Source organism: Pelodiscus sinensis, chromosome 1 (assembly GCF_049634645.1).
Source record: "Pelodiscus sinensis isolate JC-2024 chromosome 1, ASM4963464v1, whole genome shotgun sequence".
Taxonomy (NCBI): domain Eukaryota; kingdom Metazoa; phylum Chordata; order Testudines; family Trionychidae; genus Pelodiscus; species Pelodiscus sinensis.
In genome coordinates this window covers 96,784,214-97,014,479 of record NC_134711.1, presented here as the reverse complement: position 1 = coordinate 97,014,479, position 230,266 = coordinate 96,784,214, and the positions used below count along the sequence as shown (strand labels likewise).

The window sequence follows — 230,266 nt, the reverse complement described above, 5'->3', positions numbered from 1 at the left end:
TTGTTTGAACAGAAAAGGAGGAGCCCTGTGCTAACTCAAATCCCGAGGAGGATGGAAATTCAATGGACTGTGCTGTTCAGGTCAAACTAGATCATAACAGTTCCTTCTGCCTTTAAAATCTATCAATGTACAGGTTTCCCTCACACCACATTTCAAGTAAAATAAGTTAGTTAAGTCAGAGGGGTACTTCCTGCACATCCTGTTTCTGGGGCTGTGCACAGTGGCCTGGACGTGAACTGGTTATGTTTGAGAAGGTGTGGAAAGAAGTAAAAAATTGTTTTGCATGCCTGCCCCAAAATACTTGGCCAACTTAGTGCAATCTCATTTGAAGCAAAATGGACCGAGATATGTATTTCTGGCATAGAAATAATAACAACATTTAGAAAAATTGAGTCAGATTCTCTCTTGCTTCAAGCTACACTGAGTGCAGGAGAAGGCAGGCTACTAGGGAGTACAGGCAGTCCCCGAGTTACGCGGATCCGACTTATGTCGGATCCGCAGTTACAAACGGGGCCCGTCTTCCTGATCTCCAGCAGACCAGGGAGAGGAAGCAAAGCGGCGGAGCACGCGGGCAGCGGACAGCCCAGATGTGTCTGGGCTGTCCGCTGCCCGCGTGCTCCTTGGCTTTGCTCTGCTTTGCTCCCCGTCTCCCTGGTCTGCAGACCAGGGGGACGGGGAGCAAAGCGGCGGAACACGCGGGCAGCGGACAGCCCAGGGAGACGGGGAGCAAAGCAGAGCAAAGCTGCGGAGCACGGCTTTGCTCCGGACGCCTGTGGTACAGCAGCTGGGGCGCTGCCGGTTGGTCCCGTAGCGCCGCTCTGGGCGCTACTGGACCAACCCGGCAGCACCCCAGCTGCTCTGCCCCAGGCATCCTGATTCAGCCACTGCTGGTCAGTTTCAGCAGCGGCTGAATCAGTATGCCTAGGGCAGAGCAGCTTGGGTGCTGCTGGGTTGGTCCAGTAGCCCCGAGGAGCGGCAGCGCTACTGGACCAACCCAGCAGCACCCCAGCTGCTCTGCCCCAGGCGTCCCCAAGTCAGCCGCTGCTGAAACTGACCAGTGGCTGACTACAGGAAGCCCCTGCCCCGGGCTTCCTGGAATCAGCCGCTGATCAGTTTCAGCAGCAGCTGACTTGGGGATGCCTGGGGTTCTTAAGTTGAATCTGTATGTAAGTCAGAACTGGCGTCCAGATTCAGCCGCTGTTGAAACTGATCAGTTTCAGCAGCGGCTGAATCTGGACGCCAGTTCCGACTTACATACAGATTCAACTTAAGAACAAACCTACAGTCCCTATCTTGTACGTAACCCGGGGACTGCCTGTAGTTACAGCAGTCTGATTGCTCTTCCCTGTGCAGCTCCAGTCCTAGCTCTGCTAAAAGATACAACAGACTAGGGCTTGTCAGCTAGCTGAAAATTGCTGGAGGGATTCTCCTTAGGGCCAGGAAGGCAGGATGGCATAGGAATCAGCTATGCCAGTGTTGGACTGACTGGGTAACCTTTTAAGTAACCAGATACCGAGCAGTATCCAGAGCCTTTGCACGTCCTGGGCAGCACAGAGAGGCCAATTCCAGGGGAGAGAATCTGACCATTGCATTTTGGTCATAGAGGGTTATTAATCTTCACAAGAAAATGTTCTCTTTGGCCTACCCATAAGTACAAGCATAACCATAATCACGCTTATATGACTTAATGTGTCATGCATGATTGTTATTTATTCTGAATGGAGAGCTATAAAATGTAATAATAATACTTCAAACTAAAACTCCAAATTAGAAATGTCTTTTCTTAATGGCATAATTATATGCAGTATAACAAGCATAAATACTATTCTCTGCTTTAAATTTCCACCATATTAAATGAAAAGCCAGAGGGGCACTGAACAAATTAGATATGTAATTAAATGTAAGATCTGGCATAATGAATCTATCCACATGTAATAACAATGACAGTGGAGAATATGCTTTTCTATTATGGAATAAATATATAGAATGAGAGACATGAAGGCACCAATAAAAGATGAAAAATACAATAATAGGGCAGCATTTCCTTGCTCTTGTGAAGGTATTGTCAGCTTTCCAGTCAATTTTACATTTAGGCCATTGTAAAAATGGAAAGTAACAAAGTAACAGTAAATCACTCTTCTGTAGCAGTGACTGGTATATGGATACTGCCAGGTCCAGGTCACAGACAGCCTGTGGGTATGTGGTCAGCTTCTCAGTATCTGGGCCATAGAATCAAAGATCAGTCTGAGGGCAGCCTAGCTCAAAACTACAGAGTCAGAGTCCATAACCAAACTGAAAGTATGAAGTGAGAATCTGGGTCAGGGTTTTGCACCAGGGTCAGCAATGATCCTACACAAAAAGTATTAAACCAAGGTCAGAGTCAGGAGACAGGCTGCAATGTGGAGTATGGGATTCAGGTGAGTTACAAGAAGTAGGATCTGTGGCAAGCCCCAGAAATAGCTACCTAATGGAATGTGCCAGACAATTAGGAAATCACACAGGGCAGAGGGCTGTCACTGATCCCATCAGGGCAGGACTTCCAGCAAAACTTAGTAAGAGGCACCCCTACCTTGGTTACTGGTGACAAAGAGGGAGCAGTGTGTATTCTAGACATTGCTTCCAGGTCTGTGTGTTCTTACAGTACTGAGAAAGGAAAGAAAGAAAATGGCTGTAGAAATTATCTAAAATTAATACCCATTTTAGGCACGTTAGACATTCCTAATCATTCAAGTAATTATGATTAAGTTAAAATTTATATATATTGTTTCAGTATATCTTCTGAGCAAGGTCTGCATGATTTTCACCCTATGTGCCTTCAGAAACCAAGTGGGAGTTTGGTATGTTGGGGCTTACTAGGTAGAAAGCGGCGTCAGTGTTGTTTCTTTCTTACGGTGGACAGGTCTTTTCAAAGAGTAAGGTTTTGTGGTATTTCCTAGAGATGGTCTGTCTCTGGATTCAGCTGATCTCTGGAAGTTTCTTCCATAGTCAGATCTGCTGGATCAAGAATGCTTTATGCCTGCCCAAGTTTCACACATCTCATCCTGAGGCGCCTAGCTGTCACAAGGGTTCATGAATTGAAATCAGTCTTTGATGCCTCTGGGAAGTGGCCCATCACTTCCTTTGAACATTACACTAGCATTGGAAGCCAACTGGGACAAAGCGAAAGGACTTAGACATGGGCCTGATATACTCAGGGCAGCCTAAGCATAAAGCATAGAGAAGGCAGGCAGCCATGTTCTGCATCAATACTGTAGGTCTGAAGTCTTCTATTTGACCCAGGTGCTTACAAGAAGACACAGTTCAGACAAGATCCAAACTGACAGAGCAACATAAGGAAATGCATATTAATAAAAATGAAAGTATTGGAATTTTTAAAATATGGAGATCTTGCACAATGAGCATATTACACCTGTTCTACCATTCAGCATGTTAACTTATCCTTCCAGAATGGCCAAAGGACACTACTGATACAAAGACCTATCAGTGATAGTTATGGATGCTCAGTACCTCTGAAAATCATTCCACTTATTTTAGTGCCTGGCTGTAGACACTCAAGTTTGAAAATGTTGGCCTAATCACTTTCTATCTACTTTTAAAATCCTCGCATAAAAACAGAGCACGTGGGTAGAATTATACATCAGATTCATAGACTGTTATGTTTAATTCTGCTTGTATTTCAGTGGGGGGAAATAAACCTCAGAACTCAAAGCAGTTTCCTACACATACTTCTTTTCAACACCAACTGTTTTCCAATTGTATGTACCTTGCAGACCTGTTAAGTAAGTAGGTGCAATTCGTTCATAATCACTTGTCTGGCCACAGTTACAGTTAATGTTTCTGAAGCAGTAGGTATTATTATTAAGGGAACTCATGGTTACAATACAATATTAGACAAGCATGTGTTTATACTAAAACTGATGGGCTGGTCTTCTATGGCTCAATCCTGCAAGATGCTGAGCACCATGGTCCTGATCTGGAAAAACAGTTCACCATGGGTGCGTGTAGACTGGCAAGATTTTGCGCAAAAGCAGCTGTTTTTGCGCAAAAATTTGCCAGCTGTCTACACTGACCACTTGAATTTGCGCAAGAGCACTTACTTTGTAATGTACAAAATCAGTGCTTCTTGCACAAATACTTTCACGCTCCTGCTTGGGAAAAAGCCCTCTTGCTCAAGAATACTTGCTCAAGAGGGCCAGTGTAGACAGGAAATAACTGTTTTGCGCAAAAAAGCCCCGATGTCTAAAATGGCAATTGGGGCTTTCTTGTGCAAAATCGCGTCTAGACTGGCCACGGATGCTTTTGCGCCAATCTAGACGCACTTTTGCGGAAATACTTTTAACGGAAAAACTTTTCCGTTAAAAGTATTCCTGCAAAATCATGCCAGTCAAGACGCAGCCCATCTAATTAAAAGTGAATAAGAACTATTCATATGCTCAAAGTTATGCACATGCTTATGAGTCATAAAGTTTAACACCAGAATGGACCACTACTTTATCCAATCTGACTTTCTGCATGTAACAGGCTGCTAAACCTTAGTCGCTTACTTCTACATTTAGACAAATAAACTGGATTAAACTAAAATGTTACAACATTGTTTTTGCTGGGTCAGGCTAGACCAAGCAGGACCGAGCCCCTAAAGAGTTGCATATATGCAAACATGTGAAGATTCTTAATAGGGAAGCTTAGCAATACACCATCCTCCATTTAAACACATTCTAATAGGAGGACTTTTGATAGGATGAAATCAAAACAGGAATAGTAAGTAACAGAGAATATCTCTTAGAAACAGAAATTGCTGTCATCTGTCTCCTGCTGCAGAGTACTGTGTGTAATCTGCAGCCTATCCTGCCACTTATGTTCTTTATATAAATCTACTATATATTTGAGAGCGTTTGTGTTTCTGTCTGCTAGTTTGTTCAATAATGCCTCGTAAATGGTAAGAGCTAGGACCATCACATTTTGTATGCAGCTTCCTCTTCTCATAGCTTAAAGCAAGGTAGGGGTTTTGGTTATGCCAGGACAATGGGATGTGCCTGAAATGTGACTGCTTCTCATAAAACAGAAAAGGAAGGGTCTGTTAGCAGAGACAATTCTACTGTATAATGACCACAGGGGGACAGCAAAGGGCCAGAGATGGGGACCAGGACACTATAACCTCATTAGGGGGCAGGGATGAAGATAGGGGCAATTAACTACTATATATTTGAGAGAGTTTGTCTGTTTGTGAGTCCGTCTGTGTGTCTGTCTGTCCCCCAGCCAGGGAATATGCACTCCTCCCCCAGCTGTGCCTGCTGGAGCTGCAGCAGGCATGGAGATGCGCTTCTCACTGGTCCCAAGCTGCTGCGGTGACAAAGGACTGGGGCTTTCCTCTGTCCCCACGGGCAGCCTGCATAGTGAATCCCTCATCCCCACCCCTGCTCAGGCCAATGATTTACATGAAAAGAAACAAAACTTATTTCAGTTAAGTACCCAAGCAATGCCAGGTAAATCCTTTAGTTTCTCATAAAAATGATGAGACACAAGGAGATTCAGGCTGAAGGATGTAATGTAAATATCTGTGTGTGTGTGTGTGTAGTCTTTGATACCATGGATTTAGACCCCAGCTCTCTAGAGCCTGAGACAGAACCTATTCCCACACCACCATCTGCTGTCTGTGTATTGTTATAGCCTAGGAGCTCTGTAGAGCTGAGATGCCACAGGATTGACCACCCAAAGGAACCAAAGCACTAGCACCCCGTGACCTTCTGATTGACGCAGGCTCACTATTTAACCATGGTGGGTGTCCTTGAAAGCTGACTGGTAGCCATGCAAATATCTGGTTTGCTGTGATGCCACAACTCATCTTGGTGTCTGATTGCCACTTTGCAACCTCCGCCTGACATTGGCTCTTAGCTGCTGAGCCCAGCTATCATTCTGAACCCTGCTTGTTGACTGTAGCTTTCTGCCTGTCTGTGATTTGTGGACACCAGCCCTGCTGTGACTGCTAGACAAGACTGCCTAACCCTGGCCCCTTGCACTGTGCTCCTTTCAGTTATTATGTCTCAAGTGGAACATGTTGGATTTGTACTATTTACCTTATTTCACCCATAAAGTAATATTTCAGTGAAATGGTAAATGCCTGGTGAAAGACATTTATGGGCAGGGTAAGATCACTGATGCCAAGGAAGAGTGAATATGGGAAGAGGATGCCAGAAGCAAGCAAGTCTCTTGGCTATTTAGGCTGTGGATTCCATAGGGGTGTACCATGTACGGGTGCTCATAGGAGACAGAGCCTAGTTGAAAGGCCTAGTTTCGGCCTACCCCATCAGGTTGAAATGAGGGGTTTAAATACAAATGCATTACCATTGATTCTGAGAAGTAATTGTTTTTTACGATTTTTGTTATTGTGGTCACAGATTCTGCATGTGAGAGGCCAGTCCTCAGATGGATTTGGAAGCCCCTATGCTTCAATATGTACTTATTTATAGTCTTTGTCAGCATAGTATCTGAGCACTTTTCAGTCATTCAAGAATTTAGCTTCACAATAGCCCTGTGATGTAGAGATTATTAACCCTATTTTATAGATGGGAAAACTAAGGCATACAGTGGTTAAGGCCTGCCCCAACTTTCAAATGTGTACTCTAATTGAGGTGCATCTGTTTTTAGGTGCCATATGAAGACACACTGAACCTGATTTTCGGGAGTGATGAGTATACCCAATTCCAGCTGAAGTCAATGGGAGTGCCACTTTCTCCCACTCCTCTCAGTTTAACTGTGCTTTCAGTGCCCATGAATCTCTAGGATGACACAAGGGATTATTACTTTATTTAAATATTATTTTATGGTGGAAATAAGATCTACAGTGCAAAGCATGAAACAATCCAAAGGAGCATTAATCCACAATGTAAAAAGTCATACATATCAGCAGGTTGTAACAGAAAACCAACATTGCATCTTTCATCACCATTAGCCGTGAGTTAAGGTTGCTAGACTGCAACGTTCCATCAATATACAATGTACAAAGCAAGGAAATAAGCAGTTAGGTCATTCAACACCCCATTCACACTCCACTCATCACTTCCCTTTCCCATCCTCAATTACCTCCCTTCCATCACACCCAGCCCCTACCCTTATCCTGAACAACAGGCTGCCTTACGTTCAACCATCAATATATTACACCAATACAATCCGTTTGTCATTTCTTACACTCTGCCTAGTGCATGACAGATTTCAAGCCTTTACATTCTTCCTAGATTTGAGTACCTCATTTAGAATAATCATTAATAATGTAATCACCTGTGTGCAAGATTTTTCCCACACAATACAAAGAAATGTATCTTGCAGCCAGCATTTAAAATCTGATGCTCTACCTTGCCTACTAACAATAAAATGCTGAGACTAATGGAAACCTTACCAACCCTGTAATCTATAACAAGTAAAACCAAGTACAGTTCAAGGGTGCCTGTTGGTTGTTCCAGATAAGGGTGATGATATATAGCCTGTGGGTTGTGAAAGGGAGGTAGTTGAATTCAGAAGGGGAAATGGAGTGCAGCTGAGGTGTCCAATGGCGTAATTGCTTATTTCCTTGCTCTTTCTGCTTTGTTAAAGTGAGATGTGTAGATTAAGACTCTTAGCATAAAGTTAGCAAAGTCTTTCGTATGGGACTATAATGAGGAAGAGTGGATTTTTGTCATTTTGACCCATGCATCCTGGTGACTCATAAATGAGATGAAGCAGATAATCCCACTAGGAATCTGAGATTTCCTGATCAGCCTGATCTAATCATAATGTCACATCCATTAGGTGTAACCCAGACAAGTCTAATGACCAGATTCATTTATGTTGCACCTATTCTTTGCACTGATTCCTGTGGTGAAGAAAATAAAGTGTAAACTTTACTCACACTTCATTTTGGAAAGATTGATTTGCATGTGGATTTTGGCTGGTTGTCCCATTCTTGCACTGCAATTATATCTATAATCAATGGCTCCCGCAATGATATCTATAACCGATTTTCTTTTAAAATGCAGCTGTAGGTCTAGAAAAAGGAGCTACTTTGGTATAGAAAGGCATATTTGTAGCCTATTACATCTTTTTAAATATATGGATATGGATATGGATATGGATATGGATATGGATATGAGCACAAAATCTAGCCCTAAAATTCTCTTCATAAATAATAGATTTTAGACACAAAGCAGGGCTGGCCTACCTGGTGGGTGACATGGTCAACTGCTGAGTTTGCCATTGTTGGGAGTGGTGCACTACGGTCAAGAGACCACAGAAAGGCCATGCCCACCCAGGAGGCAGAGAGAATGGATAAATGGGTCTGCAACATGGGAACCTGTTACCTGCTGCTTAGGGAGCAGCACTTAAAGGACAGCAAGGAAAGTTCACTCAGGGTGCCATTTTCCCTAAGGCTGGCCCTGATAACTAGCCTAACTTGGATTTCCTAGTGGATCTAGTGGCTTACTCTAGGGGTGGGGCCTGGGGGCTGGATGTGATCCTCGGCTTGTCTGGATCTGGATCTCAAAGCTAGGGGTCTCCCCTCCAGCATCAGGGAGCTGGTACTGGTGTTCCAGCCTTGCACAAACCCCAACAGTCCCCTCCACAGGGCTGGAGTGCCAGCACACTGCTGTGGCAGAGAAGGGAAGAAGACCCGAGCCTCACAGACCACAGTCAGGCAAGCCAGGTCTGGATCCAACCCATGGGCAGGGGGAGGAAGTGGCTCCTGCACCCCTCTTGCCCAAACTCCCACTCCTAGCCTGCACCCTATCATCCTCACAGATACCACATCCCTCAACCCACTCCTGCGCCCTCCCTCCTGCCCAGACCCTACACCCCAAGCCTGCTTCCCGGCAGTCCCTCTCCCACACACTGAATCCCAGAGCTTAGAGAAATCTGGGACATCTTTCTGCTTCTGCCCCATCAGTGAGGTGTGGTGGAGTTTTTATTTTATTTATTTTTTTGTTTCTCACTTTTGTATGGCCCCCAACTGATTTTTCCCTGGGCCAGCAGCTCCCAACCCAAAACATGCTCCCAACCCCTGCTCTAGTCAATCAACCACCCAGCATGTTTTGGACTGTTTGAGACAAACAGCATGTTTTGCTTGAATACTGAAAAAGTAGCCATGTAAAACATAGGTTGTAATGACCACTGTGAGGAGAAAATCCAACATTCTCTAGAATTATGTGGTAATATAAACAACCCCTCCTCCACCGCCCCAACACTTTGATATGAGCCACCTGGACACTGGACTCTTATGAGTAAGGGACATTACACACCTGCTTACTCCTTTTATGGAGTGTGCAGGTGGGGAAGAAGTGGAGCCTTGGCCAATTCTCTCTCTTCCTCTTCACACACACATAGCAGGGTGGTCGACTGCAAATTAATTCCCCCCAACAAGCAGGGAGGGACCTGTGGCCTCCTGAATCGCAATCTCTTCCCTGAAATGCTTGTGCATTAATCTAGCCAAGTGCCACTTTTTATTAGAGGCTATGTAAGGCAACAGTGCAGCTCCATAAAATCTTCTATCAACCTCTTCCCAGCCCAAATTCTTTCTAAAGATACGAGGGACCTTAGCTACTTGGAATTTAACACAATGTGTATCATGGCTTCTTCACATAGCTGTAATTTTGTCTGCCTGATTACATCTCTGAAAATTAGTGTGTCAAGGTCAAAACAAAGCTAAATTAGAAAATACATTCATGATCCATCAGAGCTGAAGCTGCCTGCTTTATTTAGCTTAATTCCATTTACTTTCCATCTGCCTGTAGCCATTTCCGGCTTTAAAAACTGTGGCTGCCTACAACTTGTAAATAAAATAAAGTCATAAAATCTGTTAATAGCAACATAATCATTTTATGGGAAGTGATCACAGAGAGGCAAATAGGATATTATGGCTTTGCGGTATGTACCAATGAGACAGAGTGAAAGAAACAGTGAAATCCCGAAGAGAGAGTGCACACATTTCTTAAAAATCTCAGGCCGTGAGCTGGAAAACAAATTAAATGGTAAATTAATCTGTTTATGTATTGATGCACACAAACCAAATGCAATCTTCCATTCAAATCATTCTCAAATGTCATCCTTTATGCATTTTGCTTAGCTGAGTTAACTCTTTAATCAATGCCAATTTGACTAAATGACAAAAAGGATCAAAGAGTCATTATGCATAACAATTGCATATCATTGACTGGGTAAATGCAGTGAGATTGGTCTCTGCTTTTTTCTGTGTGCCGCTAATGTGGTACAATGGGAGTGGACACTGGATGAATCCCCATTGTCAACTGGCTCAGAAACCCCCATCTCTGAAGTGGTCAAGCCAAGAGAGTATCAGGAATGGGATGATATATGCCAGGGACAATGTGAAGTGATCAGAGCATGCTGTGTTTCAGCTATGTTTAACTGATGGACATTTTAAAGAGTATCTGTTGCCAGCTGGTCCATATAAGAACAGCCCCTCGGTGTCTCTTACCTGTACTGGCAGCAAATCAAGGAATTATGCCTGTGTAAATCCAGTAAAGCAGAGAATCTGGGCCAGAATCTAAATAAACCGTGTTAAAATTTGGCTTGTCTCATTGTTACAGAACTGGAATAGTTTATCCTGCCTCACGAGAATTACACAAAAATAAAGTTCTCCGGTATGCTTAGTAGACACTAATTGTGTTACCGTAATTAGATAGATTTACAGTTTAGACACTAATGAGTCCAGAGTTCTGTTTTTGAAAAAAAAGTATTCATTGCTAATAAGAAGAGTGATATGATCTATAAGCTGTTTTTCTTTCTGACTGGTTTCAGGGCAGAATAAGGCAAATTCCTTCTCATTTTAATCCTGCATATCCTGACTTCAGGGGGAGTTCTGTGAAGAGGAAGTCTGCAGGACTGGTCTCTTTGTCAGCTTAAAGTGACTGTAGGCCTACACACACACAACACCAGTTAGCCTTTTCAGAATAGGCTAAACTGTGTCACAAGGCACCTGCAAATTACTAACTGCACTCCGACACACACACACACACACACACACACCATGCTGCCTCAGGTCCACTGGCTGGTTTGCTCATTCCCTCCAACCAACCTGTTCCAGGAAGAAGATGAAGGATATGCAGCACCCCTTTCCACCTTCACACCTAGATCCAAGGCTTAAGTGCTCTGCTGAATCAGGACCTGAACTGCCTCTGTGCCAAGGCTTGGATGTAAGGGTTGTGCTTTGGAAACTCCCTCCCTGCACCCCACTCCCTCCCCAGCATGTTAAGTGCCCACCATCCCATCCCAAATAAAATGTGTCTGGGATTTTGCATAGTTAGGTGCCTAGCTCCCACTTCTAATGTGAATACCTGAGTATGTAAGCTGAGAATTAATTGTCCACTAGCAAGGAAAAGGGGCTGACTTCAATGTTTGTGGAAAGCAAACACAAAAGGAGGTATGAAAGAAATACATTTTTAAATGCAAATAAATGCTTGTGGCTGGGACACTTTTTGCTCCAGTATTCTCCCCACATCTATTGCAAATGCATAAATGGAATAGCAAGTCACTTACTTTCCCTTTATCTCATTTTCATCATTCATAAAATGATACAACGATACTGCCCTCTGTTGTAAAGTACTTGGAGATCTATGGATGAAAAACACCAGATAAGAGTTAGGTATTATTTGTTATATGGGATACTATTTAGCAGAGGTTATAAATTAAGCAAATGTGCAAGGGAAAAAATCAGATGGATTTTAAGTCTTTAACCCTCCCACGGAGAAGGCTGTATAAGGCGTAGGAATGAGAATGGTATAAATTTGTTCACTGCCACAGTGTTACCCAGTTTGGTTTGGTTTCTGCATATTCTTCACACTTGGAAACAGAAATGTTCCTTGCTGTAGCACCACCAAGTGGATGAGTATCTGTGTATAAAGTATATAATTCAAAATACAAACATACAGGACCTTTTTACGGCAACACTTTTTAATCCTTTTCAGCATTTTAAAGAATCCACCTTGATTCTTATGTCACTGACACTGGTGTAAATGAGGAGTAGCTCTGCTGAAGCCAATTGAGTTATAATGGTATAAGTGAGAGAAGACTCAAGCCTGTTGAGCTCAAAGAAAAAGCTATTAGAGTCAAGAAAGGAGATAATAATACCCAAATTATTACTATGGTCGCCTCCAAAGAACCCTACTCATGGAGCAGAATCCCCTTATGGTAGGCAATAAAACTGCCTTGAATATTCTGAGTCACTGGAAGAAGCTGTGCTTTCAGACAGCCTTGAAAAATCAAAGTCACTGTTCTGGTCATCATTGAGGGGCATTCTGAGTCACTTCACTTGGTACAGTAACAGAACCTGGAAAGATTCATGATCAACATTTCTAGCACAATTTAGAGCAGCCTTTGTTCCCCTTGCTCTTGTGCTAAGAGCACCTTAGTCAAACCAAAATGGCTGCTCCCTAGAAAGTATAAAATTCATTACAATGAATCAGATCATGGAATTTCACCAGGAGAAAAACAGCGTAAGTGGGCTCAGAATCCAGGCAAAAGTCCTGAAACTTTTAACAACTTTTAAATCTTCAGCAATCCATTCAAGTGTATTCTCTAAGGGTATGTCTACACTACAGTGCTATTTCGAATTAACTTAATTCGAAATGGTTAATTTGTATTAAGTTAATTTGAAATAACGCAACTATACACAAAAACTATTTCAAAATAGCATTTTGCTATTTTGAAATAGCACGTCCACACTGAGTGGACCCTGAACCGAAGTTAAGGCTGGCCGGAACCAGTACCAGCAGGGCATCAGGGGGGGGTCCATTGAGGGGCTGTCAGGATCCAGGAGGCCCTAAAGGACAGCATCCACCCCGAGAAGCCCTCAGAGCCTCCCCGGTCCTCCCCACCGGGGGCTCGTGCCCCATTCCTCCCTCAGGTCCTTCCACTTATCCCTCCCTAGCCACCCTTCCTGATGTCAAATAAAAGACACATATGTTCAAAAACTGAAATTGGGTTTATTGAACAAAACTGGGGGGGGGGGGGTGAACCACTGGGGAGACTGGGGAAAGGAGGTGGGAGAGGGGAAGAGAGAGGGTGGAAGAGGGGAGGGGGAAACCTGGGAGGAGAGAGCTGGAAGGGGGAAGCAAGGGAAAGAAGTGGGAGGGGAAGCTCAGGGTCTCACCAGACCAACCTGACTTTCATGCTAAGCTGCTCCTGGATTTGCATGTGGCCTTTGGTGGCCAGGCTGGCACCTGTCTAGTGCCGAGATCATGGATGTTGGGGGCATCCCCCCCAAACCTGAATAAGGTCCATGATCTCTACCCTGCACCAGGAAGGCTCCTGCCTTCTCCGGCCCCTGGCAGGCTCCTGGGACCTGGCAGACTGCTCCTGGGGAGCGGTGGAGGGCTGGCTGCCAGTGGCTTGCTGGCTCATGTTTTGGGGCCACTGGGTCAGGGCCCCAAAACCCAGTGGCCCCATTAATGGCTCCGGGGTTGGGGAAGAGGAGAGTAAGCTTTCCTGGTTGTGCCCAGAGTGGCCACCAGGGTTCCCTGGGAAGGGCTGGAGGCCCCCTATTTCGAATTAAGTATCTACACAGCACTTAATTCGAAATAGCTATTTCGAATTTGGTGTTATTCCTCATAGAATGAGGTTTACCAAATTCGAAATAACGGCTCCACTATTTCAAATTTATTTCAAAATAGCTGTTTGCCTGTATAGACGCTATTAAAGTTAATCCGAAATAACAGCAGTTATTTCTAATTAACTTTGTAGTGTAGACGTACCCTAACACACCGGTGAAGTCTTTTGTTTTTGCCAGTGGGTGCTCCTCTCTGCCCTCTCTGCCCCATGTGAGTGGTGGATGGAGCCACAGGGGGAAGAGGCTGAGCGGTGCGAGGCCTTAGGACAGAAGGCAGCGGGGTCTTGGGGAGAAGAGGCTGAGCGGGGTTGTGGCTTTGGTGAGGGAGAGGCCGAGTGGGATGGAATCGCTGCGTGGAACAGTGGGTGGGATTTTGGGGGCAGAGGCCAAGGAGGGTCAGGACTTTGGAGTAAAGCCTGGGCAAGGTGGGACTACAGTCCAGGTGCCAGAGCCCACTAAAGATTAATCTGGCCCCATGGGTACCGAGTACCCTCTATTCTTTTTGTGAGTGCTTTAGCCCTGGTTTACCCAGAGAGTTAGTGCCTCTGATGTGACATGTCACTCAGCTATCGCATGTCACCTGAAACTTCTGTTTTAACTGATTGTTAAGTATCATTAGGGCTCAGTTGATGGCAATTTGGCAATAGGTTTACATTGGACACCAGAACTGGCATTCATTGTGGCCTATGTTGACATTATATAGTGAGTTACCCTTAACCACTGCATTGGTAAACATTCTCCGCTTCCAGCAACGTGTAAAATCAAAGGACTTTCTGCCCATCACTGGTGGTTGACCAGATTGAAGAATCCCTGGAAAGTATAAAGGACAGCTCCCTGTGTCCTGACCACCATTCCTCTGCTCAGTAAAGCGAGAGCTGATTGGCTGCTTTGTTTGCCCACATACAGGAGAGCATCTGAAATGAAGTGTAAGAAGCCTGAAGTGACGTGCCGTTTAGAAATGCAGCAGGAGACCTCGGAGCCACTAGGACAACAACATGCATGTGAATGGACGTTTTCAGCACAAAAGGCAAGGCTCAAAGGGGCCTTTGGAAGCAAAGGTGCAGCTTTGGGGATTAGCGTTTCTAACACAGCAGCTGCAGATGCTGTGGTTGCTGGACTGTGACGTGCTGCAATGTGTTCTTGCAATGCGGCGTCCCATGACGACACGTTACCACTACACATACAAAGTGACAGCATCTGAGCTGGGATTGCTTTACCAAAAAATAAGTGGCGGGTGCTACTTTTTATTAAAAAAAAAATATGCCAGCAGCCTGTAACCCCTCAGAGCAAACATTCAACAACCAAACATGATGGGCTGATTTTCCAACGGGCTCAGTCCCACAGCTCCAGCTGCCAACAATGTCACCTAGGGTCACCTTTCCAGCTGAGAAGCACTGAATGGAGACTCCCTTCAATAGACCATTAAAGCCACTTGTTAATTGTCCAAAGGTAGAGGCTGGGGGGCGGGGGGGGGGTGTGCTGCCACAAGGCACTGACCTTATTGTCAGGCACTGGCTAGGCAATCTAATGTTCACTACCAAACCAGATTGCAGTTAAAAGCACAGGCCATGTCAATATAAGTAGGTGGAAAATACTAGTCCAGACAAAAAGGCAGTGCTGTGGATTGTCAGAGCAAATTTTAAAAAACCATAACACTCTATGGGCCTGAGCACAGAGTGACGTGACGATAATGCTATCTCTATGTACAATACAGCCGGTAGATGTAAACACACATTCAGTCTTTATCACTCTCCCCGCTCCTCGATATTAACATGCAACATGTTCCTCTGAAAGCCATTTTTCTCTCTTGAGGGAGCTGGGTTCATGTGTGGCTTTTTATGTGCTCTTTAAAAGACAATCACAGGGGGACAGGCTACCTGAATGGCCTGCTGGAGGGCGTGGTGTAAAAAGTTAAAAGAAGAGCTGCTTTTCTCAGACGACTGTCCGCTCGCCAATTGACGTCATTTCCCCTGGATAGCCATAGTGTCAGCATGCTAATAGGTTGAAAGATGAGTCCCTGAGGAGCCTAAATTAAAGACGCCCCATACAAAAGGGCAGCGCCTGACCTTCTGCAGCTGTGCCTGGGCTAATACTGACTCATTGTGTTGCTGCGTGTCATATTCTGAAACCAGGGCAGAGGAACGATAGAGAGGGAGAAACTGGTTGCTCCTTAGCTCATTCATAGACACCTGGTGATCCGCCTCCTCCCCATGCTTCAGTGCCTCCCAGGCCTATTGTGTATAAATCCACGCCTTTAAGAGCTTTTAGCTGGTTTGGTTAAACAAAGAACAAAACGAACCCCACAGCTGCCCAGAAAAGACTTTCTCTGTCGGGGAGGCGGGTTATTATCATGGAATTCCAATGAGGGAGCTAAGTAATGAATGCTGGCTGCAGTTTGTTGCTCCCTATTACAGGTTTAGAAGGCTGATATTGCAAAGCATATGTATTTTTGCTATTTGTAACTGCCTAATTTGGGCCAGATCTTCAGCTATTGTGAGTGAGTGTAAACCCAATGGCCCAGCACAGCTACAGAAGTCTTATTAGAGATGTCTAGCACACAGCATATGCTTTCAGCTATCTAGCCACTCTTTCCTCTCACTCACATTGTTTACAGCTTGAAGAGAATGCTAGGGTCACTCAGAAGTTGGGCCAGATGCAGTCTGACTATAGCTTCTTTGGCTTTCAGTAGCATTACATCAGGGATGAATTTGAGCCAGTAAGAGACAAATTCTGTGCTTAGCCACACCATTGTAAATCTGGGATATCTTCAGTAGTTTCAAAAGAGTGATTCTGCATTTACACTGGAGTAAAGGAGAGCAGAATCTGGCATTATGTCTCAAGGAGCCGAATGATTTACATAGGGGAAAAAAGAGAACAGTGGCAAGCAGCACATACAAGCTGTGCGGCCCTGGACTTTGAAGTAAAAAATACATAAAACTAATATTAAATCCCCTCTGTGACTATTAAATGTGTTTTATTCCCAAACCCTCTGTAGAGGCAATCAACTCCTGCCTTATAAAATATATGCAGCAGGTGTTAGGTTTGGGTTCTGTGCTTGATGGTGTTTCCTAGTGCCAGGTTATAAAACAACATTTGGGACACAGACTTAGGTACATTAACAAGAATCTTGTGGTCAGTGAGACTATGAGCATCAACCTGGATTCAAGGGGCAATCTTCTGCTCGACACCCGCAAAAATCAGGAGGTATGCCACTGACCTAAGCCACGTGACTCCAGACATAAACTGGCATGGCTGATGCAGAATTTGCATAGGGGTTTGCATTCATCATGTTACCTCTGTCTAAATTGTATCAGGTTCATGTTCTCAAATAGTCTATGGATGTTTCTCCCTTCTACTCTCTGCTTCTAGATCAGTTTCCCCAAGGCAATGACTAAGGAGTGGGGAGGAAGAGGGAGAGCTTTCTTTCTTGCTTGCGTTTCCTGAAAAGTTCATTCCCCCACTTCTGCCACATCTATCACTGTGAAGCTATTCAGGGCAGCCAAGAGCATGTGGCCTCCCTACAAGACTGGTGCCAACCCAGCTGCACAAATCACATGTAACAGAGGGCTTGACAATGTGCTTACAGCAATATATGGAGACATATGCTAGGACTTTCAAAGGAGAGCCTAAGGGAGTTAGGTACCTCTTCACCCACAGAAAGAAATTTGGCCAACTCTCTCCTCTTAGGCGCCTTTGAAAATTCCCAGCTGAATTCTGTCACTTACATGATCTAGGATGCACTGCTGATCCCACACCACTGAATTACTGCTGTGTTGAAAAGATGAATTAGAGGCTATAAGAGGATCTCCATGCACACACTGACTTCTCTGTAACTCACCAGTGCCTGTACAGCCAATATGTTCCCTACAGATCTCTCACCCACCTACCAGATCTGCTCAGCTTTCGAGAACTGACAAGATCTTGGGTCAAAGTGGTACCTTGGCAGCCCTGCGAGACTTACTCTCTCACAAAGACAAAAATAAACATTTAAACAGAGCATCAGCTAACTATCAAAGTAAGCTGAGCCCAATACTCACAACACTTCTAATACCAGTAATAAGATGATACATGCTCAGGAGAAGAGTAGCAAGTTTCAGGCACTCAATTATTGATGATGAGTGCCAAGTAAGGTCAGCAGTATTTCACTGACAGCATGGAAAGCACAGTATGCCTCAAGATACCATGAAACGTGGCTTAGTTAATAAAATAACTAAAATAGACCTACCGCTTGGAGCCTGATGAGTTTTGCAAAAGAATTGTTGTAACACCAGACATTTCTCTTTGACCAGCTACAGAGAATTAAAAAAAATACTGTCCCTGGAATATTTTCATTATTAGAAGGGTGTATGTAATTACTAAGACCAACATTTATAATTACGAGAACTGCAACCATTTTCTAAATGTCACTGTTATTATTGGAAGCAGGTTAATCAGCAATCTAAAGTGCTCAACCACACCTTGGACCATTCCCAGGGGGAGAATTTTCCTTAAGTGTAGAAGACTTGCTAGACATTTAATTTAGTGGAAACAATTTGGAGGAAGGGGAGGTCTCCCTTAGTAAAAACATAAGAGGGCATACTGGTGAGGAATGCTTACTACTTTAGAGATACCAAACACATAAATGACAGCATGGAACAAGGCAGGCTGTAATAAGGAAATGTTTTTAAGCTAATTACAAACATGTGTAAAGAGGTAGGAAAGTGTAAAAAAAATAAAAGGAAAAAAATGCAAGATTTAATGGGAAAATGACCAAAAGTGGGCTGTTATGCCCAAAGCCATAGGTTGAGGCCTGAATTATTTATTGCTCAGTAGAGGTCATTCTTAATCTCCAGGAACAAAATTCTTCCTCTGCAGACTAAAAATGCCAGTCACTATATAGTATTTATTGTCCCCTTTTCAACGATAGTTTTGTCTTGGGCATACGTCTGTTACCCTCCACTGAGGCTACTTTGTTCTCATTCAAAAGGCTCACGTTCCGTCTATTCTATTCAGCAACTTACATCAAGCCTATCCCCGTGGTAGCAGCCAAGCACTTAAGCAGGTGCTTAGCTTTCAACTTAAATTTGCCATGGCTAAAACAGGTGCTTAAGTGCTTTACAGAATCGGGACCATAGTTCAGGTCTAGGGTGGAAAGAGGATGGCCAGAGCTTCGGCTTCACCCACTTTTTGTGCTGTGTAATGAGGCCTGCCAACAGGGAGGACAAAAGGGGCACTGATTCAAAAGGACCTGGGGCTCGCCACTGCCACCACCACTTCTGTGGCAGCAGCAGCATCCGGAGCCCCTTAACCTTTAATCACTGCCAGAGCCCCGGGCATTTTGCTCCGGGCAACACTAAGCGCTGTGGGTTAGGGGGGCCAAGGCACAGTCCAAGCAGCACTGAGGGATGACTACTCCAGCCCCACCCCTTCTGCCTGAGGCCCTGCCCAATCCTGGCACACGGAGCTGCCACTCCCCACCTTGCCCAAGGGCCTAGCAAGTCTGTCGGCTCCCCTGTTTGTAACTCACTTTTCCTCTCCACTTTTCCTATCAGCCTGTTCCCATGGAGCTGCTCTAAACTCCCTGGAAACCAATGAAAGAGGGCTCATTGGCTTTAAAGAACTTTGGATTATACCTCATAAAAGACAGACAGGAAGTGGGTGTTGGAAAGAATCCCATAAAAACAACATTTTAAAAAAATGTAACTAGTATGATGTCTGCCAGCTGTCATCTTCATCAGTGTATTTCTTTGCTCGTACTATCCATTTACCCTGAGCCTTCATCTGCCTTGACTATTTAGAGTGTAAGCTACTCAGGGCAGGGGCTGTCTGTAGCTAAGTGTATATGGTTATGTATATATGTATTCAGGCCTCTGGGTACTGCTTTGCTACAACAATACTACTAATAAATATGAAATGTATAGAATATATACAATTCTCTTTAAGATCCTGCTATGCAAACTGGAACCCCATTAGATCTTCTTGGAATGCTGTAATGTTGACTAAAAATTAATGTAAAACATTAATATAGCAGTTGAGTAAAGTACAGAGATAGTATCTCAGAATCTGAACACCATTATTATCATCTCTATTAATTAACTATAAAGATTCAGCTCCTAGACTCCTTAAAAACCATTAATTATCCTTTCACGAGACTTATGTTCACAGAAGGCTAATGAGCTGGTTTTATAAATGTTTCCTCTTTGTAGGGTTAAACTGTTCTATTTCTAGCCTGGCTTGTTTTTAAACATGAAACATAGTAGAAAGAATATAATTTATTTTCTGTGGGGTACAGAAAAGTGATAAGAATGTAAATAGCCTTGACAAATAGTTTATAGATATGTTGATAAAAGGAAAAGCTGAACAATATTTGAATGTGAAAACCTTAGAAGGACTGTATAAGGCAAAAGCCAAGATAATCATCACTAGATGCCTAAAATTAGGCTCATGAGTCCATATTTAAGTATATAAAACATGCCCTAATGGCAGCTGGTGGGTTAGCTGCATAACACTTTTGAAATACAGCGGGTGGCCAAATATGTATTAAGGGGCCTGACTTTAGGCATCTAATTTTGGAAGCTTTGACCTGATGCTTTTGGCATCATGCTCTAGAGCCTTTGCTTAGTATTGGTGAGCATTTACTAGTGTTAAATAAACTATAGAAGGATTCCCTTAATGTTCCTTGAGTGTAATGAGAGAAAAGATGGTCCAGGACTAGGGGAGCTGGAAGACCCAATTCAGTTCCCTACTTCACCAGATGTGTGAATGTGCGCCCTGCTACAGAAAAGATGTGGACAAATTGGAGAGAGTCCAGTGGAGGGCAACAGAAATTATTAGGGGGCTGCAAAGGTGAAAGGAAGCTGTGGCACTCCAGTGCAATGCACTGGTAAGAGAGTGGTTGGCTGGGCCCAGGGCTCTGGGTGCTGCCAGCCAGAGTTAAGGTTTCTGTGCTGGGCGTGGGTGGCTTACTGCTTCCCTTCCTCCCCGCTTTCCTCCTTTTCTACCCTCCTCCCCACAGAAGCCCAAACCACCACCACAGGTGGCCCCTCGGCCCCAGACAGCTGGGGAGGGAACAAGGCCCCAGCCCTGTTTGGCCCAAGCCAGCACCCACAGTCCATGGGCAGTTCAGCCATAGCTCTCTCAGGTTCCAGCTCCAGGTGCTCAGGTGGCTGGTCAGTGCATTTGCCACCCTCACCAGCCTCAAGGATTGGGCAGCTGGGGAGCATGATTGTCTACCCCCAGGGACCCAGCCAGCCAGGTCAGCCCTAGGGACTGGGTGGCTGGGCAGTGTTGTGCCCACACATTCCCAGGCCTGATATCCAAAAACCCAGGGGCTGTCTACACACTGGCCACTTATTCCGGAAAATCAGCCACTTTTCCAGAATAACTTATCAACTGTCTACACTGGCCCCTTGAATTTCCGGAAAAGCACTGACGATCTACTGTAAAATCATCAGTGCTTTTCCGGAAAAACTATGCTGCTCCCGTTCGGGCAAAAGTCCTTTTCCGGAAAACCGTTACGGAAAAGAGCCAGTGTAGACAGCACAGTAGTGTTTTCCGCAAAAAAGCCCCGATCGCGAAAATGACGATCGGGGCTTTTTTGCGGAAAAGCGCGTCTAGATTGGCCGCGGACGCTTTTCCGGAAAAAGTGCTTTTCTGGAAAAGCATCCTGCCAATCTAGACGCGCTTCTTCCGGAAATACTTATAACGGAAAACTGTTCCGTTTTAAGCATTTCCGGAAAAGGGTGCCAGTATAGACGTAGCCAGGATGTTTTGAAATATTCTTGGTAGCTGGTCTCCAGCCAGTTCATCTATCTGGTGGGCAGCTGGGAAGCCCAGCCTTCCAAGGTCTGTGGCCCCAGAATTCATCTCACCTCCATGCAGATTGCTCCAGATTCAGGGACCCCAGGACTTTCTGTGTCTTTGGCTCCCAGGCAGCCCAGCAGGCTGCCTCTGAACCAGAGCTCTCCTTAGCAGAGAATTTCCAAATTCCTGGTTTGCATTCAGAATAAAACCATGTTCTAAGAAAGAAAAATCCTCCATGGAAAGGAATGGCCTTTTCCCACACTGCTCTAAATAATCTGCCGCCTTGTGTCTGCCTTATCTATTTTGATTGTAAAGCCTTTCACAGGTACTGTCCCCAAACAGTACAGAGCCTAGCACAATGGGCCCTAATCTTAGTTGTTACCTCTGGGCACTACAGTAATCCAGATAATAAATGTGTAGACTATTAGCTGTCCCTTAAACCACACACATCAACGTGGATATTTTACCAAAAAGGAAAATGGACTATTTGCACCAAAACCTGACAAAAACTTCTTTCTGAACTCCCATGTCTCAAAACAAAGCTTCAGAGAGCCAGACGAGTTCCCAGGAAATTCTGATTATCTGTCTGTTTTTTATGCTTCCCATCTTTATTCACAACTGTAGGATTTCACCTCTACCCTGACCCAACCAGTAGTGACAAGAAAGTCTTCTCCACAGGATTCAACTCTGTGTCTGGATAATGTCTAGGAGAAAATACTTCTGAGCACTGTAAGGTTTGGCCCATTTCAGTTAGCTTCCTTCTGTGGGTGGAAGATAAGAAAGGAAGAAGATAGTTCATGTTATGTTTTGAAATCATTTTTCTGAAGAGATGCACGATAAAATGGAAAGTTGTTTCTCTGGATTTGTAACGTTCCGAGCAAAGCTAGAATCTTTTGTGAATAAATGTTCCATAAACAAAACCATGGAGACCACTAGCTCAGCAAGGATTTCTGGATTAAATATCTATATGTGCGTACTTGCCAAATGAATGCTTGCCCCATAGTCTCCAATCAATAAAAGGAGGTGAAAGGTCAGGGCTTTCTTTGTCTTAGCATAATGGATTACACATACTATATTTCCTTTTACATTAATGATACTACTATTTATGTATTGTTATGGTAGGCATCAGCGGGTGGTACTGTACTAGACTTCCAAGTTCTTACTTAGTTTGCGAGTAAGTTTTGACTGCTGGAAAGATATGCCATGTTGGAGTTATGCATTTATCCCTTCCAGTGCCTGGTGCAATGTTATGGAACTATTTCTGTCTATAGGGTTCTGGGTTTATATGAACTACTCTTGGATTTTGTAGAGGCAGGTTCTAGAGAGGGTGTGCAAAAAGTAGGAGCATTTTTCTTTCTGCCTTGGGCTGTGATTAGAGTCAACTCTTGAGGTAGAATTGCTACTTGGAAACTGCGCATAAGTACTGGGCTGAGATTCCTGGAAGAAGGGATTGCTTGGCATGCTGTTTGGCATATCATGACAGCATTGATGTCTGGGTGCAAATAAAGGTGTTTATGATGAAAGGATACTGAGGCTCTGTCTCACTTATTTCTCCTCCACTGGGAGGCTGACCAGCAGGGCCCTGAGCCACTGCTACTGGTCAGCACAGAGTGACGCTGGTGTCAGAATGAGGCAGTGGTGCTGGACAAGGGGGCAAAAGCCTTATAGTTTCACTTAGAGGGCCACCCAGGAATCTGGGTCACATTATGCTAGGCATTGCACACATACACACAATTAAAAAGGACAGCATCTTCCCCAAAGAGCTGACAACCTAAGCACATGATGGGAGACAGCAAAGAGCACAGGGACCAGGCATTAAGGGAATGACTGAATCTGGAATAATAAGTAGCAGTTGTTTTTATATGTAGCTTAGCAACGGATCTGGGATTAATCTGGGCTTGTTTCCATTAACTAGGTAGTTTCTAAGGCCCTGACTCCTGTGAAGTTAATGGAACTTAGTACAAGCATAAGGCTCCACCTGCATTGCAAGAACAGGGCCAAGACAGAATGAGGCCCTTTTCCAGAGAGAGGGGGGAAAGCTGTGGTAAGAAATAAGGGCAGTTTTTTCAAAGGGATTCTGTCACAAGAAAGGTTACAAAGGGCAATAAGCCAGGCAAAAGGCGCCTACACAGCTATAGGCTAGTATCTAGGCAAGCTTCCTTGGCACTGTAGATAGGGTTACCAGGAAGACTCCCCAAAAATACCGGACACACTTGATCTTGGGCAGAGAGGGGGAGGGACCGGCCAGGGGGGGTGGGGTTGGCGGGCTTGGCGGGGGAGGGGGGTCGGGGGCCACGTGGCTGGCTGGGAGGAAGTGGGGGCAGGAAGCAGAGCTGGGGAGGGATCGGGGGCCGGGGGGGGGCTGGTTGGGAGGAGGGGGGATGGGAAGCAGAGCTGGCGGGGGGAGGGTGGTGCAGCCACTGGCCACAGCCAGAGTCCAACAGGCCGCACCCCCGGCAGGCACTCCCTCTAGCTGCTAATAGAAGCCGGGCGAGGGCAGGGGAGGGGCTGGGAGCCACTCCTCCCGCCCAGCTTCTGCACGCAACCAGAGGCTCCCAGCTGGGAGGCGGGGCTGCAAGGGTACGTCTAAACTACATGACTCCGTCGACAGAGCTATGTAGATTTGTTTGTTCGGCAAAGGGAAATGAAGCCGCGATTTAAATAATCGCGGCTTCATTTAAATTTAAATGGCTGCCCCGCTCTGCTGATCAGCTGTTTGTCGGCAGATCAGGGCAGTCTGGATGCTCCCCTGCCGACATGAAGGCCCTTTATTGACCTCCCCGGTAAACCTGATCCTACGAGGCATAACGGGGAGGTCGATAAAGGGCTTTCAGATCGGCGCGGGAGCGTCCAGACTAGCTCGCTGAGCCAACAAACAGCTGATCAGCTGTTTGTCGGCTCAGGGCGGCAGCCATTTAAATTTAAATGAAGCTGCGATTATTTAAATTGCAGCTTCATTTCCCTCTGCCGATCAGCCTAATGTACATGGCTCCATCAATGGAGCTATGTTGTTTAGACACACCCCAATTGGTGCTGGGAGCCTCTGGTTGTATGCAGAAGCCGGGCGGGGGGAGTGGCTGGGAGTCCCAGCCAGTGCCCCCGCCCTGCTCGGCTTTTGCACATGACCACAGGGCTCCCAGCGCCAATTGCAGCCACCTCCCAGTCGCTCCCTCGCCCCTGCCAGGCTTCCGTCCGGCGCCCAGCCAAAAATTCAGAAAATACTGGACATTGCACATGTCTGGTATTTTCCTACCAGACAGAGGGCGCAAATACCGGACTGTCCAGTAAAAAAAAGGACACCTGGCAACCCTGACTGTAGATGCAGAAGCAACTCTGTATTCCAGAGGGAATGGAACCTCTCTGCAGACAGGAAATGCTCGTTTAGGTAACTTCTAGGTCTGTATTAATACTTATTCAATAAAATGTGAAAGGAAAGGATGGAGATGATTAGTTTGTGTGCCAAGGGTTGGCTGTAGGCCTCTGTTAAAGGTATAGGCAAATGGAGATTCACACTTTTGGGGCCCCTGTCTTTCAACATCAGCTCAACTTTCCATTAAAGCCTTCCCCACTTCCGGGTGCCATATACCACTTTACTTTGAAAAATGAATATTGGGAATCAATGCTCCCCCAGTGACAAGTGTCACTCCTCTTTCCCTGGTAATAAACCCTGCCTCTCTGGATTATGGAAGTCTGCCTGAGCCTCCCTCACCCCCACCCACAGCTTAATTTGCACAGAGATAACTCCATGAATACAAACTTTTGATGTTGCTTCAAAATGACCTTGTCCATTTCCTGCAAACAGGTGTGCATTTTCACATGGCTGGGGGCTGGTCACAGAGCACTGAGAACCCTGACAAATTTCCAAGGTAGAAGCGGCACTTGATACCTATTTTATACCATGACTAAACCAGAAACCAGAAGTGACTTTCTCAAAGTCCCTCAGCCTGCAGAGATGGAAGTAGAACCCAGGTCTCCTGACTCCTGGAGCAATTCCTTGCAATCACCACACAGGCTGTAGCTTTCTTACTTTTATTTTTTAAATACAAAACATTTACATAACAACAGTTAATAACCAATGTCATCTAAGCAGGGAGCAGAGTTTTCTAAGGGCTCAGAACATTTGGGTGCAGAACCTTTTTGAAAATGTAGTCCCCATTCAAATGCATTCAAGGGAATGGATTTTTTTTTAAATCTGGCCCAATTCATAGCTGCTAAGCTCTTGAAATATCTGGTCCTAATAGTGTAGAAGGAGTGTCAAAAATTTTGCAGGTGCTGTTGGAACTAATGTTTATTCCCCTTGACAAGAACTTTAAAGAGCTATGGATGGATGACAAATGGTATATAAGTGTTAAGTTAATACAAGGGACGTAAAAAATGAATAAAAATATTAACTGTGTAAGCAATTAAAACTCTCTCAGTTACACGGATAACTGCTCCCAGGGCTGCTGGGTCCTGACCCCACAGAACTGCCAGCTGCTGGGGCTCCGAGTCCTGAGGGACTGCTGGCAGAATGTAACCATTAATAGTAATCAATAAGCACCAACTTATCGGTTAATAAATTAACCGGTTAAACTCTTAGCCCTCTTTTACACTAGAGCGTTATTTCAAAATAACCCTCCTTAGGTCGAATTTATAAGTGGAGCGTCCATACTACCAAGACCGTTATTTCAAAATAATGGGCCACTTATTTTGAAATCTGTACTCCTGCTTTTCTCAGGGAATAACACTAATTTTGAAAGTTATTTTGAAATAGCATTAGTGTGGATGCTCTGGTGCTGCTATTTCGAAATAACTACTCCCCAGAGTAATTCAGACTTATTACTCCCCAGTGCTTCTTGGGGCTCTAAGTCAAGGTAGTGCATCCACATAAACAGAGCCTGTCACGGACTAATTTCAAGACTTCCTCACAGTGTGGACACACTATTTTGATTGTTATTTCAGGAGTTATTAAATCAGTTTTAGTTATTTCAAAATAGTTTCCTACTGTAGACCAGTGTTTCTCAATATTTTTTTATAAAGCACCTCTTTTAAAAAAAATAATTATAAGTACCCAATTTTTAAAAAAATTCCCCTAGTACCTATAGTTTTCAGACACACACAATTTTTTCTACCATTGCAACACATTTGATTAAACAACTTAATCGTAGCTGGGCAGGCAATGAAATTTTTGGGTATAAAAAGTACAAAAATAATAAAACGCTGTAAAACTTAAAACAAAAATTCAGTTTTCTCCAAATTTCAGTTGTGTTGAAGTAACCCCCATGTCCCCCAGACTTCTCTCAAGTACCCCTGGTTGAGAAACACTGGTGTAGACATGCCCTTACAAACCTAGTTAATACTTCACAAAAGCACAGTGTTTAAAAACACATTTTAAAAGTGTTGCTATTTCAAACAAGTGCCACGAGATGGCAGATTTCAACTGTTTGATCAGCAAATTCCCTCCAGCAGGTCAAGGTTGTGCCACAATGCATAGGGAAATACTCTGACAGAGTCATGTATATTCTCAGCTCAGCTCCGTCAACCTAGAGTTCTTTTTAATGTTGGAAACCAGCTGGAAGTTTACTCTTAAAAGAGATGTCAGATGAGTGACAGCAAGAGGAGGAGAACTAGAGCCAGTGTGGTCAGGAGGAGCAACTGGAGGAGGGAGATACAGAAAACCAGAGAGGAAGACAAGGAGAAGCAAGGGTAATGGGGAGGAAGGCACAAAGGAGGCAAGTGGGTAATGAAGCAGGTTGAAAGAGCAGCTGCTGAAGAGATGGCCAAGAAGGGGAGAAGTAGGAGACAAAGGCAGATAAGCGGGGGAGTAGCTACAAAGTAAGCTGGTTGGGCTGGGCTCAGAGCCTGGCAGGTGCATACCCAGTGAGTCTGACCCCTTGAGCTAGTACTGTGTGTTGACTGGAGGGAAGGATTGTTGCATGCTAGCTGGCCACAGGTCACGAGGAGAGAACAGTGAAGGAAGGAGCTGGAGACCTGGCCAGCTGCATTGGGCCAAAAGGGGCAGTGTGAGGAGGGGGTGTGTGCCATAACTCCACTCACAGGGACATCTCCCCTGCAGTGATGCCTTTACACAAGCATCCCCCCTGTGCACTGTGGTGAGAAAACCACCCTGCCTTGCCTTGCTTTAATTACTGTAACCCTGATGAATATTGGGTTTGAGTATGATACAGTAACACCATTGCAATATTCATGTCCTATTGTCTGACAGCACCTTTACAGTTGAAGATCCCAGTGTTCTCTGGAAACATGAATTAAAAACACACAACACCCCTGCAAAGTAGACAGCTATTTCTACCTCCACTTTACAGTTGGGTAAACTGAGGCATGGTGGTTTGGTAAGTTGTCAAGGCAAGTCAGTGCAGGCAGCAAGAGGAGAATTTAGGATTCCAAGTCCTCTGCTCTGACTACAAACTTTAAGAGGGAAAGAAACTGCCACTTTGTGTTGTCCATGAGCAAATGATGAGGAGGCACAGGAAACTCAGTAGAATCAAAGAGGAGCTTAAGAACAAGGGAAGGGAGCTGTAGACTTGTTTAGTGCCTGAAGATTCAAGATTCTTCCAGAGTCAAGTCAGCACTGGGGAAAGTGACGATGGACAGTGGAGTCCAGCTAACAGCTCTGTCTATAGTACAGCGAGAGGAGGGGTTGGGATTTATGGAATGTTTAATACCTTCTGCAACCAGAGACTCTTTGGTTTCCCTTAGCAAATGGGATTCTAACCTGCTAGGTTAAAAAATGATACAACTTGCTAGGCAGGCTTTCATCTCATTAGGAAGGGAAGAGTGGCAGAAATAGCAGCCACCCAAATTCTCACAGGAGTTTTGCTTACTGGAAGAGGCCCGCTTTTTGAGCCAGAGATCATCATGCTTTGCCTATGACTACTTTTCCTAATTCAATTCTGGTAAGTCTCTTTTGTCAGTCTCTGATAGTTTAGTATCATGCCTCGCCCCAAAGAGTTTGTTTGCTGAGATCTAGGCAGAGGTTTGTGGTGTGACTCTGAAGTGATGGGGTGAGTCAGTGCAGACTGAGTTGTCAACAGCTGCGAGTTCCCCTTTACGGTCTGTAACTGCATAGAAATTGCTGTTGTTGGGGCTGAGAAAACTACTGATATTTCACTGCAAGCTATTTTTAACCCAACCACTGCAGTGTAGGGGAGGCAGGGGGAGAGGGACACACCCTTTGGCTTGTAGATTTCTAAATCTTAAGCTTCATACAACTCTGCATGTGAATCTCCAAACCAAGTCACATTCAGGGTTAAAACCAAAGTGAGGCTATGAAAGTTCTAACTTATGATCAGTTGCCCATAGCCAGGTATGACCAGGATGTAAGGATGTCCCAGTTCCTCTCCCTAGGATCATGCCAAGTGTACAGGAGTTCTCTCACACAAGCCATTCATGTGAATTCTCACAGTATTGATCCACCAACTTTATGGCCATGATGAGCTGCACAAACATCCAGTATGGGAGCCAGGCTCTGAAACCTGTAGGGACACAGGGACACCCTGTAAATCCTATTGTCTTATTGGTAGAAACGTTTTCTGCATCTGCTGGTTCATAAAATGATCGTTAATACTTTGCCCACATACTATTATTGGCATCAGTCTGGGACAGAACACAGCAATAGGGTTGCCAGATACTTTCACAAAAAATTGGATGAGCAAAAAAAAAAAAAAAAAAGAAAGCCAACTGCAGGAAAAAAACCAGTCACTGCACCTTTAAATCTCCATGCTCCCTATTCCCCCTGCCCATACCAGACACGGCAGGGGAAGAATGTCCCAAGCGGCCTTCCGTCCAAGAAAAAACAGGTATTTTCTGGGGGGTTTTACCAGACAGAGGCCACAAATACAGGACACCTGGGAAGCCTACACAGCAAGTCTGAAGGCAGTGGGATTTTCATCCTCTTGACAGTAACAATTCTGCTAGTGAGATCTTCTACCAACCCGCAAGGATGCGTTTACACGGCACATATCTTATTTCAATGCTATTTCAAAATAGATTATTTCTTCATTGGGTGCACAACACCAAATTTCAAATTAAAGCGCTATTCTGAAACACCCCTTACTCCTCGTAGAATGAGGTTTACAGGGACGTTGGAATAGCGAGCCCGAAGTAATGGGCTTGCTGTGAAGATGCAGGATAGCTATTTCAGGATACTCCGGTATCCCAAAATAGTGCTGCAGTATAAACATAGCCCAAAAGATTTGCTGTAAATAAGAGCAAGACCTATATCCATACAGATATTTAGACTTAGGTAATTTTGTGGAGATGGGCTGAATCAAGACTGTCAATAATGACTTCTGGAAAGCTGTTCTCAACACCAAATCCTTTCTTCTTTTGCTTTTCCCATGGGTGGGCTTAAATTGCAATATTCTGACCTGGATTTTGAACCCTTGAAAATAGCAGGTGTTCAAATCTGAACAGGTTTTGGTTTTGTTCTGCTCATTCTGAGACAAGGCTTAGCTAGGAAATTCTAGTTTGGGCTTGACTCCCTCAAATTCAGAGACAGCTTGTGCTGTAAATTTGTTTCAGGCCCATCTTATGCTTAATTTCTGTGTGTGTGGGAAAATCCAGATAAAATCAGCACTTCGCAAGCTTTTCAAAGCAGTTTCCTTCATGTAAATGAAACCACTAGCACCCTCTTGGAACTAGTGTTAAAGGACTACCCTAAATGAGTAGTCACTCAGGTCAAATTGTGCCATGGGCAGCAGAACCAGTGGAGCAGTAGGGGCTAGTACCACTACAATGGAAAATTGCAGGGGTGACTACATTTCTACCCACGTGCACTGTACCACTACACATTCTAGGAACCAGAGTTCCCTGGAAACCACACACATGTTGGAGGATAGAGGCTCAGAGGTAAGAGTAGAATTGATGGGGTGAAGTGGCCACTGCAGGCTCCGGGCTCAGGCTAGGGAGGGGGTAGATACTTGATTGGTCCAGGCCCACGAGCAGCTATCCCTGTTGACAGAGATACCAGCTGCCAGGCTCCACTTTCTCACTCTGGAGTTGGCTCCTCATCGTTGAGCAGAGTAACCACCCCCACCCTCTCCTATCATGCCTCCACCCCGCCCATTCGAAGTGAGCCATTGCTGCCTCCCTAGATTGCGTAGTTCTACATGACACTGGGTATGTCTACACTGCAACTAAAACCATGCCAGGTGGCTTTGGCTCCTGGGGTTCTGCTAAGGGGCTGTGTAATATCAGTCTAGACATTCAGGGTTGGGCGAGAGCCTGAAGGTAGGAGATCCTGCAAGGTAGGAGAGTCCTAGGCTATGTCTACACTGGCGGGATCTTGCGCCAGAGCTATGCAAATGAGGCTAAGCGTGGAATATCACCGAGCCTCATTTGCATATCTAATGAGCTGCCATTTTTGCAGAAGAGGCTCTTGCGCAAGAAAGAGCTGTCGACACTGCCCCTTCTTGCACAAGAAAAAACATCTTGTGCAATGCTGTTATGCTGATTATTTTCAGGCATAACAGCATTGTGCAAGAGGGTTTTTCTTGTGCAAGAAGGGGCAGTGTAAACAGCTCCTTTTTGCACAAGAGCCTCTTCCGCAAAAATGGCGGCTCATTAGATATGCAAATGAAGCTCAGCGATATTCCACACTTACCCTCATTGGCATAGCTCTGGCGCAAGATCGCACCAGTGTAGACATAGCCTTAGAGTCTCTTGGGCTCAGGGAACAAGTCTCTTGGGCTCAGGGAATTCAGCTGAGTCACCTGGCACAGGGCAGCTAGGATATCTAAATGCAGTGCAGACACACCCACTCTGACAAATGGGGCAATTTCCTGGATAAACCTGATTGAAGCTTTTAAGTTGTGTAGTTTTGGGGTCCGTTGTATTTAAAATGATGGGGACTAAATTAGCTGTTACCACTTGAGAGAGATCTTGGTGTCCCTGTGGATAGTTCTGTGAAAACATCCACCCCATGTGCAGCAACACTCAAAAAAGCAAACAGAATGTTAGGAATACTTTAAAAAGGGATAGAGAATTAAACAAAGAATATCTAACTGCCTCTGTATAAATCCATGCTACGCCCACATCTTGAATACCTCATGCAGTGGTCACCTCATCTCAAAAAAGATATCTTGGAATTGGAAAAAGTTCAGAAAAAGGCAACAAAAATGTTTAGGGGTTTGAAATAGGGATGTTAAGCATTAGTTGACTATCTGATAAGCAAATGCTTATCACATAGTCAGATGACCTCCTTCCCCCCACCCCCCGCTGCCTCTATTAGATGGAGGCAGCAAAGTGGGAATAGAGGGGGTACTTCAAAGTGGCAGGCTGAGCCCAGGATCAGCTGTGCGGCACTCCCCCTTTGAAATGCCAACGCAGCGTTCAAAGGGGCAGTGTCGCACAGCTGATCCTCAGCTGATCCTGAGATCCAGCGCGGCATTTCCTCAGAACCCGGGATCAGCTGGGGAGTCCTCAGCTGACCCCTGGTTCTGGGGAAATGCCATGTGGAACTGCAGTCAGCTGGGGAGTCCCCAGCTGATTCTGGGTTCTGCTGAAATGCCACATGAAGCCCAGGGTCAGTGGAGGACTCTTGTACATTTCAGAGCGGCACCCCATGTGCAGCCTGGAGTCAGAGGGACTTCCTGCTGGCCCCGGGCTGCATGCAGAGTTCCACATTCCTCCTTTGAAATGTACAAGAGCCCCAGCAGAAATGCCCATCGACTATTTGACTAGTAAATTAACCGTTACTTAACATCCTTAGTTTGAAATGGCTGCCATATGAAGAGAGGTTAATAATATTGGGATTTTTCAGTTTAGAAAACAGAAGACTGAGGGGGAGGATATAACAGAGGTCTATAAAATCATGACTGGTGTGGAGAAAGTAGAAAAGAAAAATGATTTATTTGCTCCCATAATACAAGGAGTAGGAGTCTCTAAACGAAATAGGTAGTGGGTTTAAAACAAATAAAAGGAAGTATTTCTTCATACAATGCACAGTCAACGTGTGGAACTCCTTGCCAGAGAATGCTGTATAGCCCATGATTTTAACAGAGTTCCAAAAAGAGCTAGATCAATTCATGGAGGATAGTTCTGTCAATGGCTGTTAGGAATGATGCCTGTAGCTTCCTTTTGTCAGAAGCTGGGAATGGGCGACAGGGGATAGATCACTTGATGATGACCTGTTCTGTTCATTCCCCCCAGGGCACCTGGTATTGGTCACTGTCGGAAGACAGGATACTGGGCTAGGTGCTCTTTAGTCTGACCTAGCATGACTGTTCTTATGTTTAGGTGTTATTGTGGAAGTGCAAGTAACTCCTCTAGGAGATGGGGCTAACGTCAACTTGGGGAAATGCTAGGTACTTCAAATGACTTTTTGAAACATGAACTTGTAACATTAAGTGGATTTCTCAGGAAAATGCCAGGAGGAGGGTGTATGCTAATATAACCCCTCTAGCTAGGCAAAAATCTCACCCCCTTGAAGTTTTGCCCTGGAGATGAGAACCCATTGTTTGGCTGATTCCCTATTCCCTGTCTCTTCAAAGATCCCAAACTGGATAAAGGACTCTCAGATTCATGGGCGTTCTTGCTCTAGTCTAAGCAAAAGGTGTTATGAATTTGAAACCACAGGAATAGGGCTGCTCACCTGTCAGAACTCACATCTGGGTCCAGGTGATCTCTTATAAACTTATTAGCGTGTAGGTTCTTTAGTGTTTTTAACACGTTTTCTCTGTGATGTTTTTACATTAAAAATAAAATCTGCTTGCTTAGAAAAAACTGGTAACAAAATTGTGGCAATTACACTGCACATCATCTGAAAGGAGAAACGAAGCTGGCCTGCTTAGACTCTTTGATGAGAAAAACACAGTGGTAGCAGAGCAGTGGTTAGCCTAGAAATAAGCCTATTCAGAAGGGAAAGAGAAGCAGGCTCTTCCCAAAAGAGGTGATAGCTGAGAAACTTAGAGTGGCTTTCCTGTCTGGACCCTAGAGGGGGAATACAGGTACAGTTGCACTGAGCTGACAAATATTTGTTTTACACACTTTGAGCAATTAAATAATTGGGGTTTTAAAACAGCATTGTTGGTGTCTGGATTAGAATTTATTGAAATAAATGAGACAGTTCGCAACTCAGAGCAATTGTTCCAGGCTCTTTGCAAACTCAGATGAACATTGTTGAATCGCTTACGCTCAGGTCACATTGTCAAGTTTTTCTTCACAACCATCATAGCTGCTATTTGGGGTTTTTTTTGGTTTAGAAATTAAAGCTGAGACTCTGATAAACAAATGGTAGGCTTTTCCATCTCTCACCCAGGTACCTCTTGAACCCCCGAGGAAATATTCTGGGAAAAAATGCTAAATTAAGTACCTTTCACAATAAGCAATATGAAAAAAATCAAAATACAAATACCAAGTGTTTATTATGTATTAAAAATACTGTAAATAAGCTATACAGTTCACTTCACAGTAACCTAAACAACTGTTAGAAACTTGAAAAGGAAAGTCAATAAAGAACAATTCAGATCAAAAGGTTAAAAAAAAAAAAAAAAAACTCTCAGTGCAGTACATCTGCCTCCCTTATTAAGACTTAGTTGACCTGTTAGCAACTTTTCACTATATACAGAAGGAACAGCATTAGAGGTGGCTGGATATTTTATTCTTTAATATCTGAGGGGGCTCCCCCTTTTCTGTTCCCAGAAATTACCACTTGTGGAAGGTGCTAATTCTAGGAATCATTTTCTAATGTAGCCAAAGAGTTGACTAAGATAAGGCATGCATTATACTCTCTATGGGCTAGCATCTATCCCCATTTAAAGAGCGGCCTGCACCTAGGCATAAGTACCTTTGGAAAACAGCAATCAGAAATCCTTCTCAAGGGTACAAACCCCTAGAAAGTTCAAGAGATTCTTAAGAGTGCTTGGAATTCTTTAATATTTGACACATTCTGGTTCTCAGCCAACCTAAGGCTTGTTCCCACTGCACTGAAGTTAATGACACTCCCAGTGACTCCAATGGTACAGAATAAAATAATACTAATTAAAGTCACTGTCACCTCAGGGATAATCTTAAAAAGGTGATTTTTTTAGAAACAATTCTGTTGGTATCACTCTGAATCTTCTCTTTCTCCTCCTGTGGTATTATTAGCATGCTTAGGCCTGGTCTACACCTAAAACGTACACTGGCTTTACTAAGTCAGTTGGAGTGTGAGAAGCACACACATGCCAGTGACACAGCATAGACTATCCTCCCTCCCCAGTTTGCATGCTGATAGAGGGGCTCTTGGAGGCACAACTAACATCACTGAGGGAGGTGGAGTTACTACAGTGGCAGAACAACTCTTATGTCAGGGTATGTCAAGACTAGCAAGCTGTGTAGCATGGGCTGCATTGCTTTAGTTCCCCTCCTCAGTCTTCCTCACTCAAAGCCCCAATCACCTCCACAGCAACTAACTGGGATATCACAACAAAGAAACTAGGATGTCAAGGAAAAACTTTTGACAATGTACATCATCCCAAAATAACACGGCAAAATGTTACCGAGCCCTCTGGCAATGAATTATATGTATCCATTCAGATTCCTCAGCTATGCTGATCTGGACATGAGGCTTTGGAGGTGCTGGGGAAAAGGAAAATGGGGACAAGTGCCTGTACTCCTTAGCAGTGTCATGAATCACCCCCTCAGTATCTCTCATCTCAAGTTTTTTAAGAGAGCCTGAGCCTACTTGCCCTGTTCTTCTCCCGGCTCCATGAATTTTCCCGTGTGTGGTTATGTACACATGGCAGTCAGAACTCGCTTCTTTCCCTCCACTGTGTAATAAGCCGAAGGAACAGATGAGTTGCCTCAGGCTTAGTCTACACATAAAAAAATTACCAGCCTGAATATTTTGGTTAAGGGTGAGTTTGTTTGGTTTTATTCAAAAACAATCATAACACTAAAAGCCCTAGCGTGGATGCAGTTACATCACTATAAAGGTAACTTATGCCAATATAGTTACTCCCCTTCCACTATGGGAATAGCTAACCCAGTATAAAGTAGGGATGTGAACAGGTAACGGGTAAGCATCACCCTCGCACAAGCCAGCAGCCTCTTCACACCCCACCTGCTGCTTCCAGCCTTCTGTGAGGCTCTCTACCTCCACCACTCCCCTTTTAACTGGTTAACTAATTAAATGGGATTTTACATCCCTAGTATAAAGCACCTTTATATATCTATGGGTATGTTTACACTACAGCTGCTATAGTGCCACAGCTATGCCCTGTAGCTCTGCCACTGTTGTATTATAGTGTAAAGGGGTTTTTCAGCTAGTGGAGAGATGGATTAACTACAAGAGGTAGTGGCTAGGTCACTAGAAGAATTCTTACTTTGACCTAGCTGCATCTATACAGGGAGCTAGGTCAACCTAATTATGTCTCACACAGCACAACATTTTTCACAGCCCTGAGTGATGAAGGTAGGTCGATCTAATTTTAAGCCTATGTTTACAGCAGGGAGATTCGTGCTGCTTTAAGTCACAGCAGAACACCTTGTAATGTAGATCAGGCATTAGTAATTTACCCTCTCACCCATCTACCCAGACACACAAAACCTTAATTTTATTTTTTAAACAGAAGAGATATCCAGGAATTAAGCAGAACTGTCTCTAATTATGTGTCCTTGTTTTCTTTGGCTTTGTCAAAACACTGGGCATACAAAAACTATTTTTAAAAATGTAATAACTGCACAATTACCACTGTTCACTAAACTTTTTCATGTATCTTTTCTACTTTCATGAACAATCTATCCAGCTCATTCCTTAGGTCATCCACTGAACTCTTTACAGACTCCATGTTATTCTCATTAGTTTCTATTTTCACTGAATAAGCAACTAAACTATCCACTGCAGTTCTTATCATTTTCAAGTCAGATTCAACTTGATTGACAATAGATCTTAATTCATCTACAGAACCTTCTACAGAAGACAGCTTTTCAAGATTGTCTTGTGGTTGGTCCATCTGAGGCTTTTCTTGATCCAGCAAAGCACTTACTTGTTTTTGTATGTTATGAAGTGCATTGGCAGAGTCTGGTAGGTCACTCACACTTTTTCTCAGTTCATCAACATCATTGTATAATGAAAGCTGAGCTTCACTAAGACTTCTCACGGTGTTTGTTATTGAATGTACATCAACATCTGAAGTACTATGTAGAGATGCAATGGTTTCCTCTAGAGTAGCTAGCTTTCTTTCATACTCTTCATGCTTAGAAAGAAGTGATTCCATCTTTTCAGACTGTTTAGCATCAGCAGAACTTAGAGACTGAAAACTGTCTTCTACACCTCTGAATCTGGATTCAAAGCCATCAGTGGTTTTTTCAAGGGTTTCTAACACATTTTTGTAGAGTACGTTTTCTTCTTGTTTGTTAAGATCAGCTTTAATTTGCTGTAGATCTTCATCAAGTCTTTTAATCTCATCAGGGAGCTGTGTAATGGATTCTTCAGCTTTAAGAACTTTCTCTTGAAAAGCTTTTAATGAAAGGTATTCTGTGTCAGCAGTCTCTTTGAACTTCTCAAGTTCCTGTTTGAGGTTGACTAATTCTTTGACTTCGGTATAAACATCAGATTCCATGGACTCTATTGTACTTTTCAGAGACTCAATGGTCTTTTCTTTGGTTTTCAAGGATGTCTGCATCTCATCAATAGTATCTTTCAGCACCTTGAATTCATGTTTATATACATCTGTTTCTCCCAGTGAAGCGACCTTTGCTTTCATATCATTGATTTCATTTTGACTCCTTTTCTGGACTTCAGTGAATATGGCAATGTTATCATTGATAGATCTGGTCAACTCTGTTAATCTTTCTTCTACAGTGTTTTCAAGTGACATGAAGTCTCGTTCTCTTGCATCTTTTACCACATGGATGCCATCCGACAGGTCTTTCAGTATTTCATTTTGTAGTTTTTGAAGAACTTCACTGATTCGGTTTATTTCACTCTCCCCTTGCTTAACAGTCTTCTCTGTAACTTCTTGTTTATGCTGAGTACTTTTCATCATGGATTCAAAACCCCCAAATGTGGTTTGAAGAGAATTCACCTAAAACCAGAAATCCACATATTTGCAAATGTTCATCTTGTTAGTTGCTGAGGATGTCACTATCTAATTTACTTCTAACCCCCACTAGTGTAGTATCTGAGCACCTCAGAATCTTTATTGTTCCCTCCCTCACAGCATTACTATTATCAAATGGGATACTGAGGCACAAAAAACCAAAAGCTTGGGATACGCTGAAAAGTTTTACCAGCATAGATGTGTTAGAGAAAGGTGTTAAAAAAAACCCCAACAATCCTGACCAACACAGTTCGGGCTGACAAAACCTCAGGTGTAAATGCAGGTAAGCTGACAGAAGAATATTTTCAAGTGGCTCACGTTGTTTGGTGGTGTTCCTACATTGGCAGAACAACAACATCTGTTGGTAAAGGCTGGATCTACACTAGGCCCTGGTCTACAGTAGGGAGTTATTTTGAAATAACTCCCCTTATTTCAAAATACTAAGCAGAGCAACCAAACTTCCAAGCTGGTTATTTCAAAATAGCAGTGGGGTGAATGCTCCACTGCTCCTATTTTGAAATAACTACTCCCCAGTGCTTCCTGGGGTTCTAAGTGAAGACAGTGCAACTACATTAAGGGAGCCTGATTCGGACTGAAAGCTTCCCTGTAGTGTGGACACGCTATTTTGAAATAGTTATTTTGGGAGTTATTGTTTTGAAATATATTATTTTGAAATAATTTCCTAGTGTAGACATGCCCCTTAGGGGACAATGCCAGCATACCAATGCCCGGCAGGGGATATGAACAGGCCTCTATGCCCTGGGGCTGTGCTCAAGAGCCAGGGTCTGAGGCGGGCTCTGTCCAATAATGCTCATGGGCAAGGCTGATGACAGACTTCGCCAGGCCCGCCCCAGAAGGGGCAGGGTCTCAGATGTAAGAAGTGGGGATGGGGCTAGCCTTCCCCACCCGGTCCTCAGCGCTGTCCAGACTGTGACGCATGGGGCTCCAGCAGGGATATAAAGGCCAGAACCCCAGGCCCTTTTAAATTGCAGGGCCTGAAAGCAGCTGCCTCTTTGTTCCCCACCACTCTCCAGTCGGCAGGCCTGCTTATGGGAGTGCAGCCTTCTGTTCCCCGGCTGACACAGCCCATCCGTGCAAACAGAACCTATGCAGGGAAAGTGGACAGACTAGTACTGAAAACAAGTTGGGGTCAGGAAGAGATCTCCCCCCTCCACAGGTTCTGTCAGGAAGAGGTGCAGATGGGACTGTGATGAAGGGTCAGGAAGAGAGCTTCTCTGGAAAATTCCCAGATTCTATAAAAGCCAAAATTGAGGTGAAAAGCCAGTGAAAACCAAATTGTGGCTTTTTCGAAACCCAGGAATTCTTCCAAGAATATAAAGGGCTTTGCATATGTGGCATGAACTGAACTGATGAGCTCACTCTAGCTCCCTGTCCAAATCACAAAAATTACCTCCACCGTTGCAACTGACTGACACATTTGCTAGCAGTCTCAGCTCAGAGGCCAAGGCATCACTGGGCATGAATAATGAACTACCTTTCTCCCCTACAACCAGGATCTAGGTACATGAATGGGGAAGCTTGCCTGGCCGGTCCCCTTCTGTGGATAAAAAGAATTTCAGTCTTCAAGTCCATGAAGGTGGCATGTTCTACAAGCACTAAATTCACACTAGGGATCTAGGCAACTAGTTGAGTAGTCAACAACCCAATAAGCCTATGCTCTTACCCATGGCTCTTACCACATTGCAGAAAAGCAGCAGGGAACTGTAGCGCTTCAGCCTTTGAAATGTAGCAAGAGCCCTGTAGGGCTCTTGTATATTTCAAAAGCACAGCAGTCGGAACTAGTGAGAACAGGAACTGCTCCAGTCCCCATTTGCACTGTTCCCCCCAACATCATCTCCATGGGGGGGTGGGGGGGGGGGCAGGGAAAGCAGAGGCACAGTGGGGAAACTGGCTTTTAAGCCAGCTCTCCCCAGCACCAGCTCCTGCTTCCTCGCTTTGCTGCCTCTCTCTGATAGAGGCAGCAAGGGGGGAGGAAGCAACTAGTCAAGTCATTACTTGACTATCTGATAAGCTTATGCTTGTCGACTAGTCAACTATTTGCTTACATCCCTAGTGGGGATCCTACACACACAAGTCTTACATGTTTTGACTGTGTGGCAGTGCTGAGTAATACATGCTACAGGAGTCCTGGAGACACTCACTGTCTTGACTTATTCCCTGCTACACATGTGGAGGGTGCATTAATCAGTACTGCCACATGGTCTGTCAGGTTATTGATTAGATAAACTGCTTCAGAACTGGTTTCACTTTGTAAATAACATTATTAAATGGATGCACTTTAAACATTTTCTTTTTAATTATAAAAGGCCAAGTCCTGAAGTCTTCATTCAGCTTCCAAGCCTGCAGTCACTTCCCACAAGAGTTAGCTAATTAATTAAATTACTAATGAGCATCTAAGTTATTCAGATGCATGTTTGGGTGCTCAGGCTGAACCTTGGTTTCAATAAGAGGCTGAGATAAGAAAAGACTGCAGAATTTGGCCAAAAATCTTTTAATTTTGCTCCAAATGCAAATATTAAACAATCTACTATTAACTGGTGTAAAATACCACCAAATTTTACAGCTAATTTGCAAAGGAAACATGGTTTTACTACCCTTTTGTTCTTCATGAGGTGCAGAAAAGGGATAAATAGTTTCTCTCCATCCTCCAATTATTTTCCAAAGTCTATTCCTGGTGGATTTTAAGAAATAGATTGAGTAATGTCATATCTCTTTCTTGTTTTGCTGAAGCACCAAAGGACTAGCAAGGGGTTTCTCTTAGCCTTCTAATAAAGGGGTAAGAGTATTTGAATCTTTAAGAAAGACAGTTTTTCTCCCAAATATTTGTCAGGTGTCTGAAGTAAACAGGTGTTAATAAAAGGCAAAGATTTAAATAGTCTGTTCAAAGGTCCCATTCATTTTCAACTGCTCAAATTTCTACCTAATCTCATTACAGCCGCTCCCCGAATTGCGAATGGTCGAGTTATGACCATTCGCACTTACGACCAAAGCTCCCATGGAGCTGTCATAAAGGCGGTCCCCGAGTTATGAACGCAACCCACGCTTACAAACAGCGCGGTCGCGTGTAACTCAATGGGGTCCAAGTTACGAACAGATTGAGTTACAGCTAAGTGTTTGGTCCGTAACTCGTTCGTAACTCGAAGAGAGGCTGTATGTTATAATCTCACTGGTTCTTCAGTTGTTCAGGAAAAAGAAAGTAGATAAGACTTGATATTTCTAACAAAAAAAATGAGCAGGGGGAAAAAAAATGACTTTTGATTCTTACACCCACTCCCCTAATCCTTAGCCCTCTCTCCTCAACAAGTGGTCCCAGGGTTCCTTTATATATCATATAGAACCAAAAAAGGGAACCATTTAAAAAAAGTTGAGAAGCAAGACTGAAGATAGTTGGCTGTTTTTCAAAGAGATGTTATTAAGGGCATAAGAGCAAATGTGTAGAAAAGATAGGAAGTATGGCAAGAGACCATGATAGCTTAATCAGGAGATCCTGAATAATCTAGAGGTGATGAAGATGACCCTAAAGATCCTGATGAGGTAGTGTAGGGGAGCCTGGATGGTCCTGCCATGACAAATAATAATGTCTTATACAATATATAATCAATTGGTAGATATGATTAGAATGACCAAGTCGAGTATAAATATAGGTATAGAAGTGGTGCCTGTTCCTACCGGCAAATGCATCATGGACGCCTCTGCGCATGGGGAAAGAGGCCACGACCTTCCATCCGACAACTGTAAGTTGCTAATGGTGGAACCGTGTGTGATTTATAAAAATAAGTAAATGTAGGTTTCTATCCTTAAATATCTTGTGTATTCTCCTAGGTGTAGGTGTTGTTATATTTCCTGTGCTACCTATCTCATTTATTGGAATGGATTTATGTAACTCTGCATTGCTTTCCTTTACTATTCTGTGTATAATAAAGTTAGAGATATAGTTTATTCTTGGTGTCCACTGGCTCCTTTCGTATCTACTATCCTGAACACACGACAATGGACCATATGCCACGGGATGTAGGTTGAAGCTTTTCCCTTGCAGGGCCATGTGGTTGAGGATCAGGAGCTCAAATGCAGGGGCATAATCATGAGTGGGCCTGAGTGAGCCACATAGGGCTGGGGGTAGGTGGGCTGACTGTGCTCTTATTGAGGTGCAGGGCCTGGCCTCCCTTTGCCTCCACTCTCCATCAGAAATGCCTGCTGGGCAGGGAGAGAAGAGCAAGCCCCCTGACCATGCTCCCCAACGGGAGCATCAAGTAGGCAGGGGGAGCAGAACAAGCCCCCAGTGCTGCTCTCCAGCTGCAGCATCAGAGCTGGGCAAGCCCTGCAGCCCAACCCCACACCCTGGCTGGGGCACCAGGTGGTTGTAGCAGGGCAAGCCCCAACCCTGATCTCCACCTAGAGCACTGGGCAGAGCAGAGCAAGCCCCTGTACCTCAACCTCACTCTCCAGTGGGAGCAATCAGCTGGTGAAGCAAAGCAACTCCCTGACCCCCCTCGCTGGCAGAAGTGCCTGGTTAATGGAGCAGGACGAGCACCGAGCTCCAAGCAGGGGAGGGTGGGCATAATGGATATGGAGGGCACAGGGGCACATTTTTATGCCCTCCCCCCATTTTTACAGGGGCCCCTGGCCAGAGCAACAATCCCGCCCCTAACCCCAAAGGCAGGCCGGGGGAGAGACAGACTCTTCACTCCTACTCATCCTGTATTGATTATCCACCCAATTTTGGGGCCCACCCACTTATGCCACTGCTCTGGTGTATCAAAGAATCAAGCCCAGTGTAATCAAGCTAGACCAATTTCTAATTTAATTAATGTTAGTATGTGCTCAGCCCCTTTAGGCTAAACCAGCATTTCCCAAAGTGTGGTCTGTGGCCCAGTACTGGTCCTTAGAAAAATTATCATGCATGATCCTATTAATTTGTGTGATGGGGTTGCAGCACCCCGCACTGCTGAGCAGCCCTCTTGGGAAGAGCCCGCCGCTATGGTGTTTCTGCTGGGCATGCTCCCAGGCGGTGGGGCTAGATCTGGCGGGCGCTAGTGTAACCACCACCAGGCGGATTGGAACCAGGGACCTCTGAAGCAGAGTATAGGAGCCTTTACCCTCTGAGCTAAAAGCCAGCTGCCTCCCAGCCCATGCTGTAGAAGTCTCTTGGTCTTAACTGTTACTGTAGTCTAGGTGCCGCTGTATGGTAACCACACTAGGTGTGTGGGTTACACTCGGACCCAGGGAGAAGGCCAGGCACTGTGTGCACTGACGCAAAACGCCCAGTGCCAGACACAGCCGGAGGAGCCGGTGCCAGCTGATAAAGCGGCCAGGATTAGGGTTGGGGGGGCAGAACAACCTGCTGGGCGTACCGACACAAAACACCTGGCCCAGGGATTGAGGCCAGGAGAGGAGGGGTGGAACAATCCGCCAGACAGGTAGGGCCAGCGACACAATTTATTTGCATATTTATCATTTACTTAATGAATATGCAAATAAATGTTACCAGTCCTCCAAAAGCTTGTGAATGGGTTTACTGGTCCCCAGTATAAAAAAGATTGGGAACCACTGGGCTAAGCCATGGCTATCTGGCTCCTTCAGGAGCCCTCTGCAGGAAACGTATAAAACCCTAGCTTCAAAGTAAGAGTTCACATGTGTTACAAAACAAGAGTGTGGAATGGTTTTCCTTTGAGGGGAAGCTAAAAAAACCAACACACCTAATGCTGTTCATCTTAGAAGAGAGATGACTGGGGGGGCATGATAAATGTCTATAATATTACAAATGCTTTGGAAAAAGTGAATCAAGAAGTGTGTGTCTAACTGTGACAACAAGTATTGGATTTTTCAACCACAGCCCTTGGAAGGTTTAATATCAAATATAAGGCAAAGAACAACCAGTACTTCTACTAACAACCAGTTTTCTCCTTTAACCAGTCATATTAACATGTCAAATCATCTTAATGCCTCTGTAAATTATGCTGTACTAAAATAATCTTTGCCCTTCTGTCAACTGTGCTACACTACAAAGACGAACTACAACTTTCCATATCATTTCCTTTCCCTTCTTACACAGATGAGCTTATACAACTTTCTTCAGGCTCTGTATGGAAAAAGACCAAAGGAGGTGGAGTTTCCTCAAAGCAGCCCCAACTGGCAGTGCTATATAAGTGCACCACAGGATCCGATAGTGATATAAGCCTGTGAATTGATGACAAGTCTTTTTACTCATGTGCACCAACAGAAAAAGACAGGATATATGCATTTGTGTTATACTAACATGCTATTTGATTTAATCAATCTGCCTGTCATCTTTACATTATAAATGCATGCTTAATGTTAGCCATTCCTAGTATACATGCAGATGGAGTCTTATTTCCTTTTGAAAATAGAACACAGATAAGAATGTAACATCTGCCATACTGGATTAGACCATGGTTCATTTTGCCCAGTATCCTGTCTCCAACATTGGTCTATACCACAGATTCAGAGGGAGCTTACAGAATAGGGTAATTTTGAAATGATCCACTCATCTTCTGCTCTGCACTTTTGGTAGTAAAAGATTTAGTCTTCTTAAGCATGGTTGCGTCTCTGACCCATCTTGGCTAACAGCCACTGATGGATTTATCCGCTATGAGTGTACCTAGTTCTTTTTTCAAAACCCGGTCATTCTTTCTACCATCATATCATCCTATGACAATGAGTTCCACAGGTTAGCTATGTGAAAAAAAAAATACTTCCTCTTGTTTATATTAAACCTACTGCCTATTAATTTCATCAGGTGACATGTGTGTGTTTGTGTTTTCTGGGAAAGGGTTAACTACACTTCTCTATTCACTTTTTCCACTGTATTCATAATTATTTAGAACTTAATCATCCCCCCACCTTCATCACCTCTCTTCTAAACTGAACAGCCCATATCTTCTCTCCTTGTAAGGAGACTATTCCAAAACCTTCAGAATCTTTGTTGCCCTTCTCTGAACCTTTTCCAGCTCTACTATATTCTTTCTGAGATAAGGGGACCAGAACTGGACACAGGATTCAAGGTGTAGGTACACTTTGGATAACTAATTATTTAGTACATCATTTGTTCGCCTATCTCCCAGGAGTGCTTTCATGAGAGAGGGGCAGTAACTGTGGTGCTATCTTGACTCTCTCTTTTCTTCTCACACAGAGAACACACTCACAGCAGCCAGCTCATTGATCTGAACTGTGTGGCTAAGAGTTTCATGGATCAGGATTCCCCGTAGTTTAAATCCCTTGAATCCTAGCTATTAAAGGATGAATAGGCTTGTGACTATGGCACTGAACTGGGACTCAAGATCTGAGCTCCTTCTTGGCTCTGCCATAGGCTGTCTGCGAGACCTTGGCCAAATCACTTAATTTGGCTGACCTAAAGCTTCTTGTCTATGAAATGGAGAAAACAGTACTTCTCTTCTTCACAGGGGTATTGCAAATCTGATTCACTAACATCTACGTATTGCTCAGGAATTAAAGTGATAAGTGCCATAAAAATACAACTAATATAACTACCTACATTTTTATACTGTGGCCATGCATTATACTCCTGTATCATACATGCCCAGCTTTTGATCCCAATATCTCCTTGCCCCCAAACAGTTTTGAACAAATATTAGGCAAATTAAAATGTTGTGCCTGTCAAGCTCATCAGTGCCCTGTGTACTTGAAATCTGGTCAAGATGAAAAAAGGAGTTAGTTCTTGGATCCACCCACCTTTGCAATGCACTTCTACAATCACATATTTATTGTAGGTGTCTTTCTTTCTCCTGCTGCTGTAAGAAAGACCCAAGCAAACAAGAAACTCACCAACTAAACTTCCTATCCTGCACATACATGGAACCCCCTTATCCTCATGGATCAGCTTGCGGTTTGAAGCTTTACTGATCACACAAGGGAAACAGGGAAACTGCATGGCACAGGGTGCTCTAAAATGAACAAAGTATGCAAACTGGAAAAAAAACATTTTTTTCTCTGATCTATTTCCGTTATAAATAATCTCAGGTGCTACTCTATATAAAAACTTTCAGACAGAAGTGCGATTTTTATTTTAAGGTAACAGTATGTCTAACATTAAAAAAAGTAAAATATTGTAAGATAGGCTGAAAGATGTGGGAAATGAATTGCCCTGCCAAGCATAAAACCTTAGCCCAGAAGCTTGATTCAACTTTACTAAAAATAGCATCCTTCAGTTTCAAGGACCTCTCTGATCAATTGGGCCACACCCATTGCTAACTACTTCATCACATTTCTGGAGACATGAGTTGCAACAAAAGTTGCTGGTCTCATCCTCTTGGCTGGAAATAATATCCAAATTTGGCAGACACTGTAATAAGCAGGAAAGGGGCAGACAGCCAGCCGTTCTGGTGCTCTATTGCTCTTTATAACAGGTGGGATTTTTGCTTTTCAGAGCACCCAGCGGATTCAAATGCCATTGAAAGTTGCAAGAAAATAAGGGTGATATTCTACAAAGTCAAAAACAGTGACCAGAAGAAAGCGATACACTGTGCTGTGATTTATCATGTCATAATACCCATGACTACTTCAGAGTAACACAGGGTTGTGATATGACAATCAGCTACATACATCACACTAACCTGAGTGCAGTGTAGACTGCACTATGTTGGCCTGAGAGCTTCTCCCACTAAACTAGCTAGTGCTCATCCCTGGGGTGGATTTTTTAGGCTTCATCTACACTACAGCAGGGAAAAGGTTCTAGTGAAGACCCACCAAATTCACTGCATATCACTCTCCAGTCTCCCTTTTTATTCAACCCCAGATGAGAAGAGTAACGTAAGTCAATGGAAGACTTTCTCCCATGGACACCCGCAGCATACACCCTGCAGTAACTCAAACTATGGTACTTCAACTCCTGCTATGTTATTCAGTAGTTGAGACATCTAATCAGTCAGGGGCAGTGTGTGGGGGAGTCACATTAAGGGGAAAGGGCACAATGCCAGCAGCCGGCCCAGCCAGGGGTAACTGCCCTGAGTCCTGTGCTTTGGAAGGCCCCATGGAGCACAGCACAGTCAGGTGGATTAGTGAGGAGGCTTAGCACCAGCAATATGGGTCAGACCCACCCCCACAGGCATGAGGCAGTGAAAAGTGGAGTGACCTAATCCGAGCCCACTCTATTCCCCTGGCTCTGAGCTGCATCATTTGGGGTGGGGGTGGAGGAAAAGGTGGAACTGTTCCCCAAACTGACAGGTGGCTGGAAACACAGTGTGGGGGTGGAGTGGTGCAGGCTGGGCCCAGATTGTTCTGCTTTCCCCTGCCAGTAAGTGTATGGGAAGTCCCACACTCCTGCGGCTAGTGCCAGGTCCCTGCTAGTCCCCCAGGCCACGCTGCTCAGGGTAGGGGGCTTGAGAGAAGAGGTAGAGGGAGGCAGGGAGAGACAAGAGTGGGGGGAGAGAGAAGGATGGAGAGGAGTGGGGGCAGGGCCTCCCCTAGGCTAGGGAGAGCAAGGAGACCAGTCTCCTGGCCAGAGCGTGCCCCTTCCCCCCGCAGCAGTCGCCCCTGAGCTCAGCCAGGAAAGCTCTTCCCCTTCCGCACTGGGGGTCTTCGCCAGAGGTGCCAGCTGTGCGCGGGCAGCGCCTCGAGTGCAGATTAGCTCTTATCGGTTCGCCCCCAGGCTGAGCCCGTCTGCAGTGCCACGCGCGCCCTCTGCCCGCACACCAATGGAGTCGCCACAGTTTGGGGAGTCCGGGCAAAAACTTGGCGAGCGCCGCTCCCCTGGCTGGGAGACCAAAAGGCGCTGCACGCGGCGGCCGAGGAGAAACCACGCCGAGGGCCTTACCTTCTGCACCACTCCCTGCAGGGTGTGAGCCAGCTCCTCTCGCTGCCGCGCGGAGCCCTCCTGGCGCAGGCTGAGCTGGCTGACCTCGCCCAGGAGGTGCTGCACGCCCCAGCCCGAGAACACGGCGGCTGCGAACAGAGCAAGCAAGAAGAGAAAGTTAAAAGCCCTGCCCAGGCTGCAGGCGGACGGGCGGCCTCCCACCGCCGCTTTGCTGCCCTTGGCGGGAGCCGCCGCCGCTTGCGGCTGCTGCTGCTGCTGCTGCTTCTTTGCCACGTCATCGGAGTGGGCTCCCTTCTCCGAGCCCTTGCTGCCGCGCTGTCTGGCGGTGGACATGCCGGCGGGGTGCACGGGCGCGGCTGCTGCTGTCCAGCGAAGGAGGCCCGGCAGCGGCGGCGCTTGACGCTGATGAAGAAGCGGAGCGTTAGCGCTGCAGCGAGGAGCCGCTCTTCCTTCTCATTCAATCCGGGCAGAGGCTTAGGGGGCAGGAGGGTGGGGTGACTCCAGCCACGGGAGCGAGGGCTTCCCCGCCCTGCTGCACACCCAGCGCCGCCTCCCCGGCCCGGGAGCTGCCACGCACGCGGAGAGCAGCCCAATTCCCCAGCGGCACCTAAAGTTACAGGGGGAGCCACGCGACGTCGTGGGGGGAGGATCTAGCATCCCCTGCCTCTTGCAGCTTAGACATGTTCTGTTTGGAGTCTACTAGCCAACTCGTAGGCAGGAGACAGCCACGCCTACAGTTAAGGCAACCCGACGCTTTCTATTGTGTACGCTACTGGTTCAGGACACCTATGTGCTTACAGGGTGCTTGGGTATGACAAATACACACTGGGGCTATGTCTACACGACGAGTTTTCTCGCAAAAAATATGCTAATGAGGGACGCATTTGCATAAATTGTGGCCTCATTTGCATATGTTCTACCCATCTGTTTTTGCAAAAACAAGCAGTGTGAGGTTAACTCTACACTGCAGGCTTCTTGCACAAGAAGCCTTTTGCAGAAGAGTTTTTGCGCAAAAACGTCTTGCGCAAGAGCACGTCCACACCTCAAGTGCATTGCAAAAGTAATGTGCTTTTGTGCAAGAGAGTGTCCACACTGCATGGACGCTCTTGTGCAAGAAAGCTCTGATGGCCATTCTGTGAATGGCCATCAGAGCACCTGTGCTTTTTCCCATAGGGCTTTCTTGCGCAAGAAACCCCTGTGGAGTGTCCCCATTTGCCTTTTTGCGCAAGAACTCTTGTGCAAAAAGGAGTTATGCCTCGTAAAAGGAGGTTTATCTATGCAGGAAAAAGCCCACTGTTCTGCCGTTTTACTGTCGATTTACTCGTGCAAGAGCACATTTGAGGTGTGGACGCTCTGTGGGTTTTTGCGCAAAAACCTTGCAGATTACACGTAGCCTAGACGTTTTCTTTTTGCGCAAAACCCCCTTTTTCCGTGAGATCCTTATTTCCCATATGGATCTTGCGGGAAAAGGGGGTTTTGCACAAAAAGAAAAAATACACACTGAGTGTTTTTGCGCAAAAATCCTAGCGCAAAAATGGATCAGCAGAAAATATGCAAATGAGAGAGTTCCTCATTAGCATATTTTTTGCTGAGAAAACTCGTAGTGTAGACTTAGCCATGGAGTGCAGGGTCCCGAATTGTCCTGGAGTCTCTGGGAATTTAGATTAATATTTTATTAAATATGTGTATCCTGCGATGAAGTCTCTAGGAATAGATCCAGCCTCTGCTTCTGTGGTTTCAGCTTCCAGTTTTAGGAGTAAAAGTTAGTTTTGATTCAGTGTTTAAAATGTTGTCAGAATCTGCTTGGAGTTCATGATTTCTCAAGCAAATGACTGCTGCTCTGAACATTGCCAACAGGCTGCAGAGGGACCTGGATTCACCACTTTTCAGCTGTGACAGCAGGCCCAAGAATAATGGTGAATGAAATGAGGGAATCTGCAGGATTTTACAGAAATTTCTGTGATCAATTTGGTTCCATTGTTCAGGATGTGTGGAGCCTAGCTTCTGCCTGGAATATAATTAACCATCTGCTTCACTAATTCACATAAAGATAGCCACCAATGCAGCGGCGGATTTGGGGCAGGGCGAGCGGGGCGGCTGCCCCGGACCCCGCGCTTGCAGAAGCCCTGCGCATGCGCCGTGGCGCCACGGCGCATGTGCCGTGTCAAAGGAGAGGGGCCCCCGCAAAATTGTGCTGCCCAGAGCCCTGCGGCACTCTCATCCGCCCCTGCACCAATGTACAGTGAACTTTACCAAACATTATCAAGACTGTCTTTAACTTTACTACAAAATTATAAATAATTTGGCCTGATTCATCATTGTCCCTGTATCTTAGGCTGTCATTGACTCCTGTGCAGAGTGATTGTAAAATGCTTCCATTCTTATTTAGTAGCTTTTTAGATTTATTTTGCATCCTGTTCTGGAGTAAATAATTAAACCATGTGCAAGGCTCCAATGAATCAGGTATTAACAGTAAATTGATTTCTAGGCAACAAATGGCACACAGGGTGTTTTCAAGGTTGTTGGAAAATAGAAAAAAAGATAATTAAAAGAAATGTTACTTCCTCGCGTGTTAATTCTACGGCTGTGTGAATCTACCTGATAAATTATGCACATAGAAAAATTAATCCAGTCTTTGGTATAGATATTAACTGGTTAACCGGGAAGCATGAAGCAGGTTAACTCTGGCAGTGGTCAGCTGCATTGGGCCAGAGCAGCACCAGCATTGGCCAGGCTAGTGAGCCGGATCACAGAATCCCAGCCACGGAGGGACCCCATGGTCACGGCCATGGTGGACCAAGCAGCAGGACCTAAGTTAAAATGGTTAACCAGTTAATTGCTATCATTTAACCAGTTAATTGTTTTAACATTCCTAATCTATGTTTTGTGTTAATCTGATTCAGAAGCATAATTGATCCACTGGTGTAGGAACAATATTTGCCCCTAAACTGCATCAGATTAAAAAAAGTCAGCTGATTTTGTGTAAAGCATTCAAAGAACCCATAAAAAAAGCCCTGAAATCTCCAGTCCTGAAAATATTTAAGTATGTGTGTAATAGTACTCATGAGTGAAGACACATGTTATTTAAGCATTTGTAGGATGATGGCTTTAGTTACAATGGGAAGCTTTCTATAGATACACTTTAAACAGTCTAAAGTTACTGTGGCTCTAAAGCAGATTTGATTTGTTCCTTTATATCTTACTAGTATGTAGTTTTTCTTGTTTTGTGTTTTAACTACATTTCATTATGGAGACGCTCACCATGATCAGAGGTTCATTTCATGGATATGCATGCAAAAATATAATCCTGAGGAGACAATGGTTATGTATCATTTTTTATCTGTTCACTTTGAATGTTTTAGAACAGGGGTGGGGAACCTCAGGCCCGGGGGCAGAATGCGGCTCTCGGCTTGCCTGGATCTGGCCCCCGAGGCTCCGGGTCCCTCCTCAGCATTGGAGAGCCCATGCTGGTGCTACAGCCCCCCTGCTGTTCCCCTGGGGGCTGTAGCACACAAAATCCACTAGACTGGACCCCAGGAGGCTCTGGTGTGCAAGAGGAACGTGGGGAGTGTCTTTCTCCTTCTCAGTCAGGGGCCATTGTGGGGGGGAGGGGCGGTTCTGCTTCTCACTTATGTGTGGCCCCTGACTGATTTTTCTGTTGGTCAGTTTCCCCAACCCAAAAAAGGTTTCCCACCTTTGTTTTAGAAAAACCACATTGGATCATGCTCTTCTGGCAGAATCTTATCTTTTCCTTTGCCTGTGTATTAATTCGTCTCCACTTTCTTATAAGGATGTGATTTTTATTTAATCTTTCTTGTCTTGTATGATGCTGGCAGAGCAGTTCAGATCAGTATCATAGGCCAATTCGCTAGTGTATTAGAATAGATCAAAATGAGGGTAAAGGAAAGAGTGTATTCAGGTGTTTAAACGTCATGAAAACTAGTGGAATGTTTCTTGTATTGTTTTTGCTTGTCTGTTCCAATGAAAGTGTAATAGCAAATATTTACATTTTGCATTACCCTAAAAACTAAGTAAATCTTGGGAAATGATAATGAAGGACATACAAACTTTTAGAGAAAATGCTAATTTCAAAGCAAGTGGTCATTATGAACCATGGTCAGAAATCAAAACACTAAGTGCATTAATTAGTCTCATGAAAGAAAAAGCTTACTGGAAGAGGTGTAGAGATACTACGAGCTCATATTCTGTCAGAAGAAGATATATAAATGGATTTAAAGAAAGATCCTTCATCTCTGAACTGTTTGGATTCTTACAGTGAAATATATTATATGCAAAGAGGAGTTCCCCAAAGACAAGCTGGGTATATTGAAACACTTTTGGGAAACCGGGCAATTTATTACATCACTGCTACCATTTGGAATTACAAACTGTGACTCTCCTATTAATATATTTTACCTGCTCAATAACTCTCAAATCTAGACTTCATTTATTATAGAATTGGCTGCCAGTGTAGTCTTTGGTGTAAGACCTAGTGTACCAACTTATCTGGAGTAAATCACTGGTCTCTTGGGACCAGGAACTACCTGATGTGGTGTGTGGTTTGTTTGTTTGTTTGTTTTTCATTTAAAGAACATTTTATGACAAAGTTCAATTTGCCTGGGTGGCAGTATAGACAGGAGAGTCTGAAGGAACTGTCTGTGACTCTACGGTAGAACTGGTATAATGATCTAAGAGTTCACATTTGTTATTGACTTGGTGAAATCGAATTACAGTATAGAATATACACTGTTTTGGAGTGTCTGCTCTACTTTCTGACAGTTTGCCTTGAGGGAAACCCTCACAGCTGTGAGCCACTCTAGAGAGTATGACAGCTTGTTTTAGAAGTTTTGATTAATATAGTCATTCTGAAGAAATTGTGTATCCGACCTTAAGTGTTAGAGGAAATATATAATCACATTTCCTCAATTTAATAGTAATAACATTAATTTTATTGCCATAGGTCAGTCCTCTGCATCCAGATCATCATTGTAACAGAAGATCCAAGAATAATGGTGGGAGGGGAAATGAAGGAATCTGGACTATTTTATAAATGAAATAGGTGGGCAAGTGGAATGTTAACTTCCCATCTTTGTCTTCAGGTTGTGGCATGCTAACTTCCCTGAAATCATTCTCTGTGATCTCTCATTATTGAGGCTCTTCCTATTGTCTGATGCAGACTTATTGACTATTTCTTTTGGAGCTTGGCGTAGGGGGTGTCATTTTGATGGTTTCACCTTACCTCATGACATGCTGTGTCAAATTCCACTCTCATTTTGTACTCATCTAAATTATAATAAAGAAACACAATGGCACATGTGGCCAAGAGACAAAGTGCAGTGGCACAAAGATGCTGCAACTTCATCTGTTTGCTGTGAAACAGAGGTGACAGTAAGCGGGTGTACCCTAGTGCACAGCTCCGGCAAGAGCTGGTTGAGCTGCAGCAAAAGCCAGCAGGGAGCTATTTAAAGAGCTGGCAAGGACCTGGGTTGCAACAGGACAGTACCTGTAAGGAATTTTAAGTTACTTTCACCGCTGCTCTGAGGAAAACCAAATAAGCTGGGCTGTTGAAATGCATGCACAGCAAGGGTACTTAGGAAGTTCACTGATGCACTGCTTTCCCTCACATGCAAAGATCCTATGCCAGTGGTATCCAATCTTTTAGGGCTGCCAAGCGCCCGGGGGCGGGGCTGCGCATGCGCCGGGTGCCCAGGGCCCGGGGTACAAGAATGGCTCGGGCCGGCCCTGGTCACTAGGCAGGCGCACATTGGGGACCACTGTCTATGCAAAGATCTCACATGCAAAGATCCTATGGAACCCTTGTGGGAGTTAAAGCAGCACACCACAGCAGGAAGAGTCACCCAATGAAAGGAAGAGGCAGAAACAGTGTCAGCTCCCACCAATCTGAATTCCTCTTGGGATGCAAGAAATGTAATGCTGTGCAGAAAATGTATACTTTACACCCACTTTATTGAATTTGTCCCGCTGCTGAGCCAAGAAACTCAGGATGTCTTAACACACATCTGTTCAAGTTAAGGACAATGTATCTGGCTCTGTCTGATCCTACCAGTCTTTAAGTATTTATCCACAGCTGACAGTCATTGGGTCAGAGAGAGTGATAATGCAGTGGCTGAGGCATTCATATAGGAGAGCAAGGGTCTAGTCCCCCTACTGCAATCACTCTTTCTTATTTATCCACCGTAGCACAGCTTTAACAGGAGAGACTGAGGGAGCCTCCTTCCCCTGAAAAGATCACAGTAGAGTCTAAAACTGAGATTTAGGTCTCTATGGCTGTGTCTAGACTGGCAAGATTTTCCGCAAAAAAAAAACCTTCCCAGCTGTCTACACTGGCCGCTTGAATTTCCGCAAGAACACTGACTTCGTACTGTCTGAAATCAGTGCTGCTTGCGGAAATACTATGCTGCTCCCATTCGGGCAAAAGTCCTTTTGCGCAAAGCTTTTGCGCAAAAGGGCCAGTGTAGACAGCTCTGCTTTGGTTTGCGCAAAAAAGCCCCGATCGCGAAAATGGCTATCGGGGCTTTTTTTTGCAGAAAAGTGTGTCTAGATTGGCACAGATGCTTTTCCGTAAAAGCACTTTTTGCGGAAAAGTGTCCGTGCTAATCTAGACGCTCTTTTCCGCAAATGCTTTTAACGGAAAAATTTTCAGTTAAAAGCATTTGCGGAAAATCATGCCAGTCTAGACGTAGCCTATGTGTTCAAGTGCTTTTGATACCAGCAGCCTCTGTTCTCCCTTCCAGCTGAACAATTTAGTTTGAATAAAGACTAGTCAGCTGTTAAACTCTGAAGTTTAAACCAGAATTCAATACATGCAATGTTGGAGTTATGCCTGGCTCTAAATCTTTTTTTCCTGCAAGAGTCCATGCTCCAGATTTAAACTACATAGTCTTTAGGGAAAGTACTGTCTTTCATTATATAGCAACACAGTGTCCAGCATAATGCGGCTCTCAGTGCTGTCTGGTGCGTGTTTGTGGATACATCTCTGTAACATTTCCATATAACCGTGTATCATTCTCATATAACTTTGTATTACGAGATTTTATATATACATATCGGCTGTGTCTAGACTGCATCCGTTTTCCATAAAAGGGATGCAAATTAGACACATCGCAATTGCAAATGAAGCGGGGATTTAATCCCCCCTTGCTTCATTTGCATAAACATGGCTGCCACTTTTTTCCGGCTTCGAGCTTTGCCAGAAAAAAGTGCCAGTCTAGACGCGGATCTTTCGGAAAATAAAGCCTTTTCCGAAAGATCCCTTATTCCTCTTAAAATTTAAATCCCCGCTTCATTTGCAATTGCGATGTGTCTAATTTCCATCCCTTTTACAGAAAAGGGATGCAGTCTAGACACAGCCATCTTGTTCTTTTAGATATAGCTTTGTTAAGCTTTCTTATAGAATCCTTGTATTAAGAGAAACCTTGTATCCAGTCTTTTCCATAGAAACTTTGTATCAAGCTCTTTATGCTATAGGTTTTAGGAATAGTTAAGGTAAAGAAAATTGTCTTTTGCTAGGAGTAGAATACATCTCTCTCCCCTTTCCTTAATTGCCCGGTTGAAATGAATGAGATGTGAATGGAGAATGAAAGGTGAGCACATCCAGCAGCAGTTGCAGGGGTGGGGAGGGACTGGGAGCCAGATCCAAGACAATACCTGTAAAGTGAGCTCATTAAGAAGACTGGACATACAGAGGGCCTTGGGAGTCCAGCAGCAAGTTCTTGCCCTTGGAAGAACTCTTTCAAGCAGCCTTAAGGGAGGTGATGACTAATTAGCTGCATGAGAAGGATAAATATGAGGCATCTTGCAGAAGGACCCCGGGTTTTTCATCTTGTCAACATGGGAGCATAGATCCGGATCTGCAGAAGCCCAGCTCTATCCCTCCCCCATCTAACTCACCTGGCCCAGTGTAGTTAGGGGGAGCAACTATTGGTAACAGCAAGATGGAGTATGCTTGTGTGTGTGTGTGTGTGTGTGTGTGTGCGCGCGTGCACGCATGAGTGTAATGTATCATATGCATATGATAATGTTGATTGATCTATGTATGTTCAGTAAATGTGGTGTGTTGCCTTATCCCCCAAAAAAGATCCTGTGTGCTTCTTTTAAGCACAACATGTTGAGCTATCACAATACAAATAATAAATTTCAGCTGAGCCTGTCAAGTCTCTATAGGAACTGGATGTTTTTATTTTCTTGTAAGAGATATTATCTATTGTTTGTTTTTAATACTCTACAAAAATGAGAAACTAATAATTGTAAAGTATCAGAGGGGTAGCCGTGTTTGTCTGGATCTGCAAAAGCGGCGAGGAGTGCTGTGGCACCTTATAGACTAACAGATGTATTGAAGCATAAACTTCCGTAGGCAAAGACCCACATGAGCATCTGACAAAGTGGATCTTTGCCCACAAAAACTTATGCTCCAATACATGTGTTAGTCTATAAGGTGCCACAGGACTCTTTGTTGCTAATAATTGTAAATAACGCTAATTTAAAAGAAATAAATGATAATCCTGGAAGACAAAAATGGAGAGTCCTCAAATGGCTAAACATTACAAAGGGACTTCTCTCTGGATCTTTTCACTAAAAGACAGCATCCCTGAGGTGGTTGTATCCCAATGAGATGCAAAACTAGGAGTAAATAAACAAGCATGCATTATTCTTCCTTGTGGAAGTCATCAGATTAGGCTATTTAATGTAATCCCATCTAATATCTCTGAGTGATGGACCCCCCATAGGCAAGATTGACATGTGGGATGCAGCTCTTGGAAAAATAAACACTTATTCAACCAGGGGGCTAGCAATCACAGCATGAATGATCTCCTTCCACACTGTGGCTATGTCTACACTGCAGACTTCTTGCATACGAACGGCCATTTTTGCACAAAAACTTGTGGAGCGTCCACACTACAAGCCCGTTCTTGCACAAGAAAATTTACAATAGATCATCAGAAGAGAGGGCTTTTTGCACAAGAGTTATTCCTCTCCCCATGAGGAATAAGCCTTTTTGTGCAAGAGCTCTTGCACAAAAAGGCTAGTGTGGACGGGAAAGAGGTTTCTTGTGCAGGAAACCCCTATGTCTAAAATGGGCATCAGAGCTTTATTGCGCAAGAGCATGTCCACACTGCCATGGATGCTCTTGCACAAAAACACATGGCAGTGTGGACATGCTCTTGTGCAAGAACTTTTTTGTGCAAGAACTCTTGCACAAAAAAGTTCTTGTACAAGAAGCCTGCAATGTAGACATAGCCTTTCAGTACTTATTCATCAGTTTTCTTTAGCAGAACTTGTGTTAATGTGAAGGTACTGCAGGCATCAAGCATTGCTATTTTATTATTTGCACTGTGGTAGTGCCTGGGAGCCCCAATATGCACTAGATCCTGGTGTTCTAGGAGCTGTACAAACAGAACAAAAAGACAATCCTGTCTCCAAAAGCATTTACAATTTAATAGAAGGTAATACAACCTTCATCACATGTACTGCTTGTCAGGTGTGCTAATGCTAATGGAATTATTTCACAATGAGGAAAGAAGAGCTATGTATAACAAGGACATGCCAGTTATGATTTATTCCCATGAGCTACTTAGTACAGAAAGATGACGGCTAGTTTTTTTTGCTTCCCATAAGTGGAGATCACATTGCACATGGCTCAGGAATTTTTAGCAAGAAGCAAGGTGACCACTGTTACTAATAACTAATTGAACCTTGCAGTCCTTGTGCTTCATTGCTGAAGTCCAAACAACTGTAAGAATAGCTACACTAATGAGTCTTCATTTCCTTATCACATTCCATTGGCGGAGCTCAATGGACTGAGCAACCCCTACAACACTATAGCAGCTAGCAAGGTGCGTGAGTAAACAGAGGCTGTGAGTGACTGAGCTAAGGCCCAAAACAAGAAAATGGCAGATGTGCAAACAAAATCTTGATGTTCTCGTTAGCCAGTTTGTTACCCAATGTAAAGTAAATAAAAGGACAGGTTAAAAAATCCTGCCTCTTTAAATACAAATTTCCTTCCTAACGACAGCGTGGCGTGTTGGAAACAAACTTCTTTTACAACCACTTTCCTTTGCATTGTATAAAGTGGAGCTGTGTATATTTAATGGAGCTTCACTCTTGGCGGTAAGGCTGTCCAGGTCCCTGGTGGGTCCCGTGTCAGAGGAAGAGTGGGGAGTAACTGCACCTACAATAGTACCCAAACACAGCGTGCAAATGTAAGGCTGTTTCTATTCTCCTTAGTGCAAAGATTTTGCAAACTGGGGAAGTGGATATTGGGGAGAATGGCTGAGGGATTCCCTGGAGGGAAAATTGGGGTAGTGGCATTAGAAAATATGTTGTAGTATGGGGAGAAAATGGGAGTACTTAAAACCATTAATCAAAATGGTAAAATCTGTATATGATAGAAACCACTTCATGCCATGGGGTCCTGTACCCCTGAATGGGGGAGAATGTTGGGGTCAAAGGCAATGGATGGAGGGTGAGGCAGAATGGGACGGTTTGTGTGAGCATGGAGGAGTCAACAGGGCAGTGGATTATTGTGCAGAGGATGAGGGAGGGTATCTGGGGTGGGGAGTAGTGTATGGAGGTGGAGGTACTGGAACAATGTGCATAGTGTGGATGCTGAGCCACTGAACAAAAGTGTAAACCCTGAATATGATGGAAACCACTTTAAGATTTGGAGCCAGAGGTTTGATGGGGGAGGGTATCCGGGTTAGGATGGGAATAGGAGCATGCGGGATTCTGAGGGTATCAGGGTGGGGGAGCACATAAATGGGGAAGTCAGCGCTGGTGGAGGCGGGGAGGGCATGGGGGTGTGGGAGAGGATGGATGGGAGTAGGATGGGGGAAGGTGAGGGTATGGAGCGGGGCGCAGATGAATGGGAGGACGATGGGGGATTCAGTAACGGGCTGAGGATGGGGGAGAGTATCAGGTGGAGGGAGGGGCAGTGAAGGGGGATGGATGAGGAGCACATGGAGGGTGGGGGGGGCAGGTTCCGGGCCGGGGGCGGGGGGGGGTACCCGAGCCGGAAGATGGATGGGGATGCCGGGGGGGGTACCGAGGAGGGCAGCAGGGTGATTCCCCTCCCCCACTTTGGCCGTAGCGCCCCCTCAGCCGGAGCCGCGGGGGGGGGGGGGGGGGCGAGCCGGGGAGCGCGCACTGACCCAGCCCTTCCGTAAACACCGTCCAGCCCTTCCCCCTCCTGCCCGGACGGTTCCATTCTGCCCACAGGGGGACATCTACCCCCATGGAACAGAAATAATCCCAGAACCGCGGGCTGGCAGAGCGGAGGGGGAGGGGGTCCTGCCTCTCTCCGCTTATTCGGACTCTCCAGGCTGAGCCCCGGGTGACTGAGCAGAGCGACCCACAAAGGGTTAACCTGCCACAATCTCTCCCCCCCTCCCCCCGCCTCTCGGGGCGGGATGGAAGCGCCCAAGGAGTTACTCCTCGCCTCGGAGAAGTGTCTAGTGGGGGAGGGGGGTTTAAAGCCCCGGCAGCGCCGACAGCTGAGCGGCAGCGCGAGACAGCTCGGGCCCCACGGTGAGCGCCCCCCCCCACACACACACACACCCCCCGGGGCTGCCCCTGCGGGGGCCGCGGGAGCGGCCGGGCCTCTGCGGGGGGGACCTGGTTTTGCTCCCCCCGGTGCGGGCGGGGGGCTGGGTTTGGGGTCTGGGCAGAGGCTGCTCCAGGAAGGCGGCCGAGTCCCTTGTGGGGGCGGCGGCGGGGGGGGGGGGGGGTCGCTGATGCCAGCGCCCGTGTTTGTAAACAAGCCCCCGCTCGCCCCTTGGCGGGGCGCTCCTCGCCCCTCCCCCCGGTGTGGGGGCGCTGGCAGTGGCCGGGGCGCGGTGGCGGGGGGGGGGGGGGGGGTTGCGGGGTTTCTCGCCCCCGCGCCCGGGGCTCCTTTGGCAGCGCTGCTTGTTGTGCTGGGCGCCTGCCAAAGCCCCGGCCCGAGGAGCTGCCACAAGCGCGGCGGGGGGAGGTGCCTGGGCAGGGAGGGGTGGAGCCGTGGGGCGGGGGGAGGAGGCGTTACGGGAGGCCGGAGCTGTGGGGCATCTGGCAGGGGGGCCGGGAAGAGCCGCGGGCCCATGGCTTGTGCGTGGGGCCGAGCTGCTCCTGCCCGGTGCCCGCGGGACTCTGTGCCCAGAGGCTGGCAGCCTGCCCGCTGCAGAAAGGTCAGCGACGTGCCTGCGGGACACAGCACCGCGGCCCGCCCTGCCCTCTCAGGACGGCTTCGAAGCGGGACAGCCCCGTTGGCCTCCTGCCTGCTAAAGATGCTTTCAGAAACTGGCAGCTGTTAAGCAGTGGAAAGCATTTTGTTACCCCTGCAGAGGTCAGTGCTCCCTAGGCAGAGAAGCGGCCTCCATCCCTTCAGAGGGCAAGGAGCACACACTTGGAAATGAGGTACCCTAGCAGAATGGTTTTCAACTTGTGACCTTGGCGGAGGGCGGGGTTGGATGGGGTTGTCTGCACACCATATCTAAGGTTTCTAAAGGCATCTCCATTTGAAAATGTTTAGGGGGTCAGCAAATGAAGGGGGGGGGGATGAAAATCAGTGCCTTAGCCAAGCTCTGTTGAAACTGACATAGTCCTCATAGTTGTGTTGACAATTCTGTGAACACTAAGCGCATGTCTTGCTTTGAAAAACAAAACTTGGCAGTAGATTCTGGATAGAAAAGCAAGATGGGGCTATAGACAGTTTCCTTTACTCTTGCAAAGAACAACAGGGTTCAGTAACCGGTATAGACTTTGGAGACATAAATGTACTTGTACATCAACCATCATCATACTTCAGACTATAGCTAATTGGTCCTTTTATGTAAATTCACCTTCTAACAATAAAGACACCATAGGCTTGAAGAAATCTAACAGTATAAATCTGTGAAAGTCAACATTGGATTCCTTCCTGAGAAAATGGCCACATCTTTATCTTATGGATGGTTTTCTATGTTAGATTTTAAACTTAAATTATCACAGTCATATCTGAGCACCTTCTAATAGTATGGTAAGCAATGTGGCTACACATCTATCATTTGTTGATTGTTCTCTCATTTGTTCCCCAGAGGTAGAAATGTGTGGATTGTCTTGTAAATATATAGTTTTGTTGTTTGTGTGTGTGTGTGTGTATTTGTATTTGAGAAGGCAAGGTCAAAGAAATGTCTTTCATTTGGAGGAGAGAGTGCTGCTTTTAGTGCTTATATATAAATAAATCCTGATGGAGTTAGTTCCATGGTCTCAGACCTCCCCCCCCCCCCCCCCCCCCCCCCCCCCCCCCCCCCCCCAGAGAGGGTAGTCTTGTACACAGACAAGCTTTATTTTTATTGCTTCAAGTTTCACTGTGCCAAAGGAATTAAGCTGTTCCAGAGCTTTTAACAGTCTTTTGGATATTCCTTGTCCTCGTAAGAAACATGTAAAAATCTCAGGAGAATATTTGCATGCTTTGTAGATTTATAAATAGTTTTTGACTCAGTCTAGCATCCGGGAAGGAACTTTAAATTGCTGCACTGTAAAACTGGTAGAAAGCCACATAGCCTAATTATAATATCCATGTGTAATCCATGTAGCACAGGCTAAAAATAAGCATGCTACTAAAGGCCCTCATGGGGGGGAAAATAAGGGGAGTAAAACAGGGTGTTAACTCAGGTCAAACCTTTTAACATGTTAGTGACTGTACCAATAAGATTGGTAAATCATAAAATTTAGGGCAGGTCTACACTTGAAGCACTATATTGGTGCCACTGCAGCATGTCTGCTGAAGAGCCACTATGCCAAAGGGAGAATGCTCTCTTGTTGGCATAATTATTCTGCCTCTATGAGAGGTGGAAGCTAGGTTGGCGGGGAAGCTAGGTTGGCAGGAAAGCATCTTCTGCCAACATAGCCCAGATATGTGCTAGGTACATGTTCACATCCCTGAGTATACAGTTGACCGATGAGCCTGGGCTGATCAGTTAATCCTCTTGGTTACATGTAGCCCTCCGCCCCTTCCCCTCTCCTCCTCCCCCACTCTCCAATGCTGCTGCCTCTGTATTAAAAGCCGGCTCCCATTCCTCTCCTCTCTGCAGCATTTTAGCAGTTACATGTTTACACAAATATATACATTTTAACATCTCTAGTATGTGGATAGCACTTAGGTCACTGTCACTTGCATTGCTCACGGGGTGTCCTTTTCACACTTTTGAGTGATGCAAGTTAGTTTGATATAAGCAATGATGTAGACCTGTCCTAAGTTTTTTTTTCTCCCAGTGGGAATCCTATCTATGCAATTGTACCATCATCTAGACCAGATGGCAGCTCATTAAGTGAAAATGGAAAATGATTTTCATTTCAAAAGCCTGAAAACAAACTCAACTGCTGTTTAAAAAAAAAAAAAAAGAAAAGAAAACTGAGTATGTCCTGAATGATATACGTACTTGGCCCTCAAAATACATTGCAAGGAGCTTAGACTGCCTATAAAAGCAATGCCAAAAAAACCCCACCCTCTTCCAATTTGCACAATCAACTACTAGATTAATTCAACCCTGCAGTGTAACTATTTCTGAAACATAATACTATAATTCAATACATTTTATTAAGTAGAAGTGCAGTCTAGAGCCCAATTTTAGCAGTTAACTATACTTCTGGGGACAGGCTCTGTAAAACATCAGCAAACAACTACTACATGTATGCTTCCCCCATACGCCTAACAATGACTGCAGAGTAGAGCTACTGCTTTCCTCTTTCTAGTGTCATGTCAGCTAACAGCAAATTTGCTTTGCACCTCAAGCTTGTGGAGGGTATCTAAAAACACAAAATCCAGCTGAAAGTAAGATTCATGCCTGCATATTGTGACTCAGCATGCACAACAGCAATCATCCTAACAAGTAACATGATCTGTACCATCCCCTATAAAAATACTCAAGACATGGATCAACACACAAAAGTGTCTGGAAAGAACAAATAAACAGTCTAGATTATTGAAGATCACTGGACAGAACTCTCTTGTGGGCAAACTACCTTGCTACGCTGAATGTACAAAGCTAAGATGGATACTTGCCAGTTACATGTTCGGTGGCCACAGATTGGAAGATGGGAAGTGTATAAAACATGCTCTAACTCAAAAAAAGAACCTTTATAAAGATGGCTTTCTCTTTTCCAATCTCCAAAATATGAGGGAGCACAAGAGTTTTGCTGGATTAATCAGGGATAATAAACATTTTATATACAAAATTGGTGAGTTAAAACTGAGTGCACAACTTGGGGGGGAAAAAAGGAGACAGCATTGCAGAGGAATGATCATGCTGCATAACAACCTACCTCTGCATCGAGAGTGCCCCCTAATGTTAATGGATACAAGGTGTATATGTATTAGATACATGTAAAAAATGTGTAGCCCTCCCCTGAGCAGTCTTCTATAATTACCTCTGACAAATACCTAAGGTGTCTTTGTTACTGTGCAAAGGCGTATCTGTTGGATAAACTATTTTAAAAAGTACTGAATTTTGTATTTCCAGTTTCTGCTTATTATGCTGGGGGGGGGGGGGGGTACACTTACTGTCTGGTGCACCTGTTGTTGTGAAAATGTACCAGTAATGTCCGGTACCACAGAATTAAGATCTGTGAAGAATACATTTTCCCTACCATTTCCTCAGCTCCCTAAGAATTTCACTAAGAAATAAATCTGTGTATCAGAGGTCATGGTACTCTTTTTCCTGTGTCCTCTTATGTTGGGCTGTTGGAGTTCATAATTAAAAACTTGTGAACAATTACATCAGCAAAATGAAGTGTTCTCTTTTTTTTTCAGCAGAAGCATGTGTATTCATGCAAAAAATAGGTGTTTAGTCTTTAGTCACTTCAAGGTACATAGATGTGTGCATATCAGTAGAGCCCAAGAAGGGAATGGGCATAGAGAGTAGATTAATTTCTCATCCTATGAATGTGGACCTTCCAGCTTGCTGCTAAAGCATGTAGTGTCATTGCAAGCTTCCCCAACATCTGTTCAGTCTTTTATTTTTGGGATAGGCTTCAGGTCTGCTAGGCGCTTATTCACGACGGTTAAATGCACTCACCATTGAGAGGTAATGCTTATAATGAATAACTTATATGTTGTGAGGAACTGGTGGTTTTTTTTTTTTTTTTTTTTTTTTTTTATATGCATGGAATATACGCTGTGTGTCAGCACTTGTCAAACCCCTCCTCTTGGCCACACATCAGATGGAGCTGCTAGATCCTGTGTGTTTTAAACCTCCAGTCTGAAAAGAATCTATCTATTGCTCCTAGTTTGGGGTACAGATCTATCTGACACCCCTTCTGAGAGCTCAGAGTATGTGATCAACTGCTGAGTCCATGGAACTGAACCAGTACTGGCCCATCAGACGTCCCTTCCCTACTCCCGCCCAATAGCTCAAATACCTACTTTTCCATAACTGCACATGAAGGAGTGAGCCTACTGGGTTACCTCGTCAAGAGGGACATAGACTGTGTCCACACAAAGATTAAAAAACCCATGGCTGGCCTGGGTCAGCTGACTTGGGCTCATGGTGCTCAGGCTCTGGGGCTGAAAAAAGGGCTATGTAGACATTTAGGCTTAGGCTGGGGCCCAAGCTCTGGACCCTTTGAGGGCGGAAGACCACAAACTTAGACTATAGCCCGAGTCTGAATATCTGCACGGGATCATCTTTTAAAAAAAAAAAAAAAAAAAAAAAAAAGACTTGTGAGCCCAAGTTGATTCATCTGGTAAGCTGCAGCCATGCTGTGAGTCTTATGTTCCCATAGGTATGTCCACACAGGGATAAAAGAATGGTTCATCTAGCTTAGTGTCCTGTCTTCTGACAGTGGCTGGTACCTAATGCATCACAGGAAATAAACAGAACAAGGAAATTACCAAGTGATCTTTCCCTGTTAGCCAGTCCCAGCTTTGGCAAGTGATAAGGTGTAACGGATGCAGGATTCTAACATACCTATGCAAAAATAATAAACCCTTCATACATTCACATGCTTTAGTTTCTTCACCGCTCTGGAATGCCCACTGGGCTGTGGTAAATCATTTAGGGCCTCGTTTCTCAAAATGTGGATCCCGACCCCCCCCCCCCCCGGGGGGGTCATGAGCAAGTTGGAGGGGGGTCGCAAGCAACTTGGGGGGGGGGGAGGGTTGTGGTATCACAAAGTTTGAGAACCCCTGCTTTAGGGCCATCTAGTACCTTTCTGTAGCAGTATATTGTGTGTGTTCTGAAATGTGGAGCTTTTCTCCAGCTTGCCTACTCTGACCTTAGGTGTTTTATCTTCTTACCCTGTCCTGCTCAAACTTCCTGTCCACCTTTTTGTTTTAGTAACTGACCACGGCTCTACCCAACTGCAGACCAACTTGGCCAAACTGGTTTCCCAGCCTTGGGATATTCCATGGCATAATTATTGTGAGGTCATAGTTTTAATGGCTGTGCTATGTACTCCTGGTTGTTCTCAGTCAAGTGTATACCCTGCTTGAGTTTGTTTGCGATGGTGGATATATAGAGATATTTGTGATAAAGCTATTTCCACGGCCACAATTTTATAATATCAACCAGAATTCATTTGTTATATAGAGGCTTCATCTTTATCATCAGTCTGAGCCCTACTTTCCAACAATAAATCCTGTGTATGTGTTTGTATTCTTTTGTTCTCTACAGATGCTGTGAATTTTAGAAAAGTGGTGATTGTGGGTAAAATAACTTATAACAGTGGTCCCCAACGCAGCGCCCGTAGGTGCCATGGTACCTGCTGGGGCATTTATGTGCGCCTGCCGAATGATCTGGGCCAGCCTTGTCCCGGTTGCGCGGTACGTGCGCGGTGCTGGCCCCGGAGCGCGCGGCGCATGCGCAACCCCGCCCCTGGACGTGCAGCATGTAAGCGGCTCCTCCCCTGGGCGCCCCAAAAGGTTGGGTACCACTGTCTTATAGTATCATGTTCTGATATTCGATACTTTGGAAGCTACTTGTGGGTATGGCTCTCTACGTGTGCTGTAGACCCTGAAATATGATGATGTATTCCTGCTCCCAACAGCGACATCAGATTTTAAAATGTGCCATGCAGATTCTTTAAATAGAACCATATTTGGAGTGCTATGCTCTCTTTTGAGGGATGGGGCTGAATGACATTGATTAAGGAATCTGGAGCCCTTCATTTCTGTGATAGGAATGAATCAAAACAAATAACCTAGTTAGTGACTTTTAGTAGGTTTTAGATTTCAAGTCCAGAAGAGCCCACTCTGATCATCTTGTCTAGACTCCTGCATAACACAGAACAGTAATTCATGTATCATACCCACAAATAAAATGTCCACAAGAAACTTCTAAGGTCTTGAATTCCTCGTCTCCCATCCAAAGAAATACTCCTACCTTGGCTCCACAATGCTGTGCTGACATCTGTTCTTTCTGATTTGTGAATGAGCTGGTGCCCAAAAAGCAATTTAAGCAGTGGATAGTTGCCCACACTAAACTCCTACAAGCTAATTCTGCTGTTGGGTATTCTCAATGTGAGACAGTGGGTTGAATAGGCATAGAAGACAAGTTGCCCTTTAGCCTTTAGACATGGCCTTTTGAGGTGAAGAGTTAAAATAGCAAGGACACTTGCACTGCCAAAAACTGTTCAGGTATAAATTGAGTCCATTACTTTTCTTAATCACTAAACTAACTTAACAGTTTGCAAAGAACTAGTCTAGTTGGTGTTGCTGATTCAGTAGATCTCCTTTTCTTCTGAGACAAAATGGTGTGAGGTAGCCTCTCATATTAGAAGTCTCTAACAGTGGGCATGAAGTATTCCATTGCACTTTATGCAAGAATAGCTGTGGCAGTGTTGGTGTCCTGCCCAGCTTCCATTTAGAGTAATTGCACAGGCTATCTACTTACAACTGGATATGGAATTAAACCAAAGTATTTACTTCCTATCCTAAGTCTGTTTAAAGTTTGAAACACGCTGATATGTAGCAGCTCGCAGATCCCTTCATTTGAAAAATGCTGCTATATGCCATACATGTAATAACTTTTTTTTGTTCTTGTTTTGCTTATTTCCCCCACCCTTCCCCATCTCATCCCAGGGAAAGACTCTTCCAGCTGAACACAATTATTAGTCTCATTCTGTGGCTTGCTTCTTTTAGGTGAGTCCTTCCACATTGCAAGATCTGTGGATAAATTTGAATGTCTTCCATCCTAGAGTCATAGAATACTAGAACTGGAAGGGACCTCAAGAAGTCATCAAGTCCTGTCCCTTGCCCTCACAGTGGGACCAAGCACCATCTAGATCATCCCTGACAGATGCTTATATAACCTGCTCTTAAATATCTCAAGTCTAGGCAATTTATTCCAGTGTTAAACCACCCTGACAGGAAGTTTTTCCTAATATCCAACCTAAACCTCCCTTGCAGCTATTTAAGCCCATTATTTTGTGTCCTATCATTAGAGGTCAAGGAGAACTTTTTTTTTTCCTCCTCCCTCCTTCCTTCTTGTAACACCCTTTTCAGTACTTCAAAACAACTAACCTGTCCCCTCTCAGTCTTCTTTTTGCTAAACTAAATAAACCCAATTCTTTCAATCTTTCCTCATAGGACATGTTTCTAGATCTTTAATCATTTTTGTAGCTCTTCTCTAGACTTTCTCCACATTTTTCTTGAAATGTGGTGCCCAGCACTGAGCACAATACTCCAACTGAGGCCTAATCAGCACAGAGTAGAGCAGAAGAATGACTTCCCGTGTCTTGCTCACAACACTCCTGGTAACACATCCCAGAATCACGTTTGCTTTTTTTTTTTCCCCCCTCAACAACGTCACACTGACTCATATTTAACTTGTGGTCCACTATGGCCCCCAGATCCTTTTTTGCAGTACTCCATCCTAGATAGTCGCTCCCCATTTTGTATGTATGAAATTGATTGTTCCTTAAGTGGAGTACTTTGCATTTGTCCTTATTAGACCTCATCATATTTACCTCAGACCATTTCTCCAGTTTGTCCAGATAATTTTGAATTATGACCCTATCCTCCAAAGCACTTGCAACCCCTCCCAGCTTGGTATCGACAAACTTAATACATGTACTCTCTATGCCAATATCTAAATCACTGATGAAGATGATGAACAAAATCAGTTCCAAAACTGACCCCCTGTAGAACTCTACTTCTTATGCCCTTCCAGCATGACTGTGAACCATTACTAACAGCTCTCTGGGAACAATTATTCAGCCAGTTATGCACCCACCTTATAAGTAGCCTTGTAGGATGTGTTAGTTCCCTCTCTCCCTAAAAAGATAGTTGCTGCCCCTGCTTCTGGAACTGTGGTCTCTTTGGGTGCATCTACACAGCAAGCTTATTTTGCGGCAGGCTTCCCTAATGTAGATATAGTATCTCGATTTAGAGCCCCAGGAGGCACTGGAGAGGAATAACTTAGAATGGCCCTGGTGAGGAGCTATTTCAACATAGCAGCAGTGGAGCATCCACACCTCTCCCCTCTCGCCTCCCCCCCCCCCCCCCCCCCTCCAAGAGCTTTTTCAGAAGAGGCATTATTCCTTGTGGAATGAGCTTTACCAACATTGGAAAAAAACCTCCATTATTTTGATTTTTCTTTTGAAATAATGCAGTTGCTGTGTGGACGCTAGTATTGTTTTTTCTAGAGTAACAGCCATTATTCCAGAAGAATGGCGCAGTGTAGACATACCCTTTGCGGGTAGGGCGGCCAACAGACTACGCCTGGTCTTGAGCAAGCTGGGGCAAAGGTGGCTCCTGTCCCCCAGAATAGGTAGGGCCTTCGGTGGAAGGGGCAGGGCTGAGGGCTAATATTCCCCAACCCACCCTTAAGCACCACCTGGGGGTGGTGATTCAACCCCTTCGGGGCTCTAACAGTGATTCCAAGGGCCTGGGGCTCTGAACGCTGCCGCTATTGGCTCCAGGGCAGCTGCCTCCTTTGGCACCTTCCCCCTTTCCTCTTCTCCCTTCCCAGCATTGTCTTTGTGGGAGAAAGGGATTGTGTGGTATCCTTTTCTAACCAAGTACAGAAACTAAGATGCCTTCAGAGTTCTATTCTGCATCTATATTCATCAGTAGGGATAGTGCTTTAAGGAGTACCTTTAAAGAGCTTGGGAGCTCTGCTTCCGATGCACCTGACAGCACGATACCCTTTGTGTAAAGAGTAGATTAAGGCATGGTGCTGCTGACATTCATTTTTAAGAAGACATCTAAGTGCTATTGCACCAAACCCAAAACAGCATTTTCTTGCCAAATTGAAAGTTTAATTTTTAGGACTTTCTCAATCCTAAACATCTTCCTTACGCACTTAACTTCACAAATCCACTAAACTTCATAACGCATTTATAAAGTAGGCAACATGTAACAGTCAATTCTCATAACATTCAAATATTGCTGCTTTTGTAAATAAGTCTTTCAAAAATAAAAAGTGCTAATAAATGTTGATCATGTACAATTATTTCTTTCCAGGTTCTGTTACTGTACCAAGTGAAGTGATTCAGAATGCCCCTCAATGATGACCAGAACAGTGATTTTGATTCTTCAAGGCTGTCTGAAAGCACAGCTTCTTCCAGTGACTCTGAATATTCAAGGCAGAGTTTTACTAGTGACTCTTCAAGCAAACCCAGCTCCCCAGCTTGTAAGCAGATTTAACTTGTACAATATATTGGCTATATTTCTGTATTTTCCTGGGTGTCCCATGCATTGAGTGGGACTTGGGTTTTGTAACTGGTGCTTAGAGAGTGTTAGTAGGAAAGCACAGCTTGTTTGGATTGGCACAGACCCAAGAGGTATGGCTTGCCATCATGAAACACAAGCAGATTCTCAGAATACATGCAGGAGTTGTTACTATTCTATTCTTAAAAGATAACCAAAATTTGCCTGCCAGAGCATTCTTGTCTTGGATTATTCTGGCTTTGGCTTATAGGTCACAAAATAGTACCATTCTGTCCAACCAGCAAATGTTGCACAATGTGTAAAGGATGTGATTGCCTTCATTTGATCTTTACATTTAAGAATTACGCAATCAAATAGCGTTGTTACGTTTTTTCACTGAGCAGTAATATGTCAAAACACAAAATAGAAATGTGAAGAAGCAAGTTATTTTGAATGATTCATGAGATTAAATACTACCTTACAAGTAATAGTATTTGATGTAGAGAACTTCACTGACCTTAACAAATGTTTTTAGTATGTATGAGTTTGTCAAACAGTAAACTTGTTAATGGAACTGAAAGTTTGTATTTAGAACAGGGAATATACCATGTCTCTCTTCTCAAGCACGCTTTCCAAATATGAAAAGTAAACAAGTTTATTTTAGAAACTTTGTATACTTTGTGAGCAATTAAGCCTTCTTTCAAAGAAGAGTGTGTACATAATTTGGTATTCTGTATTATGTCATTTACTACATAAGCTCTTTAATAAGAGACATGATTAGTGGGTCAAAGACATTGTGGCATATGCTTTGGAACAAAAGCTGCATATCTCAAAGTAATGAGTTCAGACTGTGCTTACAGTGATTTATGGAGAGAAATGCATCAGTTTACTCAGTAATGCGTATAGTCTGCCCATATTTATTCTTATTTATTTTGACTGCTATGTAAAACCTGCCAGCCCAAAACTCTGTGCAATCTGTTATATATTGGGTCCCACATTTTAAAGTCAAAGGGATATGTTAGCCAAAATAGCAAATTAAACTGCTGCACTTCAAACTATGCAATGAGAGTCTTATACCTTCCAAGGATGAGCTGTTAGGACAGTGGTCCCCAACCATTTGAGGTTGCTGGGTGCCAGAGGGCGTGGCTGTTCGCCCGCGGGGCGCCAGGGGGCGGCCCCCCTACCCGAAGGGCCGCGGGGCGCCCGGGGGCGGCGCTCATCGTGCGCCATGTGCCCGGGGCCAGGCCAGCCCCGAGCACTTGGCAGGCGCATACAAATGCCCCCGCGGGCACCGTGTTGGGGACCACGGTGTTAGGACATTCGCTTACCAGGTCATTTTAAGGAGATTCAGAGAACTCCCAGTCTAGTTAGCTTCTCATAAATCAGTGTCCAGTTAATAGGAAATAAATGTCATGCCCAATTACTATTTGCATGACTGCTTTTAGCAGTCTAATCCCTCTTTTAAAATTTGAACTTCCCAACAACTGACTTGTGACCCACATTTCCTTTCTTTCATTACAGCAACAAGCCCTCCAAAAACTGTTACATTTGATGAACTGATGGCTGCTGCAAGAAACTTGTCAAATTTGACTCTAGCTCATGAAATTGCTGTAAATGAAAACTTTCACATGGAACATGTAGACCTCCCACGGAACAGGTAAGTTAGAGAGTCTTTATAATTTTTTCAGAAATTGATATGGGGGTATGTGTGTGTGCACAAAGGAAGTAGGACTGAAGGTGCACAACCTGTCAAGATGTTTCAGACTTTACCAGGAACTGTCAAGACTGGAACATTGTGGCACAAGTGCTTCAATTTAGTAGGACTAACATACAGTACCTTCTTCTCCTAGGGCATGTGATGCTCTGATTTATTTATAAAGGAGGGGATATGTAAGCAATGTGGTATGCACTCCACTTTTGGACTCTACCTTTTAATGTTTCTTTCCAATCCTAAGACTTCTGGGAAGGACATAGTGGGGGATAAAGTTGTACTACTGCAGTGTATGTGACATATATGCCTTTTAGCTATACAGTTTACTCAGAAGTTCAAATGCTGTGTATGCTCATTTAAGTAATGAACACCGTACTCATGCTGCTCCACGTGCAAAAAGATTTATGCTGCTCCATGTGCTAAAAGTCTTCTGGGAAGTTGGAGAAATAGAATAATAACTTGCATACCTAGTTTAGACTATAGTGAGAATGTTCAGAGATGTAAAAAATGGCTCAGTATCACAGCCAGATTACAATAATACAATGGGATTGTTATTGAAAACAAGTTAGGGTTCTTGTTTTATACACATAACAAAAATACTTCTCCCAAAACATGTTGTTCAATAGTACCAGGCTAGTGGAATTGGCTTAATACAGAGGTGGGATAAATGTCTTTTATAGCCAAATACTGAATTTCTAGCATCATGTTCTGCAATATCAGGATTTTCCTAGAAACATTTCATTTTAATTTGTAATTCTACTTAGTTTCCGGATGGTGTTTACTTGTGGTGCAAGTATGATATAGTTGCAGATATAGATCTTCCAGTTAGCAAATATGATGATGGCTCTCCACCCAGTCACTGGACTGATTTAAAAGATTGTGTATATGGATATTTTTTTTTCCCCTCCAACTTTGTTCTCTTCTTTAAATCCTTTTGTGCACATTGACTTTTTTTTCTTGCAGTTTGGAGGGTAGAGTGAAACAAATTGTACATAAGGCATTCTGGGATCTTTTGGAGTCAGAACTGAATGAAGATCCTCCAGAATATGATCATGCTATCAAGCTCTTTGAAGAAATTAAGGAGGCAAGTTGGTCTTTTACCCCCTTCATGCCACAAAAGTCTTGTGTTGACATCTTAGACCCCAGTCCTGCAAATGACTTCATGTGGAGCTGTGATGCAGTACTAAAGTATGCTTATAATATAAAGCTACACATAAGTTTACCAAATAGGATCAAGATCTTCCCTTATTACTGGAAATCCAGATAGTAAAACATTAATCTTTTAGAAAAGACGTAAGGGTATGCCACCCATTTTAAGGTTACATTGGTCTTGGCCAGCAATCTAGTAAAGCTGTCTTCACCAGCTTCATGGATCTGTATGTTGTACCCTTTTTCCCATCCTGCTAAGTAAAACAGCCTTCTCAACTTGTTGATTTGCAGTCAGGTTCTACCATTTATCTTTATGTTCTTCAAAAAGCTTCTTTCATATCATCACACACATATAGTTGTGACTATTTTCTTCCACTATTTGATCTGAGGAAGTGGGTCTGGCCCACGAAAGCTCATCACCTAATAAACCATCTTGTTAGTCTTTAAAGTGCTACATAGTCCTGTATTTTGTTTCACTTATGAGGAACTTACTGGTCTTATATTATTGCACTTATTAATATGTCTTGTGCGGTTTTTTTGCTTTTGTTTTTGAACTTTAGACTCTTCTGTCATTTTTGACTCCTGGAGCAAACAGGATTCGAAACCAAATCTGTGAAGTACTGGATGCAGATCTTTTAAGACAGCAGGTCGAGCATAATGCTGTTGATGTTCTTGGGCTTGCTAACTATGTAATCAACACTATGGGAAAATTATGTGCTCCAATAAGAGATGATGATATAAAACAATTAAAAGCAACTGGCAATATTGTAGAGTTGTTGAGGTTGGTGTTTGGCTACTTTTAAAATTGTTTGTTTGTTTAGAAAATACACTTGAACCTCTGTGAACCTCTGTACTCTATGTATCCCTAATTCCGGAACAACTGTGGTAGGAAGGAGGAAGCAGCTCTGCATGCTGCCACTCCTCCTCTTCCCAACTGGGAGCTTGGCAGCACAGCAACACACTTCCTCTGCAGCTTTTCCACTCCTAACGCGGCAGGGGGCGGTGTCTGGGAGTGGCATGAGGTGCAGAGCCATGTGTGCTCTCAAGAGCAGGTGCCAGGTAAGCACCTCCTGTCCAGACCCTGCCATGCCCTCTCTGGCCCTGCAACAGTTAATCCAGCATTAAATTGGAATAGTAGGCTAAGCTAAGAAACTGCTTAAATACTTTCATTTGAAAGAGCCATAGGTCTAGGTCAACAGTAAAGTTGCGTAACCTGATTCTTAATCTAAGAGTTCTAATTGTTTTGAGGTTTTTGGACAAGATTTTTTTTTTAAAGGCATATGTTAAAATGTTGTCAGACCCTGAAAATTGTCACTGTTTTTAAAAACAAAACAAAGCCTCACACAGTTTCATGTGTGTTATGTGTTTCTATATCAAACTTGTTTATTCTTACAAGTTAAAAGATGCGTGAGTATTCTTGTTTAGAACTGACAGAGTGCAGGGAGGAGAATGTACACTCCATTTGGAATATGAAATTGAAACTCAATTCTTCCTGGTTGCACTATTCCCTCTAGTAAAGACTTCCCTATTTAAAGTTTGACTGACAAATCTGGATTAGTCTCAGATGTATTAGCTCTGTAATATGAAAAATAGCTTATTGCTTGATTGTTTTTGCTATTGCTTAGGCATGCTTACAGGGAGTAAAGTAGTTGAGTAGGAGGGAATGAGGTGTTTGAGTTGCTAGACTTTTACATTTCAGTTTGTTTGGGCTGTGATAGGTTTTTGAAGAAACACTTCTGTTGTTGGCCTGTGGCACTCCTTTCTTGATCATGCAACATCTTTGTCCTACTTTTTGTAATTTGCACAAAATATCTCAATACATTACTTCCCTCTCCAAGATGCTTGGGGATATAAACTACCATGAAAGTAATTGCAATGCCAACAGACTTTCTAGGCAAAGTGAAAGGGGGAGTTGTCTGACTTGTTTTTGAAGCACTTTGCAGATAAGACTATTCACGTTGGCTACGTCTAGACTGGCCCCTAATTCTGGAAAAGTCATGCAAAGCAGGTAAGTCAGAATAGGGAAATCCGCGGGGGATTTAAATATCCCCTGCGGGATTTAAATAAACATGTCCGCCGCTTTTTTCCGGCTTGGGGAAAAGCTGGGAAAAAAGCGTCTAGACTGGCGCGATCCTCCGGAATAAAGCCCTTTTCCGGAGGATCTCTTATTCCTACTTGAAAGTACTTTATTCCGGAGGATCGCGCCAGTCTAGACGCTTTTTTCCGGCTTTTCCCCAAGCCAGGAAAAAAGCGGCGGACATGTTTATTTAAATCCCCCGCGGATTTCCCTATTCTGACTTACCTGCTTTGCATGACTTAGGCATATAGTCTGACTTGGACTCTAACTGTCCTGTAAGTGGAGTACGTAATATATTGAGCACATCACCTAGTTGGTTTTCTTTGGCTCAGTTTCAGCTTTTGCAGACTGAGGATGTGGACAGGGTGCTTGGAGAGGTGTGACCAACCACGTGCTCGCTTGACTTCTGACCTTTATGGCTTATTAAATCAAGCGGAGAAGGGATGACTGGTTGGGCCCAGGGTATTATTAATGCTTCTTTTAGATTCAAGACGGTTCCCACCACCTTGAAAAAGGCAGTGATAAAACGATTCCTTAAGAAGCCTTCCTTGGACCCACACGATTGGAATAATTATCGCCCAGTTGCTAATATTCCCTTCCGAGGCAAGGTACTCAAGCGGGAAGTGGCATTACAAATCTAAGATTTCTTGGAGGAAATGGATTATCTAGATCCATTTCAGTCTGGCTTTAGGCCTTGTTTTGGAACACCAAACTGCTTTGGTTACCCACGGGGGGAGTGCAGCCCTGTTGATTCTCTTGGTTCTCTCAGCGGCTTCTGATATTATTGACCATCATTTACTTCTGGAGCACCTGGAGGAGTTGGGTATTGGAGGCACTGTTTCGTGATGGTCCCAATCTTACCTATCAGGAAGTTTTCAGAAGGTGGAGGTAGGGGGCATGCTGCTCTACCCTCATATATATTTTTTTTTTTTCAGGAAGAACAGCTCTTGCGCAAGAGGGGGTTGTTGCGCAAATAGGAGCTATCTATGCAGTTCCTTTTTGTGCAAAAGCCTCTTGGGCAAAAGTGGATGTTAATTAATTATACAAATGAAGCATGCCCATATTCCACACCATGCTTTATTTGCATAAGCTTTTCCGCAAGGCTACAGTGTAGCCATAGCCATGGAGCTAAGGTTAACATCTACTTTGAGCATGGCCTTCTCAGCCTTTGCCCCCAAACTATGGAATTCTCTTCCCAGGGACATTCACCTGGTGCCAACGCTGGCACTGTTTTGGCACCAGGTTAAAGCCACCCTTTTTATGAACGCTTTTACTGGTGCTTGAGTTTGTGAGTGTGTGCGCACACCCTCCTCCAGAGGTGTCTTAGCAGGCTTTATGCCCTCCCACTTTTGGAGTTTTGTGTATTATTCTAATTTATAGTGTGTTTAAAAAAATTTGTAAGCCACTTTGAATATTTTAAATAGAGAGGAAGGGTAAAAATATTTTAAATTAATAAGGGGCTGGGGCTTGGGTGGACAGGGCAAGGCTGAGACTAGCCTTCCCTATGCAATCCCCATGCATGCTGCACCTAACCTAGGCAGCCCTCAGCACTGCCTGGTGTGTGCCACATAGGGCTCCAGCAGCAATTTTAAAGGGTGCAGGGATCCAGCCGCCGCCGCTGCTGCTGTAATGGCAGGAAGCTCTGGGCCCTTTTGAACCACTGGACCCCAGAGCAATTGCCCCCTCTTCCCAGCCTCTGTGTAGGCAGGCCTGTGTGCCAATACTTTCTCTTCAGTTACTTGGAGCTTGTTCTCTAAGGTGAAAGGACTACAAAACAAATCAAAGATATGTACATGAACTTGTGCTCTTGAAGAACAGCCTGTTGTACGTCTTGAAACTTCAAAATGTTGCACTGTAACTTTGTCTTTGCTTTCAGACAAATATTCCACGTTCTGGATCTCATGAAAATGGATATGGTTAATTATACAATTCAAAATCTTAGACCACAGCTTCAGCGTAACTTAGTCGACTACGAAAGAACAAAATTCCAAGAAATTCTTGAAGAAACACCAAGTATGTATTATGATGTTTTCAGTTAATAAGATAAAGTAGAAACCATTAAAGCCAACCTTTCACTCTGTTGTTATAGACATCTGTTGAGCAGGACAACTGGGGGAAAATATGACCATCATACTTTTGTATGATAACTAACAGTTGTGAAATGCTGACTTTTTATTGGTTGTTGCTGTTGTAAATGCATAAGACAACACCAAAATGATAGTTTGTGAGGAACTGGTTCCTGCAATCAAAGCATTTGATATCTGATTAAAACAGTTTTGCATATGTTGGGCTCAATTTTATCTTGCAGTATATGGAACCATTATCTTGTGCTGGCCTTTCCAGAATACATGCCGTTGCATGGTGTGTAATTGGTAGTAGGCAGAATCAAATCCAAAATGAAACGTAGTACATCAAACACTACTCCCGAAAATAAATGTTTAAATATTGTGAAGGTACAAATGACTCTTGTGCAGAGTAAAGATAATGCAGTTAAACCACTGTTGAGACATTTCGGATGAGGAAGGAAAACTGATTACATTGATGGTTGATTCTCTAGTCTTGCTGAAGATTCAGATAACTGTTTTAAATCTTGCTTATGCCTCCAGTGCAGCTAGTCTGTGAGGTTTTATAACCTGCTCAGAAGCACCAGCTGGTCACCACTGACTTAACAGTCCATTGCAGTGTATTTATAGATCAGAAATGGAGCTGTCGTATTCACTTAAGTTACTTGTCAGTATACTTGTACAACTTTGTGTCCATGTATAATAAACCCATGTGGAACTTTTGTTATCATTTAGGTGCTCTGGATCTAACAACAGAGTGGATAAAGGAGTCAATAAAAGATGAGTTGTTGTCTGTTTCTTGTGAAACCACTTCATCCCCTGGTGCTATTGGTAGTTCTAAACCAAATCTCAGTCCTACTCTGGTGCTAAACAATGGCTACTTGAAACTGTTGCAATGGGATTATCAGAAAAAAGCAATTCCAGAGGTAAGAAGCGAATTCTTATGATTCTTCTTAAATTATCCCAAGTGCTTCAAAACTTACTCTCCATTCTAACTGCATGAAAGTGCTGGTTCTGCCATTGTACTGATAGTGACACCAGAAGTCATGGAACTCTCCTGTAGGACTTCTCTTGCCAAATAATTCCACAAATGTCCTGGTTTTATTGTGATCGGGCGGTCCCACCAGCACTGAATTTGCCAGACCAGGGGAGGTCAAGGCTCCCTGCCAGTTGTTGGCCCTGCTCCTTACCACAGGCCCACTGCCCCCAGTCTGCTGTGGCTGTACTCCCTGCCCGGGACTAGACTATACTCCCCAGCACACTGACCGTGGCTAGAGCTACACTCTTGCTGGCCTGGGCTGGGTTCCTGGGTGCCAGCCCTGTTGTCTCAGGCCCAGGCGGGGCTATGCTCCACTATGCTGGCCTTAGCCAGGGCTATCAGCCCTTGCTGGTCCTGTTGCCTCTGGCCCAGGTGCACTCCCAGCCATGCTGGACACATCCAGGGCTGTGCTGCTAACCCCTGCTGGTTGGGGCTATGATCCTGGCTGCTGATCTCACGGCCTCTGGCAGGCTGTGCTCCCCATTATGCCAGCCCCACAGATGCCAGGGGTGCACTCCCAGATGGGGCTGTGCTCCCCACCCTGCCGGTCCCACTACTGCCAGGGCTGTACTCCCCGCCACCAGCCCAGCCCCTGAACTTTGCTAACCTAGTCCTGGCTGGAAATGTCCATGGTCCTGCTGGATCAGAGTCCTGATTTTTTTTTTTAAGAGGTTCAAACTGTAGAAGAGCACATTCCTGGTAAGGAAAAAGGAATAAGGGATCTTTCGGAAAAGGCTTTATTTTCCAAAAGATCCCTGTCTAGACTGGCGCTTTTTTCCAGCAAAGCGCCGAGCCGGAGAAAAGCAGCAGCCATGTTTATGCAAATGAAGCTAGGGGGATTTAAATCCCCGCTTCATTTGCAATTGTGATGTGTCTAATTTGCATCCCTTTTGTGGAAAAGGGATGCAGTCTAAACACAGCCTAACTGCGATAAGAGCAGACTAATATTAATGGCTAAAGAATCTTCTCCAAGGTTGACTTAATAGGACAGCAGCTCACATTATGAATGATCTCCTTGCCATGGACAAAGGCAGTGCATCTGTTCTGATATAACTGGACTTTTCTGTAGCATTTAAGGCATTTGCCCAAGGAATCCTGCTGTTCTGCCAGGAATAGATAGTATTAGCAGGGACCTGCTAGTAAGAATTGGTCATTCCCCTGAGGCCATATATAGAATCCAGACTGGCACCTGGTCTGCCATCTGGAGATTCCGCAGGGGCGGGGGAATCAATCCTGTTCAACTATATGAACCTGCAAATGATGCCTAGCTCAATGAAGTGTATCATTAGGGATGGTTTTATCTACCTGCTAGCTATCTAACTACTTGGCTGAGAAGATCAATGAATGAAGACCAGTTGGCAGCAATTAAACCTAGAAAGTGATGCTGGTGGGCACTTTCTAACTCAATAATGTCACTTTGGAGGACATTTGCTGTTAGATGGTGAAGCATTTGCAGCATCTATATTCACCTGAATAGTTCATAGTTTCTGAATATCCTTATTCCCAGAGCAGTAAAAAATGCCCTTTTCCATCTGAAAGACAGTGGATGAGGCTATGCCTTTTATTGGACCAAGTTCTGTGCATGTGAGACAAGCTTTCAAGCTGCATAAAACACTTCCATCTAATGTTGGCAAGAAGACTGCTCTTCTTTCTGCCACATTTGTACTTAGCTCTCAAGTTCCATGCATATGTGGGCTATAGACTTGATTTGTCTTCATTCTCTTCTTATGAATGAAAACTGTAGCCTAGGTTTTGAAAACAGGAGTTAGTTTGGAACACTGCATTCAGTTGTTCATCATTGCAGGCTACAAAGAGTACATGAACCCAGTGTTCTGCTCTGTGACTGACTGGCTCCCTGTTCCATACTGGGTCACAGTCAAGATTTTAGTGCCCATCTTCTACCCATGTATCTCATTGGTCTAAGTTCCTTGAATGACCAGCTCAGCCTGTTTAATCACCCTCTCTCATGACAGCTACATTCTGCTGCAGTGATGGTACCATTATCTTCAGTGGTGAAATATCTCTGTAACAGGTAACAGTTCAGAGATATGCGTCCTGTTAACTTGGAATTCTCTGCAAGAGATTAGAACTTTCAGAGAAAATGGCCAACCCACTACTTTGATTCATAGTGCATTATTATGGGATTCTTATCTTTAAAAAAGAGTTTGGCTGGATTCCTCCTGCTTTCCTATCTTGACTGCAGAAAAAAGCAATATGCAACTCTGGCTCTCTTTACTTGCTATAAAATGGCAAGAGTGAGGGTAGGACTCATCCGTAAACTTTTCTATTTCTTGATTATTTAAAAAAAATCTTCATTAAAAATTATGTATTTTTAAAACAACCGTCTAATACGATATACGTAAAAGGATTGGCTGTAATTACTGTGAATTTTGTGACTTATGAATGTAGCTGAAAATTTAAGTAATGTTGCATGAAAATAGCTTCTGCTCTATCCCCCTCAAATTAATGCCCAAACAAGTATCTTAAGTCTCAGTTGGTATCACTAACATAATCAATGCTATTCTAATTCTAGACATTAGTAACGGATGAAGTTCGTCTTCAGAAGTTGAAGGAGAAGCTGAATGCACTCCAGATTATAGCCTGTGTATCTCTTATAACTAGCAATATGGTGGGCGCATCTATTGTGAGCTTACCTGACTTTGCTGACAAATTAAAAAGGATTTCAGCTGTTCTCCTGGAGGGAATGAACAAAGAGTAAGTTCTTTTTTTCTAACTTTTTTTCTCTCCTTAAAGGAAAAAGGCCAAGTGGCTCTTAATAAACTTTACTGGTTTTTTTTGTTTGTTTTTTTTTAAGGAAATGGTTAAAATGTTGTATAGCCTGTGCACCTTGTTACTGCTGTGATTATACCTGATAGTAATAATCTGTTACGTATCACATGTATACTAGTGCAAACAGTTGCCTAAAAACTGTATACAGGCAGTCCCCGGGTTACGTACAGGATATGGACTGTAGGTTTGTTCTTAAGTTGAATCTGTATGTAAGTCGGAACTGGCGTCCAGATTCAGCCACTGCTGAAACTGACCAGCGGCTGACTACAGGAATCCCAAGGCAGAGTTGCTCTGCCCTGGGCTTCCTGGAATCAGCCGCTGATCAGTTTCAGCTGCGGCTGAATCTGGACGCCAGTTCCGACTTACATACAGATTCAACTTAAGAACCCCAGGCGTCCCCAAGTCAGCTGCTGCTGAAACTGATCAGCGGCTGATTCCAGGAAGCCCGGGGCAGAGCAACTCTGCCTTGGGCTTCCTGTAGTCAGCGCTGGTCGGTTTCAGCCGTGGCTGACTTGGGGACACCTGGGGCAGAGCAGCTGGGGTGCTGCTGGGTTACTCCAGTAGCGCTGCTCCTCGGCGTTGCTGGACCAACCCGGCACCATCCCAGCTGCTCTACCCCAGGTGTCCTGATTCAGCAGCTGGGGTGCTGCCGGGTTGGTCCAGTAGCGCCCAGAGCGGCGCTGCGGGACCAACTGGCAGTGCCCCAGCTGCTCTACCACAGGCGTCTGGAGAAAAGCCTGGTCTGCTGGGGGGAAGGGGGGTGTACTAGCTGTGCCGCCCCTCCCCCCTCCCTCCCCAGCAGACCAGGGAGACCCAGGCGGCAGACGGAGACGCACCGCGGTCCCGCCGCCTGGGTCCTCCACGGCTTTGCTCCACGTCTCCCTGGTCTGCTGGTCTGCTGGAGACCAGCAGACCAGGGAGATGCGGAGCAAAGCCGCGGAGCACGTGGGCAGCAGGACAGCCCAGACGCGCCGTGGCTGTCCCGCTGCCGGCGTCCTCAGAGGCTTTGCTCCCTGTCTCCCACGTGGAGCAAACCCCGTTCGTAACTGCAGATCCGACATAAGTCGGATCCACGTAACTCGGGGACTGCCTGTATAGTTTAATCTTTTTTTTACAATGTGTTCTGAAAATCTGACCCCAAATTCGGTGCATAATGCTGAAAGTCCTTCATTTATGCACCATTCAGGTCAGCATAGACAGTAGCAGCGTGACCTTCATCATTTTGCTCTACTTGAGCCTTTCACATTGTTCATTCAATCCCTGATTCCTCTTCTGCGACTGCTGCTAGTGTTACAAATTGTGGTGATAGTGATTTGTCTGTGTTGTGGACACTGCTCTGTATGAACTGGCATTAAGAATAGAAACTTGGTTCACACATGACACCAAACAGCTGTTCGGGTGTAACAAGACTGTCAGTTATTACTTGGGCAATTTGAACTGTGGAATAAGGTTCCTAAAAGTATATTTAAATATTTTCCTGGATTGGGAACACAGTATTTAAGTGCATGTTTAACTTTGAGCGCACACATTAGTCTTAGTGAAGTGAATAGAATTCAATCATATGAGCAGTCCTTACTCTTCTCCTCCCTCACATCCCTGCCAATGGAATCTGCTCTTGTGAGATGCACATCTTCAGGATATCCAAAAAATCTGACCGTTTGCAAAAAACCACTTGGCTCTCTTACATTATTGGAAATGATTAATTTAAAAAGAAAATGGGACAGGATGTTGAAAGAGCTATCCGATGGAATAAGAACTGTTGCAATTAAATGCAAAAACTTTTTTTTTTTTTCTTTTCAGAGCATTTGATTTGAAGGAAGCTCTGAACGCAATAGGTGTTCAGATTTGCAGTGAAGTGAACAGGTCCCTGTCTGAGAGAGGATTTCCCACTCTCAATATGGAAATTCAAAACAGCCTAATAGGTCAGATCTGTAGCATTGTAGAAGAAGATAATCCTATCAGCTTCCTGATTGGTTAGTATAATTTATGTGGTTCTCTAGTTGTATGCATAATTTTTAAAAAATAAATGAAGGCTAATTGCCCGTCCATACTGTAAACTTTAGTGTATTAAGTTAAACACTGTGTTTTTGTGAAAATGTTAATGAAAATAACTTCCTTACAGTAAATATTGGGTCATAAAAAGTGTACAAACCTGTGCTGCTTCTATGGTTTATATTAAAACAGTCTTCTGAAAGATTAGATGGGGCAGGGAGGACAGCAAAGCTAGAAAGAGTCCAGAAGTATGAGTGAAATTCTCTGATTCTGGAGTGTTCTCTGTGAACCTAGAAATGCCAGGATTTCAGAGGAGAATATTAGTTAATTTGTGGGTTGTGTGCAACAGTGAAGTATCTACCTCCTGGTTTAACTCAGTCGTCATTATAGTTGCACATCTTTCACAACATAAATCCTAATCCTAACATGAAGGCTGCCTCTCTACGATGGGCAAAATTTGACTTGTTCTGAATTGAAAATAAAGGGAGAAAGATAGGGAAAGGTAGCATTGAAGCTGTGTGTCTGCTTGTTTTGATTCTTTCATGTACTAGTGTGTGAAATATTTCTAAGGCAACTGTGGCTTAATGCTTTTTGGATTTACATGTATATGGTCTATTCTGTCCTAAATTGAGTTATCTTCTCTGTTTCAGATAAACGAATCCAGCTATATATGAAAAGCCTACTTACTCCTCCAGGCATTCAGAAATGTATGCCTACAATTCCAGGAGGCCTTGCTGTGATTCAGGCAGAGATAGAATCTATTGGATCTCAGTATGCAAGCATTGTGAATTTTAATAAGCAAGTGTATGGACCATTTTATGCAAATATTCTTCGAAAACTGCTTTTTAGTGAAGCACCAATAGGGAAAACAGAAACTGAAGCTTCTACTAATTGAGGGAAAAGTGTGCTCTGGTTGTGCATCCACCTCTTTTTCCCTTCACGGTATTTATTATATATTGTGAACTCTGTTCCCTCAATGTGTATAATTTACTTCAGTGATTGTTACTGAGACCGGGATAAACAGGTGTATCCAAAGGAGAATAAATCCTATACAGCCGGTCCCCGACTTATGAACGAGTTACGGACCAAACTCTTGGTTGTAACTTGAAGTGTTCGTAAGTCGGACCCCATTCATTTACATGCGACCGCGCTGTTCGTAAGTGCGGATTGCATTTGTAACTCGGGGGACCGCCTTTATGAACACTTAATGGGAGGCTTGGTCGTAAATACGAACAGTCGTAAATCGACCATTCATAACTTGGGGACTGGCGGTAATATATACAGGTAAAGCTTCCAAAATTCATTGGAAGGCAACACATTTTTATATATAGATATATATAAATTTCATGGACTAAATCTGTTTAATGGATTTTAATACTCATTATACCTGATCACAATAAGTGTGGTGTTCTTCTTCTTCCTAAGAAAGCATTTTTGACTTAGTGTAGATTTGGAAAGGTACCTCCTGGTTTTGCCACTATTACAGTTAAATCAATGGAACTAATAAAAAATGTACTAAATACATTAAATTTAGGCTATGTCTACACTGCAAGGTTTTTGTGTGGCGCGTCCACACCTCAAAAGCGCTTTTGCGCAAGTAAATCAGCAGTAAAACAGCAGAACCAGAGGGCTTTTGCTGATGTAGGTAAACCTCCTTCTACAAGGTATAACTCCCTTTTGCGCTACAGCTATTGCGCAAAAAGGCAAATGTGAACGCTCCAGAGGAGTTTCTTGCGCAAGAAACCCCTATGGGAAAAAGCACAGGTGTTCTGATGGCCATTCTGTGAATGGCCATCAGAGCTTTCTTGCGCAATAGTGTCCATGCGATGCACTTTGAGGTGTGAATGTGCTCTTGTGCAAGAAGTTTTTGTGCAAAAACTCTTGTACAAAAGGCTTCTTGTGCAAGAAGTCTGCAGTGTAGATGTAGCCATCCTGGTGCAATGACATAAAATGACAATTTTAGTTCAAATATATGTAGAGTGCTTTATTGGTGACTCACTACATAACAATATGAATCAATCCTTGAAAGACTTAGCGAGGAAAATATAGTGTAATTGAACTTGTTACAAAGCAAAGGATCAAATTAGGTCAAATCCTAGTGTGTTTTTGAAGATCAGAATTTGGCATACATTTCCCTAGTACATGCCAACATTACTGTATTGGTGTTAAGTTTACCAATGATAGTGTGAATATGGGCTTGCAAAATAGAAACATTTCAGAATTAATGTGATCCAATACTTAAAGATGACAGTTTAAACATTTGTATTCCTTGGAAAACTAACTTGGATGCTGACTTCCATTTCCTTAGACAAACAAAAAAAAAGTTACCTATTAGAGGTCATATTGTCCTTTAATTAAAATTTGGAGACCTAATCTGCTTTTTTTTTTTTTTTTTTTTAATATACAGTGGTTGCACCTTTGATCTTTAGAGGTGCTTAGGCACCTCTGAATTGGGACTTTTTAAACCTCTGATTTTGAAAGCATTTATGCACAAGAGTAGCCTTATTGACGTCAATGGAACAATTTGAGTTTAAAGTTAAACATATATTTAAATGTCTTGCTGGAGCAGGACCTAAATTTCAAAAGCGAGTAATGGTTTTATTCACTGACACTGGATGCTTCAGTTTTCTTGGGTCTCAAGTTCAGCATTAAAAATCACTGATTTCTAAAAATTTAAGCCAAAAGCTATTAATTCCATATGAATTAGGCCAATACTGCAGCTTGAAAGTTGACCTGAGACCTTAGACTCATAGGCTGTGTCTACACTGCATCCCTTTTCCGGAAAAGGGATGCAGATGAGACAAATCGGAATTGCAAATGAAGCGGGGATTTACATCTCCCCCGCTCCATTTGCATGAACATGGCTGCTGTTTTTTTCCTGCTCGGGGCTTTGCTGGAAAAAAGCGTCAGTCTAGATGGGATCTTTTGGAAAATAAAGCCTTTTCCGAAAGGTCCCTTATTCCTGATTTTTAAGAGGAATAAGGGACCTTTTGGAAAAGACTTTATTTTCCGAAAGTTCCCCGTCTAGACTGGCGCTTTTTTCCGGCAAAGCCCCGAGCCGGAAAAAAGCGGCAGCCATGTTCATGCAAATGGAGTGGGGGAGATGTAAATCCCCGCTTCATTTGCAATTCCGACTTGTCTCATCTGCATCCCTTTTCCGGAAAAGGGGTGTAGTGTAGACACAGCCATACTGTCATGAATGGGCTTTGGAGCAGGCCCTATAAAGTCACTGAGGTCTTGCAGAGACTGTTGAATTGGACCTTTGATATAGGAATAAGCTTCTAGAAGTCTACACAATGTACACACATTATTTTGCATCTCTCACATTATTGGAGATGAGTGCTGAAATATTCAATGTAAAATGTTTCTATCTTGATCAGAATTAATCAAATATATAATGATAGTATTTGAGACTATTATAGTGAATTAGTCCTATTTTTAAATGTCAAAAATATAAACTTTGTCTGGTACAAGTTTCCAAGTATCTTCCTAATGTTTTATATACAGTATATTTTTAATTAAAAATAAACTTTGCCCATATAGGATTAATGTGCCATACATAATATATAAAGATACAGTACAACTGGTGTATTTCTCATGAAGATCTAAAACATCTGGGTATTAGTAGCACTATGGGTTTTAGTCCAATCTCCTTTTTTACAGAAATAGGCTTGTTTGTTTGAACAGGGAAATATGCTTTTTAGACAATGTCTCAGACTAGTACTGATCTCCCAGGAAAAACAAAGCAGGATTTTTAATTTTGTTTTTTGTTTGTTTCCATGTGGGACTAAGCAATAGCAGACCCATGTATTAAGTGAACATTCTTTTGGACACCTGTCAAAAACTACTACTGAAATTCTCTCTATGTTCACATGGGAGTGAAGGGAGACTAAAAGGTCTCAAATTGCAACACTTCTCAATGACTCCTCACGCCATTTCATCTTTATACCTTGTTAAAAATATCGCATCAAATAGATGAGTACAGATTTTTCAATTTGAGAAACTCAAAATTGAAAGGAGTTCTTACTTGCACGCTTGTTACATTGTGAAGTAGTACATTGTTATCTTCATGAATATGGGGCTTACATACATAATTCATATGTATCAAGAGACGAATATATCCCAAAAGCTGAAAAGGAGAGTTCTCTTAGTAATTCCCTAACCTTGGGAAATCTAAATTTGTGCGCTGGGCCTAAAGAAAAGATTTTATTTTTAACATGTACAAAAATTGTATCGTAACACTTTTTTATCATAGTGATTTATCTTTCTAAACTTCCTAGAAAAATTTTCTACACAAAAAAAATTTACTTTGAGACCTGTTGGAACATATTTTAGTTTAGAAACCTCTAATCTCTCTGGGAAATTGTCACTGTAACTTCCTACTAGAAAATGAGGATACAATAATTTGCTTGCATTTGACTTTTTAAAAGGGCATTTTATAGCATGGTATATGTTGGTGATGACTTAAACATTACAATTAGGATACATTTTAATAATGATTTGGATGTAGATGTTTCTTCTAACTTTTGTCTGTTACATTTGAACTATGAGCATGCAACTTCCAATCTGAATTTTGTTTCTTGAAAACAGGCAAATTATGTAGCAGCAGCTTTAGTAGATGAAGTACAAATGAATTTTTGTGATGTGCATTTTTTTGTAGGCATTAAAAGTTTATGATAAACCTTTGGTGAGAAGTCATTCATGCAAGCTGCTTCTCAGTTTAAATGTAATGCATTCAGCTATTTGATACATTATTGCAAAATGAATCTTGACACAAACCACAAGTTAAATTAACTGGTAAATAGAAAAGGATGAATGATGTATTAACATAAATGTAAAAATAAACACTGAATACAGGTATATTAAGCTATATAATTGTTAAAATAAGTGTGTGTTGTGTATAAACACACACACAGAGGCCTAGTTTAGTACAACCCCCCCCCCCCCCATCTTAAATTTTTTTGTAAAGGTTATATTTAGTTTAAAATAGTTTTTTTCCCCCCAGGGATTACCAACCAGTCCAAACCAGCTTTTCTTGAGGAAAAATAACTAAAAAAATGTAAATACAAAACAAGACTGTAACTGATTATTTAAATCAAGGTTTCCTGTTTCTGAGTTAAGAGCCCATCAACTGCATGGATTGATTTATTTCCCTTTTAAATGTTTTCATTCATATTGTAGGTTAGATGTCTCTGACCTAATGCTTCTAGAAATGTTTACTATAAAGCAGCATCCATCACTTGTAAAACCAGTTCACAACATGTCAGTTTTTAAAGAAATAACTCTGGTCCAAACTAACTGTTAGTTTAACACTATTGACTTACACAGCCTTCAGAATTCTAATAGTAATAAAACAGTTTACTGCAAACTCCACAGCCTGCTTGGCCTTGCATCTTTAACTATCCCACTTGGTTGTCATCTATCTGAGGAAAACAACAGCATGCACTAATGATTCTATTTGTTTTATCCAAAGATGTTAAAAACTGGGATGTGTTTTTAGGGGGTATGGGTGGAACTCATTACCAACAAAATATCACTGAGGACAAGTACTTAAGATTAAAAATGGATGATAAGAACATTCGTAGTTGTATAAAGTAGGATAAAAGTGTTAGGATATCTAATCTCCTCCTTTACAGAATAAGCTAACTACTAAGTTTAAGAAGAAACTCTTCCCCTGGGGCAAGTTATTATGTAATTTTCAACCGTGGTATTCCTTGCACTTTATTCTGAACATCTGGTATTGGCCATTTATGAGCACCAGACATGATATCAGAATAATGGAACAGAGGATGTGGCAATTCCTGTATTCCTTACTCGTTTGCATAGTAGAGATCCTTGGGTGCATCAGAGGTGCAAACTATTATTGAAATATGACTATCGTCTTCTTAGAAAGCATACAGTGATTTGTTTAAGTCTCCAGTGTGACCTTGCTTCTGAATGATGCCTAAACATTATTACATACATCTTTTAACACAAGATCAACATAGGGACTTTTATTGTGCATGTTGATGCTTCTAGTAAACAGTTGTTTTATTCAACTGGAAAATCCACCTCCACTGAAAGACAGGAATGTGATTTGTGTGTATTCTTCTGAGCTTCTCTTGAGAATCCCAAAAATCCACATATAAGGCTCAATACATTGAGTCGATAGGTGGCCTTGCAATTCCAAACCTAAAAAGTTCTTGAGGAAAACTGCAATGCTTGTTGTGGAGAGTTTTGTGATTAAAGTACATCAGTGTAGGATTCAGGAGATGAGAGCAAATCACTTTTCTTGTTCCTCATTTACAAAACGGAGATTACAGTAATTTGTTACCTCACCACAGTATTGTGAACATAAAATTGGAAATAACTGAAGTGCTGAGAGCACCACAGCATTAAAACTGGAAAAAATATCACGACTGTTGCATACTGACATTGTCGCTTTGCAGAATATAAACTTACCCTTAGAAGATAATGGGACTGCATCGGCACTTTCAAACCTTTGTTCTCTGCAGAAGGTCAAAGTTGGAGTTTGTTGGTTTGCCTAGTATTTGAGAGACTATTTTAGTTCTTAACCCTCTGAAATCCTAGCCGACTGCTAAGGGGGGGGGGGGGGAAAAGTGCAGACTACAACTCTGGCTCATTTGTTCTTCCCGACTTTACAGAGACGGTAACAGCGGCTTTCCCATGCAATACAGTGTCCAGCAAACAGTAACCAAGGGACTCGTCTACTGGAATAATATTGCCACACAATTATGCAGGGGCTACGTGCTGGCTTTGTACCAGGTGCGTTCCGACGGAGCCTGCGATGCTCTGCCCGGCACGATACCGCGCCCCCTGGTGGCTGAACAGCAGAAGTTTAACTTTCCGTGGCACATGCCGCACTCAACCCCCACCCAGGCCTGGCTGGGAGTGTGGGTGGGATTGGGGAGCTGATTTTAGAGGAGAGCCTGCTGCACCCCTCCCCCCACCCCAGGACGCTTCAGTGGGACATTTTCACTCAGGCAGCTTCCGGGCCCCTGAGCCGGGAGAAGCTGCTCGCACAGTGCGGGCGCGTTCCCCCCTCCCCCGGGCCGTTAAAAGAGACGGAACGATTCCGCAGCGCCTCTTGTTGTAGAGGGGGCAGGTTTCGTCGTCGCACAGCGTGTCCCTCGCGGGGAGCGTCCGCCAGCTGCCGTGTCCCTCCCGGCTCGCCTCTCTGCCGCGCTCGCCATGGACGCGTTAGCGGTAGAGCTGGGGACTCTGACCCCGGAGCAGGCGGCGGCTCCCGTGAACACGGTGGAGGTGAGCGAGGGGGTGAAGGCGCCGCCAGCCCGCAGAGGAGGGGCGGGCCCCGAGCAGCGGAGCCCCCGCGAGCTGTGCCCCCTGCTGCGCATGCGCGTCGCCCCATGGTGCGGCTGCAGGGGGCTTTCGGGGCTCTGGAGACCGAGTCCCCGAGTCAGCTGTGGCGCATGCGCGGGGCTCCGCCGGCTTTTCCACGCTGCCCAGTTCTCTCCCAAGGGAGGGAGCTCGCTCTTCTAGGCTGGCTGCTTTGCCAGGTGGCCCCCGGGGCTTGGGGACAACAGGCACCTGTATAAAGCCCCACATGTCGGGACTCGTCCCTATAAAATCAGGACATCTGGTCACCCAACTTCTCCTGCTAACCATCATCATAGAAACAAGCTGATATCTAACATCTTGTGCTAATTGAGGCCACCTCTTCTTCAAGCTGCAACTTTGCTGTGTGTGAAATTACCCCCGCTGAGATATCAGGCACCACCATAGCACGTGAGCAACATAAAAGTTGCTAGCCATAGCAGTGTTCCTCCCGGACTTTGTGGCATTTCTGGTACTTCTCCTCCTTCTTCAGGGTAAAAGTGCTGTCTGGGTTTGCATTTTTAGATTTTAATCCTCTGTTCCTTTTTTTGCTAGTGGCTTAGTGGACAGAAGGGAGGTGTCAGAAATGTAGCCTTTAAATCAAGGTGCACAATGCAAAGAGCTCAGCACTGTATTCCATTGCAAGGTTAACTTGTTATATGCTCCCTTTGAGCCTCATCTTGCAAGTAGGATAGTGATAGAAATGTAGCCGTGTTAGTCTGGGGGTAGTTGAAGCAAAATGCAGGACAATGTAGCACTTTAAAGACTAACAAGATGGTTTATTAGATGATGAGCTTTCGTGGGCCAGACCCACTTCCTATTTGATCTGAGGAAGTGGGTCTGGCCCACGAAAGCTCATCATCTAATAAACCATCTTGTTAGTCTTTAAAGTGCTACATTGTCCTGCATTTTGCTTGCAAGTAGGGTGAGCATCTTTTCAAAATGCAAAAAGAAGACGCATGCAAGAACCCTCCCTTTTGCGGGTCCTCCACTTCCACCAGAAACCCTCCTCCAGCCAGATTGGAAACTTGGAGCCAACTGTGCTAAGAGCTACCCAGGGATCTTTGGTCACTATGGGGAGCCCTAGACCTTCCATCTGCCCTGAATGGGCAGCCAGAGTCCATAAGAGTGGTGCCAAACCTGTGTCCCTGCCCCATGGGGTGTGCTGCCCAGGAACTGGTGGATACAAGGTCTGAGTCTCCAGGGCTCCACACAGGGACCTGGGCTCTGTGAGCAGCTCTTATTACTATCTAGCACCAGCTTCTGGCGGGGGATGGGGAGGAGGAGCAGGGGGCAAAACCTTGTGGAGAAAGAGAGCTTCAGCCCACCTGACTAAATAGGCTGACGCTATCCATAAGCCTCTGGTAGGTGCAGAATGGCACCATGGGAATCATTTAGCCTGGAACCAGGACTTGAAACGTACGTTGGTGGGACTGTGCCATCCAGTTAGGGAAGGTGGTTATCCTGCCTGGGGATGTTGGATGCTCAGTACTTCATGGAATTAAGCCTATATGTAGTAGGCACAAAAGGGTTGAGGCTGCCACTTGCACACTAGTTCCATCATGATTTTATTTGCTCTTGTAGCTGCCCTGAAACTAATTTTGTGCCAGTTTTACTTGTGACGTGCATGAGTTTATCATATAGGGTAAACCATGCAAAGTTATAACTCTTTATTGAATTCACCTTCCTCCACATTCATGTTTGTTCAAACTACTACAGTAAACTTCCAATAATCCGGCACCTTTAGGACCCAGGGGGTGCCGGATTATCAGATATGCCGGAGTATAGGAAGGGGGCCTATGAGGGTCTGGGTGGAGTTGGGGGGCTGTGCCCCTCGGCGCTGCGGGACCAACCCGGTAGCACCCCAGCTGCTCTGCCCCCGGCTTCCCCGAGTCAGCCACTGGTTAGTTTAAGCAGCGGCTGAATCGGGGAAGCTGGGGGCAGAGCAGCTCCAATGGTCCGGCTGCCCGGAGCACTTCCGAGTTCCAGATGATGCCGGACCATCAGGAGTGCCGGACCACTGGAGTTTTACTGTACATACCAAAATAGTTTGTCATAAATCCTGCTGTATCCCTTTTAAACATGGGAGAGGGGAGAGGGGAGGGAAACAGAACTTGATTTGAATTCAATTTTTCCTCCCTAGATTTGAAATGTAAACATTAAGTTGCTTCCCTTATTTTTTATGATTTTTGCTTTTCTCTTGTGGAATTGTGAATAACAAAGTTGTACTAAAAATCTTAAACAACGAATGACGGAATAAAAATTAACTAAATTTCATGTCTTTGAAAGCTAGTGAAACAATATATCTGGGACTCCACACTCCAGTATACATATCCATGACAATTCTTTTTTATTTATTTGAAGTTAATTTTAGAATTGAATTATTTAATGTTAAGAATCTTTGCTGCCTTTGAATCTTGAAATACTTGTAAAGTTAGACATACTGTCAACCCACAAGTCACATTTGTCTGAATATTTAGAACCTATTTTTTAATTGTAGTAACATCTGAGATTCCTGTACAGCTGAAACACGTTAAAAGAAAAAAGTCTTTTATGTTTTCACATTTGTACATTTGACAGCAATTTGTGTTTGGCTGTGTATATTAGTATTTGTAGGATTAGGACCATAATTCTCTCTCTCGCTGAAAAGACCCTGATAAACATCAATAGGAAAATAAAACATTTTTAAGGAGTGTCTCTTTTTTTCTTTTAAAAAATTAATCAGGACATAGTATTTAAATGGTGTTTTCTTATAAGCTTGTATTTTATTAAATTAGTCAGTTTAAAAACATGTAAACTGTGTTCCTTCAAGTATCTTGATTATAGTTTGTATTGCACAGGTGATTACTGTATTATTTAAATTGTCATTTGCTTGTTCATGTTACTAATTTTGATTGACTTGTTATAGTCCTTTTTATATACATTGACTTGACTTTAAATAGTCTTAATGATATAAGTTGGCATACCAATTTTGTAATGTATAAAAAATGGACACTCCTGTAGGAGTGTGGAACCACCCCTGAGGGCATCCCCCTGCCTCCTCCTCCTGAGGCCCCCACCCGCCATTGCTCCTCTCTATTGCTCACTGCTACCCTTCCTCCCCAATGGGCTGGGAGGGACTTTCCTGCAGATTCAGGGCTGAGAGCTATACTTGTCAGATGCAGGTCAGAGGTAGCCCCAGCTGAGTCTGGGCTAGTGTGGGTGATGATTCGGCACCTTTCCACCTCCTCTGCCTGTAGTAATTGGATTTTGAGTGTCTGATCAGTAGATCTGACCAGACACCATCAGATCCCCAGACTTTCAGGCAAAAACTGGACACCCATCAATCCTGCATGGAAGAATAACGATTAGGCTTTTTAGATTGTTGTAAGGTACACTCCTATTTCATTTTTTGTGTTTGTTTTAGGAAAAATGGAGGCTTCTTCCAGCTTTTCTAAAGGTCAGTGTTGCTTTATGTGTTTCCTTTGTACATGAATATTTATGCTCTTAAACTGAAAACCATTTAACTAGTGAAAGACGGATGTGCAGTAGGCAGTGGTTTGACAAGATTAAGACACAGTTCCTTTATCTTTAAAACCCAATGCATTCATTTTAAAATCATATGTCAGCATATGTCTAATTTATAAATAATGATAGATCCTCATGTTTCCTTGACTTTTTGTTTGCCCTCTGCGCCCAGGATATTTTTAAGGACAGGTCAGAAGCAATATTCCCTCTAATCTTTTCCATCCATATGTGAATTTTTTTTTCCAGTGGTGTGCAGAATACATTTTATACGTATTGAGGCATGTGCCTATGTGCACCACCAGTCGAAACAAAAAAATCTAGCTGTGTGCGCTCTGCTAATCAGCTGCGAGGCATTTGAATATCTCTTGTCTGGCCACACAAGTGCACAACTTACAAGAAACACCAGTCACAGGCTTCTGTGAATTTTTGTTTATTGTTGGCGACCTGTCCCAAACTTTCAGGAAAAATACCTGTGCTAGAATTTTAACCTTACTTATCACATTTCTCTCCCAAATTTAGTGTCTTCAGAGGAAGTTAGAGAGAAGCGGTGGATGTGGTATACTTAGACTTTAGTAAGGCGTTTGATACGGTCTCACATGATATTCTTATCAATAAACTAGGTAGATACAACTTAGATGGGGCTACTATAAGGTGGGTGCATAACTGGCTGGATAACCATACTCACTTGCCAGCTGTCTACACTGTCCGCTTGAATTTGCGCAAGAACACTGACGATCTAATTTAAGATTGTCAGTGTTCTTGCACAAATATTATGATGCTCCCGCTCAGGGATAAGCCCTCTTGCGCAAATGTATTTGTGCAAAAGGGCCGGTGTAGACAGGGGAGAACTGTTTTGCGCAAAAAAGCCCCGATGGTGAAAGTGGCGATCGGGGCTTTCTTGCGCAAAACCGTGTCTAGATTGGCACGGATGCTTTTCCGCAAAAAATGCTTTTGCGCAAAAGCATCTGTGCCAATCTACACACTCTTTTCCGCAAATGCTTTTAACAGAAAAACTTTTCCGTTAAAAGCATTTGTGGAAAATCATGCCAGTCTAGACGCAGCCAGAGAGTAGTTATTAATGGCTCACAATCCCGCTGGAAAGGCATAACAAGTGGGGTTCCTCAGGGATCTGTTTTGGGACTGGCTCTGTTCAATATCTTCATCAACGATTTAGATATTGGTATAGAAAGTACGCTTATTAAGTTTGCAGATGATACCAAGCTGGGAGGGGTTGCTACTAATCTGGAGAATAGGGTCATAATTCAAAATGACCTGGACATCCTATTTACCTCAGACCATTTCTCCAATTTGAAGTTTAATAAAGACAAATACGAAGTGCTCCACTTAGGAAGGAACAATCAGTTTCATACATACAGAATGGGAAGTGACTGTCTGGGAAGGAGTATGGCAGAAAAGGGATCTAGGGGTTATAGTGGACCAGAAGTTGAATATGAGTCAGCAGTGTGATGCTGTTGCAAAGAAAGCAAACATGATTCTGGGATGAATTAACAGGTGTGTTGTGAGCAAGACACGAGAAGTCATTCTTCTGCTCTATTCTGCACTGGTTAGGCCTCAGTTGGAATATTGTGTTCAGTTCTGGGCACCGCATTTCAAGAAAGATGTGGAGAAATTGGAGAGGGTCCAGAGAAGAGCAACGAGAATGATTAAAGATCTAGAGAACATGACCTATGAGGGAAGGCTGAAGGAATTGGGTTTGTTTAGTTTAGAAAAGAGAAGATTGAGGGGGGACATGATAGCAGTTTTCAGATCTCTGAAAGGGTGTCATAAGGAGGAGGGAGAAAACTTGTTCATCTTGGCCACTGGGGATAGAACAAGAAGCAATGGGCTTAGGGTTTAGGTTGGACATTAGGGAAAAGTTCCTAACTGTCAGGGTGGTCAAACACTGGAATAAATTGCCCAGGGAGGTTGTGGAATCTCCATCTCTTGAGATATTTAAGAGTAGGTTAGATAAATGTCTATCAGGGATGGTCTAGACCAGTGTTTCCCAATTGGTGCTCCGCGGAACCTTGGGGTTCCGCGGAGCACAACGAGGGGTTCTGCAAGGAGCCGGTGCTCCCCCGCCCCCTCTGAAAAAGAGAGAGAGAGCCAGCTAGCCAGCATGGAGCTGGTCCCGACCCTGCGCACGCGCGTCCTCCCAGCCCGGCCCCAGAGCGTCTCTCCCCTGGACCTGTCCCTGCTGTGCCCGACCTTCCCTGAAGGTGAGCGCCGGCCCCGGGAGCGCTGCAGATTGGCCACCCACGCTCTGGGGGGGAGGGGGCGCCGGCCCCGGGCACACGGCACTTGGGGGGGACCCGCCCCCGGGCGCGCAAGTGTCCCCGCCCTTTGGCGCCCGGCGAGCGAACGGCAACACCCCCTGGCGCCCGGCAACCTCCAGTGGTTGGGGACCACTGCACCAAAGGGACAGGGGTGGAAGAGAGACAATTGCCAGGGGGCCAAGCACAGACAATGAGGAAAAGGGCAGGAGGGGAGAGGAGGTGTCAGTGGGAGGGGGACAGGGTGATGCTGGGAGGGGAAAGGGTAAGGGCACTGGGGGCTAGAGGGGGAGCGGGAGGTGCTGGGAGAAGGCTTGAAAGAAGGGGTGGGCATGAGGAAGGCTGGGATGGAGCAAGTCATGTGAGAGGGCAGAGGGGCATGAGGGGAATGGGGGCAGAGGGTGGTGAGGGGTGGGCATCAGGGAAAAATGGAGCAAAGGGGGCAGGGGAAGTGAGGGAAGGGGGAGGCACCAGGAGGGTGCAGGGGTAAGAGAAGGTGCAGGTGCCAGGGGATTCTGGAGGGACCACCATCAGAGGAGAGATGCAGGGCAGGTTTGTAGTGGGAGGTGTTAGAAGAGGGGATGAGGAGGGATAGCTCAAATGATCAGAGTGGGGCTACTGGAGAAGTGGGCACAGGGAGGAGAGAAGGGCTGGTGGAGGGGGTCAGGTTGCAGGAGGGCTGAGGACAGTGAGAAGAGCAGGAGTCAGGACAGCAGAGGAGGGTGAGGAGTTGGGGACAGCAGGCACCAGGGGAGCTGACATGGCAGCAGAGGGAAAAGGTAGAGGTTTAAAAATATTTATTAATAACTTGGGTGGCACATCCAAACAAGCCACATGAACTCAATACTGGTGCACAACACAAAATTCATTTTGCTCATGTGAGGAATCTCTTAGGCTATGTCTACACTGGTTGTTTCTTGTGCAAGAACACATCCACTCTTCCATGTGCGAGCTGTGCTTTTGCATAAGAGCATCTATGGCAGTGTGGACACTCTCTTGTCCAAGAAAGTGCCAATGGCCATTTTAGCCATAGGGCTTTCTTGCTCAAGAAATTCTTGTTGCCTATCTACACTGGCCTCTTGCGCAAGAATAGTTGCTCAAAAGGGCTTATTCCTGAGTGGGAGCATCGTAGTTCTTGCGCAAGAAGCCCTGATTTCATACATGAGAACGTTAGTGTACTTGCGCAAGAACACACGGCCAGTGTAGACAGGCAGCAAATTTTTGCGCAAGAGCGGCCGCTTTGGTGCAAGATCGTGCCAGTGTAGACACAGCCAAGGGGAGGGAGGAAGGCAGGGGCAGGGAATCAGCACTGGCTCAGCATGTCTACATGGTTTGGGGGAAGGTGCAGGGAAATTGAGCTCAGCTGGGTTGCAGAGTGGGGAGGTCTGGGGGGCTGGGCTTGTGTGTGTGTGTGTGTGTGTGTGTGTGTGTGTGTGTGTGTGTGTGTGTGTGTGTGTGTGTGTGTGTGTGTGTGTGTGTGTGTGTGTGTGTGTGTGTGTGTGTGTGTGTGTGTGTGTGTGTGTGTGTGTGTGGCTCAGAGCTCAGTTTGACTGCAGGAGGAGGGAGGTGCCGAGAACCGGGGCTAGACTCAAGGGCTATGTCTAGACTGCAGGCTTCTTTCGAAAGAGCCTCTTTCGAAAGATCGCGTCTAGACTGCAGGCGGATCTTTCGAAAGAGCAATCCGCTTTTTCGAAAGAGAGCACCCAGCGAGTCTGGATGCTCTCTTTTGAAGAAGCCCTATTTACATTGTAGAACGCCTTCTTTCGAAAGAGGAACTTTTGAAAGAAGGCGTTCTTCCTCGTGAAACGAGGTTTACCGCCATAGAAAGAAAAGCTGCGTTCTTTCGAAATTATTTCGAAAGAACGCGGCTTGAGTCTGGATGCAGGGAAAGTTTTTTCGGGAAAAGACTACTTTTCCCGAAAAAACCCCTGAGTCTGGACACGGCCAAGGGGAGGGAGAAACAGGGAATCGGCTCTTGGCTCAGCAGTTTTGTGGGGCTCGGAGGAGGTGCAGGGAAACGGGGATCAGCTGTGCTGTGGGGGAGGCATGCAGGGAACCAGTGCAGGGCTCAGCTGGGCTGAGGTGGATGGGGAGGGCATACAGAACAGATGGGCAGCTCAGCTGGGCTGTGAGGGGCTGCAGGGAACTGGTGCTGCACTCCCTTGGACTGTGAGGGATGGTTTTGGGGGAAGTGCAGGGAACCAGCAGGGGTGGGCAGCTTAGTTTGGTTGCAGGGGATAGAGGTGCAAAGAAGCCTAGTGGGGAAGGGAGGGGACCAGGAGCCCTGAAATGACCTCCCCGGTCCAAAAATTCCTCATCTGGGACCAGTCAGGTCTAGAGGGTGCCAGATCAGGGAGGTCCAACTCCTACCCAAGTCCCCTCCTCGCACCCTCCCTCGTAGCCAGACACCCTACATCCAGCCTGCTTCTCCACCCTACCTATCTGGTCTGTACCCTACCCAGACCTTGTCCCCTTCCGCCCCCCAGCTCCCTCCCAGATCCTGCACCCCATCCCTATCCCGCTCCTTGGCAGCCCTGCCATCCACCCTAGCACCGCCCTGGCCCCAGCACCTTGCCTCACACCACAGGACTCAGCACCGCCCTGGCCCTGGCCCTGGCCCTGGCCCTGGCCCTGGCCCTGGCCCTGGCCCTGGCCCTGGCCCTGGCCCTGGCCCTGGCCCTGGCCGCGGCCCCAGCACCCTGCCATCCACGCTAGCACCCAGCAGCACCCTGTTCCTTGTCCCAGCACCCTGCCAGTCACCCTAGTGCCCAGCAGGACCATATCCCTGACCCCAGCACCCTGCCACCTGCCTGTCCCAGCACCTTGCCCCAGCACCCTGCCACCTGAGCCAGCATCCTTCCACCCAGCAGCACCCTCTCCCCAGCACCCACTAGCATTCTGTCCCCTACCCCCACCAGCACATTTGGGACCACATTAGTGAGGCTTGGGGTTTTTTGGAGGAGCTTTTTTTTGTTTTTTTGCATCTCACTTGTGTGGCCCCAACTGACTTTTCTGTGGGTCAGTGACCTTTGACTCAAAACAGGTTCCTCACCCCTCTCACATATAAAGACAATGCTAAAACCTTTTGAGTTTGACATAATATTTTATTTAAAAATGAAGCCAGGTCAACAAGCTCCCATTTCACTGCAATATCATAACACTCCTGCACCACCTGACCCCAAATCTGAGCCTATCATACACTGGAACCCCCGTCCTGAGCCTCTTACATCCCCACACTCCTGCATCCCCACATCCTCAGTCTTCCGCCACAACATTCCTCCACCATCCACACATCACAAATCTGTGTCCTGAGCCCATGATACTCACAACCTTATTGCCCTGAGTCCCTCACATATCCAGCCCAAACTCCTGCACCCTCATATCCACAAGCCCTGGCTTGCTCAGCACCCCAACCTTCCACCTGAACCCAACACTCCCCAGCCTAGAGCCCCCTCCCTGAGTCAACAGCCCTTTCTCCTGCATCCAAATTCCCTCCCAGAGCTTGTACTTCTCACCCCTTCCCGCACCCAAATCCCTCATTCCCACCCCACACCTCACTCTCACTAGGTTGAGACAAGTATAAGGGCGGGGAATAGCAAGTGATGGAGAGGAGGGGAACAGAGCGGATGAGGCCTCACAGAAAGGAGATGGGGGGGGGGGGTCTTGGGTCATGAATTGGTGGGTCCCTCTCTCCTCCCCTCCCCCCCCTTTTTTTTGCTTGACAAACCTATGGGTTCCTTGAAATTTTGAAAAGCTGAAAAGGGTTCCTCAGCCAAATAAAATTGGGAAACACTGGTCTAGACAGTATTTGGTCCTGCCATGAGGGCAGGGGACTGGACTCGATGACCTCTCAAGGTCCCTTCCAGTCCTAGTATTCTATGATAAGTTGTCTGAGTCTTTTTTCTTTTCTTTTCTTTTCTTTTCTTTTCTTTTCTTTTCTTTTCTTTTCTTTTCTTTTCTTTTCTTTTCTTTTCTTTTCTTTTCTTTTCTTTTCTTTTCTTTTCTTTTCTTTTCTTTTTTCAGCTTCTCACATCTTGCTGGACCTCTTCTTTCTCTCCCACCTTATAGCTGTAACCTGAGTTTGCTCTTTCACCTTTTCCTGTAATACCATACAGTTCTTCTTCTTCCAGCTTCAATAAATGATTAATACCCAGGCATCTGACAAAATGGCAAACTGACAAAAATGTTAATTCACAATGGCTTTCCCAATTATGCCTGCACACTTATGAGGTTCAGTGTTATGCATAGTTTGTGTTACAAAATTAGTACATTTCAGTTGAGGCTCTGTTGAAATTGATGGAATTATGGTGGCATAAATCTGGAGACTTCTGGTACAGACTCAGTTTAGTCACCCTGTTGGTTTTCAGAACCTCTTGAGCTAAAAAAACCTTAAAGTTGATCCAGAAACAATTATAAGTATCTGAAGTGGGTTTTACCCGCAAAAGGTCATTATTTTATATATTATTTCTGTTAGTCTCTAAGGGTATGTCTACACTATGAGACAAAGTTGAATTAAGATTTGCAACTTCAGCTACGTTATTTGTGTAGCTGAAGTTGAAGTATCTTAACTTGGCTTTTGGTGCTGTCTACACTGTAGGAAGTCGAAGGAAGAACACTCTTCCTTTGACTTCCATTACTCTTTGTGAAAGCAGGGTTATCGGCATTGACTGGAGTGCCCCTCTCACTTCTAATTAGCTGTGTTAACTAGACCCACTAATTTGAACCCTGGAGGATCAGCAGCAGCACCTTTGATCTTTCTCTGTAGTGTAGATGTACCCTCAGGTGCCACAGGACTTACTCATTGTTTTAAAATACCTACATGTTAATTTTGGCATTGCTTTTGTGATTGATTTTACTGAGGCTAATTCTTCTGTATATGTATTTTTTGGTTTTAGGTGAAAGGGCTTGTGAAGCAACACATAGACTCATTCAACTATTTCATCAATGTAGAGGTATGTTTCCTTGGTGGAAAGGGAATAGGCCTACATTTACAAAAGTCGTATGACTCAATTCTTTTTTTTTCCCCCTTTTTTTCAGATAAAGAAAATTATGAAAGCCAATGAAAAGGTCACAAGTGATGCTGACCCAATGTGGTATTTGAAGTAAGCATAAAGTTGATTTCTGTATTGGTAGTAGTACATGTATTACTTTGCATAATCATTTGTAACTGATTATAAAAATGTACGTGAAGTTGCATTGTGATATACGAGTGTGGTTTACCTTGTCCTACTCCAAATAAGAGATCACTGTAGAGCTTTGAGTGACTACATTAAATCGTGCAGTAAAAATACTTTCTAGTAATGGTTTTTCAGTAGTTTGGTGAATTTTCATAATTGAAGGGGCCAGTTTAACTCTTCATTTGCAAAGGCAACTTTGCTTTTACCATTGTATATGAATTCCAAGACTTATTTCAGATGGAGCATAGTTCAAGTGCTATGGGATACCCTAGGAGGACAGTTGCAATCTATTTATCTTTAGAATGGGAAGTTATCAAAATGAATTATGTTGAAAAAAGGACACTGTTTCCTTCAGTTCCACGACACAAATATCTTAGTGACTGATAATGGAAATGTTTATATTACAGATACCTCAATATCTATGTGGGTATTCCAGATGTTGAAGAAAGCTTTAACGTAACAAGGCCTGTGTCTCCTCATGAGGTAATAGTGAATCCAACTGTGAATTTTATTTCATGTTTACTGTTGGGATGTGTGGGTAGATATTGTGTGTAGCTTTTCCTATACAGTATTTCTTTGCTGTTGGGAAAGAGTCTTATAGTGGTCCGGTACATTCCTAGTTTGGGAAAAGAGGGCAATATTAGTTAATGTTCTAACTGTAAGAAAAATCACTCCAGTGGTTGTAAAATGACTAAATATGTGAATAACTAATTGGTAATTTTTTAAAATCTCCTCTTCTGATTCTAAGCAGCAGGCCCTCCTGATTAAACCAAAGTAAATAAAGACTGTGATAAGATTATTCATATTTCATAGAAAAACATCCTTTAAAGAACACTAAAATGGCAAAATCAACCACTCATAAGTTAGAAAGTGCCAGAATTAAAGTTGTTTGTATAATATTAATTCTGTCCCTCATGCACTATGACATACCTGAATCAAAACACCAGATCTGAATACTGGTGGGCATGGGGAGTTTTGAAATCCAGATCTCAATTTTTGCTGATTAGTACTACCTGCATTTAAGGACGGTACCATTGCATTAAAAGTTAAACTGCTTCATGTGGCCATAGTGTTTCCATCTGAAGAAGCATTTACTCTGGCTGCTGTGGAAAACTTACAACTTTTTTTTAATGAGACTTTGACAGACAAAATCCAAGGAATTCAAGACACTGAAGAGACTCCATTTAGCTCTTTTTTGCTTTCATCCTTTGTGATTATAGGTGGGAAGCCATGCAAAAGTGTGATCTTCTCAGTAGATCTTGAGACTCTCCACTCTGAAGTAAGGGTGAAATATGTCTGTTTTGTCTTTCTTTAAGTGTCGCTTGAGAGATATGACCTACTCTGCTCCAATTACAGTGGACATTGAATACACTAGAGGTAGCCAGAGGATTATTCGCAATGCCTTACCCATTGGCAGGTAAGATACTCTTATCTTGTTATTTATATCAGTTTTTGTGTGTGCCATAAATCCCATTGGTGTGAAACTTAATCACCATATTAAAAAAAAACAAGGAAAATGAGTTTTCCCGCCTTCAAAATTAAAATTCAAAACAAGCTTGAAAGTGGAACTTGAGGAGTAGAAACTGAGGATAGGCTTCTGGTTGGTTGGTTTCCAAATAGCTCTTATTTTTCCAGAGCTTCTGGAAGTTTTTAATTTGAATTTCTTCCTCAAAATTTGATTTATGTCTAGTTAGAGTGGGAAATTCTCTAAAACAGAATACTAGCACCTCAAGCAGGGCAATTTCAAAGCAAAAACTTAGGCACACTAGTCTTGCACCTTATTCACCTGCATTGGAGACTTTTGGGGATTCTGTTACTGAAAATGAATGGTAAAAACAATGAATGAAAGTATCACTGGATTCCAATCTTGATTAAAATTCTACCATTTTCAAGTCTAGATTGGATATTGTAAAATGACTATTTTGAGTACTGTAGATGTGTCTGTGTAGAAGCAAGAAAACCAATTGAGCAGACCAGTGTTGTAGTTGCTAGTATGTCTAAGAATATTGAGTTGCTCAAGAAAGTGGATGAAATGCTTAAGGAAAAAAGTTTTGAAAATTCTACAGCACCAGAGGACCCAAGACTGCATAGTTTTCACTGGGACAGGATTCCAAAATTCCTTGAACTAGATAAAACAACTTTTCTAGAGAACCGGGTATAACTGGCTAAAACTGAAGGTGGCCTACAGAGATTATTTCCTATATTACTTGAAAAATAACACAGACTGGATATTGGCTGCTAGCAGCAGCAGGAAGAATTTAAGCTCCAAACATTCTCTAGTGCCTGAACGATTCCCAAAGCAAAATAATTTCTTTCAAATTTGTCAAGCAAACATAGGTATAGAGGCAAACTTAAGTGTAGATAACAAATCATTCTGATTTCTGTGCCTTTTAATTGATTGAAAGATCATTTAAAAGAATTTCTGGGTACAGATAGACCCTCCATGCAGTGAATTTGATGATGTAATACAAAAAATCAAGTAAAAGTGCATTTGTGTGTTAACGTGTATGTAGTGATCACTTCTCAACATACTTTTACACTGTTCATCAGACACAGTGATATATTGTGACTACAGGAAGGAAATACAGCTGGATAAGCACTTAAATTGTCATAATTTCCTTAATATTTTTTCTCGATTTTTCTACATTTTTAAACAGTGGAAAGAAGAGATTTCCCAAGTGATCTCTTCCCTGGTTTTTCTTGGAATTATTTGAGTGGTGGCAGCGGATTCTCCAAAATCTGGGTATTAGGATTGTGGGGCGAAGTTTTTGTACCGGAGCCTGTAGAACAGTGTTTCCCAATTTTATTTGGCTGTGGAACCCCCACCACATTTCGCTGCGTTCCATCGAGCAAAAAAAAAAAGAAAAACCCCGCTGCCACGTTTCGTCGGGTAAAAAAACCCAACCGCAGCTCTTGTCTTTTTAAGAGGGGGTAGGGGAGTGGCAACTCTTCACAGAACCCTTGCTTTTGCTTCGTGGAACCCGAGGGTTCTGCAGAGTACCAATTGGGAAACACTACTGTAGAGGCAAGGTTTTGGAGTGCTCTTGCCAGTCCCCACTTCTGCATTCATCGTGCCAGAGTGGGAAACAGCCTTGTCGCCTCCCCATTAAAAATTATTGCCCACCCCTGAGGTAGATCCTTGGTTGTATTTAAACTCAAGTGATTTGTGCTTAAAAAGATTGGAGACGACTGGTGTATACCTTTGCATCATTTACACAACTAGTTATCACAGAAGTACTATGAATGATTTTACTATAAGAACCCCAGAATAGCTTATTAACCAACAGCAAAAACTCAAACCTACATTGGCAAAAAGGAAACAGTTCAATGAAACGTTCCTGGGATCACTGACTCTCTTTGCGTAGGTTATGCATTATAGCACTTGGGGTTTTTTACTCATTTTGTCAGAAATATTTGAAGATGTTACACAAAATGGGTTGGAGTTAAAGGAAAGAAACTTTAACTCTATTTTCTTTTGTTACTTCTGAGCTCTATTGTTTGGGGACCCTTGCTTCTTAAAAGTTCAGAATATTTTCTCCAGTTTTGTCATCACTATGGGTGTGTCTAAACTACTGAGTTGTTTTCGAAAAGTGGCCTTTTTTCAAAAAAAAAAATTCACCTGCGTCTAGACGGCAATCGTGTTTCCGAAATTAAATCGGAAGAACGCAGGGGTTTTGTTGACATTGGTAAACCTCATTTTACAAGGAAGAACGCCTTTTTTGAAAGAGCTCTTTCGAAAAAAGGCATGTGTGGATGCGGGAGAGGCAGCTCTTTCGAAAAAAGAGATCTCCAGGAAAAACCCTGGTGGACAATCCGTCTATACTAATCACAGCTCTATAGTTCCTGTCTCCAGCCAGGGCATAAAGCTACAGGCACCCGGGGAAGCCGTTGTGGCAGGAAGCCGGCTTCAGGGCAGCAGACTGATTGCGCAGTGCTCCCTGCCACACCAGCTAGCAGACATGGCACAACCACAAGACTTGCGATGTCTCCTTGGCCCTTCCAGGGAACTGGCCCAAGGGTCCGAGGACCCACCCAAAGGATACAAACGCCGGGCATCTTCCTGGTCAAGGGCTGAGATCCAGGCCCTCCAGGAGCTCTGGACTGAGGAGAAGTCCCTCCAGGCCCTTCAGTCGCGGTGCTGAAACGCCAACACCAATGGACAAATGGCCAAAGCTCTGGCCCACAGAGGCCATCACCCTCGCACCCTTGATCAAGTCCGGGCAAAGGTCAAGGAGCTGCAGCAGGGCTATGCTTGGGCCTGTGAAGCCAGCTCCCGCTCCGGAGAAGCACCACAATCCTGCCCATATTACCAAGAGCTCTGCCAGATCCTGGGGTGTGGGGAAGCACAGTCTCCACATGGAGTCGAGGTTGGAGACGCCCGGGGTCACCCGGCCGGAGCTCCAGGAGGAGAAAGATGACAACCAGCAGCTGCAGGAGGAGGAGGACACAGGCGGAGTCCCCCAGGCCCAGGACACCTCCCAGGCATCAGCTGATGGCGGGGAGGGAATATCAGGTGAGTGCTGTGAGGTTGGCGCACACACAGGGCCGGGGAGGCGGGTTCATGGGATGGGACACCATCGTCACTCAGCATGCTTGGCCTGGACAGCGTGCAGCTGGCTGTGCACGTGCAAGCACGTGCCATGGCGGCGTGCGACATGTGGTCTCAGGAGCCAGTCCCAGAGCACACACAGACTGCTACTCAGTGCCTAGGGGGAGGCCCCACACACATCTGACCCCTGGGAGGACTGTCCTCCCCGCGTCATGCACTGTTGGAAGCAGGCTGGGCACAAGGGCATATGCCTGACCGCACACAGACTGATGAGTGTTGCACGTAGCTATGTGTACACGTGTGAGGCACCACCCGTTCCCACATACAGTGCTGCCAGGTATGGGGGCGGAGGGAGGGCAGGGCAGGGATGGCCAGGCTGCTCCAGGCTCCTCTCCCACACCTGGGAACCCACTCTGGCCGGACACTTCCCTGGCCTGCTTGTCCATGGAGGTGGGGAGGGCATGCAGGATGGTCCCTGGGCACCTCAGGGCCCCTGTGAGGCTGGGGCTGCTGGGCAGGCCACACATGGCCTGACTCTCGGGATATCAGCGTCCCCTCTACCAACGACAGTTGCTCACTGCTCACAGAGGAGGGCAAGCCCTCAGAGCCAGTGTGTGCGGGGATGACGGACCGCCTCTCCCTCTTGTCCTCCACAGCCAGACCAGCCGTCGATGAGGGGTGAGCCACAGCCAGCCGGCCGCAGGCATTGGCGGGCACACTAGGACCTAATGCGCCAGCACATCATGATCATGCAAGATCTTCAACAAGGCGTCGCCCAGAAGTACCGCGAGGAGGCCGAGTGGTGTGATTGCATGTGGAGCGAGCTGGTGCGGCAGGGAGACAATATTTGTGTCACGATTTGGGAGGTCATGGCCTACCCGGGTCCTGTCCCTGTTGCCGCTCCCCCTTCCATCCCTGAGGCAGCTGCAGCCTCCGCTCCTGCCCAGCCCCCTGTTCTCCCAGGCTCCACCCAACCCTGAGCCCGTCGAGGTCCCTGGGCCCAACACGGAAGTTGCAGGTGCTCCAGGCAACACTTCCAGTCCTGAGCTCCCCTCCTAGTTCCCAGCCTCCCTCCACATTCTGAGCCCCCCTCCAACCCAGTTAATAACAGTTTTTATAAATTAAAACAAAGTTTATTTTCAAATCCAAAATGGTGTCTTTATTGATTGTCCAGGGAATGGGGGAAGGGATAGGGTTGTGTTGGGAATGGTATTGGGGGGCAAGGCACAAGCCCCCATTGGGGAGGCCCTGGGGAGAGTTACTGGGCTCCTTCAGAGAACCACTCCCTCAGGGCTTCCCGGATGCGCATCCCCAACTGATGGGCCTGGCAGATGGCAGCTGTCCAGGGCTGTTCAAACAGCCTCCCCTCGCCACCAGCCTCTGTCCCCCACCGTGGGAGGAAGGCCTCCCCTTTGCTCTCTACCAGGTTGTGGAGCATGCAACACACAGAGACCACCTCGGGGATGTTATGCTCCCCCATGTCGAGGCGGGTCAGCAGGCACCTGAACTGGCCCCCGAGACGCCCGAAGTCGCATTCTACTGGTAGCTGAGCCCAGTTCAGGTGCGCATTAAACTGTTCCTTGCTCGGGTCCAGGTGGCCAGTGTATGGCTTCATGAGCCACAGCATCAATGCGTAGGCTGCGTCGCCCACGATGCAAGATGGCATCTGCAGGTCCCCAAGTGCAAAGTCCCGCTATGGGAAGAATGTTGCAGCCTGCAGTACAGACAAGAGTAACGAAACATGCGGGCATCATGTGCGCGGCCCGACCACCTGGCACGAATGTCTGTAAATTGTCCCCGGTGGTCGACCAGGGCCTGCAGCACCATCAAGAAATAGCCCTTTCTATTAATAAACTGGGTGGCTCGAAGGGGGCGGGGGTGCGCGGATCAGGATGGGTGTCCCATCGACCGCTTCTCCGCAGTTGGGGAATCCAAGGGCAGCAGATCGGGCCATGATGGGGTCCACGTCTCTGAGGCAGATGATCCTGTGCAGCAGCACAGAGTTGATGGCCCTCACCACCTGCAGAAGAAGACATAGAAACACACAAAACAGAGAATGAGAGGGGGTGCCTGAGCCCTTGGGAGAGGTGCCTGTCCCCCTCGTCTCTCCTCCCCCCCAAAGACCCCAGGAGGCTGCCCCCCCAGCAGCAGGGCTGGGTGAGGCCAGGACGCCTGCCTTCCCCCCCCCCCCTCCGGGGGGCTGGGCTTTGTCTCCTTCCCCCAAAATCCCTCTGCCCGTTCCCAACGGTCCCCCTTTTCCAGCCCCCACCCTCCGTAGGGACTGTCCCCCAGGAGTGCCTTACCTCCAAGATAGCCCCGACAGTGGACCTCCCCACGCCCAACTGGGTCCCACTGAACAGTAGCTGTCGGGGGTGGCAAGCTTCCACCTGGCAATAGCCACCCTCTTCTGCAGGGGAATGGCGGCCGCAAGTGGGTATCCTGTCGTAGGAGAGCAAGGGGAAGCCAGGCACAAAGCTCCAAGAAGGTGGCCTTCCAGGTGCGGAAGTTGCTGAGCCACTGCTGATCATCCCACTGCTCCAGGATGAGGCAGTCCCACCAGTCAGAACTGGTGTCCAGCCTCCAAAATCGCCTCTCCAACATGAGGTTTGGGGGCCAGGCCAGTACTCCCGAATCCAGGGCGAGGGTCTCAAGGCCAAGCTCTGAGTTGAGCTGGACTAGGACCGTCCAGATGGTCCAATGAAAGTGCTGCAGAAGCTGCAACATGGCATTGTGGGGCCATCGCATGCCATGGGGCAACTCTGGCTCCATAGCCAAAAGGAAAAAAATGCCATGGCATCCAGGAAAGCTGGGCAACCAAAGTGCACGCTGCAGAAGTCTTGCTGTCCCTCAGAGGCAGGCAAGTAAACAGCTGCAGCCGAGAAATGGCTGTCTAGAGGGGGTCCCTTTAAGCATGTGTCTCAGCTAGTTTTAGGCAGCAGCACCTGGAAGTAAATGCTGCCCTAATGACCTGCCAGAAGTGGTTCCGGGTTGCCTTTTTTGCGACAGAGCTTCCTAGTAGTCTGGACGCTTCGTTTAGAAAAAGCAGATTGCTTTTCGATCTATTTTTGAGGTCTAGATGCTCTCTTTCGAAAGAAGCTTGCAGTCTAGATGTACTCTAATTGTTGTAAGACCCATGACTTCTCATTTTATTGTTTTTCTTAAATCTACGGTACAAGGATAAATAACTGTGTGTTTTTTTTTGTTTTTTTTTTTTTTTAACAGAATGCCGATAATGCTGCGCAGCTCTAATTGTGTTCTTACTGGGAAAACTCCAGCAGAGTTTGCCAAACTTAACGAGTGCCCTTTAGATCCAGGTACTGTCTCTGTCCAATTATTTTTCCTTCTGTGGCTTTAGTGAGTTTTTCCCCTCTCTAAAAGATTTATAGAAAAATTATTTTGCTCCCAATGTACAGTGTCATCTGCTTGTATATACTAATTATTTTTCTAAGAAGATCCATTAGGCTTTGTCTAATTATCATCATAATGGGTAGCTACAGAAAAAACACTAGTGGTTAGAGAAGCACAAAGGCTTTCGTGTATTTTAAAGAGGATGAGAAACAGTTATGGCAATATGGAAAATAGTATGCTCAGATGAGTCCCCTGGCCTCCAATCCCAACATTTGAAAAGGTTAAGATCATAATGCTGATTTGTGAGGAGAGGCCCAACATTCAGTTTATTAATCCTGGGAATGCTAACAGGATAAAAGGACATAATTTAAAAATGTACAGGATGTTCGAAGCAGAGCAAGCACTTCTGCTTGTCTTATTCTGTGGAGCAAGACCAAAGAGGAAAGTAGTGAAACTGAAAGTGGTTTGTTTGTTGATTTGTTTGTTTAATTTTCCACCTTACAAAAGGGAAGGGTTACCTATCAGTATCTATTGTTCTTCTAATGTATTTCTCTCTCAGATTTGTTCTGTCTTGGTGTGGGCGCACACAAATCTCATGAATGGGATATACAGAAGCAACTTTCAAAGGAGAGGAAATACTTTTTTTTTTTTTTTTTTAAACATTGTGTAGTTAACCTCTGGCATTCACAGCAAATGGAGGATACTGTGCCACATACAATAAAACTCCAGTGGTCCGGCATCCAATGGTCCAGCACTCCTGATCGTCCAGCACCATCTGGAACCCGGAAGTGCTGGACAATTGGAGCTGCTATGCCCCCGGCTTCCCCGATTTAGCCGCTGCTGAAACTGACCAGTGGCTGACTCCCGGAACCCCGAGGCAGAGCAGCTGGGATGCTTTGCTCCGGGCTTCCTGGAGTCAGCCGCTGGTCAGTATCAGCAGCGGCTGAATCGGGGAAGCCTGGGGCAGAGCAGCTGGGGTGCTAATGGGTTGGTCCCGCAGCGCCGAGGGGCGCATCTCCCCACTCCACCCAGACCCCTTATAGCCCCCCCTTCCAATAGTCTGGCATATTTGATAATCCGGCACCCCCTGGGTCCTAAAGGTGCTGGATTATTGGAAGTTTACTGTAGTTCAATAGTTTCTTAAACTGTATGCATGAATAATATTTGTAGTCTGAGTATGTAAGCTAGAAATAAATCTAGTGTTTAAAGACCTAAATGGATGGCTTCTTATAAGGGAGATTTTCATCCACCAATAAAATGTTGCACTATTGGTCAGGTTTACTTTTGCTTAAAGTAGCAGCCTAGTGATCTGATCCAGTACAGTATCTCCTGTGTTTCTCTTATACAGGTAGGGATTTTAAATTAAAGTTACTGATGTCAAGAAACTGGCTTTTCCATGGTTTTAAAGAAAAGTTAATGGTTCATAGGGAAACTACCAAAAGAAAGATATATGTATATAACTTAGAGGTGTTAAAATACAAATAAATACCTAAAGTATTCATATGTCTGCTTGTTAGAAAAGCTGTCAAGATCTTAATTATCCATACTACTTCTATTTTTTATTAAAGACCGGTTTTTAAATATTTATTTGTTTTGGTTTTAGTTTCTCATCACTGTTTACACTTCTCTGTCCTTCTCCCCTCCTCCTTTCATGTCCTTTATCAAACTGCTTGCACAAAGTCCTTTCCCTTTTTCATTTTATTAGTACAAAATGACTTTAAAACACCTTTCCATAAAATGCTTTGCAAAAGCAGAATATTATTTAGTCAGAATCCTGATTAGAATATAATAACATGATGTATAGATTTTTCATTGCTTCAGTTACTAGTGAAATTGAAATGAGTCAAAAGAGTTTCACATAAAATTCATGTTTCGCTGGAGAAAGTAAATATGAAACACCAAGCTTCTTAATTTGAGGCTGTATGCTGTAATTTGCTGAGCACCTCATAATCAATCCTTTTTAATCTAGCAAACTATTTATTTTTGGTTTATCTTACAATGCCAACAGTTCAAAAACACCCTTTTGATGAATACCTTCTGTCTGCCCTAGGGTTCTCTTTATAACCCATCATTGTTGACTATAAGTACTTCCCAGCGTTTAAGATCCAAAGTATATCCTCATAATAAGATTCTTACAGGATCTAATAGTCTCCTCTCTTACCCTATGCCTAGTTATAGGAGGTTCCCCTTGGACTAGTAATGTATATAATAATTTTGTGGGGATGTTGTTTATTCCCTCTTTCCCAATTTTCTTTATGCATTTCTTGCAGTTTAATTTTATTTTTGTGCTTATTCATTATAGCTGTTTTGATGCTATATTGTAAGAGGTAAATAATAGCCAAGGACAATGAAGTTCAAACCCATTTTTCTTCTCTGTTTGGAAGGTGGCTACTTCATCGTCAAAGGTGTAGAAAAAGTCATTCTCATTCAGGAGCAGTTATCCAAAAACAGGATCATTGTGGAAGCTGATCGGAAAGGGACAGTTGGAGCTTCTGTTACCAGGTATAGCAAATATTCTGCAGTCATTTAAGTGTATTGTTTTATGTCGTTGCTTGGGTGTTAACTTTCACTTACTCCATTTTAGTTCAAAAATATCGAAAGTGCATTTAGCATCACTCTCTTGCTAAAGTAGTTCCAATAACTTCAAGCTCTTTCCCGAAGTCCACTTGCCCAAAGTTAATGGAAGTCTTACTCAAAGACTTCAAATTTGTCCCAAAGTCAGTGAAGAAAGTTCCAGTTTTTGTTACAGAACAATTTTTTTTCCTGTAGAAAGCAGGAAACATCTACAACCTGTAGAAAATAGTATTTGACCAAATCTTGTTCTAGTTATCTACAGGAAATTCCAAAGAAGATTTCTGTCTTTGGTTTCTAATAAACACTGGAAACCTGCCACACATGATATTGATGCATAAGCATGTTAACCTGTCACTCCTATGTGGCTGTTTAGGAGGCTTATTCAGACTCTAGGGCTATGTCTACACTGCCCCTGTTTTGTGCAAAAATTTCCCAAGTGATCTCTTCCCCGTTTTTTCTTGGAATAACTTGGGTGGTAGCAGCAGATTCCCCAAAATCTGGGTATTAGGATTGTGGGGGGATAATTGAGACTCCATTTTTGCACAAGAGGCTTTTGTGCAAAACCCCCCCTTGCACAAAAACGGAGACTCGTTAATTATGCAAATGAGGCGTGGCGATATTCCATGCTTTGCCTCATTTGCATACTTTTTGCGCAAAACGGGGTTAGTGTAGACCTAGTCTAGAAGTATAACTTCTTCAATGCTCATGACAGTTGTCAGTCTGAATCATCATAGAGACTGAATCATATATTGAGACATGTATCAAATACAGCATGTATAGTGACCTCTTCGGGCCTTCCATCAATGTGCTTCCGTCTGACCTCTTACCACCCCTAAGACTAGGAGGGTACTTAGATTTCCGTGCCTGTTCAGGCCTCTCTGCTGATGCTGCCAACTTCCAGTTGAGGTAGTAATGTTTGGTGTTGTGGCTCCCTGCCATTTCACTACTGGTCATTTTACTTTGACCACTTAATGGCTGTGAGAGTATAGCAGTATTTAGTCACACAAATCTGAGGCAGTTTTGATCCAGCTAACTAATGATGAAACAGCCTGTTCTTTACAAGAACCTGGATCTAGGGATACTCAATGGGTACATCTCCACAGTGGAAGGGAAAATGGATGCCATGCAAATGAAAAGACTTATTTATGCAAGCTCCATTCAAAGAAAAAGTTCATCTGTTGCGGGCTAGTGGAGGGGCAGCTTAGCTAAAGACGGTCAGCTTAGTATGGTCTCAAAATCCATAGCTAGGTTTTTGGGGTTTTTTTAGGTTTTTATTTGTACTGTACAAATTGTTGAAGGCTGCAGATATATTCTCATGGGTTGATCCTTCTTGCTCTTAGTCAAACAGCTTTATTTTCTATTTCATCTTTTTATGTTAATTTTACCTCTGCATCCCCGCCCTCCCCCTCCAAAAAAATCCCAGTCTATCATAAAGCACCTATGTGTTATGAACCATCTCATTTGCTTAAGTTTTAGGAGCATCTCCTAATAATTTCTTCCTACAACAGTATTATTATACAGGCAGTCCCCGGGTTACGTACAAGATAGGGACTGTAGGTTTGTTCTTAAGTTGAATTTGTACGTAAGTCGGAACTGGTACATATTATAGGGGAAACTCTAGCCAAACATTTCTCCAGAGCTCAGTTTTATTCTCCCACACCTCACTTGCCTCAGTCCTTTATTCTCAAGCGGAGGTGTCTGCTGAGAAAAGCTGCTCCACGTCTCCCTGGTCTGCTGGGGGGGGGGAAAGGCGCTAGCTTCGCGTCTCCCTGGTCTGCTGGGGGGAAGCAGCTAGTGCGGGGTTGCCTCACCCCGTTTGTAAGTAGGGATCCGATGTAAGTCGGATCCATGTAACCCGGGGACTGCCTGTATAAGCAAGCTTTGTGAGACCAAAAAGTCTATAACAGGTTGTGTTGAAAGAGCTGATTGGATCCATCCGTCTGTTTATGTATTACCTACATATGTTTTGCAATGCTCAATTAATCCTGACTCTGCTAAATTTACATACTAATGTTCCTCATCAAGAGTAACCTTCCGTTAGTTTTGGTCTATGCATCTGTTTAAAATAAACAAAAGGCATTGGAATGTATTGATCTGAATGAGTGAAATCTTCTTTATAAAGCACTTTAAAATGATGAGGCAAAGGAATTACCAATGCAAGATGTGTATCAAACATAAGTCTCTCTTTTTTTTTTTTTTTTTTAAACCAACCCTTTAGTTCCACTCATGAGAAGAAGAGCAGAACAAATATGATTGTGAAACAAGGAAGATTTTACCTGAAGCATAACACACTGTCAGAAGATATTCCCATTGCTATTATATTTAAGGTAATGTAACTGTTAGTTTAAAAAACTTTAGTTCAAAATTACAGATCTGAAGAGGAATTCATGATTTAGTATGTTCTGTAAAGGAATTCTGGACACTAACAGTTTTGACAAACTGGGTTTACAACATATTATTCAAAAGTGTAGAGTAAAATATGGAAATACACATGAAAATGTTCAAACCTTTAATTCTTCCTGTGAAGGCCAAAAGCCACCTTATGCTAACATCAAAAGAAATATAGCAATGTACAATATACAAAAAAATAGATTGCTCAAAATATTTTGAAAGAATTTTAAGGCATTTTTATTAGCTGATTGAGAAAATTGGGGAACAAATAGAGTGTTTGATTCCGTAATGGTGAAAGTAAGCATGTATGTTTCATTGTAGAAATTGTAGAAATATGAGGTTGGAAGGGGCCTTGAGAGGGCATCTGGTCTATGCCCCTGCTCTGCGGGAGGACCAAGTATATCTTCACCACTGGTGAGCAATAAACTGGAGACAGTTCACCACGGTCAGCCCTTGGTAGGTCACCACGCACTCTATTTACCTGCACATCTGCGGGTACAGCTGCTCACAGTTCCTGTTGGCTAGGGAAAGGCGATCTGCAGCCCATTGAGAGCTACGGGAAGTGGCACGGACTGGCACACTGCTTCCTGCAGCTTCCATTGGCCAAAAACCGTGATCTGCAGCCGGCAGGAGCTGTGAACAGCCATACCTGCAGATAAAGCATGCGGCCCACCAGGAGCTAACCCTGGTGAATCATCGTGTCCAGGCTGCTTATTGTCCACCGCTGACCTAGAGTATCTTTTGAGAAATATTTTGTCTAACGTGTTCTTAAAAATATCTCTCGAGGGGAATTCCACAACCTGCCTTGGAAATGAATTCCAGTACTCAACTATCCTCATAGTTAGTTTTTTTTCCTGATATCTAACCTTTCTAACACTTGTTTGCTTCAGATTAAATTGATTGCTTCAAATCCTACCTTCAGTGGACATGGAGAACAATTGATCACTATCCTCTTTAATAGCAGCCTTTAACATACAGGCAGTCCCCGGGTTACATGGATTCGACTTACATCGGATCCCTATTTACAAACGGGGTAAGGCAACCCCACACTAGCTGTTTCCCCCCAGCAGACCAGGGAGACACGAAGCTAGTGCTCCCCCTCCCAGCAGACCAGGGAGACGCAGAGCGGCTTTTCTCAGCAGACACCTCAGCTTGAGAATAAAGGACTGAGGGAAGTGAGGTGTGGGAGAATAAAACTGAGCTCTGGAGAAATGTTTGGCTAGAGTTTCCCCTACAATATGTACCAGTTCCGACTTACATACAAATTCAACTTAAGAACAAACCTACAGTCCCTATCTTGTACGTAACCCGGGGACTGCCTGTATTTGAAGACTTACCAGGTCCCTCCCATGCAGTCTTCTTTTCCCAAGACTAAATCTGCTAGTCTTCTTCCCCCTCCCCGCCCCGTCTTTCATCATAAGTCAGGCTTTTTAAATCTCTGTTATTGCTGCTTTCCTCTGGACTCTCTTCAGTTGGTCAAAATCTTTCCTAAATTATGGTGCTCAAAACTGGACACAGTACTCCAGCTGAGGCCTCTTGTGAATTTATGTCCTGCTTCCAAGTTAAAACCCTCACAGCAACTTTACCTCTGCTTTAAAGCTTGTCAAAATGTCCCGTCTTTGGGCAAAAAAAGTACTAAGTCAAGTAGCAAGTGGAAAAAATCCTTCTTTACACTTCAGATGGTCCTAGGCTTTCCAACTTCTTTCAGTCTGGGCCTTTTAGAACCTTTACTCTAATAATGCATTCAGGGCCTGACTTTTCAGAAGTCAGGGGAGCCGAGGGTGCTCAACACCTTTTAGACCAGGTCCTAGTGCCTGAAGGGTGCAAAGTGCTGGGTATCTTCCACTCCCAGAGCTGTCTTCTCAGGAGGACTAATGTACTCTGGCAGACTGAGGCCCTTAATCATGTTTAAGATTAACATTTTTAAAGATAGCTTCCTTTTTCTGGCATCTTCCATATGTTTTGCTTTCTCAGTAAATCTGTTCTGTCTTAATGTTTTACTTGCTTAGAGTTTCATTTTTTCCCCTCAGAGACGTCCAAAGCTCACCAACATCTTAATGTATATCATGACAGCAATCAGTCCCTTTAATAATTTTGAAGAGCCCACCCTGATCAGGAAATTTTAAATCCTATGTTCATGCCCACGGTATTCTCACTATAGTCAGTGAAAATGTAAATGGTACAGTTATGACAAAATCACTTACACAAATAAAAAAGAAGTTGCCAGAAGAGGGCAGCACCTGCTCATACCATCAGAGCACCATAATGTCCTCTTGAGGTGGCTTTCTGACAGTTGACAACCTTCGAATTTTGGTAATATGGGGGAGTGCATTTTGGTTGGGTTTTGTTTCTGCAAATAGCATATAGCTGAATAATATTTAAATAAACTGTTGAGAAACTAGTCCAAAGTATCTCTTCTCTTTGATTTATGAAGATCTTTTTAAATAGCTTGAGGCTATTGTGTGTTTTAGCAGGTAGTGTTAAAGGATATTAAGAAATTATTTGAGTATATACTGTAATAATATCAGAAGCAATGGACGCACTATTCCTTTGATTCTAGAAAATCAGATAAATATTACTGTGCCTATGCAGGTTTTGAGCTGATTGCTCATATAGTAAGAAGTTAGGTTCTGCCGTCTTTTACAAAGTTGAGTGGTCATAGTTCCTTGTCACCCGGTGGTATGTCCAAATATCTATATACACAGAGATTTTCAGCTACACTGTTAGTCATTGAAAATCTTCTTTTCAAGTGTGGTAATGACACCTCATTCATATCCTGGCAATAATCCTCATAGTGTTTCACTGTTTTCCATAGCCACCTACTCTTCTTGTAAATATCATGTGAACATTTTTATGTCAATGTGTTGCAGTAGGACAGGTAATCACAGCTGTTCTCTGCAGTGCAGCTAACAATGTATTTTATAAACTGATTTAGAGATTTCCATTAATCTGCCTAAATAAATAAACCATAGAATACTAGGACTGGAAAGGACCTCGAGAGGTCATCGAGTCCAGTCCCCTGTTCTCATAGCAGGACCCAGTACTGTCTCTAGACCATCCCTGATAAACATTTATTTAACTTGCTCTTAAATATCTCCAGAGATAGAGATCCCACAACTTACCTAGGCAGTTTATTCCAGTGTTTAACCACCCTTACAATTAGGAACTTTTTCCTAATGTCCAACCTAAACCTCCCTTGCTGCAGTTTAAGCCCATTGCTTCTTGTTCTATTCTCAGAGGCCAGGAAGAACAATTTTTTCCCTCCTCCTTGTGACACCATTTTAGATACCTGAAAACTGCTATCATGTCCCCTCTCAATTTTCTCTTTTCCAAATTAAACAAGCCCACTTCTTTCAGTCTTCCTTCATAGGTCATGTTCTCTAGACCTTTAATCATTCTTGTTGCTCTTCTCTGGACCCTCTCCAATTTCTCCACGTCTTTCTTGAAATGTGGTGCCCAGAACTGGACACAATACTCCAATTGAGGCCTAATCAGCGCAGAGTAGAGCGGAAGAATGACTTCTTGTGTCTTGCTCACAACACTCCTGTTGATGCATCCTAGAAATCATGTTTGCTTTTTTTTTTTTTTTTTTTTTTTTTTTTTTGCAACAGCGTCACACTGTTGACTCATATTTACCTTGTGGTCCACTATAACTCCTAGATCCCTTTCTGCCGTACTCCTTCCTAGACAGTCGCTTCCCATTCTGTATGTGTGAAACTGATTGTTCCTTCCTAAGTGGAGCACTTGGCATTTGTCCTTATTAAACTTCATCCTGTTTACCTCAGACCATTTCTCCAGTTTGTCCAGATCATTTTGAATTATGACCCTCTCCTTCAAAGCTGTTGCAACCTCTCCTAGCTTGGTACCATCTGCAAACTTAATAAATGTACTTTCTATGCCAATAGCTAAATCGTTGATGAAGATATTGAACAGAACGGGTACCAAAACAGGTGCCTGCGGAACCCCACTTGTTATACCTTTCCAGCAGGATTGTGAACCATTAATAACTACTCTCTGAGAACGGTTATCCAGCCAGTTATGCACCCACCTTCTAATAGCCCCATCTAAGTTGTATTTGCCTAGTTTATTAACAAAGAATATCATGCGAGACCGTATCAAGAGCCTTACTAAAGTCTAGGTATACCAGGTCCTCCGCTTCTCCCTTATCTGCAAGACTCATTATCCTATCAAAGAAAGTTATCAGATTGGTTCGACATGATTTGTTCTTTACAAATCCATGCTCGCTGTTCCCTGTCACCTTATTATCTTCCAAGTGTTTGCAGATGAATTCCTTAATTACTTGCTCCTTTATCTTTCCTGGCACAGAAGTTAAACTGACTGGTCTGTAGTTTCCTGGGTTGTTCTAATTTCCCTTTTTATAGATGAGCACTATATTTGCCCTTTTCCAGTCTTCTGGAATCTCTCCTGTCTTCCATGATTTTCTAAAGATGATAGCTAAAGGCTCAGATACCTCCTCTATCAGCTCCTTGAGTATTCTAGGATGCGTTTCATCAGGCCCTGGTGACTTGCAGACATCTAACTTTTCTAAGTGATTTTTAACTTGTTCTTTTTTTATTTTATCTTCTAAATCTACCCCCTTCCCACTAGCATTCACTATGTTAGGCATTCTTTCATCAGACTTCTTGGTAAAGACCGAAACAAAGAAGTCATTAAACATCTCCACCATTTCCAAGTTTCCTGTTACTGTTTCTCCCTCCTCACTAAGCAATGGGCCTACTCTGTCCTTGGTCTTCCTCTTGCTTCTAATATATTTATAGAATGTCTTCTTGTTTCCCTTTATGCCTGTAGCTAGTTTGAGCTCGTTTTGTGCCTTTCTAATCTTGCCCCTGCATTCCTGTATTGTTTGCCTATATTCATTCTTTGTAATTTGTCCTACTTTCCATTTTTTTATGACTCCTCTTTTATTTTTAGATCATGCAAGATCTTCTGGTTAAGCCAAGACTGACTTTTCCCATATTTTATATCTTTCCTATGCAGCAGAATAGCTTGCTTTTGGGCCCTTAATAAGGTCCCTTTGAAAAACTGCCAACCCTCTACAGTTGTTTTTCCCCTTAGTCTTGCCTCCCACGGGACCTTACCTATCAGCTCTCTGAGCATACCAAAATCTGCCTTCCTGAAATCCATTGTTTCTAATTTGCTGTTCTCCCTTCTACCATATCTTAGAATCAGGAACTCTATGATTTCATGATCACTTTCACCCAAGCTGCCTTCCACTTTGGAATTCTCAACCAGTTCCCCCCTATTTGTTAAAATCAAATCTAGACCAGCTTCCCCCCCGATAGCATTTTCAACCTTCTGAAATAAAAAGTTGTCTTCAGTGCAGTCCAAGAACTTATTGGATAGTCTGTGCCCCGCTGTGTTAGTTTCCCAACATATATCTGAGTAGTTGAAGTCCCTCATCACCACCAAATTCTGCTATAATTGTGTATAATTAATAATTTGTAATATTAAAACTTCATTCCCCTAGTCTGTGATAGAGCTTTCCATACCTTTGCAGTATCCTTTCTATGAAATATTAAATTATGGTCCTCATCACACATCTGGTGATGATACAAATGGAATTTAAGGATCCCATGGGACTCTTCATTAATAATCTTGGTTAGGGTGTCAGCTCTTTTCCCTTCTCTTGCTGAAAACTATTTATTATGTCCCACAGTGGGTGAGAGCTGTTAAGTGCATAATAACTGTGCTGTTTTCTTACAAGTATGTTGTTTGTAACTTTGCAAAATTGTATGAGAAGGAATGAACAGCACTGTATATACCATATTCTGGTTTATACAGGCAGTCCCCGGGTTACATACAAGATAGGGACTGTAGGTTTGTTCTTAAGTTGAATTTGTATGTAAGTCGGAACTGGTACATATTGTAGGGGAAACTCTAGCCAAACATTTCTCCAGAGCTCAGTTTTATTCTCCCACAAATCACTTCCCTCAGTCCTTTATTCTCAAGCTGAGGTGTCTGCTGAGAAAAGCCGCTCCACGTCTCCCTGGTCTGTTCGGGTGGGGGGGGGGGCGCTAGCTTCGCGTCTCCCTGGTCTGCTGGAGGGAAGCAGCTAGTGCGGGGTTGCCTCACCCGGTTTGTAAGTAGGGGTCCGATGTAAGTCGGATCCATGTAACCCGGGGACTGCCTGTATATGTTTTCAATATATGGACAGGAGGTAAGAACATAAAATGCTTAGTTTTTGTGTTTCAGAGCAAACTATTTATTTTTCTTTGCAATCCCAACTGCTCCTGGCTAGCCAGAATTTCTGTTGATTTAGTCACTTGAGCTAATCCATTAAATTTGTCTACCAAAATATATAAAACTTTTACTTCTTTTGGAGGAGACTAATATCAATAGTTTTCAGCCTGCAATGATTTCCTCATTTTCAAAGTGCCAGTTTATCAATGGTTATCATCTTAAAAAAACTCGAGAGAGACTAGAGCAGTGGTGAGCAACCTGTGGCCCACGCACCCTTCTTCAGTCCCCCTCCTCCATGCACTTCTCATGCACTGGGGCACTGGAGTCCTGCTCTGCCTACTCCTCCCCCTTCCTTTCTAGCACCTTTGGAGCACCATGAATCCGCTGATTCAAACTCCATCCCCACACCTTCCCATCTTCCCCAGAGCTTGCGCACGGCAAATCAGCTGTTTGCAGCTGTTCAAGCTATGGGAGGGAAGGGGGAGGAGCAGGGATGGAGTGCAAATCAGTGGATTTATGTTGCTTCAAAAGTGGAAAGGAGGGGTAAGAGTAGGCAGTGCAGGGCTCCAGTGCCCCAGTGTATGAGAGGCATGTGGGGGAGGAGGGAGCAGACAGAGTGCACAGGCCACAGATGGAAGCCTAGTGGGCCAAGGGCTACAAGTTACCCACCACTGGTCATGGGCTCACGGAGATGGAGGGCCATCCCTGCAGGTCATTCTCTAGTCATGGTTCCTCATTGCTGAACTATAGCAAAATAAATAGAATATCGAAACATGTTTCAGTTAACCTTTTTGTTTCCATAGTTAAATAATCCAGCGTTGTGAAAATATGACCAGCAGTCTTGCAATTACTTAGAAGATCCTTTTCAGCAAGGAACTGAGTGTGTCATGAAAGTTGTGTTGTATGTGTGAATGTATTTATTTTTTATTGTTGTGGATACGGTGTAATGTGCATTTATTTACATTTTAGTGGTTAAAATGTGGAATTTGTAGTCGGGAGTCCTGGATTTTATGCTCTTCCCCTGGCGCACTGTACACTTTGGGCAAGTCATTGAACTACTTTGCCTCAGTTTCCCCATCTGGAAGACCACTGTACTAATGCTGCACAGCAGTTTGTATAAGTATTAAAACTTCAGATCTTTTATTTAACATAAGAGATATGGAACTAACATGACATGTTCCTGCTGAGGCTAGAACTCAGCAGAACAGAGGCTGGTACCTTCCAGATTTTTATGCAAAAATATGTGGGCGGGGTTTTGTTCGTTTTTCTTTTTTCTGCTGTATTGCCTGAATATCATATTGATCCATTTGGGCAGTTTTCTAGTCAGTGTAATGTGGAGATTTTAGCAGCAGGCTGTACTGAGCATGTTAATTTTTCTAGGTTGATAATTTAACGATAGCTTAGTTAAATCCTTGCTCCAAGAGATGGAGAAAATAGATCACTTAAAATAAACAAATGAAGAACTTTTTTTAAAACGTGGGAGGGAGGGGGCGGAATAGGTACTTTAGACTAACTTTTTTTCTTGGAAATGGCTGTGGCATTTTTATTGAAACTTTCATAAAGATAATACACATTTTCTCTGGCATGGAAAAATTTAGTCCAAACAGTAAATATTTGTTAGTTACTTTTAGATCTTTTAGGTGGAGCTGGCAGCGAGTGATGCTGATAGTTAAGGTTGCCCAGCACTTTCCATTATAAAGCACTCTTCAGTTATAAGTAGGATTTATATAAGTGTGTTTAATAACTAAAATCAGCCTTAAAAGACATGTCCTTAGTTCAGATTTCAACCCCAAAACTATGTTTTAGCTTCTTAAATTTCACTTGTGCTGGTCATTGTTCCCTCTAATTTTTTCCGTCCATGTGTGCAATAAGTTTTGTTATGTGCACCGAGGCATATACGGATTTGTACCACCAGTAGAAACACTGCTGTCAGATGGGGGACGGGAACGGGGGCGGCTCCGGGTGCTCTGTTACTCTACTGGTCTGCATTTGAATCTGTCCTAGGTGGCCATCCAAGTGCACATCTTACAGGGAACACTGGTGCTGCTTACACATCAGGGGCAAGTAGGATTTTATATTTTTATTACGGCTGTCAATTGACCTGCGTTAATGCCTGCGATTAACGCAGGACGAGATTAACGCGTTAATTTTTTTAACTCATTAATTGCAGGCATTAATGCTGTGCTGCCTCTTTGAATTGCTGCTCAGGCACTTCAAAGAGGCTTTGCAACAGCAGAGCTGGGGATCAGTCCCCAGCTGATCCCCAACTCTGCATTGTAAAGCCCTTTTGAAGTGCTGAAGTGAAGCCGGGGATCAGCTGGAGTCCCCAACTGATCCCCGACTCCTAATGTGCTGCCCCTTTAAAGTGCCAAAATGGCACTTCAAAGGGGCAGTGCAAGCTTCCAGATTGCAGGCCTGGGTTCTCGTGGGGGATTTTAATCACCCAGACATCTGTTGGGAGACCAATACAGCAGTACACAGGCAATCCAGGAAGTTTTTGGAGAATGTTGTGGATAACTTCTTGGTACAAGTGCTGAAGGATCTGACCAGGGGCCGTGCACAGCTTGACCTTCTGCTCACAAAGAGGGAGGAACTAATAGGGGAAGTAGATGTGGGGGACAACCTGGGAAGTAGTGATCATGAGATGGTAGATTTCAGGATCCTGACCAAAGGAGGAAAAGAGAGTAGTAAAATACATACTTTGGCCTTCAGAAAATCAGACTTTGACTCCCTCAGAAACCTGATGGGTAGAATCCCCTGGGATGCTAACATGAAGAGGAAAGGAGTTCAGGAGAGCTGGCAGTATTTTGAAGAAGCCTTATTGAAGGCACAGAAAGAAATCATCCTGATGCGTAGCAAGAGACGCAAACATGGTCGGAGACTGGATTGACTTACCGGGAAAATCCTTGGGGAAATCCTTGGTGAACTTAAGCACAAAAAGGGAGCTTACAAAAAGTGGAAACCAGGGAGAGCTATAAAAGTATAGCTCGAGAATGCGGGGGGGTTATCAGGAAGGAGAAAGTGCAACTGGAATTGCGACTGGGAAAGGATGTAAAGGATAACAAGAAAGGTTTCTACAGGCATGTTAGCAAGAAGAAGGTGATCAGAGAGGGTGTGGGGCCCTTACTGGATGAAGGAGGTAACCTAGTGACAGATGATGTGGAGAAAGCTGAAGTACTCAATGCTTTCTTTGCCTCTGTCTTCATGGACAAGATGGGCTTCCGGACTAATGTGCTGAGTGACACAAGATGGGATGAAGATGGACAGCCCTTGGTGGGTAAAGAACAGGTTAGGAACTATTTAGAAAAGCTAAACGTACACAAATCCATGGGTCCAGACTTAATGCATCCAAAGGTACTGAGGGAGTTGGCAAATGTCATTGAGGAGCCTTTGGCCATTATCTTTGAAAAGTCGTGGAGATTGGGAGAGATCCCAGATGATTGGAAAAGGGCAAATGTAGTGCCCATCTTCAAAAAAGGGAAGAAGGACAATCCAGGGAACTATAGGCCAGTCAGTCTTACCTCAGTCCCTGGAAAAATCATGGAAGGGATCCTTAAGGAATCCATTTTGAGGCACTTGGAAGAGGGGAAAGTGATCAAGAATAGTCAGCATGGATTCACAAAGGGCAAGTTGTTCCTGACCAATCTGATTAGTTTCTATGATGAGGTAACTGGCTCTGTAGACATGGGAAAGTCAGTGGATGTGATATACCTTGACTTTGGCAAGGCTTTTGATACGATCTCCCACAATATTCTTGCCAGCAAGTTAAGGGAATATGGATTGGATAAATGGACGGTAAGATGGATAGAAAACTGGCTAGAAGGTCAGGCCCAGCGGGTAGTGATCAAGGCTCAATATCAGGATGGTGTCAGTTTCTAGCAGACTGCCCCTAAGTTCAGTTCTAGGACCGGCTTTGTTCAATATCTTTATTAATGACCTGGATTAAGGGATGGATTGCACCCTCAGCAAGTTTGCAGATGACACTAAGCTAAGGGCTGAGGTAGATAGGGTCCAGAGTGACTTAGACAAATTGGAGGATTGGACCACAAGAAATCTGATGAGGTTCAACAAGGACAAGTGCAGAGACCTTTACTTGGGATGGAAGAATGCCAAGCATTGTTACAGGCTGGGGACCAACCAGCTAAGTAGTAGTTCTGCAGAAAAGGACCTGGGGATTACAGTGGATGATAAGCTGGATATGAGTCAACAGTGTGCTCTTGTAGCGAAGAAGGCTAATAGCATATTAGGTTGCATTAGGAGGAGCGTTGCCAGCAGATCCAGAGATGTCATTATTCCCCTTTATTTGGCTTTGGTGAGGCCACATATGGAGTATTGTCTCCAGTTCTGGGCCCCCCACTACAAAAAGGATGTGGACGCATTGGAGAGGGTCCAGCGGAGGGCAACGAAAATGATTAGGGGGCTGAAGCATATGACTTATGAGGAGAGGCTGAGGGAGTTGGGTCTGTTTAGTCTGCAAAAGCGAAGAGTGAGGGGGGATTTGATAGCAGCCTTCAACTTCCTAAAGGGAGGTTCCAAAGAGGCTGGAGAAAGGCTATTCTCAGTAGTGACAGATGGCAGAACAAGGAACAGTGGTCTCAAGTTGCGGTGGGAGAGGTCCAGGTTGGATATTAAGAAAAACTATTTCACTAGGAGAGTGGTGAAGCACTGGAATGGGTTACCTAGGGAAGTAGTGGGGTACTCATCCCTAGAGATTTTTAAGTCTCGGCTTGACAAAGCTCTGGCTGGGTTGATTTAGTTGGGATTGGTCCTGCCTAGGGTAAGGGGCTGGACTTGACCTTCTGAGGTCTCTTCCAGCTCTATGGTCCTATGATTCTATGAAGGGGCTTTGCAACAGCAGAGCCAGGGATCAGCTGGGGACTCCAGCTGATCCCTGGCTCTGCTTTTGCTGCCCTTTGGAAACGCCACCGCGAAGCTTCCAAGGGGCAGCGCAGCATGGAGCCTAGGGTCAGCTGGGGACTCCAGCTGATCCTGGGCTCCATGCAGTGCTGCCCCATTGAAACGCCGTCATGTCGTTTCAAATGGGAGTTCCACGTGATTATTTGCGTGATTAAATTTTTTAATCACACAATTAATTGCAATTAAAAGTTTTAATCACTTGACAGCCCTAATTTTTATATATATGTATAATATATATAATTATAATATAATATTTTCTCTCCTTACTCTGTGGGCTGATGTAGATCTAAGTAAGTGACTTGAGAGCTGATTTAATGGAAGATTATTCACTTTATCAAAACTATAGTGTAAGGAATGTAAACTAACTTTAAAGTCAGATTTTACTCAGATTATTTAGTAAAACATCTTTACTCTGAAACCTCTCTAATTGCTGCATGTATTGAAGCTTACGAATAGCACACTCTGGGATCTATAAAGGATTGAACAGTGGTTCCAGTTGTCATTTAGGAAGTGGTTTAACTTTGCAATAACTGGAGGCTTGTAATATGAAATCGTAAAGAAACAGATTAACATCTCCCTCACTGTGGGTCTGTTGGATTTATGGATTCCCGCCTCTCAGCACTCATCTCTGAATTGTGAAAGCCACAAACGTATTCTACCTGTGATGGGGTCAACCTTTAACTTTCTCTGACATCTCTTAATTCAGTCACCTGCTAGTCTCCATTCTCTGATTTAACCTAAAAGATTACAGAACTGCATTCTAGGGAACTGCCATGGCAACTACTAGACATCGTCATTAAGATATGGGCTGAGGCAGTAAGAGCTGGGCTGAGGCCAGACTCCAGAAGGAGCTGTGTAGTCTTACACACATTTCTGTAGGCAGCAGCAGCTTCCACAGTCCCTGGCCACGGGTTGGGTCAGCAGACTGCATTCTGCAGCAGGAGCTCTGAACATTCTTCTCACTCTGTGTTCGCTTTCATCCATCTTTCTACTAAACTCCAAGGCTGTGTCTACACTGGCATGAATTTCCAGAAATGCTTAAAACGGAATACTATTCCGTTTTCAGTTTTTCCGGAAAAGGAGAGTCTACATTGGCAGGCTGCTTTTCCGGAAAAGCCCTTTTTCCGGAAAAGCGTCTGTGGCCAATGTAGACGCGCTTTTCCGGAAAAGAGCCCCGATTGCCATTTTCGTGATCGGGGCTTTTTTCCGGAAAAGACTACTGGGCTGTCTACACTGGCCCTTTTCCAGAACAGTGTTCCGGAATAAGGACTTATGCCCGAGCGGGAGCAGAATAGTTTTTCCGGAATAGCGGCTGATTTTGTACAGTAGAGCATCGTTGCTTTTCCGGAAATTCAAGGGCCAGTGTAGACAGCTCGCAGCTTATTCCGGAAAAGCGGCTGATTTTCCGGAATAAGTAGCCCAGTGTAGACACAGCCCAAGTCTTATTGGTCCCACCTTGCTCTCCCTGCCTGGCACTCTCCTCAACAACCTACTTCCCTCCTCCTTACTTCTCCGTCCCTATTAAAATGATCCCTTCCTTACATTTCTTTCCCCCACCTCTGTCCCATAATATAACCCTCTGTGGCACTTCACCAAAAACAAAAAACTAACAAGACATATGCAAATCTATTCCCTGAACACTTTGCTTTTATATTTCTTCCCTCTATCCTTTCTGTTTAGCTCATGGACACCCTTCCAATATGTCTGTACAATACCCAGCATGTTCTGAGTGTTGTTATAATAGGAATAATAGTAATGAGATGTCTTGGGGCTTCTGGATCCCAGCTGTGTTATAAGCTAAATACCCTGACTCTGCGTGCATTGTGCATGGGCAGATGCAGTATTAGGACCTAAATCACAAAAAAAGAAAGCATGAAGGTAGACGTGAATAATCAAGCTACTAAACACACCATATAAAAATACAAACAAATGTTTTATTTTCATGTCTTATTAGTACTGCATAGATATTGGCTTTTATGCACAGCTAAATCCATTATACTCTGCAAAATAGCGTATATATAGTATGAAGTAACAAGTCATGACATTTTGATACTGATTTAATGACACTCTCCCAGAAGTGGTCAACTTCAATTTTGTTAGCCCAGTTACCAGAAAATTCATAGTTTGCTTTTTTTCATTGAGACATTCTGGCCACCTTGCTTTACAAGTGTTCCAACAATTTTAATCACATTTTAAATCTCTCTCAATTAAGCAGCCAGCAATTTAAATTGCAAAATGCATAAATATTCATCAAGAACCTATTCTCCCGTCTTTATGAAGAAGTCTTTATCGATGATGTACAAAAGTATGATTAGTTGTTAAAAATAAAGAATAGGTAAAATAAAGATTTAGATTCCAAATTGAGATCTTAATCTATAGAGGACAGAATAGGTTTACTTGTAGATTGTTAAATAGTATGTTGGTGTGACTGCAGAATTGTGACGTGTACTCTACACCAAACCTACAATATACATTGGAACTGGAGTATTCTTAGACTGTTTTACAGATGTGATGCTTTGAGACCTCATCAAGACACATGGGGCATTTGGTTTTGTTTTCTTACTTTAAGGATTTCCACCACTTGTACCTTTTTAAAACCGTGTCAAACCCCGACAAAGGGGCAGACAAATTTATTGCAGAAGGCAAGGCATTAGTAGGATGTTAAAAACAAAACACTCTTTAAAAAGAATTTAAAAGAAGCTATTCATGTATTTTTAGGAAAATGTGACTCTTTGGTACATTGTCAATTTATATTGAGAATCGGCATAGAGGGTATACATAGCCCATTATTTACAGTGGTCTTTTGTTGTGCACAGCTTAGGGAAGAAGATGAATGCAAAATGTAACTTTGCTCCCAACTTCTGAGAAGCATATTACTCTGCCAAAAGAGGTTGAGTGAGATTATTCCCTTTTTCTTGATATGGCAAAATTCCAGACAAATGTGTGAAGAGAAAGCTTTAGCACCATCTGGAATCCACAAAGGCCTGCACTGCTGGCTGCCACCTTGAAACACTTATTTATAGAGAGATTTTGCTAAACCTGTTAAGTGCTTTCTTAGTTTATTAAGCTTTTTCTAGAGTATAAAGTATAACAAGGTGTCTGAGGATCAGTGAAATAGTAGATAAGATGGCTTTCAAGTGGGATTCTGCAATGAAGTCATCTTCTAAATGCTGATAGCTGCAAAGATGGTACATGGAAAAGTTACTCCAATAGAATATGCAGTAATATTAAAGGCATGTTTACAGTAAGAAATTATTTCAAAACAACTTTTCGAAATAATAACTCGCAAAATAATAATTTTGAAATAGCATGTCCACACTACAGGGTGGCCTCAAGATTAGTCCAAGGCAGGCTCCCTTAATGTGGGTATGCTACCTCAACTTAAAGCCCCAGGAAGCACTGGGGAATAATTACTCTGAATGACTCTGGGAAGTAGTTATTTCAAAATAGCAGCAGTAGAGCATCCACACTACTGCTATTTCAAAACACCTGTTTTGAAACTAGCATTATTCCTCGTGAAAAGGAGGAGTTATTTTGAAATAACAGGCTGGTTGTGTGGATGCTCCACTTGTTATTTTAAAATAAAGAATTATTTCAAAATAACTCCCTAGTGTAGACGAGGGTTCAGTGTGCAGAACTGTTTGGAAAGGGGGGGTAATGTGTGAGCTCTTAGGTAATTTCACCTTCCCTTATTTATTGTAGCTTTTGAATAGACTTTCTCTGATAGTTTGTAAGGCTACTATTAGCCAGTTTTTATTTTTACTAAGAAATGTATACTTTTCTAAGAAATGTATAAGGAACAGCTTACACACAATCAAAAGGAACTCTGGAGCATTTGTTTTTCTGTTGCTTATCAAGATTACATTTCAGGTTCTTCCATAGCTTGAGTATGGGCTGCCAATGCCAGATGGCACAGTTTCTGAGAGAAGTAGCTTTTGCTTAGAAGTAATACTGACAAACAATACCAAATTAGCATAAGCAAATGTCAGTGAGTTAACATAAAGCCAGCACTATTTTTGTCTTTTCTTCATTTCCTAGGCCATGGGTGTTGAGAGTGACCAAGAGATTGTGCAGATGATTGGTACAGAAGAGCACGTGATGGCTGCATTTGCTCCCAGTTTGGAAGAATGCCAAAAAGCTCAGATTTTTACACAGATGCAGGTGTGTTTTTTCACATGGCCATGGGGTGTGAAATCTAAAGATGATGGATATTTGTTTTGCTGTTGGTACGTGGGTTGTTGATGCAACAATTTTTGTTTAGTTTTGGTTTGGGGCTATACATGTCACAAGAAAAATTTCTGGTATAATTGTCTAAGGAGAAAAAATGAAGCCAAGACTCATCTATTTATACTTAGACATGATGTAGCCCATGTTTAGTATATGTGGTGGGCAGTGAAGTCTATAATCTGAGGCTGTGTCTAAACTACATCCCTTTTCTAGAAAAAGGGATGTAAATTAGATACTTTGAAATTGCAAATGAAGCTGGGATTTAAATTACCTGTGCTTCATTTGCATAATGGCGGCCGCGGTTTTTTTTCGAAACAGGGCTTTTCAAAAGAAAAATGGCTGTTTAGATGGGGATCAATCTAAAATAAACCCTTTTTTGAAAGATCCTGTACTCCTAATTTAAATTTAAATCCCCGCTTCATTTGCAATTTCCAAGTATCTAATTTACATCCCTTTTTCTAGATTGCAAAAGTGATGCTCTTTTGAGCAAGAGAGCGTCCACACTGCATGAACACTCTTGCACAAGAAAGCTCTGATTGCCATTAACAGAATGGCCCTCAGAGCACCTGTGTTTTTTCTGATACCCCTTTTGATCGTCCACACGCACCTTTTTGCGCAAGAACTCTTGCACGAAAAAAGAGTTATTCCTCCTAGAAAGAGGTATACCTGTACTGCAAAAAGCCCTCTGTTCTGCCTTTCTACTGTAAATTTTCTTGTGCAAAAACGTGCTTAAGGTGTGGATGCTCCATGGGGTTTTGTGCAAAAACCCTGTAGTGTAACGTAGCCAGACAGTAACCTTCCACATGAGTGTGTGAGTACTTTTATTGTGCATGAACTCTACTGAAATTCTAATCTTTTGCATAAAGCCAGTAACAATAGCCACTAGCTAAGGCCAGGCCATAATTCTCTTCAGTCTGAACATCTTAATTAGCTGCATATGGGCCATACTGTTGTATCTGTTTGCTTGTTTTATCATGTGCTTATTAATCTTTTAAACCAGGGGTCTCAAACTCCTGGCCCGCAGGCCATCCCTGGCTGAAACAATTACGCAATCCACCCCAGGAGTCCCGGCGGGCGGAGGGCAAGGGCTGTCTATTACGATTCCACAAGCCCCTCTCCTTTCCACCGTCACTCCATCCTCTTCCCGCAGTACTCCATCCCTGCAGGAGGTAGCGTCAGGGATCTCTGGGGTGTCTGGCATGGCATGGCAGCAGCAGTTAGGCTTCCCTGCACTCTCCAATTACTGTGGGGCATTAACCTGGGTGAAACTAACAGACTAGACAGAAGGAGTTGGAGATGAAAAGTGAATTGGAAGGAATAAATATCTTTGTCATATGGAGTCAGGTTCCTCACATCCTCATGATGGTTAATTCTCCCTATATTGTGGCACTTATAGCCTTTCCTTATTTATCCACAGGCGTTACCTGTGTATAATTCCAAAATGTACGGTATGTTTTTTGTCCATTATGTATATTAAGTTGATCAGCTATTAAGCTTTCTATGATGCTCCTGAATGAAAGGTGGTATTTAAAAACGTGGTGTTTTTCATGTCAGTGACTTGACTTTGTAGCTATGCCATTGACTAAACTAAACTGCAATGATTGTGAAAAATGTCTGTACGTGTCTTGATGACGTTCTCCGTGCTAAACACACATGTGCTGCTTGCTTCACAGGCATTAAAGTATATAGGAAATAAGGTACGGAGGCAGAGGATGTGGGGAGGCCCAAAGAAAACTAAGATGGAGGAAGCACGAGAGCTGCTAGCATCAACCATCCTGACCCATGTTCCTGTACGTAGTGTCTCACTTAACTTGAATAAATGTTATTTTGGGGGCGAAGCAAATTTTCCACTAAAATGAATCCAATTAGAGACTGAGACAAATTTCAGTCACTGCCTTAGAGGTAAGTAACATGTTGCACTTCCCCATTCAGAATAGGGCTTGCTGAAATTGTTTAGGACTTGGTTGAGTTCTGAATGAATCTGAGTAGTAGACCAGTAAAATAACAATCAAGTGCCCAGGAGACTTAAATGGCTCTCGGATCCCTCTTCAGTAGAGGTCTTCTGTTTACCACATACTCACCTAATGGCATCCCCTCTGAAACCTGCGATCACTGTCCAGGAGAGACTGCTATGCATGACTCTAACCTGAACTGCAACAGATCCTGCTTGTATAACAGATTTAATCTCCATCTATTTAAACCATGATTTTTTTTCAAAGTTTATATTTATTTTTACTGTTTGCAAACCAGTGCACAGGTGGAACAATAAAAAGTGAAGAAAGGAAATTGTGTCTGGGATTGGGACGGATTCCCACCAAGGATGCAATTTTCAAGTTTTCTAAAAATATGCATAATTATGTTAGAGAAGCACCCCAAGGCCCCAGCTAGGATTAGGACTCTGTGTTAGCAGCTGGGCAAACAGAGACTGAGACAATCCTTGTCTCAAAGAGTGTGCAATCTAAGATGAGGAGCAACATATGAAGAGTAGGAGGAGCGAGACTATGAAATGTCAATTTTTATACCAATGTTATACTTTTAAGTTTAGCTTTCTGTATTTGCATAAATATCTACGTTTCTCGAGTGCTCATTACATATTGGCTGATGCCTTCTAGATGTCATGGCAGAAGTGGGTCTTGAGAAGGGATTTGAAGGAGGAATATATGTATTTGTGATCATGCCCTTTTTACTGTCTCTAGAGATCCACTTCCAATGGTATAGACCAGACAGAGTTGGTATTTGACTTTCCCATTTCATATAAGAAGTAATGAAGATACTGCAAAAACAAAAGTAGGAAAATACAAGCTGAAAAATAAACCCAAATAAATCTTAAGAGGTCTCTGGACAGAACTGCAAGGAAAATCTAATGTAGAACTAATTAGTGTGTTTTATCTTTGGATTCCCTAGCATTGGGTTTTCCATCATGAGATCCTGCTACCTAGATTCCAATTCAAGTGCCACTTTAATGACTGTAATAAAATTACCGAGATATACAGAAGGAAAGAACTCTGCATTTTGAGACCTTAGTCACTATGGGTATGTCTACACTGCCACCCTAGTTCGAACTAGGGTGGCTAATGTAGGCATTTGAAGTTGCAAATTAAGCCCAGGATTTAAATATCCCGGGCTTCATTTGCATCTTGCCGGGTGCCACCATTTTAAAATCTCCCTTAGTGTGGACTCCGTGTCCGCAGCTACACACGGCACGGATTAGGTAGTTCGAATTAGGCTTTCTAATTCGAACTACCGTTACTCCTCGTTCCACAGGCATGGAGTCCTCATTAAGGGGTATTTAAAAATGGTGGTGCCCGGCAAGATGCAAATGAAACCCAGGATATTTAAATCCCGGGCTTCATTTGCAACTTCAAATGCCTACATTAGCCACCCTAGTTCGAACTAGGGTGGCAGTGTAGACATACCCTATGTTTCCACATTGCAGGTTTCTTAACAGAAAAGTGGATGTGAAGACTCCTTGTAGCAGCCAGCTTTTTAGGGGAAGACTTTCCACCACTATAATTACCACTAACTGCCATTGTGAGTGAAGCCAGAAATGAGGAGGACACTGTATAAAGACCTTAGGAGTAGTCTTCCTAGCAAGTAGTAAAGTACAAGAAGAGAGGTTTGAGCAACCTGTGTGTGCTGTATGTAGCTCCTCTGTGTGTGAGGGGGGAGGGAGGAGTGTGCTCTATCTGGCATTAGTTGAGTACAAAAATTCACTTTTAAGATGGACACATTCACAGTTTTTTGAAAGGGAAGAAAGATCGCTAGTGAAATATGTGTTTGAAGAAATCATAGAACCTTTTCTGTTAAGCAAAAGATAAAACTATTCAGTTTTCTTTTTCCTCTCACTTGAGAAAAGGTTGAGTAACTGTAGGGAAGGAGAGAAACCGTCCTCCAGCAAATATGTTTTGATTTTTGCAGGGATTTTTCCAAGCATGCCCTGTGTCAGAGCCTAAACTTTTATTAAAATAGTGGGATGAAGAGAACTGTTGTGGAGCAGCAGCTGTGCAATTAGAATTTGTCTATTTGAATGAGACTATTCAAATTTAACAATTCGTTACTCAAACTTTATAACTTTTAAATGAAGTAGAATTTGTGAGAGAGGCCTCCGTTGTAGAGGAAAAACAAATGACCATGAAATGTGGAAGCATTTCCTATATTAGAACAGCCCTAGCCCCTGCATGGGCTGGCTTGGGAAAGGGAGGCGGAGTGGAACAGGCTCCTGCATAGCTCTGTTTTCCCATGGCTTCTGCTGTTGCTGTGAATTTGCGGGGGCGGTGGGATGGGGAGGGGAGAGGTGACCCCTGTTTGTTGGCCCCAGCCCACCCAGAGATCTGCAGGCTAACCTCAGCATGGGGGACCATCCTTTCCGTAGGACAGTTAGAGTGGCTGCTGTTGGGGCCCCCCAAAATGGGATCGGGGGCCTGTGCTAAACTGTCCTATGGATGGAATGGCTCTTCATTACCTTACTGGGCTACAAAGATGTGCTGGCAGTGGCACAGAGTTAGCAACCAGAAGCTGCTTTAGCCCCACCGTGCTACCAGTGGTGGTGCTGGGGAACCCCGGGGAGGTTTTAAATCACCCAGAGGCAGCAGAAGGGGGCCAGGGAATACATAACGGGGGAGTGTATGGACTGGCAGACAAGGCTGGGAGATGCGTGTGGGGAGGAAACACATGGAGACGAGACCTTCTTTACCCTGGAACCCTGACAGAGAGGAGTGCCCGCTGACCCGCTAAGAGAACTTGAGGACTGGCACTGGCCCGAAGGTAAATTCAATTTGAGACCCCCCATTTAAATCGAGCTGAATCTAAAGCAAAATGTGAAGCCTTTAAAGCTATTCCTTGACACAACTGAAATTAGAAATAGGTCTGAAACAGGAAAAAGATTCCTAATTCAGGTTTGAATTTATTGGTGGGATGTGGGACAGAAACTTTCCTTATAGGGCAAGCTCACCACAGGTGGATATGCGAGAGAGGGAGACAGAGTGTATGGTAGGCAACATATCTTAATTTCCAGTGTAGTTGAAATAAGTAAATAACCCTCAATAGAAAGAAAACCTTTGTGTTAATGTATTGACAATAGTTGCTTATATTTACAAAATGCCATATTATTGAATTACTCAATTTCCTACAAACTTTTTTCAGATATCAATTCAAAGGATTCTCGTAATAACATATTTAACATACAGACTTATTCCAATCTGTTTTAAGTTCTCTTTCAACGTTCCTAATATATTTAAGGTTTCTCTTAATGACTTTCATCATGTAAAACAAGCCCCAATTTATAGTCCTCACCCATGCTCAGCTCCCCTTTGATTTAAATGAGCATCTTTGAGTAGAACTGTAAGATTGGCCCCATGCTATCAACATTTTTTCTCTAACGTATTTGATTACAGGTAAAAGAGTTTAATTTCCGTGCCAAGTGCATCTACACAGCAGTGATGGTCCGCAGGGTAATTCTGGCCCAAGGAGAAAACAAAGTAGATGACAGAGACTACTACGGAAACAAACGGTTGGAATTGGCTGGGCAGGTGGGTCCCCATTTTGGGGCTGTGTAATTTTTGTTTTGTTTTGTTTTTTGTTCTTTGTTTTTATTTAAAAAAAAAATTTAGGTGTGGGGGAACCAGTGAAGTTTGATTTCCTGCCCTTTGGCTTTTCTAAAGTAGTAATATGTGTAACTATGCTTTCCCTTAATTGGCTTTTACAACAATATGAAACGCTTCATGTAAGATTCTCACTCTTATTCTGCCCTTTTACACCCAGGAATAGGCCCAGAGCAGTGTAAGGGGGCCCTAACAGTCCCAGGTCTGCCTGTAGGAGAATTTCCTTGGAATATATAGTGCAAAAGAATGACTGTCTTCAGAGATCCCCCTTGCAAGCCCTGGTGTCGAGGTTGGGCCTGGAAGCAGGAGAGGGGCTGTGCTGCAGCACTGCAGAGATTCGAGGCAATATTGCAGTCGATACACATGCCCCAGCAGGCTAATGTAACTTAAGCCCCTTAGGTTAACTGAGTTATGCCGGGAGTTTCTCCAGCCCACGGAGCAGCTCACATTGGAAAGATCCAAAGATGGCTTAAAGCGACCTTAGCTTCCCTCCTCCGGCCTGTGAGTTTTGTGCCACATGTCCTCACATTCTCCTAATAACAGGGGTTTATCATCTATATGTCTGTCAGTTAATGGCACTGACCACTTACCTAGACCCTAGTATAACTTACATTATTTTACATTTTATTTAGTTATGATAAGGAAGTACTTTAGATTGAGGTTGGATTTCAACACTTGATTCAGTACAAACTAAAACCTACATTCAGTTATATAACTGCACTTGAGCATTACATGTGTTTTTATGGACAGTCTAAGGGGTAGCCATGTTAGTCTATATCTGCAAAAACAATGAGGATGCTGTGGCACCTTAGAGACAAATTGCTTTGTTCAGACATAAGCTTTCCTGGGTAAAACCCACTTCGTCAGATGAATTGGAGTTTATAGAAGCATGGGTACGTAGAAAGACAACAAAAGAAAAAGGATACTTGTGTAAATGAGGCTAACATTTTTATGTTGCATCACCACCTCTGTATCTTATAGACCATTCATGGAAAATTTAGACTAATGTACGAAATGGGGAAAACTGGAAAAACTGTGCATTACATAAAATCAAAAAAGTAATTTACTTACAGCTTTGTGGTTGTAGGCACATAGCAGTGCCCTATACTCCTTATGCCTATCCAGAACATGACACTTGCACATGAAAAATTCCAAATTACCATTATCCCCACCCACCCTCACCTCTTACAAGGCCTTTAGAGTAAAAACACAAACAACAAATGTGAGGTGACCAGGAAATGCAGAGTTAAGATGACAGTTTCCACACAGCTTCTCTTGTTCTATTTGAGCTCAAATAACTTAACACAAGATTTCAACTAGTTTGAAGAAAGGGAGTTTTTTAATACAGATGAACAAAAAAAACCCTTCCTCCCGAAAACAATTTTCTAATTTTACACAAGCATGGAACAACTTCAGCCAATTTTCTACTTGGCTGACTGTTTTAATGGTGTAATGAGGGCACTACTGCAGTCTCAATTTTCACTGTAGTTCTGTAGTATTGTAACCAGTAAAACAATCATTACGTTGTCACTACAGCCATCCTACCTAAATAGATTGAAGGATGATTGTTTGCCTTGGTGTAAGCGAATCACAGAAAACACGAACACAACCTTTCTGCAATCTGAAACAAAAGCATTCTGGTTGCAAATGTTAAAACTTCCAGAGTCTGTTGAAAGTGGTGTTGTAGCCATGTTGGTCCCAGGATGTTAGAGAGACAACGTGGGTGAGGTAGTATCTTTTATTGGATGGACAGACATTGGTCCAATTAAAAGGCAGTAATTTTTTCCCACCTTGTCTCTCTCAAAGTTGGTTAAATTAAGTGGGAAGAATTTTTTTTTAATTGTGGAAGATCATCATAACAAAGGCAATGCATAGTAATTTATTTGATCATGAATAGCTGTGCAGTGTTTGCATATATTTCTACCATGTGATTTAGTCACTCTAGTTCCCTTGAGATTTCCTAAATGATTCTTGGAAGTTGAGTGTTTGACTCCCCTTTCTGCCCTCTCCCTTCCCTCCCCAACACACACTATTAGCGTAAGCTTGATTTACTTTTACTTGGGGAATAAAACAATATTATAAAGCGCAGAATGAGATTTCACTTTTCTTTTAAGTGAGTTTTAAAATGTCATGATTAGTTGAAGTTTGTGTAACTAAATGGGCTGAGATTTTTAAAATGCTAGTTGTGTTTCTGGAATAAAAATCCTGTTGCTCAAAGATTTGAATGAAAAAAGAGCATTCCCGGGTGCAGAGGAAAACATAGCGGTCTAAACAATGTAAAGACATAAAAGGCATTGTGTTTATAAAAATGTGTGAAAACAATAGCTGCTAATTTCACACCCCATGGGACAAGGGAGTATGAAATGTGCTTTAGCTTTAGATAACAGAGTTGTATCCACTAGCCAAGCTGGTTTACAGTGCTTTCTCTTAGTCTTTCTGCCACTAGAGGCTTGGTAGGCCAGGTGCCAGCAGAGGTGTTAGCAAAACCTACTGATTTCAGGCTTAATCTTTTCACCTACCTTTTCTCTTTCCTTAATGTGTTCATTATTTGCTGAGCATTACTCTGTTCTTTGTCCTCCATTTTTTTTTATTTTTTTTTTTTGTTTCTAATGCAGCTAGCTTTGTATGGGTGAGATATGGAACAGCACCAAAATCCGGCACCCTGGAAAGCAAGGGATTTCTACCCTGTGACAAAAGAATACCGCCTTGACTTCAGAGATTGCCTAATCCCAGCTGTTCTGATAATATAATTAAGGCTGCCTAATGTCTTTAATTTTGCAACCAGTTTGTGTGAAAAGGAGAATTTGGCACTCTAAAGGCTTAAACACTAAATAGCAATCTCAAGGCACCTAATTAGAATTCTCTGACATTAAGCTAATTGGCGAAACTGTATTTCAGGAGCTTAACTTCTTTATTAATTTTTTTCTTAGGATTTTCAATCAATTGATGAGCTGTCAGTATTTTTTTCTTAAATATAATTTGCTCTTTAGTGCTCCTGTCTTAAGCTGGCTGAAAGGCCTTGGGCTGGCTCTGAAATGTATTGAATATTATCACTGGCATTCCATCCCTTTTCTTTTAATCACTTACTCTTGACCTAAATAATGTGGTTATTGTGAGACTGTTTTGCAGATATTCACTGCTCTTACAGAGAGGCTGTGAAAGAATAAAAAGTATCAAAGGGTGCAAGGTTTTTAGGCAGGTAAATTTAAAGTTGGTATACTCAGAATGTAACTAGTTTATTAGCTCAAAGAAAAAGAGATTTTGATCTGTGTCCATATTCACTTTAGAACCTGACCCTGGAAAATTTTAGAGGATTGTTTATTTTTCAATTAGCAGATTCAAATACAAAAATGTTTTTTTCCTAGTCTAATGAAAACATCATTTTTACTAGACATTCATTTTAAGGTATGATCAAAAGTCAATATGCAACCCTGGAAATACTTCTCTTGAATTCAGTTGACATGGGCTGAAACCCCTTGATCATCAGAATTGTCAGGGGAACAAATGGCAAAACTGTTCCTTCCCACTCACACTTCACTCTCAGTAAAGGGGTTTAACTTTGAACACTCTGATTAAAAGTTTTCCTCCCTAAAACCATGTCTACACTACCGAGAAAATCGAAGCAGCCACAGTCGATCTCTCAGGGTTTGAATTAGAGGGTCTAGTGAAGACACGCTAATTCGAACGGAGAGGGCATGCCAGTCTATTCTGGTAGTCCTGCTTCTATGAGGCGCAAGGGAAGTTGAAGTGAAAGTGTGCTCCCTTTGACTTCCCGCAATGTGGACGGTGCCAGAATTCAAGTTAAGATACTTTGACTTAAGCTATGCTATTAACGTAGCTGGAGTTTCATATCTGAATTCAAACATATCTCCTAGTGTAGACCAGGCCCAAAAGTATGATACGTTTGACTTTCTTTTTAAAATTCAGTAGAATGGTTTTGAGCCAAAAAAGGAAGGGTTGTTAGAGGCACTATCTATGGCTGAATAGTTAAGATATGAGATTTTCACCAAAGCCTGGCCTATACTGGACTTTAGATCCATGTACCTACGGCACACAGGGGTTTGGAAAAACTCTCACTCCTGAGAGCTGTAACTATGCCAACCTAAACCCCTGGTGTAGGCTGGCTAGATCAGTGATAGGCAACTTGCGGTGGGGCTTGACCCGTGGCTCGAGTACCTTCTGTCTGCCCCTCTCCCACATGAGCATCTTGTGCACTGGGGTGTTATCCACACAACATTCTCTGTTATTCACACTCTGGGGGTACCTTCCCTTACCCGCTCCTAAGACTCAGATGTAACTTTATGCTCTGTGGGTTTGTGGGATGTTTTACCAGTGAAAGAGCCTTATGCAGTGATATTCTACTTAATCGCTGTTTATTAACAATCATCAAAACCAGAATGGGCATGCTAAGCATAGAATGCTCACCACTCCCAGTAAGACAGACGAACATGAATTTGTGCTCCATCCTCACTCCTCCTTCCTCCTAGTGTGTGAATGCCATGATTCAGATGTTCACGGCTGTTCACATTCTGGGAGAAAGCGGGGACGGAGCGCGAATCAGCAGATGCATGATGCTCCGAAGGTGCGGAGAGGAAGGAGCAGGAAGTGCGGGGCTCCAGTGCCCCAGTGCATGAGACAAGGGGTCTGTGGACTTCAGGTGGAAATTCATTGGGCCATGGAACCACCACTGGTCATGCAGCCAACTGAGACAAAGGATGATCACTTATGCAGCCTACTTGCTATTCTTGGTTTCCCATTGCTGGGCTAGATTAATGGAAGAATATCTCCATTCACCTAGCTACCATAGCTCAGGGACGTGGAATTAATACAGAGACAGACACTGGCAGTGACAGAAGAAGTTCATCTATGATGTGCTATGGGTTACAAGAGTCATTGCTGAGCTACTGTAGCTCCCATATTGTGTGGACAAATCCTTAAAGCCAGAGAGTCGAACATTTTGATATGTATAAAAATATAGTGTATCTTTCCCCAAATTATAGCACTTGCTCTTTGGATATAGAATGAATTTTGTTGGAAATTACAAGTAAATCTGTTAATCAGTTAAAATGGGCCCATTAAGAAAGTTTGCACCCAGCGTGAAAAAGTTTCTGTTTGTCACAGATTTCATAACAGAATAATACAGAAGTTTCAAACAGCCTCTGCTGTGATACTGTGAGAGAATGTGGAGGAGAAAGGGAGGAAAAATTCAATGACTTTTTGAAAATAAATTGTTCTGGAACCACAAATGCTAAATGGTTCTCACCATGGTTATTGCAAGACTTTCATGTCTCTGTTGGCTTTTTAAAAACTACTATCTGGTATCTGTGCGGGATATAAGAATTTTGGTTGTTACGTTAGCATCCACAAAAATATCAATGATTTTGTTTGCAGTCAACACTAGTTCATCCGAGTTGCTTTTGCTCAGATGGAAGCCCCTTTCATTTGAGGAAATTTGTATTACTTTTATGCATTAAGATGACCTGAGTGGTGTCTGCTTCTCTGGATGAAGGACAAGATCTGGAGTGAACAAAAACAGTCTTCTCTGATTCGAGCTTAAGGTAGAAATGTTTGCTGAGATACTGGAGGTATCTGGCCTTTTAGTATTCCTCTCTTGAGTTCATCAGAAAACATTTTTGTTTCACTAAAAAACTGAATATTTTCCCAGCCAAAAACCAAAAGACACATATAAAAAAATGTTATCAAAGGCCCAATTCTCCATCAAAACCATTTTGACAGATAACTTTCAGCTGCCCTATCAATATACCTTCATGCCTGGGGAAGACATCGGAGAAGAACTGGCTCTTCTGTGGGAATGTTCAGTGCTTACCATCCTCTCTAAGTAGATAGTACTCCGTTGCTTGAACAAGCTGCAAGTGGTGATAGCCCTTGTCAGAGTGCTGCTAAGAGGGCCTGATAGGTTCACATGGTAACAAGGCATGTTGCTGAGAGAGTGTCATGTCCTCAATAAGAGCAGTGCCTACACAAATTGTCTTACTGGGAAAAGTTAACATCCCTTTCTGTGGAAAAGGCATAGCTAAAAATTCTTATCCAGATGACATCTGACCAGTAATTCCCTCCATAAGCAAGTGCACAGAAAAGAGATACAAACCTCAGCAAGGCTTCTGTTTTTCATAGGACTGAAGTGATTTGCACGGTCTCTGAAGGCAGTATCATAAGCATTCCTCCGCTGTGGAGAACATGCTTGCCAAGTCTCCAGGGCAAGACATGGAGATGTTTCTTTAGCCTGTGGTGTTCAGAATTTATCTCCCTAAGTGTATGTCTGCGCCACAATTAAAAAACTCATGACACTGAGTCTCAAAGCCCAGGTCTGGTAGCTTGGGCTCACCAAGTCCTGGCTAGAGGGCTGTAAAATTACTGTGTAGGTGCTCAGGCTAGAGTCTGGGTTCCAAGGCTCCTCTGCAGGTACAATCTCAGAGCATGGCGACTCTAGCCTGAGCCGGCTCACCTGCACTGCAGTTGTATAATCCAGTCCAGCTGCCTGAGTCTCACAAGTTTGAGTCGGCTGACCCAAGCCAGCTGCAGCTATGCCGCAGGTCATTTATTACAGTGCAGACAATGTCCTCCAAGGCATTTTATACTGAGTGAACAAGATGGGAGGGAGGCCTCTTCCCTGAAACACAAAATCAAATTGAGAAATGTGATGTTCAAAAAGATTTAAGTAAATGCTTCGCGTGTATATTGAAACATGGCTGTCACTCTTTCTCTTTTTATTACTAGGAGATGATTCACATGGTGATGTAGAAACCTTAACTTTTACTACTTCAGGTTATTTAAATTCTCAACCTTAGTGCTGAGTTCAATCAAAGTGATTTTGCGTTTTGCTTAATTAAGTGCCATTGGCTTGCATAATGCTTTGTCGATGCATGAAAATATTTCCTTTGCCCCAAAGAGTTTAATCTAGAGTGCCCAGTCTGCTGTCTTCAAAGCCCAGTGAGAAGCTTGTCCTGTGTTTCAATGGGGGAAAGGCCTAAGGTTTAGGCATTAAGAGCTCACAGGACCCTAAAGCTTGTAACAACCTTGTCTGCAGCTGCTTGAATTGTGTTTTGGGAGAACCCAACTGCTGCAGGAAAATCACGTTTTAATTTGTAAACATAAAAAAAAAATCTTCAGATTGATTCCAAATAGAGATTTATTAAATGAAACCGATGTCCTGTTACTCCTGAAGCACAGCTGTGGCCAAGTCACTCGGGCCACTGTCTTGAAAGCTACTAGTCTTTAGACTCCTTGTTGAACTGATGAAGTACCAGTAAGTTAGACTACAGCAGCGTTGTGAAATTAAAATGACTTTCTGAAGTTTTCATGCTTTTTGGAGAGTGGGAGAGGGGTTTAATCTGAAATGTCAGGGATGCAAAGTATTAAATGGTTAAATGGTTACCCAATAAGTATTAGTCTTACTTTTGATATATTGCAGTTAATGTTTAAAACAGGTGTGTAAAATAATTTTGTGACCTTGTAATGCCTAATGTGCATATTAAAAACGCCACAGCAATACCTGGAGGGGGGAGTGGTAGAGCTAGCAGCGCTCTTGCAACTTCGGGCACCACTGGATCTTATGATACCTCTGGGCGCAGCCCCCACCCAGCTCTGCTGCTCTTGCAGGTGACTGCAGCAGTGGGTCTGCACGGGAACACTGGATCTGCTGGACTACTTGTGTGTGTCCTGGCTCCGCTGCTCTTCCGGCAGCAATCCACCAAACTAGCTGCACTAGGCAGCACTGAGAGAATGAGTGATGGGATCAGAGCAAGATGCACAATGCCCAGCCATGCACACAAACAATCCCTCCCAGCCACAGTACTCCCCCCTCTGAGGAGAGACAGTAGGGTGTCCCCCACCCTAGCCAGGGGTAGATTGTGAAGTTGTTAATGATTAAGCGGCTAAGTTATATAATTTTCAGTAGTTTAAAAGGGTACTTTAAAAAAAGTGTACATCCCTACTGACAGTGGTGATTTCAGAGATTATAATTTCCAGTAGCTTTTGACTGTGCATAGGTCATAGGCTTTGGACAGCCTATCTGGAGCATGTTGGTGGAAAGCAACAGATGAGGCTGGTTGGCCTTTCTTGTAAGGAGAGAAGTGAGTGGCTTGGCTTGCAAGAGGAGGTGGCAATGGCATTATGTGCGGTTTGGATGTGACCGCTATAATTCAGTTTAATTTCTGTATGTGCAGAATGAAATTAAGCAGTAGACTCCAGAATGTCTTAGCTGTGCTTGCTAAATACCCAGTTTATTCAACACTACAAAGCTTTGTATGCTGGGAACTGCTGTCTTTGGCATTCAGTAGCTAGTGCGTTTTTACTCTCTCTGACATTTTGGGTTGCTATAAAACAGAGTCCCAGAATAGGATTACCAAGTTTTAGAATTTATACTGCTTGTTAGAAAAACTAATTGTGGTGGGCATTGACAATGTATCTTTTACTGCAACTTTAGATGTTTCAGGAAACCACTGATGCTTAATGGGAGATGTTGGGAAAACTGAGAAAACAAGCAAATAGCCGGGGGGGGAGGGGGGAGACTTCAGATCACGGAGGACACATATGTGGAGAGCATATATGAAGAAGAGGAGGGTTTGAGAACTAATAAATAGGAAGGTAAAAGGTTAATCGGTTAACCAAGCATCACCCTAAACAGGTAATGCTAACCAGTTCCAGTTAACCGATGGGGGCTGGAGCAGCTCCCTGCCTGCTGCTGGCAGGGGACTTGCCGGGGGGCTGCAGTGGCTGCCACGAAGCAGCTTCTGTTGCAGCAGACCCTGTCTTGCTGCAGACAGAGGCTGCTCTGGCATGCCACGGATCAGCTCCTGGTTCTCCTCATAAACCAGCTCCTGCCTGCCACCCTGCATTGCTGTTTCTGATAGAGAGGCAGCAGTGTGAGGTGGCAGGGGTCCAACTGGGAGTTGGACTGGACTCGCTGGCAGCCCTGCTTCTGGGGACTATCAAATAGTCATGTAACTGTTAAGATTTGTTGAGGTTTTATGACTATTCAGTTATACACTGTCTATCATCCCTAGTTGACACTGTCAGAAATGAGGAAAAGGAGTTTGTCGGGGGAAGCCGGCAGTTCCTGGCAGCTGGCCAGGAGTCATTGAAAGAAAGGAGCCTGCCCCCCTACAGAAGATGTGGAAACTGTCTGCTGCCTCTCCCTGCCTCAATCTGACCTTGCAAGGCCCAAAATCCATACTGTTAGGGTTCTTTCTGAAAGTGATCCACACAATGGCAGTCACTCCCTGAGCATCTTGTTTCCCTGTTCTCAAGGCATCCTTACCAGGGGGCAGTGAAGGAGCAAGGGATTGCTCTTTGTGGAAGCAGAGTCTCTAGCACAGTGGTTTCCAACCTTTTCTAGATGGGGACCCATTTTGACAATTCAGGAAGACTTGGTGATCATGGGCAATTCAAAAAATGTGTGAATGGCTCCTGAAGAGCCTCCTGGGGAGACACCTGGTGACCCTTTGGAAATGTAATGTTCCCTCCTTCTCTGAGGATGCCTGCTTATGCAGTGGAGTCTGGGGCTGGGTGTTAATGCAGTCAAATGTCTGCATAGTAATTGTTTTAAACCTTGAAAAGTGGTTGTTAGGAGATCAGGGGAATCATAACCTAGTAATGGCTGATGAAATGAGATGCAATGTAACTGGGTTAAAAAAGGCTTTGGATCAATAAGTGGCTAGTGCAGCCTCTCAAGTTTGAAAAAAGTATGGTGAAAGAGAGAGCCAGACAAATTCAGAAATGAGAGTAAGTGTGGAAGGCCATTTGTGCATTTGAAATTACTTATAATCTGGTCTTCCATTTTAGTGTAATAAAGAAAAACTAAGCCTTCTCACGAAAACATAAAAACTGTTTATTCAGCTCTTAAACTTTTTTTAGGAAGCTGATATTAGTAAACATTGATGAGCTAAAATGTCATTTTGAGTGTGTCAAAAGAAGAAAAGTAGCTCATTATTCACTCTAAATCCAATTGTTTTGTGTTCGCAGCTTCTTTCCCTTCTCTTTGAAGATTTGTTCAAAAAATTTAACTCTGAAATGAAAAAGATTGCTGATCAGGTAATTCCAAAGCAGAGAGCAGCCCAGTTTGATGTAGTGAAGCATATGCGTCAAGATCAGATCACCAATGGCATGGTAAATGCCATCTCTACTGTAAGTGCTATGTTTTATTGCTGCTTTGTAGGGTTTCTCATCAGCCTGAATGGGGGGTGGCTGGGATGAGTGCATGAGTTATTTTTGTCTTGGTGCTTCCAGAATTGTTGGTCATGAAAACAAAGCTATTAATATTCTTTTATAGATTCCAGTGATAAAACTCTCTCATGAATAAAAGCTCAAAAAACTCAGAGGGAGATAATGGTCAACATAATACATTGATAGCAATGTCTATTACTTTGAAGTCCTACTGAAACTACGAGTGAGAATTAAAAATTGTAAATTGTCAACGTTTTTCCTATTTGAGTGATTGATGGTGAGCACTTGTCACCTAGATTTATCTGATGTCAAACTACAATATTTGTGATAGAGCTGGTTTGAAAAATGCGGGGAAAAAAGTCATGGAAAAATATTTGCCACCCTCCCCCCGCCTCAGTTTCAAAAACTGAAATGTTCAATCTGTTCTAGTTTGTAAATTAAGTAAAACATAGGATCTGCTATAGCTCTGGACCTTTTAAAAGGGCCATGTGTCATTTTGTTCACAGGTGATAGCCATTTAGAGGAATAATACTGTCTACTGGCTGTACCAAGGGACTAGAACTTTTCATTCTGTTTCTGTCCTGTGTTGAATTATCATGTATCACTGGGCAAGCTGCAAGATTCTTTTTGTAATACTATTAATCCAAGAACTAGAGAATTAATTTTCAACATATGCACAGGGGTTACTTTGGAGCCCATTCATCTCTTTCCTGTTGGTTACAAGCACCTGCGGTCAGAGGCAAACCTTGTTCAGAACTTCTGAGTTGTACAGCTGAGCAACTTCGAGATGTTTAATAGAACTGGCTGAAAGCTGGTAACATGGTTGAGTCTATAAACTTCTTTAGAGTGTTTTGATCTTTAGTTACTTTTTGTTTTCCATCTTAACAAAATCCTATACAGGCAGTCCCCGAGTTACGCGGATCCGACTTATGTCGGATCTGCAGTTACGAATGGGGATTTTTCTCGCCCCGGAGGACTGGAGCGGCGGGACGCCTGGTCCTGCCGCCCGCCTCCTCCGGGGCGAGAAAAGCTGCTCCCCGTCTCCCTGGTCTGCTGGGGGAGCCAGCAGACCAGGGAGACGGGGAGCAAAGAGGCGGAGGACCCGGGGCCGGACCCGCGGCGCTTTCAGCTGATCTGGAAGCGGCCGCGGGTCCGGCCCCGGGTCCTCCGCCACTTTGCTCCGCGTCTCCCTGGTCTGCTGGGGGGAGGGGGGACGCAGCTAGTGCCCCCCCCCCCCCCAGCAGACCAGGGAGACGTGGAGCAAAGCCCGGGGCCTGTGGTAGAGCAGGTGGGGCGCTGCCGGTTGGTCCCGCAGCACCGCTCCTTGGCGCTACTGGACCACCCCGGCAGCACCCCAGCTGCTCTGCCCCAGGAGTCCTGATTCAGCCGCTGCTGATCAGTTTCAGCAGTGGCTGAATCAGGACGCCTGGGGCAGAGCAGCTGGGGTGCTGCTGGGTTGGTCCAGTAGCACCGAGGAGCGGCCACGCTACTGGACCAACCCAGCAGCACCCGAGCTGCTCTGCCCCAGGTGTCCCCAAGTTAGCCGCTGCTGAAACTGACCAGCGGCTGACTACAGGAAGCCCGAGGCAGAGTTGCTCTGCCCCGGGCTTCCTGGAATCAGCTGCTGATCAGTTTCAGCAGCAGCTGACTTGGGGACGCCTGGGGTTCTTAAGTTGAATCTGTATGTAAGTCAGAACTGGTGTCCAGATTCAGCCATTTTGTTGAAAGTGATCAGTTTCAGCAGCAGCTGAATCTGGATGCCAGTTCCGACTTACATACAGATTCAACTTAAGAACAAACCTACAGTCCCTATCTTGTACGTAACCCGGGGACTGCCTGTAGTGCTTTTCAGGGTGTAAGGTGTCCTTTTCATTTTTGCCAAAGCACAATGATGCAACTCTGGATCTGAACCTCAGTTTACCCAACTGTACAATGAAAAGGCTATTAGGGCCCTGTGATTAGCACATGATAGTAAAGGATTTTGAAATCTATGAATTAATTGGTTCTGATTTTTAAAATAGATTAACTCAAAGTAGTTAGCAATTAACAGTTAAAAATAACTTACAATACACATTTCACAACCTTTGGAATTATTGTTTTTTCTGCTTAGCATCAGGTTGAGGTTTTTAAAAACAAATTGGCACTATATAGCACATTCAAATACATCTTAGTCTGTAACTAGCAAATCCCAATTATAAAGCTCGTCTTGTGTTTAATTTTAAATCTTATAATGCAAATAACTAAAAGAAGACTGGCACTTCTGTCTTCTAAATCCCAGTGGCTTCTTCTAGCAGATGCCAGTTTTTCCATTTGGTCTGACAGAGATAAATCTGCCATCTATTCAGTATATACTATAAATTCTTCTTCCTTCCACTGTCTTAAGACTTTTTTTCCCACTGACATACAGGCAATTAAAAGCCATCTGCTCTTAACCATTGAAAATAATTTCCCAGTAATAATGTTTGATATTCTTCAGGAAACTGAAGTTCTTTTTCCAAGTCTGTTATATAGCAGAACAAATCTCAGCAGAAACTTTTTTTTTAAAACTAGTCCCAGAGAACATGGAATAGCTCAGCAGATTCATAATTACATCAACTTCATGTAGAAGGAACCATGGCACTCCTGCTTTAGCCCTCTCTGTGGTGTTCAATGATACCACAGATCTTATATTGTTTTCCAAAAGCCAAAGGGGGGGAGAGGTGGGACATACCTATGATAAGTGGGCATCCAGCTAACTAAAATCGTGACAGACTACAGATGTTGCTGGACCTGAGAGTGCTGGATTAGAAAGGTTCAACCTGTACTATGCAATTTAGCCCCTAACCTGTGGACTACCTTTAGATTGCAGATGCTGTGCATTTTATAAACAATGCAGAGATATTCAGTTGTTTTGTCAGAAATACTCTGAAACAGTGATACTGAGACAGAGGTTCAAGAGCCTCTCTAATGCAGGGTTGGGGAACCTAAGGCCTAGCCGGTTGCAGTCCCCAGCTTGCCTGGATCTGGTCCCTGAGGCTGAGACACCCCTCCCCCTCCTAACATTGGAGAATCTGCACTGGCACTCTAGCCTTCCCACTGCCCCACCTTGGGGTTAGAGCACACAAAATCTACTACACTGGGCCTTCCTAGGCTTTGATGTGCAACAGGAATGTAAGGAGTCTCTTTCTCCTCAGTCGGGGGCCACGCCAGTCAAGGTTTTTTTGTTTTTTCCCTGTGCGGTCCCCGACTGATAATTCTGTAGGTCTGTGGCCCACAGCCCAAAAAAGGCTACTCACCCCTGCTTTAATGTATCTCTTGTGGCTCTTTGCAACACATGTTAAAACATTGAGGCTTTGTCTACACTGCAAGTTTTTGTGGCAGAAAATATGCTGACGAGCAACTAATTAGCGTGAGTCCCAATATCATTAGCATATTTTCTGCCATTTCATTTTGCGTAAAACTCTTTTTCTGCAAGATCCTAATGCCTGGAGAGGATCTTATTGTGCAAAATGGAAGCGGCTACACTGCTTCTTTTTGCGCAAAAACTCTTTGTGCAAAAAGAAACAGCAGAAAATATGCTAATGATATTGCAACTCATGCTAATCAGTCCCTCATTATCATATCTTCTACCGCAAAAACTCCTAGTGTAGACAAAGCCTGAGGGTATGTCTACACAGCAATATTATTTCAAAATACTTAGCTTTATTTTGAAATAACTTAGTCCATGTCTACACAGCAGGCCATTATTTAAAAATAATGTCAAAATACTGTCAAGGTGGAGGACTCCAAAAACCCTCATTGTACCAGGAATATGGAAAGTCGGAAGAGTGCTCTATTTCAAAATTAGTGTTGTGTAGACTCTCCCAATTTCAAAATAAACTATGCAATTGGTGTGGCTCAATTTGCATAGCTTATTTTTAGTTAAGCCCTGCTGTGTAGATGCACCGCGAGTGAATAAGTTATTAACGAGGCAGGATGTTTTATTCTGCTGTTCACCTATTATAGCTGATAAAGTAATAATACTTTGTCATTGTGCTGTGAGAATAATACATACACATACAAAGAGTAAATAAAATATTGGTTCAGACTCCGCTGGCTCTAATATTGATAGCTAATATGACTTCTGACCCCCTAAAGTCTGAGTATCACTGCTCTAAAGAAAGATCAGTGGTCAGGATAAGGAGTGAATGATGGTAGCAATTTCAAAGAATACATGTTTCCTTTGCTAAACAGGGAAATTGGTCACTGAAAAGATTCAAAATGGATCGCCAAGGTGTGACACAGGTATTGTCCCGCTTGTCTTATATATCTGCTCTGGGAATGATGACGAGAATCTCTTCTCAATTTGAAAAGACAAGAAAAGTTAGTGGCCCCCGATCTCTTCAGCCATCTCAGTGGGGTATGCTTTGCCCATCAGACACTCCTGAAGGAGAGGTAAGGAACCTGCATTTTCTTTCCTTCATTTTTTTCTCCCTCCCCCAGCAACCCGGGAGGCAGGCAATCCAGACAAGCCTTTATCCAAGGATTAGATTAGTTTACAGTATTATAGGGGAAGAGAGATTGCCCTTCATTACTCCCCAGGACTGACTCCATAACTCACATTAAACTCCCAGTAGCCCACAAGTTATCTTATCCCTCCTGTGAGATCAGCGCTTAATGTATTGTTGTTTTATCTACTTGGTCCTATTCTAGGATTTTTTGCTGACTTTGGTTGATGCTCAAAAGTTATTTTTCTTGCTTACTGCTCTACTTCTTCTGCACCCACAAAGTTCTTTCCATTCTTTCCTTCTCCCCCATACTTGTGCTCTCTCTGTTCCCCAAGGTCTCTCTCTGTTCCCCAAGGTCTCTCTCTGTTCCCCAAGGTCTCTCTCCCTTTTTCCCCTCAGTGGTGTGTTTGCTTCTGAGGGGAGGGGCAAAGAGCCGAGTTTCCCCTTTCCCAGTGCTTTTCATGCTGAGCGGTGCCCGTTTTCCAGCTCTTGCTGCTACAGCTAGACAGAGCTGGGGGAGAAGTACAGGGTGCAAGGGAACACTGAGTGCCCAGCTTGCCAAGTCTCATCTTCCTGCTTATCTAACATCCTAAGAATGCCAGGCTGTCACTGGGAGAGCGGTAACCTTTCCCCCTTTAAAATGACCAAATTGAAGCTGCAAGTAAGCACCGATTCCCCCCTCTGCCATGGCCTTTCTGTGAGACCTGGAGCAAGTCATTGAATCTTTCCATGTGTTGGTTCCCAGCCTGTAAAATGAGAGTAATATTTCTTTTGTTTTACCTATTTAGATGTTAAGCTGTGTTGTGGGTACAGCATATTGTACATCTTGGCTGCTGCCTCTAAGCATCACTGTCATAATTAAAAAATAAATTAAAAAAGGTGGAAGGGGGCATGTTCAGAGACACTATTGTCTGTCCCAGTCCTTCATGTGAAAAGCTAAGGGACACGGGGATGTGCTATTTGAGTCCCAATCCAGCCCTCCCTAATTGCACTTCTCATTCCTTGTTACAGCAGACTTTTTTTGGTAAAGATGAGCTGGATGAGACTCTGTATGGAGCTCTTCATCTCTATTTGCAACAGAATGACTTCAGGCACTGCCACCTCTGTGGAAGCTCGTTACCAGCCTGGGATGAAGGGTCCAAAGAGTCTTAAACACTTATCTCTTTATGCTGTAAATCAGGGCTACTTAACTTTGAAAGCCTCGGGGGCTACAATGATACTCTCAGCACATGCTGAGGGCTACAGCTTAAATGTGGTTGCATATACATGCAAATATATGCAAATAGCTTCTTTCGCGCTAACGGGCATGAATACAAAAATTAAGACAAGACTACAGAACAAGCAGGCCCCATTTAAGTCAGTTCTGCTGATATTAATAAAATTCAATATTTACCTGACTTACACCCATATGACAGCACTTTTAATGAGCAATAACAATCCAGAAATTTAACTACTAAAACGCATATCATCAGAAGACTATTATATTGACTACTTTTTTGTTTTGGCTCTCACGTCTTGTGGGCCATGTGTTGAGTCCCACATAAACTCAAATTGCATCGTGGGCCGCCAACAAACAGGCCACAGGCTGCATGCGACCCACGGGCCACGTGTGGAGTAGCCCTGCTGTAAATGAATGTCTCACTATTGTGAGTGTGACTCAGCCTTCAACTTTCAGAGAAGAAGTTACTATAAATATAAGTTTGTGTATATTACAGAAATGGCTGTAGTAATGAGGAATAATTTCTTCAAATTCTTAATGCAACAAAATCATAAAACTATCTCACCAAACAATTGATATTGGGTGTGAATTGTTCTGATACAGTGGCTGGTGGGACCACTGGACTTTTCTGTACCAATAGATAAGCAGGATGAACCATTTGCAATAAATAGCTGAAGGGATTTGCTGAAGTATCCAAGTGTTATATCATTAAAATGTTTCTTTTCTTAAAGCTTATTTTATGGAATATGGGCTGTCATCTTATACCTTCATATGGAGAAAACAGCTTTTGCTATGGCTCATTTGAAAGTTGCAATTTTAGCACCACACTTTTTCTCATTCACTACAGTGAATAATATAAACATACATTTGGCATCCGAACAAGTTATTGTCACATCAGTTAATTCTAACATTACCAGTGAAATCCTAACCTTAAATCATAAAAGCAGCCTTACATATAGGTAACAGAACAGACAAGTTTTCAGTTTGAAGAATACCATACTAAAGGCACCTGTTACATATTTTTAAATGAGGCGTTATTCTATTTCAGAGTAACTTTTACGTAGCGAGATAAATAAGGCTTATTTTATACCTTATAAGTTTAGTGCCCTTTTAAAAATAAAATTTGATCTCAATAGGAATTAAAAGAGTACACGTATCCTGTATTCCACATAATTTAATATCGGTGTACTGTAACAGTTTGAAAAATAGTTGCTGCTTTGCAATCAAACTTTTTAAATTTAAAATCTTCAATTTTGAATTCTAGAACATAGGATTTCAATGTGATGATTAAAAAATACTTCTGAGATTTTTTTTTTATAAGCCACTTTTTCTTTGAGGGAATTATTTTGTATTCAAATTCATTGATATCACTTATGCTGCAATATGCATTGTAGATACTTACAGAAATATTATAAACAGTTCAGGTTGTAACATCAATATGTGTACTTTAGAATAACTTGTTCATATTTCTTTTTTAGGCTTGTGGTTTGGTTAAAAACCTAGCTCTGATGACTCACATTACTACTGATATGGAAGATGGGCCAATTATTAAATTAGCCAGTAACCTTGGAGTAGAAGATGTAAACTTACTCTGTGGAGAAGAACTTTCATATCCAAATGTGTTCCTTGTCTTTCTGAATGGTATGTGACTTCCTATCTGTCTTGCTTCATCTTGACATAGATAAAGGGTGCCAGACTTGAAAAACTGTCCAGGATCTTTTGATCATAATAAAGTGCAGATGCAGTTTTTCATGTAGCAATTCCAGATGCACATGTTTTTACATCTACTTGACTGATCCTACAGATAATTGACAGCTCAAATTATGGCATTTATTTATCTACCATTTTTATGCCCGAAATTATGACCATAGCTAAGTGTGGCTGCAACATTTCTGGCAAAAATTGGAAGCTGTGTTAAGCCTTAAATGTTGTCTCTTAAATGGTACAAAATAGTAATATGTGCACATATGCACTTTAAATTCCACAAAGATAGCAATATTGTCTGGAATGTAATGCTATGCAGGGTTTGACCTCCTAATTTTCATGTTGTTATTAAGTTAGCATTACTGTCCTCTTGGAAAATATTTGTGTCTTTGTGAGGGTGACATCCCCTCCTAGAATCATAGAAACAAAAGGCTGGAAGGGACCTCAAGAGGACATCTAGTCTTCCACTCTCACCATTCCCCACATCATTACAGACCATTACAAAAATTCATCTAGGAGAACCAGACCAGCTTCTTTATTTTGTTGGTTACTGGCTAGATATTTGGAGGTTTTTTTTAAAATGTGTATATCATGCACATACTCATTATTGACATGAAGTCTGTCTAAATCCTCATTTAATATCATAAGTCTCACCATTTATGATACTAGCAGATTAGAAGTCATGGAAAAAATTGCTCTTTGTCATCAGTAACCACTTTTCAGATGTCAGTATTTGATCTCTTTTCAGTAACAATGAGGCTTCATTGACATTTTGGATTTAGGATGGGAGGGTGGCTATCCATTACTGGCCCCCAATCCTCACCTCTTCCTTGCCATAGCTCTGCCCTCTTCCCCTCCTACCCACATGACACTTCATCCCCCCCCAGCACATCCACGTTGCTATCCTTAACATGCTAACTCAAGCAAGACTAAATCTAGTCTGCCTATGCCTAGTCTGGGAGACTCATTCCCAGCTACAGTGTAGACTCATCTTACGGGTATTTCCTGTCCCGTTTAACAAGGGAAGGAGCTCTGAACAGAAGAGAATGTTGGTGCATGCAAAACATAGATCCTAAAATGATCATTTTCTTGAACAGGTAACATACTTGGTGTCATTCGAGACCATCAGAAACTAGTCTACACGTTTCGGCTAATGCGGCGAGCGGGTTATATCAATGAATTTGTTTCAATCTCCACAAATCTTGCTGACAGATGTGTCTACATTTCTTCTGATGGAGGAAGATTGTGCAGGTAAACTTCTATAATGATTGGAGGACCAGCCAAACTGATAAGGGATTCTTTCATTGCTTGCCCTCTAACCTTGCGGGGGAGGTCCTCTGTGCTTTTAGCTCTGTCTCTGACCCCTGAACCAGTAGCATACCCATAGCATAAGGCCTTGCCGTGGCTCTTACCAGCCTAGTTACTCCCTGAGGGATAATGCCAGTAGTCCTTCCAGTCCCCAAACTCCCCAAATTTGTCCTCCCTGAGTTCTTAATTACCAGATACTTGAACTGTTCTTCTCAGATTGTCACTCTGAAAGGTGTGAAACCAGCCCCCCCCCCAGACACCTGCTTACTTTGGCGTACATACTCTGTACATTGGAGACTTGCTTGTGTGAAAGTTAACAAAACATTTAACAGAAAAAAAACACAGATTCGAAAATCAAGTAAGAAGGGAGAGCAAACATATATAAGTAACACAGAAAATAAACATAAAGATGCAATGTCAGGCTTTACACTTCTATAGAAAACAAAAGTCTCTTTTTAATATAAGTTGCCCCTTACTATCACCGTTTCTCAGCACACCCCTAACCTATAAAATTTATTGATTACCCCCCTTCCTTTTCTAGATTAAAAACCTCAGTCCCAAGCCTGTTTTAAGAAGACACCACCTCCCCCTCTGGCCCCTTATGACTAATTGTTATTAAGAGTGGGGAAAACTTCCTCTTGGCTTGATAGCCAAGATGTCTCCATGTCTTCTCATTAATTCTGATGGTCTCTCGCTATCTCTATTTGAGGACAATGGATGGCTATTTGAAGTTAGTTTTATGTAAACACCTACTTGGAGAGAGTGCTTCCCTACTTCACTGCTTACTCCAACTGCAGCAGGACAGTGTTAGTACAGATTATAGCAAAAAATGTTTATATATGTAAATAAAGATTCATGGCCACATTCCATATGCATATCTCATGACTATCAAGCTTAGAACATTACAAGCTTTCACAAGCCCTTACTCATCATCTTTTATACTGCAATAATACAATATGGAATTATTTAGTTCAGCTGCTCATTTAGGGGGCGTTAAACCTGTTTATCTCAGCTTCGGGTGTTAAGACCCCGATTATTGCAGAGCCCTTGTGAATTTACTAGAGTTTTGTTCACTGGTTGTCTCACAAGCTTTACTCCCCCCTACCCCCCCCCCACACACCCTCTTCTGGGTAGGCCATTGGGCTACCTTTTTCTCTGACCTCTCAATATTTTTAATCTCCATATCATATTCCTGTAAAACTGTGCTCCAGCAAAGCAATGTGGAATTTGTTTCTTTTTTTCTATTGAGCCATACTAATGGTGAGTGATCTGTGAACACTTGCTGAACAGGTAGTCTGGATGGTTTTACAGTCCATGGAATCAAATAGTACTCCTTTCTACTACTGAGTTCATGGGTTTGTTTGTCTTTTTTTCTCAGAAATGCAATTGGTGGTTGTTTGTTCTTTTCCCTTGCTTACTTTGATACAGCTCCAAGACACACAATTTAAACCTTTTCTTTAAAATTTGAAGAGGCCAAAATTGATTTCTCTGGTAAAATTTGTCTAATTTCAAAACCCTTTTGAGAGGTGTTTGACCAAACCACATTTTCTGGTTTTGTTTTCTGGCGTATATTTATGATAAAGGCAACAATGTCACTGTGAAACCTCTCATAAATTTGCAAGAATAGCCAGACCTATAGAAGATTGAACTTATTTTTTCGTTTAGGAATTCAACAATTCACAGTAGCTTCCACTTTCAGTGCATCTGGGTAGATTTGGCCTCCACCCACCCAGTAACCCAAGTAAGGGATCCTTGCTCCCCCCCATATCATACTTTGACGCATTGACTATGGAGATTGTGTCCCGGCAGCTTTTTAGTACCCTCTCCACACATTTTGTGAAATGTTGCTCTATCCTCTGTATAGCTAAGAGCAACGCCCTGGAACCTATGTAATAGGAATGTGGTTCCCACATTACCCTTTGGATTAATTAATACCTCAATTTCTACAAGTCCAAAATCAATAATGTAGTGAGACTTTTTCTGTGACTGGGTTTCCAAGGGAATTTCCTAGTATCCTTTGCTTAAATCTAAGGTAGATAAATAGGTAGCTCTGTTAAGTATATCTAAAATATCATCTACACAGGTATGAGGTAAGCACTGTGGATTTTAACAGCATTAAGTTTTCTACGAACTACACAACCTTACTGTATAGTCTTTCTTTAGACAAGCCCAGAGTCCCACACTTAAAATGTTACAGCAACACAGCTGACAGAAGGGGTTCTCCTGTCGGCATTAAGTAATCCATGTCCCCAGGCAGTGGTAGCTAGGTTGATGAAAGAATTATTCCATTGACCTAGTGCTGTCAACACTGGTGATTAGATCAGCATAGCTACATTTCTTGGGGGGTGTCAGATCATGAAGGTTAGCCAGCAGCCTGGGAACTAAGGGGTTAACCTTACCTAAGTCAGGTAGATTCAGCCAATAGGAATGTAGGTAGGAATTTCAAACTAGGACAAAGGGATGTTTGGTTTTTCCCTTTGTCCTGGGCAGTTTCTCTCCAGCTACTGAGGGAGTCAGACAGAATGTCTCCCTCCAAGAATAGACTCTTTACTCTTCTGTAAGTAGGGTAAAGTTTAGATAAATCTGTTAGGTTTTATTGTTTTATGGTTTGGGAAATGGGATCTGATGTCTGTGCATTTAAAATGGGTTTTGCTCTCCTTTGTAACTGTGCTCCTGGCCCATGGTGGGTTTCCCCTCCATGGCTGTGTCTACACTGGCACCCTTTTCCGTAAAAGGGATGCTAATGAGACACTTCGGAATTGCAAATGCCGCGGGGGATTTAAATATCCCCCGTGGCATTTGCATGAACATGGCTGCCGCTTTTTTCCGGCTTGGGGTTTTGCCGGAGAAAAGCGCCAGTCTAGACGGGATCTTGCGGAAAATAAACCCTTTTCCGGAAGATCCCTTATTCCTAAAGGTTAAATATCCCCCGCGGCATTTGCAATTCCGAAGTGTCTCATTAGCATCCCTTTTACGGAAAAGGGTGCCAGTGTAGACACAGCCCATGAGTATATTACTTTGTGACTTTTCCATCTAGTTGTTATGCTTGCAACAGGAATATTGTGGTGATGATAAAAGTTCTTTCTTTTTTCTTTTTATTAACCTGGTATTGGTTAATTTTTGTGTCCTGGTTTGTACTTAGGGGTGAGATTTCCCAAGTAGTCTCTCCCTGGTTTCTTTAGCATTACTTGGGTGGTGGCTGCAGATTTTATCCCCAAAATCTAGGGCTTTAAGATTTTGCGGGGAAGTTTTATACCAAAGCCTGGTAGATAAGGTTTTGGAGTACTTTTGCTGGCCTCCACTTCTGCATTTATCATGCCAGAGTGGGGAAGGAGCCATGACAGGGAGTGGGGTGGATTTTTCACAATCCTGAGCAACATTTATACTGATGGAAGTCTGTAATGTAGATCAAATCTAAGTTCTAAGTGCAGACCAGCCCTAAAGCTGCTATGTTTCCTATGTCTAGCATGTTTTGGATCTTCCCTTGGATCTGTTTTCTCATTATCCCTGGTGTCCTCTAAGTACTAGTGTTATTGGGATGCCTCACTAGTGTCAATGTGGTGCTCTGAGGTAAGACCGGGTTTGTTGGAAAAGCCTTTTTTGACTTTGTAATGCAACTGTGACATCTTTCTTTTCTACTAGGGTTAAGCCTTTGCTTAATTGAATGTTCTATAAAGGAGTCTTCCCCTTACTCTGAGACATTGTCTAACACAGATGATACTTTGTGGTCCTCATCTACACAGTTTATCATGTTTTGCTATAGCCTCTATAACCTCAATGGAACCCCCTTCTAGGAGTTCTGGATTTTATCTTTTTTTAACGGAAGTTAATACCAGAACTAAATTACCTATATCAATGGTTTTATCACATGCCTTTTAGAAATGCCATCCTTTTTTTGTACAAATGAGCTTTTCTCAAGATTATGTTGTATCAGCTCCATCATGGATTTTAGCTGTATCCTGAATGTAAGTACAAATTCAGTCACAAGTTCCCCTTCTGAGTCTGCTGCCTTCCTGCAAATCTCTGACTGCATCCCAGGGACTTCTGACCTTTATTCCATATAGAAGAAGGGCACACATTGTTGATGCATAGGGTATTTCCCAGTAAGCAAATAATGGATAAGGCTGTAACACATCCCAATTCCTTGCTTTCTTGTCTATGTACATTATTAGCATACGTTTAAATATCCCATTGAATCTTTCAACTAATAGGTGTGTTTCTGGGTGACATGGAGCAAACTCGTTCCTTACACACACATTTTCCACAATTCAGCAAATACATGGGGCATAAAATTTGACCTATGGTCTGATAGTATTTCTTTTGGAAAACCCACTCTACTATGAGTGGAAAGAAGTGCCTATTTCTGCTTCTGTATTAGCTAGGCCACCACCCTGAGGTTTTCCCATTTTTGGATGGCTTAGGGAATGGATCAATAATTCCCATGGCAACTCTCTGGAATGCTCATGCAATTATGGGAAGTGATTGCAGTGAAACATTGCAGAGACCTGTGCTCTTTTTCTGCCTTGGCGTAAACCTCAGGACCTACAGTATCCACTTATTTATAGGTTTATGGTGGGCCAATGCTAACTTTTCTGAAGCCTTTTGGATGCCCCTCCTCCCCTTTTGCTCTTAGATGTTCAGCAAACACAGTAATGGGCTGCACACAGTAACACTGCCCTGTGCTTTTTGGGCACTATTTGTGAGGTTCCCTGCTGAGTCTTCCCTGTATATCATACACACTTCTGTAAAAATTCTCTCCTCTACTACATGAGTAATAGTAGTGATACTGTTTTCTGCAGGAGTGTTGCTATGAATTGCTTCCCTGATGCTCTTTAGGGAATGGTCTGTGTCCTGATCTTTAACAAAGGCTGCTTGCGTCTGGCTAATTTGGAGAGCTGTCTCAGTTCGAGGAGATGATACCCCTCCCTTCCTAGGATTTTTGGGATTTATTCTTTCTGTTCTCCCCCTTGGGAATGCCTGGACCTTGATTGTCACAATTTCTCAAAAATCCCTCTAAAGAACTTAATTGTCTGTTACCTATTGTGCGTCCTTCAGGTTGAGGTTTCCAAAGTTGCGTGTGGAGTTTAGGCACTCAACCCCCATTCAGTTTCAGAGGGCTCTTGGCACCTTTGTGAGTCTCAACCTTAATGCATAATAAATGTGCAACTGAGTCAATTAAGTTTAAAAAGCAAGTGCTGCTTGAATAGATGACTCTTAACTCTAAACAGATGTGAAAACAAAGTAAAAAAATGTCCCTCCTACCACCCCAGGAACTAAACCGGTACGGACTCCGTATGAGTGTATTTAAAATATTGTCTGTCGCTTTTTCTTTTTTCTAAGAAACACTAGCTTACAGTCCTGTAGCAAGATGTGCACAAGTATCCAGAAGGCATCCTGTTGACTTCAGCATCATTCTGCAGGATCAGGGATTTACTTTAATTATAATGAGTTCTTTTGAAATAAGTCAGTCTCTTTTGGGCTGAGTAAAGGTGTGAAGGGGATGTACCTGTTTCCTGTCATTAGAAGAATGTCTCTCACAATTTTGACTTATTTCTGTAGTTTCTAAGGAAGGGCGTGACATTTGACAAACATATAAGAAAAATGTTTCTGCCCCACGAAGCTTACAGTTTACATTTGAAAAAGTGTGTGAGAATAATACTTAACAGTATGCTAGGGAAGGAAAAGAGATAGGTTGCCAAAACAAGCTGAGACAGAAGGACACAGATAAAAATGTCCTACAAAAATGTAACAAGGTTTTGAGACTGTAAATAGCTTTGTATTTCAACTAAAATGACTACTATTATTCATGTGACTGCAGTCTCTAGGCATCAATGCTATATCAGAGCTCCCTTCTGCTAGGCACTTCCATACATACTGTTCCCAACCCCAAAGAGTTTACGGTTTAAAAGGCACAACAGAGAGATGAACAAACAAGAAGGAAGGACAGAGAGGGGATGAGGTAATAATACAAGCATAGTTTAGCGTAGGCCAGCGGTGTGCACAGTTCATAAGTCAGTCAGCAGCAGTACTTACACCATAAGTGGCAATCACCTTGTCTAGTAGTGTTTAACTTTTTTTAAAAATCAAAATAGTGTTTGATGCAATTCAAGGCTTGTCAAAGGCTCAAAAATCGTTCTGTCATCAACGTATTTATGAGCCAACAAGAAGTCCTACCTGGCAGCGCTGGTTGAGCAGTATTCACAGACAGGAATGAAAGGCAGAGAAATTAATTCTCCAACTCAGACACTGCTAGTACAAACCAAACTTCAGATTTGGTGGTCCAGCAAAACATTTGATCTGTGTTCCAACTAAAAAAAGGCACTGTTGAGTGAAATAATGTGTATTTCCAAGAAAACTTACCCAAGTCACTTTCCTGTGAGGGGCTTTTTGGGTTTTTTTTTGCCTTTGCAATTGTTCAGATCCTCCTCTTAGCCATTTAAAAGTGCTCATTAGTCCTCAAACAGTTATTTGGACTTCAGAGCAGACTACACAAGTATCTTGTACTTATTTGCTGCACTCTGTAAGAGCAAGTTGTCCAAATAGCAACAGCCCTTGACGTTTTGATCTCGCATGCCATTCTTTGTGTCAGCGTTTCCATGTAGTGGAGAAGTTTCCAGAGATTCATGTGCTGCTAAAAGTTATAGATTAATCTCCTGCAACACGTAGTGAATGCTTTTTATATTTTATATAATTTTAGGTAATGGCTAGTAGCAAAATGTGTCCTATTCAGATTTAAATATCTATTTGTTGAGTGCTGACTCTGTGCTCAGTGCTGAACAATATACTGGTATGTAAACAGAACCCATCTCAATGAGTTTAAAGGTGTTTTTAACCTGGTATTATTGAGAAAATTCAGATATTTCAAAGCAACCTACTTAATTTGTAGGTTACACTTATCCATTTAAAATAAAGTTTAGAACTAAATTTTTAATGTCATATGTATCTTTTTAAAGGAGGGGTTCTCAAAGTCCGTGGCTGCCTTGCAGGTGGGCAGCAGCTCAAGGCTCAGCCTCAAACAAGCTTGGAGCACCAGCTCTGGCTTCCCACTGTGTTGGGGAGGAGACCTGAGCTTCGATGAAGGAGCCGGCTTGCTAGGGAAGCAAGCGGTTCTGTGCACTGCTGTACGCCCTTCCCCTGGCTAGAGGCAAAAGGCAGCATGCGGGCGTGCTGCCTGGAGGCTTTCCCTGCTGCTCCTGTTGGCTGGAATTGTAGTCAATGGGAGCAGCAGGAGACAGTGCCTGGGACACAGTGCCTGGGAGTGGGACCTGGAAGTAGTGAGGGTGCAAATCTGGGTAATCATCCCCTACCCCTCATGCCTTGATCATGCACTCCTCCCTTGCTCCTGCACCCTCCTGCCTGGCCAGACTCCCTACCCCCAGCCTGTGGTTGCACCTTCCCTCCCTTCCAGACCTCCTACCCTCACCCTCTCCTGCACCCAAGTTCACAGCCAGACTGTCACTCCCAGCCTACTCCAATTTCATACTTTCAACCCAGATCCGCACCCCCACTCCTATCCCACTCCCTGGCAGACTCCTCCTGCACACTGAACCCCTCCTTTTTGGCCTTCCCCCCAGAACCTGGGGGGGCTCACAAAATGTACTAACCCTGGAACCCCAAAAGAGTTAATTGGTCCCATGGGAAGCCCTGAACTTTGGTCCTTCTTGCCCCCTCTCAGTGTGTCCCTGTGGGGCTGGAGTGCCAGGGGAGTGAGATGTCTTAGTTGGGAGCTACATCAGGGAGGGATGGGGTTTCTTTGGGGGAGGGTGGGGGTTGCCTCTCACTTTTTTGTGTGGCCCTTGACTGATTTTTTTTTCCTGTGGATCAGTAGCCCCCAACCCAAAAATGGTTCCCCACCCATAGCACAAAAAAAGACAACATTGAAACCTTTTGTTTTGGATATAAATTAATATTTTACTTAGTTTACCAAACTTCATTTTAAATAAACATAAAAAGTTAAAGTGCTTAATCTGTTTAATTATTTTGATTTTGATTAATAATAATTCTTTTCTTACTAGTTATATATATATCCTCTTATGTTTTATCTCCAGTAGCCTAATATGAATAATTTAGTATTTAAGAGCTTCAGAGGCATAGCCCAGTTAGTTTTTAAGGTGCTGCTAGACTATTAGTTGTTTTTTAAGTTTTTCCAGTTACAGACTAACAAAACATGTAGATGGCATATTGAGCTTTCATAGGCACAATCCACTTGGGTTGTGCTCACAAAAGCTCATGATACCATCTACATGTTTTATTAGTCTTTAAGGTGCTACTAGACTATTTGTTGTTTAAGGTTTTTAGTATTTAAGGTATTTACAGATAAGTGAAGGCATTTTCTCATCATGGGTGGTTGGCTGGTGGTCTACAGAGAGGTTTGCGTTGAGCAAGGTGGACTACAGGCCAAAACATTTGAAAACTACTGTTTCAAAGTAACATTTGTTTATACTTTGGTGGGAAGTTGTTTGATACATATATTTCTTGAACAGGTAATATAAAACTCAGATTTAAAATAATCCAAGTTGATGCCTTGGCTAATGATCTACTAGACTTAGCTAATGTATTTATGCAGCAATAAACTACATAAATCTAGATGTATAAACCAGCATTGGTGCATTGTATTGGTGTTACCTTATTTCAATTTATATTTATGTTAACACTATATATCCACTACATTATTCTTTGTTTTGAATGTAGACCCTACATAATTGTAAAGAAGCAAAAACCTGCAGTTACGAACAAGCATATGGAAGAACTTGCTCAGGGATACAGGTAAATTACTTGACAGGACTGTCTCTGTCCCCCACTCTTCTCCATCAGTAAATGTCATAGCAATAGCCACTGATCGAATTTAGAATTCTGTTGCAGTGTTAGAATGCTGGTTAGATGTCAATAGGAGAAGTCACCATGCCCAGTCCCCAGTGCCTCAGAAGAAGAGGAGGTCTACCAGGGGTAGGTCGCCCCCACGGCGCATGTCCTCCGTGTGCCCTCAGCTGGGGTACACGGCACCATCAGGTGCCGAGCCTGGACCTTTTCAGTCGGGCAACTGACCAACTCCGCACTGGGACGCCAGCCTGATGGGGGACTTCCCAGAGTCCTCAACTTCAGAAGCTTTTGGGGATGCCAGGGATCTGATTGAACTGTCCCCCTCTCCTACCCCGGCACAGACCTTGGGAAAGGATCGAAACCCTGGGCTGACATTGGCGGAGCTTCAGAGTTTTGGCCCGTGTGCAGGAGGTGTTGCTGGGAACCAGAAAACCTTCCACTTGGGCAACTTATCTGGCTAAGTGGAAGTGGTTTATTGTCTGGTCTACCCAGAGGGTGATGCCCCCTATGGACTCCCTGGTCCTGGATTACCTTCTGGATCTTAGGCTTCAGGGATTATCCTCCTCCTCCTCGATTTAAAGTTCACCTAGCAGCTATCGCCACTTTTCACTCAGGTGCCAAGGGTAAGACCCTCTTTTCAGACCCTATGGTAAATAGGTTTTTTAAAGGGCCTGGACAGGCTTTATTCGCATGTTTGGCAGCCCGTTCCCCAATGGGATCTTAACTTGGTTCTGTCCAAACTCGTGGGACCTTCATTTGAACCCTTGGCGACATGTTCGTTACTACACCTGTCCTACAAGGTATCCCTATTGGTGGCCATCACGTTAGCCAGGTGCGTGTCTGAGCTGAGGGCTCTCACTTCAGACCCCCCTTATGCAGTTTTCTTTAAGGACAAAGTCAGGTTACACCCCCTTCATCTCTAAGGTCTTCCTGCCTAAGGTGGTGTCGAACTTCCATGTGTGTCAGGACATTTTCTTGCCAGTCTTTTATGCCAAGCCCCACGCATCAGGTAAAGAACAGGCATTACACACTTTGGATGCTAGCAGGGCTTTAGGCTTTTATTTAGAGAAAACAAAGCCCTTCTACAAGTCACCTCAGCTCTTTGTTACCATTGCGGAGCAGCTGAAGGGTCATCCGGTCTCTGTGCAAAGGATTTCCTCCTGGATCATGGCATGTATTAGGGAACGCTATGGGCTGGCAGAGATCCCAGCTCCTCCCTTCACGGCTCACTCTATGAGATCACAGGCCTCCTCTGCAGCTTTTGTGGCTCAGGTCCTGATCCTAGAGTTCTGCAGGGCCGCCACGTGGTCCTCTGTCCACACCTTCACTAACCATTATACACTGATGTAACAGGCGAGGGAGGCTGCTGCCCTGGGTAGGGCTGTCCTCCACTCAGGGGAAGTTTAGAACTCCAACCCCGCCTCCTGGGGTTTCTGCTTTGGAGTCACGTACATGGAATAGACATGAGCAATCGCTCAAAGAAGAAAGAATGGTTACTTATATCGTAACTGTTCTTTGAGATGTGTTGCTTGTGTCCATTCCAAATCCCGCCCGCCTCCCCTTCCTCAGATTAGTCCGTTAAGAGGGAACCGAGGGGGTGGAGGGCCAGCAGGGGCATATATTGGCCGGTATACCGACGCCACTCTAGGGGACTCCCCTCCTGGCCCCACGGGTACTGCTAAGGGAAAAATTTCTGACGATGCGTGCACGCTGCATGCACACACCTACATGGAATGGACATGAGCAACACATCTCGAAGAACAACGGTTAGGAGATAAGTAATATGTGAGTGAGAAGGTGTATAATATTTAGAAATGACTTGGAATGTTTATATATGTAGTCAATATTGCAAAATCATCATGGAAACTTGTTAGTGCATCCACAAAATAAACTCGCCTTTATGATATGATGACATTCTTAAGGCTATTAAAAAAAAAAAAAAAAAAAAAAAAACTTGACGCAAACAGGTAAGATTTGTTTTTTCTGCTTCAAATAGAGAGAATTTCCTAAGATGCCTGAAACTCAGTACAGATAAGAAGTTTGCTTTCCTTACAAAAGTCAGTTTCTTGTAATAACTTTAGTAAATAACTTTAGTTTTGCATATGAATAATATGTTTCAACACTCTGAACACATATTAACCATTTATAGTTAATACCTTTTTTGGCAATTACAGGAATTTTGAAGATTTTTTGCATGAAGGCCTAGTTGAGTATTTGGACGTGAATGAGGAAAATGACTGCAACATCGCACTGTATGAACATACAATTACTAAGTAAGTGTATATTCAGACTAAAAACTGGTAAAGTAGACTGCATTATATTATAGCCTTTTTCCTTTCCGTTCTCTGAAATGTAAACTAATTAACTATTTTGTAATGTTGCTGTTTCCAGTGCTAGCCCTTGTTTGTGTTTATAGCAGCATAAGAGTAGAAGATCATGCAAGTTTAAGAAGCAATCTGTGATTACACCAATCCTAAATCATCTGTGAAATAGTCACAAGTGAATGTAGGGGTTTTTTTGGTGGGGAGTTGAAATTATAAACTCTAACCAACAAAAATATAGAATATGTGATAGTGCAGTTTTTATCAGTGTGAGTTTTTCATGATCATTTACAATTGGCCAGACCGTGAAAGAGTTATGCAAGCCACGGTAACCTGTTATGCTAGTCTATTGTAGGAATGTCTTTAGAGATCTTGTAAGAGTGTTTTAGTTTTTTGGCGGGCAGTTTTAAGCCATCCATGTTGAAAGCCAAGTACCTTGTTTCCACACTTCAGAGAGTGACCAAAGAACACTAAAATTTAAAACAAAGCTTCTTTCCAGACTACAAATTCACACTTTCTCAGGATTGAGCTGAGAATGTTTTATTGATTCAAAGGCCATGTGTACTGTATACCAACTTACTGCTCCAAAACATCTCTTTGTCATATACGCTGCATGATTTTTACAGTTCTTCATTGTATGTCTACGTTGCATTGGGTAATACCTGGGTTAGTGGGATTCTAGTCAGCTGACACATGTTAGGGAACCATGGGCTTGAACAACATCTATGTTGTATTGTAACCCAAGATTAAGAGTTTTCAGATTCATGGTCGAACGTTGGGCTCTGGCATCCACACAGCACCACACAGATATGAGTCAAAGTAACGATATTCCAGAGTCCCTATTGCTCACTGTGACTGGGAGGTCTGGAATGGATCATACTGACAATGCCATGCTCAGAACAGATGGCAAAAAACAGGGCAAGCAATACCCAGAAACTGGTGGTTTATTCTTTAATTATATTTTCCAAGCCAGTAACCAAAGAGGTTCTGTAGCACCATGCTAGTTAACTGGAAGCCAAAAACACTCCTCTCTTGGTATTCCAGTCCTATCCAATCAGGTCTAATATAGTAAAAGGTTATTGAAAACCCAGTTCACTGTATGTGAGGTTCTATAAATCCCAAAGGTCAGTCAGACACTTACCACCAGATCAGTAGATACCTCATATCTTATCAAATCTCACACGGTCAGCCATTCCTTAGTAAAGTAAAAATTTACTAAAAGAAAAGAATTGTTATAAATGGTTAATAGATTATATACCCAAAAATGATCACAAAGTCCGTATCAGGTTTGTAGCAGTGATGAAATAGGCTGCTTCTTTGCAGAAGTCTCTCTGGTATCTTCCAAAAGATTGGGAAATCCTCAGTCCATAGTTCAAAATATTCCTTTTTAGTTGTAAGACCACAGTCCAGAAAATTGGAGCAGGAAAAAGTGAAATGGAGATGTCTCAGATGTCTAGTATATCCTCTGCCAGGTGCATGGAAGTTTACTGTTCCAAGCTAAGCCCAGTGCCCCTCTGTATGGACCGTTGGTGATAAAGATGGAATCCTAGATCACATGTCCTTAAAAGTTTTGATAAATCACAAGGGTAGACATTAATTCCTTGCTATCTAAGACAACTGTAGGAAAACTCATTTGAAGAGCTGTCTCCCTTAATGGCCTGTCACCAACTGAATGGTCCATCCACAATAGAACGGTTCATCAACACTGGGCAAGCTAAACGGAATTTAAAACTACCTTGGGGGTGTCAACCAAGAACAAACCACAAGTCTAAGATGCAAATTAAATAGCAACTATTCATGACGTCAGGTACAAAGATTATACATGCATATAAACAAAATTGTCATATTTTAGCAGATTATCAACTGAAAAATTGTTCCTGACATGACCTACTTTGTATAAAATTTGTTTATCCTACACACACTCCAAAAATGTGGCTGTTCTAGCTCTGGGAATGTGATGCACTGTGGGAAAACTGCACTGCTTGTCTTTTAGGTTACCAAGAAGCAGCTTGCTTTGCAAAAAGCTCGAGTGGTTCACTCTTCATTGCAAACCCAAGAGGCTCTCTGATAGTGAGCTTATAAATCAGTGATCAGAACAGAATGAGTTTATGCTGACCTGGGCATCTGCTGTTTGCTGGAGATGGTGCTTCCGTTTTCAGTGGAGTGGATTGCATCTTGTTGGGTTAGAGAGAATTAAGAAAGTTGTCCCACGAAGTTGTGGGATTTTTTTCCCCGAAGATTGACTCAAAGGCCATGTCTACTGTATATAAAGTTACTGCTTCATATACGCATGTGTCATATACGCTACATGAAAGATTACTACATTATCCATAAACACCTCTAAACTTGATGTAAGTATCTGTAACACCCTGGCCATATGATAGTTGTTTCTAAATATAAATGATGAAGTAAATCCGTCCATGCAGTTTACAATTATCCCTTCATCTCTTCACATGACTAATAATCTCCTTTATATTGGCTGCAACCGATATAATTAATGCGTGATGAATAATCAAAATACCTGACCAAGACCTCTGAGGTATTCCATTGCCAGATCTCCTGTATGATGTCACAGTCACCTCTTTTTAGCTATAGTGGTCTGTGCTAATTACATTTTGCATTCCAATTGGGGATTTGTTTCTTATGAGCTTTAGGTATCAGTGAAGGCAGGGCTTGGCAAGAGCCTGTCAGCAGGCTGCATCTGGCCCGCCTAGCTCTTTTATCAAGCCTGTGTGCCAGGGACATGGGAGCCCTTCAACTGCCTCTATTTAAAGGGCTCATGCCTTCCCTGTGGCTGCCAGGCAACACCTTAGAAGACAGGAACTGCTCACCAGCCAGGTGTGAGAGGCATGCACAGAATGCAAGTATTTCCCCCTCATTCCCTTAGAGTCTGGGAAACAGGATGAAAAACAAGCCACATCCCGGAGCGCACAGCTGTTGTCCTCCGCTGCACCTTCCTGAAATGGCATCCTTGCTAGATGACCTACTGAGGTCCCATTGAGTTTTTTACTCCTGTGATTCTGTGGCTGAGGGTTTTTTACTCCTGTGATTCTGTGGCTGAGGGTAACAACTTTAATGACTTATCTGGGTTTTAATTTCCCCAGCAAAGCATACAGTGCATAGGTCACCCTGTATGTGGGGAAAAATCAATGAAAGTTAATAAAAAAAAAATCTTAAATAAAACTATAGCATAAAATCTTTATAGATAGAAATTCGATGCTTGATTAATAAGAGTAGAGTAGAAGGAATATACTTCTGACCACCAGACCAGGATGGTGATTGTAAAATGTTGCGAGAGGAGAGAGACAAAAACAGAAAACCCTATAACAATGAGGGATTTTAACCCTATAACAATAGGGGATTTTAACCATTAATGACTGCTTCTTGGAGCAGCTAGTCCTGGCACTCACTAGGGGAGAGGCAATTCTTAGAATTATAGAATACTAGAATTGGAAGGGAACTCAAGAGGTCATCAAGTCCAGTCCCCTGCCCTTATGGCAGGACCAACCACCATCTAGATTCTTGATCATCTTTGATAGATGTCTATCCAACCTGCTTTTAAATATCTCCAATTATAGGGATTTCACAACCTCTCTAAGCAATTTATTTCAGTGTTTAACCATCCTGACAGTTAGGAAGTTTTTCTAATATCCAACCTAAACCTCCCCTGCTGCAAGTTAAGCCCATTGCTTCTTGTCCTATCAACAATTTTTCTCTTTCCTCCTTCTAACACTCTTTTTGATACTTTATTTAGTCCTAAGTGGCACACAAGATCTGGTTCAAAAGGTGAATACAGCTGAACTGCTCACTAATAGCAACCATAAAGTAATTAAATGTGTCATCCTTGTAGGGAGGAAAATACCAAAGAAACCCTCCATAGTAGCATTTAACTTTTAAAAAGCAACTACACAAAAGAAGAAACCTAGTTAATTGGAAATTAAAAGGAATAGTCAGAAGAATAAAATACGTGCAAGTTGCATGGAAACTATTTAGAAACACAATAATAGAGATTCAAACTAAATGTATACACCATATAATTAAAAAAAAAAAAAAAGCAACAATGTGAGGACCAAAGAAATGCCACCATGGCTGAACAGCAGAATGAAAAAAGTGCTTACTGGCAAAAAGGGGTCCTTTCAAAAACTGAAAAGGAGCATAAATTCTGGGAAATCAAGTGTAAAAGTACAGTTAGGGAAGTCAATGAAGAATTTGAAGAACAATTAGCAAAAGAAATGAAAACTAAGAGCAAAGAAAAAACCAGAAAAAAATTAAATACAACAGAAGCAGGAAGCCTGCCAAACAATTAATGGGGCCCACTGGTTGATCAAGTTGCTAAAGGAGCACTCAAGGAAGACAAGGCTGTTGCCAAGAAGATAAATAAGTTCTTTGAATAAGTCCTCACTGCAGATGATCTGAGGTAGATTCCCATATATAAAAAGGTAATATTCACACAGGAGTTCCAAAATAACTCAAATATGGAATTGTAGCACTACTAATCCTGCTAGAATCATTGGGTTAGAACAGGCCTGGGTAAGATCCGGCCTGCCAAGCCACTGGATCCAGCTCTCAGACGCTGCTGCGGCTCACAAACGTGGTGTGGGGTGGTTTTTCTTTAAAAACTGTGAATCTAGAGGAGCGGGGAGAAGCTTTAATTGCTGCTCCTGCCTCTAGCACAATCCCATTGGCCAGTTTCTGAGGCAGATTGTGAAGTGTTAGGAAGGGTTTTGCAAAACTGGATGACTGGGCAAACCAAGAACACAGTGAAATTAACAGGCAGCAGGTGTAAAACAAACATAAGAAACTATTTAGTGTCACAATGCATTGTCATCCTTAGGAACCAGTTACCAAAGGATGTTATAAAGGAAGAGCTAGGTAAATTCAGAGATGATACGTTCATCAATTGCTATTATCCAGTATGGTCAGGGATGCAGCCCTGTGCTTTGTACCTCCCTAAACCTCTGACTGCCAAAGCTGGGACTGGACAATAGAAGTTGTATCACTCAATTATTGCCTTCTGTTAATTCCCTCTGAAGTATCTTGCACTGGTGACTGTCAAAAGACAATATTCTGGACTAGATGGACAATTGGTCTGACCCAATATGGCCATTCTTATGTTCTTATAACATAAAAATTTATTGTCTGGTTAGTTTTCTGAAGTCTGCTACAATGTACTAAAACTGCCTTTTTGGTTTTTTCCTACCAGTGATTGAATATGAGTTTTTATCTTTTATCATAGACTTTTAGCTTGTTAGAATATGTGATCAGAAGTGAGAAAAATATATTTCTCTGGAATTAAAAATTCTCTTTCGAGACATTCTTATGTGATCTCCCTTTTTATTTTGTAGCTTATATTAAGTACTGCTGTTTTATATAAAATTAAGATCTATTATGATCACTATTTACTCTTCCTTTTTTTTCCTTCTATTTGTCCATTTAATTTTTTACTCTTCCAGTTCTTTCTCTGCCTCTGCACATGGACTCAATGAAAGGCCAAATTAAAATGTTGATTAAAAAATTATTTGAATTTGTCATTCAGGCTTTTAGATTTTACTCACTTCATTTTTTTTAATAGTAACAAAACAAGTTAAAATGATTTATCGGACTTTGTGAAAAGGAATTTAATAAAATTATGCCATTAGGCTGTTTACAGATGCTTTCTAATCAGACTTTTTTTCTTTCTATTATTTTTTTTAAAGAGACACCACACACTTGGAGATTGAACCTTTCACACTTCTTGGCGTCTGTGCTGGGCTTATTCCATATCCTCACCATAACCAGTCCCCAAGAAACACATACCAGTGTGCTATGGGGAAGCAGGCAATGGGTAAGATTGGAATGTTGTAATTTTAGAAACCACATAACCTAAAATACTAAAAATATTCTTGTCTCCTAGATCATTTAAAAATATTTAGGAGGTGATGAGAACATTTTTTTTTTTTTTTTTTTGAGCAATGGCTTAGCTGCCAGGAGAAATTTATGTTATTCCAATTTTCATTTATTTTTGTTTGTTTAGAAAATAGCTCAGTAAAATGGAGGCTGCTATTCTGTGGTCTTCATACTTCAAAAGAAAATTTGAAGAAACTGTAACACTATTGTTCCTATTTTTGTAACAGTTATTGCTTTCAGGTTTTCAGCATAGCTGGAAGATTGGCAGTGGTTTTCTTTTTCTTTTTTTTGTACTGCAGTGTGCTGTGGGTTTCCAAACAAAAAAGAGGGGGGGAAGTGTTTGTACAAAGCGAGTGAAAGCATGAAGAAGTGATTTTCTCTGAATAGTTAGAGTACTGTCATTTTTAATATATAATCATTAACATTCAATTCCATGGCACTAAGAATGTCTGCATTTTCTGGTAAGGGAGGGTACTTCCTCAGTAAACTCTCACTTCACAACATTTTATATTTTGGCTTTATTTTTGGAAGAGAAAGCACTGCTAGGCAGTTACGGTGTCATCTCAGTGAACTAAGAAATGAAGATAGTTTTCTAAGTATGGATTTTTAATTAATTAATAGTAGCTGGTATAGAATCCTTTAGCTGCCATCTTATGGGGTTGCCATGTTAGGTAGTTAACATCAGATCTAGTTGTGCCATTTGATAAGCAGCTAAACCAGCATTAAAACCTTCCTGTTAACTTGCACACCTAACTAATATATTGTTTTAAGCCACATCAAGTCCAGTGAAAACCTGATTGGCAGCACATTAGTTCCGTCTGCCCTGTTGAGACTTCAGCTGTACATGTCAGTTTTACGTCTTGCGTTTGTGACAAGTTGAGATTACAGTGACAGAACTCCAGGTAGCATGAAAAAAAAAGATCGCCTGTGTTAGGTTTAGAAAATCATTTGCTTTGTGATGTGACTCCTAAATTTAAACAGTACTCCTTTTGTAAATATCTTCTAGCAGAATTAATGGAATAATATAGTTGCCTTGTACTTAATGGTCAACTTTAATTTGTCAAAATACTGACAAATGTAAAATAGTAAGAGAGGCATTACCACCTTAAAGAAAAAGTAGCCCCATTTTTTTCTTTTATAGATTCTCCTCCCCCCCCAAGAGTCTCTATTTTATGACTATTAGTCTCAGAACGTTTGGTTAGTTACCACACACAGTTAAGCAGGATCAGTGTGTACAGAAAGCCAATTCAGTATCTGTGGAGTTCTTTTGTAGTTTTCTGTGTGAAGGTTTTTTTTCTCGTTTTGTTTTGAGTGTCATTTGCAATTCATTGTCTGTGTTTTCTGAGGTTGGTGTATTCAGCTGCTTTGACCCTAGGTCTTGCACATTTAGCTCCTTGGATACAATCCTCTGACGTTACTGCTGACGATAGGAACACAAAAGCCATTGAATATCTTTAGCAATAAAAAAAAGCCTTTGTTTCTATTTGTTATTACAAAACACCTGACTCAAAAGAATAAGCATCGAGATAAAATTACATTTAAAAAGTTGGCACATGGCTGCATGTTACTTGGTACACTGTAATATCTGAAAGCACCCTGAGTCTTTATGAAAAATTGTGTACACTTGTCGGGGGTTTTTTGTTGTGTTTGTGTGTGTTTGTGTTTGTTTTGGTGGAGTTGCTATCTAGTGGTAGAAAAAATTGTTACATATAGATTAGCTGGATAAAATGAAACCTATAGGATATTCCTGTCATTTATTTAATTTGTCTGCATTTATTTTTGTATTTACACAAATGCTGATAGGTACTTCAGAGTTTTGTTGCTTGTTTTGTGTTTTTAAAAGTTATTTCTCTACCCCACTGGCTTTGCATAGCTATATGGAAGGGCCCATATCCCCTCATGCCTTGTGGTGTCAAGAACTAGGTGTATTGAGAGAGCATGCTACCTTCCTAGAGGGAAGGATTTGGATTGCTCAACACTGCCCTGTCTGGTGATTTGAGGAAGCTGTATTAACAGGATTCAAAGAAGTCAATCAAAAACCAAGTTATGTCATAGGTGAGAAGAAATGTGAAGCAGGGATAAATTGACAGGAACCATCATTTTAGGCATGAAATGAATGCAATATAATTGGTTATGTGTAGATTATTAAAATCTCAGTCAGCGTTTAGACAGGGTAATCCTTATTAAATGTACTGTACTGAAAAATATATTTAATGGACAGAATGAGCATTCTTGTAAACATGCTGGTGCAATCAATAGTAGGCGATATGGATTTAAATCAGGTGGTGAAACTTTGTTTCAGTACAGAGAACGTATAGTGAGATGCATGTAGCATAATGCAGGGATAAGGATGTTAGCTGTTCTTAGGTTGCAAATTTAGATGTGGTTGCAAAGTCTTCTGACTGTGCATATTTCAGCACAGAAATAATTTAACAGTGTTATTCAGGATTATAACTCAGTACTCTGCATTATTGAAGTGCCATATGTTGCTAGGATAATGCTATAAAGGATCAAAGACTCTATGAAAACAGAGATGAGAGTTATTTATTTTACAGTAGTACCTAGGAGTCCCAGTCATGGACCAGGAGCCTGTTGTACTAGGTGCTATTCAAGTGCAGAACTTAGTTGGGAAATACAGAACTTACATGTCTTTTTTCTACTACTAATTCAACTGATAGTGTGTGTTTTTGTGTTTATATGGATATGGCGAGCAAAAATGTTCATATGAATGACTCTGCTATTACCCATGTTGCAGATATACAATGTTGTATCCGTGCAAATGTCAGAATATAGGTAGTTGTAAAGGAGACAGTTTTACAGCCCTGGTTATTGCCTTCTGCCCTATGAATGCTGTAATAAAAAACTGCAGATAGATTCCTTCAAATTCTGCAGCTAATTCTTCTAGTACTAAGAACCGTTACCATCGATATATTGTCAGTTGCTCCTGGAGAACTGCGGAGGTCCCTGATGACTGGTATATTACAGGGAAAATTCAGTACCAATTCTCACAAATAGGCTGAGGAAGGAGATTGCAGCTCTGGGAATAGAGCATTCTTTTTAGGTAAGATCTGTGATGTATTTCTCAATGTATTGAGAAGTGCCTCAGAATTTGTGTACAGTTTATTGGCAGGGGAAAAGAGAGGAAAGAATACAAACAAATGTAAACAAAAGCAAAACCAGTGGGGGTCATTACTGGTTTGTGCAACCTATTCTTGGGTTCTGCCACCAGCCACCAAGGGACAGCATTTATGCTGCACACTGTGCAGTCTCTTTCGCCAACTCTTTGCTCTACCAATGAAGGCACAGAAGTGCCTAAAGTGAACCAGGCTTTTGTATTCTATCCCAGTTTACCCATAATCTCTAAAAGAGTGTTTGTCCTGTTTGGTGTCTCTCTCCACCCCCCAAGGGCTCTTTCAAATACTAATTACCCTGACCAGGAAACACCTGTCATGTAAAATTCCCAATGAGATCAGTTATCTCCCCACCTCCACCACCCCACCCTGCCACCTGAGGATTCAGTGCAGCCCCTGCATAACATGCTCCATGCCCCTGCAGAAAGAAAAGAGTGGGAAGTCAAGTAAATGGAAATACAGAAGTACCAGCAATCCCTTTGTTTGTACTCACAAATGCTCCCTTTTGGTTCATATTTAAACATCAGTTTATTTTTTGTACATTTGTTGAAGTTCGTTGTACTTTGCCTGTTTTTTGAGGCTCTGTTCCTTTATAAAGAAATGTGAGTGGCTCCCTAACACCACAAACCTTAGGGAAGGGGAAAAAAGCTCCTATTTATGTGCATTTCAGGTTCAATTTAACTACGCAGAGAAGGCTAGAGATTTGGCAGTCCAGAGGAGAGAAGGCATTCTGTGATTGTCTGCACTGTGAGCTAGAGGTGTGAGTCCCAGCTCATGTACATTTAATTGTGCTAGCTCAGTGAGAGAGAGCACAAGAATAAATAGTAGTGTAGTCACTGTAGCATAGACCACAGCAGCGAGTACATAGTCACAGGTCTCGGGTGGTTTGTGTGCAGTGCAGCTAAGCTATGCTGTCACTTCTGTGGAACTGCAGCTGCAATACTATATACACTCACACTATCTCCAAGAGAACTACCTTTTGCATAGGATTCCCCAACGAAGAGTGATTACTGATATATTGCACACTAACATTTTACTTTATGCTTGAGTGTGTCTTCCTCTAATCAATAACATTGCTATTTAGGCACCTTACCCTAATTGTTTATTTCCCCCTTGTTTCTTTGTTTTTATCGTACTGTTGCATCCATGTCTAGTCAAGCATTAATATGTATTGGTGCACAAACATTCTTCAACTTCATTGGTCATCCATACCTGTTCAAATGAGATGTAAGCAAAAAAGAAATCAAGTTAGAATTACCTTATGGTGTGATGTAATACCAACTTTAAAGATAAGGAATATCCATTCTGAAAGAAAACCTTAATATTCATGCCCAGTAAACTTCCATTAGAATTTCTGAAGTTTTGTAAATGTGTCACTCACAGGTTTAGAAAACAAGAAATTGTCTCTGTAATTTACTAAGGTTGAGAGGCAGGTGTTCAGAGTGTGTTTGAAAACTATAAATCTTGGCCTCTTTCTTCTTTTTCTTGGTTGGTCACTGGAACATAGGAGATATAACCTATAAAGTAACAGGAGAGCATAAAACCCTTAGGAAATAGAGGTGAGAAACGATCTGTAAGTGTTTCACAGCCATTATAAAATTATATTTCTCATTTAGCAGCAGCTTCCTCTGAAGAATCAGGAATTGCTTTTAGAATCATCTGAAAACTTAGTTCATTTGAGTAGTAAGCTCCACAGAATTGGCGCACTGTAGTAGTGGGGTGAAAAAGGATCATTTGGACAGAGGCAGAAATTGGCACAAAGTTACATGTTAATTTCCCCCAATGAAAGAATCTCTGTGCTCTGCAGTGGGAGAAATTTTAATTTTTCAAAGCCTAGGGAAGTAGGATGGAATTGTCCCAGTTGTCTGAAAAGTTGTCTGAGTGGGTAGGAAGTGTAGGGGATGGGCCATTCTATTGTGATAACTGACAGACCTGATTCTGTACACAAGATGCAAGCAAGGCTGAAATAGCACATTTTTTTTTCCCTCCTCTCCTATTGCAAACTAAGGATTAGGCCTCTGCCAGCCTCCCCCAACAAATGGTGAATCTCTCCTCTCCCCTCCCCAAGAAGAGAGTAAATTGGTCACCAGAAAGATGCAAATGAAGCCATTTATCACCTGTGCCAAAGCTCCACCTGTACTCTGGGACTCTCTTCAGAATTGACACCTCAGAGCTGCACAGCCACTTTGCAGACCGCAGGGAAGTGCAAGAAATCCGGAGAGTTTGTGGGACCCAACAGAGATGGCTGCCATATCCTCCTGTAGTATTTCTCTGTCCCTCCCTCCGCCTTGGGAAGGGGACTATATTAGAAGTGTTTTGTGACAGCCAATATAGCATCAAGGGAGGGCAAACCTTGAGAGTTGGCTGTAACATTTGCCATTTGAGTTACTTGTTTTATGGGTGTTTTTTAGTATTTTGTCAAATACAGATACTTGGACAGTGAAAGCATGTATTTGTCCTAACCCTAATAACAGAGTTGTGCATTGTTTGGCAGCACAAAATCTGGGCATAACTGCTAAAAGTTTTTAAAAATGCTTTGTATTTAGTTTTTTAAGATCACAGTGTATAAATACCAAGAGAAGACCTAGCACAGGGCCTTGCACAGCAAACAGTAGAAACATATGAGTGCTTTCGCTATTGTTCCGCTATACAACAGTTTATGTTCCCCTGCTGAGTATTAATTATTTTTTCTTCACAGATTTCAGAAGACACTTTGGCAGTCTGGTGGGAAATGGCCAGAATCTTAGTATCAAGCTGGGAGGTCTATACAAAGTGTCGAATTCTGAACCGTAAATTTAAAAGTAATTTCATGTAAAAAGACAAATAGGTTGAGGGTGAATGTCTACTGTAGTCCTACCAGCAGTGACTCCTCTGATGATTTCAGAAAGTAAATCTGTCTTGGCTGCTGTTAACTGCATGCTTTATTCATGCTTTCTGACATTCTAACACAGACCGCTGAACTAATTATTATCCAGAAAAGGAAGTAAATATGATATGGCGGACACAGAGAATGATCCAAAGCCCCTTCAAAGTCAATGGGTGTTTTTCCATTTATTTTGATGGGCTTTGGAGGGATCAAGCCCACAGCTTCTCTCAAAAACCTACAGTTATTAAGAATTAACCAAAAATGATGAAAATGAATTTGGCTTTTGTTGACTTATTCTGGATTAGACACTTACTCTGAACTAGAGCATTTAGATGACACAGGCACTTACCTTAGGATTTGGTTTTGGGTGGTTTTATTAATTGCTTTACTTTTTTTTATTGATCTGGATTTCTTTGTGAGCCATTTTAAATCTTTTTTTAAAATCTGAAGTTATTCCAGCTCAGTCTCTAATCTGAAATGTAAGGGTTTGCTTCCCCCCCCCTCCCCCCCCCAGTTTCTTCTGAAGACCTTGCATTAGCAGATAAATTACCTACACTTGTCGAATGTCGCCTTGGTTCTTTTACATGTTGGTAATTTACATTTAAAATATTTCAAGTAATAAAAAAAAGTTTTCGCTGTATTGCTTTTCTTTTAAATATAGGTACCATTGGATACAATCAGCGGAACAGAATTGATACCCTTATGTATCTGTTAGCATATCCACAAAGGCCAATGGTTAAAACAAAAACCATTGAACTGATAGAGTTTGAAAAACTGCCAGCTGGACAGAATGCCACAGTTGCTGTGATGAGCTACAGTGGTTATGATATTGAAGATGCTCTTGTCTTAAACAAGGCCTCCTTGGACAGAGGTAAGAAACACATGGGCCTATTCTTTGTCACTTGTGCAAAGCAAACAAAATAACTTTTTGTTTTTATAGCACTGCATGCTTATTTAATTAATTTTGCCTAAATTATGAAGATGAATACTTTTCTAAACTAGGAAAACAACTTTGTAAAAAATTTTTTGTAAACGTAGGAAGGGTGTATGTGCATGTGTACATATTATATGTACTTGAATATGGTGTGTTTGTGGTGACATTATACAAGGTGTTTGTTAACTGGTGCGTATATATGATATGAAAACGAATGATTGACTTTTGTCCTTGAATAACAAAGGATAAACTATCCTCTTTCAAAAAATAATTGTCTTGCATAAAGTTGTTTTAGATAATCTGAGAGTGTGAGGTTTGCTCTTTAGATGATGACTTAGGCCTTTGTTTGAGCTTGATGGAGAGAAAAAAACTTACTATCATTTTCAATACTGGGGAAAATAGATAAAATTTGACTTTTGAATGTTTTCAGAAGAAGGGAGAGAGCGTGTGTAGTTTTGTGTCACTATAAATGTGATGTTTAGAGCAAAGTAATTATATGCCAGGAAACAAAATAGAGGAAAAACAAACATCTACTTCCTCTTTAAAATTTATATAGTTCAGTCTGTTTTAAGTGGGAAAACATAGTTACCGTTCAATAGTGTGTAAGCAATATTTGTACCATTGCCTGATTGTAAACATCAGTCATATTGCAAATATTCTTCAGCACTGTTTAGAATCAAGAATAATTATCACTTTATGATTGTTAGTTTTAGTATTGGGTAGCCAAAACCAGACTCTTCCATTAGTTCATTTTGTCTCCCTTTTACCCCTTCCTTAACACGCCTCTTGCTTGTTGCTAGGCAGCAATAATAGTATTCCTAGACATGTATCTTTGGCATTAATGTCTGCCGCACTTAATTTATGCCTTTCTTTCTGAAACAACAACAGGCATGATTTAAAACTGAATGTTTTCCTTTCTGGTAAACTGGTAACATTTACAGGGAAATCTAAAGACCATGTGATGCTTGTCAGGAGTTACTTCACATAATCTAATGATATAGACGTACTGTAAATGGCTACAGCTATCCTTCAAATAAAACATACGTTTACTAGGAGGCATTATTCTTACCTCACTGTATTTCTGAATGTGGGAAGGACAGGCAAGATCTATAAGCCATCTATTGCTCCTGGGAAGAGAGTTTTTTAAAGAGCACAGTTTTTTATCTTAAACATTTTTTGTGGTGATATGTATAATACAAATTTCTTTTTGAGTAAAACAAAACAAAAAAACAAAAACAAAAAAAGAGGAAACATAGGAAGTGCACGAAACAATGCTAAATAGACACTTTCCTGATAAGCAAACATCTATCATCAAAAGTTTTCAGTAAAATCTTTAGCTATCAGGGTGCCACTAAAAGGAAAAGATGTCAAACTTCTCCTTTCTAATCCTGTTCAAATGCATCTTTTCTTCCATGTAGACTTTCAGTGATGATCCGCTACAGATGAAAGAATTGATGTAGGCCAAGTAGGAAATCGGCACAGCTTTAAAATTGAGCCATCATGGTCAAATGCCTTTGATATATCTGAAAATATAGCATGTGATCTGATTTTAAATTGTCAGCTTCTTGAGGCCAAAGACTTTTGTTCAATATTGCACACACTGAAAGTGCTCAAAAATCATACAAAATATTTGGGAGTATTGGCTATTATGCATTTGTTTCCTATATCTTTAGATAAATTAACTATTTTAAATTTTCTTTTGATAACTGCTTGATTATAAAATAACTTCTGTACACTATTAATTTGAATGAGGTTCTGTTTTAGGATTTGGAAGGTGTCTTGTCTATAAGAATGCTAAGTGTACACTGAAGCGCTACACAAATCAGACATTCGACAAAGTGATGGGTCCAATGTTGGATGCAGCTACACGTAAACCAATTTGGCGTCATGAAATTTTAGATGCAGATGGTATTTGCTCTCCAGGTATATAAAACTTTACCAGTAATGATATTTGGATTGTCTTTGGCAAGAGAAATGAGCATTCATGTATCTTCTAAGTTGCTTTGACATGCTTGCACCTTTTATTGTTCTATATTTCTTAGAGTACTATATATTTTTAGTGGACATTAAAAAGCAGAAACAGTTATTGTTCAGTAAATAATCTGGTAGTTGTGACTATTTTTTTAATATGCATGACAAATGAAATTCTAAATTTAAATAAAAATGACTGTATTTTGATACCACAGCAAATTATGAAACTATATTATTAAAAAAATTATGTCTTACTACCTGTTTTCTTCCCCTTAACTTTCCTAGTCGTCACAGCTATAATATTATTGAACTTTTTACAGTTTAAGTCTCTTCTGTCATCAGATTTTCATCTTTTAAAATCATCTCTTATAATTCTTGCATATATCCTGTTTACAGCTACCAACATTTGCAAACAATTGATAAGGATACTTGAGGGAAGAAAAGAGACACCTTTTAGTCTTTTCTGTTATTGTTTGTCTCTGAAGCCATTGTGTTACAAATATAACAAACCTCATTTCCCATACATCTTGCTTTATTCATCCTATCCCAATGTGCCTGTCATTTTGAATATTATAAAATATATTTCTCAATACATGTAAGACATCAAAATATTTGCATGATACTTGTTGATTTTTTTGTTTTCTTTTTTATCAATATTTTTTCTGTCATTAGGTGAAAAGGTAGAAAACAAGCAAGTGCTCGTGAACAAATCCATGCCAACTGTGACTCAGACTCCTCTGGAAGGAAGTAATGTGCCTCAACAGCCACAGTATAAAGATGTGCCAGTAACGTACGTCACACTGTAATATCATACTTTAAACTCTACAGGTGGGAAAAGGAAGGACAGGTATCAGATGCTCAGCACTGGAAAAGTAAAAGGCATACATTTTCCTTAGAAGTTAAATTCAGTGCTGTGGGCCAGATTTTTAGGTGCCTAAAGATGCAGATAGGAACGTAGCAGTGTTTTCAAAGGCTCCTACGCACCTTTCCCCTGTTGTTTTTGGCCCCCTGAAGACTGGAGTTGGAGTGGCAGGTAGAAACTCCCTGCAGACAACAGGCGGGTGGGTCAGCAGGGTCTCTCCCAGAAGACACTGATGTAAGAGAAGAAACTGGGCCTTCGAAGTTTAGTGTTTGGGCAGGGGGCACAGAGACACAAGTTGGAGATACTGAGGTAGCAAAGGAACATGAGGATGCTGGGGTGGGAGGATAGAAGTACATGCAGGAAAAGGGCACACATGGGTAGCCACAGAGTGAGCAGGAAGCAGTTGCTCCAAAGCCAGTGTTGAGAGCAAAGGGCTGAGTGCTTCACAAATGTACAACCATCTGTTGACCCAAGTTGTTGTTGTTGTTGGGAACGGAGCTCTGCCTGCTACACAGACTGATAGAAGGAGCTACCTATTGGCCTGTCTCGCAGTTCTGATTAGTTCTCCTTCCCAAGGAGGCAAATGAATTGGAAAGGACAGGCAATTGCCCCAGCCTTCAGGTAGACAGTGACATTTGCCATAGCTGAGGTTATACAATAAGAGAAGAGCCTCATACCCAAAATGGCTGAGCAGTCCTGTTGACCTTTTAGGTTAGCTTGTATATTTCAGATGGTATTTGGGCTCCCTCTTGACTGAAAGCTTTCCCCAGTAGACCAGTTTGTGCATGCTGCATTCGCTCACGATCTTTGCCAGTAATAAGCTTGTCATTCTTTGGTGGGCTCATAAGAATTCCCATTGGGTTAGTGATGGAGCAGAAAAGGAAAATTAGCTTAGTAGCACTTAGGCCTGATTAGGAGTCAATGGGAGGCTTCCTGATGACTTCAATGCCAGGTGGATTAAGCCCTTAATAAAGAAAAGAGGCAGAGAAATCATCAAGCAGGAAACCTTAGCAAGGAAAGATGTGGATCCAGGGCCTATAAGCTATGTATTATGGTTTCACCAAATTAGCTTCAGACTTGATTACTGGAGCCTCCCATTGTCCTGCACCCCTCCCAATCCATCCCCAAAGCTTTCACCAAAGTCATTGTCCTTTTCTCTCTGTGCTACCATGTCTAACTACTTTTCTCAAATCTCTCTGCCTTCTCCTTCCACAGGGATTTTGTTGCATTGAAGTTCTCCGTAGCTCACGTCCTGACTAAATATTTGATTCATCATCATCTTCACTCCCTGCCCTCCCTCTCTCTCTCTTCCTCCTTCCCCCCCCCCCTCATTTTAGTAATGGCAGCATTAGTACCCATGTACTGATATTCATTGTCACAAGCACCTGTTATTTGATACTATGTATAGTGCTGGGAAAATGGACATTTTTTGTTTGTTAAAAAAAAAAAAGCAATTTGAAGTAGTTGGCATTTCAGTTAGGGATATTGGTGACTGGTTAAAAGACAGGAAACAAAGGGTAGGAATAAATGGTAAGTTTTCAGAGTGGAAAAAACTAAACCAAGGAACAGTCCTGGGACCCATCCTATTCAACTTATTTATAGATGATCTAGAGAAAGGGGTAAACAGTGAGGTAGCAAAATTTGCAGATGATACCAAACTGCTCATGATAGTTAAGACCAAAGCAGACTGTGAAGAGCTTCAAAAAGATCTCATCAAATTAAGTGACTGGGCAACAAAAATGACAAATGAAATTTAATGTTGTTAAATGTAAAATAATGCTCATTGGAAAAAGTAATCCCAACTATACATACAATATGATGGGGACTAATTTAGCTATAACTACTCAAGAGTGCAATCTTGGAGTCATTGTGGATAGTTCTCTGAAAACATCCACCTAGTGTGCAGCGGCAGTCAAAGAAGCAAATAGAATGTTAGGAAACATTAAAAACAGGGATAGAGAATAAGACGGAGAACATTTTATTGCCTCTATATAAAATCATGGTACTCCCACGTCTTGAATACTGCATACAGATGTGTTCACCTCATTTCAAAAAAGATCTATTGGTATTTGAAAAGGTTCAGAAAAGGGCAACAGAAATGATTAGGGGTTTGGAACAGGTCTTATATGAAGAGAGATTAAAAATACTTGGACTTTTCAGCTTAGAAAAGAGGACACAAACGGGGGATATATATGATAGAGATCTATAAAATCATGACTGGTATGGAAGAAATGAATAAGGAAAAGTTATTTACTTAAGAACTAGGGGTCATCAAATGAAATTAATGGGCAGCAGGTTTAAAACAAACAAAAGGAAGTTTTCTTTACTCAGTGCACAGTCAACCTGTGGAACTCCTTGCCAGAGGATGTGGTGAAGACTAGGACTTTAGCAGGGATCCAAAAAGAACTAGCTAAGTTCACGGAGGTTAGGACCATCATTGGCTAATTAGGTAGGAATAGTGTCCCTAGCTTGTTTGTCTGGAAATGGGTGACAGGAGAGGGATAATATGAGGATTACCTGTTATGTTCACTCCCTCTGGGCATCTGATATTGGCCACTGTCGGCAGACAGGATACTGGGTTAGATGGACCTTTGGGTCTGACCGTTCTTATGTTCTTACTTAAACTGAGAGCAGAGAATAAAAATTATTCCCTGAATTCTGTGTTGCAATTATAACCCTGTAATTTGGGTTTGGCAGTTGTTGATTGTAATGGAAAATCCAGCAATATATAATATATAAAGAGATTTTTTTTTTTTAATCAGGAAGAGGTTGTCAGACTATGCCAGCTGTTTTGTGTTTCACTGTAATCCCAACCTTCATGCTCTTTTGCTATTCCTTTTTAATCCCTTGTTCTCCAGAAATACATCTCTTGAACTCTATATAACAATTTTGCTTCATTGTCCTTCCAGATATAGACCACTCGTGAAATTTACATTGAATCAGAAACCTGCTGATCTATAACTTTCTCTTCATAACTTGTACTTGGTTCTGTGTGTGTATAAATGTAAGTGGTGTTTTTTTGTCTCTCTCTTAGATACAAAGGTGCAACTGATTCATATATTGAGAAAGTAATGATATCTTCAAATGCAGAGGATGCTTTTTTGATCAAAATGTTGTTGAGACAAACTAGACGTCCAGAAATTGGAGATAAATTTAGCAGTCGTCATGGACAAAAAGGTAAGTCTTTTTACTTCACAGGTGTGCAAAATCAACACCCTGGAACAAAACAATTATACTGACCTAGTCCTAGGTATAGACAGCACTGTCTCCCATCCACATAGCTACCACCTCTCATGAAGTGGACTAACTATGGGAGCAGATCTCCCACTGGTGTTGTAACATCTTCACTGTAGCACTGCAACAGTTCATCAGCTGCAGCACTTTAAATGTAGACCTGCCCTTAGTCAAAAAAGTGTTTGCTTTTAGCCTTCTGAATGTTTCCTGTTCTCATTAAGTCAGTTGGCAAGGCCTGTTGTACAAGTGTTACTACTTAAAAAACATCACAGTCTGTTGAATTTGCCTAATGTAGTAACTATGTGAGAGGAAATCAGGAAGGAGGGAAATGCAAGTAAACTTACCAATGTTATGAGGCTGAATAACGTTGGAGTCACTGTTGGTGACCAAGAAAAAGAGAGTGGGGAGAGTTCTCTTGTAAGGAAGTTTTGGATTTAGTCATGTTTAATACATTTGTCATGGGGCACAGGAAGTCTAAATTTCAGTTCTGAATGGACAAACAGGGTCAGAGATGGAGAGGTATGTCTGAGAATCATCAGCATGCAGGTAGTTGATCCGATGAAGTCACCCTATGCCAGGATGTAGAAAGCAAAGTGGACCAAGAATGGTGTTCTGAGGTACACCAATAGAGACCAGAAAGGGGGAAGAGGAGTATCTCCAAAGGGCATACTAAGGACTTAATTCTGCACTGGACTGAGCACCTCTGGAGAGCATTTGGTATCCTTAAATCCTTTAAAAAATCATTATTGGTGAAGATAGTTAACACCTTCCAGGGAGCTGCCCACATGCAAGAGTGGATGTTAAAGGAGTCATCAGTGATAGGATTAGAACCAAGGGCTTGATCCTGTGGTATTGGAAGCAATGGCAAAAGTTCCCTGGATAGCACTGAATCAGTCCTCAAGAGAGTATATTTTCAGACAAGAGGAAATGATCAATTGTAAACTGCTTTTAAAAATTTTCAGCCTCTTTGACACTACAATGAGAGAATCTGTGCTTGGAATGATTTTTTGTATCAAAATATAATCTATTCTGCTGCAAATACAGAATTGTATTGATATTCAAATAGCCATGGGTATGACTGTAGTTAGAGTTGCACGTGCTACTTTATTGTTAGTGCTGTACTAGTCCTGACATACTGTAGCTTCATTTCATTTTTTTGTCTTATTTTGGCTTGAGAACATTCCTACTCAGTTTCATGCCGGAGGAGGGTGGGGAATGTTTGTCTTTTAAGTTTGAAGCAAATTTGCCAAACCAGTTCCTTCAAATTTTTAAAGATATTTGACTTTAAAACCACTGGTCACTTCTCATCCACACCCCCTTTCCCTTATGTAAATATAGCTGCTATCATTTCAAGAACAGCTGGCTAGCGCTAAGTCTATACATGAGTGAGGTGGTGATAGTAAACTTCTTTCCTCAGAGGAGCCAGGCTGTACATGGGCTTGGGGCCCCTTTTTGTACTCCTCACTCATGGTGGCAAAAACATGCACATTTCTACCTGTGGCCAAACAGAACACTATTCCCCACCCTACCAGACATGGGTCACAATCACCCACACACTTATAACCTCCAGGTTTGTCTACAGGAACTGTAGCCTGCCATATTGCATTGCCCAAGTCTTTTCACTCTCAGCACTAGATCCCTATTGAATATAGTCCAATACAAGCTCTCTCTTCCTATTCAAAGCCCTTTGTGGGATTAGACACAGCTATCTGGAGATCACCCCTTCCTCCTTACCTGTGACCTTCCTCTACAGAGGCGTTCGGTTGGAACCCTTACACTGAGACTTAATCATGTGAAATGGAGATTTCATAGAAGCTGGATGTGGGCTTTGGAACTTCCTCCCACAAGAGAGGAATGACCCTAGGCCTCACTGAGAGCAGGAATAAAGGCAGAACTCCAATCCTTTTGAGTTGTCTGTCCCCTCACAATATCTACACCATATCCTCCAGTACCTAACCACCCACTTGCACAGATGCACAATTAATCCATCTTTTTCTTTGACAACCTGGAAAGGAAGCAAGAGAATGATTTTAAAAGAGACTTAGCAGTAGGTGGGAAATTCTAAACTCTATGGTGAGGGGCTGGGTCATATCAGTACATAAATAAAGAAACCAATGCAAATTCTGTAAAGACGAACTTTCCTCTGCTTTAATCCTGGTTCTGTGATTTACCATTGAAATTGTTTATCCCTCATCAGTAAATTATTAGTGATAGAAATGTAGCCGTGTTAGTCTGGGGTAGTTGAAGCAAAATGCAGGACAATGTAGCACTTTAAAGACTAACAAGATGGTTTATTAGATGATGAGCTTTCGTGGGCCAGACCCACTTCCTCAGATCAAATAGTGGAAGAAAGTAGTCACAACCATATATACCAAAGGATACAATTAAAAAAATGAACAAATATGAAAAGGACAAATCACATTGCAGAACAGAAGGGGGATGCGGGGGGGTGGGAAGGGGGAGGAAGGAAGGTAAGTGTCTGTGAATTGCTGATATTAAAGGTAGGGAGAGTGGGATGTTTGTGAGTTAATGGTATTACAGGTGATAATTGGGGAAACTGTCTTGGTAATGGGTGAGAAAGTTCAAAGTCTTGTTAAGTCCTTGTTGGCAAGTGTCGAATTTTAACATAAATGACAGTTCAGAGGATTCCCTTTCAAGTGCAGATGTAAAAGGTCTTTGTAGCAGAATGCAGGTGGCTAAGTCATTTAGAGAGTGTCCTTTCTGGTTAAAGTGGCAAGAAACTGTTTTCTCTTTGTGATCTTGTCTGATATCTGTTTTGTGGGCATTAATCCTTTGGCGAAGTGTCTGAGATGTTTGTCCAATGTACATAGCAGACGGACACTTTCGGCACATGATAGCATAGATTATATTTCTGGATGCGCAGGAATATGTGTTCTTGATCTTATAACTCACTTGGTTAGGTCCCATTACCTATTATGCAAAATGGGAGATGTAACATGTCATTATAAAAGTTGTAAACCCCAGAATGTGTGTCTTCTATTTTTGTGCATGTATCATTCTTGTATATGAAGTTAGAAATATGGAATGTAACTGTTTTTAAATCTAAATGTGCAAATGAGGGACATTAGTGATACTTAGGAACTTAATGGCTTGGTGATGAAGTCAACTACCTGTGAATAGTTTTGTTTTTTTCTGTAAGCCCAAACTGTGGTTGGTCCTACAAAGACATGTGGCCAGGCCACTTGAGGCTGGAACCCATTTTGGGTCTGGTACTTTTCTACTCAAGGTGAGAAGAATTTGGACTGAACACAAAGAATTCCTGCCTTGGGTAAAAAGGGACATAAAAGGGGAAAACCAAACAATAGGGAGAGTGGCAAGATGGCAGGAGACTCCCGACTTGCCACTGAAGATGTCTGCTGGAAACATCTAAAATTGAAGAGGGGCAAGGATCGGGTCCAAGCTAGGAAGATGCTTGGCTTGTGAAAGAAATGATTAGAACTGTTCAGAGTAAGTATTTGCATGTACCAAGTTTCTTAGTGCATTAGCGTTAGGTGGCCTGTTTTGTTTAGTTTGACTTAGTAAATTACTTTGATCTGTCTGTTTCCACTTGCAATCACTTAAATGCTACTTTTCCAGCAGGACAAGTTGGGGAGGGGGACTTGGAGTGGGTCTGCATTGGGTAACAAACCCAACGGTACCCCGCAGTTTTCCCTCTGAGATTTTCCATCCGGGGCAGAGTGAGTTTTGTCTTGTGCACCCATATTGAGGTCATGTGCACTTATTCGGATGTGTGCCACGATGGCACCCACCCGTTACACACACAGATGTATGTGTTATGGAAGAAAGAATACTAAAACAAGGGGAAATTAACCAGATGCATGACTTTAAATGTTTATTTAATATGAAATCAAATAAAAAAAAATTAATACTTCAAAAATTTCAGTAGCCATTTTAAGCCTATAATTCATAATTTTAAGGGCCTAGCTACTAAAGAAACAGTACACCATCTAAAATGCAGGTAACATTGCTAAACTGTTTAACCAAATACAAGTAAAAATTAACAAATTAATTGCAGCAAACTATAAGAAGGCAAGAATAAAAGTGTTAAATTTAATAATAATGTCTTTCAGGTAATTGTGTGCTGCATAGCTGGTACAAAACTTGTGCATAAAATGCAAGAAATACAAGTAGTGAAAAGAAGTTAAAACAGTACACTTGACTGAACTACAGCAATTTTAAAAAATGTTAGGTCATTATGTTATTTAAACAGTTTTCTGTAGTGTTTACAATAACTAAACTGGGACAGCTGCAACTGTGGGTAATGCTTACCGGTTCTGATTAACAGTTAACCAGTGGGGACTGGAGCAGCTCCCTGCCTCCATGGCCAGAGGGCTCCTCCAGCCCCATGGGGGACCTGCTGTGGACAGGGGCTGCTCCAGTCGTCCAGAGCAGCCCCTGTCCATGGCAGGCCCGGGCACCCGACAGGCAGGGGTTGGAGCAGCCCCTGCCTGGGAGGTGGCGCTTTAGTCTAGCTTTAGCAGGCAGGGACCCTGTTCCTGTGGGGCTGGAGCTCCCTCCCCCCCTCCTCCCTGGCTCCCTTTAATCAGTTAACTGATTAAACATAATGTTTAATCGGTTAACCAATTAAACGGGATTTCACATCCCTAAGCAGTACACCGCAGTTTGATGATGCACACAGGGATGATCCTTGAATCCTCCTGAGAGATCTCAATAGAATTTTGGAGGTACTATCCAGCCCTCTCCCAAAAACTTCTGGAGATGGCAACGTTATCTCTTCCTCCAGGGTAGGACACTTTCCCTAGGAGTCGGCGATAACTTCGGCAGGCACGACTGCAGTGAATGGGCTAGTAGTGTATGATCCAGGGAGGCTTCGGAACACCAGCAGCAGCTGTGCTCTCTGTGCCTATGGAGTGAGGTGTCAACAAAAGTCACCACTGCCGGGAGAAAAACAATGCCAGCTTTCAGGGCCATTGCCCTATTGCTTCATGCAACTGAGCAATCCCGTCCTTGTTTCCCTCCTCCTAGCGGGCCGTATGGCAGGTGCTGTGAATGCCCCATGCATAAGTACTCTGAAGGGGTATCACTAGGCAAATCTTTCTTTTTAAACTTTCAGAGAGCAAGTGAATTCAGAATCTTAACTTCCATTTTCCATGGTAACGAGAAAGTAGATCCCTCAGAGTTACGAACCCCGCAGGAATGGAAGTTGTTCATAACTCTGAAATATTTGTAACTCTGACTAAAATGTAAAGTTTGCAACTGAACACTGACCTAGTACAGCTTGAAAACTTGACCCTGCAGAAGAAAAATGCTGCTTTTAACCATCTTTAGTGAAACAAGCAGAGAAAGTTTCCTTACCTTGTGAATTTTTAATAAACTTTCTCCATGTTTTTTTTTAGTAGTTCACATTTAACACAGTGCCATACTGTACTTGCTTTTTTGTCTCTGCTGATGCCTGATTTGTGTACTTCTGGTTTCAAATAATGTGTGTTGCTGACCAGTCAGTCTGTAACTCTGGTATTTTTAACTCTGAGGTTCTACTGGACTTAGTGATACCCTCTGTGTGTGTTGTGTATATCTGCAGCCTGTGCCACCTTGAGGGGCTCCCTCTCTGCACCCGTGGAATGCCTGTGTGCTGGCAGGCAAGATGACAGAGCCCTACTCCTACTGGCTGCTCCCTTGTGGTATGGCTAGCTCTCCTTTGTGGGCTTGCTGCCTCCAGTGGCCTCTCTCAGTATTGAGTCCCTCCAAACAGCCCCTCCCTTTGCATGTTATGGAAAACAGTCCCTTTCCTGGGGCTTCCAGTTGTCTGGCACAACCAAATCCTGACCTTGCTTTAATTTAGGAGAAGAGGAAGTGGTGTAATAAATTTGGTGGTCCTAGCTTGTACCATTTAGGAGGAGTTCTTGAACAAATGGACTTGCAGATAGATACACAGACACAAACCTGAAATATATAGACACATAATATTGTTGATATTTGGTGTGATATATTCCCTAGTTAGTACAAAAATATGATCTGCACATTGTAGTAACTTCATTAGGTGTTCCCGGGCATCTTATGTAAAAGATTGGAAAACCATTTATGGTATAGCAATATCATAACACTTTGGCATGACTGATTAATGTACATCTTCTGAAATGAAACATTACTTGAATCTGATTTAAACTGAACTGATTTCACTGCTTCCAGAGATCAGAAATACCAGTTCTCTCTGCATCGGTAGAATACCTTTACCATTTCTACCTTTCCATGCTGCAGTCTCCAGAAACCCTATATTTTCTGATTTCAGGGAGAAGTTGCTTTGCGAGGAAGCTAAATGCTCCTTGCATTAGTTATACATTAGTTTATTGCATCTTTTTAAGGTTCTAAGTGCAGACCTCTTATTGGCTCTCATGCTATTAGTGTATCACATATGCCATTAGTGACTTTGCTCTCATTATTGAAAATCACTAGGGAATGCTCAGAGTACAGGAGTCTGTGTGTTCTCAAGTACTGTACTATGCAATTTTCTAAAGTGTTTAATACTTGTAATACATTTATCTTGCCTCTTTAAAATAATTAAAAACCCTTTGGAAACCTCATAGTAGTGGAGAAGCTGTCCTACGTTTTATAGGCAGCATCCAGAATTGATGATTGGTAGGTGTGGCATCACTCAAAATTGAAATCCGCGATGCACAAAATGTCTGCACTTCTTCAGGACCTTCTATCAAGGTCATTTAAATCCTATTGGAAGCTTTCAACACACGTTCAAATTGTTAGAAAAAAATTCCTGTTAGTCTTTATACATATCAGATTTTCTACAGAATGTGCTCATATTATACATCTCCTAGATCTCTAATCAGTGTTTTGTCGTGGTGTAGTCTTTAATATAATTTTGACCGAATCAAGAGAACTGGTTGGTTACATGTAGTTACTGTTATTCACTGAACTTTACGTGATCTTGGAAGGGATGGGGGCTGAGCTGGAAGGGGTGGGGATGGGGCAGCCAGCCCTCAGCGCAACCAGACCACAGCACGTCCTCCCCAACCCTCAGTGCTGCCCTAAATGTGTGGCACTCCAGTAGTGATTTAAAGGGCCTGAGGCTCTAGTCATTGCCAGAGTAGTGGTGATGGCTCAGAGGCCCATGCCCTTTTGTATTGCCAGGTACCGGGGCAGCGGCCATCTTTGCCCTCTCCCCATCCTCGTCAGTGAATCTGTACCTGTAAGAAAATCTAGTAAATCTTTACAGTAATGGTTTTAGATAAGAGAACTCTAATTAGGGTTAGATTATAACAATTAACTGCAGTTCTCTCTGCTTCCTTTTTGAGTATACCCAGTTACCTACTTCACAAATAAATGTACCCTCAACTTGCTACAAGACAACTAGCAGACTTTGCCAATATCCTCCAAAAAAGCATTTTATCTTCCAATTCACGTGCAGCAAGTGAATTAACTTTGTTTTGTTTTTCATTAACAATTTTTCTTGTTCAAGTGAGGCAGACAGTGTTTAAATCTCTGCGTTGTCTGAAACGTAGGTGAACATAAGTCAAGGCAACTCATGCGTAATGCTGGTTTTTAAAGATCTAAATAAGAAGAATGAGATCAGGAGAGCCACATTTTCATGTGCCCTCACTTATTTTCCAAAGTCTTTTGGAAAGAGAGCCATAGTTTAAATGGAAGAAAATAAAAGCTTAGGAAAAATTGGAGTAAAGTCTCTCAAATCATCTTCTGAAAGATATGCTCTGCAAGAACAGCCTTCTGTTAAGCTAGCCTGTCTGTGTTTCTCTCATAATTTAGGTTTATGCTGCCAGCTATTGCCCTGCTGCCCTCTTTGTGTCCTTCTCCCACACTCATTTCAGTGCCCACTTGGCTTGGGACAACACAAACTGCTGAGTCTGCCATGGCCTGTCCTTCAAGTCCTTCCTTTAAGCATGCTTCTTCCAAACTGCCTGTAAATCCAAGCCCTCTCTTGAAGACATGTCAAGAAAATTAAAAGCAAAGAGGAAAGAGAAATGGGAACAAAATGGGAAACTAATGTAGCTTTCTAAAGCTCATCAGTCAATCACTAGCTGTATCCCACTTTCATCTGTGTCTTGCAATGAGTTCTGTAGGACAGTGACCTTGTCTTGCTTGTCTACCGAGTACTTGGCACACTTCTCGTGCTAGTAAATAAATACCTAATGGTCAGAGAGAGTTTACTGTCCAATTCATAGGAGACTTTTGGTTCAACTGAATGATGATTTTTTTTTGTATTTCCAAGAAGGGAAAATACCTTGCTCTTTTTATTGTAACCTCTTAAAGCAAAATCATCTCTAGATGCAAAGAAGGCTGAGAGTACTCAGCTAAACAAGCTTCAACTGAGTTCCACACACAACTAAATTATTATATTTCCAGATTTCCCCTTGCTTCTCTACAAGTCACAGTGAAGAAAAAAGTTCGACTCCTTTGATGTGAAAAAGCAATATATCACTTCTCTGAAAGAACATTTCTCAGTCTCTCATGTGAAAAAAGGATTAACACCTCCAACAAAGGTCCTGTAGATCACAGAACTAAGCAGCAATACTGAACAGTATTCCTGAGGAGTGGAAAAACTGTATTTAAGCAAGAGATTGTTTGAACTGGCAAACAGAAGCTTTTTAATAGCTGAAGATCTAAGATACAGGATTAAACCTTTCTGAAGTATCTACACTTAAAATACTCTAAAGACAAGGAAGCAAGTTTAAATTCATGAAAGGCCATCTTTGTTTTCCTAAATGAACAATGTTCTTTAGTGTCAAAATAAATATATTCACTGCATTGTGAACTGCATAAACTTTATTGAAACACCACATATTGGTTGATATAGTCTTGTTTAGGGTTTACTTTTTTCAATTCTGACTTGATTAGAGAAGCTGCCATGGACACTGTCCATATATACGCTGATAATTATGAAAATGTTTTGACATGGACATAGTACAGATAGATGCTGCTTATCTGTTCTGTTAAAGAATACTTGTTCTGTATGTATGAGGGGCATGTGAAGTGAAATATAATAGCTTTAAGTGACAAATTATAGCATTTTCTCCATATGTAACTCTTAATTTGATACTTCCTTGTTTCGTAACATTAGGCATTGTATCTAGTGAAACATTTCTTTTGGTCTGATATATATTTAAATGATTATATTGGAGTTAAGCAGATTTATATTTTAAAAACAGACTTGATATCTACAGAAGTTTAATAGATGGCAACTCCAGAGATTTGAGATGGATATCACTTGCTTGGGATTAAGAATGAGAAGATTTTTTTTGCCATATTTTTATATGCATTTTATTATGTCTGTATATAGTGTAAGATAATGAAATCCATAGAACTTCCATTAGCACTTCTGATTGTTTAACCAAACCTCTGCTTTACTTGCTGTCTTAAGAACTAAATTAGAGCATTTTTTATCTCAAATAGCTAACAGGTAACCTTCTGACCTTTTCAGTAAATCCCCAACTGAACCTTTGAAATTAGGCTAGTTTTGTGTTTTATGGCACAAAATAAAAATCTCTTATTCCGTTATAGTGTATCCTGAACACACATTTTATTAAGCTCTTGACTCATTCAGCCATGTGTATTTTGTAAAGTTCCTATGGTTATTGTTTTACAATAGCTGCTTCCAGAAGCATTGTAAGGGTTTCAATTAATCAGCTCTTTGTGTGCTTCAGACTATGCAAATTTATCGCATCAAGCCATTCAGCAGCTCATGGGAAAGCCGTGTACAAACTGTATTGTCTTCTAGCGCCGCCTCTCATTTAGAGTGATGTTTTTAATAAGCGAGCTAATCAAGTTTACTTATGCATTATTTATCTGTTAATTTTAATTCTGTTCTTCTTTCTGTCCTATGTCAAATGGGATGTAGCAAGTGATATGATAGATCTGTAAATGATTCAGCTGTTGAATGAAGCTAATATGATTTAGCACTGTTTCTTTCTCTGGAGTTGTGTATATAGTTTTGCAATAAACATGATGGATAATTAGAGAAATTTGAAGCAAACTTACCTGGTACCATATATTGATTTACAGACTTGACTATAAATATGTTCTCCCCAAAATACTTTAACTATAAAACAGCAATTATATTTGAAAAATAGCCTTCTTATTGGAAAGTTAGCTTATTCCTTTAATTGCAATATGTATTCTGTCATTGGACACATCTTGTACAGTACTACAAATCCAGTGTGCACCTTTTAAGGGATTGAAATTATTTTTGAGCCATGAAATAGTAAAGGAACTCAACAAGTTCATTCAATAGTGGGCTTCTTTTCACCTCTTCAGCAGAAATTTTTACTAATGTTGCTGCCTCTTCTTTTCACTCTCCAGTGTACCTCTTGTTGACAGTAATTAGGCATTTACATACTGGGTTGTTCTTTCATTTTCAGAATTTTTGAATTTGTGACTTACTTATGGGAAGTATCCAAATGGTGGCTTGTGAATGAGATTTACCCCAGCTACTGGATATTCTTGATTGTTAAGCAGTGTGTTTTGACTGTTAAGCGGTGTGTTGTAAAGTGATGAATTCACACCTGCTAGCAAGCAAGAACAGCAGCATATAATGGATACAAGCTCTAGAGTTTTGAGTGTCTGCAGGTGGAAAAGGAAAATCTCTCAAGAACAAAAGTGAAGAGACCCTGATCCTAAAAAGTGGTCCATGTGGTCTGGACTAATTGGGTTTTGCCCACGAAAGCTCATGATAGTATATATTACTTGTTAATTTCTAAGGTGCTACAGGGCTACTCCTTGTTTCTTTAAAGTTACAGACTAACACAGTTACCCCTCTGAGAATGGAATTCCATACAGATTGACTTTTATGTCTACATGGATCACCTTGCAGGATGGAACCAATATGTAGTCATGAAATTGTCACCTATCTGAATGCAATACAGCACCAGTTGAAGAACACAGTTCCTAGTTATCTACTGTTTGAAAGAAAAGTTGCCTGAAAAGTTTTTATTTATTTGGCTGCTGTTTTGCAAAGCCCTGGAGTACTCATTTAATTGGATTTTTTACAATGCGGTATATTCATTTTGTAAAATCTACTTCGAAATATTTGGAATAAGACAGTTTCAGTAATATCTTTTCTTAAAAAATCATTTTTCTAGAATGGTAACTAATTTAATTATATTTGTGTCATCTCAACAATAAACTCCTTAAAAAAAATCTTTTTAAATTCTAGGATAAACTTTTGTAAATTGAGAGAAAAAGCAGAGACCTGGAAATCATCTGGCAATCTGCCTGCTTAAAAATATGAGCCTAACCTAAGCCCACATGTTTTTAAATAATTGTTTTTACTCTATCTAGAAGAACATTTGCAGAATTATCTCTTGTGCTCTTTATAGATGGTCGGCTCTGTTCCCACTATGAGAACTGAAAAATGTGTCAATCAGGGCAGAATAGGGCCTGCAATAGAATGTCATTTTTACGTAGATCAGTCTCAGACTTCATCTCTCATAAGAGATGGGGCACTTAAAAGGGCTGGGGGTGACATTACATGAGACTTTGAGGTATACATGAAAATATGGATGTGATGGGGGGAGGTTTTGAGGGAATGAGCAGAACTATTAGCTCCCTGAGTATGATGAATAGCAAATTCAGACAAAACTATTTTATTTCCTTCTTTAATACCACAGAGGAAGTTTGATAGTGTGTTCTTGTTCTGGAGATGGGGATAGTGAAAAATGGGTAGGTAAAATTGTGAATTTCAGTTCATACTTAGACAGGGAAAGCTCTTTAAATCCCAAGGCTGTTTTAACTTCTAAATTTTGGAGGTAATGCTCTCATACCCAGTTTCAATATGAGGTTACTGTTGATATGGGTGATTTCATTTTATTTTTCAGTGCAGAAAAGCTGCATTGGCTGGAGCTAGTTTGTCCATTTGGTGGATGGATGGATGGTAGTTGTCTTTTTTCCTTAGAGATTTCAACCCTGCAATGTAGGTTTGCTTTTCACCTGTAGAACGATGTGCTGTAAACAGAGAGTCAAGCATGAGTTGAGGCCTGGATCAGTGTATGAATCTGTAAAATAGTGCATTTAGTGGCAACATAGTTTGTGTATGATCAATTTTGTTTTCTGTGCTTTTGCAAGATCCTGAAAAAAATCTTTTTAAAATTAAGTACATAATAAACATTATTAAATTAATGCAATACACAGGCCATCAAGATTTTTAAAAAAAGAAAAGAAAAGTTTCTGGGGATTATTTTCCAGAGATGAAAAAAATCTTGCATGAGATGGGAAAATTAACCTTAGAATGGTGAGGTAGGAAAAGATCTTTTGTTGTGTTCTGCAAATATAGATGTACACTATATATAATGCTGTAACCAAAAAAAAATAAATCTGGTTTAGAATTAAGATTTATAACTTTTTTTGTAATAGGAGCTTTAAAAATGGCCTACTCCGTTTTAGATCCTCAGATTCTGTCTAAATATTTTGTTTTAACTTCTAAGCTCATTATGCTCTCTTTGTGTTAACTTGTATTAAAATCTGTCAGCTATGACTGGTCTCATAAGCACAGTCAGCGGACCAGAATAAGTTAATTATTTACTTGTGTCACTAGTGCTCTTCATCTAATGAAATGCACAGCTGTGTTAGATCTGCAGTTGGATGTGTAGATTCCATTGTTATACAAGTCAGCAGAGGGTAGAAGCCGCTATGATGGAGAGCCCTCAGTTCTTTCTGCTGTTCTGCCTTTCTGTGTCGATTTCATGGATCTTTTATCATTTACTTTCACACAAAACAAACAACACAGTGGCTGTCTGCTATGGGAACCGTCTTGGCATATAAAAGGGTTTTCAAGGCCTAAAGTGATTTTAAGTTAGCTAAAATTGAATTTTTGGCTTACAGGTGCCCTTAGTCTACATGCAACCTAATGCTTTTCATAGAAGTGAAAGGAATGGGGCAAAACCCACAATTTTTATTTATTTATTCATTTATTTATTTATTTATTTTGAGGAGGGGAGGAATGTGCAGGAGATTTAATAAAAAAAAACAAACCCTCTTATGATCTAATCTGCTTTCGCCAAACGGTCACATCTTTCTGAGGAAAGGGTTATTAAAGATTTGTTGCAAAAAGACAGCGGACATTAGTCTCTACTCCAGTACAATCTAAACATAAAAATACAAAAGCTCTAATCGTCTTCCCCTTTCCTTCCTCCCCCACACTTACCATTCTCATTCTATTAACTACTGTCCCATGCACCTAACCCTGTCTTGTTTGGACACTGGATGAGGAGCTCCCTCCTGAGCAGACGCCAATATCCCTCTGTGACTTGGCTGGTTGGGGGATGCCTTTTTAGGGATGTAACCAGCACCCCCACTCTTTGCTCACTCCCCTCCAGCCTAGGACTTTTCTAACCAAAGTCTGCTCTGGCAATTGCACCAGGCTTTTCTCAAATAGAATGCAGATTCTTTCCACTCCGAGGGCTTCTGGAAAGATTGACTGACACAGTAGGCTTTTTTCAAAGGAGTAGGGGTTTTAGAGCCTGCATTTTAGTACCATCAGTCTTCATACCCTGTACAATGTTGGTCTTTTAATCTGTAGAATTAGCTATCGAAACAGAATTCAGGGTTAGAGAGGAGAGGTTTGTGAAGTATTTTAAACCATTTTGAATGGGTTTCACACTTCTGACTAGCTTTTGGAATTTGGAATCCACTAACCTCACCTGTAATAGTCAAGCTATCAGGACTGACTTTTTTTTTAAAATATATGGGGTACATATCTGTCTAACAACCTGTAAAGTGTCTGTCTCCATTCTGTTTTCCTTGATTTCAGAAAGCTCCAGGCACACAGCCTTGTGCTCATTAAATAAGTACCAACCAAAAACACATTATTTTGTGTCCGTTTTCTCAGGCTTGACTTCAGTCAAAAGTTTTACTCATGCATGTTAGCCAAGAATTTAAAAAATGACTACTGATCTTTGGTGCCTAGTGAGATATCTTAAAGGGGTCTGAATTTCAGAAAGTGAATAGCATCTTTTCCGAAAATTATCATCCTTTTAAGGTTTCACAAATGAGGTGCCAAAAATCTGTAATCACTTTTGAAAAACATAACCAGGTTCTTCATCTCCAGTGTCTGCTTGGAATGAATGAGCAAATTATTGCCACTGAAGTTTTTGTGTATGGGTATGTTAATTTTGCTGGTGCTGCTGCAAGGGCACTGCTTTGGATGGTGTGGACAGTCACTGTTCTGATGGAATTTATTTTTCTAAAAGAGAAAGATGGGAGGGACTGAACACTAAGAAAGTTTGGTAGTATCAGTCCTAATGTTGACTTGCTTTTTGTGAACTGAAATATTTTCTCTTCCCTAGGGGTGTGTGGGCTGATAGTGCCTCAGGAGGACATGCCGTTTTGTGATACAGGAATCTGTCCAGACATCATAATGAATCCTCATGGCTTCCCATCGCGTATGACGGTTAGTGATTACATTATGATTAAAGGGACATGGTCCCAAAAATAGAAAGTGAAATGGATTAGCTACAGTAAACAAGATGTAAACATTGGACAACAAGTTGCAGCATTGCATTGATGTGTTCTTTCAGCCTTCATCATGTCACATAGTTTCTGCTCTAGTATTCTTCTTTGAGCTGCTTTGTACATGTCATAAGATACCTGAATATGCTATATGAAATAAATTGAGATAAAGTTTCTTGACATCATGCATGTAAGTGCTGCCCCTAAAACTTGTAAGAGAGTAAAACATACAAGCAATGCAATCAGTCGACAGGATACTATCCCTCCCTTCACACCGTTTTAACACATGCTGTCCAAGCGATTCATAAACTTCCTTCATTCCAAGGGAAGTTTACCTGTATATTCTTCTAGTCTACATCAGGGGGGAGAGGCGGGCGGGGGAGAGAGAACGTGAATAGCACTCAAATTTTTAGGATGAAAATCTGACCTTTTTCATTCACTTGTGTCAGAACGTCAAAGTTATAGGAGTGTGAATTGTGAAAAAGGTTAACATTAAGCCATGGTCTACACTAGGACCTTATTTCGAAATAATCTCTATCCTCCCTTTCCTCCGCAAGGTTGAATTTATAAGTGGAGCGTCCACACTACCAAGCCTGTTATGTCGAAATAATGGGCCACAGAATTCAAACTCTCAACTCCTGCTTCTCATCAGCTGTAACGCTAATTCCAAAATATTTATTTTAAAATAAAAGTAGTGTGGACACTCCAGTGTCACTATTTTGAAATAATTACTCCCCAGAGTGCTAGTGCATTCATATTAAGGGAGCCTGCCTTCGACTAATTTTGAGGCTTCCACATAATGTGGACAAGCTAGTTTGAATGTATTAAGTTGGGAGTTATTAATTAGAATTTAGTAATGTCGAAATAGTTTCCTAGTGTAGACATGGCCTAATAGTTCTGACTCTCTCATTAATGGGTTGGTGAGTTTGGATTTACTCAAATAATTTACATACCAGGAACTGTTTGCACAGTACAATTTAGCTGGGTGCCAAAGTAACTGCAGGAGTGAAGCCTAATCAAATGTTTGTTTAACTCTGTAAAATAAGTGATTTTTAATTTCATTATTTAGCAAAAATGAATGAAAATTAAACAAGCACAGATCTATTGCATGCAGGGGAAAAAAGAGGCCTGCTGGGCAACTTTTGAAATAGAAACCAAGGAAAACTTCAGATTCCAAATTGTTTTTTGACAAGAAATTGCTAAATCACCAGGAAATAATAGATCCTCCATTAGAAGTCAGCTTCCTATAAAATACCTTATTTTAGCTCTTTTGTTCTATTCTTTCCCTCTTCCTATTCAGTTGACTCTCTCTTCAGTGCTACGATGCATCTCTTCTAGTTCATGCGTCGCTTCTTCTCTTGTTAAACTTCTAAACTTTTTTCATTTACTTTCAGTTTTTTCTCTAATATGGCTCCTTTTCAGCTAGATGGTGACATTACAATCTGCCCTGCATAAGGAGCAACTGAGGGAGAGATTGTGATTTGGGAGCTCTCTGGAATCACAATCTCATGTCCGGTCTCCCTACTGTTCCAGGCAGGATGCAACCTTTGAGTGTATGCCAGGCACCACATAGTCTCCCCAACAAGCCAGCATATTTACGCCACTAAGCATGCTGGGGGCAGAGCCAAGACTCCATCTAGCTGGGTGGGGGAAGTATAAGCTCTTCAGAGCCTACTTTCCCATATGTGTTACTGTGCGTAATGAAAGTAGCTGATACATAAACATAAGGGGGCACTTTGAACCCTCTTATGCCCTTGTACTGCCATGCTAGTCAGGCTATCATCTGGCTCTTTATTTATTCAGCCTTTCTCCCTGGATAGTTTTTACCTTCTATATTTTCTTTCCCCCTCACCACTGTCTTTCTCCCCTCCACTCCTGTGGCTGTTCTCCAGTGCTCTAACTCCCTTGGCCCTCGAGTTGTGGGGACTCCGTTGTAGGTCTTGTTCACCTTCCAAATGTGAATGATGTAGAGGAGCAGCCAGGTGACAGTGAATTTGCAAGTCTTGCCTTCCATATGCCAGTGAATTGACAGTCCTGTATGAAGATGCTAAATTCTAAAACTTGAGGCAGTGTTTCAGAGGTGTAATGTCTTTCCAAGAAGCATTCTTCCTTAATAACTTCTCATGTTTTTCCATTGCACAGGTGGGGAAGTTAATTGAGCTCCTGGCAGGGAAAGCTGGTGTCCTAGATGGCAGATTTCACTACGGAACAGCTTTTGGGGGTAGTAAAGTTAAGGATGTGTGTGAAGATCTCATTCGTCATGGATATAACTACTTAGGGAAGGACTATGTAACATCTGGCATCACTGGGTAAGAATCTGCTGCAAAAATTTAGGCATTTAGGAGTAAGAAAGGAATAGTCAGTTGGGACACAATTGAAAACTTTTGTCTCAGAGTTAAAGAACATCATCTCTTATTGAGAAGTGTCCCCCCTGCTTGTGAGATTAAAGGAAATGGCTTGAGAATAGTATATATTTTTCACTGTTCTTAAATTTTACTTTTTGAACTTAAAATGCTTGATTACATGTGAGAGACCTTAGCCTGAATTACTGTTAGTATACATGACGAAAAGAATTAAGCCTCAGCTCTCCAAATTAATGTAACGTAAGAATAGCTATACTGGGTCAGTCCAAAAGTCCATCTAGCCCAGGACAGTCCTGTCTTCCCAGTGGCCAGTGTGAACTATCCCAGAGGGAATGAACAGAACAGGTAATTATCAAGTGATTCCCTCCTCTATCACTTATTCCCACCTATCTTGGCTAATAGCCATTGATGGACTTATCCTCCATGAAATTGTCTAGTTTGGGGGTTTTTTGGGGTTTTTTTTTTGTTTTGTTTTTTTACCCTGCTATAGTCTTGGCCATTACAACATCCTCTGGCAAGGAGTTCTACAGGTTAACTGTGTATTGTGTTGTTTTTTTTAAAAAAAAAGTTTTCCCTATATGGGGCTTAAGTAATTTTCTTCAGGAAAAAAAATGGCAGCAATTTGTATGTGTTTTTAGAGTAAGATTTGCAGTGTCACATTTACTACAATAGTAAAAACTAAAATATGGAATAGGAGCAAGTGTCTGTTTCTCGAGCTTTCTGTGTGTGTGCTTTTTGCTGATTGTACAGTGATTCAGTCTTACATTGGTGTCTGATCTGTAACTTCCTGCTGTGTTGATTAGACTGTCATCAGACACATGGAGTTCAAAGAACATTAAATAGTTTAGGAACAGGAAAAAACCATGTGTCCCAACATGCTTGTCTTTTTAAAAAGATCTCTTAATCTCATGTTCCTGCTTTTTTTTGCTGTTCCTCCTGTCTCCTCCACTGCCCTCCACTTCTCTGGAAACAAATCATATTTATTGAATGAAAAGGATCATCAACACATGGAATAAGTTAGTTGGCAAGGCAATTAGAATATAAATGAGGTCAAGAGACACCTAGATATAAGTGCCCTATTTACTCCTTGATTTCTAAATTAGGTATACATTCTGCATGTATTAATTTATCTTGATAACGTAAGCCGTATGAATGAGACAAATTAAGTGATGTGAATAATATCGTAAATCACAGTTCCACATCTCTCAAACAGTGACTATTAGCTTCCAACCGAGCGCACAGATGAAATTCACCCAGACAGCCTCACTGAAGTCAGATGGCACACCAGTCTGCCCCCATGCTAGCAGTTGCAAGTTCAGAGCCTTATTCTTCACATGAATGTACTGTAATGTGCTGTACTGTTAGGAGGAAGTACTACTAAGCTATTCTCCAGAAGTTTATTCTTGACTCTGTTGCAAAGTGTCCTAAAGTCCAAATGCATTTTTTTAAATAATATAAGGCTCTTGGTTATTTCAAATGGCTTTCTCACTGTTCCTTACTAGTAAATTGTTTCATATCTTACGATGCAAATGAGCTAAGAATATTGAGCTTGTTTTCATTCCTTTAGAGAACCCTTGGAAGCCTATATCTATTTTGGTCCTGTATATTATCAGAAACTAAAGCATATGGTGTTGGATAAGATGCATGCCAGAGCTCGAGGACCTAGAGCTGTGCTTACCAGGTATTGTTGAAGAATATATGCTGAGTACTTGATATATAATCAGAGAAGTGTTACGCTCACTCACCAGATATGGCGCTTTGTCTCTTGGCATTCAACATATTTTATGTTTCTTGTTTAATATTGTGAAAAAACAGAACTCTTGTGAAACTGCAAAAGGAGGAAACTAGTTTGCAAATCCAAATTATGTTGTACAGTTCAGGTTAAGGCTTCTCACACTATTGTTGTCTGGGGAAATATAAACATTGGGACTCAATGGGTGATGTTTAAACATAACTGATATCTAGGCCTGTGGGGTTGTTTAAGAGTATTTCTCTCTTTTTTTGTTGTTTTTTTGTTGTTTTTTTTGTTTCTGTCATCTCTGGCATTTTAAGAGCTTTTTCCCTTTCTGTTTTTGATTTAACTGTAGTCTTTTTGCAATGCAGAGTGTGAATGGAAGAAAAAATTGGGATTTTTACATAGTTTAAAGTTGGGATATAAACCTTTGCTTTTTTTAAATTGAAATGAATAGAACTGGCTACAATTCAGTGTAATTTCCCTTTTCGGCCATACCTCAGTCCCTGGGGTATGGCCAAGAGGGATCTACATCCCAAGGTTGTATTTACTAATCTCTGACCTTTCTGCTGTTCTTCTGTGTGGTGCTTGTTGGCAATTTCAGCAAACCGTGTGATTCATCAGAGTCAAAATTTACAAAGAAGCCTATGGTAATTCTCCATTTTCAGCTGTTTCATTAAAGATCTGATAACGCTTCCTCTGCTCTTGTGGTTTGGCTATTATTGCACTAAATATGAATTCTGTTTTCTGCACTCATGTTTGCTTTCATTTAGCTTTCCCCTGGAATAAACATGGGCAAACTTATACTACTGCACTCCATCAGGAGCAATCTTGGTGTCTAGTCTTTAGTTTCAGGTCTAGGAGTCAAAGGATGTGTTTGGAAAAAGTGTGCATGTAATGTAGTATGCTTCTAGAGATTTACTGCTTCCATCTACGTATTCAAGGACTCGGAAATCTTCTGCTTCCATTGAATGTATCTGGCTTCTTGCCCTGCGACCAAACAACTCATCCCCTTCAGCTATTAACTATATGTCTACTCATTCAGCCTTCAAGTTGATGATTCCGTCTCAGGCTACCGAATCTTATATCACTGAATCATTTATGTTTGGAAGTGACCTCTAATGGATCTCTCTCTAGTCCATCTCTCTGCATCATAGTAGGATTGCTTGCATGGTCCCAAAATCCTGTCAGTTACTTGGTTGTTCAGTCTAGTCTTGAATATCACTAGTGAAGATAATTCCAAAATATTTTCTGGAACCATATTCAACTAACTAATCTTACCTTGACAACAGTTGGCAGCAATTTTCCTGTGCTCTTAGAATACGATTTGCAATGTCATGTTTACTACAATATTTCTGTAAAATAAGGAATTGGAGGCAGGTATCAGTTCTTGGGCTATTTCTGAGTGTACCTCGAATCTTAGCACCATTACCTTTTGATCCATTATTGTTAACGAATGACAGCAATTGATCACTGTTCCCTTTTTATAATCTTCCACACCTGAATAAAAGTCCGTGTATGATTTCAGCTGGCTTTCCTCTTGAATAAACATGTTCCATAATCTTAATCTTTCCTTTCATCTTGCTTCTCCAAGCCTATTAGCATTGGGTGTAGAACTACTACATCTATTTCTGTAATTCCCTTGGCATAGCTAAAAAAGTCTGACTTATCAATGCCAGCTTCCAAGAGGTTTCTTGATTTAATGATTCTGTGAGTGAAGAAGTGGATTTATCTCTGGTTTACCTGATGCAGATGTATACACTGTTTCTTGTTCTTCACTGCAAACACTTCTTGTGCATTCATTTTTCCAGTGCGATCTGTTTTGGATAAGGCATGCAAGTTGTCTTGTGTTTTATGCAAGAAAGTCAAAGGTACCGCTGCTTGAACTGGGGAGGGAAATGAATAGAAGTCTTATGACAGTATTCCAACTTGTTCCTTTTTTAAATTTCCAACCTGCAGCAGTAGAAGAGAGAGCATAGCACTACCACCGATCCCCATCTCTTTCCAATTTGAGCAACAGGCAAGAGTGGTACTGTCACTGGTAATAGTACCGGTGCATCACTAGTGATCTGTCTGCCTCATTCTTTTTCTTGGACAGTGCAAAGCTCACAGACCACCCATATTCATAATGAAAGCTTGTACACCAATAGCTAGGAAAACCACAGCTTTATTAATGGGATCATTTTCTTATCTGAGTTCTATGATCTGGTTTCACGTTGCTTCCCCAAATGTTTATATTACCTGCTAGAGCTACTACATTGTGAGCTTAATCTCAGAGTAATATTGGTGTTTAAAAAACAATGAGTAGTCCTGTTGGCACCTTAGAGACTAACAAAAATATATAGAATCATGAGCTTTTGTGGGTAAAACCCACTTCATCAGATGAATTAGAGTGGAAATAACAGAAACCAAGGTGTGTATAACAGCAAAAGAAGTACCTGTTAATTATAGGATCCATGTTAATGAGGCTAATTAAGTGGGCTGGATGTGTCCCATTCATAGCTTTTGATGTGGAAATGCAAATGTTAAAGGCAGGAGAAATAGGCTTTCTAATGCGCCAGTCAGTTAATGTCTTTATTCAAGCCCAGGGTAACAGTGTCAAACTTGTATATAAATTCCAGTTCTGCAGTCTCTCTCTGTTTTAAGACAGTGGTATCATCATGGGTGTCTGGTAGCCTAGGTGGGGAAAGACTTTGCCTTCCCAAATCACCAGGCATGACCCTGCCCCCACGCTGCCCTCAGAGCACCTGCTGTAGGCATTCTGGGGGCAGAGTGTTGTGGTCCCCAGCATCCACTCTCCCTGTGCTCTGGGGCAGAGAGGCTGCAACCACGCACCCTCCACTTTCCCTGGTGCTCCAGGCTGGGGAGGCTCTGACCACGAGGGCTCCTCCCTCCCCAGTGCTTGGGGCTGGGGAGGCTGGGGCGGGAACGTTCCCCTCTTGCCCTTCCCATGGTGGTGATAGGCGCACTTGGTGTGCTGCCTCACCTCCTCCCCTCCCTGTGGTGGGGCCTCAGCAGAGGGGGCAGGGCTGGAGGTGGGGCTGGAGGTCTGCCTTCCCCAGCCCTAGCTGCACCGACCATCCAGAGGTATCATGAAATGATTTTTCTTAGCCTTTTCTACTTTTTTTGTACAAGCTGTTTCACCTGTTTCACTAAATGGCATTGTACTCTGTACACTGAGCTCTTTACTTGCCTTTGAGGAAGCTAGTGGATTGTTCTATTTAAGCTGCCTCATAACTAATCTTAGAAACTGTCTTTCTCCACTAATTCATATCGTCTTATTACCACCACCTCTGCTAAGAGAATGAGATCCAGACTTTCACACTCATTTCTTCATCTGTTGCATTTTACAAGGACAGAGTGGACTTAACCGTCTCTTCAAATGTGGCTCCGTGCTTTGAACAGTAACCCTATAAAAATGACATTCTCATTGTGAGGTTCACTGGATATCGTCTCAATCATTTCCAGATCAAATGTGCTTAGTTTTGCTATATAAAACTATATCTTTATAGCTGTGGAAAACTCCACCTGAGATCTGAGATTCAAAGCTATGTTCTTTCCTTTTCAGACATCACTGGTCCTAAAGATTCTGTGCAGCCTCCATTGTCTTAAGCATCAGGTTTTGCTTTTTTTTTTTTTTTTTTTTTTTTTTTAACTGTTGCTATGCATTGAGGAAGCAGATGGGTTCATTTCAGGGATGTTAAATTGCAGTTATCTATTTGTGTAGTTGATACAAATTGTATCGATTAGTCGATGAGGACGGCTGTGCAGAGCTGCAGCAGGGGTAGCTCCGGGAGCTGCCTGGAGCTAGCACTGAGCAGTCCTGGTTCCTGCCAGCTCCGGGAGCCCCACGCATGCTGCGGCTCTTACTACATTTAAAACGTAGATGCGCAATGTCCCGGACCAGTACAACACAGGTCTGCTCAGTCCCGGCTCGCACTGAGTCCAGCAGCCTGTCTGCTGCAAATAGAAGCTGCTCCAGCAAACAGCCCCTGTTCGCAGCAGATAGGGCTAGCCATGGGCAGGGGCTGGCCTGGCACCAGCCCCTGTTTGTGGTGGCCTGTGGCTGCTGCTGGAGCAGCACCTGAGTGTGGCCAGCCCGGGCCTCCACCACCCAGCTCCCTGTTGGGAGCCCTGTGGACAGGAGCCGCTGTCAGAGCAGCCTCCTCCCCCTCCCCCGGTGCCTCTGATACAGGCAGCTGGAGCCCTGGACCCGTTAAATTGCTGCTGGAGCTCCTGCATCTTCCACCTCAGGCCCCGTCTCTTCTGGGTCCATGGAGCCACACAGACAGAGACAGACACACACTTGACCAAGGGCCCGGCAAGTCTGTCCGTTCCCTTGCTTAGCTGCTTTACTTTAAAGACTAGCTTTTTTTAAGGACTGGAAAGGAAAGAGTGTATGTTTTTTTCCAGAATCTCATCCTTCCATTAACTTGGAGTTTGGGGGACTCAGACATAGGTTTTCAAATGTAGTTAGGCACCTGAAAGATGCAGCTAAGTTTCTAGGGTGCTTAGATGCCTAGGTGCATCTTTGTTCAAATACCTTTCAAAATTTGATCCTCATAGCCTTGCTGGATAAGCACCATACACCACAGTCATTAAAGCAACATCTGAGCAATGAAGATGCCAGCATCCAGATGGGTGAGAACTAGGATGTTAAAATGTAAACAAATTCTTCCTAGTGTCACAAGAAGGAAGAAAATGAAACCAGTTACATGAATGGAAGGACAATTTGAATTGCAAACAGATTAGCTTTACGTTCCCTAAGAGATGAGAGGAAAAAGGGAAAGACTTCTTCAGCAAGTAAATACAATTTAAACCTTACCAAGATCAATGTAATCTAGTAACTAAGATAACTTTTTGTAGTTAAACAGGATAATTAGATATTCAGGCAATGTATTTCTGGAATGATTTTTCACTCTAAAATTACATCTTTAGTGCAGAAATAAAATAATTTGAATTAATAGACACAAAATATGTATACAGTACTACAAAAGTTGCAGACCTGATTTGCCAGTACACAGTGGTTGCTTTGTGTCACTCCAGTGATGCAAAGAATCCAGATATCCAGCTCCATGAGCTAGGTAAAACCCTGTGCTTTAGGACCACCATATGTGGCATATTCTGGTGGTTACTTTCTGGTTAGCAAATTGCTCAGGACAGACAATATTAAAACTGCATGCAAGAGAATTATCTTCAGGGAGTGGAAAACCAGGAGGCTAATATCTATTCTTCAGTGAAGATAAAAGATACAGAAATAAGTATTTAAGATAAAATATAGCCTTTCTTCTTAATTACTTAAATGATACTGTAATGATTTAGGCACTGAATGTAGATTGTGCGGTTTAACACATTATGATATTTTTAAATGTTTCTATTACATTTTGTTAAAGTTGGGTTTTTTTTTTTTATCATCCAGCTGCTGTTGTATCCCAGGTATTGTTGCAGTGTGCTAGTACATCAGAATCACAAGTAATACTGACTCTACAGCAAATCTGTTTAAGTATGTTTTGCTTTTCTGCAAACTGGGTAAATGTTGAGAAACATCTTTTTAAATTATTTCCAGTTTAATAATACATTAACACACACAAAAGAGAGGCAGCAGGAGGCCAGGCTTTGTTAACAAGGGTCCTGTATCTTGGAATTTGCTGTCTTGGGTCCTAAATATTGATGTTTGTTCAGGACATATTGCAAATTTCATGTGTTTTACCTAGCTCTGAGAGATCAAGAGAACACTGGAGGAGGATCGTAGTGTTTCTAGCTGTTGTGTTATGAGTTATATAAAAGACTTGGCAAAAAGGGATTCCTGGAGTATCTGTTTGTATAATTCAACTTTTAAAATATTTCAAGTGATGCATAAAACACAGGTGTCCCCATTTAATATGTGTTTTAAAGTGACAGTAAATTTTTAAAACTGTAAAAGTTAATTTACTTTTTAAAAAAGTCATATTAAAACTAACATCTCGTTTTTCCAGTATGTTTTTTTCATTTCTAAATGTATCAAATGATTCATTAAAACTTTATCAGAGGTGTGAATATTTTTTTCTAAATCCAATTAACTATAATATACCCAGTTGAAAACATAGTAATTTGAGGGTTCACTCTCTGTTTTTTGACTCCTGTTTTATTTGGGTGGATAATAAAACTTCAGTGCTTGAATGCTCTTTAACTATGATGTTGATTAATCTTTCATCCGTCTATTATGTTGTAGCTGTATTCTTGACTAATGAAAATTCAAGATTTTTTGCATTTATTCAACAAAATATGTGAAATAAAAAATTATGGTTCTGCAATCCTTACGCATGTGACTATTACATATTACTCACCCATAAGTAAGGACTAGTTGCATGAATAAAAGTTGGCAGGATTTCCCCTATAGTTATAAACCTTTAACTTAAGCCTATTAGTGCAATTCTTTAAAGAATGTGTTCCTGAAATTTGAGGACATATGTTCCAGAAACATTTTTTGTATTTTTAAAATTCCTTATTTCAAAGGCAGCCCACTGAAGGTCGATCACGTGACGGTGGTTTACGTCTTGGAGAAATGGAACGAGATTGTTTAATAGGTTATGGAGCCAGCATGCTTTTGCTAGAGAGACTGATGATTTCAAGCGATGCCTTTGAAGTGGATGTCTGTGGACAGTGCGGCTTGCTGGGATATTCTGGCTGGTAAATTGACTAATTTTTAATGTTTTCCTGTTTAGAGGGTTTACATCCTAATCTTATTTTGCATGTTCACTTTAAAGAAAGCCATTGAATCTTTAAGTTATGAAGCCAACTGATTAACACTTTAAATATAGCTCCGGAATAATACTTAACATTTGTGTAGTGCTTTTCATCTTCAAAGTGCTTGGCAAACATTAGTTAACATTTCCATACATTTTAATTAGTTGACATCAGTGACCAGGTAAGTGGGGAGGGAATGCACTCTGAATGGCTCCAGGGATTGGTAAGAGACTATAGAACTCCTCATTATTCAGGCACTGGTTCCTTCTGACTCAGATGGAGCAGCTATCACTGGAACTGGGAAATTAGTTAATAGTCTCTGTGCCAAATTCTGTCCTAATTGAAGTTGAGTTTCAGAGGGTTTAAGGTAAAACAAAGTCTGGTCTTTGTGGACTGACCGCCAAAGTAGAAATAAATATCCATGTGCCAAATCAACTCCCATTGACATTGGAATGAGTCTACAAGCAAACAGCCATCAAATACAGGACTATGTAGCACTTTAAAGACTAACAAGATGGTTTATTAGGTGATGAGCTTTCGTGGGCCGGACCCACTTCCTCATTGGGTTCCTAATAAACCATCTTGTTAGTCTTTAAAGTGCTACATAGTCCTGTATTTTGTTTCAGCTACACCAGATTAACACGGCTACATTTCTATCACTATTCAGCCATCAAATAGGAAGTTTAGGGCCTAATGATCTGAGACAAGACTTGAACCTGCCTCTAGAGGTTGAAAATATGGATAGCCCATTACAGACTCCTTAGTCCTTGAATTTCCTCAGTGGATTGCTTTCTAAACTGTATAAAGTATTACGCAGAATGGATGAATGAAGAATGAGAAATGGGAAAGTAGAAATGATAACTGAAGAAGAGTTTGCAGTTCTCCATGTGATGTGTAAGATTAGAGTGAGAGGGAGTAAATACTAAATTTTATGTTGCTGGTTCTTATCTCTGTGTAAAATAATCTGTAGAATATGTGAGAGTTTGATATTAGGCTGTTGAACATAGGGCATTTTCATTCTAATTTATTTGACTTGCCCAGTTGCACAAATGTGCTAAAAATAATTATACAGCAAACAAAAGAAAAACTCCCTAAATTACCATAAAATTCTGTTACCCTGAGTGACCAGTGGTGGGAACATCTATTTAAAGGCTGCTCCACTAATTTCCCATTTCAATTGCAATCTGCACTGCTTTGGTTGCTTATTTGTCTGTGAAGGCCAAAGGCGAGAGAAATATTCAGCATAATCGTGCGTTGTATGATTGGGTCTGGGATATTTTTCGGTAATGGGAGAAATCTCAGATGAGAAAACTAAGGGTGAAGGCTCCTTCTCCCTGCAGTATCAGTTTTGAAAATTAGTAGAAGCTGAACAATTGAATGGAAACTGAACAATTAGAAATGTTAAGATTTTGAATCCTCTTGACCACTCTTTATGTAACGCTGTCTCTTCAGTGCTGGTATTCCCCGTGTGCAATCGGGATATAGTGCCCAGTCTTACAAGATCCTGAGTGCTCAGTTCCCAATCCAGCAAAGCAAAGGTTTAATTGTAAGCACATGAATAATCTTGTTGGCTTCAATGCGATTATTTAGGAACTTCCAATATTTAAGGATGTGCATGTCTGTAACAGGCCAGAGGGCTTATTATGTTCTAAGATCGCTGCCATAGAAAATGTATTGAAGTGCAGTGGGATGCAAGAACTATTTGATGATTGCAGCAGAGCTTCATGTGTAAACCAGCAATTACTTTGTTTATTTGTTGTTTCCCTAGGTGCCATTACTGCAAATCGTCATGCCATGTATCGTCCCTGCGCATTCCATACGCCTGTAAGCTTTTATTCCAAGAACTTCAATCCATGAACATTATACCCAGGCTAAAATTGGCTAAGTACAATGAATGAGCAAAAAACCCAATTTTGAACAAGAAATAAAGAAGTGTGCAGAACTGGAAGGGATTTCCGTGGCAAGGAGTGACTTTTATAACTGAGGAGGGGGAAGACTGCTGATGAATTCCTATTGTTTTCCCCCCTGTTATTCTAAGTTAATTGGGAGACTGTGCTAGAGCGAACATCATGAACAATTGGTGGGGACTCAAGCAGCCTGGGTGAATGAGGTGTATAGTAATCTTGTAATAAGCCCCTGCTCCAGCAAAGCACTGCACATGAATAACTTTTAAGCATGTAATAGTCCTGCATTCAGGATGCAAGTGCTTTGCTGCATCACGGCCTAGGTTTGATGAACTCCAGTGGTTTATCCATATTGCTTAAACATTAGTTTAATTTTCCAGACAGGGTATAAAAGACTAATAAACTTGTTTTCAAGTATATTGCCCATGTTTTGTTTTCATAACCCAGTATTAACGTTGTAAAGTTGGTAAGTATCAGAGGGGTAGCTGTGTTAGTCTGAATCTGCAAAAGCGGCGAGGAGTCCTGTGGCACCTTATAGGCTATAAGGTGCCACAGGACTCCTCACCGCTAAAGTTGGTAAGTACATTGCTGAATTATCCTGCCGATACTGGAGCATTTATCGACACTCTTTAGACAGGTTGGAGAGACTGAACATGCTTTCAGAAAACCTTCAATTCAACCTTTTTGGACAATATTTTCCTAAGCAAATAAAGAAAAGTTTCAGGTGTCTGAGGCGTAATACAAGTAGAAGGTCAAATGCTGCCTTCCAATAGGCATACGCAAATTTCAGTGATATTTGAGAGTTGACTGCATGTATATATCTGAGAGTAGAATTTGGCTTGTAGAAACAGACTAATATTTTGATTCTTATTAAGTACAATATTTTAGTTCATAGGATCTTGCCTCTTCCAAAGTTTGAAGGCCTGAAAAGACGGGTTATAATACTATAGCCAATTATAGTCTCCCAGTACTTGTTTAAAAGAGAAAAAATTGGATTTGAAAATTAAACTCAACAAAGCTTTAGAAATTGTACTGTAAATAACAGTCCTGCACTGGCAGAGGCACAGACTTGAGACTGAGGAAGTTCAGTAATGGATGTAAGTACCTCTTAATTTTAAGCACATGAACAGTCCCATTCAAGTCAAAATAAAGCATGGACACTGTTGGATCAGTTTCAAGGTGTATCAGGGAAAAATAGCCGGGCAGTCTGGATCACAAGCAAGAAAGTAAAATACTATCTGCATGCTGGAGATCTTGAGACACCTCCACCTCCTAACTAGCGAAGAAGTTTCAATAAACGTGACTTCCTTATTTTCTTGCTTAATGGCTCTGCCTTTGGAGGGAGGGGCACAGTGAGAAGTGTAGGTATCCAGATTTTCTGATGAGGTGCTACTGAACTGACTCACTATTTTTAGCTGCTTCCCAAACATTTAGATGAGTAGCTTTGTGTCTGAGTTAATGAACCCAGTCTGATCAATAAGACGCACAAATGCGGGGGTGGGTCTCTCCTTCTCTTTGCTGCCAGACCAATAACAATCTAGATAATTCAGAGACCCGCACTTGGACGTGGAAAGGTTTTTTTTCAGTCACCGACAGTGTGACCCGAACAACAAGGTGCTATTAACAAAAAGTGGTGGCATATACAGAATTGTATAACCCCCTTTTTTTGGGAAGGAGGATATACAATTCTGTAACTTGAGAGCAATGCTCTATCCAAATTACCTTCCTGATAGCAGGCTGTGATAAGAGGGTGGAAAATTAACTAAAAGTACTGGCCAAATAATTGCACCTATGTTGTTCCCAGAGACTGCCAAACTGAGGCTCTGGTGGACCACCAGAGGGAGTGAGCTTCAAGTGCTAGGGCCTTCCCCAGAGACAGATCTAACCTGGGTCCTGGAAAATAGGTGTTCATGCTGCCTACTACTCCTGTCTTAACTGCTCTGCTGGGACTGATGAATTACAAGCCATTTGGGGCCTAGAAGCTTATAAGCAACATCTAAAATTACTCTGGCTACCTGTTGATGTGCAGGTGCAGAGAAGGGAGCAAAGGAATGTGTTCATTCCTATTCAAAAAACAGGCTTCTGTATGACCTTGAAAGGTAGCCCTAAGAGCATGCTGCAGCTGTTGAGCTTAGAGATAGCAAAGGCATGGGATAATGATTGTGAGGCCTATGCTAACGAGGAAAGATGGGAAGCCAAAGATGAGGAGAAAATGCAGTACAGACCCCATTAGCTATCAGAATCTACCTTGGTGCATCCAGTAGGATACAGAGACTGTCAACTGTTGTGGCAATCGACAGATGTGTCTCTGGAGATTGTATGGATACTGCCTCCCTTAATTCCACTAAAAGTATTCCCCAACAATAAGTAACTGCCACTGTCTTCCCTAGGCAAAGTCTAACCCAGATTTTTCATCCACATCTGCCACTCATGCAGTGAGAGAGTAATAAGACTGTAGAATCCAGATGAATTCAGTACTTAGTATTACCTATGTTCACACCATATGTTTTAAGAATGATTACCTATGTTATTGACCTAGTTGGACATTTTTGAATGATACATGGTGTTCTGTGTGATATCAACGCTGCAGAGCACATATATAAAAAAAACAGTGTGAGAACTATTTATAGAGTAATGTCTTGGATATGCCCATCTGGGTAGAAGTGCAATGGTAAAGGATCCGAGCCCCTTGCCCTGAGAGAAACTCTGCTTTGAAATAAGCCTTCCTTCCCTCCCCACCCCTGCCCCCCCTCAAATTGCTACATGTACTTTCAACTGAGAATTTCATCTCTTCAGAGCTGTGGAACTAGCATGCAGTATTCAAAAAGGAATTTGAAATGCTGAATCTGTCCACATTCTGCAGGTCGATCTTCCCTTTGTAACGTGAAATGCCATCACACGCCATTCTAATGTCAGCTGATGATTCTGGTGCTATGACTGGGCTTCCTCAGAGCAGACATGCAATGACTTTTTGTCTGATCACCAAAGGAGCTGTAATGTTCTAAACAAATACTTGATCTTAGGTCTTTCACCCATGGTATTGTGGTTAAGAAACTGTGCCGTAAAGTTTTAATTCCATTCCAGCTTCTTTATTTGTTCCTGCTTGGTGTCCAGGAGAAGTTTTTTTACTAGAAGTACTATTCAACATGAAGGTCACTGCTATTACTCCCAGCTGGAATGTTGAACACAATCCACTTTCTAGCACAGCCAAAGGCATATTTTGCTACTAGATCAGATAGCTACCCTATGCATTATTTTATATCATCCCATTTATTTTGTGAATAGAAGGATTCAACCGTATTAAAAATGTAGAATTGTTAAATCTAGTTTCCAGCCCAGACTTCCATAATCAACTTTATTTTTCCACTGCAAAACAAAGTCAACATGAATTAATTGAAAACCATCCCTTAAAATACCATAAATATCTTGCCATGCTATGTAATTATGAAGAATAGAAGTAAATAAGGAAGGTGATGAGAGAGGTTTTTAGGTGTATTTTGTTTATAAAGTCCTGAACTTGTAGCCATAATTGAAGCTGGATTTCAAGGGTGCCATTTCAGGAGGGCAGAGTGGAGGCTATAGCTGTGTCTGCCGGAATGCTGCTTGCTCTTCTTCCCCTTCCCCTGACTATCCGGGAGCGAGGGAAAAGTACACAGCTTGCATGCATTCCTCTCCCGCCCGGCTGGTGAGAGGAGAGGGCAGAGATGTGACTCAAGGTACATATTTTCCTCGTGTTTTCTGATCATGAGAGCAAGAGAGAGAAGAGCAAGCAGCATTCCAATGCATACGGCTGTAGACCCTCCCTCCACCACTACCGCCTGCCCTCCCAAAATGGTGCCCTTGCTGGGTTTAGCTAATCACTTGTTCATACTCAAGAAAAGCAGCTTCATTTTAGGGTCATTCTGGTTATTTAAAGCATCTATATAAAACATTTCAATAATATAAATGCTCCCAAACACTCCACCATTGTGCTGCTGCATTGTAGCCAGAAATAAATTAACTACAGATTGAATCTCTCTAGTCCAGCACCCTTGGGACCTGACCGGTGCTGAATCAGAGAATTTGCCATATCAGAGAAGATTTAATATTGTCTAGCAGCATTACCAACACTTCCACTGCTTATTGGGTTCTTAGAAGACAGTTAGCTCGAATTAAACCCTAAATAACAGCCCAGAACACTGAGAGCCAGGTCTGGTGGCTACAAACAGACATTATGGGACCACAGGAAACTTGGCCACGCCCATGATAAGCAGACATTCGGCTAACTAAAATCATGCCGAGCCACGGATGTTGCCGGACCAGTGTGTGCCGGATTATAGAGGTTCAACCTGTATAAAGAAAAGTGAAACTGAATAGCCTTGTTTCATCATTCATGCCGGATGTTGTATAGAAAATGCAAATATATAGTAAAAAGATTTTCTTAAAATATTTTAAAATCTAAATTGCTAATAACATTAAGTAAAATTGTATGTTTTTAATGTCTTCAGACATTATAAGGACGGAAGGAATCATTCTGATCAACTAGTCTGATCTGCAGCGAAACATAGGCTATAGGACTTCCTGAATTAATTCTTTTGAACTAGAGAATATAAGAAAAATATTTTATCTTGACTTTAAAATGTGCAGTGATGGAGAATTCAGCACAGCCCATGGCAAATTGTTCCAAATGGATGCAAGGGTCCTTTTAAATCTATATGTGGGCTATGTAACTGGACTGCAGCAACACCTACAGAATATGTTTAACTTTTCTACTTCTAAGCCCAGGAGAACCGTGTATAAAACACACACACACATTCTTGTCCTGATGAGAAGTTGAAAATTGCCTTCAATAATAACTTGAATTTCTTGATTTAAAAATGAAATGGTAAAATCTGGCCCCTTTGGCCCCAGAGGTTTTCCAAACAGCAATAAAAATCTGTTTAAAAATGTAATGCTTATTTCAAGGACTGCACATGCTCCTGTCCCTGGGATTCAAGCCGCCATATGCTTCATGGGGCAAGCAGATGTCAGTGAGTGACCCAGGTACTAGCTGTCCAAAGTGCCTGAGGGAGTCTCACATTAGAGAGAAGTGCCAGATCTGTAGGGACTTCCAACCTCGCACAAGAAAGAATCGTGACTTTCAACTGAAGGCCATTCTTATGGAGGTGACTCTCAGGCCAGGCTTGGGGTGCTCTGAATTGGCACCGAACACAACATCCGTGCAAAGCACTCCCCCAGCACTGTTGTCCTTTAGCATGATATAACATCGAACAGTGCAATGCTGAGTACAGTAACAAGTTAGTTATATCCTCCAATGTTCATCTATCCCGCCTTCCCACCTCTTCCCCTTTTAGGGGTCCTTCTCATGGGCAGCTTCTCACCCATATGGAGGGGGGAGGGGCCATATAAGAGGTTCCTCAAAGTTTTGAGAGGAAAGGAGTTTTATTCCTGATGTTTCCTAACTTTGAAAGCCAGGAGAAGGGCATGAACAGCCCATTCTGGACCTGTGTCACCTCCACATGAGCTCCCTGCCGCCATCTTTCCCTCAATAGATCCCTGTACACCACCCTCGACCAAAAGGATGATTATTTCCACATCTCTCTCTTTTGCAGTCAGAAAAGATTTCTCAGGTCTGTAGCTTGTCAACTCCACTACCAATTCACCACTCTTCCTTTGGCCACTCAGCTGCCCTACCAGTCTTCACAAAGCGTATGGCAGTGGTAGCAGCCTTCCTCGCTGAAGCATGCAAATCTACTCGTACCTCAGCGACTGGCTGATCAAAGGTCAGTTGCAGGAGCAGGTCCGGTACAGCATCAGCACCACCACAGCCACCTTCCAGGTGCTGGGTTTGTTGAAAACAAGCAGAGGTCAGCCCTGGTGCCAGCTCAGAGAATAGAGTTCATTAGAGCAGGGCTGGACTCAGCCCAGGCCGAAGCCGCCTCTACCAGATTCTGAGCTGTATATGGCCTGATTTCCCAGGTCACAATCCACCCATTAATGACTGCTCAGATTTGCCTCAAACTACTGGGACACATGGCAGCATGCACGTTCGTGATGCAAGGCTGTGCCTCAGACCCCTCCTGATGTGTCTGCTGTCAGTCTACTCCCTGAGCAAACACCACCTGGACTTAATACTCGCAATTCTGCCTCCAATCCTTGCTTTGCCGACCTGGTGGAGAGACCCAGAATCTGTAATGGAAGGGGTATCCTTTGCTGCCTCTCAGCTGTTGAGACTACTAGTTTTGGACCTGTCAGATCTGGGATGGGAAGCCCACCTTGATAGTCTCAGGACTCAGGGCTTCTGGTCCCAGAAGAAGCCAGACATTCCTTCTCCAGAGCTCCAAGTGGTGCAGGTCCTGAGAGGCAACTCTGCTTCAGTGTTTCACATCAAGCAGAGAGACTCTCCATCTCTGGTCCTGTGCCAGGAAGCTCTGACTGTGGGTCTTAACTGTGAACATGCCATTCACCTTGAGGCATCACAGCTCCCCAGGGCTCAAAATGTATTGTCTCAGCAGATCCTTTGCCCCTCGACCAGAGGTCTACAGTGTCATCTTCCAGAGGTGGGAGTCTCCACTGCCAGACAAAACAGGAAATGCCATCCATCCTCTTCGCTGCACAGGCACAGCATGGGCTCCCTCACTGATGCCTTACTGCTCTTGTGAGCCTACGGCCTGTGGTATGCCTTCCTGCCCACCCCTTTGGTTCACAAAGTCCTTCTAAAAAACAAATGGAACAAAGTGAAGGCTAGCCTGATAGCACCGGCATGGCCATGCCAGCACTGGTTCAGAAGGCTTCTGGGTATCTTAGTGGCAGCTCCACTCCCACTTCCACTCTTTGCACACTTGATTTCACAAGACCATGGCTGGTTTCTTCACCTCCTTGCACCCGACTGCATGGTTATTGTATGGCTGAACCCTGAAGGGGACAGGCCTACTCATATCAGCTTTGACAGATCTTGCTAAGTAATAGAAAGCCTTTCATTGGGCTATCTACCTGGCCAAGAGGAAACATTTCACTTGGGCCTCCAAACAGAATCTCTCTCCATCCTGATCTTTACTGCAGTCTGTCTTGGGCTATCTGTTCCACCTAAAGCATCAGGGTTTGGCTCTTTCAGCTATTAAGGTTTACTTGGCAGCCAACTCTGCCTTCCATCTTCCAGGGAATGGCAAATCACTGTTCTTCAACGAGATAACGGTCAGGTTTCTTAAGGGGCTGGAGAGACTCTACCCTCAGGTTTGCAAACTGATCCCTCCATGGGACTTTAATCTGGTCCTGTCAAGGCTCGTGGTAGTCCCCCTTCAAGTCATGAACATCATGCTCCCTGCAGATTATCTCCTGGTATGTCACCTTCCTGGTGGGGATTGTCTCAACTAGGTGGGGCTCTGAGTTCAAAGCCCTTCCATCAGAATCCCCCTAGAGAGTGTTCTTCATAGACAAGGTCCAGCTGCACCCCAAAGGTGTTCCTACCAAAGGTGGTGTTGCAATTCCACAATTACCAGGTTATTTTTTCTTTGTCTTCTTCCCAAAACCTCACAAGACCACTGAAGAACATCTGTTTCATATGCTGGATGTAGGGTGGGCCCTTGCCTTCTATGTTCAGAGAACTAAGTCCTTTCACAAGTCCACACAACTCTTTGGAATAGTAGCATAAAGGATGATAGGGCTGCCTGTGTCATCCCAAAGAATTTCATCCTGGATAATCGCCTGTATCCAGGCTTGCTATAAGTACACAAAAGTTCACCTCTGGCCATCATGACCACTTGTTCCACGCGAGCCCAGGCTTCATCAGCAGCATTCGTTGAGCTGGTACTGATTCGGGACATCTTCAGGGTCACAACCTGGTTTTGGGTGCATACCTTCCCATCCCACTGCATCATCCCATCATCCCCCACCAGGCTCGAGACACTGCTGGTTTCAGAAGTGCAGTGTTACATTCAGGTTGTCTATGATCTCTGAACCCGCCTCCAAATATCCTGCTTGGGAGTCACTTAGCATGGTGCGGACATGAGCAAGCAACTGAAGAAGAAAAATTGTTACCAACCTTCTGTAACTGTTGCTCTCTGAGATGTGTTGTTCATGTCCATTCCATGAATCACCCTTCTTTCCCTCTGTCGAAGTTACTAGCAAGAAGGAATTGAGAGGGTGCCATACATGTGCATGACTCCAGAGGGAGCTAGAGCTGGTCCTATGGGTACCACTAAGGCAGACTAGAGTGTCATTAGTAGGTGTCAGTGCAATTGTGATGCCTTCAAAGTGACAACAAAGATTCTTCAGTATGAAAGACTTTTATGGTGCTTGTGTAAACTGCTAACTAGAAACACCAAAACTCTCTTCTTTTTACAGAAGTCTTTCTGGTTTCAATGAAAAAATGAGGGATATATTATTTTCAAAAAAAGATCTGTCTTTATCTCATATAGATATCCTGATCCTAGATAGCAACTCTTGTGTCAGAAATCCAGACAAAACTTCATTTAACCAAAACATGGATGAAAATGGAAATGCTTCAGGCAGAAGCCTAAATCATGTCACAGAATCAGTGTCAGACATGTCTGAAATTCAAAAAGAGCAGATGACACATTGGAATATCTTAAAGCCCATGAAATCTCCAAAAAGACAGCAAGATCTGGCTGAAGGAAAGCCCAAAAAGAATTAAGCCAATTTTTAATGAATTCTGAAGATGAGCCACATCTCACTAAAAAACCAAAACATATTAAACTACTGGGATCCCGCAAGCTGTATCAACTGGCAAACACTGTACTGGCAGTTGCAGCAACGCAAGTGAGTTTTTGAAAGAACATTTTCAGGGCTCAAATGTATCCTTTCGTCACAGAGGTCCAACATGACAGACAAGATATTAGATGTTATTTTTGTTCACTCAGAATGTTTATTCATTTTTGATAACACTAAAACATTAGGAAAATGCTTTATGGCAGTGGGAGCCAAATTTAAGGGAAGTTGCTTCCTCAGCTGGGTTGACACAAGGCAGTATAAGTCGATTTGCCCATGTGGTGTAGACAGGCCTGAGTTAATGATGCGGTGGCTGCACAGGAAGAATAGACACCATCCCCAAGCTCCCTGCCACCCGGTTATGCTGGCCTTAGGAGCCAGAGTTGGGGCAGGATTCCTTTGCTGCTAAGATAAGTCCAACTCCGGATGCCCACAGAGCTGGTCTGGAAGAAGGAGAGAGCTAAGTTCACACTGCACTTTGCACTAGGAGAGGGCTCTTTTGGGGGACTGTGGGAGAGACCCGGGACTGCGGCAGGGCTCGCTCTGCTCTATTCAGGCTCTGTGACACCTAAGCAGCAGAAAAGGGAGAAGAGAGTAAGCCCAACTCCTGTCCAGGCCACAGTTCCTGTGGTCCAAACGCTAGCAGCTACTTTGCATGGTTATGTCTCCACCAGGCAATCATTTCGAAATACCTTATTTTGACACAACTCCCGAAATAACTATTTTGAAATAGTGCATCCACACTATAGGGAAGCCTGGAAATTAGTCCGAGGCAGGCTCCCCTAATGTGGACATGGTACTTCAACTTTACAGCCCCAGGAAGCACTGGTGAGTAATTACGTTGAATGACTCTGGGGAGTAGTTATTTCAAAATAACCACAGTGGAGCTTCCACACAAACGCTATTTCAAAATAAACATTATTCCCCACGGAAAGCAAGAGTTATTTCAAAATAACCCAGCCCCTTATTTTGAAATAGCGGGCTTTGTGTTGTGGCCACTCTGCTTGTTATTTCAAAATAAGGGGAGTTACTTTGAAATAACTCCCTAGTGTAGATGAGGGTTGTGTGCCCTACAATCACACGTAGGCAGCAACGGAACTGGTCCACAAATGTGGAATTTTGATCATCTTAAAAAGGAGAAATCTTAAACTCCCACTTTCTCATACTCATCCTTTTCCACCACCTGCAGGATGAGTTCCCATGCTCCTGGCTTGGGAGCTCTGTAATGTAACCGTTTCTGGGGGCACCACTGGTGCAGGCTCTTAGCAGAGACGGAATAAACTTGCTATCTCAAAAGTCTCTGGAGTACATCCTTTGTCAGGATGGGTCATCGGTCCTTCTGGGCCCAATTCCTAGCAAAGATGCTTCCGAAGTGATGAGCTGGAGTGAAGACAAATGGAGGAACCTTTTTAGAATCTTGCCCATATGGAGGGAATTCCATTGTTCTCGCTGTGTGAAAGTACCTCCTAAAATGGAATTTGTCACATGAGCAAGTCACCTGTCCTTGTCCTTTTCAGCCAAGCTGTCATTGCCTACTTGTGTGACTACAGGTTTGCAGCCAAATTTCCTTACATGTGTATTGATAACATTTACAGTTCATTGTTTATTGCTGTTCACTTGAGTAGCCACCCTTTCATAGATGGGCGACACCTGTTGATATCTCCCAGAAGCAAATATTTGAAATACAAGTACATAGCCAATAATCATAACTACAAAAGTTATACATGCACATGAACAATATACACAGAATCAGAAAAGCATAAGCTTTCAATAGACATCTCACTTTGGCCGGTTTTTTAGAAAATATTGGGCAAACACAAATAATGAGTGCATTAAGGTCCGCCATGTTCCATCAAAAACCCAATAATGTCACACCCCTATGTAAAATTGGAAGGAAGAGATGATCGTAAAAGATCACTGAGTGCATCACAGGGCTGTCCCATGTTTGGTTCTGTGTTACTACTGGTTCTAATCCAATATTAGTGTACTAGCCAATTAGCCCGTCATAAGACAGGATTTTCAGGTCTTCTCTCCTGAGCGCTCTCTCTCCTACTGCTCCCCCCCCCAGCTCTCCTCCACCTCCTGCCTCTCTCTCTGTCTCTTTCTTTCTCTTCTCCCCCTTCTGCTTCTTACTCTCCCTTTCTCATCTCCTCCTCCTGCCTCTCTCCCCTCCATCTCTCCCTGCCCCCCTTCCCTCCCACCGTGGTGCTTGGTTGAGTGTTGAGTGCTGCCTGCTCAGCTGGGCTGCCGTGAGGGAGGGGGGCGGGGCAGTGACGTACACGGCCAGGGGGCTGGGCCGTGTACGTCACCACCCCGCCCCCTTCCCCTCCCACCGTGTGGGAGCCCAAATGGTCCCTTGCGCAGCTGGCTCCCCTGGTGGCCCGGCTCAGGGGTGCAGCACTCAGTTGAGCGCCACAGTGGGAGGGGAAGGGGAGGCGGTGACGTACACAGCCCCGCCCCCTGGCTGTGTACGTTACTGCCCCACCTCCTTCCCCGCCCACCGTGGCGGCAGCTGGGCTGAGTGTTGCGCCCCTCAGCTGGGCCCTAGCAGGGGAGGGGAAGTGGGGGCTGTGACGTACATGGCCCCGCCCCCTGGCTGTGTATGTCACCGCCCCGCCCCTCCTCCCCAGCGGCGGCCCGGCTGAGCGCGCAACACTCAGCCCAGCCGCCACGGAAGGAGGGGAACGGGAGCGGGGCGGTGACGTACACGGCCAGGGGGCATGGCTGTGTTCGTCAGCGTTACAGACGCACAGACACTGGGCTACTATATATCTGATAGAAGTGGTTTGTTTGTGTAAAGCAGGATTCATCACTGTAAGATTTATCCTAGAAACAACAATATCCGTGAACTCTCTTACAAATCCAAGGTACAATTTGGTTAGAAAAATAGTGGATTGGATCTGCTTTTGCAGCATGATTTCTATATGTCTCGTGAGCTTGCCTACAGCTAAAGAAAATAATTAATTTATCCATACAAGCTTTAGCACATGTTTGATATTGAATTAACATCAAATCAAAGTATTCATGTTCTCTATAGTGTAGGATTCTTGTCATTTAGCCATGAAAGCAATATGGCTGTGCACCTCAGTTTCCCTTTTCATACGGCACCTCAGTTCTGGAACGTTGCTTCTCATCTGAGACATTCCAAGAATAGTTACAGGCACCAGCTAAGAAATATCAGTAGTACAAACTCTTTTAATATAGTGTTTTTATGTACCATTCTTAACCTGTTCCAGGGTTTTTCCAAAAGATAATGCTCATTGTACATTTTTATAGTTGTTGGTACCAGCAGCATATTCGTTACAAAAAAAATAACATCAGCAATAAGAACAAATGCACTGCAAATGCACATTTACAATTATTTTTGTCATGCCACTCCTTTGGCTCAATACCATTGGACTTCTGGCCTTTTAGGATTACGCTGTGGCTTCCTTTTGCTAAATCAAGGCGTTTTTCCCCCTTCCTCCTTGCCCCATTGGCTCAAATTCTGATCTTCCTTAACAATCCAATGGGCTGGCTGGATGTGTCCCCTCTGCTGCTAATGGCCATGGAGTCTTCCTCCCTCAGTCAATCAGGTAATAAGTGGCAACACAGACATATTCTTTCTCTCAGTTTTCAGTTTCTTAACTGTTGCCATTTCCATAGCTTATCTCTGCCTTAAAGACATTCTATCCCTTTCCACTAGCCTGACAGATTCCAAGTTCTGTTGTCCTTTCATTCCCAGGCAGTGCTCCCATGTGGAATCAGATGCTAAGTTTCCTAAGAGATAAGTGTCCATAGTGTCTAGAGATAGGAGTTTATCTGCCATCTCCTGTATTCTCCAGGGATTTATCACATAGCTGTGCTGCATACTCAGGTTTCCAGTTTTTCCTCTGAGCCTGAGACACACACTGTCCTTTTACAGAATTAACATGGAAATATTTCTGTCCCAACCATACTGACTTCTCAGTAAGCTGGTCAAACACAGCCACTTGGTCTTCACGGGACTGTTCAAACTTTCTGATAGTTTCCACTTCATCTGAAACAACTTTAAATTCACCTGAAACCTCCTCAAAACAGTCCACATTGGATCTTTCTAAACCCAAATAAATGGAGTCATTTTTAACAGGAAAACTCTGGCTGTTAGGAACTGAAACAAGTTTCTTAACAAATAAATGGTTGCCTTCTACAGATAGACCTTTTTTTCTGATCTCACTCAATCAAATCACTTCCACTTCCTTCAGCCACAGCAAACTACTTGTGAAAACTACCATAAGGACTCTCTTCCTTAGGAGTTTCTTTAAGTAGCATTTCATTTTCATGTGGCTTTACAGAGGCATTGCTCTGCTGAGCCCACAACCAACTCCTTCTGAGTTTCTCTTACACCTAGAATCATCTCTGGCCCATCAGGTGGGAGTTTTGCACAGCCCTCTTTCAAGCCAACAGAATCACTAGGTTAAAGGTTAGAGACGTTCTCCTTCCCTTTGCGGCTTTCCTCATTGGTATCATGAAAGTTACCTGCCTCAGCACACACAAGGATAGGAACCTCTTTCTTCTTGCTACAAGTTTTCACACTGTCAGTAGGCACCACAATCCAATTTGATCTCTGAGAGTGTCATCATGATAGAATAATAGGAATTTAACCAAGTTATGGCATTATTCTCCCCAGCAGACCCTAAGTTAGGAGCTTTCCCTTTCTGGGCTCCAGTTGTATCCAGAACCAACTCTGGGGTCACTGCAATATCCTCAGCTAGCACGGGCTGAGAGGCACGTTCAGCACACAAAGACCTGGGAAGAATCTCTTCCATCCCAAGTGTGCTGCAGTCCAACACAGACAAACAACCAGAGACATTTAAATTCTCCTTTGTCCCAGCACCCGGGGCTGATTTCAGACACACACCTGGAAACGGAGACAGCTTCCTTCACAGACAAATTGGGATTGTCACTCCCAGCAGATAAACTACTAATCGCCACAAACAGTGGCTGATCACACTGAGCTACCTTACGCAAATCATTTTTATCTTGTTCTGGTTTATTTTTACAAGCTTCACTAGCCAACTATCCACTGCCATAAAAAAAAAGTCTTCCTCAGTTAGGACTTCACCTTGACCATCAACTTTAGTCTGCTCCAGAGAAACATTTTCCTGATCACTGGGTCCTCCCTGTGCTCCATCTCATTCCAGACTCACTTCTGAGACATCAGATAGGCATTCAGAAATCTCATTCACATTACACTGCTTTTCTGCACAAACCGTTATCTTCCTCGGGCAAACATTTAGAGAAACTATCCCCTTGATTACAGTAAAACTGGTTAGATTTAGATAACTGCCCAGAGTCACACATACCTCCTTCACAAATCTCCCTGATAGTTACACGTAACACAAGAAGAGTTGTATTCGTACACATGTTGGGGCTGGTTCAAGACATTAGCCTGGCTGAACATATCTGTCATATCATCAAACCACATACCAACACAGTTCTACATTGAACTTCCATAAGGATACAATCTCTGCCATTCTTCCCATTTTTTCTTGATCTGGCATTTGTCTGGGAACTCTCTCCTCAGCTTGCTTGGCTTCTTTCTCTTTTTCAGCAGCTTCTCTCTCCAATTCAGCATTCTTTTACTGCTCCTTTAAATGAATCTCTGCAAGTTTTTGTTCATACTCAACTCCATTTTCTTTAATGCCTCCTGCACGCTAATTACTTCTGCAGCATCTCTGGCCAGTAACAATTTCAGTTCTCACTTAGCTTTCTTTCAAAAGGTGATTCCTTACTCGGAACACAGATATTCCAGGTCATTTTTAAAAAGTCCCTCATATCATTGTTGACTCATTGCAACTTCTCTTTATCTAATAAACTCTCAATCCCAAAATTCAAATTTAGAATAGTGTGGGGTCCTGGTCCAAAGCTTAATTGATCTGGTTCTGTGAATCCAAGCATGACTATGCCACTGTAATAAAACAGTTTCTGGGGGCACCGTTGAGAGGTCAAATCAGACCAAATTGCTTGGAAACAGGGCTACTTACATGCCAAGACTGCAGGTACTTCACTATATAAGACACATCAAACCAGTCACAAAGAGCACTTCAGCTGCCAGACTGATCAGCAAGAAGTCACAAAATCACCCTCTTAGACACTCCAGCTTTTTCTGTGCAACAATCAGTACCACACCTTCACAGATGAGAGGTTATGAAAACCAATCTCACCAAATCCCAGCACGTTATTCCAATCCCAAAGGACCTGCCACATTCCCAGGTCAGTTTATATCTTAGATCTTACCAACAGAGCACACTGTGCCAGTCCTTTAGAATCTGAAGTCTAAAGGTTTATTAATAGAAAGAAAGAAAAGGTTGAGATAGAATTGTTAGGAAACAAAATTAGGTACACCAAATACAAAGTTCCTGGTGCAGGCTTTTAGCAGAGATGGAATAAACTTGCTATCTCAAAAGTCTCTGGAGTACATCCTTTGTCGGGATGGGTCATCAGTCCTTCCAGGCCCAATTCATAGCAAAGAGGCTTCCGAAGTGATGAGCTAGAGTGAAGACAAATGGAGGAATCTCTGGGGCCCTTTTTAGAATCTTGCCCAGATGGAGGGAATCCCGTTGTTCTTGCTGTGTGAAAGTACCTCCCAACGTAGAATAGTGATAGAAATGTAGCCGTGTTAGTCTGGGGTAGTTGAAGCAAAATGCAGGACAATGTAGCACTTTAAAGACTAACAAGAGTCCCAACGTAGAGTTCATCACATGAGCAAGTCATTTGTCTGTGTCCTTTTCAGCCAAGCTGCCATTGCCTACTTACATGACTACAGGTTTGCAGCCAAAATTCCTTAGATGTGTATTAATAACACTTAAGGATCATTGCCAGTGAAGTACTGCTGTTCACTTGAGTAGCCACCCTTTTACAATAGGAGTCAATGCTAGCTGATATCTCCCAGAAGCAAACTTTTGAAATACAAGTACGTAGCCAATACGCAGACTTCGACTACAAAACTCATACATGCATATGAATAGTATAAACAGAATCAGCAAAGCAAAGGCTTTCAACAGGCCCCTCACTTGGCCCACTTTGTATAAAATTTTGGGCAAATACACAACAGTGGGTTCAACAATTATCTGCATAGTCACATCAAAAGCCCAATAACGTCACAAGCTCAGGCCATGTCTACACTACAAAATAAGGTTGATTCTGTTCAGGTGTCCCGATTTTGCACAGTCAAAGGTCCATGACCCCATTGTGTGCAAGACTTCAATATGTTTTGAAGTAGCACATCCCCATTAGGGAATCTGCCATTGACTTTGAGAGCAATGCTCAGTGGGTAGCTATCTCACAGTGCCTGCACCACTTTGCATTCTCGGTTATGCTCCTGGTGCACTCTGGGATCAAAACTGTACAGTCGGTAGTTATGAGTTCATCATCAGCATCCCATAAAGTGCTCATCAAGTCCCTCCTCAGTTGCTTGAGATCAATGGGAAACATTCTTTTCATGCCCTTTTTGGCCCAGGTTTCCTGTGCAGATGCTGTAGTAGCGCAAGCATGGATTTCATTTTGCATAAAACCATTGTAATGTTGATGTCTACTTTGTTGCACTTAATGGTGCAGTATTGTGAAAGTGCAAGCACAGTATTCCAGGAAAAGGATAAGGAGGAATCTTCCCTATCAGACAATCCCTTGCATTCAGTGAAATGGAAACACAGCCGGCAATTGATCCTCTGGACTCTGTGGAATGTTGGTCCTGATGCTGTGAGACAAGCACTGACTGGTGGAACCTGCATAGTGCTGCAGTTTTGAGCTGATCAACAGTAGCTGCAAAACTTCCAAATGCGCAAGGCCACTTTCATGGAACTTTGTGAATGGCTTTCCCCTGCCTTGAACTGCAGGGACACCCGAATGAGACCTGCTCAGACCGTGGACAAGCACGTGGCAATTGCTCTGTTGGAGATTGCCACACCGGACACCTACCGGTCAATTTGGAATCAATTCTAAGTGGGGAAATCTATGGGGGAGGGGGGCGGTATACAAGTAGCCAAGGTGATCAATACCATTCTGCTATGGAAGGTAGAGACTCTGAGAAGCATGGTTACCATGGTGGAGGGCTTTGCCACAGTGGGGTTCCCTAACTGCGGTGGGATAATAGAACACACATCTCCATCTTGGCCCCTGACCACCTTGTCAAGGAGTACATAAACCGCAAGGGGTACTTTTTGCTGGTTCTGCAGGTGGTAGTGGATCACAAAGGTTGTTTCACCGATATCAGTGTGGGATGGTAGGGAAAGGTGCATGATGCATACATCTTTAGGAACTTGTGTCTCTTTAGAAAGACGCACCCTGGGACTTTTTCCCAAATCGGAAAATCAGAGGTGGAAATGTCAGTAGTGATCTTTGGCAACCCAGCTGCCCCTTGTTCCTGTTGCAGACTGGATCCCAATAAGGAGAAGTTCAACTACAGGCTGAGCAAGTGTAGAATGCTGGTAGAATGTGCTTTTGGGCATTTAAAGGGAAGGTTTAGGAGTCCTGTGTCCACCACACCCCACTTCCTGGGAGAGTGCCACTTTCCCATCCTGCAGGAGCCTGTGAGCAGGAGGGAAGAAGGGAGAGGGTGCCAGAGGCTGAAGCCATGCTAGTAGCAGAGGCAGCAGCTAGCTAATAGTGTCCCCTCCTCCTTCATCTAAGTTGCAATGTGAGATATCAGTCTTCTCCAAATCACAGAGTGATAGGGAGTGAATGCTGACTGACTGTGGCCAGAAACCCAGGCTTTACACTGCAATGTTTTATGCTGCAGCAACACCAGACCACTTACTGATAGCTTGGCATGAGAAGGTGTCCTACTGTGGAGGACAGAATACATCTGACCTCCCCAGAAACTTTGTGAGAAGGATCAAAGTGTTCCTATCTGAGAGCTTCATGGAGATGTGCAGGGAAGGATTCATTCTCCATCTCTAGACACAATAACAAGCTGTTCCCAGGCCCCCTGCGCTGTGTAGGCACAGAGCCTGCTTCATGTCACACCCAATTGCCTTAACCCACTTGCAGCAAGGAAAAAGTTTTGAACTTATTAGAAGTGCCCTCCCAGGCATCAGTGATTGACTGCAAGAGGTCCTGTGAGCAGGGAACTGGCTCCAAAGTGATGAAAAGTTCTTGGCTCTCATTGACTGTCTTGGGTGGATCCCGTGGCCTGCCTTGGAAAGCTGGTTGGGTCCCCTTCTTAGGATCATATGCAGCTGGTTGTAGAAGCAGCATGTTTGTGGTGATGCACCAGAACATCCATTTGCCTCCTTTGTCTGGTGGTAGGACTGCCTCAGCTCCTTTATTTTAATACAGCACTGCTAGGGGTCCCTGGAGTATCCTTTTGCCACCATGCACTTTGCTTTCTTCACCTAGATATCTGTGTTTCTTTTGCTGTTTCCAAGATCAAAGAGAATTCTTCTCCCATGCCTTGATGAGGTCCAAGATCTCTTGCATGCTCTATGCTGGCATAATAAATCGCTATTCCAAAACATCCCTTACTCCTTGTGGAAAGAGGTTTTCAGGGCCATCGGCACAGTGAGCCCATTATGTTTTGAAATAATGGACGTGCTCAAAAGACGTGGAATAGCTATTTTGGGATAACTCTAGTATTCTGAAATAACACTGCAGTGTAGACATAGCCCTGGAGACCAGCAGAGGCACAAGTTCTGGCCAGAGCAGTCAGCGTGGGGCATATGGGATGCCTCCCCAAGGCCAAGAATCTCAACTTTCTCTACACTGGGTCTACGCTACCATGAATTGGACCATGCCGAGTCAAATGTTGCATTACTTCTCATGAAAAGCAGGAGTACCAAAATTGACTTCAGCAGCTCTTAAAGGCGATGGAACGGCCATGGTAGTATGGACTCCCTGCTTAGAAAATCGACCTGAAATAGCTAAACTTCATCTAAACTCCTTGGCTGCGTCTAGACAGGCATGATTTTCCGGTAATGCTTTTAACGGAAACGTTTTCCATTAAAAGCATTTTCAGAACAGAGCATCTAGATTGGCACGGACGTTTTTCCACAAAAGCACTTTTTGCGGAAAAGCGTCCGTGCCAATCTAGTTGCTCTTTTCCGCAAAAAAAGCCCCGCTCTCCATTTTCGCAATCGGGGCTTTTTTGTGGAAAATAAATCTGAGCTGTCTACACTGGCCCTTTTGCACAAAAGCTTTGCCCCAAAGGGACTTTTGCCTGAATGGGAGCAGAATAGTATTTCCGTAAGAAGCACTGATTTCTTACAGTAGGAAGTCAGTGCTTTTGCAGAAATTCAAGTGGCCAGTGTAGACAGCTGGCAAGTTTTTCCGGAAAAGCAGCTGATTTTCTGGAAAAACTGGCCAGTATAGATACACAGCCCTTGTGCAAACCAGCCCTCATTCCTAGACAGACAGCAGCAGGCAACAGGGCTAATGTGCTGAATGCCCCCGGCTGCTTAGTGCAGCATGATCCCACTTTTAACCCATCTTGTTTCCTAGTCTCGGCACTCTCCAGCAAGGACAAAACCCACCCCTCCAAATCAGCTGCTGCACACCTGTGGGTGGCTCTAGCCCTGCCCCATCCCCTGTTAACTCTGATTGATTGAAAGATAGTGTCAGTGTCTAAATCATAGTCAATCAGAAGGAAAGGAAAATTACATTATTTCAAAGGAGGACAGCAAAAAGCAGCCATCTCTAACTTGCCCGAGATCTGACATCCCCAAATGCTTGTGGGTTCACTTCTATCAGGGAGAAATGGGGGAGCGGGGAAGAAGTTCACTCCTGGAGCAAGGTAGAGAAACAATTCCCATGGGTTGCCCCGCTGAGGAAAGTTTGCTTTCTCTTTGCTAAATGTTGCTACTGCAATTCAACCTTTGTTCCCACCTTTCAACAGACATAAACAACCTGCAATATCTGCTGGACACAGCCAGGTGTGTAGCTTTTATTTACACCATCACGCTGGTGGCCACACTCTGGGTTTACACTATGCTACAGGGACAGGACGTGCTGAGCCTAGAATGTTGGGATTTCTATTTCAGATGCTCTGGAGTCCCCCAAACAGCTAGATACAAAGTGCTCCCTGTTAATACAATGTCCCATTGCCTCATTGTCATCTCATCCCTGGAATTTGATAACAGCAAGGTCCACTTGTTTGTTTAAACTTGTGGGGTGGGGAAACTCTTTTTGGTCAGTGACCACTGAGCCTCAGCAAAACCAATCAGGGCCCACTCAACATAAGTAAAAAAAAAAAAAAAAAAAACCAAACAAACCCCAAACAAAAATCCTTCACTGATGTGGCCCCTGACTGAGAAGCAGAAAGACACTCCCCACATTCCCCTCAGACTCTTGACCTGGGGGTGGGGCAGGAATGTTGATTCTGTCCCCCCCTCAGGCTCTGGGATGGGGCCAAAAATGAGAGGTTCAGTGTGAGAGAGGTCTTCCAGCAAGCAGGTTTAGGGTGTGCGAGGTAGGGTGGGTGGTAGGGTACAAAGCAAGCTGGAGATGGGGTGCTGGAGTAGAGTGAGGGTGCAGCAGCTGGCTGGGGGGGGGTACAGGGCTGGAGCCCCAGCCCTCTGTCCCCAATTATGGGAGGGGGGTGAGAGATCTAGCTCCTCCATTCCCCACCTCTGAAAGTGGGCCTGAGCCCAGCTAGCACTAGTTATCCCTGCAGGGCAATGCTGGAGCAGCTGCTGCACCCTGGGCCCTGCTCCCAGTTCTTTTGAGGGCGACGTTTTGGCTGCAGGAAGCATGTGAGGAGTTTTACAAGCCGATTTCTT

At 42.7% G+C, this 230,266-nt stretch overlaps 3 protein-coding genes and 1 long non-coding RNA gene across 7 annotated transcripts; 2 read left to right on the top strand and 2 right to left on the bottom strand.

Moving 5' to 3' along the window:
- Nucleotides 1–33,707: 33,707 nt before the first annotated feature.
- Nucleotides 33,708–47,922, bottom strand: CKAP4 (cytoskeleton associated protein 4). Its single transcript, XM_006137992.2, has 2 exons — nt 47,204–47,922; nt 33,708–37,377 (listed from the first exon to the last, which is right to left on the bottom strand). The coding sequence occupies exons 1-2, from the start codon at nt 47,534–47,536 to the stop codon at nt 36,049–36,051; spliced, it is 1,662 nt and encodes a 553-aa protein (XP_006138054.2). The 5' UTR covers nt 47,537–47,922; the 3' UTR covers nt 33,708–36,048.
- Nucleotides 47,923–58,594: 10,672 nt separating this feature from the next.
- Nucleotides 58,595–88,910, top strand: TCP11L2 (t-complex 11 like 2). 4 transcript variants are annotated; one of them, XM_075938445.1, is made up of 11 exons: nt 58,650–58,747; nt 66,255–66,314; nt 68,640–68,808; nt 70,347–70,482; nt 71,500–71,620; nt 72,246–72,466; nt 75,639–75,775; nt 76,561–76,751; nt 79,398–79,579; nt 81,455–81,627; nt 82,297–88,910. In XM_075938445.1, the coding sequence occupies exons 3-11, from the start codon at nt 68,673–68,675 to the stop codon at nt 82,539–82,541; spliced, it is 1,542 nt and encodes a 513-aa protein (XP_075794560.1). In that variant the 5' UTR covers nt 58,650–58,747; nt 66,255–66,314; nt 68,640–68,672; the 3' UTR covers nt 82,542–88,910. The 4 variants fall into 4 exon arrangements, with proteins under 4 accessions (XP_075794570.1, XP_075794560.1, XP_014436550.2 ...); XM_014581064.3 differs by lacking the exon at nt 58,650–58,747 and adding an exon at nt 59,233–59,611; XM_075938455.1 differs by lacking the exon at nt 66,255–66,314 and having other exon boundaries at nt 58,595–58,747.
- LOC142830900 (uncharacterized) lies at nt 81,649–88,539 on the bottom strand. Its single transcript, XR_012906429.1, has 3 exons — nt 88,409–88,539; nt 88,088–88,169; nt 81,649–81,936 (listed from the first exon to the last, which is right to left on the bottom strand). It is a non-coding gene; the product is annotated as an uncharacterized LOC142830900 (long non-coding RNA).
- Nucleotides 88,778–210,245, top strand: POLR3B (RNA polymerase III subunit B). Its single transcript, XM_075938432.1, has 28 exons — nt 88,778–88,909; nt 92,388–92,420; nt 99,657–99,713; nt 99,799–99,863; nt 100,346–100,421; nt 101,255–101,355; nt 107,710–107,801; nt 110,220–110,337; nt 112,628–112,736; nt 127,957–128,079; nt 129,819–129,935; nt 133,539–133,673; nt 143,730–143,891; nt 148,143–148,343; nt 151,094–151,256; nt 152,417–152,570; nt 161,319–161,393; nt 163,622–163,720; nt 169,465–169,592; nt 176,313–176,522; nt 178,350–178,508; nt 179,229–179,346; nt 182,453–182,595; nt 196,941–197,044; nt 199,246–199,412; nt 201,034–201,147; nt 207,694–207,867; nt 209,693–210,245. The coding sequence occupies exons 1-28, from the start codon at nt 88,838–88,840 to the stop codon at nt 209,820–209,822; spliced, it is 3,399 nt and encodes a 1,132-aa protein (XP_075794547.1). The 5' UTR covers nt 88,778–88,837; the 3' UTR covers nt 209,823–210,245.
- Nucleotides 210,246–230,266: the final 20,021 nt, after the last annotated feature.

Excerpts from the sequence above, each read along its gene's own strand:
- CKAP4 (XM_006137992.2), bottom strand. The coding sequence starts at position 47,536 with ATGTCCACCGCCAGACAGCGCGGCAGCAAGGGCTCGGAGAAGGGAGCC. Across the intron at positions 37,378-47,203 it reads TGCAGGGAGTGGTGCAGAAG|GTGAATTCTCTTCAAACCAC; the intron begins GTAAGGCCCTCG and ends TTCTGGTTTTAG.
- POLR3B (XM_075938432.1), top strand. The coding sequence starts at position 88,838 with ATGGACGCGTTAGCGGTAGAGCTGGGGACTCTGACCCCGGAGCAGGCG. Across the intron at positions 100,422-101,254 it reads GGCCTGTGTCTCCTCATGAG|TGTCGCTTGAGAGATATGAC; the intron begins GTAATAGTGAAT and ends TCTTTCTTTAAG. Across the intron at positions 182,596-196,940 it reads CAGTCGTCATGGACAAAAAG|GGGTGTGTGGGCTGATAGTG; the intron begins GTAAGTCTTTTT and ends TCTCTTCCCTAG.
- TCP11L2 (XM_075938455.1), top strand. The coding sequence starts at position 68,673 with ATGCCCCTCAATGATGACCAGAACAGTGATTTTGATTCTTCAAGGCTG. Across the intron at positions 68,809-70,346 it reads CAAACCCAGCTCCCCAGCTT|CAACAAGCCCTCCAAAAACT; the intron begins GTAAGCAGATTT and ends CTTTCATTACAG. Across the intron at positions 79,580-81,454 it reads CTGGAGGGAATGAACAAAGA|AGCATTTGATTTGAAGGAAG; the intron begins GTAAGTTCTTTT and ends TTTTCTTTTCAG.